The sequence below is a fragment of the Accipiter gentilis genome, chromosome 33, assembly GCF_929443795.1.
Source record: "Accipiter gentilis chromosome 33, bAccGen1.1, whole genome shotgun sequence".
In the NCBI taxonomy this organism is placed as follows: domain Eukaryota; kingdom Metazoa; phylum Chordata; class Aves; order Accipitriformes; family Accipitridae; genus Astur; species Astur gentilis.
Window position 1 is genome coordinate 11,248,368 of NC_064912.1, and position 285,714 is coordinate 11,534,081.

General features: G+C 41.0%; 10 protein-coding genes across 29 annotated transcripts; 4 read left to right on the forward strand and 6 right to left on the reverse strand.

Moving 5' to 3' along the window:
* Positions 1-12,482: 12,482 nt before the first annotated feature.
* Positions 12,483-16,984, reverse strand: ITPRIPL2 (ITPRIP like 2; the record flags this gene model as incomplete). Its single annotated transcript, XM_049791675.1, has 1 exon — positions 12,483-16,984. A coding segment is annotated over one exon (1,560 nt), but the record flags the coding sequence as incomplete, so codon positions are not given.
* Positions 16,985-37,131: 20,147 nt separating this feature from the next.
* Positions 37,132-41,214, reverse strand: COQ7 (coenzyme Q7, hydroxylase). Of its 2 annotated transcripts, XM_049791727.1 has the most exons (6): positions 41,121-41,214; positions 40,701-40,900; positions 40,180-40,294; positions 39,929-40,068; positions 38,432-38,500; positions 37,132-37,730 (listed from the first exon to the last, which is right to left on the reverse strand). In XM_049791727.1, the coding sequence occupies exons 1-6, from the start codon at positions 41,194-41,196 to the stop codon at positions 37,653-37,655; spliced, it is 678 nt and encodes a 225-aa protein (XP_049647684.1). In that variant the 5' UTR covers positions 41,197-41,214; the 3' UTR covers positions 37,132-37,652. The 2 variants fall into 2 exon arrangements, with proteins under 2 accessions (XP_049647684.1, XP_049647686.1); XM_049791729.1 differs by lacking the exons at positions 37,132-37,730; positions 38,432-38,500 and adding an exon at positions 38,507-38,646.
* Positions 41,215-41,564: 350 nt separating this feature from the next.
* Positions 41,565-58,556, reverse strand: TMC7 (transmembrane channel like 7). Of its 4 annotated transcripts, none has more exons than XM_049791723.1 (16): positions 58,385-58,556; positions 57,885-58,131; positions 55,046-55,194; positions 54,535-54,702; positions 54,267-54,352; positions 53,620-53,765; positions 52,845-52,992; positions 51,110-51,280; positions 49,510-49,667; positions 48,467-48,584; positions 47,818-47,915; positions 47,313-47,496; positions 45,771-45,901; positions 45,343-45,498; positions 43,819-43,897; positions 41,565-42,140 (listed from the first exon to the last, which is right to left on the reverse strand). In XM_049791723.1, the coding sequence occupies exons 1-16, from the start codon at positions 58,443-58,445 to the stop codon at positions 42,117-42,119; spliced, it is 2,124 nt and encodes a 707-aa protein (XP_049647680.1). In that variant the 5' UTR covers positions 58,446-58,556; the 3' UTR covers positions 41,565-42,116. The 4 variants fall into 4 exon arrangements, 3 of the variants coding, with proteins under 3 accessions (XP_049647680.1, XP_049647679.1, XP_049647678.1); XM_049791722.1 differs by having other exon boundaries at positions 41,565-42,746; positions 58,385-58,551; XM_049791721.1 differs by having other exon boundaries at positions 41,565-43,897.
* A 158-nt stretch (positions 58,557-58,714) lies between these two features.
* On the forward strand, positions 58,715-92,646 carry TMC5 (transmembrane channel like 5). Of its 2 annotated transcripts, XM_049791718.1 has the most exons (24): positions 58,715-59,220; positions 63,036-63,265; positions 72,615-72,771; positions 73,340-73,539; positions 73,944-74,048; positions 75,644-75,736; positions 76,533-76,632; positions 77,223-77,313; positions 77,628-77,876; positions 79,142-79,293; positions 79,852-79,996; positions 80,574-80,729; positions 81,338-81,504; positions 82,163-82,241; positions 82,608-82,705; positions 84,437-84,532; positions 85,122-85,197; positions 86,062-86,195; positions 87,391-87,564; positions 88,891-88,969; positions 89,304-89,396; positions 90,472-90,573; positions 90,873-90,918; positions 91,510-92,646. In XM_049791718.1, exons 3-24 carry the CDS (start codon positions 72,701-72,703, stop codon positions 91,629-91,631), a joined length of 2,628 nt encoding a protein of 875 aa, XP_049647675.1. In that variant the 5' UTR covers positions 58,715-59,220; positions 63,036-63,265; positions 72,615-72,700; the 3' UTR covers positions 91,632-92,646. The 2 variants fall into 2 exon arrangements, with proteins under 2 accessions (XP_049647675.1, XP_049647676.1); XM_049791719.1 differs by lacking the exon at positions 75,644-75,736.
* A 1,273-nt stretch (positions 92,647-93,919) lies between these two features.
* GDE1 (glycerophosphodiester phosphodiesterase 1) lies at positions 93,920-100,726 on the reverse strand. 3 transcript variants are annotated; one of them, XR_007504563.1, is made up of 7 exons: positions 100,394-100,726; positions 98,499-98,674; positions 97,099-97,204; positions 96,231-96,323; positions 95,381-95,592; positions 95,069-95,187; positions 94,867-94,977 (listed from the first exon to the last, which is right to left on the reverse strand). XR_007504563.1 is itself a non-coding variant. In XM_049791725.1 (6 exons), the coding sequence occupies exons 1-6, from the start codon at positions 100,646-100,648 to the stop codon at positions 94,830-94,832; spliced, it is 990 nt and encodes a 329-aa protein (XP_049647682.1). In that variant the 5' UTR covers positions 100,649-100,726; the 3' UTR covers positions 93,920-94,829. The 3 variants fall into 3 exon arrangements, 2 of the variants coding, with proteins under 2 accessions (XP_049647682.1, XP_049647683.1); XM_049791725.1 differs by lacking the exon at positions 95,069-95,187 and having other exon boundaries at positions 93,920-94,977; XM_049791726.1 differs by lacking the exon at positions 95,069-95,187 and having other exon boundaries at positions 93,920-94,977; positions 98,499-98,670; positions 100,394-100,455.
* A 229-nt stretch (positions 100,727-100,955) lies between these two features.
* On the forward strand, positions 100,956-121,723 carry CCP110 (centriolar coiled-coil protein 110). 8 transcript variants are annotated; one of them, XM_049791709.1, is made up of 16 exons: positions 100,956-101,536; positions 102,255-102,573; positions 103,804-103,960; positions 105,332-105,460; positions 106,886-108,530; positions 109,471-109,595; positions 109,740-109,923; positions 110,609-110,739; positions 111,117-111,233; positions 111,500-111,601; positions 111,877-111,993; positions 112,494-112,573; positions 113,175-113,237; positions 114,186-114,245; positions 114,815-114,897; positions 119,380-121,723. In XM_049791709.1, exons 3-16 carry the CDS (start codon positions 103,814-103,816, stop codon positions 119,430-119,432), a joined length of 3,036 nt encoding a protein of 1,011 aa, XP_049647666.1. In that variant the 5' UTR covers positions 100,956-101,536; positions 102,255-102,573; positions 103,804-103,813; the 3' UTR covers positions 119,433-121,723. The 8 variants fall into 8 exon arrangements, with proteins under 8 accessions (XP_049647666.1, XP_049647668.1, XP_049647665.1 ...); XM_049791711.1 differs by lacking the exon at positions 100,956-101,536 and adding an exon at positions 102,061-102,110; XM_049791708.1 differs by lacking the exon at positions 100,956-101,536 and having other exon boundaries at positions 102,238-102,573.
* Positions 121,724-122,059: 336 nt separating this feature from the next.
* On the forward strand, positions 122,060-181,276 carry VPS35L (VPS35 endosomal protein sorting factor like). Of its 6 annotated transcripts, XM_049791233.1 has the most exons (32): positions 122,928-123,211; positions 123,423-123,592; positions 127,400-127,499; positions 128,453-128,620; positions 128,947-129,069; positions 129,418-129,442; positions 130,466-130,542; positions 132,011-132,139; positions 135,351-135,435; positions 136,439-136,498; positions 138,680-138,776; positions 139,185-139,232; positions 140,281-140,374; positions 142,638-142,715; positions 143,094-143,216; positions 143,929-143,975; positions 146,147-146,258; positions 146,465-146,581; positions 146,948-147,001; positions 147,430-147,510; positions 148,361-148,423; positions 149,492-149,577; positions 150,630-150,710; positions 153,156-153,219; positions 155,288-155,386; positions 156,201-156,278; positions 157,468-157,582; positions 168,340-168,479; positions 170,469-170,634; positions 172,399-172,517; positions 179,793-179,939; positions 180,508-181,276. In XM_049791233.1, the coding sequence occupies exons 4-32, from the start codon at positions 128,477-128,479 to the stop codon at positions 180,604-180,606; spliced, it is 2,751 nt and encodes a 916-aa protein (XP_049647190.1). In that variant the 5' UTR covers positions 122,928-123,211; positions 123,423-123,592; positions 127,400-127,499; positions 128,453-128,476; the 3' UTR covers positions 180,607-181,276. The 6 variants fall into 6 exon arrangements, with proteins under 6 accessions (XP_049647187.1, XP_049647190.1, XP_049647188.1 ...); XM_049791230.1 differs by lacking the exons at positions 122,928-123,211; positions 123,423-123,592 and adding an exon at positions 122,060-122,138; XM_049791231.1 differs by having other exon boundaries at positions 122,928-123,592.
* Positions 181,277-181,858: 582 nt separating this feature from the next.
* Positions 181,859-194,240, reverse strand: KNOP1 (lysine rich nucleolar protein 1). The gene is made up of 5 exons (XM_049791244.1): positions 194,008-194,240; positions 191,468-192,878; positions 187,726-187,794; positions 187,128-187,205; positions 181,859-184,803 (listed from the first exon to the last, which is right to left on the reverse strand). The coding sequence occupies exons 2-5, from the start codon at positions 192,875-192,877 to the stop codon at positions 184,492-184,494; spliced, it is 1,869 nt and encodes a 622-aa protein (XP_049647201.1). The 5' UTR covers position 192,878; positions 194,008-194,240; the 3' UTR covers positions 181,859-184,491.
* Positions 194,129-202,133, forward strand: IQCK (IQ motif containing K). Its single transcript, XM_049791676.1, has 5 exons — positions 194,129-194,177; positions 195,646-195,701; positions 197,454-197,592; positions 200,042-200,139; positions 202,018-202,133. Exons 1-5 carry the CDS (start codon positions 194,129-194,131, stop codon positions 202,048-202,050), a joined length of 375 nt encoding a protein of 124 aa, XP_049647633.1. The 3' UTR covers positions 202,051-202,133.
* Positions 202,134-239,789: 37,656 nt separating this feature from the next.
* GPRC5B (G protein-coupled receptor class C group 5 member B) lies at positions 239,790-250,854 on the reverse strand. The gene is made up of 3 exons (XM_049791247.1): positions 249,588-250,854; positions 244,806-244,918; positions 239,790-243,389 (listed from the first exon to the last, which is right to left on the reverse strand). Exons 1-3 carry the CDS (start codon positions 250,591-250,593, stop codon positions 243,345-243,347), a joined length of 1,164 nt encoding a protein of 387 aa, XP_049647204.1. The 5' UTR covers positions 250,594-250,854; the 3' UTR covers positions 239,790-243,344.
* Positions 250,855-285,714: the final 34,860 nt, after the last annotated feature.

Here is a 285,714-nt window from a genome sequence, read left to right on the forward strand (position 1 = left end):
AGGAGCAAAAGCAGTTTCATAGGGGGGTTCGCTAATACTACTGATTTTTACATGGAAAAATGCCTTCCCCCCACCCCCCCCACCCCCTACATGCTTTAGGAGCAGACTGTAGCACAAAGCTGTAAGATGGATGTGCTTCCCTTGCACACTCGTACATATACATACATTTAAGTACCTTTTACACTGTTGCATGAAGGCTTTTAGATTACATTCTCCCAGCACGTATAGTCGCTGAGCAAACACAGCTCTAACCCGAAGAATATGATGGATTCAAAACAGCAGACAGGTGGTTATTGTAAAATCTAATTTAAAATCTGCATATGGCTGATGCTCTGATTAAGCTCTGCTTCTACAGCACTCAGAATAAACAGACCCATTTGACATGATGACAACATAACCTTTGGATGTCCTCTGCTGTGCACGCTCTGTGTCTGATAAGACACATTCCATACTTCCCACATGGAATGGCTACAACGGAGATGGCGAGGCTAGCAAATGCAAAATTTCTGCACAGAAAAAAAGGAAATTAACACTGCTTTTGCAGAATACGATTTTATGATAGATTTCTATTCTTACTGATATTAATACACATTGGGAATAACATCAGCTGCATCCAGAGCATGCGCTTGAATATTTCAACCAGCCCAGCAGGTAGCAAAATCTACCTCCATCACAGCAAATCAGTTCAGTAGCTTCTCAGACAAACCAGAACCAGGGCTGCCGGTATTCAAAATGCCATGCCCATATCTGTCTTCCAAACCCTAGTCAAAGACTTTCAGCTGCTTCATGCCGTAAAGTTAAGAGAGAAGAGCATCACTCTGAAAAAGCGGAGAAAGGAAAGGAAAAGGAAAGAAGTCTGATGGCTATTTCAAAGGATTTTCATTTGAATCCTCCTAAAGCAATTGGCAGTGCTTTCTGCTACAAGGGGGAAAGTGAGGTGGTGCAAGATTAGATGAGATGTCTTACTCTGCTGTTCGCATGCCAAATCCTTATCATCATCACTTGAGCCTGCTGGAATAGCCGGCTACCACTCTGCCTAAAAATAAGCTTCTTATCTCCAGATGTTTTTATAGATGGCAAGCCATTGTAGCTGGTGCTTCCCCACTGCTCTTGGCAACCCATAAAGGTCCAGCTTCTCTCGTCATTACAGGATTAGCTTCGTTCCCCCACAGCATCATCCCTCCAACAAAGGCATCTTCGATTCACTCTTCCAGAGCCATCTCTAGCAACATGTTTGTCTCCTTGTGGGTTGCATAGAAATGCAGTTTCCCTCTGTGGTTTTTCAGGCCTTTTTCTGCCTTGGGTTTGTACCCTGAAAAGGCAAGTCCGTGAGGTGTTATTCAAGAAGTTCTGGGCGACCGGGGCAGGACTGTCCCCTACACCTGCAGCTGGGAGAGACGAAGGGCTGGTAGGCACTGACGCAGAGACTCCAAGAAGCGGAGTAGCACAAGGGTTGGGGTGGGGGGATGTGGGTAAATACCCCTGTTCGGGAGTGCAAGCCAGGCTCTGAGAAGCAGATCTACCCCAGCTGTCGAAGTAGAAAGCAGCAAACTCCACTCACCCGCCTTTACCCCCAGCTGCATCCCAGCAGAGACCTGACACGCAGTGTGGGCGAGAGGGACGGTTTGTTCTGGGGCAGGACAGCTCTGCCTTGCTGGCCCCACGCCTCAGCCTTTCGGCAGCAAGGATTAGTTTTGACTTTGCCGTAACAACCTGTATTTATTCTAGCTCTAGGACTGACTCGGTGTCAGGTCTGTGTCATGCTTTGTTACAAGTGCAGAAAATGGCTGAAGTGACCTGAGCTGAGTTCTGCTTCCTGCTGATGGCAAGAGTGCAAGCTAAATGCTGCCGCCGGCTGCCGCCCAGGCTCACGTGCTGATCCCTTCAATTCCTTCTCCCAAATTCCCACGTAGCAGTGTGCCCAGACAGCTTTGTTTGGAGTAGGGAAAGGTTATCCCCTTCTCCCACATCATTCCTGGTGTGCTCCAGGGGTCAGCAAGAAGCCTCGTCCCGAGTGCCTCTGTCCCAAGCTCTGGCCCCGTGAGGCATGCAAGGGTCATAGCAGTGGGTCTTGTGCCAGCAATGATGCAGTTTCCAGCAGGAACTGGGCTGACATCAGTGTGATAGACACAGATTCCAGCTAGTGACAGAAGGGGAAGGTGCTACAACCCATTTCCATGACTCACCCAGCCTTTGGTCTCAACTGCCTCTAAATTAGCCCACCAACTCCACGGACATCTGTGAATCTGCCCGATTTGAAGCCAAGATACCATTTCCCAGGCTTCTGCATTTTCAGTAGCCTACTGTCCTTTAGAATGCATTGCATTCCCCTCCTCCTTCTCTGCAATTTTCCTAAGCTGTTATCCCTTTCTGGTTTGGCATTACCTACCCCAGGATCTCCCTCTTGTCACATCTCCCGTACCCGACTCACGCCTGTAGCCAGGAGGAAACCACCGGCGCTCCCCCGGCTTGTCACTGTGCCCTGGAAAGCACTCCTCTGCTTCACTTCAGAAACAGCCTCTGCTGATGCTGCGTCTTCTGCAGCGCATCTGGGTTATTAACTGGCCACCTGGCCATTCCCTAATTGGCAATATCAGTAAAAGCACATTTTTCTCTTTTCTTAAGTCTCCAGATGAAGTGGCTAAATTTGATCTAAAATCCTCAGACCTCATTGCCTCATATAATTTATAATGGCCTTGCTTATGCCTTAAAAATTACAGCTACTCTCTTGCACTCACACGCTTTCTATTTTGTCTTTAACATACGTTTCTGGCAGGGAACTGAATGACGCAGCATAATCTACTAAAGCTATTTCTATAGTAAACAGAGATAAAAACCACAGCCAAAGGGCACGCGGCCTCCGAGGAAGCAGGCACCACATATTATTGTATCAGGCACTTGAATCCAAGATCCTGCTCAAAGGAAACCTGTCCCTGGCGGGAGCCGTCACCACCCGGTGAAGTCATGCTCCATTCTAACACACTGACCATGTCTCAGCACTGGTCCCATCGGAGCAGAGCCCTCGGTGGCTTCATGCCGTGTCACTACGTGCGAGCCAAGTGTCATCAGCTGACAGTGTTGAAGGCAAATGGTGACTGCTAGGTCGCATGTGTAAATATGAATTTGAGGTCACGTTCTTTTGACAACCTAATTTTGCAACAAAGACAGGACCTCTGTGACCTGCGACTTGCTTGCTCGCAGGGTCCCCCTGACTCGGTGTGATTTCAGCAGCAGGAGAGTCCCCCGGAGAAGGCACCGCGCTGCCAGGACTCTTCTGCTTTGGAGCTCACTCTTTGCATTGAGGCCAAAAAAGCTTGGACACGGTACGCTTTGGGTCATGCTAAAAAGCCCAGAGCGTTTTCAGAGTTCTGAGGAGAGAACATTGTATTTATAGGGAAATTCAGTTTTTCAGTTGCTTTTGTAATTCATTTCATTTACGACTGGTTTATTCAAGCTGTAGGGCTGAGGAGTTAGCTGCTAGATTTCTTTTCCAGGCTCACATTTCTAACTGTTTGCAGACATAGGACAGAGCTATTTTTGTACTATAAATCATTACAGAGAGAATATCTCACAGTCCCCACTGAAACAAATTCCTAAGGAAGTGAGCTCTATTTTTAAAGAAAAGTTCTACTTAGTATTTGTTTTAATCTAATGACTGAGAAATGAGCAACATCAGCCTTTCTGAAGCCGAGAAGTAGTATCCCCATTTCTCAGGAAGACAAATTCAGCAGAACAAGTCATTCCTACCAAGAGGAGCTGGATAGGAGCTGCAGACACGGCTTCCCAAGCCCCAGAGGATGCAGTGGGACCTCAGCGAGGGGCTGAGCAAAGAGGAAACAGAGCCCAGGTCTCCAAAGTGACACAACTTGAGAGGTAAAGATACTCAAGATACTTCCAGTGCTCACCTTAAAAAGTAAGAGAGTATCTTCTAAAAAGGTCAGACTGTGGGATTTTATACAATAAGGCAAACTCAGTCTCACACTCACTCAAGGTCATCTCTCTGAGACTCAAGGATAAAATTGTAAGATAAATGCTGAGAGCTTTGGTTGCATTACAAACTCAGGGATGACTTATTTTAGAAAAACAGCCTCATCCCCTGGAACTTGTTTGAATAACTGTGCTACAACTCTTCCCATTTGATTCACACTAATATAATAGGTCACAATTTAAAATATTCCTTTTCTATGAATAACTGTGCTACAACTCTTCCCATTTGATTCACACTCATATAACAGGTCACAATTTAAAATACTCCTTTTCTATGAACATTAAAAACTGTATCAAACTTAGAAAGAGAACGGGGAGGAAAGGGCATTTACAGTTTTCTCCTTTCCAGCAGTGGCCTAAAGACATAAGTTAACACAGAAACAGATGTGGTCAAGCACACTTTCTTCAGCTAAATCAGCAGGGCTTTACAGCTGAGCCCCGGGGCTGTGCAGCTGTAAAATGTAGCGAAAGTTAACTAAAACATTTAAATATGGCTGGTAAGAGAAAAGCTTTTAAATTATGAAACAAATGACCAAAACAGAAAAATGGAGATTCCTTAAAGCTTTTGGAAAAAAAAACGGTATCAACAGCAGTAAAACCCACTTTTGAGCTGCAAAGGAACAGCTACAGGAAAGAGTTTAGGATCATTCAGCTGCAAATACCAAACCATCATTTGGAAAAACATGCCCACGTCGACTTCAGAATTCAACAGGTTCAAAAGGGCAGGACTATTTTTATTACAAAAGGCTCCATTTCCAATCATCCCCTCACAGCAGCAGAGACCGTTACATCTGGTTTTCCCATCTCATTAAGCAGATGTGCAAAATACTGTATCACGCAGTAGAGCTAAACTTGGTGGGTTAAAGGGGTAATTTGCATTCTAAAGAACTGCAATGCTGTAGCTGAGAAATAAATGGAATTACAGAATATTTCTTCCCTGTAGGGACCTCGGTTTCACCCGTCTGTTGCTGTTGTTCGATTCTTTTTCCCTCCTCCCCATTCCTATGCATTTACCCTGCGGTGTTTTCACTAGGATGCAGCTCTGCTGAAGAGGGAGGCTGCAAATCCAGCTAAGTGCAACCAATATAAATGAACTGTGTCCTTTCCGAATTAAAATTTCCTTCTCACGAGGAATCTCTTCTCTGGATATTAATGGAAAACAAAATCACTACACACAGCAACACACACTGTGCTCTCTGCCGTTCAGATTCAAAGCAGTACTTGGAAGGCAAACCTATCCTCATCACAGACCGAACCAGCCTCATACGCAAAAGTCTGCTGAAATCCAGGTGATAAAATTCCTCATTGCTGCTGGGCGTTCCCCTGGGCGTCTGCCTGAAGAAACCTGGTCTTACAGATTAGATGGTAACATGTTTGATCTCGGGTTTGCTCCCTGGGTTACATGGGTAGCAGCACGTTATGTTCCTCCCGCCATACTGTGCCCAGTAACTTGCAGTTGATCAAGCACACAGCAGTGTGCCCAGGTGGCCAAGGTGGCCAACGGCATCCTGGCCTGTATCAGAAATAGTGTGGTTGGCAGGAGCAGGGAGGCGATTGTTCCGCTGTACTGGGCACTGGTGAGGCCGCACCTCGAGTCCTGTGTTCAGTTTTGGGCCCCTCACTGCAGGAAAGACATTGAGGTGCTGGAGTGTGTCCAGAGAAGGGCAACCGAGTTGGTGAAGGGTCTGGAGCACAAGTCTTGTGAGGAGCGGCTGAGGGAACTGGGGTTGTCTAGTCTGGAGACGAGGAGGCTGAGGGGAGACCTGATCGCTCTCTACAGCTACCTGAAAGGAGGTTGTAGTGAGGTGGGTGCTGGTCTCTTCTGTCTGGTGGCTGGAGATAGGACGAGAGGAAATGGCCTCAAGTTGCGGCAGGGGAGATTTAGGTTAGATATTAGGAAAAATTTTTTTACTGAGAGGGTTGTCAGACATTGGAACAGGCTGCCCAGGGAAGTGGTTGAGTCACCATCCCTGGAGGTATTCAAAAAGCGCATAGACGAGGCATTTCGGGACATGGTTTAGTGGGCATGGATGATGGTTGGACTTAATGATCTTGAAGGTCTTTTCCAACCTAAATGATTCTATGATTCTAAGCGATGCCATCAGGGAAGACATCTCTGTTCCTCAGCAGTGTCCTGATGTGCGTCCAGCCCTACCTGCCACCTCATCCCACTCTGCCGGTTGCTCAACCTGTTATCACCTGCCATCACGGGTGACAAACTGCATGCCCACTGACCTCAGAAAAGCAGTTTAAATGAGTAAAGGACTGCATTAGCCCCTTCCCAAGGGAGGAAGCTTACTTGTCCTCCTCCCTGCAGCATCCCTTTTACAGTGTTGAACCTGGGACCTCATTAGCAACACAAATAAGTTTCCAAGCAGAAAAGGGGAAAAAGTAAATCTGATCTCATCCTGGTTTCCTCTGCCACTGGAAGAAACGGAGCAGCTGTGGCCAGCATGTGATCGCCATCTTGTCCCCATTCTGCCGGATGCCATTAAAAGGTTATGAAAATACCATGCGGGAGGGAGAAGGGAGTTATCTGTCTGCTTCCTTCACTGCAAGGGCCTGCCGCCTCTGCAAGCCCAGACCCATCACAGAGGGGGAAAATCTGCTGAAAACAAACCCTAGCTGCTCTTGAGGGGCAAAGGTGTGCCAGAGCAGCCAGGACAGTGTACCTGGTATGTGCAGGCTCCTGTGTTCAATCAGAGCAGCACATTATCCACACAAAATTAACCTTCTGCTCTGCAACTCACAAGTTTCTGGGGCAGCTGTGTTTGCTAACCAGTGAGAGCAAGAACTTTTATTCAGATAAAATACCTATGCACTTCACATGCAGCTACTCCAGTGGCAGTCAGGCAAATAGTTACTCAAACTCTTGTGCTGCCAGAGCCCTTGATATGAAAGTCTCATTGTAAAGGTCTTTATCAACCGAAAAGATGAATTTCACCACCAAAACAGCCCTTTTTCAGGTAGCAGACATTGTACCCCTGCAGCTGCCAGAGATGGGTGTACAGTGCTTTCACCAGCTGACACTTCAGAAAGCACAAAGCAGTGCTCAAACCACATCTTCTTCCACAAAATCTACAAGCCCTGAAAGCTTTGCCTGAAGAAGGTCACGCAAATCCCAGAGTTAGCCCTCAGAAAAGCTGTCATGTTTTCCATTGAGGGCTGACTCTTCTCATGACCATCCAGTTAGTTGCCATCTTCTCCAAGGTGATGCACCTGCCCCTCCTTGAAGCGTAGCTGCTGTGTTCCCTACTTTCCCCTTTCTCCCACCATCTCCCCTCCAGCTTATTGATGTGGAAGTTTCTTTTGTCACTCTAAGTTGGATACTAATTTCATACCACAGCATCTCATTATAATTAGCTCTTAATTGCCACTTAACACAGGAATCGTTTTGGAAGACCATAACGATTCTTCCTTGAGGAATTATTGGAGAGTTGAAAGCTCGTTATGTGCCCCTATAAACGTTTTGGGTAATGAGAACGATTTCAAGAGGCAAATTTAAAACACCGCTACTCACACAAGCTCTGCACACAAGATTTGTATGGTTTCTTGGAGCACTAGTAGCATTTCCAAGGAGCAAACCACAGAAGTCAGTGTGTTTTGCTACCAGCCTCCCTCCCTCTGGTGCCCACCACGTCTTTATACTAAAAGTGGGAACATTTCAAGGAGCACCTGTAAAACGTGAGGGGTAAATGTCATGGTAAAGTTGCATTACCACTGCTCTGCTGGAATTGGTGCACTCAGCCAGGTGCAGGACATCACGAAGACTCTGCACTTCAAGCTAGACGGCCACTCAAGGAGCCAAGAGATAAGCAGACTGTTAGAAGAAACTCATCCTTAGGCACATACAAAGCTTCAGCCAAGACTTGCTTTGCTCCTGAACAAGTTAGACTCCTGCGAGATTTGAAAATGGACAATTTGCTGAATTCTTACCAAGTTCTCCTGTGTTCTCGCAGCAGAAGTTACAACAGGTGCCAATCCACTTTATTTAGTCATCTACCTGCCAGGGCAGCACTGAGAAGATACGGAGAGAGGACTGATGCTCTCTTACCAGGTAATGCCTCATACACACCGTGCCTCTTAAACCAGCCATCCTGCCAACAAGCGGTTTAACATCTGTCTGCAGCGCTCTGGAAAGCGACACACTGAAATAAAAGGGGCGAGATAGGTTTATTGGTTTGTCAGAGCCTACTGCTGCTGTTCTTCTCCCCAAACCTCCCTTTTTTTTTTTTTTTTTTTTTTTTTTAATATTCAGGAGATGTCATTAGTTTTGGTAGGGTCTGAATGGCCGCTGAGCTCAAGTAGCTTCTGGGAAAACAATTACAGGCGCTGTACAGAAATACTTTTTTGGAGAAGTGCCCATGATTCACAATCCTTATGACTAGCAAGTTTCTCCTTTTTGAAACACACTTAAACAAGCTGCCAAGGGTGTATGACAAAATGAGATGCTCAGAAGACACACCGATACCCTCATACAAGCGCCTCTTTGGCAGCAGCTCCTCCACCGGTGGACAGGCTCGGAGCTGAGAACTGCATGAAACACCAGCTCAAGGAAGACCCTGAACAACACCTCCCCACAGAAGACAAGCCTGCACAACTTATTTAAAATGAAGTAAAACTCTGTAACATGCCTGTTGATTCACTGATGTTTGTATGCCTGAACGTGGTCCTAGGAGAACTTCCAAGAAGCAGTAAGAATATATTCCTAAATGCATCGCACAGCACAGAGAAGTCTTTTGCAACAGAAATAGAGGAATGACTCATTTCCTCTGTAGCTGCTGCTCCAGCGCTTCACTTGCACAGGCAGTGGAGCAGCTCCCTGTGCCATGCCAGCAGGAATTAGGAAACTCAAAAGCAGTTTCCAGCATGCGTAAACCTAGCTGAATTTCAACCAGGACTTGTCTTTAAAACCAGTGATCCCAGATTGTCATCTGGGACAGCATCTGGGATAGGGGACAGATTGGCAAACTGCTCCCGAACACTCCCTCCCTTGATGGGAGTATTTTATTTCAGCGTTTTAATTTTGCACAGAATAAAACACTGGAAGAGTGGGTGAAGAGTTGCCCTCTCCCTTGCCCTGCCCTGAAGCATGGCTAGTAAGCACACTGATTTGCCAGTGAATTCAGCTCTTAAGTTCCTCTTTTCCCCTACTTGAAACTGGAAAGAGCAGACTGAAATAGCAGTGGAGAAGTGGGCTATCTTGTTGGATTCTGCTACTGTCCTTCCTCTGTTTCTACAGCTAGTGGGTTTCTATCAGTACAGCAAGACTCTTCAAAGCAACTCTTCCATTTTCTCCGCTAGGAGTCCATCGTAAGGGCAATTTTTCTTCTTTGATTTGATAGCTACTAACCTTCACAGCATAATCCCTGTGAGTCCGGTCTTCTTGATTCCTTAGCTCCCCTTCCCCCCCCCTTCCCCCCCCCCCGATTATTGTATGGACTCTGTGGTAAGGATAGAAGCCCATAGAGGATCACGAGTATCATGAAAACACTAGCAAACCCCTATTACATCCAGTGCAGCCCAGAGAACTGAGTGTTCTCTATGCAGCTTTGGTACTGGTTTTGGGGGGGCGGGGGAAATTCCCAGGGGTCTCAAGAAATGCAGCCTGTAACTTGAGCACACAGACATTTTCTGACTCTCTGAATCAGCATTGCTATCCTTTAAGAAGAAAAAAATAAGGCTTCCTTAACACAGAACACTGGTACGCGATGATATTTCATGCATACGTGTTTGTAACAACCTTTAAGAGTTTTGTATGTAAATCGTTATTTGAAACCTAACAGACTGTCGCACAGATAGAGAACATATGTTATCTGTAACTCTGTTGCTGATAGAGTATTACAGTGCTTTGAATCTCTTATAAAGCAGTTGCCAATATGCCAATTCTTGGTTACATATTTAAAACAGGACACTGCAGGCACACACAGGAGAGCACAGGTAGTCTCTTAATTAGGCATACCATACGTTTGAGAAACTCACGACAGTAATATAACATACAGGCAGATCAACCTACGGTCAGCCCTCCATATCCTGCTTATTTCAGAGTTGTGAGCTACTCGGACACCTCGAGTAAGCAGAGCGCTATGCTCTGAAGCATCAGCAAGCACTGAAGGCGAATCCACATGCTTAAAGGTGTGCAGGTCCTTGCCCCTCTTTCGACTGCCAGCTTCTCAGCGCTATCGGCCCAACGAGAGTGGGGCTGGCTGCTTTTCTGCCAGCTACTCAAACTGATTATCATCAGTCAGAATGTCACTTACCTCAGGGAAGACTCATCAGGCAGACATTTAAAGAGGTGACACAGGAAATAAACCAGCCTAGAAAAGCAAATTTCTTGTGTCTGAACTCTTTTGGAGCCTTATAAAAATGGGATGCACAAATAAGAGTCCCTTCCCCTCCAGGCAGCTTTAACTTGCATTAGCAGTACTTAATCAGCAATTCACTACTGACCTTGGCTGCATTACAAGGAAGGTATCTGCACAGGGATGGAAAGGTTTTAAACAATTATCCAATGAGTTGGATGCAAACAGGATTTTCTTTAAACACAAAGCGTGCAAGTCCTTAGGACAGTTAATTTTTTGTTAACAGATTTATCGCAAAAGGAAACTCCTATGTCTCTTTAATGATTTTCTGCTGAATAAAAACTCAGGCTTCAAACAGAGAAATATTTCAGAGCAAGGAACGAACAGAGACCAGAGGATGGTTATCGCTTTTAAAGGAAGCCATTAATAAAAGACAATGTTATTAAAGAGGTAAAGATCTAAATACATTTCCTCTGCATTGACTTGTGTGACTGGGTGTCAACACTAAAGGAATGACATGCTTCCAGTCTTTGCCAGCAAGAAGTCTGTTAGCCAGCTGGGCTGCCTCAGCACTGTACCAATGACTGCTGCTCCTCTTACAGAAGCTACTCCCTGCAAGGTAAGAGGCAGGCACAAAAAGACCTGGAGACAGTTATTTTCAGCCTAGCTGTGATTTAATGATTAAAAAGCTAGGGGTCTTGCTGTTATTTCATTCTTTAATAGGGAACATCAGCACAAGCCACGAGTGTATAGTTCTGGCATCTTACCAAAGACTAATAAAGGACAGGTAACTTGCTGGCCCATCCACAAAACTCCTGCTGGCTTCAGCAGAACTTTTTCCATATTTAATAAAGTGCGACCTACACAGTTTGGAACAGAGGCGTGTCTGTACATGCCATGCTGAAAAGCTCACAACAGATACTGTGAAATGAAGATGAAGTCCTAGCTCTTCATTAAGCACCAGAAAAAGCAGATTTTATGCAGTGACCTGAAACTGGAGCCAGGAAAACAAGAACTGAATCCTTCTTAACCTCTGAGCAAGACGGCCACAAACCCCAACGTGCTCCATTTCAAAAGTCAGCAACTCCACAGATGGTGCCAGCCGTGCTCTCATTTCTCTCCTGGCTCTCCTCCCGTATCCCTCTGCACAACTCCCAAGGCGTGGACTTCCTGCTTTCCCATGGCTTTGCCACTTTAGTAGTCTCCTCCTAAAGAGCACATAAACCTGCTGATCACAGTTTTGTGGCTGCAGGTAGCTTTTACTGAAAAAAGATAATAAGGAATTTGAATCTTGAGGCATAGATGCTTTAAAACAGCTGTTTATTACTACAGTGAAACATTAAAACAAAACCACCAACTTTTTATGGAAACAATAAAAGTGCAAATGTATTTTGATATTAAATAGGAAATGAATTTATAAACGTCTCATTAAAATGGGCTGACACTTTGAGCCTATAAACATTTTTTTTTTTTTTCAAACAATAGCAGCTGAACACCTTAGTTTCATCTTTGGTCTGATTATTAACCAGCAAAAAATAGTTGTACCAAGAATGTCCATTGCAAACAGACACTTAAAATTTACATTACTCTGCAGAAATTCAAAATTAAAAGAGGAATGTTTTTGAGCTATTTAGTCAGATACGAAATAATGATGTCTTTGAGAAATACACAGCATTTTTCAATACAAAATGAAGCCATATATATGCATTTTGGTACTGTAAATAAACTTATTCTCTTGCAGGTGTGAGTCTTCTTCCCAATCAACTTTCAATAAAAACAACTTCATTTGCAGAGAGTCTTTGCAAAATTAGGTTGCAGATAACGAGAACCAAGAACCCACATTAGTACTAAATAACATGCCCTTTCTTCAGTGTTTGTGTTTCAGCTTACCACACAGAGGCAACCATGCTGAATCTATGATACATTATAACAGTTATGACCTTAACAAATACGTATTCATAACCTTGTTCTGTGTACAGTATCGATGGGTTGGGAGCAGAGGGAGAAGGCAAAAGGCCCACAGGATTACTCATGTAGGTCGAGTTCTCTGTACACCTCCTTGCAGATAAGGCCCTACAATAGCTCCAGCACGCTGCAGGTACTAGTGCTGTCATGTTTGTTGTGGAGTAAGATGAATACCGTAACAGAACCCAACTTTTATCAGCTGCTTTTTTCTCAGTCATATTCATGAATTGCATGCTTTATAGCAGGTAAAGAAAATACACTTGATATCTCAGTTGTACAACAGAACCACAAGTTAGTCTAAGAGATTTTCTCAGACCTCCCACCAACTGCACGCACATTGCCTTACTGGCAGGAAGCCCGCTCTCCTCAAGAAAGCTTGCCCAAGCCTAAGGTTAAAGCAAATGCATACATTTTCTCCCATGAACAGCCATCACAAACTCATAAATGCCTTGCTGAGCAAAAACTCGCACTGAAGGTCTGCCTACACGGCTAGTAAACTGAAGGTTTGCCTCACTGTTCAGCCCTGATGGATTCAGCCACTTTGGAAATACTGTCAAAGCAAAACCCACTTAAACCTTTTCCCTACACTGCAAATCCGCCTTGCTTTCAATAGCTCTCCTCCAATTTTACCCCCGTGTTCTTTGGCTTGTTTTCAAGTGTGTCTTCACTGAGAGCTTACTATCATTCTCACTCACCCCTCAGCTCAACTTTCATTTTCTAAACTATTTGTATTCTCCACCATCACTCCTTGTCACACATTTCCTGATACAACTGTCTTTTCCCAGCATTACTATGTTTTAGTGAGAAAGTCCTTACCAAGTCTATTACAGATTTGCACGTATTGCAGCAATACTAAACACACACCAAATGCACATCCCTTTTTCAGAAAAAAGATCACTTTTCAGAGACAGAGATGCAGTGATGTAAACAAACCAACAGCTGACTGAAGTGGTTATGATGCTAGAATTAACAGCTAAAGGGTTTTTATGTCACGAGTTCAGGCAGCCACAATACCCTGGGCCAGTCATCTAGTTCTTCTTTGGGCAAAAGATTCAATGGCAATGGCGTCGACTGCAGAACCGCATCTTATTTCAAATACCAAGTAGCACAAGTGTGCAAAAATAGTATGTATCATGGTCTACTAACAAAAAAAAATAAAATAAAATCAAAACACCAAGGTAGCTCACTTAGCCTTAAATACCATGTGCAAAGAACATTTGATCAATACTACCTATAAATACACTACTTGTATTTGTAGGAAGAAGCACAGTGCTTCATATATAAAAATAACCCAACTTGCGGGTGTGACCTAGGCTATAATTACCTGAAAATAAGACTGCAAGAGCAGTTAAAAAAATAGACAGAAGTAGGCAAACATCTGCCTAGGGAGTGTTTCCGTTTAGAAAAATAGATTTTTATAAAGCTTCATAGATTTTGAAAATGTTTGGTTTGTGCTCTGATGCGTAGAACTGTGAATAAAGCACACCGGTATCTCTGTGTACATCAGGGAGAGAAGGACTATATTAGTAACTTCAAGTTATCCTAAAGCTTCTGCGAAGTTACACTTGGTCATTTATAATTCATTTCAGACTGCTCACCTAGGACACAGTACAGTGAATAACAAGGCACATGCTCAGCTTCCAGAGCACCAGCAATTTGGCAACACATTCTGGGTCTTAATACATCAAATACTTGAGCAGGTGACCAATAAAGCAAGGATTTGAAATTCTGAATTTGCTGACACCCTGGGATACATCAGGTTCCCGTACACCAGGTCCCTGCACCAAGAGCTACGGACACTTGCAGAGCTGGCTGCATTACAACTCACCGGGTTAGTCCAGCGACTGGGACGTAACCAGGCAAGAAATGGGAATTATCTGGCTAATGTTTCTGTTTAGAGTACACCAGAATCCATAGCCTAAGACTGCCATTGTACCATGAATCAGTGCTAAATAATTTTGAAGTACCTTGAAATATTTCACTTCCTCCTCCCCGCAATAAGATAACGATTTGCTATAGCACAGTACTAGAAATTCCCATCAGGTTATTTGGTCAAAACACTGCCAATGATCAGACAACTGGTCAGGCAGTCATCCAAAAATCCCACCAAACTCCTACCGGAGAGCAGGAGGGCACAGCAGTCTGCTTACAGCACTGAGATTTGGACTTGTTCAAGGTTTGTTCCAAAAACCATTACAGAATTTCTTTGTTTCGTTGTTGGCCCTTGAGGTAAAGCAAATTCTAAGAAAAGAATACTTGAAGATGGAAAAAAATAAAACAACTCAACAAGAACCCACAAACAAACGACCCTCAGAGTATTTCCTTAAAAAAAGGTTTTCCTTGGGATGATCCAAACATCATTCCTTTAACAAAATATTAATGCCTTCTCTGTAGCAATATTTAGTGCAGCCAATTATCCTAAAAAAAGGCCTTTGTGAAAATAAAGTGCTATTTGTTTCCTTTTATATGTCAATCCTTCAACATAACCTTCACTTGAACACAGAAACACGTAACTAGATTCTTCATATTGTTATCGGAGGGGTTTCACTTCATCCCTCAATTTTACATTAGCATACGCATTATATTTCTATCCAGCACAACGTATTCGATTACACAGGAAATTTAAAGCATGTCATTGAGCATTTCAAACTGTGATCCAACACCCACACTCTAGCGCTCATCACGTTTTAAGAGCATCTTGGTGCATTGTGGGGGAGAGTCGGGGGGGGGGGCAGAGTGTTGTTTGCACTTACAGGATTTTTAAATCCCAAATGGATTTTGCATCATAAAAAGCAAATCTCAGAAAAAGGTCAATTTTGCCACTAAGACAACAAGTTAACGTGGATTTCCAGAAATGTCATTTTGAGGCTGTTAAAGTCAGGTTTGCAAACAGTCGACTGAACGTAACGCTTCTCGACTAAGGCGTTTCCCCAGCAATTTCACAATTTTCCCACGAGTAACCAATGAGATTAAAAAAACCCCAAGAATCACAATTTCATTAAATCTTGGCCTCTGGTTTCCTAGTTTTCGTCAGGGACAAAGCCACAGAACCACGTTTAAATGGGTCCCACCTTCCTCAGCAGACGCGGGCTCTTGACAGACCAGCAGGCTGGGAGCGCGCGCTGCCCTGGAGGGGTCCGCGGGCGACGCCGACTCCCCCGGCCACTGGCTCACTCTCCCGGTGGCTCCTGCCTGTCCTCGGCGACGTGCCGGCACGGGGCGGGCACCGGTCGCAAGTACCGGGGGCTGCTGTACATCCTGATGAGGTGCGGGGCCTGGATCCAGGTGTTGATCAGCTGGAAGGCGGCCAGGTCCAGCGTGGGCCCGTCAAAGGCGGCCAGCAAGTTCACGGGGGCAGCTTCCTTGAGGAAGCGGGGCAGCGCCACGGCCTCCGGCAAGCTGGCGTTGCCCAGGAAGAAATGCATCAGCACCTGCTTGCGCAGGCAGTCCCTGAGGTACAGCACCAGGTCCTCCAGCCGCTCCACCAGGAACCGCTCGTCCCAGGCCTCCAAGGGCCCCCGCAGCAGCAGGGAGAAGAGGGCCGTCTTGAGCACGTAGGAGGAGAGCACCCGGCCCCACTGGGAGCAGAAGGGCTCCTCCAGGCCCTGCCCGCGGAGGTCCCGCAGGCCCTTGAGGATCTGCAGGCACTTGAGGTGGCAGGAGGAGGCCGGGGCCTGCTCCTTCAGCCAGCTCAGCAGCCGCTGCTCCTGCCGCGAGGCGTTGAGGCCCCAGAGGGCCTCGGGGGCCGGGGGGCCCTGCGGGCCCTCGGGCGGCAGGGCCGTGAGGTAGAGCGCGTCGCCGAGGGGGATGGCGGGGATGAGGCGCACGGCCATGGAGATGTGGCAGCAGACGTAGTCGGAGCAGGGCACGATGTGCAGCGTGGGCGGGCGCCCGGGGCAGGCCGAGAGGCTGACGCGGCAGCGCTCCTGCAGCCGGTACCGCACGGCGCCCAGGCAGCGCTGCAGGTGGCCCTGGAACCAGCGCAGCACCAGCCCCGAGGAGAGGTGGCTGCGGCCCCGCAGCTCCACGCAGAAGCCCTCGGCGAAGGGCCGGCAGCGGCGCGGCCGGCCGGCCCTCGCCCGCAGGCCGCAGAGGAAGGCGCCGCGCGGCCCCAGCCCGTCGGCGGAGCGCGGCCGGGGCTCCAGGTGGGCCGGCAGCCGCAGGGGCACCAGGATGTCGAAGCAGTCGGGGCTGCGCACCTTGTGCTGCTCGTAGGCGCTGCCGACGCGCACGAAGTCCCCGCGCAGGCTGAGGGCCAGCGGGCCGGGCTGCAGCCCCTGCGCCTTGGCGGCGCGCACCAGCTCGGCCACGACGCGCCCGACGTGCGCCTTGCTGTGGCCCAGCACGTGGGGCGAGAGCCGCAGCTGCCGCGCGTAGAAGCTCTCCAGGGCTCCGCGCCGCGACCCCGCCGCCGCCGCCGCCGCCGCCGCCGCCCCCGCCCGGACCCCGCCGGGCCTGGGGCCGCCGCCGCCCGCCGCGCCGCAGCAGCGGGCCAGCAGGCAGCCCAGCAGCAGCAGCGCCGTGCCCTTCAGGAGCGGGACGGAGCCCGCCTCCGCCGCGCCCTCGCCGGCCGCGCCGGCCCGCAGGGCCTGGTACAGGCAGAGGAGCGCGGTGCAGACGGCGGTGGCCAGCGGCCACAAGACCCGCAAGTTGAGGGCGTAGACGGGCACGGCGCGGCGGGGGCTCGGGCCGCGGGGGCGGACGCCGACCGGCCCCGCCGGCGGGGAGCGCCCGCCGCCCCCCCCCGCCGCCGCCGCCTCCTCCGCCCCGGCCGCCCCCAGCGCGGGCCGCGCCGCTGCCCCCCGCCCCGCCGCCGCCGCCGCCGCTGCCGGCACGGCGCCCGCCGCGCGTCCCCCCTGCCTGCCGCCGCCGCTCCGCTGCGAGGCTTCCTCTTCCGAGGGAAGCGGCGCCGCGTCAGCCGCCGAGTGAGCTCAGAGGAAATGCCACGGGCGGCGGGCCCGGCCGCGGCGTGAGGGCCGGGGGCGTCGTCCGCCCGGGGGCCGGCCGGGCCGGGCCGGGGCCGCCCGCGGGGCGGGGAGCGGCGCCGCCCGCTCCTTCCCTCCTTCTTGCCTTCCTGAGGGAGCGCGGCCGAGCCTCGGCGCGCCTCAGGGCTGGGCGCCGCCACGGGGGAGGCCGGGCCCTCTCCTTCCCCTCGGGCAGAGCGCCGGCGGGCCGGGTACTCCTGCCTGTACCGGCCCCGAGAGCGGGGCGGGAGCCGCTCTGCGGGCACCGAAGACGCGTTTCCTTGTCCGTCCCCCCCCCGCAACAGGACGCTGCACGGGGGTTTTTTGGTGTAAAACTGGGTGTTTCTGTATCCCCGCATCAGGGGGACGGCAAGTTCGGGAGCGCTGCTTTCCCGGGCGGCCGTGCCGTGGCGCAAGCTCCACGGTGCGCGTTTTTTTCTCGGATAAAAATGTTACAGGTCCGTCCCGCCGCAGGGGAGTCCCTCCCGTTCACAGCTCTGCCTGAGGGTCTCGGGGCCAAAGGGACAACAACGTCTTCACCGTCAGTTCACCAGGGTGGGGAGGGTCTGCTGCCGTACTAACAGCTGCTTGCAGTCGAATCGTTGAAAAGCCCGGTTTTTTCCCCCTTGTGCCCAAATTATTTAGATGCTGACAACCTAAAAGCGAAGAAAGAACCCTGGGGGAAGTTACTCATTTGTTGCACAGGGACTTTTGGCCTCATCTGTTGTAGGACAGCCAGGATGATATCGGGCCTGAGGTTGTTCACTGTGACTGTCACGACATTTCTGCCCACAGCATCATCCTCGGCACGAACCACATGGACAAATCGAGGGTCCATCGGAAATACGCACACGGGGCGACCTCGGGCGTCATCCCAAGCCCACGAATTGCAGAGTCGAACATTCAGGCCAGAAGACAGGCACAAAAACATCACTGCACACGCAAAGCCTCCAGGCACTCACTGCTGGAGAGTTGAGCAGTCGCATTAAACCCGATAGAAATCGCTGGGACTTGTCTGTCACTAAGACTTCTTCACCCAAACTTCTTATTCAGGGCGCTGCAGGTCTGAAGAGATCTCTTCAACCTGCATCTCCTCATACCTCGTATGATGTCTCCCTCATGGGTCGTACCATCCTCACTGTAACCGAGCTGGATTTCTGGATGTGTCTTTGTGTCCCAGCTAGCTTTAGTTTGAAGAGTCCTCTATGAAGGTGATGACGATTAAACCTAAAAAAACAAGCATATTGCACTCCTGCTACTCCAAGTCTTTGGAGATTCCAATTACCTGAAGATGCGAAGGCAGCATTTCAAGTTTAGAGAAAAGGAAAATTGTGCCACATGGTACCACATAGATCCAGTCATCAAGGTGCTCTGACATTTTTCCTGTTTGGGACAAGACTTCCTTATACAGCATTTGTCCGTCACGGTATTTGTTGACCATAGGGCTGGATTGTGTATTGCTCTTGTTTTCTTTCTAGAATTCATTCCCCCTGCTTTCTGCGCAGATACTCGAGATCTAGCTAAAAATGCTGTAACAAGGAATGAACGGGTCAGGGAACCAATTGCAAGAGAAAGGCTGTACAAATGTTTGGTTATGTAATTCATCTTTCTATGAAACAAAGCATGACTTCAAGTGCATAAAGATCATACTTCACAGAAAGAAGCTTATGTTTTATAGCCAAGATGTTGCACTCAAAGTCAAACTAGGTAACCAAGGTCGAGCAGCCTGAATTAAATCACAGGCAACCAAACCAGGGTGAGAGTCAAGAGTACTCATGAGAGCTACAGAGATATTTCCTAACCACTCCAATGCTGACCCTTGGAGTTACAATCAGGAGTTTGGGGGGGGGGGGGGGGGGGCGTTAATTAAAAATAAAGCCGATGTAAAGGTAAGAAACTAGGCAATTTTATAATATCTCAACCAGCACAATATTCCATGCCCCATGACCAAGAGCAAGTTTCCTGACAGTTGTGGCACAGCTGAAGCCACAACTGTGCTACTCAGAAGTGTCATTCCAAAACAGCCATATCTTTGAAAACAACCAGGAAGCGAAAATGTCTTTCTTCCCCACTCCTTGTTTCATGTTTTCCTGTATTTCTTCACAAAGCGGGATAAGAAGACAAAAACATTCATCATGCTGCTTATTGTCTGTGAGCCATCACTTCAAACACTTTGTTCTGCACCCCCAAAACCCAAAAATGTGTAAAAAAGCACAACTGTGGTAGTATGAAACCCATCCTTCGAGATGTTTTATTGAAAAATACCATTGAACTCTATGAACCGATTGGCCCATACATTCAATTTTTACTAGCTTGTGCTTTTTTACATCCTCAAGCCCACCACATTTCACATGCCTTCAGGTCTTGCTACAGGCATACCAATTTTTCTAGACAACCTGCACTCTCTTTTCACGCAAGGTTGATTTGATTAGCTGCATGACCATGCTCAGGAGACAGACACCTACATCTGCAAGAGCTGGCATGACCCTTTGTGCTTGTCAGGCAGCTGCTGCCCACGGAGTGACCTAGAGCTTAGCAGCACAGCACTTATTACTGTGGGACCTGCGTACAGGGGAACGGCTGCAGCCTCCCAGCCAGCTGCGGGCCCCATAGGCTGGAGAAAATGCAGGTTTCACCCCGGCCGGTGGGACAAGCCCAGGGGCCAGCTGGCAGAGAGCGTGCAACCAGCCACACCAGACCCGCCAGTGCAAACACCGGCTCAGCACGTGCTTCTACACGCACCAGATGGTGCTGGTGCAGGCTCACTCAAGCTGCAGAATAAAAGGTTCTATGCTAATAACCGTGACCTCAAAATCAGGACCGGAGTGAATCCACAACATTGGTTTTTACTACCACTGTTCAAATTACCAGCTAGTCCTTTCTTACCTCCTCAGCAAGACGAGAGCTGTAGAGCCTGGGGCTGATAAAAGATGGCCAATGGCCTGTGTACCGGGACCGTGGCTGCTTCATGACTCCCTGAGCACAGGCTGGATCTCTGGGCAAAACGCTGAATATGTCAGAGGTGGGAGACTTCACACGGGTGCTCGGCTTTACTATCTGGACCTTACTTGGAAAGAGCCAATTTAAGAGGCACTCCATCTATCAGCTCACACAAGCTAAAGGCATTTGGTGGCTGCTGTACCAGAATTGAAGTGGTCATAAACACAAAACTGCTTTCAGTTACCAAATAGCGACAAGCATCATTCCTCATTACCCATCATGCCAGTCCTACTGAAATTATGCCTCGGGGGCTGTATTTACTTTGCAACGGATACCGTTCATCCACATTATCACAGCTTATCTGTAGTTTGCATTTTACAACCCATCACAGAGGAAAAGAAACAAACCATTTTGTCTTGTCTGGAGTATTTTGCTCCTCTTGTCACTTCTAGTAACAAGAATATGTTGCATTTGAGAACAAGTTGCAGTGATGTGACTCACCTCTCCTGTATGGTCTTCCACCACTTCCCAAGAGCTGGACCACATGCAGTACATTTACTTCTGTGGTGGCTATCAGATTCGTTTTCCTCTTTCTGTGTCTCCCAAAGAAGTAGCAGCTCATTTGTTTGGATTAAAATATCTATAAACTCCACTGCTGGCAACTTATAATGCTGATGCTCCTCATTTTTCACTTTAGTAGTAGTCTTCCTTGTTCCTGTATAAAACTGGGGAGACAAAAAAAAAAAGTTTATGAGGTTTTCAATAGCGATTGCATCCTCCAGAAAAATAATAGATGGTACACTAATAACCATGACCTCAAAATCAGGACCAGAGAGAATTCACAACATCAATTTTTACTACCGTTGTTTAAATCACCCATTGTTTAAATAGATGTTATCTAAACACTTGCTTCAGAACGTCCCATATCCAGGATATCCTGTTCACTAAATAAGGATTAATGTTAGACTTATTCACATACAACTCTGAGCTAAAAATATGTATCCCAGTATATATGTTCTGCATATCTCTGGAGGAGATTTTCAGAGGCAAAAGGAAGTGTTGGGTATATAGCATCCATTAAAGTTTATCCACAATTAGTAGTATTTCATACATCTGTGTAACTGATCTGTTAATGCTACAGTATGCCAGACACTGCCTGAGACGTAGGAAGAGCTATCTGCACCAGCAAGCTCAGCATCTGAGTAGGTAGGAGAAACTGGCAGAAAGACAGAAGGCACAGACAGGTGACATTTGTCTGGTGCTTTCATGATGTATCTGAGACACAAGCCTTAGACCTCCTACCAGCTGTCTAAGGTCGGTATCTGCCCTGGTGAACCAAAGCTGAACGTAGTCTATTGCAGGTGCAGGAGGAACTATATGGGGATCCCTTCCTGCACCAGTGACAAACAGCTGCTCTTCTAGAGTGAGTGGATTATACTTCCAACTTATTATAATGCACTATTAAACAGCCTGTAGCAGAAAAGTACAATAACTTTTGCAAAACCAAATACAACTCCGAAAGATCGGTCACTTAATTTCATGCCCCAATCATTACTCTTCCAAGTATTTCCTCTGAAACAAAGCTGCTAGCACATCTCCCCCAGCTCACTGGATGGTCCTGCGAGGAACATGCCATGATCAAAATAAACACCCTTCACCTGCCATTCCTCTGACTCTCAGGTTTTACAGGATACTATTCATTACAACACAAACCAACACGATCAGGCAGATATGAATCCATTTTGTATTGTGGACTAATGAATCTCTGCCAGTCACAGCAACAGGGTGACCACGTCCCCATTTAGGGATGGGAAAACTGGAGAGGGTGTCTTGCTACCACAGACAGCTGAGGAGACTCAGCAGCCCAGGACCAAGGAGAGCCAGACATCCAGAGCACATGCATGGACATGGACGAGTTTGGGGGTAGGGGTGTTACTGCACATTCTCTCTTAAAATATTTTCTATTTAATAAGTGGGATGTTCTTGCCAGCTCTGCCAGTCCGTTTGCTCACTAGCTATCGGCAGAATGTAGCATTTCTGAATCAGAAAGCCTGCAAGCAGACCTGGCTGCTATAAACCATGTATAGCCCAATACAGGCTTTCCTTGCCACAGAAAGATGGCTTCCTGAGTAAATCATACAACAACCTCTTGCCCAAGCCTGTCCTTACCACAGACAGAAATACCCTGGCTCTACGCCGGTGAACAGTACCAGCATCGGCTAGCTCATCTCCAGCTTGTCCCATATTGTTTGAAAACCCTCAAGAACTTTTTTTGCATAGAAACTTGTGTGAGCAGGGCGTTTATACTTACCCATTACACTGGCATTTAGGAAGCCATGCCTATATGTTTCCAGCTAAGCAACAAAAGAGGAACAAAAAACCCCAGCCTATCTACATTAGTGTCAGTCGGCATGCTGAGTTCTGTCTGACAAGCTGTGAGCATGGGAGACTGCCGTCACCTGTCCTCCAGAGAGCTGGAGTTGCTGGTATTGTGAAGAAAGCCAACTACAGCATCACGGAAAGGAAACATTTTTCAGCAAGGGGAGTGCAAGCATACAACCATCATATGGAAAGGGAGTCCAGCAAAGGGAGTGCAAGTATACAACCATCATACAGAAGGGTAATTGACAGTAATTGTGAATGGAAAAACCCTTAGGTATTTTCCATCAGAGATGTTTCTTACATTGAAAATGGAAACATGAAAACTCTACGGGTCAAAATCATAAGTCTTGCACTTGCTCTTTAAGTTCAGTATTTGATGTGATCCACATATGAATGACAACAGTCATGCTGATATATGGCTTCCAGGGCTGTATCTAAAGGCTCCAGCCAACAAGCCCTGCTAACTCTCCTAGGGCAGCTGATCCTCCCAGCACCCTGGTGGAGTGTGCTGCCAAAAACCAACCCTGTGGCCGTGGCCTTACCTACTGCAGTTCAGGCTCTTATCTAAGAACACAGGTGGCAGGATGAGGCCCTGACGTGCAGGAGCCTGCTCAGCCTTTCCCTTTCCCCACCACCCCCAGGGCTCAGCAGAGTTTGTCGGTCTGAGGACCCCCAGAAGGAGCCAGGTAACCCCCAGGTTTAAAAGGCATCAGGTAGAGCCAAACCTTGCACGTGCTTGTGTTAAACTAGTTTAAAAAAAAGTTTAATACCAATCTAATTAAACATGTTCACGTGTGTGTTCAAATGTAAATTTCATCACTGACTGAAATGGCTTAGCTTAATTAATGGTAAAGCACTTAAACATGTGTTTGTTTGCACCATAACTTGCTAAACTGATAAAAACTAATCACATAGCTGAGCCCTAACTTGCTGATTAAAGCAGAGTAATTTAAATGAGGATTGTAACAGTTTCGTTATACCAGTTTGGGGTTATTGTGCCATTTGATTGATTTTAAAATCGGTTTAGCAAGACTGGACCATTTTAAATAGGTCTGGATCTTTAATGCCTGTTTGCTACCAAAGAGAGGGCTGAGGAAAGAGAATTTAACATAGGTTTCAACTTGCTATTTATTGCTTACATTATTGGAACACACTTTTCCCTTTGCTTTCCAAGGAAACTATGCTGTTTGTCCAGCACTCCCCCTCCAAACAACTTTGCAATCAATTTGGTTGGAACTGGCCTTTGGGAAGGAGAGCAGAGGTCCAAAGCATTAACGTATGCAATTTCGTACAAGAAAGGTCCTGTTAAGGTCCTCAGGCTGCAGCAGGACGTCGGCGCTGCCAGGCCATCTCATTCCACTTGAGAGCAATAAAGACAAAACCGCATCAGCTGCTCACAGAATCACCTGGGGTTTTGTAACTTTAAAAATATAAGTTTTTATAAAGCAGGTTAAAACTTCCCTCACCTTCACCACTACACATATAAATCCTGTCTACCAGTATTTGTGAATTTATCCTGGCAGAGTCTTGAGTCACACAGTGAAAACCGCTGCTCAGTGATACATATCACCTTAACCACAACAACAAAAATAAAAAAGCCTCTGTTTTTCATAAACCAGTGCAAGGGAGTTAGAGAAGAGACCTTGGGCTCATCCCACAGCTTTCCGCTGGTTTCAGCAGCACTGTGTCTGTGTCACTGATGGCTTTTAAAGAGCAGCAAAGCAGCAGCAGCTGCCTCCCCTCCAGTGACTCTTGTTACCGGGTCCCCGCCGTGAGCCTGCCTGGCCTCCGCGTCTTTCAGCTTTGGGCTTGTCTACCCCTAAGCTTGCCATGAAATTAGAGAAGGGGCTTTGTGCCTGACAAATAACCTGCAGCAGCGAGCTGCAAAGACGAAGCTTCGGCACAAAGCAATAGGATAGAGCACGCAGAGTCAAAGACGAGCACACAACAGGGAACGAGCTCTGTTACCGGCTTACAGCTTCCAATAATGAGATGATCCTGGCTCAGATGACACTCCTCCTGATCAGCCTGGGCTGGACCACCCACCCACGGAAAAGGAGGGAAAAACCAGCATGGCAGGAAACCTGAGGGAGGGAAGATCAAGCCAGGGAAACCGGCTTATCGGCACTCAGCAATTAGGGTGGGAAAAGCTGATGCTCTGGCTCACAGCACCCATTCTGCGGGGCTGGAGGGCACTGGTAGCTGTAGGAAGCCTTGTCCTAGACCTGTACCTCATCCCATCAAGCATAGAGAGGGGAAAAGCTCATAGCTTAAAAGGGAAGTGGCCTGTGGAGAAGGAAAAGCAACCCAAAACTGATAAAAAGGCCTGAGACAGCATTGCTTCTCACCCCTGTGTTCCCCGAGGGACTGTAACAGAGGTCCTTGGCCTCAGGGAAGTTTCACTCAACACCTATGCAGGGAGCCTGGCAGCAAGACCCAGCTGGCAGCATCTCCATTGAGAAGTGCCACCCCATCGACACCATCCCACACAGGGCAGTGTCCTCTGCACTGCTGTGGCCCACCCCATTTGGGTGGAAAGATGCTGGGGGGATGCTGCGGGCACTGCTCATCATCGGTTGAAATGAAAACCTTGCAGCACAGTGCCTGGTATAGGAGATGTCTGCACACGCAGTTGTTTAAATCATGCCTAAAAATCAGCCTCACTCATATAATCTTCCTCCTTCAAGGGAAATTACCTGCTTGGCTGCCCTGCGAGGGGACCAGCATTACAGCACTGGAGTCTGAAATCCCACCAGGAAGGCTAAACCTGATCTCTTCCCAGCATCCCTCCACACTGATTCCTCGGGCTGCGCCCCTTTAACTAAGATTAAACATTCCACAGATTGATGCAAAGCAACACAATTACTTCATTAGCAAGACAGCAAGTGCAACATATATCTCTTTTTGTTTAAGGCCAGTCAGACAAGCTCATTAAATGACAGCTATTTTTACATCTGGTGTCAAAGAGTGCCAACCCCTTGAACAGAGGTGGGATCGTCTTTTGCGTCCTACCTAATTCAATTTAAATCTATTTTTTTTAATTTATGATACAGAAGGCATCATACTTGCTCCCTGGAATTGTAAAATACGAGTCGTCCTTCCCATCTCACATAGATATAAATGCAAAGCAAGCTCACCAAAACAACAGGAACCACACAGGCTCCCCTAAAGGAGTCTGAGGTCAAGCCCAAATTGCCTTTACAACAAGCTGGTTCATGGCTGCATTTTATTTCTTACTTTACCTCCAGGAATATGTTCTGTCTCCTGTTCCCTTTGCCATCTCTGAAGTGGTACCTGCCAACAGGGGAGGAGAACGGTGAATGCAAAAGGTTGTTTTTCTCCTGTCTTGGCAGTGGGAAGGGACAGGTCCATGACCTGGCTGAGGTCCCACTATTGCAAGTGCGTGGATGCCTCACTTGGGGGCTTTTACAACGCTTGGAGAAACTAGCAGGAGGTTTTGCAGGTGGGACACAAGAGCACCTTCCAGAGGAGCAAGGAAGATGCTGAGACATCCTCCTCAGCAGCTGTCGGCACCTGATCTCCACTGACACGAGGCCCCTTTGGCGCCCTGCAGATGGCTTCTCATCGGCATCGGGCTCACATGGCAGTGCCCAACACCACCACCTTCCCTAGCAGCAGGGTCACTGGTGTCTCTGGGAACTTTATGGCCAGGCCATCTCTGAACGGAAAAGACCATGCTCATAATCAGAGGAGGACATAAATGTGGAGAAAGCATGTAGCAGTAAAAGACCACATAAAAAGTGTCAAACAGACTCGGACACCTTTGCAGCATCACACGTTAGGGACTGTGGATGCGGCACTGCAGAGCAGAGACGTCACCAGTCACCCTCGTGATAATTTGCTGATCCTTAGGGCAGCAGAAAAAAGGGGTACCCATGGTGGCCAAAGAATGAAAAGCTTGAATTGAAAAGTAAAGAGGAACGGTTACCAACCTGAAAACAAGACCGCTGCTCAGACTGCAGCTCCTTAAATGACATGACATTGTCCACGTATGAATGTGTTATTCCCCTCCCATCTCTCTGCTCTGTCTGCTGCCATGGCATGACAGATGACAGAGGCTCGCGGAGAGATGCCTCAGGCTGAACAAATTTGAAGCTCTCTCTGAGAGCACTTTGATATTGAAAGTTACACACTTGAAATTTCCATACGTTTTGCTCCACTGTGGTTACAGCTTTTCTGGGATCTGATCTGATGGGAGCTTTAACAACTCATCTCTGCGGGAAGATTTTTAGTCATTTAAGAAGCATGAAATACCGAGGGTTGCCTCTGAACTCACTCAGAGATTTCAGTTCACACAGTTTCAGCACCAGCCTTTGGGTCTGGAATAACTAATATACTCTCTTTCTAGATCAGGGTTTTTTGTCAGGTTTACGAATTACAAGCCTAGGAAATATATTTTAAATACCCCTCCTAAACATATTAGAGTACAATGAATTATTCATGATGATTGAATGCTTCATTAGATTTATTTCCCTTGTTTTAATGAATCATTCATGGACTTTTGGACATTTATCTTACTTGAAGCTGTTCACTAAATACTTTGAATGAGCAATATTGAACCAGCAGACTTCTTGGATACCTTTTGCCTCCAGTATCCTCTGTCATTTGTAGTTTGTGCTGCACATATAGCTGCACATGTGCTACAGCACTGATTTAACTTCTTGAGTAGATGACTAAATAAATCATAAGATCAACTGAAGGCAGGTATTTGTACAAATAATAGTTATCTCCCAAGCAGCCAGCCAACAGGTCCATTTACACCCTGTCCATTGATCAAAGAAGCGGCAGGGGGGAAGGGTAGAAACAAACATAACTTAGTTTTAGTGCCCATCTTCATCCTTCAGCAAATGGCAAGCCATCCAGGTCAAAAGGCACCTGAATGGGGCATGGTGGCCCAGTATGTGGAAGCTTAATGGCAGCTAGGTCTTCTCCTGGCCTCCAGCCACATTGCAAAGTCATCATAACAGCACGAAACCACCTCTTCTCCGCTTCAGGGAAACCCAGCTCCTGCTCGCTCAGCGATGTGAACGCACTGTTTGTCACCAGCTCACCAAGAAGGGCTGGAGGCTTCGAGTCCAGGAAAGGCATAAATACGCCTGTGCGCTCTCTCCGTCCCCGGAGAGCACCCAGCGGACTTGAAGACGTGGCTAGTAAAATGGTCTTGCCAGCCGTCCTAAATGTAAATGGCTCCAGCTACAGCCACGTTCCAGCCACCACCTGTCCACGTGTCACCTACCAGGCGCAGTCGACTCCACACCTGAACGTGGCTCATTGCTGGTGATCACAAGCGCGCCATAGCAGCTCTTATCTCTGTGAACACTCCTTCTCTGAATAAAAGGCACATTGCCCATTCCTCGGCTCAACAGAGATATATAGTATTAATAAGAGGCACACGCTGATGTGCATTTGCATAGCTACTTTCACCCACCCATTGATAATCAAAATCAATTGTCATGATAATACTTGCACTTGTAATTTGTTACTTTCAGCCCAAGAGTTTGATCCTTTCTGTAACCCCCACAGGCAGAGCACTGCTGGATAAGGGGCACGGCTGGACTCGCCCAATGACCTAATGATTCAAATCAGCAACACCTTATAAAATTATTTTAGAAGCCAAGGAAAGCAAAGCTCACAGAAAAATCAGACCCAACTTATGCCCAGCAAAGCAAAGAAAAATGAAACACCTAAAATCCATTTAAGAAGTTGCTTGATTTAAGGCAAATACAGATGGGTGGTGGCTATGACTTCTGAAAATTCATAGCATGCAAGTCTAAACAAAGGGGCAAGAAATGGGGGCATGGGTCCAGCTCGAGAGACTGAATGGACTTTGATCCACTTTGGATTCTTTATCCTTAAAAACAAACAAAAGAAAGCAAACAAAAACAGCTACTGAATCAAGTCCATGATGGTGTGTTGTAGCAATTTCAGACTGTTGACTGTTTGCATGAGAAGCAGATTAATATCTTGGTATGTGGGAGAACGCCGGAATGAGTAAGTGTTGCCTAAAATGAACAGGGTGAACACTGAGTAAGAGCAGAGTGTGGTATAATAATTGCCAGATGCAGCAAAATTTATCATTGGTTTTACAATGTGGACGAATATTCTCTAGGAAATCTCCTCTGTAAACTTCTCCTCTTGGCTTTATGCTATGTTTTCATACCTAACACATGCAACTCAGGTACGTAATTTTTCTATTTATTTCTCTTGGCTGCAAAATTAAGACTTCATAACTGTTCGGGGTTTTGGTTTTTTGTTGGTTGTTGGTTTTTTGGTGTTTTTTTTTTGTTTGGGGTTTTTTTTTCAGTAAATCAGAAAGACAAGTGTATTACAGTTCTGCTGATTATTTTTAACTCCCTACAGCTCAGCCTGGAATAAGTATTCAGTATGAGATGACACACAGAGGGTATATAATAACACATCTTCTAAAAGCAAAGGCTCTATCAGCATCACATGTATTTTGGTAAGTGCAGGGAAGATAAAAAGAGGGAAAAATATAACCATGGATTTTCTTGTTAATAGGAAAGTCTCTGAAAACAAGACACAGGGCTTTCACCACTGTGAGTGGGGAGTTATTTCTGTTTGAAAGCAAATCCACGGAGAATAATGAGTCAATTGGAAAGAAATATTGAACTATCAGGTCACTCTACAGGTCACTTCAAAGCAACAGCTTCAAGTAAGCATTTTTATCCCAACACTTTTGCAACATCATATCCAAGCAACGTATCAGGCAGGTCCAGATGATGGCTGCTTCAGCAGTTACGAATTGCCAGTGATGCAAGCTGAAAACCAGGCTATATTTTGTCTGCTCCATTTGAGTTTTTTCAATGGATTAGGCAACAATCCATGGGAGGGCTCAAGGTTGGTCATACTAGTTTACCAGGATAAATCCTCTTGCTGGTCACCAACCTGAAACATCCAGTGAGCATTAGGATTCATGCTACATCTGTTGGAGAGGAGCATATGTTCCAGCTTATGCCGTACCAGTACTTTGTGCTGCAAGTCTCTGCATTTATGACAAATGATAAGCAAATACAGCCAGCTCTAGAGTCTGTCCATAAACACATGTATCTGTCATCTTCCTTCGCAAGGCTTAGCTCCCTGAGAAGAAAGAACTGATTTCTCATGCATTATCCCTCTAAACATATGCCTGATGTCTTACTAGATTCTCACATTTTGTGTAAACAATAGCACTTGTGTCACTTAAAATTGAGATATAATTATTTCTCATTAGGAAGTATTGCTGCGATAGTTGGCTTGGAGGAATTGAAAAGTGGACAGTTGTTGTATTTTTTAACAAAATCACAACATTTCAGCCACCTTCAAAGTCCTCAAGTAAACTGCAATTTCCTGCCAAAGTCAGAACAATGTGGGCTGACGCGATGTGGAAGACAGCTCCTCATCTGTCACTAGCAGTTAGCTTTCCAGGTCAGGGCTGGAATTGAGCCCCATCAAGCTATACTTGCAGAACAATCTCACCAGTGATTTTAAGTCCTGCTGCTGTTCTTTTGCTGGATAAAAACACTTAAAAGCAGCAAAGTCTGCATGTTTTCACCAGATACCAGGAGTGCTCTACACTTAGTACAGACACCCGGGAGGTTCAACTCCTCTCAAAGTGTATTTCTAGTGTATTTCTGCCACAGACTTGCTAGGTGGCCACAGGAAAGTCACTAAAGCCTCAGAACACGTTTAGCCTGGAGCATCCAATTATCCCCGTTGCTCTTGGGTTTAGAGCCAAGTATAAACTTACATCTCTAGAAGACTTGCACCCGGTAGCTTTCTCCTAATCCAGCCCTAAAGCAAAGCCCTTTTCTCATGGGAATGCTGCAGGCTACTGGAGGAGAGATGTTTGTTAAACATGATAGCATCACTCCCGAGAGGAGAGTGGGAGTCTGCTGTGCCTGCCTAAGGATCCACAGCCGTTGGCGTGGGTGGACTTTGGACAACACATCCGGAGAGCAGAGCCTCTACTGTGTTTCAGCATCCAGACACTAGTCCTGCGAAAGCAAGTTGTGTGTGTTCTCCTTCCTCAGGAGCCGGGTGCCATCTCTGGAGCATGTCTCTGCCCCCACAGGAGGGAGGAAACTCTATCAGCAAGATGAGAGACAGCTTGAAATTAGACACAGGCTACTGTTTAAAGAGGAAATTTACTTTAATCCAGAGACAGCAACAAAGATCAACAGGACCAAGTCATCTGCCTTGGCACTGCACGTCTGTCTGCTCCTACAAGCAAATGCTTTTCACTCCACTAAATGTTTTATCCATTTGCATACTCAGTTAGCAGTCTCTGACTATACAGCTGCCCTCAAACCACAGACTTGGGAGAAATTCATGACAGCTTGCTAAAATGCAGCTGGCAGAGCTTGACTTCAAAATGCATTACAAAAAAATTAAAATCCCCCTCACTCACTGCTGCCTCTGCTCTGACCCAAGCAGTCCCTGGCAGGTGGCTGGCCAGTGGCCACAGAAATGCACTTCTAGTGCCAGAAATAATTTAGTGCCAGAAAATATATTTTAAATAGCAAAAACACCCCCTGTGTGTGTGTGACTTGCTTTCGTTAATACCTTGGTCTGCACATGTCTATCTGTACCATCAAATCAATAAATCCATCTGTCCTAGGCACAGGTAACATTAAAAAAACAAATCACTGACATGCAAACAGTTGGGTAGAAAATACCTGCAGGGAAAGAAGACAGCTTCAGGCATTCCTATGAAGCCTGCAGTCTAAAATAAATAGTGAGACTGTCAAGGTGGTCACTAGATGCATCTCTTACTTTCCTCTGTGCCAGATCAGGAACCAGGGGTTGCAAGAAGAGCTACAGTTCTGCACCCTCCTTCCTGGGGACACAGTCCTGCCAGGAGGTACCCTTTGCTGTGAAAGCCATGACTGCAGCAGAAACGCAGCAGGAACGATGCCACCGTAAGAGGAGGAGAGATACGCACCCCAATCCATGCCCTGTTTCCCACCACCTTGCTCACCGCCTCTGAGGATGCTCCTTAGCACAGGGCTTGGTGGAAGAAACATACCCTGGGAAGGTAAGAGCTGAGTGATCCAATAGTCACCTAAAACCACTCAAAGACTATTTACCAAGGTAGCGGAGCCAAAACCTTCTCCATGGTGCCACATGACATAACAAGCAGCAGCAGCCCATCTTGGAAGGTCAATGGGGGAAAGCATCACTGGTAGGGTAATACAGCACCGAACGGGCTGCTCATAGAAGCTGTGGAATTTCTGTCCGTGGACGTTTTCATCACCTGGCTAGACAAAAATCACAGCTGACCTGCTTTAATGCTGGCTGCAGTCCTGCCTCCAGCAGGAGGCTGGACGAGGTGACCTCCGGAGCTCCCTTCCAAGCAACACGGCGTGATTCCTGGGCTTCCATCAGAACATCATTTACTTCCAGTTAAGAACAAGCACAAGTAAAGGCAGTGCCATAGTCTTAGTTTGTGAAACAAAGATATTTAGCACAAAAAAAAAAATTAAATCTTTTTTAATATCAGCATAGGTGTATTCATCTGCATCTTAACATGATGAAATAATGATGCTGCCGTAAGCCGTATTACTGGACACAGAGGTGCCATCCCCTGGTCTGCTTAGGTTTGGGTTCTGCTCTGTAAAACTGTAGTATAAGGTGGTACTTCTCAAAAACACCTGAAGTGAACTGGAGGCTGCATTTATTGAAAGCACCTAATGACAACAAATAGAATTTTCTAACACAGTCATTTTAGAGAGCTGTTACCCACTGAACCTGTTCCAATTAACTGTTAATTCACTTACTCAACATCAGATCAGCCCCCCAACTCTAAACAGGAGTGTCAGCAAGTTTTCTTCAATTCAAGTTAAGTTCTGTCACTCTGGGAGTACAACTGCAAAGCTGCTGTCATTCTCCTAAACCTATTCAGATTTTTCATCTCAGCTACGCTGGGGAAACTGAATTATCAAATAGAAAAATGGTATCTTTACACAATCTCATCCCTTATCACACACCTTCCTCCTTTAAACTGGCCAATATTTCTGACTTAACCCTTTAAGCTCCCCGAGCTGAAAATATGTGCAAAATTCAATGCAAGTGTCATGCCACAACTTTGAAGCTAGTGACAAAAAACAACTGGCACACAATTTGAAATTATATCTTTCCTGAAGTCAAGAACCAAGGCAGACACAAGGGACTGTATAGATTAAATAACCCCTAAAATGCCAAGAAAAAATAGAGACATACAATCCACATCATCCCCAGCATAGGAATTGTATGGCATATCCTCAGTCTGTATCAAGCCTAACTCTATTATGCTCAAGTGAGCCACACAGATTTATTCCAGACAACAATCAAGCCCATTGGATCTGATATTTCTTCTATCTGTAATATTTATCATCTCAGACAAAGATATAGCTCTCTGCCAAACAATCTTATGAGTCACATTTTACATTCCTCATGGCATAAGTCCATTCAGCTTATGTCAGCATCACCACATTAATCACAGCCGTGGGGGATTTGATTTTTGCCTAGCCTAGCTGCGGCAGCAAGAGGCTGAAACACGTAGTGGCACAGCCAGACCTACACCGCTGTGGCATCATGCGCACCTTGCCACCCTGGTAGCTTTCCAGAGCTGTTACTAATGGGTGACAGATCTTCAGAGCTGCTTTGAATTTTCATAACCATCCTTCTTACTTTGTGCTGCCGTTGCCTGTTTGCTTTCCTTTGCTGGGTTCTCTTCCTCCCAAGCCAGGGCAGTGCCTACAGACAGTGCAGAGATCCTGCTTAAGAGCTGTCAGAGCATCAGAAAAAGCCCCAATGCTCAGCACAAGGACCGCACCATCTGGCTGTGTCACTCGCCTCCAAGCACCTTCATTACCTTAATCTCTGACTCAGAGCAGCTTTGGAGAATAGGGGCCAGATCATCCCCAGCACTGATTGCAGGAGAAAACAGCAAGAGGCGAGATGCTGATCAAGGAGCAGATAACAGCCCTATAGCGCTATGCACACACAGATGGATACTCTCTGCTCCTCACTGAAAAATAAAACTCTCTCCTTCTGGAGGAGAAAATGAGGATCAAGCCCTTGGTTATCACAGGAGCGAGAAGAAGCCCTCATTACTTTGAAGGGAAGGATTTAATCCCACTGCATATTACAAGACCCAAATGATATGCTTATTTTATGGCTCAGGAGGGAGCCCCAAAACCCAAAGGCACAGTGAAGACCTTGTCATCTTCCCCACTCCCTGTTTTGAAAATGCAGCCTTCCACAGCCTCCCTGTCTGATCCAAGTTCCTTTTCCTCTGTCAACATGACCAGAGTTCATCGAGAATGACTATGACAACAGACTTGTATAAGCTATATACTTTGGCCTCTGCCTGCCGTTAACCCCTGCCGGGATGGCTGACATCAGTCAGCTTTAGTTCTGCCTCAAAATAACATAAAAAAGAAACTACACCCTTGTAGCAGCTGTACAGTAGAAGTTCTGTACAGCACTTGAGCATCTCTAGTCCTTTTGTGACCTCTACCACCTTTTGTAGTCTTTCAAAAGCTGAAACAGGTTTTTAAACAAAACAAAACAAAAAACCACCCCTTTTGCATGAGGAAAATGAAAAGCAACTCCATTTTCTATGTTAAACAACAAAAAAAAAAAGAGTAACTGCCAATGAGCAGGGAAATGCACAGCCAATGGAAGTGGCAGAACAGCTCACCCATGCTTTAATGGATGGGCACAAATATGCCGCTCCAGTAAAAAGAAGGAACAAATCCTGCTTGGGAGCATAAAGCAGAGTTGTTCTCCTGATTCATATTTTATGCTCACAGCTAGAGACAGTATTACTGTCTGACAGCCTACTCAAATGTGCAGGATGTTTTCAGCTGCTGAGGACAAAGAACTTGCTGTGAGCACTTTCACAGTTACTGCAGATACAGCCAAACACACTGACCTCACATGGCGATTTCCTGGTATTTGATGTTCCCAGCCTTTGGCCAAACTAAACGCATTAAAAATGAGATTTCTCTTAAATGTTGTTGCCCCAAGTGAGCAGTATGCGATGGTCTCGGAGGCCACCTGTATCTTGGACAACGGATCACATGAACGCTTCTCTATGTCAGCAGCAAATCCCACAACTGTTGGACACCACCATCTTCAGAGGATGTCTGTAACCACTTTCTTGGAGAATATCAGGCTTCAGCTGAGTATCATCTATCTAGGAAAGCCCCACAGATGCCTTGTCCAGTATTCAATCCTGATGTAACGTCTAAGAGACCAGGAAACTGTCTGGCTTGGTTTCCAGTTTGTATCACAAGACCATTGTATGCATGGGTGTGCAACTTCCAGCTTTGAGTCAAAACATACTGTTGCCCTCCCTCCCCAGCTCTAACAATGGGCTTATAAAAGATGCTGTCCCATGCTGCCTCTGTTATTAAAGACTTTAAAATGGATTATTTATCAAGCAATCTTTTTTCCCTCTTTTTACTCAATTATTAAAGTCCATGACTTACATGACTGCACTGCATATTCTTTCAACACCACTTGTTATCCCTTTAGCCACTTTAATTAACCACTCTTTTGTGCTGATTCCTCTTCTCCAAATTACCTAGGAATTTTCTGCATGCCAGCATATTGAATGCTTTAGAGAAATTAAGGCAAGAAATCTACTGGATGTAACTTTCGTTCAGAGAATCAGTCAAGTTAGGGAAGATACTGTGTTAGTCTAATACGACATACCTTTAGTAAACTCAAGTTTACAGGCAAGCTGCTCGGAACTGTCTGTGGCTGAGGCAAGTAAAAGGAGAATCCCTTAGAGCCATCTTCTTATTAGGCAGTCCCTGAGAAATCTAGGATTTAGCTTTGAGTTCCTCAAGTCAAGTTATTCCAGTAGGTGTGCAAACCAGTCACAGATAGGAGAACCAACCACTACTTTGTTTGGACAATGTAAATAACATCAGTAGTTTGAGTGTAACCAGGCCATACTTGCAATGGTGTGATAGAAATTATTTTTAACGAATGTATAAAGTGTCAGTCATAATAAATCATACAGGAGTTTCTATATTAAGATTTAACCTTCAGTCTAAGCTTCTTCACAAAAAAGAAAAAAAAGGTAAATAATCCTCTTTAAGTCTTTCATGTCATATTACACACCAATCAGTACAAACACAGAGCTACTCAAAAAGGTAGACTCAGATGTTCCTGGATTAAAGGCTGTCAGAACCCTCAGCAAGCTCCCAGGTGCTTGGATTTGAGACACTCCGAGATGCTCCCACAGGTCTTGGATTCCTGGCAGCAACTCCGTACTTCTTATCCTCCTCTGGTCTCAAAGCAGCAACAAAGTCAGTTCATAGCATCTGGCCAGCACAACAGAACTGGAACCAGCTCACAGCAAAGCTTCATCAAATTACTTAACTGGCCTCAATATAACTGTGGAGCTTTGCCATATAAGGTAGAAGTCAAGATTGGCAACGGTGGCCCCATTCCTTACGACAGTAATGGGCAACACTTGCTACTGTTTCATTTCTTGATTTCCAATTCTTTCCTTTTCAACTAGGTTTATACCCATTACATCCTGCATCCATAGCTGACCTGTTCAATTAGTTATACCCCACTGCCTGGGCTAAGAAATACTGACTTCTAATACATCATAGCTTTTAACCAGAAAATAAGATGCAAGAAATTCTGCTCCCTGATCTGTCAAGCTTAACTATTCTTACTAAGAAAAAAAGCCAAACAAACAAAACAAAACCCACAAACCTGTAGAAAGTGGAAAACCTGTAAAATTGGGAAAAAAAGTTAGCTTATGGCACATAAGCAAGCTGCATCTCCCCAAAGTTTTAGAAGTGTGGATATAAGGGGAAAAGCATGGATACGTGCTTTCTATGTGACCCACAATTTTATTCATAGGGCTTCCCTCCCTTACCATATATAGTCAACAGATGATACTTCTCAGCTATAAAAATGGAAGTCTCTCACAGGGACTTTAAATGTTTGTCTCAAAATATCAGCATCTTCTATATTATCCATATGTATTTGGAAAGTTATCGTATTTCCATAATGTTACAAGAGGAAAAGAATGGTCAGGATGTTCTTAAGACATAAAGAACAAGAGACACAATCTTGCACGAAGTCCCTTTCATCCCTACAAGTCTAAGACATTCTAATTCCTTTGCTGTACTTTTACCATCTTCAATTAACATTTAACAGAACAGACATGCACAACTTTGTCTTTTTTATTTCTATTGCTCCAGGCCAGGATGCCAGCAGAAAGCATGGAGAAATTGTTCTAACATGGAAAAAGCAAGAGTAGTCTCTATTCAAGAGTCAATGAAGACTAGAAGCAAAGTAAGATAAACTTGAAAGCTCTAACAGAATATTAAGTGCAATTCCACAGGTGCTCCAAGTTGCTCTCTCCACCAGCTTTGTATCAGGGATCAATTCCTTACACACTCACAACAACCCCCCCCCTCCAAAAAAACCCCCCAAACCCACAAAGACAAAAAACCAAACCACACAACAAAAAAAAAGAAAGAAAAATTCTACTTAAATAAAGAATTCAGAATTGAGCCTGAAAAAAACCAAAAAACCACAAACAAGTCTTCAAATAAAAGTCTTATAATACCAATCTTTATTCAAGATGGACTGAAAAGAAATACTTACTAGTACTTCATTTACTTACCCTGAAAATAGAACTCAAAAATATCTTACTTAGTATCAACTACTTTAAAATGAGCTGATGAGCTCCAGCTTATTTCAAGTACATATAAATTTGAAGGCAACAGAAAATGTATTTATCGTTTTTATGTGTGTGTATCTATACACAGACATATATTATATATATAAATCATGTATATACATACATATTTTGCTGCCACCTTGTGAACAGTCTCTGAATAAGGAGGTTTAGTTCATACAGACCCAATTCTGCCATCTTCATTCACATTTACCTCAAGTGACTTTAATATAGACACTTTTTGAACAGGTACTCAATGTGACAAAGAATGGCTGAATCAGATGCTTAGTGAAGAAAACTTTAAAAGGCTGAATAAAATAACTATTAGTCTTGTGCAATTTCCGTACACTTTTGTGTCACAGCTTATTGCCACAAACATTATGGAAAATATCACTAAATTCTTTCTGATAAAAATATTGCAGCTTTGCATCCAAGTTGTATAGCTGTCTTCAAAACTGAATAAGCTGGTGCCTGTAAAACAAAGAATAAAAGATTAAATGCATCTAATGAAGTGTTTTGTTGGAACCAGATTGTGGTAAGGAGTAGTAAGCATTATCTAATAAAATAAAAAACAAAAAAAAACCAAAACAAAGCGAACCACAGAAACAAGAAAACCCAAACCACCAAAACACTCCTGCATTCATAGTCTAATCTACCTTAGAGAAAACTAAATTAAAAATTATCAACCCTGTGGAACATTCCCACAAATGTAAGACAAGTGAAAAAAGAGGAGAGAAGTCACACTTTCCTCATATGGTATTCAAGGGAGCACAGAATTTAGTTCAGTATTTCACACTTCCTAACATGGTTGTGTTTGCCTACCAAGATGATGCCTCAAGTTCTCAGCTGTATGGATAGCACTTATTAGCCTTATCTTCAAAAATGTTTAATCTAAACTTAAAATAAAATTAAAAACTGCTCAGAGGACACCTCTCAGGAAGACACAATCACTTTAACACTTGAAATGAGCTCCAACAGATTCAATTCTGTTCTAGAAAAATGAGAGCTATAATATGCAGTGTTTTCTTATATTTATCTTTGGGAAAGAATATCAAGCACCTCATTTTCTATTTCTCAAATAAGGAACTACATCACAGTCACTGGATAAGGAAAATAAGAATATCACATCTACATCCTCGCTAATGGTGCCAACTAGTTAACATTGTACTTACTGCTTCTGCATCATGCTCAAGCCCAATGTCATGGTGCTCCCGTTCATCATCTCGAAATTGCTTTATTATCTTTAAAAACAGCAGTTAATTAGCAAGTCTACTTGGCAAAGAAGTCAAGGCAGCTAGTATACAAAACTATATGCTGTTGACCATTGCATGCACCAGGACAGGCATCTGAGGCCCAGGTCTCTCAAAACCTTCTCAAGGACCTGAATCTGCAATTCAGCAAGAAGGGAATTATTTACAGCATTCCCCAAACATAAAGTTCTTCTAATATTCTCAAAAAAAAAAAGTCTTTAAAAACTAAGCTGCTGTTTAACATATCACTGTGTTTTTCACTGTTTCAAGAAAATCTATAGTCATAGTAACTCGTAGCACTAATTAGTTTCACACATACAAATTATTCTGACAATTTAAATAATGAGATTAAGGTCCCTGCCTTGCCAGATAATCAGTAAGGGTGTTTCCCTGTAAGCCAACAGGGCTTTTGTCCATTCTAGCATACTCTAAAGAACACTATTTTTCTCTTCTAATTTTTCGACTGGGACAAAAAGGTTTAAAGATTTTTCTCTTGAGATATTTGCAGATAACTAGGATTGCTTAATAGAGTGCTCAGAGTTTACACACAGCCAAGCATTGTCCCTATGCAACAGGTTCACATTGCTTTTGGTTTCATTGCTAGTCCTCCTCATATTGACACTGTAAATAACTTTGCTGCTTAGCTTTTTCTCTTCATTTTGTGCCCTCTCAGTTTATAGTCTTTATTTGTGGGCATAGCATTTCCCTTGTGCACGTCAGCACAACCTGGGTTACTTCAGATACAATCTCTGCAACAAGAAGACACATTTGGAGTAACCAGACTTGGCTACATGTTAAACTAAGCACAACTGAACATAGTCAGCAAAGATAGAAACGAACATGGGGACCCTAAAGCAAGCTCCCACCAAACAGAGCACAAATGAGCTCAATGTGCTGCATGCGGAAACAGGTCAGTCTACGACAAGCACCCTACAGAAATGTGTCCCAGTTTGATGCCTAAAATACCTGGGAAATAATTTTCTTGCAGAGCTAACAAACATTAGCTCCTTACACGCTCTGAACAGTATTCAAGACTAGAACTAATATAATCATATCCGTATAAGCAAAATGTTACTACACATATTTTCTCCTTTTGTTTCCCCTCTAAAGCCTTCCTTTCAATTAAAAGTAATCAAAATTAAAGTGTAGTTCTCTCAATCAAAAGGGAAATGCTGAATTACTGAAAGCATGCTGAATTTAATCCAACATACATTTTAAATTTTGGTGCTTGATCAATTCAGTGCTGCTGAAGGAAAAAACATCCTTTTAACTTAAAGTTTCTGTTGACTTCAACATTCTAAGTGATAGAACAAAAAAGAACTACTGTAAGTTCTAAGAGCATATTCTTTTAAAAGACTAAAGTCACATTAGATAATTCAATGAATTGGTTAAACTACTTTTAAAGTCAAACTTAAATACCTGCAGTAGTTCTTTGTACTTTTCTGGATCTTCTTCCATAAGAGTTCGGATCTGGCTATTGTAGTGATCCGATATACTCTCTTCCACTGCCACTGTGCAAGCCATTGCACCTTTCTTTCCAAGTAAAGCACTTCCAGCCCCTGTGATTGTGGTACCAAGCATATGCAAACAATGAAATCTGAAGCAATACAAGTAATTTACACATTTGAAGGCTTCATAAAACAACAATAACAGTAATAACACACACTCACCTAAAACAAAACCTGCTACGTTCCAAAAAGGCAGTAAAACAGTAGGACGAACTCTGTATGCAACCATTAGTTCGTTGAACTTTTTCAGGTGGTCTTTTTCTTGATTCCACATTTGCTGCAAAAGAGCCAGATCACAGTAAAGTACAAAACCAGAAAAATTAAAGATTTCCAGTAAAACTAATAAACCAAAAAAACCCAAAACAGCTTAGGCCCCTCACACTTTAACCGCAGAGGTAACGCTATTCACATCTCAAAAAGGAAAAGGTGACGAAGGGCAGATGAGGATAGTTATAAACAGGCAACATAAAAACATTTGCAAGACAGGAGTCTCTGTGACAATACCGCAGCAGCTGTAGTATCGGTAACTCCCTTATCAAGTAATCCCGCCACTCTTTATAAACCCGCGTGTTTAGGCGTGTTTAGAAAAAGATGTACAGCTGTCATCTTACAAATTCATGCGACCATTGTTAATCAAACGCCTGTTAACCAGAAACACAGCCATGGCTTTTACGTCCACTAACCTGGATAATCGGTCCCACACTCGATCTACCCAGGACGGCCATCTGCCCCGCATAAATGCGGTTTGCCCCGTACTCCCCGGCATGGTCCACCCGGATGATGCGGTCTATGACGGGCTTGTTGATGCCCTCCAGACTCACCCGCGTGCTGCAGAGCCTGAGGGAAACCCCTCCGGCGGGCAAAGGCCATCTCCCCCGGAGACCTGCCGGAGAGACAAAGGTGACGCGAGCTCTGCCGCCTCCCAGCCCCCGGCCGAGGCGGGCGGCTGCCCCTCGCGGGGCCGGGAGGCCTGAGGCGGCCCCGCGGCGGCACCGGGGCGGCGGTGCGAGGCCCGCGGCGGTGCGAGGCCCGCGGCCGTCGTTCAGGGCGGCGCCCCGACAGGCTGGGGGTGGGCCGGCGCGGGAGCCGCCCCGAGCCCCTACCCGCCCCGCAGCGGAGGGACCGGCACGACCCCAGCGAGCGCCGCACGGCCGGAGCCACGGCGGCGGCCGCCTCCATCCCGCCGAGCCCGTCGCGTCGCGCCGCCCCGACGTCATCGCCGCGGGCGGCCTCCCGCCGCCATCCCTCGCCGTCACGGTTCCGATTGGCTCCCCCGCGCCGCCGCACTGGAGAGCGGAGCTGTCAGTCAGGGCCGGCGTCCCCCGGCTGCCGCGGGAACGGGGGCGGGGCGACCTCCGCAGCTTGGGAGGGGGCGCTGCGGGGGAAGGCGCGGCCCCGGCGGGCGCTCCCCCGCGCGGCGGCGCCAAGCGCCCCCTGGCGGCGCGGAGGTGCTAGCGGCCGGCGGCGCCAGCGGAGGGCGCCGAGGGCCCTGAGGGCCCGGAAGGGCCGGTCAGAGGAAACCCGCTCAAAAAACATCAGGCGTCATATCTAAGAAAAGAGTAGTATCATTTATTGAATGTTAATTTCTTTAAAATTAAGGCAGAAAACATTCCGAGTCACGATATAAAAAGAATAGCCTCGCATGCTAGCTAGCAGCGTGCTACTGGCGCAGTTCAAGTAATACACGCAGTTCTGCACAGAAAATCCCTAGGAACCATCTTTAACTAAAGGAAACAGCAGTCTACTGAGAAATACTGTTCCCTCCAAGTCACACAGCTCCATCATTTAATTTAAGCAAGAATAAACGTGAATTTAAATGGTAGACACATACGTTTCTGAATGCTGCATCTCCAAACTATAACTAAACTCTCAAACGTTCACATTTTAGAACAGTAGTCAAGACGTTTGTACAAGAATAAAACACAAGTAATAATGCCTTAACACATTTAAATTTAAAAAATGAAATTAAAAAAAAAAAAAGCTCCTCCACAGCAGTGAGGCTGGTACCCCAGCAATGGCTTTCCCTGTGACAGACGTGCACCGCCCGGTTTATTCACAGCTCTTTTATCAGCTTGTTTTCTCTGAACCATGTTGCAAAGTTATCCAGTGTTCAACTGCACCTGCTATTTCAGAGCAAAGTAAGTATCAAAATCTCTTCTCTAAAAATATTTAGAAAACTGATTTCAAACCCATGCCATATTTTCTTCTCCTGTGCACTATTTCAAAATACTGACATACAACTCTCTTTGGTTTTGAGAGAGAAGTGAGTTGGAAACATGTAAAACCACACTTCCCCTCCCCCCCCCCCCCCCCCGATTTTTAAAGCATAATTTGTAAAAACAGTACAAAGTTACTAAACAGAATTTCAGTTCTGACCACATTTTACCAAAACCCCTGAAAAAATAGGGACTTAAACCCCAACAACCCTGAAATTGTAGCAGCAACAAAGTGTCCTACTATACAATTTTTTTGACAGGTCTAACACAATATAAATTAACTAAATTTCCAGTCTTGGAAACTTCCAAGGCCCACTAGCATAATCAAGACTAAGACTGCAGTGCCAGGGTGCCAGTCAGCTGCTCATTTTTTAAGTGCTGCAGATGCTTCTACTCTTATCTAGTGGTTCTGGGAATTTCAGGAAGTCAAGTTCTTCTGGCTTTTAGTGTTTTTCAAGGACGCCTCTGAGCTTCTGCTATCTTTCTGATTAAGAACTGTTTGTCACGACTCTCCTGGAAAGACGGGATAAAAAGTAAGCTCTAGATGAACAGAAGTAGTACAAGTTATCTATGAAAAGCTCATTTCTTTATTAGAAATAAATAGGTGCACTCACCACACTGTACTCTAATTAGTAGCTCCCAGCATACCCTCAACTGCCTGAATAATTTTAAATTCACAATAGTCTTGAATTCATATATCTCATGTTAGGTCACATATTGACAGTTCTGCATTGAGCCTAGTAAAAACATCTCATACGCCTAAAAATTTAAAACCATACTTCCAAAGAAGCCTAAAAACGGTGAACAAACAAAAGTAAAAAGCATGCAAGGATTTTCAGAATTCCTAACTGATTTGGGAACCCTTGAAAAAGCAGTAAGGCTTTTGCTCTTAAATCCCTTACTCGTCAAAAATCTTTCCCTAGCACAGTGTTTTTCTAAGGACAAGTTGTTAAATGCCATATCTAAAAGAAGCACATACCAAGAAATGGGCTACTTCCTAAGAAAGTGAGAAGTCTTACTATTGAGGCTAGGTTCTGCCTAGAGCAGAGTTTGACAGACCACAGCTTGTGAAGGCTGTCAAACATGGCAGCAGCTTTTGATGACCACAAAGACCTGTGCTCAGGAATAAGACCAGACATGATGCAGCACAAACATAGGCCTGGAGGGAAGAGTAGGGAGTTGGCTTCCTGTTTGTGAGTGGAGAAGGAAATAGAGGTGGGGGTTCTGTAAGATGGTTGGAGGGGACAGAAAGCACAAGATTCAGGTTCTTGTTTGGCAGAAAAAGACCCATGCAGATGGGTGGAGTTAAGCAAGACAACAGATGACCAGTGACACTGCTTCTCAGAGGCCTATCTCTATAACCAGACTTTGCTGCAGTTGCAGCTGATACCCTGGAAAACCAACCAGACTGAGAAATACTATAGTGCTTCAGTAATTTTTCCTGTGTAAATTCTAAAACATTCTTCACTGCCTGTGTAAACACCAAGTATCCGGAAGACTACAAAAACTGTTGCTCCTCTGCATGCCTGATTACTGACACAACAATGAAAACTTTAGGGGTACAGACAAGTGGGTCAAATCTTACCATAACCAGTTGTTCCCTCAGCTGCTCAACCACTCGTTTGTGTGCTCCAGCCAAGGCAATAAAATAGAACATAATGAGGCTGCAAACGACAACCCAACATTATATGTTAACAGCATGTAAAACAAAATTAGTCAGAAAAAGGCTGTTATAGGCTAGAGGAATTGCTGGTTTGTGCATTTGCTTCAGATAAGAAGCTGCTGGAGGAAAAAAAAAAAAATCAATATACAGCTGGGGTAGATTGGGCATAGCTCTGCTCAAAAGCACGTGCTGAGATATTTGTGCTGTCAGCAGGCAGGGACAGAGTGCTAGGGGATGTAGAGGCATGGCCACTTTCAGATGTTACAGGTTGTGTTCTGACAGCTCTCTCTAGACTGTCAGTTCCGGCCCTGCTCTAAGCATATGTATGGGGGCGTTGCTCCTCAGAAATTAAGTTTAATGAGGTTTCACTGGAGTAACTCTTTGCTCCCATTGGGGTTTCTAACTATGGTAAGCAGCCACAGATCAGTATTGCAGCCATTCCTTATAGCACATATTCCAGCTGTAATCTGTAACCCAGATTATCCACAGTGCATTAAATGATTATGAGCAGCACCAAGAACTAGAATGGCAAAAAATGCCTATATAAATCATGTATTTTCTTTTCCAAATAATAAGTAGGAGGGTAGCAGTGCAAGTCATCCTCCACCTCTTACACAGGCTTTATGATAAAGTAAAAAAAGAAAAAAAAATCCCAAACCAAAAAAGAGGACTTGATATTTCCTGTGTATGCAGTAACAGGTTCCGTTCAGGAGAACGGATAAACGTGTTATGGAACAAAAGGCTGGGTGGAGTCTGAAATAAACTGCATGGTTTCTCAAGTGTAGACCTTGTAGAAAGTATCAGGTAACAAGGCTGCAAGATCTGAAAACAGTTGGGTTAAACTGAAATGCAAAAAAATTCCATTTTAACCTAAGAAAAAAAGATTTTTACTGCAAGAGTGACCAAACCCTGTAACAGGTTGTCCAGAGAGGTTGGGGAGTCTCCACCTTTGGAGATACTCAAAACCTAACTGGACACGGTTCCCACACACCTGCCCTACTTCACTCTGTTTTGAATAGGGTGGTTGGATTATATGACCTCTGCAGCCGACTTCCAACCTTAAAAGTTCTATGATCCTATACCGAATTTTATTTTACAGTATGACTGTTTTAGGGGGGTTTTGTTGTTGGGATTTTTTTTTTTTAAACCAAGGTTTGCGGATACAATTTGTGATCACAGGGCTGACAATACTAATTTGCAGAATGATTCACAGTTAACACTTTAGAAAAAGACAAATGTGGGATATGGGACATGCAAGAGGAGCTGGAATAAAGCTAATGAGTGTGAACACATGGGCAAAGACATAAGAGCTGAGGATTCGTACGGGCTTTGATGCTTTTGACTGCAGATGGAAAATCTGGTCTAATAGTTGTTTGGTATCAGTTCAGTAAGGAAGGAAATGAACCATGCAGTTGCATGACTGAATCACATCTCCACAGTACTCACCAAGTGACCATAAAAAAAGGCACTGCAAAGGCTTCTGATGCTATGCCATGAAGGACCTGCTGCAGACCTGTTGGAAATCCAAGTATTGTATCTGGAACAACTGCCCATGAAGTGTTAAAACTCCTGAATGGACCACATGCCTTGGAGGAGGGGATACTGTCAAAGAAGCAGAACAGAAAGGAGATGCTACCCCAAAAATGTAACGATTAAATAATCCAACACGAGCCCAGCACCATTTTGCCAGTGGGGTAAAAGTGCCCTTTGTCTTTAAAACTGTAATTTTTGTTTATATGAACTAGGTTACAATTTGATTTATTATACACTATATATTTTATTCCAATTTATCATTCCAAACTTGTGTGCCTTTTTTAGGGAACTGACAACCTTAGAACAAATGTGAACTTCACAGAAGTTAAATTGTCACTTACTGTGCTATGCTGATTCCCAAAGGAATAAAAGCCAAGAAGAGCCCAATCAACAGCACCACCAAGAAGAAAAAATTGGAACTTGATGCTCTGACAGGCCTAGCTGCAGGTTTACACGTGTGTATCAAACTGATCTGAAGAGGGAAAGCGAGCAAAACTGTTACCAGTACAACTACATACATACATCCAAGTATACTTTCCCCACCAACTGAATTTTCAGCTGAACATTCTCAAATATGCTACTAGCTATCACGTAACCATCCTTCCTTTGAAAATGGCCAAGAACACTTTACATTCTGGTGTAAGTCAATGTCTCCTAGTTTGAGCAAGAATTTGATCCAGAGGGCCTGTCATGGTTTAACCCCAGCCAGCAACTAAGCACCACGTAGCCGTTCACTCACTTTCCCTCCACCCAGTGGGATGGGGGAAGACAAGTAGAAGGAAAGAGGTGAAACTCATAGGTTGAGACAAGAAGAGTTTAATAGGACAGAATGGAAGAAACTAATAATGATAATAGTAACAATAATATAATAAAAAAATAACAGTAATAATAAAAGGATTGAAATATACAAAACAAGTGATGCACAATGCAATTGCTCACCACTCCACTGATCAATGCCCAGTTAGTTCCTGAGCAGCAATCCCTGCCCAGGCCAACTCCCCTGTTTATATAGTGGGTATGACATCACATGGTATGGAATACCACTCTGGCCACTTTGGCTCGGCTGTCCTGGCTGTGTCCTCTCCCAACTTCTTGTGCCCCTCCAGCCTTCTTGCTGGCGGGGCATGAGAAGCTGAAAAATCCTTGACTTAGTCTAAACACTACTTAGCAACAACTGAAAACATCAGTGTGTTACCAACATTCTTCTCATACTAAATCCAAAACATAACACTATGCCAGCTACTAGAAAGAAAATTAACTCTATCCCAGCCAAAACCAGGACAGGGCCTCATACACTTGCACAGAGTCAACCGACATAGTCATTTGGTGTATGATCTGTGGCACAGCCTTTAGCTTTGTTCTGCCACATCTTCACTGGATACATCCCCTCTTCTAAGAGCTACAGTTCCAGTAAGAATTTGACGCACCAAAGGAGCTGTGTGGTCACAGAGCAAAGCTTCCAGTATGCAGAAATCACACCTTGAACATCCAACCCAGGTTGGATTTTCCATTCTGCTTCCAAATTTTTAGCAGCTTGGCAGAATTTTGTCCAAGTTCTAAGCTGTGTTGTTAGTAAATAGATTATTGCAGAAAAGTGTTCTAAACTATTTTTATTACATAAAAAGATTTTATTTAAAAAACCCCAGACAAATAATTGAACAGGTAGTTATTAAAATTTTGGTTTGCTTGATTTCAATGCAAAATTCTACCTTCTCTTAAAAGCAAAAACCTGCAGAAAATGGAATACCATTACCTCATTTCCAGTACACTTCAACCTTGGGTGTTTTTAGGGGTTTTTTGTTTGTTTTAAATCAACTGCATACCTGTATCACAAAAAACAGAGATGTGCTCAATTTTGTTTGTTTACCACATGCCTTTGTTACCTTTTTAATGTAAAAGATGATGAAATATTTTATAGTTGCTATTGCAGGGAGAAGTGGTGAAAAGAAGGTTCCGATCCAGCAGATAGTCTGCCCATAAACAATTTCCAGGACATTGTCAGGAATTCCAAATTCCTGCAATCCACACCACTGAACTGGCTTGCAAGAGCAATGAGTAACTAAGAACCTAAAACCAAAGAATAGCATTAGTTCTAAATTGAAGTTATAGAGCTTAGCTTACTTCTAACACATTTGAAACACACAGATATTTAGCATTTAGGCATTAGACAACATAACAGAAAAATGTCGGAAGAAAAAAAAGACTCAGATATCAAAAACTATACAGCCATCTGAATAGCAAACAAGTGCTCAAACCACCAGAAATATGTTTATGTTTTATTTTAAAACTGGTAATCTGGTTAGAAATAGGGGGAATTAATAACAGAAAAAAGAAAACGTGTTTCATATGTCATTTGCAAAAGTATGCTCAAAAGGCAGAGATACTTACTTTCTAGGAAAGTCCACAAACACAGTCACAGCAAGAATTATAATAAAATCAAATATCATCAGTTTATACATTTCTTGGCCAACTGCAGATTCCCAGCACTATAAAAACAAGTCAGGAAAAATAAAATTAGGAGTCTAAATAACAAGTGAAAAATCAATCTGTCAGTCACTAAAGCAACAAATGTCTCAGTTAACACCATAAAGTTCAAACTGGATTAACTCCCATTTCTAAAATATTTATGTGTTTCAGAGCTTCCATGCCAAGCTTTTTGTTTGTTTTGTTGGGTTTTGTTTGGGTAGGTTTGTTGGTGGGGTTTTTTTGAGGAAAGACCACTTGTCTTATTGGAGCAAGAGGCAGTAACACAACTGTCTCCAAAACAGAGCCATCTCAAACAATCCTCGTGGTAGTGAGAAAGTCTATGCTAAACAATAATCTGCTACTGGACTAATTCTAATCAGAGTTTTAGACAAACAAAAGATATACGTAAGAACTGTACTGGTTTGCACTGAGCAGTAAGAATCAGCACCAGGTATAACATGAATGGCAACCCCAGGTCTGATTCTGAATACCTCTAGACAAGCAAATCTCATGGAAAACAAATCTCTGTTCACAAGTTCAGATGATTAAAGACCAAGATATATCTGCTTACAGGATAGAGTTCGTAATTGTATCCACAGGCCTTACACTCATCAGTGGCACAGTAGGAGATCTGACTCCACAGTGAGAACAAGAGAACACCGATATTAGCCAACCGCACAAAGACACACCTGGAAGAGAGGCAAAACCCAATCCCAAACTTGCCAAAAAAAGAGCCATTCTAACACCTGGCTCAACTTGTACAGGAGTCCAAGGAAGGCTTGAAATGCCAAAGGGTTGCACACCTTTAATGGAATGGCCAGCTAGATAATAAACACATTTCTTTCCTTAGTAGCAAGTTAAATTGCTTTTCACCTTCCCTGTTTTAGGCTACAGTCCCTTATTCCTTTTCTTGGTATTGTTCCAAGATCAGTCATTTCAGTTGCAGATCTTGATGCTGCAATGGGCTGCGATTCTCTCAAGTACAATTTGAGAGGCCAGGTGAGAACTCTGTGTGCAGCATTTCCCTCTCACGTGGCTTCAGACCTTCAGAGGCACTTGGCCAAATTGGAAATACAAAGCACAGGGGCTTGACAAAGTTCAGATGCTTCAGCCCAGATCTTACTGCCTTAAGCTGCCAAATGTTAGTTCTTCATGCTCTCACACTGAAGTATCTTTTATCCCAAAACTTTTAACTTCGGCCTTGAGCAAAGCCATGCTTCAGTCACTGCTGTACACACACATTTACTCATTCAAGGAACTGCTGCACACAAAGCAGTTTGAATCCACAGCTCTGCAGCCACAGTCCTCTGCCAACTATTTATTCAGGTTGTTGAAGATGTCCAGATCACACAGCTAAATGGAACTGAGAGAAAAACCTGGACACTGAAACAACTGCACTGTACTGTCATCAAAACAGCAGACTGTTTCCAGATTTAAAATTAAAGTTTCCAACTAAAATGTAAGTTAAACAATGCCTGCTTGGTTTCCAGTGCCCAGGCCCTCCAGTGCAGAGTCCAACCTCTCTGCTTCTTGATATTTCAATGTTTACAATACTTATAACTTACCCAGAACATGTTGTTGAAGTATCCAAGGCCACAATAAAAATGTCTTTACCTCATGAGTGTCAGCCTGATTTCAAAGGCTGGTGAATAATCTTCAAATCTGATCAGAAATGAGAAGATCTGAGGAGCAATGAAGTTGGCCAATGTGATCACCATGGAAGGCAAATACTGCAGTAAGAGATTAACCTGAAAGTTGGTATTGCTGATGTCCTGTACGAGAAGAGATGAGAGAAAGATAATACTCAGAGAAACACACCTTCCTGACATCGTGCTCTCTCCAGCTACCCACCAGCTTCTTTATCCAGGATTCAGGTAGCATCTTTTACTCTGTCTTCATCCTCCATCTATATTTGGAACTACAAGCCAGACCACTGCTATCTATCTCTGCAGTTTGCTGCTACACACTCTTGCTTTCTCCTACTTCCTTCACCAGTAACTCCCTCCACCTCCAGGTATGAGTATTTTTGCGCTTTCCCAAAGCTTCTGTTTGAAAAGGCTCATCTCACCAAGGCTTGCATGTGACTATGTTGTCTATCCCAGGACTAAGGCTACCAGATTTTACACTTATGTCAAAGTTCATACACTTTTCAGGTTATTTGCACTGGCACCAAACAGCCCCCCTGACTTTCCTACCATCTTAACAAGCTCCTCTACCTACTAATTTAGGCAAGTTCAAGATATCAACCCTTGTAAATAAAGCCCACAGTAAATGAAGCTGGTTTTTGAGTTGTTCAGTGTTGTGCTATCCTTTCTCTGCCCTCAAACAATACCTCTGACACAAACACTTCTTTAGTCCCCATTTCTTGCTTCTGTCTCTGCAATCCTGGCAGTTTACAGAAGTTAAGAGTTAGGTCCACCACGAGCACAACTTTTCCCATACACAGCCAGTGCCCATCACATCACGAATGAACAGAGGGGAGAGAAAAAATGCTGTCCCCATTCATGTCAGGCTAATTCAACCCTGTGGTCCTACAGAGAAGTCAATTACTGTTGCAAAACTGTTGAAACTATTGTCTGCTCTTGTTGTTCTGCTTCTGAACTGCTCTTCCCATCTGCTTGTCCCGCCAGGGGTGAAGAACCCCACCTAACCTGATTCTTTCCACTACTGATGCAAGAACCTTTTCTTCTGCAAAGCGCTCTGTGTTCGAAGCCTTCCTGTTTCCCCACACAGCTGTAACTCAAGCCACAATATAGATCATAATCTTTACTCTCCCCTTCCCTTGCTGTTCATTTTTGCAGTTGAGCAGTGAACCAGATCAAGAAACTGATCACGATAAAGCTTGTTTTAACCAGATCAGTTCTCTCAGCCAGTTCACTGCCCAGACACACACTAGCAGATCACAGTGAGGTGAGAACAGTTACATAGGAAGGAAAGTGAAGGCTGCTTTTCTTGTGCCTTGGAGCTAATGCAGCTGACAAGACATAGAAGCCTCAGCATCAAAGGAAGACATCACTGGGGTTTTTTTGCACATGGTTCTCAATCTTTCTCACTCTCTCCTACCAAAAAAAATAATCTAAGTCTGTAGAAAGCGTTTTCAGATCCCTTACATGAAAGGTGCTATATTAGGATACTGGACTCTTTCACAATAGTTCCTCTTGCTGTAATCACCAGCCCCGACTGAATCTGTCCTATTGTCATGCCTGATACTTACATTGGAGTTTTCTTGAGAGAAGGCAGTTGCTTTATAAATAGAGTAAAAACATCCTGATAAAACTGCAAAGACGATTATATTTATAAGTATTCTCAGAGAGTAGATGCGTAGCTTTTCTTTCATTGTCCTGTCAGCTATTTTTTGCTTCAGTCTTTCTTCCTCCAAGTCTGTCTACAAACAATAGAAAAAGGATGTGTAGTTTTCTGGTGCAGCATACAGCACTTGACACCATGTCTTCTAACTCTGGGACATGCAAATCCATTGCCTCTTCTAGGAAGGTCACCCCACCGCCTGCCCAAGCACACCGAACTGAGAGTGCCTTTTCATTGACACAAACAGGTCCATGCAGGAGTGGAAGCCCCAGTGTGCTCAGTCTCCTCAGGCCGAGGGCCCTGCAGCCAAAGACAAGTGTCTCGTAATCCTCTTATCTCTACTATATCAGTAACATATCTCCTTGAGGACAGAAAGACAACTTGCTTATTTATCGTGAGTGACTGATCTCAGCTTGGTACTAAACTCTGAAACCAGGTAAATCAGCCTACTCATCTCTTTACTTCTGCAGGTAAGTAACCAGTCCTCACCACTATGGCTCGAACCTCCTTCTCCTACTCTTTGTGAAGGAAAATTGGGGGATGGCACAGAGAAAGAAACACAGTCTTGAGCACCCTGTCATGTAAACTTGATATATTTCACCTTAGCTGATGTGAAAATACAGTATCACCTGTGAAGGCAATTTAACCTGGGCAAACCCACAGATTACCCAGGTATTTTCTGAGGACTTATTTCCTGATAAAACTGCAATGACAATTATATTTATAAATATTCTTAGAGAGTAGATGTGTAGCTTTTCTTTCATTGTCCTGTCAGCTGTTTTTCACTTCAGTCTTTCTTTCAAACAGTAATATTAAGGAGCAAGTTCTTCTAAGGTGTGAGTTCTAAAGGCAAAAGTGTGGTAAGTGAAGGAGGCTCTGGTTATATGATGAAAAGATGACTGCGAACTTTACTACAGCAGAAAGCAACTCACTGTAATTTATGAAATCCATAATTACTGCTTTGTGGTTTGAAGTGGAAGTATCTTTTCAAAGGTAGTTGTTTCACTACATAAATCTCTGCTTCCAGTGTACGGAGAGCAAAAGAAAGTACTGGTTTCACCAGAAAAGCCTTTCAGACCCTCTTTTCAAAGAGCTTTATGATTTGGGAAATCTATTAGCTGCATCAGCATTTTGTATGTGCATGTGTGTCAAAGACACCTAGTGAAAAACTTTCAGTATCTTCTTACTGCAACAGTGCTCTCAACTTGTATGAAGCATACCAGCTGAATTTTATTCACATTGCAGACTTATATCCCAGTACACCCAAACTGATTCCTGACAGTACAAGAGTCTTTCTTGCCCAAAGCTAGGATAGCTTTTCCTGTTGGATTATGTAGAAACTAACACAGGAAGCAGGACCCGAGTGTGAGGAAGAGGCACATAAGATAAGCAGCTAACAGGCTGGCTTCAGTCCCCAGTGGACGGGGGAAGGGCTGTCATCCTCACTGCCAATACTTCTCACGTTGCGCCACAAGTCTAGCTACCTAAAAAGTACGCAAGAGGATGTGGGTAGCCCTGCCCCCAATATAAACTACTTCAATCCTTCTTATCCTTATTCCATTATCTGCAAAATTATACACCTCTCCTCCTTAGCCATCTAAGTTATATGAAACCATAATCATAGAAAAACAAAAGTTACTGACTTGGAGCTCATATTGCAAGCTGCGATGTTTTAGCCGAGCTGCATTTGGATCTGTGATGCCGAAGTCCCAGCCTGCAAAGACTTTGTTACAATAACTCTGAAATTGGTCTTCATCACGCACCAAGTTCTGCTTAAATCCTTCCACAGACCTAGAGAAAAATGCAACTTTACTTCATTCATGAAAAGACATATTTTATCCACAGGAAAAGAAAGAAAAAGCACACCTGGTTCATCAAAGACTAAATGACACCCTCTCCCCACCCCCATCCCTCCCAAGCAAACAGCCACATTTGCTTTATATCAGCAAGTCTCTGGGAAGCTTTCAGTGTCAGGTTCTGCAGTGACCAAAGTCATCTGAAGCCGTGATTGACACAGGTTACTTCCCTCCACGCTTAGCCACAGTCATACCTTCTCACCTCATCCAGCGCTTCTCTGACACTGCCAAGAGCTAGCTCAGGAAATTGAGATGGCAGAAGAAAAAAACAACAGAAAACCAAAAGAAAACCCTCCAACAACTACCATACAGTTGAGGGTCTTCTATTTATATGTATGCATACATATGAAAAACTAACACTTCAAATTTATTTATTTTTATTTATTTTGCTGGCTCAGTTTCCCAAAGACGGACAAAGGCTACTGTGGCACTGCATCCTCAAGCAAAAGCTTCTCCATTTCCATCTAAACCAGTTCTAGAATGCAGCATGTTCCCTACAAGCAAGAATACAATGTAAACTATGCAATAGGTAGCAGTAAATAAAGCATATCAACATGTTTACCTTTTTATTATCCAGAGGAGACTTAATCCAAGGTAGGCAAATGTAGCTAGCAGATATGCTAGTGGCAGGTTGTACCTCCAGATACTGAGCCATGCAGTATCTATTGTGTAATAGCCATAAAACAAACTTGTCTCTTTAAGGAACCCCTGTGAAAACATTAAATTTAAATGGAATTTGTAACAGTAGCAGCAAGTGCCCAGGTAAATCCAACCTGGTATTAAGCAACCATTTTGTAAATTTAGAATTACTGTTGGGGCCCCCAGCAAGCTACAACAGTACATAGCTTCTAAATACTGACATTGCCTCTACCAAACTGTAATGCAGACACTACATGCTTAAAATCCCTCTACCAATCAAAGAGCTCTAGGACACTGAGACCCTACACAGAGAGCACAATAGGCAGCGTGCTCCAGAATATGTAATGTTTAGCAGCTGGGGAGGGGAGGTGCAGGCTGCAGCACATGGCCAACCAGGCCCTGTGGACACTCACTGCAAGTCAGTTTGAAAACTCCCCTTCCCGCAGATAAAGGATAAAGGCTAATTTTACTCCAGTGATGCATATGTCTTATCATTTTTCAAAATTCTCAAAGCTTCATTCATGTTAAGTGAGACACAGAAACTTAGTAAAAAAAATTCTAATTACTTACAGTGCCACTGAACAAATCTTGGAGGTAAGTATAGAAGTAAACAAGTCCCTTATTACCACTAGGTTTATAAACTGTGCAGTGAGGGTCTGTCAAAAGAAAAGCAGGAAAAGTCACTCAAATGGTAATGCCCATTAAACAGCAAGATCAAGTTAATTCAAACATGGCAAGTTCTTACAAAAAAGCATCTCTTTGTCCTGGGAGGTGGGGGAGAAGCTGACGGAAGGGGGGAATCTTATAAACAGCAGCAGTACATACAGAAGTTGTTTACCTATGTTCTTTGGAGGAATTTTAGCAAAGCTACTGTTGAATATTCCATATTTAGAAATGATGCTGGGAAGGGTAACAACACTGAACATCAGGATAAAAATTATAAAATTCAGCAGGACCAGAAAACGCAGGAAGGAGAAGTAGGACTGGATTCCAGTGCCAAATTTCCCTGGGAATGAAAGAAACACATGCCAATAATTAAGACGACAAAATCACTGAAAATACAGAATGAGCAGATTATCATTTCAGTTACATTAACTGATGAAACATTACTAAAGCTAGTTTTAAGTACTGCAGGCTTTTAGCAATATAACAGAAATGGAAATGTGACTTTTTAATAATTTTCTCTAATATATTTCCTTCTACCCCATCATGGATTTTACATCAGCAATAAGGGAAACACGTAACTTCTTAAACACATACAGTTATATCTGAAACTACGCTCACACATGTAAAACTACATGTGTAGAAGCAATTTTAAAGAGGAGAAATTGACATCAGACAATAAATACCTTCTATGCTGTGAATATCATGTCGCCAAAGCTCCAGATAAGACAACAACTCCTTGACTTCATTGAGAACTTTTTTCAATGATTTACTGCTAGTTCTTTTCCACTGCTTCCACTCCGATAAATATTTTATATCAGCCTGCTGACAGTCCCTAAGAATCAAGAAATACAGTTACTGAGCACAAGAAATACTTTCTCACTACATGTAACAGGGCCTAACACAACGGAGCCTGCTTGCAGCCTTTGGAGGCATAGTACAGTGCTAAAAGTTGGAGTAACGCACACTAGCTTTCCCTATCTGTTCCTCCTGTAACTGTGACATCAAGTTAATTCAAATATACTAAGTCCTCTCACAGAAAACACTTGCCTCTCTTGGAGGAAAAAAAATAATCCAATTGACAATAGCACAACACAGGAGAAAATATGTAGCTGAACCTCCCAGTAGGATCTCGGGGAAGTTGCCATTAATTATTTTGTATTTACAAATGGCTGGAAAAGGAAGAGAAGATTCTTTCCTCCAAACTTCTTACCAGAGCGTATTCACTAAGAGGCTCTTAAAAAATTTCTTTAAAATGCTTAGCTTTCTTCTTTTAATGTTATAAATGCATCTGTTCAAAATAGAATACTCTCTTTTTTTGTAGAAAACTCACAGATCTCAAAATCAGAATGAAATGTCAAAATAAGTTGGGGAAAAAAGTAAAAAAAAAAATAGAGAGCTATAAAGAGGCTTAAATATTTCATTTCGATTTTATAATTCTAACTTTTATATCACTTTCCAGTACATAACAGAAAACAAATGTTATTAAAATTATTCATTTTTAATTATTCAGTTTTTATAGCATTTTGAAAAAGTTGCTGGAAAGTGCCAACTCAATGTATTTGAAAAAGTATTTCTTTGCCAACATATGTGGGGGTGCAAGCTGCAGACAAACACTGAGGATGTGCCACAAACTGTCTATAATTTTTTATCACTTCTCACAGATTTTCATGCTATATGCATATATTTGCATTTTAAAAATTGCTGCACGGTCAGCAACAGCATCAAGGAGAATTCTGAGTGGCTCAGAGTTTGCATTTTATTTTTTCATTTAAGAAACTTTAAAAACAGAAAAACATCCCAGAAACATAGCTTGAAGATTGACTTGTATGCAGCAAATGCTGTTCCAGCCTCTGATGCCACTGAAGAAGGGCAGCAGTTAAGCACCCACTGTGCTAGAGTAGAAGACAAAAGGTTTCAATTCTAAAAGACTTTGTACGCAACCCTAAGTCAGCACGTGACTCACTGCCACACTATGCCACTGAAATGTGTGCTGTATGTTGACAAAGTCTCCATATTCTTCTGATCTGAAAATAAAATTAGTGCTTTGGCAAGAAACCAAATTAAACCCTATATGCAACAATCAAACAGGCAGCAGATGACCTCATCTTTATGTGCAAATACAGCTACTCTCAAAAGATTTCATTTCATGGAAACTACAGGCTACAGCATGTAGTGTTTTAAACAGACAGTTTGGAGAACTATCTGGCCCATGTTTGGTTTGCATTTTAAATAGAGGCGTGGGCTGCCTATTCATCTGTGTTACAGCAGTTGAGTGTTCAGCTTTCAGGACATTTATATCAAGCATTTTGTGTTGGCAGCTGCTGCACAATGTGCACAGCTTACTGATCCATAGAAGTGCCAAGAAGCCCCACCAGAATCTCTCAGCGCCAAAACGTGTAAACAAGCGTGGGACATCCCAACTCCATTCCTAACACACACCACTGCCACAGGACTGCAGTTCCTTTTTCTTGAAGAACTGAGCTTTAGATATCCAATTTCAAATAAAAATTCGATGTATTGAGCACTTTCCTTTACCATGACCTAGATCTTCTGCTATTCTTTGTGTAAAGGCTGTAAGGTTATACTTAACTCCAGGGTCAGGCTGCAACCCATTTCCTGCTACTCTTGCAAGCAAGTAACTCTTATTCCCTGTGGAGCACCAGACGTTAATTGTACTTTCACCTCTCTCCTGGTTCATAACCACAAGTACAAAGCTGCACTTTAAATCAGGTACTGTTTCCTGACAACATAAAAACACATACTGTATCTTCTCTCCTCCAAGGAACTTTCTGCCTAGCAGTAAGACACGAGACAACAAGCAGAGAAATACAGGCAGGACAAAGCATGCTCTTTGCAATCCCCTCCCTCCCTGCTGGGGGTTACCACCAGAGGGGCAGGAACTGCCTACAGCTCACAGCAAAGACCAATTTAAAAAGGGATACAGGAAAAAAAAGGAAGAAATGGTCCCGGAAAGCTTCTTTCCACCTGTATTAAGACACACCAGAGAGAGCACCAATGTATTTTGCACGAAACGCTGAGAACAGCAGCAAGAACAGCAGCACTCGCATAGCAGAAGGGGGTTGCTGATGACAGATAACTCACAGTGACACTCAAAAGCACAAAACCCCGAGGTGGGGGGGAAAAAAAAAAAAAAAAAAAAAAAAAAAAAGGAAGCCAGCGAGAAACGCGTTTGGCTGCTGCAGGTAGTCCTCAATTCTGACTCATTTCTTCCAGTTCAACCGATTCCTCCATTCCTCCCCCAGTCCCCAGTCAGCTACTCCCTCGAGGCCAGCCAAGAGCACCGGGTCGCGCTCCCGCAGCTGGAGGTGCCACAGGGAGCCTGGTGTGCTTTGGCCCCAGTACCCGGGCAGCTTCTTGTCAAAACCGCGTGCCACTGGGTGAAACAGATGCAATTCTGCTTCAGCCTTCCATCACACCTACGTTGTGTTTACGACGAGTTCGGGGTTTTGTTGCTTTTTTGTTTTTTGAAACAAAGGGAAAAAACAGCGTGTAAATATTAACCTCAGTCTCCTCTTCTCCGCCATACTCAAGGGCCATTCTCTCGCAGGGCGATCAGCCAGCTCGCCTCCCTCCTGCTCCGGCCCCCGGGCCTCCGCAGCGCGGAGCCCCGCGGAGCCCCGCGGGACCGCCCGCCGCTCCTGGGTGCCCCCGGCTGCGGCCCGCCGCCTCAGCGCCGACTGGTAGCTGGGCAGCTCCTGCAGGAAATCCACAGGTGCGGCGGAGCGCGTCTCCTCGAGAAGAAAGACCTCTGCGAGAGGGAAGAGGCACAGGGGCTGCGGAGCGGGGGTCGCCACAACAGGGCGCCCCGCCGGCAGCAACGCGGTCGCCCCCCGGGACCCCGCCGCGCTGAGGCGAGGCGCGGCGCAGCCGCCGCCCTCTCCCCCCCCCGACACCTGCCGGAGCGGCGGGCGGCCACCCGCCCGCCGGTGGGGGCTCACTCGCTCCCTCCCTCCCCGCCTGCGCCCCGCGGCGCTCGGTACCTGCCTCCCCCGCCCCCTTACCGCTGCCGCCGCTGCCCAGCCGCCATCCCGGCGGCTCCGCGGCGGCCCCCAGCCCGTTCATGTCCGCGCTGGGGAAGCTGCAGTCCCGCGCCGGCTGCTGCCGTTTCCGGGCGTTACGGAGCCGGCGGAGCTGTGGGGCGGCGGCCGCCGGAGAGCTGCGGCCGCCGGCGGGGCGGGGGCGAGGCTCCCCGCTGGGGCCGCCCTCCCCGCGGCGCCCGGCCCGCAGGAGGCGCCCGCCGCCGGGCCGCGCTCGCCCCTCAGGGGCGCCCTGGCGGGGCGTGCGGCGTGTGCCGCCCCGCGGGAGCCCGTGTGAGGGGAGGGGAGGGGCTGGGGCTGGGGCTGAGGCCCTGTCTTCGGTCCTGGCCCCCCTCCCTCAGGTAGCATCGCTTTGTACCCTCAAACTTGTGGGCCTAAAATAAGAGGTTCACGTTCTGGGACATTGGAGCCTTCTTATTCCTCTCAGGGCCAGCTTTAAAAATACCGTGAAGAAGCACAGCGGGATGTGGATGCTGCTGGCGGACCACCGTCTCCGTTAGCGTGAGGCAGGGCCCAAGCACCCCGCGTGCAGGGCTGTGGGGTGTTCTGACTGCGGGGCGTCTCCCACCGACCTTTGGCTTAGAAACAGGTTTTGTTTCGACGTCTTCTGTGAATCTTAAATGTCCATGCTGGTGTTGGGTGCTGTAAAAGCTTCTTGCAAACTCTGATGGTTGGTCAACTCCCGTTAGGCCGCGGGCCCAAACTCCATAGCTTGTTCTGAGTGACCAGATCCAGTGACACGGGCTGCAGTGGAAACAACACGTGTGAAAACTGAGTGTGAACTGGAGCAAACAAAGTCAGTAGATGCTTGGATCTCTTTTTCCATCTGAGTGTGAGGGTGGGTTTTGTGTTAAGTTGTAGTAAGCATCCCTGACAGACTTATTTTTGGAATAATTCTTGCCTTTAGTGTGACAATAACAGCATGTATGATGAAAAAGAAAATGAAACCTCCGGTAGGTTCCACAGTGTTACATGGGGGCAGGGGGGGAAGGCATTTCTAGCATTTCTTACTGTCTTACAGATTTTTCTGAATGTTCCTCATCTGCTTTCTGCAGTACCTTTAAAAATAAGTCATCATTAGGTTTCAGGGTGGTGAATCAGACATAAATGAGCATGTTTATTCTCTCACCTGTGTGTCACCAGCTCAGGTATATGATTTTCAAATTGCTTTATTACCAATAAGAATCTATGTGGATAATCAGTTTTCATAATAAAACCATAAAATGTTATTGATAAAAATGTAAGTTCTCAAAGTAATTTGTACATGTTTATGATCAGTAAGTTGATGTATTACTGGCAGAGGAGAGAGATATATCTTAAGCGGAATTGTGAAATACAGACACATGGAATTAAAGCACAGGAACTTCCTTATTGCGCTGAACTACTTAAAAAAACCACACAAAACCAACCAAACAAAAAAGCCCCAAACTGCTTCATAGGTGTTCTTGCCTTCATGCTAGTAGATTGGTCTAGAATATAATATATTTTTTAGCTATTTGTCCATGAGAATAAGCTATAACTTGCCCTCAACCTTCAATACGTCATTCTGGAGGCTAGTACAAGAGGGCAGGGATTCAAGCCTATTGCTTTTTTCCTTTGTCCTTTTCACAGATCTCCAGGATTATTTTTCCCACGTGGGATTTTTTGTATAGCAAAGGCTGACACTGCGTGACTGACTGCTGTGCTTCAGCTTGAGAGCATGCAGGTTCAACTTGTTTGTAACAGAGCTGGACACCTCAGTGAAGCCTGTTTACACGGGTGATTTTGGTTCCTTGGTCAAGTGTCACATTTCATGGGCTTTGTGTGAACAACTTCCAGTTGATCATTCCTGAAAATTCAGGAGATGGAAATTGAAAGCCCTTGGTAGCATTCCTGAAAAATCTTTCGCTATTGTTTAGCAGTCATGCTGAGTGTGCGATTCATATGCCAGATATGAATGTTTATTGCACCACCAGAGCCACTTTTATTAGTCCCTTGAAGCCAACCAAGCATGGGCTGTCTTTGTGTTTGGCTGATTAATTAGACTCTTTCCGAAACTCCATGTGCTAGAAAAGTATTGGGTTAATGACTCCGTGTGCTAGAAAAGTATTGGGTTCATGACCCTGTGAGAACAAATTTAAATAGAGACTGGAGGAATTGAAACAAGATTGACTTCCCCAGGAATTTTGTGAGAACATTTTTTATTCTCTCTTTTTTTTTTAGTTGAGAAAGCTTTTTAGACACTTGGAAATGTTTCAGTGAATTTTGTGGATTGCAGCAATCCCAGGTGGGAAAACAGGAAGACAGGCATGCTGAGGAGGAGAGAACGGATGATTCTGCCATAGCCCAACAGTCACATGCAGGAAGTGCAGTAGGTCCCCCTCGTGCATTATTTGTCTAATATACCTTATTCACAAAAGCAGCAGTTTCCAGTCTGTGCTGAGCATGGATGCCACTGCCGTATACTGTTTCCCTTGATGCTGGAGATCTGTCTGTCACACTTGGCAACACCATGTGTTTCCAGGACACTTTTTCTTTTATTATTGTTTCTCTTCATAATGCCCCAGCCCCAAAATGCTTCTAAACATTATGGGAAGTTCTGAGTGTTTTAATTTGGGGGAGAGGGGAGGGGAGGGAGATCTTGTGTTCGACTACCCCTGTGCTTGCCCTGTGGCCTGTGCAGCATGCAGGCAGCTCCTGGATCAGTACAAGAGATCTGCAGACAAGTCCTCTGCAGTCATGCCAGGAATGTTGCTTTGGGCAAAACGTAACCTTAAAGTAGTATTAGAATACTTCACTTAAGTCCATGTTGAATGTGTCTAGTACAGGGTAGATGTGTTTTACCCAATTTAGGAACTGGAAAAGCACTAACCATTTGGTAAAAGTGATCCTTGGCCATTACAACAGCTCAGCTTCTGAACACGGAGCAAATTGATTTGTTACCAATTCCCCACTGGCTAGTGAGGGTCCATTTAATCCAGAGGTTAACAGGTATTTTTTGTTTGTTTGGGTTTTTTTAATCTTGCTGACCAGAGAAGTTACTTAGGAATAGTTGCTGGAAGTTTTAAGATGAGTGTTTTTCTGGGGACATAAAAATATGCCCAGATAGAAGTTACAAGCTGTATTAACACAAAAGTGGCTGGGGTTCTATAATTCTGCACAGTATTAGCAAAAAGGAAAAAAATGTAATGGGCAGAGCACAGGTCTGGGACAGCAGAACCAGCGTTGTTGTCCTTACCCTGTTTCTCTTTTCACCTGTGCCTGTCCCGGTGGTGGCAGTTGAGCCCCACATTCAGTCTGAGGATGCTCCTCTGTTCACAGGACAGCATTAGCCTTTGGGAAGGGCACTGGGCACCAGCCAGGCAGTGACTATTGTGTGGTGGGTGTGCTGGGGTAACACTGTGTCCAGCTGGCAAGATCCAGCTGCTACAGAGTAGTTGAAGTAATGGAGGCATCCCTGCTGAGCTGCTTTGGGACCGAAATTCCTGCAAGAGGCACCACCCCAGCACTTCACTGGCTTTTTCGTATCACACCCCGCCTGGTGCTCAGCTGTAGCTTTATCCAGTCCATAGTTTTGCCCATGTCTTCTTGAGAGGAAGACAAGAAAAATCACTCTCTCTGTGTCCACTGAAGAGGTTCCTTCTGGTCCCTACAAGTACAGGAAGACAGACCTGGTATTAAATTCCCCATCCAGGACCTGCTAATTATTGCCTGTGTTAACATGAACTATTTTCTTCACCTCTAGATAAACCTTCCTGTAATACAAATAGAAATATGTGAGGTCAAGATTGTTCTTTATCTCTGCTCTACGAATGATTAATCCAGGTGTTGTGGTTTAACCCCAGCCAGCAACTAAGCACCACGCAGCTGCTTACTTACTTCCCCCTCCACCCAGTGGGATGGGGGAAGAACTGGGGGGGGGGGGGGGGGGGGGGGGGGGGGGGGGGGAAGTAAAACTTGTGGGTTGACATAAGAACAGTTTAATAGAACAGAAAAGAAGAAAATAATAACAATAAAAAAGACAATAATGATAATAATAAAAGAATTGGAATATACAAAACAAGTGATGCACAATGCAATTGCTCACCACTTGCTGACCGATGCCCAGTTAGTTCCTGAGGAGCAATTTGTCCACCAGCCAAATCCCCCTGGTTTATATACTGGGCATGACATCACATGGTATGGAATGCCACTTTGGCTCGGCTGTCCTGGCTGTGTCCTCTCCCAACTTCCTGTGCCCCTCCAGCCTTCTTGCTGGCTGGGCATGAGAAGCTGAAAAATCCTTGACTTAGTCTAAACACTACTTAGCAACAACTGAAAACATCAGTGTGTTACCAACATTCTTCTCATACTAAATCCAAAACATAACACTATGCCAGCTACTAGAAAGAAAATTAACTCTATCCCAGCCAAACCCAGGTCAACGGGGATAAAGGTAACACATCCTGTGTCTGAAAAGTATTTCTCTTTGTCCTTTTATTGTGGTGCTATTGCGATTCAGGCCAAAAGCAAAGCATGTTTAAATTCATGGAAGGCAACTGAGTATCCTGGAGATGAAATAGAAATAAAGCAACGTGTTCTCTAGCAGGTACCACGAAATGGACTTCTCCTTGTTGTTTTCCTTTCTCCTTCTGAGCCTTTCCAAGGGGAATGCAGTTCCTCGCACAGCCCGTTCGGGGGAAGGGGAACCGAAGCGGGCGGCCGCGGCGGCACCCCGCGGCTATCAGGGCCGGAGGCGGGATCGGGACACCGGGAGGAGCCGCCCCCGGGGCACGGGTGCCGGTTCCCGGGCCGCCCACCGCGGACGCCGAGGCAGCTGGCGCGGGCAAGCCGGAGGCAGGCAGCCCTCTCCCTGCAGGTGGGCAGGTAAGGGGCCGGGGCCGGGGCCGGGCGTCTCCGGGGCTTAGGGCCCTTCGCCGCTGCGGCTCTGCGGTCGCGGCAGCGGTTGGTAGGGCCGGGGTCGCCGGGGGCCGGAGTTTGCGGGGGTCCGAGCAGGGTCTGCTCCAGCTCTCCGCCGGCGGGGCTGGAAGGTGGAGGAGTCACCCGAACTGCCTGACGGGCGACTGCAGTTTGCTAATGCTGGCTGTTAATTTAGCGTGATAGAATTGTTGCGGCTGGACTGCGTGCGTGCTCAGGCATCTACGCGGCTTCTGCTGAGAGGTAGATAGCCACACGGACCACCGCCCTGACCTTGGTATCAGCCCTGCTGCAGGGCACCTCACAGCTTTATCGCCCCGTTAGTCACATAGGGGCTTCCGCTGCCTTCAGCTGGAAGGGTTGGTCCCGTGGGGGATTAACAGCCGCGTTCTTCCCTGATGTATTTAGCCGGTGTGCCACACTTCAGCCTGTGAGAAGTTGCACCAGCCTTGCTGGGATCGCTAGCTTGCAGCGTGACATTTGCTTTTGCTTTGGTGCAGCTTGCGTGTTGAGTCTGCTAGCTAGTGAGTGAACGTGGCACTGCATTTTCCAAGTAGGAGGCTGTGAGTTTTGTATGTTACAATAGGTGATGGGAAGCCAGAAGTCCTTTTGTATTAAATAGGTGGGAAAAATCCCAGGTTTAAGTATTCATGCTCTTTGTGGTCAATCATTTTTGTCATTCCCTCAAAACAAGCAGGCTTACTATTTAAATACTACTCTCTTTTTCTCCATTCACAGTATTGCTTTTTTTTCCTTTATGCCCTAACCTACAAAGGTTGAAACGTTTCTATGCAAAGATTAAATATACATCCAAAAGCCAAATCTTTACATCCAAGATTTGATTGCTAAGTCTCTGTCCCTTAGTAGTGCTCCATTAGTTAAGCAAACCTGCAAGCAGTCCGTGGTGCTGTGTGGGAACTGTGCTAACTTCTGCTTCCACTGACCTAGCATCACTACAGTCATCTCTGCCAGTCCTAGGACTGACAGCAGCCTGATGCTGCTCTGTGTAGCAGAAGCAGCCAGTCAGTAGCTGTAGAGCCATGTTCAAGGTGTGATAGTGTGATGTGTCAGTCCCTGCCCATGCAACACAGCCCTGGCACAGGATAAGGATACCAGCAGGCTGCCTGTGCTAAGCAATGTAGTTGAAATGGCACCTGTTCTGGGCTGGTATGTCCATACTCCACCCAAAGCAATTTATTTCAGTTTCTCCCCCCCCCCCGAGTAAGCTTGTCGGGAGGACTTTTATTCTTGCCATGAAAGCAGTAGAGTGGTGAGGTGGTGTGCTTATGGCTGTAGGAGCTGACATAACAGGAGCTAGCACTCTACAGCAGTGTCCCCATTCACATTTTTGTGAAATAGCCTCTAATTGTGACTTGTATAGTCTATAGCTTCTTTATGTTCATTGTAGAATAGAACCCTAATGTACTAACATGTTTAACTGCATTTTAATGTAGGTGCATTTTGTCTGGAAAAAAGGTATTTAGTTTATGTGAAATTATTTGTCCAACAATTTGAAAACTGCATATAAGGATTTTGAAGAGTTAGGAGAAACCTGTGATGAAACTGGTTCTCTTTTCTTCTGACTGGTTCTTCCCAGCCATTTTCTAGCTTCTTGGATGATTTGCCAGAATATTGTGAATAGCTTTTGTTTTCCCTCAGGGTCATCTTAAATGCTGCTTGTGCAAATAGTGATGAGATGACAATAACCTAACAGGAAGTTAAGCTAGAAATTGCAAATAGAACAATGCCCTTTTTTTAGTTCAACAACATCATGTTTCTTTAAAATCTTTTTTATTATCTAAATGACTATATGTGTAGTTTTCATAAGCTTTTCCAACTGAACTTGTGAATGAGACTCCTGTAACTGATACTACTCATTAAAGTATAATTTGAAGGTTGCATTTAAACTGGATAGGTATCCATTGCAAGTACAGAATAAACAAAGCTTTCCTTTAAGGCAAAACGTTAGAACTGTTCTAGTAAACAGTATCTCATGCCTCTAATAGATTTGGTGTGGTAGGCTGCCTTTCCACTGAAAGCAGAAAACTAATTCCAAACAGGTACTCAAAAACTGCTTCCTTTTTTTCTGTAACCAGTCATTTCCTTCAAATACAAGCAGCTGGTAATGTTGGTTAATAGACAGACTTAAAAAACTTGTTTTGCAAAGCAAGATTTAGTCCTGCTACATGCAAAGAATGTGATAGTCTGCAGTTTGGAAATTTAGTCACAAGACTGACTTGCACTGGTATGATTTTTTTTCCCCATAATGGTCAGACTATGAGCTAGGTAATGACTTTCAAGTGTTAAAGAAATACTGCAGAGTTTTGTTCACAGTTTCTTATTCTTGTTAATCTTTCCTCTCTCTGCCAGGTGTACTGTTCTTACTCTTCAGTTCCCTATTTTTAATTTTAGTAGTTATATACCCCTGATTGTTCCTCTTTACCAGTGCTCGTAATTTTCCCAGTGGATTAAGTTTTCAACTTGTGGTCAGAGTTAAGAAAATAAAAGCAACAAAGCAGCAAACAAAAAGACTTGCTCTCAAAGGGGTCTCTGGGGAAAGGATTAGATAATGCAAAATCACTGTGATATGTACTTCAGTCCATAAGAATTGTGGTCCTTTGGGGCCTTTTGGGTGGAGAAGCAGGGGTTTGTGTGGTAGATTAGGGAGGATACTATGAATTTCATAGAATTAATGAAGTATCTGAACTTTCATCCACTGCCATTAAGCAAAAACTCTGAAGTGTGCACCACATCTTTATGACACTTTACTGGACACTAAAATTTAACTATATGTTGTAATGATTTTTTTAATGTTTTGGGAGTGTGTTTATAATAAAGGTATCTAAACTCAGGTGAAGAAGTAGAATCCTGCTTGAGACACTGCAAACACAAAGTGGTTGGCAGTCCTTCTCCAAAAGCTGTATTTAAGCAGCCACAGGTGATAGAAGGGATTTAACTTTCAAACAAAGTGAACAGGATGAAAATATTGTAGTCTAACGGGGGGGGGGGGGGCAGGGGGGCATATTACAAGAGGAATGTTAAATGGAAAGGACAAGGCAAACAAATGAGTAGATGCAAAAAATGGATAAAGAGCAGGTAAGGAGCAGAGTTTGTGATGCTGAAGCAGTAGCTGCAGGCAATGGGAGCAGCCAGCTGAGGGCAGAGATAGTCTGACAGTAGGATGTTCCCCCATGTCAGACAGACACTATTCTGCCTGCTGCTGCCAGCCTGCCTGCCTGCAGCTCTGCACCCCACTATCACCAAGAAGGGCTGGGGGGACAGGGAAGATGGGATCTGAATTCTGGTAGTGCATAGGTAGGACATTCTAGGTGGATTAACCTCAGGTCAATACACAACTGTGACCATTCAGAATGAATAGCATTTCAGATCCACAGTAAAGTGGCAGGACAAATGGCTTTGGAGTTTTGTGATTGTATTTGTGCAATTCCCATTGCACTATGGGACTAGGAAGTACCTTCCTTTGTGAGCTCGAGATCCAAGAAGCTATTGGGAGAGAGACCGTAATGGGGATGCTGTCGCTCTCTCCTTTCCCTTCCCAATTTGGTTGTCTGTCCTTTGCCTATGCCGTAGTAAGCAGATGAGTCTTTAGTACTAGCACATGTCATCTTTCACTGGGAAGATCTTTTGTAGCAGAGGGACAATTTACGTTGCTGAAATTGATTGAAGGTCTAAAATAACAAAGTTGACGTTGGCTCCTGTAATTGACTCTGCTGACATCAGTAAAAACACAGTGGAAGGCCGGTAAGAGGTGGCATTTGTCAGTGCAGACTGAGTACTTTGGCAATATGCATAAAAGGTAAGTGCCTTTCACTTCCGTGTATGATTCACGCTTATTTGATTGCTAATATGTCAATTAAAGATCAAGTTTTCTTGAGTGTAGTGTTTGATTAGCATCAGTTCACAGGCTCTTTAGATTTTCTGAGAGAATTTCCTGGTTTGTTGCAGCAGTGTTGAAACTGTTGGAATTGAGACAGCAGAAGAGTAGTGGTCAGTACTGGAACCTGGTTGCTGATGCAACATGTTATCTAGTTTTAACTCTGGTCTGTCTGTCTGTCAAAGCCATTTTTGGCTTCCAGAAATCAATCTGATTTTTTCAGTATCAAGATGTGTGGAACACATTAAACAGGACAGGGATTCATGAATAAAAATAACTTAGGTAACAGTGAAACCCTGTCTGGTCGTACCCTACAAAACTAAAAGATTTTTATGGAAATAGAGCACATTCAACCTTCTGAATCAGTTCTTCCATGAGTTCTGTTCCCTTCATTCAACACTAATAAGTCAACTAGGATGTAATGGAACTTACTGTTTCCATTGCTCTTCAAGATTTGTGTAAGTAGAATTTACTTTATGTAATCCTTTTTACTGAGGGATTACGGTAAAGGACTTGAAGGTCTCAGTGGCTTTCCTGAAACTTGATACAGGACAAAGTGCTATTTTAGCAAGACATTCATGTTTGTTTGATTTATATTCTAAATGAGGATTAGTGGCTATAGCAGAGAATTACCTGTACAGGAATGGATGAAACTAACCTGGAATATTTTGTCAAGGCTGTTGGTCTGTTACGTGAAGGCAGTTATTTTTCTGGGAAATGATCCAGAAGCTTGAGTCTACACTGTTTGGAGTTTCCTGTTCTATATATCGCTACAGTGCATGTTGAATGATTTAAGCGGAAAGCACCCACTCTCCACCTATCCTGTAACTTACTCACATATCAATGATTTTTAAACCTGCTGATCTTAAGGCCTTCTGTCCTCCAGAGGAGGAACACAAGATGTGTCTAGTTGCTTGCCAAAATCCAAAATGTCAGCCAACAAATGGACACCACTCTGCAAAGGGAAGATTTGTCAAGCTCCTGCTTTCTATCTTTCTTTCACAAATGACCACTGTTCTCCAGCTATATTTTTTTTTCTTCTGGAAAATAACTTTTTAAAGGGAAAGCTAAGTCTGAATGTCATAGCTTTTCTTGGAGCTATTGTTTACTGCATCCCATCATAGGTCAAAAAGAAGAAGGAGATGGTTTAGCTTGAGCATTACCTGCTTCGGGTTCTTTCCAATGAACTATGACTGGTCAGAAATTTACAAACTGCCAGTCCATCAAACCCCAAACCAAACCTATAATGTAGGCATCTGATTTGATAATAAGAGTTTCTCATGATCTTTGGGCTTGGGATGGAGCAAGTGGATGGATTGGCGTGCCACCGGTACACCTGAGCATGTATGGTCATAGACACCTCCATCCCACCCTACAGCATTTAGGTACCAGGTAGCATAGTAATCTTTGAGTGACTACAGCCTCAGTCAAGAAACATATGGGTTATCCATGTTAATGTTCTTGCTCACTCCAAATGCCTCAATGTTTGGGATCTCATGTTTTCAGGCTGCAGAGGAAAATCTCTAGTTTTTTCAGGAATGAAATGCAAAGATTTGAATTTGCCTCAGTGTACATGGGGAATTTATTTAAAATCGTTAAAACTTTGGGAGTGGAGAAGAAACAGTGGCTTCAGATCCTAGGTTCATTGTTAGACTGTAAATGTCCCTGTGGATTTTCATGGAAATCCTGGCATAAAGCACATCTTAAAGGAAATAAAGTGAATAATGATGCAACCAGTAGACAGTCTGTCCTGGGCATATTTGAGTGTCTTAGCAAGCATTTATGGATATGCCTAGAGGTCTTTAAAATGAGTAAGAGAAAGAAGTGATGGACATATTTTTTTAGCCAGGCTGATCTGTTTCTTTTGGCTTGGTTGTACTTCAGCAAGTTGGTTGATAGAGCTGGTTGATGCTTCCTACTAGCTTTTTTCTGAGTAATGCTGGTTCTACACAACCCATACATTGCCATTCAAAATAGCCATTCTCTCTACAGTTTGAATGAAGACCAGGCAAGTTGACGAGCTCTTTAGATCAGTGCTCAGCTTTCCAGCTGCCTTGCTGGCAGGCTTCCCAGCTTTCTGGATGGCTGAGTCCAAGTGAGATGTGTTCCTGGGAAACCAGTTAAAAAATAGAAAAATGTAATTTTGCACACTCTTCAAAGGGAATCGTCTAAGAATTTTCTTCCCCTGAGAAAGTAATCTTTTCCTTTTTAGCTTTTCATTACAGTTTGAAATGTAAAACACTTTGATAGGGGGAAATTTAGTTTTCCAAACAACTCTGCAGAAGACCATGATTATCTTTTTCAAGAATTGTTTCCATGCTTTTTAATGGAGTATAAGGGCAGAATGTACTAATTACTGAAGAGTTTGTATAAAACTTCATATATATTCTAAGCTAGTTCCCAAAAGATCATCAAGAGCTAAGTGGATCCTGTCAAAGAAAGCATACCTCTCAGGAGGTTTAAACTTCCCATGACTTTTATGTAAGAGCCTTTGATTCCTGGGGTGTTTATTGGTTTTCTTTGGAGATAAGGAGAGGAGGCTCTGCTGATTACTTTTCTGAATACATGAGAATTTCACTTTGTCTCTGTAGGTGTGAAATTGTTGCCTGAAAAAAACCACAAGCTTCACCTAGGGGAGACTATGTTTATAGTTTCTTGTGGCAATAATCACATTCCACTATTTACAGAAGGGATGGGTGATGCACCATATATTCAAATTGCCTGGTATGCTTTTTTATGGTATGGTTGCTGAAGATGTGGGCCTCGTAAGCTTAACCTCAGTACCGGGGAAGATTATGGAACGGTTCATCTTGAGTGCGGTTACATGGCATGTGCAGGACAAACAGGGGATGAGGCCCAGCCAGCATGGGTTCATGAAAGGCAGGTCCTGCTTGACCAACCTGATCTCCTTCTATGACCAGGTGACCTGCCTAGTGAATGGGGGAAAGGCTGTGGATGTTGTCTACTTGGACTTCAGTAAGGCCTTTGACCCTGTCTCTCATGGCATACTCCTTGAGAAGCGGGCGGCTCACGGCTTAGACAAGTGTACTTTTCGCTGGGTGAAAAACTGGCTGGATGGACGAGCCCAGAGGGTTGTGGTGAATGGAGTTAAATTCAGTTGGCGGCAGGTCACAAGTGGTGTTCCCCAGAGCTTAGTATTGGGGACAGTTCTCTTTAATATCTTTATCTCTGATTTGGACGAGGGGATTGAGTGCACCCGCAGCAAGTTTGCAGACAACACCAAGTTGGGAGGGAGGGTTGATCTGCTCGAGGGTAGGAAGGCTTTACAGAGGGATCTGGACAGGCTGGATAAATGGGCTGAGGCCAATTGTATGAGGTTCAACAAGGCCAAGTGCTGGGTCCTGCGCTTGGGTCACAACAACCCCATGCAATGTTACAGGCTTGGGGAAGAGTGGTGGAAGGCTGCCTGGCAGAAAAACACCTGGGGGAGCTGGTCGACAGCCGGCTGGATATGAGCCAGCAGTGTGCCCAGGTGGCCAAGAAGGCCAACGGCATCCTGGCCTGTATCAGAAATAGTGTGGTTGGCAAGGAGCAGGGAGGCGATTGTTCCGCTGTACTGGGCACTGGTGAGGCCGCACCTCGAGTCCTGTGTTCAGTTTTGGGCCCCTCACTACAGGAAAGACATTGAGGTGCTGGAGCGTGTCCAGAGAAGGGCAACCGAGTTGGTGAAGGGTCTGGAGCACAAGTCTTGTGAGGAGCGGCTGAGGGAACTGGGGTTGTCTAGTCTGGAGACGAGGAGGCTGAGGGGAGACCTGATCGCTCTCTACAGCTACCTGAAGGGGGGTTGTAGTGAGGTGGGTGCTGGTCTCTTCTGTCAGGTGGCTGGAGATAGGACGAGAGGAAATGGCCTCAAGTTGCAGCAGGGGAGATTTAGGTTGGATATTAGGAAAAATTTCTTCACTGAAAGGGTTGTCAGACATTGGAACAGGCTGCCCAGGGAAGTGGTTGAGTTGTCATCCCTGGAGGTATTCAAAAAGTGCATAGATGAGGCATTTCAGGACATGGTTTAGTGGGCATGGATGATGGTTGGACTTGATGATCTTGAAGGTCTTTTCCAACCTAAATGATTCTATGATTCTATAACATGCTTCATCATGCTGTAATGAAAGCGTAGGCAATGTTCTGATTAAAATGTAGGACTTTGAATTCAGTCAACCACCTGTGTTTATATGCAAATCTCTTTGCAGGCCAATGTGCAAAACCTGGGCAGTGTTTTACAACTGTATGTCATACTGCAAGATTTTAGACTGTCTTCCAAGGTCTTTAGGTGTATACATGACACAATAGTAATTTAAGACCTTCTTTTGGTAAAACGAGAAGATTTTGACAAGCCTTCAGAAACTAGACACTGTACAATTATCTATTTTGAAGATGCTTTTCTTCATGTGATACTACCTTTACTGCAGTAGAAATTGCAAAGAAAAACCACTGCAGACAAAAAAGTTGGTTGAGACTGTACCGTTAAATGAGATTCAGCTCTGCTTTTCTGGGAGTGGAGCTGAGGTGAAAGCAGGGTCTGATGGCTTTTGCCAGATGTGTCCTTTATTGTTTATTTTTTTCCTTCCCTGTTGTTGAATAGCTTGGCAGCAGATCAAATTTGGCATGGTGACTTTAAGAACAAATGCTAAAAATTGCTTCCTTTTTTAATTTTGAGTTTGACTTTTGATTAATTACAAGAACTACCTGTTTAATTTTGATTCTGTTTTTCTAATATAAGGTTCTCTTTTCACTGACTTACCTGGACTTCAGTTCATTAAACTCTGACCACGTTTGGTTTGCTTAAGACTAAAATGGAGTACTCTGTGAAAAATACTAAACGCAAACCTATTTACAGGATTGAGACATTATATCATTAGAAGAGCCCTCATTAAGAGGGGGTCTCTAAATAATGTCAGCTCTGTACATAGCAGCGGTCCAGTGGGTGCCTTGTTCAGAACTAAGGCTTAGAGATGCCACAGCTAGTAAGGAAGTAGGTAGACCTCACCTCCTCTTTGGTTTTGGAAACGTAGTACTTGGAGAAAATTTGTGTATTTGTTTTTTCTGTATGAGGAGGAAAGACAGAACTTATCTTCTTCTTCTTAATGTTTTGACATGCTTCTAAAACCTCGCTTCATTGTCAGTGTTGGGGAAGACTTCATGTGGCACTCCAGTTCCTTAGTTTTGTAGAGAACTTACTATACAGAAATATTAGTTCCTGTTTTACCTGTAACTTCTGGTGGACCCTGATTTCCCAATGGTAAATAGCACAAAGTTAGAACCATTTCCAATTTATATAGTTGCATGTTATTTGTTAGCAGGGTGGCAAAATCTTGTAACTAAGATGTTAAAGTGACATTCCATTCTTTTCTTTTTGTATGTACCTGCATCTGTTTTGTAATTAAGTCTGTATTCAGTCTTCCATGAACATATTAATGAAGCAGTAGAGACAAATATAAGGACGATTTCATCCCTCAGACCAAGGACTTGTCATGTCTTATTACAATGAAGCCTTTGAAAATCCAGACTACCACTTCTCAGAGACACTGGAAATTGATAGAAGGTGAGTTTATTTAATTTTGCTGTTGTGACTGTGCCATAAGAAAATAAATTCTCTAATTATATGCAGGAGAAAGTTTTTCTCCAGAGTTTTGATTTGTGGAATTATTTTAATCCCTCCTTTACGCTTGCATTCTCAGACACAAATTTTGAAAGCTGTTAACAGGAAGGTGGCATTCAAGAGAAATGGCATGTTTACTTTTTACATGTTAGATGAATTTATCAGTTAAATGTATTTTAGGATTTATGGCATAATGTTATAGATAGTTTTTTAGTTCCAGTAATTTTCACAGTGTGCTATAAACAATGGATATCCTCGTTTTCCAAGCAGTTATTCCTCTTTGGGTAGAGTCCAACCTAAGTTCAGGTGAGAGAAAAGTTATAGTCTTTCTAATTCAGTTGATGATCAAATCAGAATTATGATCTTGGAGTTCTAAATACAAAATACCTCACAGTATCAAAGTTTGTTTTATAATGTACTCAAATTTGATGATAATAGGTAGCCATTTATTAAGGATATCTATGGAGAGTTTTTGTGGCACTCAGGGTTTTCCTTTTTGTTGCTCACACAGGAGGAGTCCTCAGAAGAATTTGTTCTCTCGCCAAACCCCTTATGATGCTTCGCTGCATGGTTTCCGTGGAGAACATGGTGGAAGAGGACAGAACTACCCTCTGGCCATACCAATGGCCTCCATGAGACATAGCTCTGAATACAGTGAAGGTTTACCAGGGGTTAATGTCCTAAGCAGAAGTCTGTATGGAAATTCCATGGGTATGTAATTTCTCATATGAACAGCTTATAGAAACGCTGGAACAAATAATGGCTTACTCTGTCCTGAGGGAGTCCTGCAGCTCTGGAAAGCTCAACTCTGTATATATTTGTATGTGGTGGCAGTGGGGTTTTTTTGCTTTTTTTTCTAGTAGTTCAGATGTTATATTAACAGATCCATGGACTGTCTGTTGCATTAACAGATCAGTAAATACTGACTTGTATGGACTGCCTAAGTCAGTGACTACTAGGATGTATGTTGAAGTGAGATAAAGGAGTTTTGTTAATGGGAAATATTGCTGTGTTTGCAGTAGAGCTGTATTTGGTCAACAGGGCTTATATTCTGTGTTAGTAAATAATCCATAACAGTATACAATTTTCTGTATAATTCTGATTCCCTTCAACAGATACTCTTTTCTTTGAGCCTGAGGCAGAACCGGCATATAGCCCACCTTCTACCTTCCATCTGCTGGATCGCCCCTATACCTGCAGAATTTCCAATGTATCAGGAGGTAAGACATAAGGATTGTGGTACATCAGAATATTGCATGGCCCCCATAAAATAATAAATATTTAAAAGCCTTCTGGTTCAGGTATGAAGATCTTACCATAATAAAAGAATCATAAAGCATAAACTCTCTTTTACTATCCTACATTGTTGTAGCTGAATTTTTCAATATCTTTCTGAAGGTGACGATCTTTGTTTCTTGAGCAATGAAAGATATAATGCCTACCCATTTTAATCCAAACTCCCTATAAGTGGGTCAACATAAAACAAACTTACAAAGTTATCTGAAGAGGTTCATTGTAGCAGGAAATAAGGGGAGGATAGGATGCATTTTTGAGACTGTCTTTATTGAATTTTTCACTCTCTTGGCTCCATGTAAATTCTAGACTATAATAGAAATTAGAGATTTATATTCATTAAAATACAGGGGGTCTGGAATAGTATAATCTGGGTTCTGTTTTAGACTAGCATAGTAGTTTATTGTTCATGTTCTGGGTCAGAACTGTTCTTCCTGTATAATGTAATTTTTCTGTTACAATCAGTTCAGTTCTTCTCTGCTGCTTCTGGAATGTAATTAAGAGTTCTTTTCTGGAATTGTAACCTAGATGCATTGAAAGAACCATCTCTCTGTGCCCCCCAAAGTGAGCGATTCTTGTTTTTTTTTCTCTTTTTCATCTTTAAGAACATGGTCTTTATGTTAAGATCTGATTTGGCAAAATCCTGTATTCGTATCCAAAAGCAATGGTTTTATTGGTACCTGGAAAAGCTTCACTCCATGAGTGACCATAGAAATAGGACATTTCCAAACGTTAACTATCATGCATGGCTTTTAATACCTGATGGGAAGTTATTAAAGTTTCCAACACAGTCAACTACAGGATAAATGTCTGGGTGCTGAAAGTTCAAGAAGTACCTCCACAAGACATTTTTCTGATTATTTTTAATTGCTACAAAGGAAGTTGGCTCAAAGTAGAAATGACATTAACATCAGGGAATCATTAGATCTAAACAGTAAATATGGTGAAGGAGCCTGCATCATGTACATTAATTAACAGGCACATCAGTCAGTTGGGGCCTTCCACACCAGAGGGTCAAGCTCAAAAGGGGGATGTAACATTGCACAGACTGGCCATTAGCTTACTGGGAAGGTGGGGCAAGGAAAGCTGTGGCTAAACTCATCTGCTTCATAGCTGGAAGGTGGGTGCATTTAAGGAATATAGTCACTGGTGTTTGAATAATTGGAAGAAAGAAGGTTGAGAGAACAGTTGCATTTTGGCCCCAGGGAAATGGGAATCTGGTACATATAACTTATTCAGTGTGATTAAGTGTGATTCTAAAACAATCCCTCTGAAGTCAGTGGAAGGATTTTTAAACAAAGGACCTGTCTTCTAGGAAGAAGGTCTTGAATAATCAATGCACGCATTTATGAGTGGGTTACATGACACAGTTTTCCACGATGGCTGAGGGCTGGGCGCAGTACCTCTTTTCCAGCATGTATCTGAAAAAGCGTATACAGTCGTCAAGCATGACCAGGAACAAAGTGAGTGGGGGAGTATATGTTTGCATGTAGGTACTTACTAAACAGTGCATGTAATTTAGATAGCTTTATTCAGAGACGCAACAGAAGACCACCTGATGACATCTTCATGACGTCTTCCAGCCTGTTTGAAACAGATCCAGTGTGCAAAGAAGGTAGGAGTTTAGATAAGTGGTTCAATATTAAATAGCATCCTGCACAAGGATGGTGTGGTTGATACGGTTCTTGGTTTATCACCAGAATTGCATGTACAGTCTTTCTGTGGTTATGGCAACAGCTTGGTTTTGTGTTAACACTAGTGATTAATCTTTTATACTCTACTAGCACACTAAAATCCCATGATAAATGAAGCACAGTGGAGTGTGAATATGTGTTAAATTGTAGAAAGAAAAGCTAAACTCTATTAGAATTTGTTTGACCAGCTAATGGATTGTTTTCAGCCACTGCGTCTGGAATGAGCATCAAATTCTAGCCACGCGAAAACAGCCTGATTGTCAAGTAATACCATTCTGTGTATTTCATAGATAGTGCTAAGTTTGGGCATTAGCATCAACTAAAATTATAGAATAAATAAAACAAAAGTTTAGCTTTCAATTCAATATGTAGCATCATAGAAATGTAACTATCAAACAGTGATCAAGCAATAGACCAGAATCTTGGAGTTTGTCGGTATTTTGTTTTCCTGTATATTGCAGCTCTTTGTATTAACATTAAACAAGCATCAGACAAGTGATATTTAATTTTTAACATTCAGCATTGTGCTACTTACTTACATCTGTATTAGAGTACTGATGGAGCTGATGATATTCTGAGGAGTATTATTAAGTCTCAGAACTTGCCACACCTTGGTAGCAGTGAAAATGGGGAACGTTGTTATATGCATTTTAGATTTTGTGTAAGAATTACTGTATCATTATCCCAAAATTTGGATTTTTCATGGGTTTTATGCAGAGGAAGAGTTAGTTGGAAATCTTGCAAGTATGTCTGCCAGTGAAAGGATTAAAGCAATCCAGAAGATGCCAGAGACCATGAAAAAAAAGAGAGAGATCAGGTAAAAATAAAAGTTTATCTGTTTAGTCTTACAAACACTATACTTTCAACATCTAGCTATCAAATATGGATGTTTGCCATCTGCTCAGCTTTAGTTTGTCACTTTGAAAATACATTTTAGTGCACTTTTAAAAAGTTAACGTCTTGCAAGGGAAAATAATTTAAAGATGGTTCATTGTCCTTTCTCTGGGTGAGAAGAATCTCTCATGGTAATATGAAACAGAATATCAAGGCCTTGAGATTTGATTATGAATGATGACTTGTGATTTCTTTTCAAAGGAAACTTGGATGTTGGCCATTGAAAATGGAGAAGAGACCACATGGTCTCAACCATTCTTTTGTCTCCTCACAGAATATATTTAAATTTTGTTCCCAGAGTGAGTTAGTGGAGGGGTTAGAACATGCTGTCATAGCACGGACAGGAGCCATGGTATCAGCTAATAGAAAAAACCCCAGCAGAACATCTCCATGTTTTATTAACTCTGTTCATGTGCACATGTGTGAAACAGTTTGTAGCAGCTTCTTCAGCTTCTTGTTTTAGTTACAACCCATACTATAATGCTTATCACCCCCTGCCCTGTTTTTCCACAGGAATAAAGTTCTTAACCAAATAACAAAAAAATCAAAGCACCACAGTACTCCACTTTCCTGCTGTACAGAGTGTCTGCAGGGAACAGTAGTGGTAAGTGTCAGAAACTTCTGTCAGTCACAATACAGTAAAGCACTTTAGCTGCAATGTTATCACTGTCTCCAGAGGTATCTGGTATCTTGCTTTGTTACCAAAGAGCCAATTAATTGCTGCAGTGTTCATTAATAATGACTTGCATTATGGTAGCACTTAGGAACACCAGTTAAACATCTTCTGGTGCATGTAGCGGGGGAAATCTGTTCTTATCATCAAAATGGAACTGTAAAAAATGTGAGGCTTTATTACGTGAATTTGAGTCCTGTTTAAGACTGCTTGCTGAGATTCTTCCCTCCTCTTTTGTACTTCAGTCATTTCGGCGATTTGGAAATAGCTTGTCAGAATATTTTCACCTGCTGCAGTTATGGCACAAGACTCTGAAGACCATTGGTGCCAAGTTTGGAACAAGTGTTCTTTCTTATTTTCTTTTCTTGAAGTGGCTGCTAATTTTCAACATCTTCTCATTCTTCATGAACTTCAGTTTCATCATAATCCCTCAGTTTGTTGCTGCAGAACCAAATAACCTTTCATTCATGGGTCTGGAGCTGTTGACTGGAGCTGTAAGTATGTAATAACAGATTTGTATTAGTACTGTGTGCAACAGATCTACTTTAAAAACTCATGATGTGAAAAAGTTAGTATTACTTATTAAGAGGTGGAGTTAGAATTTTACGTGACTAGAAACAATATTTAGTAGATAGTTGAAGAAACAGCTACAACAAACATTGACTCAGGGTGAGATGAATGGAACTCATTCTGATGCATTTATCTCACTGCAAATGATTGCTGTGTTTGGCACTATTTCAAGACTTTCATCACTGTTTCAGAAAACAATGGAAGAGACACAAAGGAAGCCAGGCCTTCCAGAGGTAGCTACAATAGTCTTCAGCAGAACATTTTCCTCATGCTAATTTTCCTCTGAAAATACAGTGCAGATTTCCATATGTGATCCTGTGAATTTTGCTTATTTCCAAAGCTTTATTCTTCCAAGGAACATGCAGATCCTCTGTGGCAACCTGCTGAACTCAGTGGGATCTGGAAACAGGAAGATCTTTTCATTGTGTGGAGATCTTTACATTCAGGGAATAAAGTCCCAGGCTGTTTTTAAAGGAAGATTTTGCGCTGCTTTAGCTCTACTAGTATTCATCAACTAAGTAATCTGAGAAGATGACTTGCTCTTTTTTTTCCTTCTTTACTGTAAAAAATCTGCTAATTTTATTGTTGTTAAAGGATTTCTCTACTTAATAAACAAGACTCTGCTCTTACTAATGCTTAGTTGAGATGAGATCTTTTTAAAGAGGAAGAGTCTCAGCCTTTTCCTTCTAAAATTGCTTGTAAAGTGCTGCGTTTTGTAGTAATGCTGTTTAACTTTGCAAAGTACAGTCAGTATTGCAGGAGTTCAGCTATAGTGTAGTAACTCTAGTGTTGAATGTCATGTGCTTCCTTCCTGCTTCCTTCATAGTTGGTACAATTTGTCAGTACAGAATTTTGCTCCTAAGGAAGAAGCAATTAAGCTTTTCCCTCTTTAGGAATTTTCAGGAAAGACCAAATCCTGCAAAGGTGTTGAATGCTCATGACGATCCCACATGAACCTTAAGAAAGATACAAGTCATTTATATATCTCTAGAAGCTCTCAAAACTATGGAAGATTTTAGCTGATAGAAGGAAAACGAAAGGCCTGATATTTAGAAATTTAATCACACCTGTGATTTCACAGTAGGGGATTGGACAGCTCCCACTTCCACTAATTGGGTTGCAGATGTTGATACTTCCCACCATATGCAGGTGATAGCAAACATTCTGAAGGATGTCCATATCTTTTCAGGGTTATTTTCAACAAACAGTACTCTACTACGGCTATTACACCAATGCTACAATCAGTAAAATAGAGAATGGTTCATCTTACAACATGCAGCTGGCCTATCTTTTAAGTGTTGGAATATATTTTGTCACCTGTTTTTTCACCTTGTTGTTCAGGTAAACTAACTATATATTCTTATTTCACTTATATTAAGTAAAAAAAACACCCCAAAGCAAACAACCAAAACAACAACAAAAAACCCCACCCTGTCAATGGTTGGCAGTAGTAATTACCCAAGTAAGTTTCTTTAAGTCCTTATTTCCAGGTCTAGAGTTTAAGTAGAAGTTTCTGCTCCAAAGACAGTCTCCAGAAATCAAACCTTTATTAAACAAATGAAGAATAGCTGCAAAATAGTAAAGGACATGCAGAGAATCCCAGTTCAAACCCATGAATATCATGATTTGCCTTTTGTAAGCTGTTGCTCCTAATATCTTCTGGTATTGATGTGGCCTTCCAGAGGTAAAGATTGTCAGCAACAACTAGGAGAAGGAAATGTGAGAGTTGTTTCTTACACTAAAGTTTATTTTCATGTTGTCTTATGTGACATGCTCTGACATAGGTCCAGTAGCCTTGGGTTGGGATAGAAAAATTTGACAAAACTCCCTTCTTGCCCTGCTGTACAGACTTGATGTATTTCCCCATTACACATCTCACAAATTTAATTTTCACTGCAGCATGGCAAAATCCTTCTCCAGGAACTTCACTAACCCTCATACACACTCTGGAAATACTAGTAAACTTCTCTGCACTTGGGACTTCAATATAACCAATGAAAAATCTGTGAAGCTGACACAAAAGAATCTCAGCACACAAATAAAGGTACAAAACACAAGAAGTACAAAAAGGTAGAAAGGTACAAAACCGACTTGTATGAGTCACTCTGCCAGAGACTTATGCATACAAATTTGTGTATGCACATACAAGTCTCTGGCAGAGTGACTCTAGCATGCTAGTCCTGTTCCTAATAGACTTAAGTCTTCCTGACTGTTAAGTTTCATTTGGTTTGAACTCTTGGAGTTGGCTTAGCTACTTGTTTTTCTTTTCTCTTTAAGCTACATATAAATACTTGTATGCTTCTGTTCTACTGAATGAATCTCTGTGACTATTAAATATTTGCCAAACAGAATATTTCTGCTGTTTTTCCTTCCTGCGATTTAACCATTTTGTAAACAAAAGGCAGGCTTGTAATATTATCTGTGAAATACAGTGTGACCATCAATAGAAAAGACTTTTAGGATAGCGACACAAAGTTGTCCAGTAAATGTTCCCAGGATATTACTCTGCCCATCTTCTAGAGAAATAGTAGTTCATTCAGTCTCTCAACTAGTTACTTGAAAGAAGTGTTGCTTTATGCTGTTCACTAAGGAATTCTTCATTAGGAATTGTTTCCTTGCAGGAGGACTTAGCTGACGTAAACCAAGAAGTTCTAAATTTTTCTCTAACAGAGAGAGTTGTTCGTATTGTTATTCATCTTGTTTCTTGGGTTGCTTCCCTGGGAACAGCAGTAGCTGCTTGTGCTGGTGTTTACTTTCTCTCCATTAATAACCTCAAGGTAAGGACAGATTTTGCAGTCTGGTTTTGGAGATGCTTTTTTCCACATGGGTATCTTACACTGAGTGCAAGCAGTGGTCTGTTCACTACTAGAACTGTAGGGAAGCACAGCTGTTGTTTCTGCCAGTGCAAACACAAATTCTGCTGTACCTAAAAAGCTGATTTGCAAAGGTTTGCACCACTGGGGACTATGGAAAGAGCGTAGGACCTGAGGTGTCTGAGCAAATCTCCACCCTCACCCCAGCAGCTGCTTGCCTGGACTTATGGCTAGCTTAGGTGCAGTGCAGCTGGTGACCTTGAAAGAAACAAGAAGAAGCCTCAGCAAGGCCTGCCTCTCCTTTGCCTAGGAGCTGCTAAACTTAAGTTGGGGCTCCCACCCTTGTCCCATGTAATGTGGGGGAAGGGGAGAGGGTTGCTGTGCTGCTGGGCATGGGCCTATAAAACATGATAGTCTCTAACCTGAGAACATACGGGGAGGTGGGCCAGGTGTCTTCCCTGTTGACACACCTTGAGGCAGCATTTTGGTTAAGGCTCTAAGTTGGGGTGTGGGGTGGTTTGGTTGGGGTTTTGTTTTTGGGGGGTTTTGTTTGTTTATTTTTTCTCTCTAAGCTGTTTGTGAAAGAGCATAAAAATGACCTAGAGAGCCAAGCTGCCATGTTGGTGCTACCTCTTGCCACATCTCTCCTCAATGCATTCATCCCGTTCTTCTACTCGTGGCTTGGACACCTGGAGAGATTTCAGACTCTCGGGCACCAGATATATGTCACTATTACCAGGTATTTGTTGCTATCACCTCTTAGTGCTTTTTGCCTGAAGTCGTCTGACTCTTTTTGACAGCAAGCTGTGTCTAGGTGGTGCGGTGGGCAGTAGGGAGCTATGGAGGAGAGTTCATCTGCTCCAAAGGCTTCTGTACACTTTTCCCTCCATGTTTTGTTTGTCTACTGTGAGCCCTCTGGAGTGTTACATTTCTGCCTGAAGGCATATGGTTTCCCTCTCAATTAGGCAGACTGTAACACTGGGCTTGGTTTTGTTAGTAGCTTCACTAGGTAGCCCCTGGGCTGTTGGCCCCCCAGGGAAAGGAAGGGAAGTTGAGAGAGGAGTGAGGAGGTCTTACTTAAATACAGATGCCTGGAATTAACACCATGTAACCCCTGGTGCCCCTCAGACCTTCCTCCCCTGTGGTGCCCACACATCCAACCATCAGCTTGTTGAGCAGAGGCTTGTGCCAAGGTTGTCATGCCCCTTCTGCCAGGACAATAGAATAATGCTGCACCTAAGCTCCAGGGAGAGCTCCTGTTAGTCCTGGCACTCTGCAATGCTATTGTTGTAAGAGGAGGTAATAAAGTATAACCAACGGTCATCCCACTGACATTCCCTCCAGTAAGCTTATGGACCAGCTGTCAATGCAGTTACTGTTAAATTTTTTTTTTTTAGAAATATCATCCTGAAAATATCAATTGTTGGAATACTGTGCTACTACTGGCTTAACATTGTGGCTGCATCAGAGTCACAGGTAAAGTTTCAAAAATACAAATCTTTGACTTACAATGCCAGCTTAGGAACCACTTTGATAAGAGGCTTGCTCCAGCAAAGAGAAGTACATGAAGTGTCTTGGAAAGCTGAATTTGCAACCCTAACATTTTTTTATTAGCATCTCTAGAGAAATGAACTGTAGGAAAAAATGAATCACCCAACTCAGGTCTCAGCTGGTTTGCAGCATTGCTCAATGAGAGGTCAACTATGATTAGTCAGGCTGTTAGCAAATCTTTCATCCGTAGCCCAAGTTTCAGATGCCCAGGCATTTGGGAACAATGTTAGAATCGCATGATTTTTTACTTTTAGATGTGCTTTTTTTTTTTTTTTTTCCTTCTACTTAAAGTGCTGGGAAACTCTGGTTGGCCAAGATATCTATCGCCTTGTTGTAGTTGACTTCATGTTTTGTTTGCTTGGCTCTTTCTTTGGAGAGTTTTTACGAAGGTGAGTACTACTTTTCTAATTCTGTTTTTATTAATTAACCAAAGACATAGTCCTTTATTCCAATGTGAGAAAAGAAGTCCAACAGAAGCATGGCTGTGGCACCACTGAAGCTTCCTTGGTTGTCTCTACCAGGCATAGTTTCTGGGTACATGCCTCGTGTATATTGCAGCTCCTTCTTAGGAGGAGGTCAGAGGGTGTACCGTTCTACTCTCCCAATGTGTCCTTTTTTCCTTTGGAGATGGAAATACAGGCAGGGAGGAAGCTGCATTGTACTCCCATGGATCTCCTGAATAGGATGGCAAAGGACCAGGTGTCTCAAGCAGAAAACCTTGCTTTTCTGCATATGCACAGGAACACTGCTGGCTTTCCTTGGTATGTCCCCCTGTAATTTTTTTCCTCTTAGTTTCATCACTTTACAGAATGGACACAAGTTTAAAATCTTACTTTAATCAGTCTTATTAAGGATGTAATATGATTCTCAAGTGTAGAGGTCTGCAGCATGGTAAGGAGAAAGTATTTTCAACTGAATGTGAATACAGCTAAGTGTGTAAGCAAAAAGTCAGTTACTTCTGACATCTGCTGTGTGTACCTTCGTATTGCCAAACACTATTTATGACTTAAGGTCATATTTAAGTATTTAAGTGCTTGCCAGCTCTACAGAACATTTAGGGTTCCTGGCCATACTTGTGTAGGAGATCCATTGTTTGCCCTTTGCACATGATGTGAGCAAGACTGGTTTACAAGGTAGGACTTTGTTAACTTTATGTTAAATCAACACAAAAAAAAACATTGAGAAGCTCTTGAAGACTTTTTCTCCACAGCTTTTGCCAGTGTACTTTAATCCTCCTTCTGTTCTCATTCTGTTCAGGTAGGAAACCACCTCCCAGCAAAAGGTCACAGTATCAAAACTGCAGTGTCAGCTCTGATGAATGTCCTCCACTAAGCTGTGCAAAAGCACCAGACTTAGAGCTGTGAAAGATTAAAAGTACAATTGCTCCTATTTATTTGTATGTATTCAGAGTAACCCCCTGAAAGCCCAGCCCTGAAACACTGTTGATGATGCAGCTGATAAGGTGGTACCAAGACCTGTATTGAAGGCAAAATTGGATAGTTACCAAAATCTTTAAAGTTCTTGCTACAACAAGCAGAAACTGAATCTCCCCAGCTCAGGAAAAAAGAGGTGATAAAAAGGGATTGTTGGTCCTCACTAGGAATCCTCTGAGTACTTGCTTACCTGTCTATGTCTCAGCTACCTGCAACCTCAGTTAGTTTGAAGTAGGATATACTTTAGGATATATTAAGAGTATCAGTCTACAAGATTCAGTTTTTTGATTAAGGCTGAAAATTCTCAGGACTCAGGAACTGAAAAGCTGTTACAGTTTTGTACTGAGGCAACTTGCCTTTTCAACTGTTTTAAGCATAAGCATACTTTTCTGATATAGTTACAAATCTTTTTTTTTTCTTTTTTTGGGGGGGGCAGTTGCATCAAAAATATCCTAGGTCTTATTTCAACCCTGCTATGTGTTATGGGAATGTGCTTTTGCCAAATTCTGTTTTATTTTTGATGTGCTCTCTAATCAACAAGCTGTGGCTGTTTTGCATGACGTGGTTAATGCAGCCCCACATCATTGATGAGTGTATTCAGGAGGTCATTTGTAGAGATTTCTACAAAGGGTTTTATCGTTTAGCAGATGCTATTGTGCTGTGGGTTTGTTGGGTTTTTTTCCTCAGAATTATTGGAACTACAGTCTGTGTGAGCCTGGGGCTGCCAGAATTTGATATCGGACGAAATGTTTTAGATTTGATCTATGCACAGACTTTGACCTGGTAAGTGTTACATTTATGGCCAAAACTTCATTTGCACTTAGAAATACCATGGAACATTCTTATTGTGACATTTCTGGGTGCTTCCCATCATGGGGAAAAGAACAGTATAAATGCCTGAGATGACATATTAAGTACCTTTGTAAGGATTGTGACTTGCCAGTTCTCTGTGTAATTACGCAGGTAATAACAATAACTTTAGTCAGTAGTTTACCCTGTGGCCACCTGGTCTGGGAGAAACCTGTAAAAGGAACATCCTAGAGTTTTGTTTTCTTCCCCACTGGGATGGTGTTCCTGTTGAGGTAGTCTCAGTATTAAACCCTGGAAAAGATGCCTTATTTCTAAGAATGAGTATGTTACTCCAATTACAACAGAGTTTTGCAGGCATGTATATAGGTATGTATGTTTGAAGTTGCATATTTTTAAAAGTTGACTTACTGTTACAGGATGATTGTTAATATAATTACATTTCCAAATAAACAAACACTAACTGTGTATGAATTTGGTGTGATATTTTCTGTTTTCAGTGCATTGAGAGCTGTGTGGTGAATAGTGAAGATTTAACTTTTCTCTTATAAATTCTTTCTTGTAGGATTGGTATCCTCTTCTCACCTCTGCTGCCTGGTATCCAGATGATATCATTTTCTATAGTATTTTATGTGAAAAAGGTAACAAGCTTTACATGTAGTCATCATAAACTTACACTGTTTAAAATTTGGGCAGAATTCATTGTGTTAAAGTGCTGATTTTGTCTGGAGGCTGTGGGGGTTTGCAATTAGGGGAGCAGGGGTTTTTTTTTATTGGGTTTGGGGTGTGTGTTGCTTTGAAGGAACACAATTTAGATGCACGCCCTTGAATTACACACCTGTGAAATTTGAGAGGGGCAAAAAGTGTGGAAGGGTTATAGGAGGGGTTAAGAGCACAGTTAGAAAGGGGAGAGAATAAAGTCATAAAAATAAAGGCTGGGCAATTAACGGTGTACAAGTGCAAATGTCAATATAGACATTCAGCCTGTGGCTGTGACTTTAGCTTCCCACTTACTCCTCAGCACACCCTCTCCATCCCCCCCAAGTTATCTAAGTGCAAGTGGGGTGATTCAGCTAAAGATCATGGTGGAAGTTTCTTCTTTTCAGAATTCCTTGTCTCAGTAGTATGACTAGATTGTTGGGTCATTGAACAGTTTGTAGTGTTGAATGTAGAACAACAAAGCTATAGTTAGAAAGATTGATTCAAACTTCCCTGAACAGTAGGCTTGCGTATGCTACAAGAGCAAACTCTACTCAACAGAGTCCTGAAAAACCCATCAGAACCTTGTTTTGCTTCTTACTATTTAAAGACTATATTCTTGAAGTTTTCTCAAACTACAGTATATCTATCAAATTCATATAAAAATAGTTCTTGGAAACTTTTGATAGATGCTATTCTAGCAATTGTGACCAGCAATTTCAGTGGCATTGACTTAAACATCAATTTAAAGTTGAAGTGGCAGGTAACACCATTCTAAGAGTCAGTGTACCTTAATCTCTTTAAAGGTCAGTCTGTTGATGAATTGCCAACCCCCTCGCAAAGTCTGGAGAACTGCTCAAATGACAACATCCTTCATGTTCCTGCTGTTTTTCCCTTCCTTTCTTGGAGTTCTGTCTGTCATTGGAGTCACTGTCTGGAGGTATGGAAGGTCACTGGCATTCAAGCCTACTATGTTACGCTGTGTGACCTGATACCAGCCAGAAGAATCTGCATTTTTCTATAGAGAAAGCTATATTAATTGCTAATGGAAGGTTTCAGATGTTCATGAGATGTTCTGTATTCTGAAAACAAGACATGCTCAGTGAGTTTGCAAGGATGTGTTTAATGCAGTAACTTGTCCCCTAAGAAAGTGGGAGGAGACACAAAGTTACCTTGAAGTTTTGGGTTCCTATTTAAATATCATGGCAAATTTGTCTTTTCCTTCTCCTTAAAAGCATCTGCAACCTAGTCCTGTTTCCTGGACTTATTTATGTTATAGGCCATATTGGCTCTGCAGTGGAGAAACACCTGGAAAAACTTAATTGAGGTCAACTTCTGGATTATTTACAAACTTCAGAGGCTCTTTTTGCAGGCAGTACTGACCTCTGCAATAATGCATCTTGGTTGTTACCAGAATTTTTAAGCTGCTTCATATATGTACATGTTACTCCGGCCAGAGTAATTGAGGGCAGCATGGATAGCCCTTTTCTTTTTCTTGGCAATTCTCAGCCATGTGATTTCAAGATTTAGAAAGACAGGTGGCTACACATGAAACTGGGTGGGATGAAATATTTCAGAGCAAACACTTCCAGATGGCAAGTGGGAATTTCAGACTGTCTGGAGTGGTTCAATTTCAAAGCAAACAACGTTTTCCTATTTCAGCCTACCTGAAAATGTTAATTCTTGCTATGGGCTGCCTTAGTTCACCACATCCTGTTGTTAGTGAAATCTGTAGTGAAATCTTCTGACTCATGTCCTCGAAGGCAGGGTGAAATGATGGTTCCTTTAAACACCTGTGGTGAAACTTTGAAAATCCAGATTTTCAATTTGCTGTAGTTTGCGTTACAGTGATTGACTTGTTATGTTTAGGTCAAGATTGTATTTACAGGGCTTGATCCCAATCCATTGCAGCAAGGTCTTTTCTCTCTCACTGTGTAGTCTGGGGTGGGCATTTTAATGGCTGGAGAGTGACCCAAGTTAAAAATCAAACATAGATCATGGAAGTTCCCTGAGGGTCCAAAGAGAGCAGAGGGCTATAGCAAACTAACGAGCATATTGCTGTACAAAATCACAATATTAGCTAAATCACTGTTTAATATATGAAGCCTGAAGTAGCTGTTTTCTCACACTTTCAGGATAAAACCTTCAGAAGAATGTGGTCCTTTCAGAGGTTTGTCTTCTATGTACGCTGCAGTCTCTGAGTGGGTAGAAATACTGGAAAATTACACTGCCTCAAAATGGGTAGTGTGGATCTACCGTAACTTAATTAGCAGTGAACTTTTCTTCTTCGGCCTCTCTGTTGTTGTCTTGTAAGTACCTGCTAATGAAAAGCACTGGAAAAGGACCTGAAGTGGAAAAAACTGGCTATGCCATAGCCATTCTTCATTAAAAAAAATTTACAAAGTTCATTTTAAAGCATCAGAAATGGTTAATATATTAGAAATGCACGTATTTGAAGTATCCTTTTATGTTAGGATGCCAAAGCTCTTTACAAACCAGCTTCATGCTAACCGTAGGATACACTGTTTTTAATTTAATATTTCTAGTCTAGTACTGCCTAGGCTCCAGATCTTATTACCACTGGGACACTTAGCTTTAGGAACATCAGCAAAAGGGAACATACTGCATACAGTTGGCAGGATAAATTGCACATCACGCCCCATCCCCACCCCCACCCCCCCACCCCCCACCCCCGCTCCCCAAGGTGAATAAATCAGTAGGGAAAGAGCAAGCTTTCACAAGCACAGGCAATACAGGCCAGATCTATACTAGGACCTTGAGTGACATAAAAACTAGAAGTTTGGGAGATGGTTGCTTTGTCTTTTCTGACCATTTCTCATCAGTGGAGTCGTTAGAGGAGATGATACCATGTAAAGAATAACTGAACTACCCTAGGTACGCTGCAGTGGAAGGGCAAGGTGGTGCACAGGCAGCATGTCAAAGTGAGCACACCATATGGGGGAATGCTAGTAAGTAGGTTGCAGTCTGCTTCCAGCTAATCTCAGGTAAATTCACATACTGTCCCCTTGGCTGAAATAAATTATTTTGGCAAAACTATGCATATTAAGCTATGTGCTCACTGGTAGGGTTTGATGTTTTAGCTGTACTGCTTGATATTCCTAGCATGGGCTATGCACTCACTTAAGAGTCCAAACCTGTTTTCATAAAACAAGTTCCCACTCATTCTAGTGGGACCAGGAATGGCCTGGAAGCAATAAGTATTCACTATCGTGATTTAAGGTCCAGGCATGTGTCTAAGCAAATGACACAAAGTTGGGTAAGAGCATTAGGTTCGTATTTATTATCTGAAATGCACCTTGTATTGCTGACTTACTTTAATTGTACCTCTCATCTTGAATACAAGTCTGTCAATCTTTGGGTCTTTTCCAAGACAATGTCTTAAGTTGTTTCATGTGTTTGCCATTCCTTGTGAAATTGTATACATACTTTTTTTAATATATCTCTGTGTGTATATATATGTATATGCATATATATGCATGTATAGATATATGTATATATATCTTCTAATGGATAAAATAAACAAGATAACATTTTTTAGGCAATGACTAGGAGGAAATTCTCATGGGTATGAGTGCTCATATGTTGGACTTTTGTTTTGTTTTGGTTTGGTTTAGAATTATTACTTATCTTCAGTGGCAAATGATAGAAGCAAGAAAGACCATGACCAAACTCTTTAAAAAGCAAATTGCTAATGTAAGTTTGACTTTCAGCTTTTCTTTTTTTTTTTTTAATTTGGCTTTCTTGTTGATTGTCTCATCCTGCTATTGTGGAGCTGTAATCTGCTTTTCCTATGATGGTTCAAGGGAGGGTGGGAGCCCTCCCCCGTGTGAATTGCAGGGAAACTTAACTCACAAATAGAGTTGTTGCAAAATAATTTTACCTTCAAGCTGTGTTGCTGCAGCTCCCTCTGTAGACAGAATAAAAGGAATTTTAATGACTATTCTGGTCAATGGTTACTTATAGGCCTTGAGCCTCTCAAGGATGATTAGTCCATTCCAGCTAATGATCAAATGTGTCTTAACTATAGGAAGGAAAAGATAAAAAATTTTTACTTGACAACCTATGGGCACTGCAAAGAGTAGACCAAAACCCATCTGCGCCAAGAGGACAAGACCAGCAGGTCAGTTTGATAGTTCAGATACTGCTCTTTCAATTACATGCTTGGTACGATTTCACGGGGTTCCTCTAGCCTTGCAAATAGGCTGCCATTTTGGGATATGTCTGTATTTAAAACTTCACCTAAGTTGATTGATTACTAGTTAACTCCAGACAGCTAAAGGATACCATGGAAATTTCCTAACTATTTGTTCCAGACTGGAATTTAGCCTAGGAAGGATATAGAAAAGTCATTGTCCTCACTAGGCATTATTTATGATTATGAAACTACAAGAAAATGTTCCTAATCTAGGAGTGCAGTGATGGTCAGTAAAGGGTTCGGCCACACTTGAACCTTGCCTAGACTAAGGAGGAGGCTGCCTTCTTCCCCTGACCCTGGATTTCCTCAGGGGTTTATAGTCTGTGCACCCCTCCAGTCTTTTCAGCTGAGATAAACCCAAGTGCTTTGACCTCACCCCATTTTAAATCCCATACAACATCAAGGTAGACATCTAACATCTTAAACTTGAATTTATTTTTCAAGTCAATCCTGCCTGCTGAGCCATCAAATTAGTGTTAAAATGTGCATGTATTTTGCTGTGCAGTCTTTATTTGGGTTGAGTGAAAACTCTTTGACCTACATGCTGGTGAAGAAAAAGGGTTTGTTAGGCTCCCCTCCCTCCCTCAGCCTCCCCCCCCCCCCCCCCCCCCCAAATTCCCCTGTATGACTGGCCATCATTAATGTGATAATATAAATAAATACAAATAAATATTGACTTCAGAGAGGGGAGCTTAAAGTCAATGGGCATTTTCTGTGTGCTGGTCATTTTCAAACACTAGACAACCCTGTGGCCATGTCCAGGGTCATGAGTGGGACTCCTGATGGGGGGGTTGGATAGCCTACAAAATGTAGATATTCTTGTAGTTGTTAAAAGTGAGATTTCAAAAGAAGATGGCAGAATAATCTCATTGTGGGTCTAGTAGAAGAGCCATCTCCTTAAAACAAGGGCAATAGCCTTGGGTGTGAGTAGTGCTGACCATAAAGTCATGGTTGGAGGCCAGAATATAGTACTGCTAATGCCAAGTATTCTGTCTTTTAGAGAAGCTCCTCTTCGTACTACCCATCCGGGCGACCTGCCGAGCAAGCGTCAGGCTACCCAGGAAGGGCGTTTGATAGAAATCAAAATGCATCCTACAATGAGGTGAGATGGTCGAAGTTTCCACTAGATTTCCCTACACAGAACCTGGGGGCATGCTATTGACAATGGGTGTATGTTGAACAAAGAGGACATGGTATATGTATAGAAATAATTTTAAAGATTGATTTGAACAGGTACAAAAATGCAGTCAGAATAGCTGTTGGAATACTCATACTCACAGACCTGCTTAAGATCTGGAGAGTATGGTTTTGTTACAGGTAACTGGTATCTTTTTAAATACAAGGTAACAGGCACATGAGGGAAACACTGACCTAAATCTACTTGCGAATGTTTTTTTTCAGTATCCCTCTTCTGCTGGGATCTTGAGGGGGACTGGCTTCCCACCAGGTGAGCAACCAATGTTAAACACAGAAAGCAGTTCTTAGAAGCTCAGCTCAGTAAAAACGTTTGATACATTATAGACACAGCATATAACAGCTTGATGCAAGAGACACAGAATTTTAGCATCTTGTGTAAAGAGAAAACAAAAAGACTGGCTTTCTGGGGTAAACGTTTTCTGTAGGATGTGCTTATTGGTAGCTTGTTGCGGTGTTGGTGGTGACTGCTGAAGACTGATCACAAGCTTCTGTATACCAGAGCTGAATTTCTGTGGATAAATGAGCCATTTTGTCTTATGCAAGCAGCCACAGGCAAGTGTTACATCACATTAGATATATACTTCCCATCTTGGTGTGAAGCTTAGAAGAGGTTATTAATGATGTAGAGTCCCTAGGACATTGTATGTCTGGAATAAAAAAAGCTATGGAAACTTGCGTGGTAGCCCAAACTATTCCTGGTTTACACAAATAAGTAACTTCATTCCAAATACTTGACAGATGAGATACTTAAATAGCATGGGGCTTTTTAATGGGGGGGAGGGGCTGGTGATGGTTATACTGACACCAGCCCAGTTAACGTTACTTCCTTTGTGAAAAACAGATTCAGAGAAATCCGAGTCCAGCAGCAGGCCCGGCATGTCTGAGGCCATGGCACTCGCTCTGCGTGCTAGAGAAGCAGCTCAGTGGGAAGATGAAGGTGACGATGAAGATTTTCAACCGTGAGCAGGCACAATCAATAATAAATGCTAAGTCATTGACTGAGGTTCCACAGAAAGCAATACTCCATTGCACTAAGGACTGAAAGAACCATTCAAACGTTTTTTAACCCTTAAATGGAAGAAAAAAATAGAAGCAGAGATTGCAAAATGCACCCTGACTGCAGTTTGCAATGGCAGGGAATATCCTGTGTGTTTGGTTTGTTTTTGAAGCAGTGATACTCTGGGGACAGCCAGCCTTCCCCCAGGACTGGTCCTTACCTCGGGTACAGTAAGGGTCCCCCCACAGCTGGTCACTTGGTGACTAAATAGAAGGAAACTTGTGCCTAATTGTAAATAAAAGCTTTGGCCTAAAATATTTTTATATCAGTTATATTGTACAAACTGCTTTCATCTGATCTAAACCAAAAGTGAAGTATTAGTTAAAAGTAGATGGAAATTAAAGTGCAGTTGTTTTTAATGACTGAGACATCGTAATGGCTGCAAAATAACTTGTGTGAACCAGGTTAAGCTTCTATTCCATTTTCACTTTTCTGAGCCATTTTTACAGTTTATTAGTCACTCAAAAGCAGCTTTGGTATTAAAAGTTATCAGAACTCTTTTTTAAGAGTAACTACTACCAAAATTCTCATCTGTGTAAAACCACTGCTTGTAACCAAGAAGTTTACACATCTCTCTTCCAGTAAAGGATAGATTGGAAGTAACACAATTGAGGTTTTTTTTACTTATTTATTGTATATGCCTTTGAGACACTTCATGCAGCTTCTTTTTGTCCAGAGCCAGAACTTTGCCATGATGATAATTTTTTTTAGCCTATTTTCCACTACTGCCTGGTTTATCCCTCCCTCATTCCTTTGGACATAAAAATCCCTTAGGAAAGAGGCACATCTTTTCCTCATGCTCATAATTTAGGTTAAAAGGACAACCCCAAAACAGCCACCAAAGGTACAGAAAAAAGGACAAACTTTACACACAGTGCAAGACCAGAGATTCAATTTTACTATGTTTTCTGCACATATAGCTGTGGAGTCTGGCCATGAACAGTGAAAATGGGCCTAGCATTTGCACTGGGGACAGTGACTCCACAGTGCCAACAACTCAAGCAGCAACAAAAAATGGACCGTTGGAGCAAGGGCCACTTGCCATGAAGGGGCACTTGCTGTTCCGATGGTCCGATGGCCGCTCGGGAGCGCCTGTAGAGCACAGCAGGAAAGGTAGAGGCTACGGCACTCATGAAGTGGCTGGACAGAAACTGGTTGAGGGCGTAACGTACACATGCTATAGGATGTGCACAAGACTGAGATTGTTGGTTCTGCAGTGCCAGGTGGATGAGTGACATGAACTGAAGGGGCTCTCATCATCCTGACAGGAAAAACCACCTCTTTACTCCTGTGTTTCTTTGTGCTTACATATAGCTCAAGATACATCACCCTGTGCAGAAGGTAGCGTTAATCTGCTGCTAATTCAGAAGTTTGGACTTCCCTTAATTGGGACAGTTGTGTAGTTCTTTCCACCAATGACTGATTTTGATTTTTGTTATTACCTTTTGCCTCTTTTATGGAAGGGTTTTTTTAAAAATTTCAGTTGGCTCTGTGCATGAGCACTAACTGGCTGTCAGGCACACTATCAAGAACATTTATATCCAAAGCAATGTACCGCACTGCACCACCAATCCATGCAATGCGCTCTTCTGTTTCTGGTGAGCACAGCCTTCCCCTAGCACATCCTAAAGCAATCACCCAGGGTACAGTGCTGCACAAAACACAAAACACAGTCAGCCAAAACACAGCAACCTGGAAACAAGGAGTTCAACAGCACTGAAGTAGCACAAGGAACTACCTTACTGAAACATGGTTACGCTTTCTAGTCAAACATACAAATCGCTACACATGCAGTCCAAGGTATCTTCTGAGATTAGGTCTGAATGACCTGCAGCAGGTAACCAGTCAGTTAAAAGTTCAAATTCCTCATTTCTGTTGAAATTAGTATCACATTCTTCTGAAATTAAATTATTAAACTTAGTAATTCCATGTATTGGCCATTAAGAAAAGGTGGTCTAATTTATGTTCGGGCAGGCTCCACAGGAGTTTTCTGCTCTTGCTAATCATTGACCATCGTCTCTAACTACCAGCTCCTTCCAAAGCAGAGCCAAAATTGTTCACGGCACGTTGATGGTAGCTGTGATGAGAACAGCTGGGGGTCTTACTTGTTAGAAAAAATAGCAAGGAACCTGCACTAATTTTGACATTTGACATCAGTCTACTGGTGCACAGCTGATAAAGAATACCATACCTGTCAGCTATCAGATACTTGTTTATTGTAACCACAGACGCTTTTGATTTCAAGTTAGATCTGGATTAGTTTCCCACATATCCTTGTGAGTACCCTTCAATCACGCAAACAATAAGCAAAATAAAAAGACATTTCAGCTCTACTTGTTCTACTACTACCAGCGCTTAATATATAGCTTTCTTATAAAAATACATTCATGTGCCGTATCATTAGAATATGCAATCTTCTATCTTCCCTTTGTCCTTTTAAAAAGTCTGGAAGATAGGAAGATGCTCAAGTTTTATTCATTAATTCTCATAGTCTTCACATTGAACATGGAAAGCTGGCTTTCTTTTCCTTGTCAAGATGCAGCACAGCCATCTTTCCTTGCAGTAGGAGGGAAATATACTCACCCTCTATTTTGGCACCATTATTTTCAGGTTCTTTTTTGAGAACAGCAACGTAGACATTTTTAAGATGCCATAAATGAACCTCAAATTATTATACAGTTGTGGAGCAGACTCTTTAAATTACTAAAATCAAGGTATGAATTTAAATTTTGCCACCAAAAATTGCTGATATGACTTTATAACCAAGATTTAAACAAAACAAAGCAATAGTCTGAGAATTATAAAGCAACCTGCACACACAGTGTACTGCCCAGTTCGCTTGTCAAATCTGATCTTTCTACATTACGGTGCCGTGTCCTCAGACTGCAAAGGTGGTTGCACCTCAGCTTTGTCTGGTGTTGCAACAGAAGGGTTTTCTGCATTCCAAATCTGACCATACAGCAGAAGTAAACTACTGCTCCTCCTTTTCCCAAACTATCATCAGTGGTCCCGTCTGCATTAGCAGATACCCCCTCGATGGTGAATTCAGACCTGTCCGAGTAAGATAGCTTATTCAGGGTGGTGAGTGTCTACAAAGCACAGGTCTAGTAATGAGGATCACAGTCTTCCACCAAGCTGTCAGTGATGTAGCTGGATTCAAGGACACTTTCGTAGTAGCTTTTTTCTGCAAATGTGTTCACTGTCCAGGCAACCACTTGAATTCCTTTTGAAGACCACTGCCTCACATACTCTCTGCAATGAACAAAGACACCGTAAGAGGAAGGCTGATGCTACCATATTTAAGGCAGACAGTGCTGAGGCTACAACTGAGTTTTAGTCTTACATCAGTATCACATCAAGAACGATAGTGTGTCATCTTTTCCAACATCATCTTTTTGCATTTTATTATTGTAAACAGGCAAAAGCAACAGTTTTCTTCCTCTTTGAGATTAAACTTAGGATCTAACATAAGATAAAAACACAGATTGAGAAGATAGAGACTTGAAATAATAAAACAGCATGCAGTAAAGAAACTAAACAACCTTAAACAACACTAAATGGAACATATTGATTAACATATACTATGTTAACTCCACCCTTATATACTAATAGAATGCTACTGCCTCCTGCTGTATCAGCTAGCTTTAACACTTACTGAGAAACAAAATTTTTCTGTATGAGGAAAGCTGAAACCCCACATAATCGCCACAAGAAACTGTGTAGGCTCCAATCTAGAATGACATCCATCATCATATACAAATAATGTTTCCAGGAGGAACTGAAACGGGGTGTCCCATCTCCAAAATGACTCAGATGCCAAGGCCTGTGTGTTAGTGCTGTTACAACATTTCTGTCAGCTTGTCTCATCTGGAAGATCAAGGACGAAAGACTGTAATTCATACAAAAGCCAAGCTGCGTTAAATATAAATTGGGAGAGGTTAGATACAAAGTGCTAGCTTGCATTTGCAGCTCTACTGGAAGCCTTCACCCCTTTCCCCCCAGATTCTTTTGTAACTCTTTTAGAAAGCTGTTCATGAAATTTTACTGATTCTTCTTTCAAACATACTGAATAAACAACTGCTCCTATGTGAAAAAAAATTGCGTAACAGTCAGACAATAGAATAAAATACATAGTAAATGGATTTGGCAATGAGAATTAGGAAACAGTTTTAAGAATAGTCTACATTCACATAAAAATATGAGGTTTATTTAACAGGTACCTTGCGCACAGATGCCTGGCCATATGCCAACTGTAGGAGTGATGCACTTTTTTCTACATAGCTTTCAGAATGGAGGGAATTGCTGTAGATTCATATGTGCATCTAATAAGCACAGAGTGATCTGATGAGATTATGCAGGAGACTTACAATTTATGCTTCACTTGTTTTTAAAAGTCTTGGCAATTTTAACAACCCAAAAGTCATCTGGAACTGGGACTTGTAAATCTTACTGAAATTCCCAGACAGAACTAAAAAAATCCAAAATAAACTTTTAGGAAACATCACCTTATAAACAACGTCTGGCATGAAAGAACAGACTACGCTGTTGTTATACAAACGTGGAAATTCCAGGTAGAGTTGTTTTAGGGCGTCAACTGCCTGCCAATTAGAGATACACACAGATGTTATATAAGTATATACACTCATATTTACTTTACACTACAAAGTCATTTTAGAATAATCCCCTTTAAAAATACTTTCCTGTTTTGCGTAACAAGACTGAAATGAAAGGAGGGAGAAGAAAAACAGCATTGTGTTTATACCATTAACACAGAAATGACATTTTGGGTTTTGCCACAAAAGTCCTTTTCATGATTCTGTTTACAGCAATGAGTAGCATTCTCAGTGTTTGAAATACCCTTAAACATATTGTGGATATAATTCTGAAGTACTACCTAGGGTTTAGTTCAAGGGGAAAAATGAATTAATTTCCATATTTTGCTATGCTAAAGAAAAAAAACATTCTAATTTGCATAAAATGTTAATGATTGATCACCTGTCTCTCCCTTCATAATGCAAATTATAGACAAGCAGGATCCTTAGTTGGAGGCTGAAGATGAGATACTAGGTCCCCTCAGCACAGGCAGGGAATTCACTTTGCTTTGTTTCATGATGGTGCCGTGAGCTGAACTCAACACACACACAAGACTCATGCTAATTTTAAGTTGCAGCTTCCCAGGACAACAGAATGGGACGAGGGAAGATGTTGTCTTTGCTTTGACACCCCAGCTTTGGATGACACAAATAGCAGACCCAGTCTCACTCATGTTAGAGAAGGAACTGTACCACATGTGTCAGTTTGAGACCAACAAAAAACCAGGTTAGAAACCCAAAGAAAGGGTGAAGGAAGGTGTCTTAATACAGTAAGTGGTACCTGATTTGCATGGCCTTTGACATCGAAGTAGATTATAAGATTGCGATGCATAGACTCCACAACAGCTTCTCTCAGTGTTGGTACCTTTTCACCTTGGAATTTGTTCCTGTAGAAATGGAGAACTCCTCACTGGAATGCAGTCAAGATAAACATATGCACACACGGGCACACACATCCCCAACTACAAAAAGCTGTTTCCTAGGGATTCCTAAACATAATTTGCTGATACACTAGTATTAGGGGTGGGATCCGGCACCAGTAGCAATGGCAGTGGTAGCTCTCCCGCCCAGTAAAAGGCTGCACATGTAGAGGGATATGTGCACATCTCCTCTTCCCCCAGAATCCCACTAGACAATTATATCCTTCCCAATTCACGGTCTAATCTGATGCTCACTGACCCCGTGTCCCACACCGAAACACTAACCTCAGTTCTTCACCTCTTTCCTCAACTACCACAAATAAGCCTTCAGTCCCTACTGCTGACCACCAATCCACCCACTTCACCCTGCTTTGACTGCACTCCCTAGCCCTGAGCCAGAAATGCATATCCTGGCAGAACAAGAAAGACAAGCTGAGGATGTAGGAGAAGCAGCTTCACACACCAGTAAATTACTGCTGATGAGGTGCGAGTGAACAACAGTTCATCAGTGGTAACTGCCTATGTGGAAGTTCTCACTGTGTGGTTCAGGTGATCACCTTTCCAGTAATAGACAGGGAAGATGCTACTTGTACCACAGACTCACATTTATAAGAGTCTGGAGATCCCTAATGCAGTGTCTCAGGAGCTCACACAAAAAGTTCTTCCTCTAAAACGGATTCACTTACAATACTCTAAAAGTTGCATTGTCATCAAAATTTTAGTAATGTATAAAAATATCTTCCCCTGCATACCACTGGAAAGGACCTAATCAGCCACTGGGGTCACAGCTCCTACCTCAGACTACCCAGGAAATCTGTCTAGCTCCTTTTCAACAGTATAATCCTGATGTTTAGAATCCCCAAGACACAATCAGTCAAGAATTGTATGTGAATAAAATTAGTTTTAGAAGTAATTACTCAAGCCAATTTTGACATATAGGGAAACGCCCAGTATCTTCAGGGTCCTGCAGTCAATATAGGGGAGGCTTATGTAGAGATTAACCTGTTTCACATTAGGTGCCCGTGGATTTTGTCCCTGAAAGCCAGTTATCTTGACTCTGCTTCACAGTTCCTATTGCAAAGATGGGTAAGGAGATATAGTCTCATACACTTCTAAAATCAAATGAGGATGAACATATGGGACTAAGTCTTAAATTTACAAAAGTTTTCATCAGTAATAGATCAAATAAATAATTCTGTTTATCAAGAATGTTTTTTTCACTGTTGAAACAGTAGTTTCAGAATAGCAATAGTTCATTTACCACAGCCTATGTTTTGCAGATGGATTAAGCCTCCTAATTTCATCAAAAGTCAAGTCACACAATCTTCCAGACCCATCAGTTGTTCTTTCTACTGTTTCATCGTGCATTAGAATGGGAACACCATCTGCAGTAAATTCAAGATCCAGCTCAACACCTGTTGCTCCATTCTCAGCTGCCTTAAAAAAAAAAAAAAAAAAAAAAAATAAATCACATACACAACAGAAGAGAGAGCTTTATATATTTAATATAGGTACAGCTATAATTAGTTTGTATTCTGGTAAAAAATCATAAACTATTAATGTTCCTTTCAGTAAGCTTGATCTGCAGAACAAAGCAGGTTTTATCCAAGTTATTGTGAGAAGCATTCATAGCCAACTGAAAGCATATAATCTATTTTACAGAAAAAAACATAGAGTTAATGTCTCAGTCTTGGGATTGGGGCTGTTTCAGGATAAAAATGCAGAAAAGAATCTTGCTATATCCTTCTGGCCTAATAACTCCCAAGTTGTTAAGTTATGTTACTTTCTAAAAGAGAAGGGAAGCAAATGCCTACAGTTTAGATAATTTATAGATTAACACTTACAAGCCAGAATCAGAGCAAGCAGACCATCAGAGCACAAAGTCTTTGCTTGCACATGGAAAAGCTATCATCCCTTTTTTTTATGGCACACAGGTGCAGTATTTCCTTTAAGAGTCAGATTTACCATTCACGTGCAGTACGGTTGATCCACCATATGCAGCAGATACAAAACTTCCCAGAAGCACCACTTACCACGCTTGTACTACATAGTAGATGTATGTAGGCAAATCCCTGCTCCTATCTGAGGAATACCCATATCAGAGAGCAATAAGCAGCTGGGCTGCCTTAGAACATTTCATACATCCTGCTCCTGCCCTGGCTCTTTCCCAGGAACTCCTCAGAAAAGCACCTGAGTGAACTGCAAGCAAGATGAATTGTTCTGAAGGCCAAATGCCCTTCTGGGAAAAGGGCCAATGCACCAGAAAGACAAATGTCAGGTATGCACTAGAGGTTACTCTGCCAAGTAACGAACTCTATTGTGCAGCTTCAGAATTTATCAGAACAAAGAGCCCTGCCTCACCCAAAGGTAAGAAACCACCAGAGCAGCAACATCTCATCATCACAGATACCCTACACTTGAGAGAGTGCCAATCACGATTTCAAACGATTCTCAGCTTTTGAACCCTGACTGCACCATGATGCCTCGCAGATGAGGCAGCAGTAAGTTTCATGGCAGGACTGTACACAGTGAAGCTCTCGCAATACCAGATTTTCCCATAACTGTGGATTCTCATTACAGATCTTCAAGGCTTAAAAAGCAAACAACCTGTTACTAGGTTGCTGTCCACTCTATAATATTCCATTACAACATCAGCAAAATACAGTCTTTCATTATTGCTGCACTGCTAAAATATACAGCAGCACCAAGGATGTAACACAGTTCCCACAAGACCCAGATCTGATCAAACTGTTCTGAATCCGCTTGTGGGTGAAGGACTGACAAGCCACACAGCTTCGTGCAGCAAGTCGGAAGAAGCTGGAGCTATTCAGGGTGACGAGGGCTTGGTGCCTGCCGAAAAGGCAGATTATCGCACGTAACCCGCAGGCTCGTATCACCGCCCACCGATTTCCGTCTCTCGCACACCAGACCTACGGGGAGACAGGCTCCCCGAGGCGCCCTCTGTCTCTGCAGAGCGCTTGGCAGCTCTGCCTCGCACTCCTAACCTCGTCCCAGGCCCCGTACGTCGCTTGGCGGCCGGGCACGTTAAACGCGCTCCCAGCGCCCGCCGCGGCGCGGTCGGCTCGCCGGGCCGGGGCCGGAGGGGCTCGGGGAGGGGCGGCGGGCACGGCCACCGTGGGGCCCCGCCGTGCTGACCTGTCGGATGGCCGCCAGCGTGTTCTCGGGCGCGTCGTGGGCGCCGCCGCGGTGGGCGATGCGGGCGGCGGCGCCGCGGGGCCGCAGGACGCGCTGAGCGCTCTGGGGCGCGGCGGGCTCCAGGCTGAAGAGGTGCAGCACCAGGTAGAGGCCGGCCGTCAGCAGGCAGGCCAGCGCCGGGCTGCGGCTCAGCGCCAGCACCACCCCCAGCAGCGCCGTGAGGGAGGTCAGCAGGCCCTCCCCGTGGCACAACATGGCGGCAGCGGCGCCCGCCGGGCTGGGCCGGGCCGCAGCGGACGGGACGGGACCGGACCGGACCGGAGCGGAGCCGCGGGCGCCGCCGCCTCTCCTCAGGGCGAGGGCGAGGGCGACGGCAACACCTCCGCGCCCAGCGCCGGCCAGCCCTCAGCCGCCAGCAACCAATCGGCGCCCGCCGCTCGCCCGCCCTCAACTAACCAGCGCGCCGCGGCTGTTACCGCCAGCCAATCCCCGCCTGGCACCGCCCACCGGCAGGCGCCGAGGGGCGGGGTGGAGGCGGCGCGAGGCCGAGGCCGAGGCCGGCAGGTCCTGGGGCTGAGGAAGCCCTTCGGGTAAAGGTCGGAGGAGCCCTGCGAGAAATATACGGATTATTCCGGATAAAAACCGGCGCGGATAAAAATAAATGGTGTTAATTGAAGGGGAGGTACCGCTGCCCAGACTGTCGCGTGTGTCTGGAGAGCGTCGGGGGTTCTATCCAGCTATGCCACCTAACTAGTTCGAAATATAATATGAGTAATTTTCCAGTTAATGATCGTGTTTCTCTGTACAGCGTTGCCTGCTGTGTACGTTGTGTAGCTAACGCTCTGTGTGAGGTGGGTAGCTATCGGCTCGTGCCTCCTCACAAACCCAGCCCCGGACTAGGCGGCCCCGGTGCTGTGAGGGCAGCGGAGGTGCCGGGACTCACCCAGGGACCGCGGCTCCCGCCCGCGTCAAGAGAGGCTGCTGCTGGAGCGGGAAGTTCGCGTTTACCGCTGGGCGTGACGAGAGTGTGAACAACGGGAGAGCATCCAGAGGAAAGAGCAACGAGACGGGGAAATGGGAGAAGGCTGAAGAAACTGGGCTTGTTTAGTCTGGAGATAGAACAGCAAAGCAGAGGAAATAGCGGTTTGTATTAACAAAAATGAGGATTTTTAGTGTGTGTGTGTGTGTTTTCTCTAGTGGGAAGGATGGGAAGAAACTGACTTTGCAGGGAGGCTCTCTTGCCAACCGGAGGTGGAACAGGCTGCAGGCAATCTTCTAAACCCAGTTTAATTTTTTTTCTTTTAACAGCTGAGGTAAATATTTGTCACATATTGTCCTAGCTGATTCTGAGCATCTCAGATATTCTTTTCTGTCTATGGTTTTGTGCATCTGCCAGATGTACCTAAAGAAGAATCAGATATATGTACGCAGACACAAATACGGAATGGCTAATTAAACGTCTTGCATATTTAAAAATCTTTTGATAAACAACAGCATTTGTTAAGATTAAAGGTGTAGATTTAAAAAAAAAACTCAATAATGTTTAACGTATCGAAGAGGTTTAACAGGTGAAGGAGTCGTTTTTTGAAACAAGAACGACAGCTTTAACATCTCTAAATACTCACCAGGAACTAGATGTTTCCATAAATTTAAATTAATTTGCCTGGGCCGAGTGCTGGCAAACAAGCATGTGTTTTCCGCCTGACCTGCCTCGTGGGTGAGTATTACCTGCTCCTTCGGCCGGCTGGACCAGCAGCTGCCTGCCGCCCCAGCAGGAGGGATAGGATGTCTGCGGTGACACCGTGATGCTGTGTCCAGAGAGCGTATTAACAAGTTCTCATGTTTATCTTTCTCATCACAGCGCATTCAATGAAACCGATACCTGCTGGCGGCACATCTGTGGTCCTGACTATACAAGGACTGCACAGCCATATGATATTTAACGTGACAGAGCAGAACAGGCTTCACTCGTGCTAAGAGGGGAACTTGTCTTGGAGGGAGACCTGCGTGTGGAAGTCGCTGGAAATCAAGAGGACCAGGGCGGTCCTCAGTCCCACCTCGTACCTCTGAAAATTGGAGCCACCTTTGCCTGGGAGCCCGCCCCAAACCGACAGATTTGTCCCGCGGGACTCGGCTGCGTGAAGGGGAGCTCACGACCTTTCCCAGACCAAATCAAGAGGGTTTGTTTTCCCTAAATTTTCGGCCCAAGAGAAGCCAGCGCCCCGCCCGTGTCCCCCGCGTCCCGCCCCGAGGCGGGAGGAGCGGGAGCGGGGCCGCAGTGCGCGCTGGGGCTTGTAGTGCCGCGGCGGGGAAGCGGGGCCGGGGCGGGCCGGTTGCCGGGAGGCGGTTGCCGGGAGGCGGCCGGGGCAGCGCCGCGCAGGCCGCCCGCCCGCCCAGCCCGGGCTGCGCGGGTGAGGGGAGCGAGCGGGCCGCGCCGCGCCGCGGCTCCGAGCCCCGCGCAGGTACCGAGTGGTTCGCCGAGCGCCTCGGGGCGGGCCGTGCGCCGGGCCGTGCCCCGCGGTGGCGGGGGGCGACGACACGGCGGCCGCGCTGCCGCCGGGCGGGCAGGGCCGCGGGGCCCCGGCCAGGCCCCGCCGGTGCCACCTGCCTCCCGGAGGCGGGCGTGAGGCGAGGCGAGGCTGCCGCCCGGGCCGGGGAGCGGGGGTCCTCCCGGGCGGCCCGGGGAGGGCTCGGTGCGGGCGGGAGGAAGGCGGAGACGGGCCGAAGGGGTGTGCGAGGGGAACAAAAGCGTTGGCGGGCCTCGGCCGGTGTGCTTGGCTCTGCTCTCGCTCCGGTGGGGATGGGCGGTGAGAGACGCGTAGGCTCTTTTAAGGAAACGAGGCTGTAACGTCTTTTTCGGGTGGAAGCATTGGCGGCTGTCGGATCCAGGGATGTGTCGAGGAGGAGGCTCAGGGGAGGGAGACGGCTTCCTCTCAGGCCCGTGAATGTAAAGGCTGGTCTTGCTTTAATATCAGCTTAATTATTTTTGCAATATTTACGATTGGCTGCAATTTTGGGGTTTTTTGGTTTGGTTTTTTTTTTTTTTTTTACAGTTGATAGCATCTGTCTGATAGTCGTGGGAGACCTTAAAGCTTTAATCTATGACGGAAATTGTTCAGGTTATCTGTAGTGTGTATAGTTTTGTAAATCCTGATTATCTCAATGTTTGCTTGCTTCTCAGTGTACCTGTCATCATCTTTTTTCGCTCATTTATGCGGATTCTATTTTTATATGGGAAAAAAAGAAAAGCTTTGCAGCATTTGTTAATGGGAGGAAGACGAGAAACATAACTGAGTTTTCTAATGTTTAACTTGTTTCCTGGAATATAGTGATACAGAATTAGTTGTGATGTTGTTTTCCCTTCATGGTCTCAGAAGTACATGGAACGATAATGTTATTACTCTTTGCAGCTTAGTTAACATGAAGATGGAGGACTATGAAATATTCTGCAAGAAGCATCTTTCCAGAATCCAAGAAGAGGCAATAAAAAGAGAAACCTCTGTCACTGTTCAGCACAGAAATATCTCCCTCATTCAATTCCATGGCGTTCCTGTGCTTTCCCCTCTGGTAAGGCCTTCTTTCTTTTTTTTTTTTTCTTTTTCTTTTCTTCCCTGGTGTGCTAACTGTGCTATTGGCACTAGCTTTGATGTCCACATGTAATGATTCTGCTGAAGGTACAGCTCTGTGTCAGGTATCATCTGGCCTGCTGCTTAGTGTATTCTAAGCATTCTTAACCTTAATTTTACAAAGTGAAGGGGTAAAATGTATTTTTTTTTTCACACCGACTACATTGGTTTTAATTTCGTGAACTTCTTGTCTTCACAAGGGGAGTAAAAATGCTTGTGGTATTAAAAAGATGAATGTTATTGCTGGGTTTAACTTAATGTAAAATCGTGTTGACATTCCAAATATTGAACGTGTGAGTTCATTTAAAAGTGTCAAAAAAAAAAAAAGTGCACATAGGAAATACTGAGATAGTTAAGCTTTTAAGTAAATTTTTTTTGCATGTGTTTGCAGCTTCCTCTAATGTGTTTCACAGGCTCATCAATTATGTTAAGTCATTCTGTGCTTAATGCAAACAGAGCCAAGCAGAAGACTGTTGGTAGTTTGTGCAATAATGCAGCTGACTTCCTTGTTTCAGCGAGGGGAAGTATGAACGGAGACGCTTTCTAACAACAATGGCCAAAAATCATGATACAGATATACATTGGAGACTAAACGATATATTGTAATATTTTTCATTTACAAATGGGTGGATATTTTAAGGTTTCGTAGAAGAAATGCATAATTTGACGTGAGACTATCTAATTTTGTAGAACTTTGTGAAACCAATTTTTGTAGATGTAGCTTTGTAGATCTAGTTTTGACTTTTATCCAAACTACATATTCTAAAGTAGTAACTCGGAAGATTTTCAGTTTCTGATTGTCAAAAGTATCCAGAAGACTGCTTGCATACATTTCTGCCTTGTTGTGAAATTCACCTATGGTTCAAGAGGGCAAGTGCAAGCTAGTTCTTCATAGAGCTTAATAGTTTGAGTATGGGTAGGAAGATTGGTCACAGAGGGCTCTACAGGATGCCCAAACCTCCCATCTCCATAGGGGACTGAGGAAGACTTGCCCTGCAGTCTGAGTCCTGTGTCATTTGAAGTTGGTACTGTAGCATGTAATGTTCATGCAGTTTTTTTCTAAATGACCTTTTACATTCATGTTTATTTGCATGTGTGCCTAGAAGGCATTTTGTGCACCTTCCATTAAAAGAAAAGTATAATTGGTTAAAAAGAAGCTGGCATTTAAAATGTGTGGAAAGTCTCAACTTAGGTGATTGTTGTTCTTCTATTGTTTTGTTCTGTTGTTTTTCTTTCTAATTTACTTCTGTAATTCTGTACTGAAATCTGCATTTAGCGATATAAACCATGTTTCTTACACTCTTTTTTGCAGCTTAACCTTGAAAAGAAAAAGGAAATACAGCAATATAAACAGAAAGCACTGGACCTAGAGACCTGGAGACAGAACTCGCGGAAAAGAGCTTTATTGAATCGTGTTCAGGAGATTCTAGAAAATGTTCAGGTAGTGTTAGTCCAAAGCCTTCTTATAGCTTTACAGAAAACATCTGCTTATGTTTAAAGTGCTGGGGTTTAAGTATTCACTGATATAAACATGAAATTAATAGTGGGTAACTCTCTAGAACCAGCACTTGCTAGTGTTTCATGCTATGTGACCTGATAATTGATTATTTGTAATGCACGGCACTTGCTTTTCACTGCTTGTTTTTGGTATATGCGAAAGACAGACCTCACCAGGTGGGTGACTGTTGCTTTTGTAACAGCGTTTGAAACAACTAGATTGTAAAAACAAATGAACAATACCCCCAGTGGTAGAGCAACTGGTTTGCTTTATTTGCAAGCTTATAGTTTAGTCAGAAAATTATCTATATTCAACCTTATGCTTACAGAATTAAAATTACCTTTGCAACAACTTGTGTTCTGTTGTGAGCTTTATAATTTTACTGCAAATATTTTGTTTTCTTTGCTGCTTCAATGGTGAATTTAGTAGAGGTTTAAATGGAAAAGAGTATTAAATACATCTAATCAAGCAGTATTATTTGTCTTTGAAACAGTTGTAATACAGTCTTTAAATTAACCTGTTGCTTCAACAAGTACAGTTAACACTGAATTTGTTGAGTTACTAAGGTGGCAAACAAAACTTACTAGTTTGCACTGTTTGCTGGAGTGTACGTGGCAACAGTCATCTGGCTTGGGATTTGAAGAGCAGACCAGGAACGTAGGTTCAGTACAAAAATAAGTTAGCTTTTTTATTTTTTCAAAGGTGTCCCCTTGATAATTGAGTTGCAACACACAGGATAACCTATAGGATAATTGTAATGTGAAAATCCTTTTAAACAAATGCTCACTAGAAGTAGCATGTAATTCTTGCTTAAATGAAGTTGGTTTTCCAAGTACTTGACAAATGAAAACTCATATCTAATTGTCTCCAGATTAACAAAAAAATGAACAAATTATTTTATAGTTCCACTATTTTTATTAGGAATTATGTTCATTGTTCTTAGTTGTCTATAGATTAGTCTATTTTTCATGCTGAAATTTTGCAATTACATTTCTTATTTAATGTCGACATTTTTTAATATTTTAAGAGAAGAGGAATCTTGCAAGATAATTTGAAGCCATAAAATTATTTGAATTTATCCAAATTACCTTATGAAGAAAAGAGCATCTTTGCATTCAGATACTTGGTATGAGTAAAATTCTGAGTGGACCATTATTTAAATTTATATTTTAATTCCAATAATCTCCTTCCCCTTGCAAAGAGCTCTGTATTGTAGGAAATTGTTAACAGTCAAACTGGAAATTTTTATTGGTTTTAAGGTGGTAGCATTCTTTTTTTTTAAAGTCAGGTGAAGCTTGCAGAAACCTGAGAATCTGAGATTTCATTGAAAATACATGATTGGGGTTTTTTTTCAATTTTTATTTGCAGATCAGGAGAGGGCCTAGTGTGAGTGATGTGAATGCACAGGAGGCTGAGAATAATTGCCCTGATTCAGATTCAAAAGCTTCAACTGACTTCACAGCTCTATCGGATGTCAATGTGGCGTGTTCTCCTGAAAGGCATGGTTCCACAGAGCTTGAAAAGACACCAGAACTTAAGCCATCAGATACTACTCGGCAGATGACATCCACTGTGACAGAAGTAGTTAAAGCAGCAGAAGAAAATGTTTTTTCAAAGCAAAGCGAGAATTGCATCTCAAAAGACGTACCTTGTCCAAGGGCTGCGTCTCCTGACAACATGCATAGTAAGCTTGCGTCACATGCTTTGCAAAAGAAAGAGGGACTAGGAGGGTTGCCATCAGATGAGGAAGTCCAAGATCCATACGTAATGAGTCTTCAGAACCTGATGAAGAGATCTAGGGAGTACATAGAGAAAGAGCAAACCAAACGTAGCTCAAAAAGTAATTCAAAGAGGAGTATGAGTGAAAGTCATTCAGATAAAGAAAATGATGGTGTTAAAACAACTGACCCTGTGAAAGAAAGAGGAAAGCTTACCGGCAGAAGTTGCACCACTTCGACACTTGATAAACCCAGTCTTAATAAATCAAATACCCTTCTCCAAGGTGCCTCTACTCATACAAATAACACAAGTATGTCTGCTTTATCCAGTTTTTCTAAAGTGGACATACCTATGAGAGTTGGAACACCCCCATTGGTGGATTCGGATTCAGATGAAGAATTTAAAAAGACTTCTATGTTTGATCGTGACAGTAGCATTGTCAGGAGCCTCACGGGCTCTTACGCCAAATTGCCAAGCCCAGAGCCAAGCATGAGCCCTAAAATGCACCGAAGGCGCCCAAGACCTTTATCAATGGGTCACATTGTTATAAATAACCCTGTGAATGCTTACGAGTTAAGTCCTAAAGGCAAAGGTAGAGCGATGGATTTAATCATGCAAGATATTGCAGATAAAAATAATGTGTCTGAATCAGTGCCAAAGTTCATGGTGGACTTCACTATGGTTTGCCCTGCCAGAGTTCCCAGTGTCAACAGGAATTCTTCAGGCCCTTGTGATGGGTTGGGGGTGGGCAAACCGAATCGCCATTCCTTTGGGCACTTGGAAAGCAAAGGAACGTTGTTGGCTGCGGTGGAAGGACACGTAGTGATGGACAGCAGAGGGCCATTTAAGGCAGAGACTAGTACTAATACTGTAGCTCCAAAATTGAATGACCCATTTGCCATCAGTCAGTCTACAGTAGCACAGAAGCTCCTACCTGTGAATGAAACCAAACCGTCTAGTTTGCTAGAAAATACTAAGTGTAATTCTCCAGTAGAACTCAATAAATCTTACGATGTAGAAAACCCGTCCCCGCTACTAATGCAGAGCAAGAATGTGCGACAGCAGATGGACACTCCAAGTGTTTCCCCAGCAAGCGAGCAGTTTCTAGAAAATGGTTTTGAAAAGGTAAAACGTAGACTTGATTTGGACACCGACAACTGCCAAAAAGAAAATGGTCCCTGTGTTCTAACAATTGGAATGGAAGAACAAGAGAAGCAGTGGTTGCAAGAACAGAAATACCCTGTGGCATCAGTTTACATTACCAAGAATGCAGCCCCTGCTAGTATGGCAAAAGGTAAAAGATTTCCTCTAGTTGAGGGTTTTTCTTAAACTTACTTCTCAGTTTATAAATCTCGTAGAAAAAACCACAATGATCGTTAGTCACTGGTGTTTCTAAGTATGTATATATGTCAAAAGGCTAAAGTTTTATTGAGTGTAAATGATCTTTTTTTCAGTAACCTCATTATTTAATTTTTAATTAATGACAAATTCTGAAATTTGACTTGCTACTTGAGCCATTTTTAACAGCTACAGAAGGGAGTAATTGCTGTCTTAGAAGTCACTTGGAGTCAGAAGTCTTATAACAGTTATTTGTAACAAATACGCGATTAAACAATTTATGAGGAAACATCAGCTAAAACATTGTGTATCAGTTCTGTGAATTCCGTATTTATTTTCAAGGGTATCATTTGACAGCACAAATATTAATTTCCCATTTGAATGTAGAAACTGGAATTTAGTTTTACTAAGAAAATTATGTTTTATTCCATGAGGTCTAAATAAGACTACTGAAAGAAAAGATAGCCTATATAAATTAAAAGAAAATACCTTTTAATGGGTTGCAAATTACTATGTTGGTATTGTCTTCGAATTCAAGACTGTGTTACATCTATATGTGTCTACCAAGTCAAGCTGAAGTGGCATAAATTCAAGCAAGTGTAGGTATACTATTCTTAGAGCTAGATTTTTTGTGTTCTTATTTTAATACTGGCTCAGTTGATGTTACTGCTGTTGTATTCACATGCTTATCCCACAAATATGAACATGCATATATTTTGAAGGACTGTAGCAACTGATGAGGTTCTTAGCAATAACATGATGGAAACCTGATGTCAAAGATATGTTGTACTTTTTTACTGATGATGCAAATTACTCCTGTTAAATGCATGTATGTCTGTGGCAAAGATCATATAGAAATTATTTAATACTTGATTCTTTGTAATGTATCTTCTCAGAAGATATTTTAAAAACTAAAATGTTGGCCTTTGAAGAAATGAGGAAGAGACTTGAAGAACAGCATGCACAACAGCTGTCGATTCTGATAGCTGAACAAGAGAGAGAACAGGAGAAATTGCAGAAGGTAAGGTAAAAAGAGGAAAAATTCTAAGCAAAGGGCATGTGTGTTGTATTGCAGTTTGTCAGGAAGCAGTTGGTTTTAAAATGTGTATCCTATTGTTTTGCAGAGTTAGAAAAGTAGTCTTATAGTTGATTCTTTCTTTTGTAGGAACTGGAAGAGCAGGAGAGAAAGTTGAAAGGAAAGAAGGTTGCTACAACGGAAATAGAAATTTCTAAAGTGAATATTAACAGTAGAATGGAGTTGGAGTGGAGGAAAAAAAGCGAAAGTGGCTTGCTGGAAAGTGTGCAGTCTCAGCTGGAGACAGTCCATAATGCAAACTCCACCAGCATTGGTAAAACTGAGAGGGTAGAATATAGATTAAATGTGATACATTTTGCTTTACAGTACTTGACTGGACCAGCTGCCCCATTGTATTGATAAATGCAGTGTTCCTGTCCTTGGGCACGTGTTGGTCAGGATATGCAGACAGCTGTTGCCTTCAGCTGTTGACAGCATATATAAAACAAATTCTGTGTTGCATCTTTGTCTAGCTGGCATTTAGCACAGTTTCAGCTATCCTTGTACTATTCCATGTATTGCATTTGTTATAGAATTGTTGTAGGGCATATTTGAGGAAAACAAGCTAAGAGTAAACTCATTTGATCAAAGATGAGGATGTGGATTTGCATCATGTCACAGAAGGTTCATCCTCATATGTAGCTGCACAGCAGCGAGCCAGGTGTTCTTGTTTGTGCGGGAGGATTAGAGGGGCTACGCCAAGGAGTCTCAACTGCAAGGAAGTACAGCTATAGCTGATGGAACACCTCTCACCTGTTCCAGAACATTATGAAATGTTTTGGTTTGTTTTCTGTTTGGCAAATTTTGCTAGGAAGTGAATTGGAAATATTCAGATTGCTTTTTGGCTCTAATCGACCTTGTAAACAAAGCTGCTGTCTCTGAGCTGAGTGTATGCACACACATGGTCATTACTTTATGGAAAAGTGTGTGTTGAACTGTACATTCTGCTTTGCACACAGGTTTTACTACACCTAACACCTTTGCTTCAACAAGTGAAACTTCATTCTTTCTCTGGGGACCATCAGGTAGTGGAGTTATAAAAACCTCAGTATCTAGGCCAAGTAACAGGATCAAAACTAGGTGGACTCAGGTAAGGAAAAAAAAAAGATTTATTTATAGCTTAAAAAGCCCTCTAGTTTTTGTAAGACACTGTTAACTTGATAATAGCTGTGCAGTAATAAATCTCACAGAAAAGTTTATTATCCCTTCCTATATTGACTTCAATTACACGAGAGAACTGTATAGGATATTTTTCTAGTTGTTCATATATGCAAAATAATTCTATAACAATATATTGCTTCTGCTAAGTTAGTATTATGGTGGATACTTCTGACCTAGCCAAAACCTTTATCAACAGCTTGTTTCTTACCTGAAAACTTATGTCACATGATTGATGTTATTTGAGCAATAATTCGTAAGTCTTGCTTTTTTTATCCAATGCTTAGAAAACGCTTCTTTTCTTTTAAGGTTTTCAGTCCAGAGATACAGATGAAGTTCGATAAGATCACTGCTGTGGCAAAGGGTTTTCTCACTCGTAGACTCCTGCAGACAGAAAAACTGAAACATCTTAAGCAAACTGTAAAAGTAAGATTAGCATTTTTATATTATGCAGCTTGTCCTCCTGTTTGTTTTTGTTCCTATCTTCAATTGACAGGTGAAATCATGCATTTTCTGCTTTCAGAAGAATTTGGGAATGTCTGTCACGTGAACATGTTTGAGTGTTGCATTGCTTAGAGTCATAAGGTCCAAGTCAAACAAAGAATATATGTCCTGTGTGTACAGTTCATAATGATTGCTTTCTTGTGAAGGATTATGCTTGGTGCTTAATCTTATTTTTCTGCCTTACCCAGGATACTATGGAGTTCATAAAAAATTTTCAGTCTGAAGCCCCGTTAAAAAGAGGAAGTGTTTCAGCACAAGATGCATCTCTTCATGAAAGAGTAATGGCTCAGGTGACACAATTTAAACCTTTTTTTTTTTTTTTCCCCTAGCTATTCTGCTTTTGTGGTATAAATACCTAAAATCCTCACAGTCACTTTGTTTAAAGTACAAATTCTAAATTATGGCTGTGAAGAGAAGACTCTATTTTTGTGCTGACACATTAAGAGAGATTTCAAAATTATCTTTTCAAGTGCTTTGTTTAGATTGAAAGTGAGAAGAGCTTGATGATCAAAAGCATGGGAATGTTGAGTGAATATTTTATTAAAATTTTAATTATTCTTTGCAGCTGCGAGCTGCTCTGTATGACATCCATGACATCTTTTTTGCAATGGAGGCATCGGAAAGAATGAATATTCTGCGTCATGATCGTGAAGTTCGGAAAGAGAAAATGCTCAGGCAAATGGTGTGTTATATTCAAGATAATGTAAACTGTTTTAAGACTTTAAGTACTGAATCATTTTGCTTTTAAGAGATTATTCCTCACCCAGTAAAAAGTTTTTTAAATCTGAATTTTTGTTTAATTATGCTTCTGTAGGTAACTTCAAATAAAAAAAAAAGGGGTCAGTGCAGTAGCAGATTATTATGTTGAAACTTTTAATGTGTAGATGTATAAAAATTACAATGAAGAACACGGTGAAAGTAATAACAAAAAGTCCATAGCAAGAATTTGTTATGGCACACAAACTTTTTGAATTTGGTCATATAAGGAAGATCCATTAATTTTAAAAAAGAAAAAAAACCCTTTAATTTAGCCTGAATGTGAACTTAGTACTGAAAACACTGTTGGTTTTGTTGTTTGGGTTTTTTTTTAAATTTTATTTCTTTGAATACAGGCAGGTCAGATCAGGTTAAGCTCAAAGAGAGCAGTAACTAGAGTTATTGTCAGTTCTTTTGCTTTTTTAGGATAAAGTAAAGAGCCCAAGAGAGAGAGCAACACTTTCAACAGCTACGCAGAAATCTCTGGACAGGAAAAAGTACATGAAGTACGTGCAGTTCTCTGTTTGTGGTGGTGGGGTGTGGGGTGCAAGAGGATGAGTAGGAGGCTTTGGAAATAGTGAAAAACAAGTTTTTGGAGTAAGAGGTTCTTTGCAAACTAATGTTTCTCCTAGCAAGAATGAATAAAAAACAGCCTTTGGGTGTGTGGTGTCTTAGTAATAGTAGTTCGCTTTTACTTTTAAGGGACTTCTTGTTTGAATGGGAGCAGAATGTTTGTTCTAAGTTGTGCATTTATGCTATATTCCGGTGGTGAGCACTTAGTTTATGGTTGATTGTGTAAATTGTAAAAAGTGCTCTAAGTTATTTTATCAGTCTTTCTAAGGTTCCTAGCAATAGAGATACTTGATAGAGTATCTCTGGCAAAGTTGGGGTGGGGGGGGGATTGTAGCAGGCATTATCCTGCAACACAGTGGACTGAACAGTTGTGTTACACTTGCTCATGAGTAAAAAGTGATAATCTGTAGTACTGCTCTGGCAGTATTACATGTAGATGAAGATCTTGTTGTAGGTATTCTCTTACTGTTTCTGCTTAAGACCTAGATGATGGTTTTATAATTAAAATATGTTTCAATACTTCTATTTCTCTAGGGCTTCAGAAATGGGAATGCCAAGTAAAAAAATAATCATAAAACAAAAAACTCCTGAAAGCCGGTGAGTGAAGATTACTTGTATTAGGATGCTTTTAAAGAACTGTCTTATAATGACAGATTCTTTGATCTGTGTTGCTGGTTTTGCATCAGTCAGCTCAATTCCTGTCACTATTATGATGGACAGTAATGAAATCTGATTTAGCATGGTCTGAGAAAGGGGTTTACTAGCTCATTAGAAGTTAGAAAAGATTTATTTTCTTAAGAGTCAGTTCTGAAACGTTATCTTCAGAAATTTTTTATTTATGGCTTTAAATCTCTGTGCTCAAGCTCAAGGTTTTTCACTGAGATACGCTATTAGTATCTCTTAAGCTTCAGTTTAACACTACTACTTTTCTTAATACCATTTACTTTGTAATGTGATCATTGATATGTTTATCGTTAGGAAGCTGTCAGGAGTGGCTTTCTGTTGTGAGGAAAAGTTCTTTCTTCTAGATTGTGTGATTGTTTGCTTAGATCACAGAATTACAGTGTTCAATACTTGCTGTTCAGGAAGACAACAGCCCCTCTCTTATGAGGCCTAGCTGCACTTTTTTCTAGTATAAAAAAGTCAGATACGTGGCATCCTTTAAAGACAATTTTTATGCCGTTCTTAGCCAAAAGCTCTGAAGACATGCTGTCTACTAATACAGTTTGGTCTTCAATAACAAGTTGAAGTGATTCAGTCCTTTTTTCCTGCATGTTCTTATCAATGACTAGGAACCCAAGGCACTGCTGAGGGAGTTTTACCTGTGTGCTTTTTTGTTTCTTTGTTTTAGATAGTGGAAGTAGTAATCCTATTCTGGAATTTTAATTCCTGCCACTTTTGCCTACATGTCATCTGCATTACAGAACCTGTTAGCATTTATGAAATTTGTTATGTGAAACATGATGCATAATTCAGTATTCCTTTTGAGTTGTTTTTTTTCTAAAACAAGGGAAAAATTACTAATAAAAGTTTGTGTTTTAACAGCGTACTTCAGCCAAATCAAGGACAGAATGCTCCAGTTCATAGACTGCTTTGCAGACAAGGGTAAGGACACAACATGTTTAAAGCCTAAAGATGAAAGTAAATGCAAAATGCAAGAGCACAGTGATTTCTGAATAATATTTACACATACTGCTGCAACTGTTTTTCAAAGTAAAAATAATTACTTTTCACAGTATTTTGAGAGAGTGATAAAGCTTTGTTTTACCTTATACTGCAAGAAAATATTTAGTGTTCTCATCCTCTTGTGTATTGTCTCCATTTACACTGTTCCAACATTTGTATTTGTAACATTCATTCCATGAAGCTTTGCTTCCACTTAATGAAATATATAATTTTTATATGTAGACTATAATGCCAAAGTATCTGAACTCAATCAGTTTCTTGAATAGAGTTTTAAAAATCTGTTCATGGGGAGATGTTGTCCTATTTAATGTGTCTACATAAGCCATAATAATGTCAATAGGAATTGTACACATACTTAGGCGGCGGCTCTGTGGGACACTGTAAAAATGTTTCTGTGCCAAACACAGTTTGATAGTGTCTTTATATTTTTGGATACAGCCTTTCAACTTTGTTGCAAGTGACTTATTAACTCTTTTATATTTAATTAGAACCCCTAAGACCTCAATGAAGGGGGTTGAGCAAAATAGAAAGAAGGCCTCAGAGAGCAGAGTGTCTAACAAGGCTGTTTCAGGTGTGTAGAAAATTGGTGCTTGGATCTTATAGTAAATAAGTTACTAGTATCTAGAAAAAGTAAATGGGCGATATGTTGTTTTCCTTTTCTTGTGCGCCTGCTTTGCTATGTGTTAAAGCTAACCTATCTTCAAACATGTGCTGGTAACTTAACCATCCACTTTCAAGTTCTATAAACATAGTATATAGAATATACTGCACAGCTCATTTGCTTTCGCTCACGAGATGCCCAGTCATAAAAAAAATTGCCAGATATATTCACTGTAACTGTTTGAGAAGCTAATAGTAGTCAAAATAGACTTGGATTAGAATCTTAATGTCATTTGATTCTTAGTTCTGTACGCATGTGTAACTTGTCTTCAACATGAAGCCTATTGAAAGGACAGGAAGGACAGTTTCAGACTTATCAGTGGGTGTTCAGTCATCATACGGTCCTAAAATACTGTATATTTAGCATCCTACAGAATGTTTGAGTCTTAATGACTCAATTTTAAAAGTGGGGTATTCCTGTACTTACTTACAGGGATTACTGATCGGTTAGCTTTTATTAAAAAGGTTTGATAACAGTGCCAAACCTCTCAGTTTTCAGCCTGTTCAGGCATGAAGGGAATAAAACACTATGAAACATCTTACACAATCTCCATTTTTTTAAATCGGATTTTAAATTTCTTAAGTGACAAGCCTTAATTTATCAAAAGGTAAAGTGATTTATAGATTTTAAAACTGTTTAAGATCTCAATTACACTTTGTTCTTAAAGGAGAGTTCCACGAGTCAAGTATAAAAATTGGACATTTTTGGGCTTAATAAGGCAAATTTGTAATGTAATAGGATTTCAACTGTTTTCCACAGTGATCTGAATTACCTTTATGTATTAAGTATCAAACCTTTCCTATAAGGGAAAATCTTACTTATGACAGCCCTGGAGCAATGCTGGCAGAGAGTATCTGTGAGTTTTAGTGTAGTGTGTACACTGTTTAAATGTGATATTTTCCCAGAGTATTTGGTCTTTTCATAGTACTTTGTGAAGCCAAGAGAAGTGACCATAGGAGGACGCATAGTAAGAAATTATGCATACACTTCTGTAGCATTTCAGTTTGAAGAAGGAAATAAAAAAAAGGAGAAAATAAAAAAAAGCAAATGATGAGATTACAACCAAGGTTTGTTCATTTATTTTTCTGTTGCAAATGCTCCTGACAGTGCTGTCACCACTGAAGTAGAGCAAGGCAGTTCTGTTGCACACAGTGACAGTACAGAAAAATTAGCAAAGGTAGTAAATAATCTCTCTGAAATATGAAGGAAGAAAATAAAGTAAGCAATATAATTTTAGCAACCAGAGGTAGGCATTAAGGCAAGTTTTCATCTGCAAGTTTGCAAAAATGTGTCTGGTAGTAACTAAGTAAATGAGAGTGCTGAAGAACAGGGACAACAAAACAATCAAGACCTCTGCGAGTTACAGTATGACAGAGGTTGTAAAAGAGTAGTAGTGTAAGGGTGGTATCAGTGTCAAGTTTAGTAGCGATTTGAGATTTGGATGCCATCCCCAATCTCGTATAATTCATTCTCAGCTCATAATGAGCTACAGTGTTTTTTTACATTTGCGTCTGGCATCAGACATCCAATTAAAGCATTCTTTCTTACTCTTCTGTGTTGGTAGCATGGGCTGCTCTGCTAAGTAAGTCCCTGAGTTTATCTTAGTCATAATCATTTAAGTCGTGACAGTTGATACTTGGCAATGAAAAGAATCCTTTGGGATATATCTCTACATTTCTCTTTGCCTTTCCTTACTGCTATTTGTTGAATATCTGGAAAGCCATTTAATGCCTTCTATAGTGGCCTTCTTGGAACTTAAAGCAGATATGGCTAATCAGTTGTATGCTCCCTAGTTCTTGTTACACAACATAAACTCATTTAGTGTTTGGACGTGTCATGTTCCCATGGTGTAATAGCAATATTTCCATGTGCTCCTTTACATATGAATAAAATGTGAATAGGGAAAGGCTTGGCAGTATGTTGAATGGTTTTCTTTTGTTAATAATTTTTTTAAAATATGGGGTTTTTTTGAAGTACTAAAAGTGTCTTTTTCAAGAGAGATCCATGAAAGTCATCTGTAGTGAGGCAATAAGTTCTGTCTGGGAAGAACCATAGACAGAGAAACTATAATCTCAAGTCAATTTGAAAAGAAAGTGTAAAAAGCCAAACAAATGCATATATTTCTCTTGTTTTAGTAGAAGTTGTGCATGTCGGAAAAGACAGACTGGTAGCAGTGACTTGTTCTAGGCAATACAGAGATTTATTTATATCTGCAACTGTACCAGTCTGCTGTACTCCTAACCTGTAATATTTTGATTTAATTTCTTGTCTTCATTCATCCCTGACTCCCAGTTAAATTGTGCTTATTAGAGGGGCGAAAGGGAAGGCGGGTTAGTAGAATACAGCTATTATAAATACATTCAAATTAGACATGAGACAAACCCTCTGAAGAAAACAATAGTGTACTCATCCAACTTTCCTTTTACTTTCTTTCTTTTCTTTTTCCATTCTTCTAATTATTGTTTTAAATTCTGTCTGCAAAGTGCTTCATAGCTTTAATACCTCTCTGATTGATTATTGTCATTTTCTGGCAAGAAGTCATTTTGTTTAGGAATCAACTGGTGATCGTAAATTTAGTTTTTGTTTTGTACTCCTTCAATCCAAAGTTCTGTGCTAAAGAGAAAAGTACAAACTGATAAATCCATAAAGAGTCTTATCTGATGTTTGTTTGTTTGTTTGTTTTTAAATAGGACCAAGGTAGTAAGACAATAGCCTACAAGCTGTGCCAGGCAAGGCATTTAACGTGGTCCGATTGTATTAGAAAAAAGGTGCTTGAGATCAGGCTGCTGCTACAAGTAGGCATATTCATCTCCTTTGTTTCTGGCCAGTCTGAGTAAGTGTTGAGGAAAAGAAATGTGGGGCGTGAGGCACATCGAGTATTTGGGTGGCAGCAGCACTTGGCCAAGCGTGGTCTTTCCCACATGCCTGTCCAGCCTGAGCAGGGCGCAGCTGGCCCGTGTGACACGGTGTGTGCTGTGAAGTGTGCCAGCATTCAAGCCAGCACTTCAGGAAGGTGTCAGACTTGCTATGTGTGAGTAGCAGGTCAATTGTGTGACACAGGAGAGAGGCCTCGTGTAATTGCTCCCCCTGGCACTGAGAAAGGTTGGGTGATAATTGTGTTCAGAAGGACTGTAACTCTTTTTAATAAAATTTGGCTTCTTCAAACCTAGTGCTGGGTTTTTTACACTTCCCTATACTGTCCTATTCCGTATGTGAGATTTTTTTATAACTTGTGCACTTGAGGAGAATTAAGAGGTTGTGTTAAATCACTAATAAAGCATCATGCCTGTCAGCCTGGTTGTTTGTCCTACAAGATCACAGGTGAGCTGAAGAGTACAGCACTGGAGAGTGCTGGGCCAGCGAGAATGCCTTTTTGTATAGTGGGAAACAGTGTTCAGATGTGAGGGATCCTGCTGTGGTAAGGTCTCTGTGGGCATTTCCAAAGCTGCTTTGCACTGTGCTGAACGTAGCCCTTGGACACCTGTAAGTAACTGCTGCAACTCTGACAAAGAGTAACTGAAGAGCTTAAAAAGGACTGGCACTTTATCTGTCACATTCATTTAATTGCTTGCCGATTATTTCTCTTCCATGGCTGTCTTCCATTTCCACTGCTCTGCACCATGTGGTAAACGTTTGCTCACATTGCTGGACACTCTTGGTAACTGCCTGAACATAACGAATGCTGAGTTGTGCTACTTTTAGCAGCCTGCAGTGCTAAATCCTTATTACTGGAAGATACATGTACTATGCATAGTATACTATGGTTTTCTAAATATACATGGAGATTTTTTTTATTTGTTATTATTTTTATACTTGAGCAGCTTTCCTTTTACAAGGGCTCTGCCTGATGACCTTAATCATACTGCACTTTTAATTCTGCTTGTGTATATTGACATATGGAAACCTGCAGCTGTCTCTTCGTTTATTAATGTGGCAGCTGGGGAAAAGGAAAGAGTTATCTTAAATACTTGACATGTATTATATTTTTTAAATTATTAAATTCTTGTAATTGATAGTTTGTTTGAAAGTAGTACATGGCAGAGTTCCACTTATCAGTCATTTAATCTCTGTCTTGGTGATGCAACAGACTTATCTTTTAAAAATCTGGGAATTGTAGTTGTGGATGTTTTAGAGAAGCAGAAAAGAAGGTGGAATAGTTACTGAGGAGGGTAATACTATAAAATGTCATTACTTTCCAAACCTATAGGTACTTTTTGTAAGGCATTTTGGGTGTAACATGAAAACTGTCATTTTAAAAGTAGCCAGTGAATATATAATATTGCTTAAAAAAAAAATTGTCCTAAACTTTTTCAGCTATTTTTGTTGGATAATCCTGTTACAAAAACCAGTACTAATAATTGTAAAATGGTAATGTTTTTACTTCATTTTTAGGAGCATATGCAGGAAGAACCCAAAGAAAGAAGCCAAATGTTGTGACAATTTAAGAAGACAACACTCACTGGGATAAAATGGCTGGTTTTTAATTATGGCATTCTCAGCACTGATTCAAATATTGCGTCTTCTATATGTATATGTATATTTAGAAATGATAAACATACTTCACCATTTCCAGACAATGACACATTAATACAGTCATACTGAAGTAATAAAGGGCTGTGAAGCTCTAATACTTGTGGAAAAATTGCATGTTAAAATTTATTATATATTCATACTACTGTGTACACGTAAGATTCATAATCTTATTTATTTAAAGACCACCACAGGGCAACATTAAGTTAATTTGTGACTTTTTCACACTCTAATTCTTGTGTCTGACATACGCTTTTTGCATTACTTAAAATTGCAATTTCTGTGTATGCTTGCCACCATAAGTCGTGTGTATATATTTTTAGTTTTGTACCATAAAGTTAAAGCAGTTAAGTAAGAAAAAAAAAATCAAACAAAACTGAGCTCTTACATCAGTGAATTTGTCGGCAGCCTTTTTGAATGTACTTTCTGTATGAATGAGATTACCTCAATTTAAATATTAATGGCCTAGAAGTTTTACATATCTGCTGAGTTGGACAGACATGGATCCACATTAACTTCTGGGCAGACAGACTATACCAAAATTGCGCATTTATATATGTGGTGGATCAAACACTGTGCTGAAAGAGTTCTTTATTTTTTCTTTGCTGCCTCCTGCATTTTTTATGGGAAAAACTTTTGGCCAAGATGAAGAGAAGTGTATGTTCTACAAAAATTTCAGAAGGCAAGATTTTAATTGTTTTACCATTTCAGACTTGCAAGTGATTGTCCATAATAATAATTCAGATATCTTATGTTTTGTTGATGACAGTTGCAGTTTTTCTAAGCAGTTTCTCTTCTACCAGGATCTAAGAGGCCCTTGTACCAAAATCATGATTTCAGGGGAGGAAAGGGTAAATCCCTACCACATCCCAGCACACACACTCTTACATTTATGAAAATCTAACATTAAAAGATCATGCTCATATTTTGTCTTGGTCTTCATATTGGTGGATGTTATGCGTCAACTTGAAGGGAGCAGAAGTCTGTAACTTCTGTCTTTTAATTATCTTGAGACATGATGTTAACATTCAAAGTCCAACAGAGAAAAGCTTGGCTCTGTTTAAGTCTTTGCGGCTCTTACTGTTCTGCTCTGTAACAGTAGTAGTAGAGAACTGACTACCAGAATGAAAAGAGTAATATTTTGTTGCTTTCCCAGTATCGATACAATGCAACACCCTGATTTTGGAGGCTTTGTAACATGGTGACAGGGATGGAAGAGGAAAAAGACTGAGCAGAAATTTCATTGTGTTAAATAGTCAGCATGAAAGAGGAACGTTAATGGTGGGATGAGGAGAGTATCTTCATGGGCAGTGATGAGGGAATTGGCTTGCTTGCAGCACTAGTTTTGGCTTTTATCTATCACCAAGTCTGTCCTCTTCAGCTAGTGACATCTCTCAAATGTTTTATACCATGCAGTAAATGTTTTATACCATGCAGTAAGTTACCCAAATTACCTACTTAGAAAATGGCAAAAATGCTGCCTGAACACCTTGAGGAATGATACTGCTCGGTGGCTCTTTACAGCAGTGTTTATTTGAAAGCTTGGGGGAGGGCTCCCCTAATGGTGTAAATTTAAGTGTTTACACCAGTGGAGGACCTGCCTCCTCCATCCAAATGCTGTGGATCTTTACAATTGCAGACAGAATATTGAAAATGCCTGAGGCAAGCTTCCTGCTCACCCAGTAGGCATCAAAGCTCTGTTTTGGTTCCCAACTTTCCTTAGGAGTGGAAAACATCCCAAGAGGGGAAAAATTTACAATGGCAAGAGTAACCTGTGTCACTGGTGACAAGATGTGCTGTTGATAATGCTAAAGGTCGATGTTTTTAAAGGAAGTTTTATGTGCTGTATTTATTCTTAGCATAGGCAATATGTTGATGTAAAAATAGGTTTAGTTTAAGTGTTAGTAAAACTGCTTACCTCCTGTTCAGGTTTCACATCTAAACCTCTTTTACTTTAAGCATGCCTCCAGTATGTGTGATAAAACATTGTAGCACATGGTTTTTTTAACTTTCATGAGGCCTTTCTCTTGACAAGTGCCAGAATTTGGTTTTGTACTTGATGTTTTGTATTTATACATATTTATCTTTTTATTTTGTGTGGAATTGTATTACCATTATAAAAGTGTATTTATTTTTGTACTTTATTTCATGTTCACCGGTCTTGCTTTTTATTTAAAACATGCTGCACAATAAACTTGAAAAAGAACTGCACTTCTTTTCTTTTTTTGGGTTGAAAATCACTCGATGCAAAACTAGGAAAAGGCAAATCCTGTGGTGCAAGGGCTTTCCACCTCACAACTCGCCGCAGTTCGTACCGCTCACTAAGGGTCTTCCGACCCGTTCGTAAAAAGCTCCGGCTGTGGCGTTACCCCCGTGTAATATTTTACACGAGGCTTCAAAAAAAAAAAAAAAAAAGGCCTGGAGAGGAGCTTCCGCGGCCGTCCCGCTGCAGCGGGAGCCAGCCCCTCACCGACCGCCCCAAGGCCGCCGCTAACCGCCGGCTCTGAGGCGAGCCGCTTCCCGCCGCGGGGCGGGGCGGGGCGGGGCGGGAAATGGCGGCAGAAGGCGCTGCCCGGCCGCGGCGTCATGTGACGGGGCGGCAAGATGGCTGCCTTCCCCTGGTGAGGCTGTGGGAGGCGCGGGCGGGGGCGCCGGGCGCTGCCTGCCCCCCTCCCGAAGAGGGGGTTGCGCTCCTCCCGGCCCCGAGAGGGCGGTGGGGGGGCCCGGCGGGGTCGGGTAGCGGGCTCCGAGGGGGCGGCGGGTTCCCGCGGCTGTGTGAGGGCAGCCGTCGTCCTCGGCGCCCCTCGCAGCCGGGGGGGGGGGGCGCGGTGCTGAGGCGGGGGCGGCTCGGAGAGCGCCCGGGCGTGCCGGCGGGGGAAGCCGCCCCGCCGGGCGAGGCTGCGGCGCTGGGGAGGCCTCGCCCTCGGGAAGCGAAAGCGCTCGCCGCCGCTGGGGGGGGGACGGGGGACTCGGGGCCGCTCGGCCCGAGGGGACTGGGACCTCGGCGAGTGGCGGGAGGGAGCCGGGGCCGCGGTGGCGTGGGCCGGCAGTCCGGCGGTTCTCTTGGCGGCCGTCGGGAGTAAACGTGGAGACGCAGGTCGGACATGCGAGACGCTGGTTTTACGTTAAGCCACCTGGCGTGCCGGGGCGGCGGTACAGCCCTGCACCGTGCTGCGTGGGGGCTCCCCCGCCGGAGCGCCCCCGGGGGGCCGGCCCCGCCGCCGGGCCGTGCGGGAGGGCGGCGAGGGGGCCGCCGCGACAGCCCGGGCGGGAGAGGGCGGCCGCTCCGCACACCGGCGGCGTTCGCTGTGCCCTCACGAGGCAGGAGCGCTGCTGTCGGGCGGCTGGCCTTCGGCTTGGCTCGATCCCGCTGCTGGGCTTTGGGCGGTGCGCGTCCTCCTCCGTCCGGGGGGAGGCGGCGGCGGGAGGGGGGCGGCGTGTCCGCCGCGGCCGGGCGGTGTCGCTGCGCGATCGCCCGAGCGGCCGCTGGCGCCTTCCTCGGAGCTCGCCGGGGAAGACGAAGACTTCGCGCGGTGAAGTGAGGTTTGCCGGCACCCCTCAGCTTCTGTGAGCTGTCCTCCACGGGCTCCCTAGGAGCAGGCGGGCGTTCGCGGGCGGCGGACTGAAGAGGCAGAGCCGGCTTCGAGCGGCGTGCGGTGTTTGTGCGGGAGAGCCGGGTGTACGGCTGAGGAAGGTGCGCTGCCCGGGGCGTGGGGCAACCACAGTCTGGTGTTCGTTGTGGAAGGAGAAGGGTAAAATAGCCACCCTTTCTCTGACAGAGTAAAGGAAGATATGTTCCTAGTTAATTTTTCTTCAAACTTGTTCACAAATGAGCTGATTTTGTGGAAGACTTGCTCTCCTGAGGCGGCTGTTCTTTTAACGCATCGAATATACCTAACTTCCAGGTTTTGATGTGGCCGACGGCTTATAGTCCTGAGCAAACGAGAGATCAAACCTACTGTGGAATCAAGAAAAGTGATATGCAGCAATTAGAGCATTAGGATGCCAAAAAGCTTTCCCCGTATACACCGTGATGCTGAAAATCATGTCTCGCTCTTTCATGCCATTTTAATGTGTGAGCCAACTTTCATATTTAATAAAAAGTGGAAATAATTGGTGGATTTGAAAGCCGTTGTTAATGAAACCAGTTGAGGTTTTATAAAAACACCAGAGCTATGCTTTTTGAAATAAATTCAAGTTTTAAAATATTTCACACCCCAGTGAATTTATGTAGCTAAGAAAATTTGAGGGTGTAAGACAGCTCTGACGCATTAGTAGGCTGTTGGAACTGTTGGTACTTATTTTGAGTGCAGTAAGTTTAGTGGAATACCTGTGTGTGGTCAGTGACCTTGCAGAAACAGGAGTACACGTGGCTGCAACTTGAATTTCTAGCAGTACCAAAACCTAATGAAAAACTAAGGACTGCAGCCACAAAGCAGAGCAGTAGAGATACTGATAAATTGATTTTTTAGATAATACAGCAGTGAAGTAGCAGGCTGATAAGTAGGTCTGGTACTACTGATGGAGAAGTGCCCATGGAGAAATAATGAACAAGAGGAAAATGTTTCAATGCATGTTTTTCTGTAATATGGAAGATACTGTCATGCTACAGGGTTCAGTAGAATGCTAGCTATTTTTAAGTATTGTTGGATGCTAATTTTAAAAAGATGTTTTGCAGATTAATTGTCTGCATACTGATTAGTCTTCATATGAGGAAAAAAGTAGCACCCGTTGCCGCTGAATAAAAGGATCTTGCAATAACATAGTGTTCAAATTAAGAAAATTACTGGTTTAAAAATCTGTTGGAGTAGTAAAAAAAATTGGCAAATCTATGAAGTAAAACAAAACTTAGGGCTAGAATTCATCTTTGTAATAGCTATGTGTAAATGTCTAGAGATATTTATAGAATCATAGAATCATTTAGGTTGGAAAAGACCTTTAAGATCATCGAGTCCAACTGTCACTACAACACCACCATGCCCACTAAACCATGTCCTGAAGTGCCACGTTTATTTGGGGCGTTTTGTGTTCAATATTCAAGTAATGATAGGTACATTCACTTGTGAGATGCACGTCATTGTATTATCAATACCAATATATGTCTAGTGTTGTAAAGAGATTCTTTTCCATTTTACATGCCTTGTTTGTGCTCCCTGTAAGCTTTTTGAAGCCTTTGCTTTCGGGGGAGCGCTGGCTCTGGATGGGTGCTGTGTGCCTGGAAGGTGTCACGTCCCAAGAAGGGAAGGTGTTGAGTCCAGGCTGGTGGTTCTGCTGTTTAGGGGCTGGCTGTGTGCTGAACCTGGAGTGCGAGGGAGGCACCTGGGTATGTAGGGCGGGCTGGGTGCTGGAAGAGCTTCAGTAACTTAGGGGTAAGGAAGAAGAACGGTGGTCCCAGGAAAAAAGGTGGTTTACCAGGAGGAGAGAAAAAGGTTGGCAGTTTGGCAAGTGTTGAAGGCACAGAGTGGTCGCAATTGCAGGGATGCTTGTGTGTGTAAAAAGATTGAAACCCGCTGTTAAAACAGCACCTGCAAGCAGGGCTGTATCTTGCAGTAAGCACTGGGGATGAAACCCCGGCTTGGCCTGAGTCTTATTTTTATTTACTCTCAGAAGTTGGCTGCACTGCTGTGGCCGAGAAAGGAATGCTTAATCTCCTTTCCCTGGAGAGTAAATGGAACATAATGTCAGAGCAATCTTGAACTTGTCCCCCGTATTAGCTGTGTTACAAGCTGTCTTATCACTCGAATAGCCACATAGTAAATGTTCTTTTTAAAGACTTATTTGCAGGGTGAATAGCTCTTCTTCATTCCCACGTGTGTATTAGACGTGTATACTTACCCAGTGATGCCTTACATTATAATTAGAGTACGATTGATTTTGACCTGGGAGTGGTATGCCAAGTGTGAGCTGTCAGTGACATCTCCACTGCTGTTTTGGAAATACCTGTAAAGGAGAGGTATGGAAATACTGGCAGAACTGTAACAGAGTAATAGAAATGTTATAATTAGGCAGCCAGAAAGAGTTTGAAAGATTTTTCACCCTAATGCTAATTAACCCATGAAGAAAGTGAGCAAGGAGAATCATTGAATCATGGGACAACAGCAAATTAAAGAGACCGTTAATGTATAAAGAAAAGGAGCTGCAGATCAAGAAAACAAAAGGAATAAGCACCCGGATTTCACTGGACTCTTTCTTTTGCTCTGCTGTATCTCATTAGATGTCAAAGCTTCTCCTTGGAGTAGCACAACCGTAAATTAAACTCATTCTTAATATTATTTTTTTAAATGAATCTGGGTTTTTGGGGTGTACATAATGTCTATAGAAGAGCTGGCTGCTTGGCACTGCTGGAATTCTTCCTAATGAGTTAGTTCTCCGAGTAGAAATGGAATTCTTTGAAAGTTTGGATTAGTTTTTGTGGGAAGGATGCATATTGTGTGTGGGGGGGTGCTGTTTGTTTTCGTTAGGAGTCTGATTAAAGAAACCTTTGTGTGTCCACTGGTTTTACTCATTCAGCTAAGGCCTTGCTGTGTGCTATAAACATTCTCAGGGTCCTGGATGAAACCGGAAACAACAATTAGTGCTCTGCATGTTTCAAACACTAAAAAATAAAATAATCAAGAAATCATGGAGAGCAGAATGCAGAGAAAACATTTGCAAATATATTTTTCTAGATTTTACTTGGATATCTTTCTGCCTTAGTACTTGACTATTGCTACTACTAAAGGAAGGTACCATGTGGTAGCTATGATGGCAGTTGTTTTAGGAAGCAGCTGTCCTATGTATTTTTCTGACTTCATATTTTCATTTCCCTGTTTAACCATTACTACTACTCCATACAATTAAAAGGAAGTGATTTCATATGTTGATGTGTCGTCAGAGATATTAGAAAGCATTTGTAACTGTTAAGTCACTTTTGAAACTGTCATCCGGTGCTGGTCAGGGAACTTTTAATCCCCGTTTTTTTGCCTCCTACATTGTCAAACATGCTTTAAAAGCCTTTTAAAATATAAATTTATATTTATATTTAAGCAATTAAACCCAGAATGAATGATCTATTATATAAAAGAGCAGCATCCTTAAACTGTGATTGATAAATAATGTACGTTACTGTTAGTTCCTAGTGGCAATGTTGTTTTACTCAAATACTTGTATTTATGTTCTTTTCTGGAATCAAGTCTTTTTTCAATTAGAGATGGAGGCCATAGTTCTCACAGCTCTCTCTTAATATCAGATTCAAAATAAAACCTGAAATATGTATATTTTTGTGATTTATTTCACTTAATGGCATGCTTAATTTTCATAGGAGATGCAAAGCTTTTATACAAGGACTTATACGCAAATGCAAGCATATGAGTACTGAGAGTTTTTTTTCTTATAATTTGACTCTTGCAACTTTTGTTATGAGTACAGTGAACAGATATAAATAGATTTCTCAGTAAAGAGCTTTGTAGCTACACAAGTGAATCTGTGTAGTCCCTCATTATATCTGTGCACAATCACTTTGATTTCTTCCCTTGTGTTTTCACACTTACCTTTTTCTTTCACTCATACTATTCAGTTTAAAAGATGTGTTTAGTAATCTCCATCAGCCTGTCACACATACAAATGCTTGGTTATATTGCCCTTTTGGTGTCCAGTGGAGTGGAATAGAATCCAGGTGTAGAGGCAGAATACATTTGAATGGTTAAAAGTAAAATTTCTTCAGTTTTAGTTGATGTATCTCAATAGAGAGAGAAATTTTGGTCTTTACAGCGACTTATTTTTCAACATGCATTTCTTTTTGTAACTATGCCTGCATCTATGTAGATGTTGGATATGTTTCTCTGTTCCCAAGTATGTGTTATTTATATGCATGTATACTTTCCCTTTACTCTTTCTTTTTAAGGCATGCGAGATCAAGAAACTATGTTTCAGAATCGGAAGTGTGCAAACTGGAATCTGTACCCTTGGATTTTGGTGACTATCATCCGCTAAAGCCCATTACAGTGAGTTTCTTTTTGTGCTTTTGGAAAATAAATGTGAATTAAAACCTATTGTGTTCCTCTTCTTACTTCCACTCCTTTAAAATTAAAAAACTTTGAAGTTGTTGGTGGTACTAGTGAATTTGCTTTCTGTGTTAGTGGCCTGTTATTTTAGAGGCATCAAGGTGTATTCTGTTGCTTGTCCTTTACAGAAATTTGCTGGTGCTGTTATGTGTCGAAAACAGTCTCCTTCTGACTAATATAGCATTTCAACTTGTGGTTTTTCTTTGTTGCATTAAATGCTGAATAATGGATAAGTTTAAAATCAAATTGTTGCATTACAAATAACCTGCATAATTGCTTGATGTAAGATTTGGTTTTGGGTTAACTTCCAGTCAGCTGTATGCTTTAAAACATTTATAATTTCTTTAATGCTCGAGAGGCTTTTAAAAATGTGGATGTACAAAAAAAAACGGCTTCAAAGAGATGATAGTCATAGCTAATTAATGATAAATGGACAGCAGCTTCTACTGGGGAAGATGGGGAGATAAGATGGAGGCCTTAGGAATGGATTTGACGTTTCAGGCTTGAGTATTGTACAAGAAAAGTAAAGATGAGGCTGGCAGAGGAAATCAAATAGCAAGAAAGAGGTTGGAGGAGAGGGAGAAAAACAATAAAACAGAGCAGAGGTACTAGAAAGAAATTTAGAATGGCTGTTCTTATAGTTTTTTAGACCCAGAATTGGAAGGAAGAAGAAAAAAAGTAATGGAAATGCTAGGGCAGAGTGCCTCCAGATTCGGGGGAAAAGAGGTCCTTCAATTTAAATGCTAATGCTGGTTCTAAAGAGTTTCTTTTAGGTGGGTCTTTGCTTTCATTGCAACAGCATAATTTATGTAGTGCATATTTTGATGATTTATTAAAGAAAACAGGGGGAAGAGAAAGTCTTTTTGTTTAATAGTTTTGAATTTTTCTTTCAGGTTACTGAATCCAAGACCAAGAAAATGAACCGGAAAGGAAGTACTTCTTCTACCTCCTCCTCTTCTTCTAGTTCTGTGATGGATCCATTGAGCAGTGTATTGGATGGGACCGATCCATTGTCATTATTTGCAGCAGCTGCAGATCCTGTGACGACTACTGCTACCATGGTAACACTGGAGGGCAGTTAACTAAATAAAATAAAAACAAAAACAAAACCACAAAGCCAATCCTGGATAAAATGTATTTGTCTTGCCAATTTGGAGGTTAATGCAAATAGAAAATATACTGTATTAGTAGATTAAAGTATTTTTTATTTACCTGCTTTATGTTGACATTTATTTAAATATGGGATTTTTTTTTAGTATTGTTACTTTTTGGATCAGTAACCACTTCAAACATTAAGCTGACTTTTATCAGCCTTCTCTTTTTTTTTTTTTCTTTTTTTTTTTTCCCAGATTTGTATTTAACATTTGCACTCGTACTCCTCTCGTAGGATAGTACACGAAAGAAACGGGATAAAGATGACAGCTCAGCAGTAGGAAGTGACTTTGAACCATGGTCAAGCAAACGCGGTGAAATCCTTTCTAGATACACAACAACAGAGAAGCTCTCTATTGTAAGTGGCAGCTTCTCCAGTTTTATTTATTTGTACTAGACCTTTGATGGATTTTGGATGTTGCTGTTTTGTAATTATTTCGTGAGTAAATACTGGTCCTCTAAATTTCAGTTTTAATATTGTAGAAAGCTGTACCACAAGCTCTCATTTATAATGATTGTTTTGGAGTCCAGAAGTCTGTTGATACTTAGAAGCCATCACTTTGTCTTTTTGTAACAATACAATAACTGCTGGTCTTATGTCTACTTCTAAATGATTAGAGGTTTAATTAGCAGTGTAATTATCCTGTGCATTCTTGGAATGCTAATGAGTGTGTTTTCTAAAAGTCTGCTGCTTGTTTTCTCACAGAATCTGTACATGGGATCTGAAAAAGGTAAGCAGTTCCTTTATATGTAACATTAACAGATTTTGCTTGAGGTAGGTTGCAGTGACAGGTTTGTGGCAAAGAATGGTTGAAAGGTGATTTCCTCTCCTTCCCCCATTCTGACATATGGATGGATCTATGGGTTTTTTTGTGAATAAGACCTCTGCTGGACTTTTACTTAAAATAATTATTGAAAATCACCCAACCATCTTGTCTTGTATGCCTTGTAGGCTAATGAATTCGTGATTATGTGTTATGGAAGAAAATGGAATTTGCTGCCTTCCACTGTAGTTTAAAACTTTCTTACATTTAAAGTAAGCAATGATATTTTGAGAATCATGTTTATCAACTCTTGTGCTTGCTGGAAGGGAAGGCAAACAAGTCCCTTGGGAACTTGTTCAGTTATTCTCTTTATATGAAAGTGAAGTGATTTCAACTATATGCTGAGTGTTCAAAAAAACTCCAAATGTTAAATATTTTATCATGTTTTCTAGCAAAGCAAATCCAGGCTTAAGTAGTCATAGCTGATTGCATAGTAAATCAGAATTTTTATGTATAAGTAAACATGCAGCATTTCAGCTTCTGCAAAAAAAAAAAGATACTTTTTTGGAATGAGGTTGGTCAAACACTGGAACGGGATGTCCAGAGAGAGTGTGAAAAATCTATCTTTAGGTATTGTTAGATTGACTGGGTATAACCCTGTGCAACCTGTTAAACTTCAAAATTGGACCTGCTTTGAGGAGGGGAGTTGTACACAGACCTCCGTAGGGCTTTTCTAACCTAAATTATCCTATGGTTCTATCCAGTGATTCTTTCCTTACCAGCAAAACTTGCAAGAAAATCCATTTATATTCAGTTTTGCTTACTTGTCATTCCCTGTTCAAAGTGAATGAACTGTAGGTATGTTTAAATGTGTCTCTTCAGGAACAGCCACCAAATGGATCACACCACTTGTTTTCTGTCAGGTTTGTTTCCCTTTAGAAGTCCAAGTGTTTAAATGTTAAAGAAACTCAAACATGTAATTCTTTACAGGAAAAGCTACAACTACTGGCTCAGCAGTTTCTGAAAAAGTGAGGACAAGGTTAGAAGAACTGGATGATCTGGAAGAGGTGAGACAGTTCTCTGATCCAAATACATCACCATTTTAAAAGTGAAATAAATTTGTGAAATAAAAATCTTTTATGAAACCTTTTAAGAAGGTCGTGATTCTGCGTGTGCTTATGCAGTATTTAGACAAATATATACTTTCCATGGGACTTATCTAGTAATTTGAATCCTTATTGTTATAGGATGCAGGCAGAATCATATTTTTGTATCACTAGAAACTGCGATTGAAAAATTCACCTGATCTACCAACATTGATTTACGTTGGTACTGTGTATGGTCTGCAGCTGCTGTAAAAGTTCATGAAGCCTAATAGCCTTAACATCTGATAATTTTGTTTGCCCCTGTTGCAGAAGCTGCATACTGTCTACCTGAGCTTAAAGTTACATTTATGTGTGTGATAGAAATACTGAGTACTCAAGTTATTTCTCAAACTGCAGTATTTTACTGTGCAAAGATGAGGTGTTCATAACTTACTTTCTTAGAACCTGAATCTGTGGGGTACTTCCAGAATTGTTTTAGGTAATGTTGTTTTGAAACCTCTGTGTCTTAACTAACTTCAGATTGCCTGTTGCCTGAGCCAGCACAGTTCTAATAGTTGCATATCATAAATAAATGATTGGACTCTTTTAGCAGAAGAATAAAGTACCCTTTACCATAAGGAAATATGTAACCTTGTGTGAAACTAATTGTGTTTGCGTTTTATCTCTTCACCTGTGATTGTTTTTACTGATGATTGTTTCTAGACTCTTATATTATGAAATCTGTTCTGTAATGCAGCTTAATAAACTCCTCAAAACTAGTCCTGAAGGTAGTTTTTAATGTCACTCATACTTCTACTGAAGGCTGTTCCAGAACCACCCTTTGATTTTTCTAACTGCATTTATAGTCACATTGTTCCTGTGTCAGTTTGGTTCTAAAGCTTAAACAATTATTTCTGCTTCCAGTGTTTCACAAGTTTATTTTTGCTATGTAATGCTTTTATAAGGTAAGGTCTTCTGGAAAAAAAAGATAGCAAGAATGCTCCAGTACTGAGCATGAAATGAAGAAAGTTTTATTTTCTTACTGAGAGTGAAGCCAGATTTTTCTTGCTGTCAACAAATTTCTTAGGACCTTGCTGGCAGAACGTTTCATTTCACTCTGATACTACTTCTACATAGGTGCTAATATGCTTATGTATAGTGTTAGTGTCTTAATTATACCACAAGTACAATACCACTGAAATAGTCCAGCATTTCTGATCTCACGGACAACTTTGGGTACCAGCTTGTATGTCTCTTGAAAACCAAAGCAGTTGTGATGCACTCCTGTGCCAAACACCTGCAGTATTGGTGCTGCAAAGGTAAGTGAAAGTTAGGTAATTCTTTAATAAATCTTGTGGGTTCCTCCTCCGTGATGATTTGACTCTATAATAACGGCACTCTCCTTCCTTCCCTCCCTCTCTTACTGAGTAGACTTGTGTTTTCTTGCCAGGGGTCACAGAAAGAGCTGTTGAATTTGACTCAGCAGGATTACATGAACAGAATTGAAGAACTAAACCAGTCTTTGAAGGATGCTTGGTCATCTGATCAGAAAGTAAAAGCTTTGAAAATAGTCATCCAGGTCAGTTTTACATTTTTGCTTGTACAGAACTGGTGAATTTGGTGGTGTGGCTTGTCTGATTTCTTTCTTGGGGAAAGAAGGGTTTCTGTTATTTTTCTACTATTTGCTTCTGTTCTTCACTGAAACTCATTTCTTTCAGAGTTTTATGACATCTGAGAACAGTTGGATTTTCAACTTTGTTGTTTATGTTGATTTTGACTAGGGTATGTGGGGTGGAGTTCTCATTAAAGAGAGTGGCCAAATGACAGATGTGGAAATTTTACCTGGTTAGAGATAATTAGAAAGAATAGCATGTAGTGGTATCAGCTCTTTCTAGGACATATAATTTCCTGTCTGCTCCTCTTCCCCATCTACCCTCTTGCACCCCATCCCAAATAATACCAGAATGGCTTTTTGAACATCCATGTATTTCCCCATCCAGACTTAAAAAGGCAACTGAATAATCTGATTTAGCACTCTAGCAAAGTATAGAAAACAACTCCAGATTTTTTAAGTGTTTAGGGGTTTTTGTTTTGGTTTTGGGGTTGGTTTTTTTTTTGGTTTGTTTTGTTTTTAAACTTCTCCACAGTCTTTCTCTGGCTCATTTGGGGTGACGGGCTGTGAGAGGGGCAGGGGGGAATAGGACAATTAAATGCTCTTTTGTTTGGCTTGGCCTTTAAAAAAAGGCCAGAGGCAGAGTGCATCAGAGGACAGAGGAGATAATGACATGGTTAAAAGCTGTAAAACTGATGTAATGCTAATAGTCATCAAGCAGGGTTATATAAAGTCAGGATTTTTTTTTCTCATGCTGGATATGCTTGTGAAAACTGTTTGCAGTAATTTGAGCTTAAATTGTGGTAAAGACAATAAAGGAAATAAAACATAAACGAAGTGAGATCAGAAAACTGTGTGACCTAGGGTGACTAATGCTCTATTGTAATACCATGAAATCAGCACTATTATTCTTTAAAAAAAATAAATCCCTATATAGCTTTGTGAAGTGTGAATATCTTAGTGAAAAAGAATACAATATTAGAAGTCTGGAGGAGGAGAAATGGGATATGGACATACTGTATTTACAGTGCATTAATATGTATATATACGGTGTCTGACATGCAGTGATAATCTACATGTTAAGACTTTCATATATTCTTTTACAAGTGGTTTCACAAACAATTTTGAAATACTGTAGTTTTTAAGATGGGATTTGGTGCTTGCTTTTAGAAAAGTAGGATGAAAATTGCATATGTTTTTCTCTCTTAAAGTGTTGTCTGGGTATTGTTCACTTTGCACTTGAACTTTGTGCTGCAGGTGGTCATCATTAATTGAAAGACTGGTTAAGAATGAAATAGGTGCTTGGGTATTTAACATGAATACAAAACTCTTTCATAAAGGAGACTAGAAGTAACTAATAATAATTCTATACTTACAAAGCAGGATAGGGTAGAAACCTAACTGAACTTTCCTTGCTGTGGTTCTTCCTAGTAAATAACGTAATTTTAAGAATGTTCTCTTAAAGAACTAAGCAGTTTTCTTGACATCGAGCTGTGGTTATATATATAGTCTATCATTATTAGTATCACATACTGATTAGTCTGCAATAGGAGAAGTAAGTTTGGCCTTTTTTTGGTTGTTATTTTCAGAAATGTATACTGGGCTGGAAAAAGCAATTTTAATTTGAATGCCAGAATTACCTTTCATTTGGACACAAGATCTTTCATTTGGACATTGGGGATGGAGCCTTCATTCTCTGTATGAGAGTTTTACAGAGCCTGAAGTGCAGGAAGAATTCTGGTTATTAAGACAGGGTCTGAATTTTAATGTGAATTCCTCAAGTGCCTTTTTATAAGATACTTTATTTGTCAAGATGGAATAAGCTAAGCTACTTAGAGTAAGCTGAAGTAAGTTGATTATGTATGTGAGCTCTAAGAAAAGTGGTAAGTAAGTGTTTATGGTGTGTGTAGGTCCTAAACAGCTACTGAATTACCTTTCTTTGAAGGTGACTTACTTACCACACAGTAGGGAAGATTCTACTTTGGTTTTAAGATGTGAGTGCTCTCACCTGTCTTTTTGTTGCACTCTTCCTCCCCGAAGAAAAAAGCAAAACCACTAAGAGTGCCCCTTGTTTAGGCATGTTCAAATGTTACGATTTTCTTGTTTAAACAAAGCAGTTGTGTGGGATATTGGATTGCTTCCTGGATTTTTTGAATGTAAAGAAAACTTGAACTTTATTTATTCCATTGAGATTGAAGATCTGTGTCTTGATGAAGGAGAGACAAGGGACAGAGATCACAGAGAATACTGTACTTCTCAGTTTTAGGGACCTGAGAAGACTCATGGTCAAAGGCTGTGTTTGGCTCACATAGGGAGGAGGTGGCTTTCTCTCCCCTCTCACTCATTTGCCTGTTTTCTTCAGGTGGAAGTTGATTCTTTGTGCCGAAGTTTTTGACTGCAGTTTAGTCTGCAGTCTTTGCACCATCTTGGAAAACTAAGTATAGCTTAATTAAATATCATTAAAATATCTTTATTCCTCACTGTGTATTTTGAATTAATATCATAAATGGCTCCTCCTGGACCTGTATTTGATGATACTAGAACGATGTTGGCTAATATGTTTTCAAATGTGACTTTGCACCAGCCATCATTATAGTCCAACTGCCATGATCATGTTGGGTGCCTGTGGGTGGTGATTGACTACAGATTCCTTCCTGGAGCTGACTGTGGACCAGCTGGCCTGTTTCCAAAATGTTTGAACTGGTTATGTGAGCCGCCAAGATGTGTTGAAAGGCTCGTTAGCCTAACTTTTTAAATTGTTTCTTAACAGTTCTTAAAATGTTGTGTTTTATCTGGATGTTTGGAGAGATAGTGAGAAACTGAAAAATGCCCTGAAAAAAAAGTTGTTTTAGAAAGTAATGCCTTTTTATGCTTCTGGGGGTGAATTTGTCTGAACAAATGCACAGATCTGCACGGCCAGCTGAAATTCTGCATTGTAGATGAACTTGTATAAAGGAAAAACAGATCTGTGAATAGCTCTGCTGGAAATGAAGAATAACCTGAAAAATACAAAGAGTACCATGACGTGTTATGTTAGATGTTCTTGTGCTTTTTGCTGCATAGTTGTTTGTGTTGGTTCTTTCCATCTGTAGATACTCATCTGTTCCAGCCTGTCTGAAGTAAAAACACTAACTTGCATTGTCCTCTAAAAATGTTTCTTTGTTTTTTTTCCTTCTAGTGTTCTAAGCTTCTTTCAGACACAACAGTAATCCAGTTTTATCCAAGTAAATTTGTTTTAATTACAGATATCCTTGATACTTTTGGTAAGTATCTAATGTGCCAGACTTACTACATGATTGTTAATAAGCTGAAAATAATTTTTTGTAATGTTAGAAAACATCAAAGTTATCTGAAAAGTGCTGAAATGACTCTTAGTTTTAACACCAAACTTTTCCAGCATAAACGTTTGGACACCAGTGATGTAAACACGGTATATAATTGTTCAAAAACTCATATGAGTGAAGTATTTAAAATAAAAATAATTAATTTTGTAGTTCTGTGCTTTATGTATGAGTGAATATCTAGAACAAAACCTTGGGAAAAATCACGATCTCTGCAGTTTGAAATTTGAAACACACTGTCATGATTATGAAAATATTTTGGTTTTGGCAGCCTCTTGACTCAAAATTTCATTCTATTTATATTTCAAGTATAGAAGTCAAAGTTTTCTTTAGCTGAATAGGGACTATGAAGTGATCAAAATGTAGTTACTGAATTTTTTAATCTATTTTTATCATTTTTAAATGATCCTTTAAGTAAAAATGTCTTCTGCTTCATACAATTCTCTTAATTCTCTTCTTTTTCTGCCATGTTATGGAAAAGATTTATGACAGCTTTCAAATTTGAAGGGTATTTTGATGTTTAGCAGGATATGCTATGACACATCCAATTGTTTTTTCAGCTCTTGCTTCCTCTTTGTGCTCTTTCCTACTTACTGAAAGTTGCTGAAGATAACATAATATCCAAACTCAGCAAAGGCAGGACACCAGCTGTCCTTTCCTGGCCTGGGAGAAATCTGACCTTCGTGCTACCTCTGCACTTCAGGGAGCCAGATAAATTTTTTTTGTAGTGTGTGAGGTGCGAAATTCAGACTTAACATTTCAGCCTCACTAGAGGGCAGCAGAATGTTAGTGTTCTAGGAAGTTTTTTCCAGCTAACTTCAATGTATGTTGGAGAGGGAACCTTTTGTATTAACATTTTGTGTTTTACAGTTTGTTAGTTTGTTATGAGTGATTTTTTTATTTTATTTTATTTTTTTAAAAACAGGGAAGCTAGTGTATGAAAGAATTCTGTCAATGTGCGTGGACAGTCGTGTCTCTTTGCCAGGTAACTTTGCATTTGTTCCTACTGTTCTTCTGGAAAAAATCATGTCTGAACTAACTTGAGAAAAGTTAAACAGGACCCATGCTATTGTATCTCCTATGCAAAAAGTTCTAATTTGAATCTAATAATTTTTAGTTTTTAACAGAGTAAAATCCATTGCTTACAGCTTCCACCATTCACAGTGTTTATGCTAATTTACATTTTAACTGTGAAGAATATACCTAAGATATAATAAAATATGCTTGTGGCTTTGATGTTGCTAAACATAAACCGGGTCTTCCTGACACTTGAAATCACAAAGAATGATACATAAGTAGGGGGAGAATTAAAGATGAATGTCCAAATTAGGTGAAGGAAGACTTTTTTTCCTTTTTTTTTCTTAGCATATGCTATTTTCTGAAAGTACTGCATTTTAATAGCTTAAAGCCAATGGTACAAACTTAACAAAGCAGAGAGTCTCAATTTTTGGTAAGTAGATGTCTTTGTTGCTATATTGGAAACTTGATAGTTTTGCTTTAATTAGGGAAGAATTTTTGAAGAAGCAGCAGGCTGTCATTGAGTTTACTACGATACCATAATCTTCCTAACTTGGGCCCCTCCCCTTTTTTTTATTTTTTTATTTGAAGTTCCAACACAATGTAAAAGTCTAATTTGACATTTACAGTACAAATGGGTATGGAAGAACCTCTTTAGGAAGGCACTGAAACGTTCCACAGAAATACAGACATTTCCTTGCAATTTGGAGTGCATTAACTGCATGTCCTTGAAATACAAACATTCTTACTCTGTAGTTGGCAGCCCAACAGTACCACTAGGTTGCAGTTAAATCCGCAGAATTTGAGCCAGAAGCTTGAAACCAACAAATACTTAAATATGAAATAAACTTACAGAAAATACTTAAGATCAATTTGGTTGTTGCAGACCTGACAAACTGTTCTTACAAACAGTAACGAAGGCAGGCAGTTCCCGTAGGATGTCACGATTACTGGGCACAGTTACCTCCGTTTGAAGAGCTGAGCTCACGCTTCAGCTCTACAGCTGCCGGGAGCGTTGCTGGTGGGAACTTCCCGAGCAGCTATAAAAGTGGGAGGGAGAAGGGAAATCTGTGCTGTGCTTGCTGTGCACGGCGATGTGAACCCCCAGGGATTTCAGGCCCAACGTCCATGCTCATCCCGTGGGAACCAAGCAAAAAAAAGTTGGACGAGAGCTCCTGTGTTCCTAGATGAGAAGGAACATCTTCCTGTACACAGGCAGCATCTAGTGCGTGGCTTCTCTTGTCTTGGAAGTTGGAAAGTTTCCTGTGGAGCAGAAAGGGAGCTTCTCACCTTCTGGGGCAGGGCTGGGAGAGCACTGGTATTTTAAAGCTGTTTCGCAAGGAGTTTATAAGCAGATGCTCACAGCAGAAGCTGCTTTTGTTGCTTTTATCACTGAGAGAAGAGGGACCTATCCTTCCCAACCATCTTGCTTCAGACCTGAGTTGATCCCAAGAAGCCTATTTTTGCCTTCTGTTCCAGGCAATCCAGAGGAAGAGGCGGCAGTTAGCCATGCAACTGTGTGCCCACCTGGCCAGAGCACTGTCCCCATAACCCATCTGTTCCACCCTGGGGTGGCAGCTTTTTCCTGCTGGCAGCTGACACAAATAGTCCCAAAGCTCATGAGGAGAGAACTGCACTGCAGTGTTAGATGTTTAGCGTATAAAAACAAGTGTTCTGTCAGTGTTTAATACTTCTGACTTCTTGCAGGATAGCTTTAAATAATAAAATTATATTAGCCTTTTAAAGTAAAGAATTCAAGGGCTTAAATCTCTTTTATATGTATGCATTTGTTACAGATTTATATACATCTATTTGTTACACATTCCCTATATTTTTTTTTTTTCCACTATTTCTGCTTTTGGTGGGAGGCAGAGGTTAGATTTCAAAGTAGCAGATCTGAGATTAGCTTTGAGTGCTTGACTTCAGCTTCTGCAATGTTACTTAATGCAAGATGGAAGGTGTAGTTACCCCTTGCTGTGTACTCTGCTCTTACAGCTGCACAAGAGAGCTGAAAAGCAAACATATTGCCTGGTTTATTAATTTCTTGTTGAATGGAAAGAGAATACAATTTTAAACCTGGAATGAAAAGTAACTTGTTTCCAGAAAGAATGTAACTATTTCTGGGTTGTTGGTTTTTTTTTTTTCCCAGATAACTTTTCTCCAGAGAGTGTTAATGATACGGCTAAAGAAACTTGCTTAAACTGGTTTTTCAAGATTGCTTCAATCAGAGAACTCATTCCCAGATTGTATCCTTGTCAAATGAGACTCTTGGAGTGTCTGCAGGTTTTTCATAGACTTTTCCAAAAATGAACATGTTTGTTTCAGTAAAACCCACAGCCATCTGATGTTTATACTGACTGTTTTGTTTGTTTCAGGCTGTATGTTTTGAATTTAATTTTGAGTCATGTTTCATAGTAAACTGAATGCTGAATTATTGGCTGTGAGCAGGGTGTCAGTGATAGAGTTGATGTGTGAAAACTTTTGAAACAATAGAAATCCTGTAGATAAATCATAAAGATCAACCAAGTGTACTGAGATTAATTACAGAAGGCCTTGAAATAATTCCTTTAATGTGTATTCGGTATACAAATTTGGTTTTGTGTTTTTAAATTGCATGCATCTTGGTTTTGTTCCTTAACTTCACTTCATTTTAGTTACGTGGAAGCAGCAATACTGAAGTGCAATAGGTTCCTATCCAAAACGTAAGAGTAAATGTTAAGCGTGGGAAGGAAGTGTATGGGCAGGCTTATAAACTAATTTAAGGAGTTACGCATGCAAGTTCTGTGATTAATGGTAGATAGGGTCTCGGTAGATCTGAGAAGAAGCAGTACTGAGAGGTTTTGGAGTTTTTAGTGAGAATGCCATAGAAAAATTAAAGGTGAACTGTGATACAATTTGAAATGCAATGGTGCTCGCAGTTTTGGAATATAGGTATAATTCTGACATCAGGAGTTTGCAAATTAAAAAACAGTGGCTTCAGATGGCAGAGGGGGAAGCAAGATTGTTGAGAGATGTGGAATGTGGCAAAAAGTCGGGATAGAAAACTGAAAGGAAAATATTGATGTGTCACATTGCTAGAGACAGTGTTGGAGAAACAATTTAGGAGCAATGAACCATTATCTATTTAAAATCTTGGTATAAGCTTCATATGTTGCCAAACAGTGTCAGTTGCTGAGCTGAAAATGTTCCTTCACATGTAATCGTCCTTTTTCAGTTATATTTTGAAATGAGTGTTGTAAGCCAAATCGCTACTATAGTGACAACTTCATTATCCCTAAAAAGCAGTTCTTTTACTAAAATTGATGGGCCTCATCTCCAGGCACTAGTACAGCTTTGTTAAAAAGAACCTGTGGGAAAATGAGACATAAAAGGAGTTCTGCCAGTTCTGCCTGAAGCGGCTGCTTTCTTCACATTGAATTACAGCCCTTCTGTAGCTCTGCTGTTCCTCCAAACTAGTGGAGGAGTTTTTTAGAAGTGCTTGTCTTTTAAAAGCCAAGCATCCAGCCTGGCTATCTGCACTACTCTTAATAGCAAACACTGCAGTCTGAATATAGGGTATGTGTTACTATACACATAAAATTTTACTTCTGAAATAAATTTTTGTGCTAATAGGCTGCTGCTTTGGTAGGTGTTTCCGTAACTCATGCTCAAATCGTCAATCTACAAGGCAGCTACTGAAGTTATCTGTAGGTGATATAATTCTGTTATTGATTGTTAAATCTCATTTTTGTTTCTGAAAAATCTTAACAGAGGGATTTCAGAATGTCTCCCACGGTTGACGTCTATGATTAGAGGAATTGGAGATCCACTGGTTGCAGTCTATGCAAGAGCGTATCTTTGCAGGGTAGGCTGTCATTTAACACTTCAGACCTGTATCAAAGGTTTACTGCAGCTAGCTCTGCCACTAAAGGAAAATTTCTTTTAACTACTCTTTTTATCTGAAGTAGTCAGCAGCCTGTCTCTTCCTTCTAACAAGCCAAAAAATAAAATTTCTCTTTTGTTTTAATAATGGGGAATCTTTATTTAAGTGTTTATAGTAAGTAAAAATAGTTTTATTTGCTGCCTATGCCAGTTTTTCATCTTCAGGTAGGGCAAAATGTTAGGGACCTAAGTGGAAGGAGAGTTTGGACTTTGAGACTGCATGCTGTTGTCTGATTGCTAGGTGCTGCTTTTCATAGTTAATATGTGTACTTCCCTATATTTATCTTCCTTCTCCTACTGCTACAGCGTATTTGGCAGGCGGAGGGCTGGCAAGCTCCTTGGCAGAGGAACCACTTGGTAAAGTGTTCAGACAGTGGGTTTTTGTCTGACTCCGCAGTGTGGCTATGTTCTTATCCTCAACTACTCCTGCTGTTACCTTAACAGCTCAGCTAAGATAAACTTACCCAAGAAGAGACCCTAAATAGATTCAAAAAGTCATCACTAGTGGAAAAACATTTGTGAAATACATTTCTGAAGTAGTGACAAAGATCTCAACTATAATTGGAAAGTGGTAGGGCTGCTAATTAGCAATACTTGCATGAAATCAGCTGCCATCATGAAATGCAAGGAGTTTGCTCAGTGTTGATCTATCTGTTATGTTTGAATAAACTGTCCAGTATACTTCTGGTATACTATTCAGGGGTGTCCATCTGAATTCCTGTATCTACAAGAAATCGCTAACCTCTGGTCTACTCTGATACATGAGCTGCTTAGTTTATTTGAATCTTGAAATACAGTAATGCCTGCATTTTTTTCATAGCCTAATCATTCCTGCTACATAGTGCAAGGTTTCTGAAGGCTATTTAGGAAACGCTTTGTATGCACAGTCCACTTTTTACTGCTCCTGATACAGCTAAAAGAGATGCATAATGATAGAGCAGTTAGGACTAATAATCTAGTAATAGTAATTGCAATTATGTAGTAAGGAAGAGCTTAGAATGCTCCTTTTTGTCCACAGAGATGATCATATGAAATAAATAGTGAAAATTTTCTTGGAGTAAAAAATAACTGTTAAAATACTGACCTGTTTAAAATAAGAAAACTTATTGGAATGGAAGGCATCTAATCTTCTGTATTCCACCTACTGACACTATATTAATACTTTCACAATTAGGATAATGAAAACAGATTTTTAAAAAATATAAATTGTGGAATAGGAAACCTGTAGTATTGATATGAGTGATGTCTGAAGCCACAGCATAGTAAAATGTGGGAATAAACACTTGCATGAAACCAAAGAACCAGATCTTTACACAGCAAGGTGATGCATGTCTCTTTAGCTCCATGGTTTGAAATAAAATTATATGCAAAGAAAAGTGATAGATGAGTGGCTTGGGTCTGTGCATGGTATCTCTGTTTTGTGATGAAGTCAGCTAGAACTGCAGATGCTCAGGGATCCCAAAAAGTGAGACCCCTGGGTTTGTTTGAAGAGGGGAACCTTAAGCTGTTGAGATTGATTTGTTTGTGTGTGTGTTATTAAGCTTGATCTGTTACTAACTTCTTACTCGCTTCTGCATCTTTCTCTTTAGTAATATGCCATGGTTTTTTTTTTTGGTATTTTTATCTGTGTTATTGAAAACAGTCCTGTATGGGTTAGTTTCCTTTGCAGTTCCAGCTTAACTACATAGGCCTTATGTTTGTGCATCACCTTGTATTATTTATCAATATTTTATCTATATCTATCTAGATATTCACATTTTCCTTTGGGGTCCTTGCTTTATTCTGTCCACAGAATAGATACACATGATTTTAAGCAGTTTCTGAACTTTGACCGACTTTGTAAATGTACTTCGCTGGAGGCTCTCTGAATACAATGAATATAGGCTGTTGCAGTGCAGGCACTGGGGTAGACATTGATTTCCTCACTGCTTACAGATACTTGGAGCTGATGTTAGGAGAACCATGTTTAAACACAGCTGTAACTACCTCAGGGTAGTAGTTGGTGGATGTGACTGTAAGAGTAAGCAAGGAAATAATCAGTCAGAAGCATGTGATTCAGTACTGTATGTTGACTTGCTGTGTGTGACTAGGTGTACTCCTTCAGACAACGCATTTTTGTCTTACAGTTGAAGGAGAATCATAGGTGATTAGATGCGGATAAGATCTTTCTCTTTCTGTTAATACAGGTTGGGATGGAAGTGGCACCACAACTCAAAGAAAGCCTTAACAAAAATTTCTTTGACTTTCTTCTAACATTTAAACAAGTAAGCAAATAGAGGTTTTATTCGCAAAATCGCATAAATACACTGCTTAACCAACTACTGCATACTTTTAAAAAAATCTTTGAAGTTCTTAAATCTAGATTTAGGGATGTTCCTGTACCTAGGTACAGTATGGGAAATTTTACATACATTCTGATAAGTTGAAACCACTCAATGCAGCGTGTTTCCATACTTTAATAATATATGTTACGAGCTTGATATTTTTTTTCCCCAGCATGCAAGGAATGCTTCAAAATATCTGTGTGTTGTTGTGATCTTATCTGTTGTTGTTTCTATTCATACAGAAACTTTGTCCAGTTTATTATAGCTCCTATTAAACACCTTTTCACAGCAACATGTTTTTGTCTTTTATTTCAACAGATTCATGGGGATACAGTTCAGAATCAGCTGGTAGTACAATGTGTGGAAATTCCTTTGTATTTGACTCTATATTCTCCTGCTATAGACTGGATTTTACAGTGTATTGCATACCGTGCTCCTGAAGTAAGTAAGCATGGTAATGCTTGATACTAAAGGAAGTGTTGGGGTAAAGAGTTGATTTTGCCTATTAAAAAAACCCCCTCAATCAGCACTTACATGAGTGTGAAAGCGAGTACAAAGAGCCTAGATACAACTGTCTGTTTCTCTCTTCTATACAAAGAGAATGTTCATTTTCACAAAGCTTGAGTTAGACCACTTTAAATTCATAGGCAGTATTCCTATTTGTTTCTTGCTGTCCTTTAGCTAGTTTAATCTATTTCTTGACTTCATTAGTTTCTTTTGTCATACAGATATAAAAATGATTTGAGTAAACTGCAGCTTTGTAATTGCTTAACATAGTCAACAGGCTATTTTAATCTCAGTCTGTTTTGCATGCTGTGGCAGAGTTGGTAATCTTCACCTCTCCTGCCAGAGATAATTGACCTGGCTGGCAAATAGTAATTACTTTGAGAAATGGCATGGCTGAAGGATTGCAAATTTGACTTCCATAAAACGGTGGTTTTGATTAAAATGCCACTGTACCTATTCCAGTAGGTGGTTTTTATGTTGTACTACACCATTGTTTTCTTGTGTTGTCAATAGAGGATAAGACAGGATTATTGGAATGTATTGGGTAGGTAATTAAAACAGCTTTTAGTAGACTTCACTACAGTAATTAAAGCTGAATTTATTTGCAGAGTCTCTACTTGCTAATTTGAATAAGTAATTCTTCCAGGTTCTGCTCACCGAGATGATGGAGAGGTGCAGAAAATTGGGGAACAAGTAAGTATGGCATGATGTAGAAGACACGAATCTGTAATGAGTACCTGTGAGTCCCTGTAATAAAATTCTCTCTCCCTTTTGAAAACACTTTTTGGATGCATAGTATAGCTTTTGTTCTCCCAGTAGCTTACTAAATCATGATTATGAACATCTATTTTCCAGAGATTAATTCTAAAATATGGTAAATTACTTGTAGAGCAAAAGTTAATTAATTAACTTGGTTGCTGCATTTTGGCTCCTAAGCCAATGTTAAGGACATGTAATGGGTTCTCCATCAGCCATGTCTCCGATTCCTGGTTGTGTTTCATTTTTCTCTGTTTTCCTCCCCTTCCTTCCCTCTAGCCTCCACTGGCTACAGTCAGCCCATACGCACATTTTGCAAGGGAAGTTGTAAAGCAACTGACACCTTTGGAAGATGGTAATATTTAGGCGACTGCTTTTTTCACCATCAGAATTAGTATCCCAAATGTCTCCTAGAAGTCTGTGCGCAGACTAATCACCCTCAGTGAGTAGTTCAGGAAGATGGTCTGAAAGTTTTGGATGTACTTTGAGCTGCGTGAATGCAATTTGGCTTGCTGATGAGCTAATCTCAGTTCATTTTATTGGGTAGGTAGGCTGAGTTCTGTGAAAGTTTTCAGCTACCTATTTTTTTTCTGATGTGCTTTGCACAGTCCATTCTGCAGTGGCTGAGGAGCTAAAATATGTTAATCACTTAAATGAGGAATGCCAGCATTAGCATTCTGCGACTGAGCTAAGGAGTACGGGGAAAGTGTGATTTTAAAAATGTGATGTGAAGATGCTATTGTATAAGAGTGTATAATATGGGTAAAAACAATCCATGTAATCTGCTGTATTGCTTATTTTGTATAGTGTTGATTTGTTTTGTGGAACTTATTTTTAAATCACCTTTTAGCATTTCTCATTGTAAAAATGGGCTAGGTGCCTCCTCTTTGTGCCTGTCTATTCTTTGAAGGAAGGACAAGATGTTGAGTATAACGAGGGGTTTTTTTTAAAGAAATATTTCTGGGACACGTCCTTTTTATTGGGAAGTTGAATAATCCAGTTTAAATGATCTATGAAGCATGGATGTTTTCTTTTACAGTGGAGTTCTGTGTTTTTATGTCTTCTCATGACTGTCAAAATATTACAAAGCAAGAGGCATCAGTATATAAATCTTTAAATAATCTCAGTATGTTCCATGAACTATGTTGCAACCATCTAAGTGAAAAGTGGCAGCCTGCTTCTCTGTATTGCAAGTGAACTGGAAGTACTTGTCTAATGATAAAATGCAAATTCCAGTCAAACTGCAATGGGACCACTAATGCTCAGTCAGAAACACAGAGGACGCTGGGCTATTTTAAGCGCTCCATAGAATTTCCCTCAAGGTAAACTGCCCTGTATTCAAACTGTCTGTTTCAGACTAGTGAAGGACACAGTGTTTTATGAGGCAGTGTCTGTGCTAACTCACGGCTGAGTTTGCCCAAAGGAATTGCCTTTTGAATGATACTAGATTTTGCTGCTTAGGTTTGCCTAATAGGATCAGTAAACTGAGTTTTACAGTAACGCAGTGAGTTCACTCTTCCATTGGTAACTTTGACTTGATAGTAATACACTTATGGGTCTGAGTGATTAATCGTAATGTCTAAATATGTCAATGCCAGTTATCATATGATAATGACTGTTTGGATTTATTTTAATCCTGACAATGCAGCTGCTAGGAATCTGAGTTTTATAATGCATATATATTTTAATTCAGTGAGAAAAACTTCAATAGAGATTTGTCCTGCCAAAGTATACTTCTGAACTGTAGTTAAAAAGAGAGAGTAAGTTTCTAAACATGCCAGCTACTCCTGGTTTACTTTGTCTTTCTAGTAAACTTACGGTAAAATGATGGCTTCAGAAAAACCTGTGTGGAACAAGTATTGTAGAGGCTGTGTTACCTTTTACTTATATGATGGCTTCATGTTTTCTTGTTTTGCTTATGCACTATTAATCCTCATCAATTCAAGGTCGATTTGTGAGGGTTTTTTCTTCCTTATCCCCTTGTTTTTAAAATTTAGAATAGATGCTGGACAATTCTTGGTCTAAGAAGTTCAGATTAATGTAAATGAAAGGACAACAGAATTCTAGTCGATGTTGAGCTGTATTGATATATGTTATGTTCATTGTAGTGCTTTGCTGTTGAATTCAGTAATGTCAGCATTCAGAGCGGAGTTTATTGCTGCCAGATCTATGGACTTCATTGGGATGATTAAAGAGTGTGATGAATCTGGATTCCCAAAGGTAACTTTTTGAATGTAATTTGTAACAATTCCTGTTCCCTGTCTGACAGAGTTCTTCATATTCTTCGTTGCCTACGTAACTTGCACATCGCTTAAATAAAGGGTGCTATGATCCAAAAAATATTTCTGCACAGTGTACTTGCTAGAGCAGTGTTGGATGGACATGCCCCTTCTGCTTTTAATTTAAAATTTCTCATTAACTTTCAGCATCTCCTCTTTCGCTCCTTGGGCTTAAACTTGGCATTGGCTGATCCTCCTGAAAATGACCGCCTTCAAATATTAAACGAAGCCTGGAAGGTTATAACAAAGCTGAAGAACCCACAGGTGAGTTATTGTGCATTCTGTTTCAACTACTGATCTGTCTTTAGGGCAAAATTGTAGCCAGTTGTTCAGTAAGCACATGCTTAGCGTGACACGGTTTACCTTTTCTAGACACACACAGTTGCCAAAAAATATGATGCCTGGCATTATCTTTATATAATCCCTCTTTTCTGAGCTCTACTTAAGCATAACTTAATTCTGTATAACGTAATTCTACATAAGCAACTTTTGAGGTTTGTCATTAGTGCTAGATCTTTAGGTCTGCATGAATCATACCTCTGGGATTTAATTCTTTTAAGTGTATTATTTGCAAGTGTATTTCTCATAACCTTCTGTAAATATTGGTAATCATAAGACATGTGTTTCTAGGATTATATCAACTGTGCTGAAGTGTGGGTGGAGTATACATGCAGACATTTTACGGTATGTGAAAATTACTTTGTTTCCTTTGAAGGTTTTCTGATACTGACTAAGTGGCTATATTAGCAGTTTGGTATTAAAAATGGAAAAGCTATGACTATTCAATAGAAGTGTGTAGGACTTCAGTAGTGAATTAAAAAAAATATGTATTTCCCTTCATGAGAGATGAATAGGGACAAAAGATGCAGCTTTGAAGGAGTCTTCACCATTCCCCAGCACTGCATATTTCTTACCCTTTTATTTTAATCGCAGATGGACCAGTTTAAGTAAGGATTTACTGGAACTGTGGCTAAAGTTCCTGGCTTAACTAGAGCTCTGTAGAAAGCTGATGCGTTGGCAAATGGAAATAAATTATCCAACTGGTTTTCAGTGACTTGATTTATGTGCTGATTTCATTATTGTATTTTGTAACCTCATTTTTCGCTACACAGAATCGAGAGATCAATACGGTTTTGGCTGATGTTATCAAACACATGACTCCTGATCGAGCATTTGAAGATGCTTACCCACAGGTAAATAATTTATTTTGCCAAATCTGTAAAAATCTGATGTGCATTTTCTTAGATGAAGTTAATTCTTAAACATTACTGATGTCTCTTACCGCAAAATAATTATTTTTAAACACTGGCTATAATTTGGGAAGCCTTCTGGAACAGTGTAATGCTGTGATTTGTTCCTCCTTTTTTTCCTGCACATCAATGTTTCAGTTCAGAGAAATGCTAAACCAGAATGATTTATGTATTTAGAAGTACTACATCAACGCTGGTGTTCTGCTGCAGAAAATTAGCAATCATGGCAGGCTGTTTAAACAGAAGTAAACTATAAAATAATCCATCTCTCTACTTGGCATTGTTAAGGCTTCAGTGAATTACTGTGTCCAGTTCTTGAGACTGCATGCCAGGTGAGATATGGATTAGTTGAAAAGGTTCTAAAAGAAGGTTTTTGTGGTTACCTGGAGGGTAGATAAAGTGCCTGCAAAAGAAAAGATTTAACGAACGGATGTGGGTTTTTTTGTTTGTTTATTTGTTTTTTCATAGAAATAGAGAGCTGGAGGATATGCAGACTATAAATCAGAAAAATCTGCCTAGCTGTAAATGTAAAGAACGAATAAAGCCTGGGCAGGCTGGTCAGCCTCTATTCATGTGAGTTCTGAAGAGCATGTTGGAAAAACATCTGTTAGGAACAGCATAGCTGTAGTTGATCCTGCTTTAGGGAAAGAAATTACACTGATGAATGCTTGAAGTGTCTTCCAACCCAGTTTTCTATGAATAACTAGAGAAGAATAATCTCTGGTGTGGATAGTCGTAATTTAACTTGTATTACAATAATTTTCCTCTTTTTTTTCTTTTCTTTTCCCTGTAGCTGCAGTCAATTATTCAAAAAGTTATTACCTATATCTATGACTTCTCTCTTCTTTTTTCAGTGGTAAGTGATACTTTTGTTTAATAAATTTTTAAGAAGAACTATTTTGCACTGTTTCTGCAAGAGAATTTACCTGACTTAGACATTTAGATTGTTTGCAAGCTCACATAGTGAGAGGACATTTGATCAAGTAGATAGTAAGTGCAGAAACGTTTTGGAAGCTCTGCTGCTTACTACTTAAATATTCATTATTCTAATTCCCATTTTCTGTACTTTTTTTCCTTAGGCTGTTGCATTCTCTAAGTTTGTTTGTTTCTATGGCATAAGTGACAATCAATGGAAGATAAAATACCACTTATTTGTGTGTGCATTCATGTAGTTGCTGATATCTGTTTCTATGTTATTACATATACTTAACATGCTCTATCATAGGGCTTAAGTTTGGCATTGAAACAAAGTGAAACTTAGAGAGGTCAGAGACTATATGAGGTAGAGAATGAGGAACAAAGACAGCAGGTATCAAAGTACTGAAACCAGTTGAAGAGTAAAATTCAAGACTGACCCTGTGGATTTGTAGTCAAGTCTTGTTCGCAAATTGCTCAGATAATTCTGAAAAACTTACCCGTGCTATATTCTTGAGATGATACTGAAACTAAGTATTTCAGTATCTTAACAACCTTAAACCCTTATCTTTGAAGAAAATTTTAATGTCTTGGACCTTCATAAGTTGCCCTGGATAACTGTAAAATGGTTGCTGGTGTGTGGCCTGTTTTAATTATTTTTAATATCCTACCTTTTGTTCCCATAGATGTCTGAATTTGTCATGATTTTAAGCTATTTCAAGTGTATGACAGTTTTTAAAAAAATTGCAACATTTCATTCAAACAGTTCTGTGTTTTGTGTTTTATTCTGGATCTGTTCAATCAATAAACTGATACGCCTTTCAGCCATCTGTGCTTTTCCATTTGTTCCACTCCTTCATCCTTCAAGATGAATTACAGTCTTCAAAAAAGATTGAAATAATTTTAACTAAAACTGTTATGATTATAAAACTTATCAAAAATTTTTATTAGTTTAGTGTGTTGTTTGTAAAACACCTAATTTTACTTGTTTATGTATTTGTACTTTCAGGAGAAATTCTTGCCATTTCTGGATATGTTCCAGAAGGAAAGTGTGAGAGTGGAGGTTTGCAAGTGCATTATGGAATCTTTTATTAAGTAAGTGGAGAATATTGAGATTAAATGCACTCTGGAGGGTCTGGGGAATGTACTGAAACATTGCTAGAGAAGATGAGTCTGTATATAGGCCACTTAGCTTGTGAAGGTGTTCCAGGCTAGGCTATGGGAAGAAAAATGAAAATGTGTAAATTTTGTCAAAGAAAGCTGAAATTGAAGTAATCACATTGATGCTGACTTGTTGTGGATTAACAGAATAGTTCTTCTCTGAGCTTTTTTTTAAACTGTTGCCTTAGTTGGTTGATGAAATTTATTTCATATTCCAGCTGATGTGACAGCACAGAACTGTGACCTTGGTATAATGGAGGAAGAGAGACAGTCTCTTGTTACAAGCTCCGTTATGTAGAAAAATTGGTTATTTCCACAGTTGAAAATGAACTTAGGAGATGAGGCTTCATCTTCAAATATTGTAAAAGTCAAACAATCCTTTTCTTTTCAAATAATTAACAGGTTCCTTGAAACTTCTTTTTTTTTCTTCTCCTTTTTCACTTTCCCTTCAGGTATTTATATACACTGCTTAGCCCCCCCAAGCCTTCTCTTCTCTAGGCTAAACAGTCCCAGCTCTCTTGGCCTTTGCTCATATGAGAGATGCTGCAGTCCCTTAATCATCCTAGTGATGTTCCACTGCATGTGTACCTAAATGTGACATTTATCTTTCTTGTCTGTCCATCAGTAACTGAAAAAACGATATTACTTTTTGGTAGATCTAGGATTGCTTTGTTTTGGTGTTCTTAGATTGCCTCAATGTATCACGTGTCTAGCTGCTTGTGTCTCTTAAGGAGTCAGATTCTGTGGTTTGGCAGCAAAGATCCCTCTAGTAAGATAATATTTCTTGACTGGCATTTGTTGGAACTGTATGTCTATTAACCATGTGATTTTTGGAGTTCTGTTGGTTAAAAAATTAATATAAAACTTCTGTAGTGTCATACAATGCTGATGATTGGAATTATGCATTAAATTGGTGGTGTTCTATTCACTGTTTTTCATTTTGACAGAGCAGGATTTTTCATCACTTTTTCTAAAACATTTTATAGGCATCAGCAGGAATCTACAAAGGATCCTGTTATACTTAATGCTCTTCTGCATATCTGCAAGACAATGCATGATTCTGTGAAGTAAGATTTACTTTACTCATTCTAATAACTATCGTTTATGCAAAGTTTGGCTGCTTGGTATACAGTTTTACATTTCTGAAGCTGTTTGTTTCATGGTGGATTAAGACATGAATCCAATTAGTGGTGAGGGAAGAGCTGTGCAGTGAAGTGGCAGCACGTACCATTTGCTCTTTAATTACTGCTTTATTTTGAATACTGAAGCAGAATTTTAAAAGGAAACTAGCAATGGTTTTGTAGAGTTTTCTAGTGAAGCAAAGACACTAAACAATCCAATCTTTTAAGAATATTTTTGAGAGTGAGACCAATGTAATCTTTGAGTTATAGTGAATCATAAACTATTTTTGAGATTTAAGTAAATATGTAGCTATTAAAGCACAGATTGCTGTACTCAATTATACCTTTTTTTGGGCCACTTTTTTCAGCCATTGCAAAGGGATGTGAAATCTCTAAAAGGGCACCTGGAAGATCTCTAGGAACTTGAGTAGGGGAAGCTAGAGCAGAGGACAAGCTCTTGAACCATCTGTGTCTTTCCCCTAAATCATCCTCTTCTTTTGTCCCCTTGACTTTCTGAGGTTGTTCTGTATGCCCTGTTGCACCCTCACTGTTTGAGTAGCAGTTGTGCAATGTGGAAAATAATTGTGGTTTTAGGTAACTAGCGAAAAATCACACAGAAATCTGTGTCAGATTGCAAATAGAGCCAGAATTGTATTGGTGCAAATTTTAGATATTAAGAGCAAAAATTTTTTTTTTCCTTCTGTTTTGGGTTGAGTAGAATTGTAAGGGCACCATTTCTTTTGGCACTCTGAGCCCAGAGCCTTTTAGTATGGTAGACACTGTGAAGGAACTTGAAACTTTCTCAGCCTTGATATGCCATGAATGCAAGATTCACTGCCAATAAAGAAGTCAGATTTGGCATGTAATTCCAATTTATACCAGCTAGAGTGCTTTATTTTGGGTTAGAGCACCTTATTTGGCTGTATGTTGCACTAAAAGCCGCTTCAACCTTTAAATAGAACAATATATTGAAGCTAAACCAGCTTATTTTAAAAAATTAAGCATTTTATGGCAATCCATATTTGGTGCTTCCTCTGACGTTTTGCCAAAACAATTCGATAGTTTACTGGGTTCCTTAAAATCCCTTAACCCGTTCTTAGCTTGGTTCTGTTGTGTCATCTCTTATCGGCCAGTCATCATAAATTCTAACTGCCTTAAAGTAACTTCTGTATCTGTTTTTACATCCTGGTTCAGGAAAGTCCCAACCCATTGTGTAGAGCTCGCTGACCCACCGTAACAGCTGTTGGAGGGTAACAGACTTCAGACTGGTAGGGGTCTGGTTCAGAATTGAACTGGAAACCTATAACTGACCCAGAGATCTCATTACAAGTCTTCTGAGCCTTTCAGAGCCCATCAGTTGCCTCTTTTGATTGGCAATGCACTAATGAGCTAATCATGCTGAGATTTTCTTTCCTCCTTTACTGAATTTGTATAATAAAACTATTGTTCTCTTCCCATCTGGTGTCTGAGCTAGGAAATTGGTAACTGATATACTAAAGGTCAAAGCTGCAGCCAAGTACATAATAGTAAAAAGATTAAATTGTATTAGTTAATTGTAATTTAACTTTTTGTTTATCTATTTTCACTGAAACAGGTTTGACTTATTGGATTTTCATATGATGTAAATTTGTTTCAAATCAGATTTGGACTCTTGCTATAGAACATGTATCTGTGATAATCTTGAAAAGAAACTCTTTTTACATAACAGTTTAGGTCGGTTCTTACTAAAACATCAAAAAGGCAGCACTGTAACAGTGATGTTAATTACTTTTTCAATTATGTGGCAGGGTTAGTTAAAAAAAAAACCCCAAACTCCAAAACCCCCCAAAACCACCAAAACAACAAAAACGAACCCCCCCCCCCAACAAACCAAAAAAACAAACAAAACAATAAACTAATGCTGTTTCTAAAATAAATACATGAACTATTACATATAATATTTTAAATGTATTTTAAAAGCTTTTCCCCTTAAATAGGATAACTTTCTTTTAAGAATAGATTTACTAATTTCTTTAGATTTTTATAATCGGTTCCTACTCAACTTCTCATGTTGTAACGTAAAACTGAAGCCGTTTGCTTGCTGCAGTAAAGACCATAAAAATGTTCTGATGCCAAAATCCGAGTTTCTGTAAAATCTAAAGACACTTAGCAATTTTTACCTTTTTTTTTTAAAATTGGAATATAGTTTGGTGCATGGTTGACTTGGTGATGTTCATATTAAAATTTGTGTTATTGCTTTATAACTGAAATTATGAGCTTTAGTGGTCTTAGTATGCAATAAATACTTTATACGGACATAACTTTATGTATTTAGTATGTATCATTTGAACCTTTACAGATAAATAAGATAACCAATATTCTAAAATTTACCACGTAAATTTTCTCTTACAGTGCACTAACACTTGAGGATGAGAAACGAATGTTAGCAGCTTTGATAAATGGATTTATAAAAATGGTGAGTGACAATTGCGTGCAACTGTTGGGGTGTACCTTATAGCCTGGTTTTTCATGACATCCCCATGAGAAACAGGTGTCTATGTAGCTGAATCAGAGACTCTGTCTGACTAGCTTAAGTCTGTTGAGAACCCCAACTGGTGTATTTTAGTGAAATAAGTATGCATGGGTTGAAGGCAATATCATACATTGTTGAAGCTGACATGGTGCAGTCTTGAGAGTTTAAAGTGCACATGTTGTTTATTTAATCATATTTTCTGCTAGTTTTTTAAATCTCATGTAAAACATGGTAAGTATTTAAAAGTTAAACAGCAATTAAAGTCTTGCCTATTATAGCATCAGAGAGATCACTGATTTATGTGAATGAAGTTCCATTACCCAGCTCTAAATGAAATCAATACCAGCTTTAAAAAACACAAAATAAATATAACTTGTATGTTATTCTTATCTCTGTTTATTTTAATTTACAAATAAGATAATTTGTATCATCAAAATAGTAGTCCCACAAAAACTCCAGTTGTTTTGCCTTGAAGTTAATTTTTAACCCTTCCCTCCCTCTTATCCCAATGAAATCTTTTGTTCTTGTCTGTTGTGTTAGAGATGTCAGGTTGTTTCAGGAAGATGTTATCAAGCCTTTTTTTATTCTCTAACCAGGTACTCTTAATGCTTGGCTTTTCTTTCACGTGGTCAGAGCTGACAGGCTTTGTCTCTACTTGTCCTCTTTGTCCTTTGTTACAATTCTATGAATTTCTTTCTAGATGGTTGCTTTCTCATCCACTATAATAATTTGTGATTTAATATGTTTTTAATATAATTTTGCTTTATTAAGCTTTGTATGCAACATAATATTGTATAATTTCCTTTAGGAGGACTTCCCACATTTAATAATATTTGATGTGGCTTTATGGTCTTAGTTTAGGGGGGAAAAAAATCCCATAGCAGCAAAATGACTGGTTATAAATTTTAAACTAGCTGCATTAAGATGTTTAGGGAAAACCAGTTGTAACACTCATCTTTACAGTCAGGCTTTTTTGTGGAAAATTTTATATTTTTAGAGAAGTTTTCTTGAGACTAGGACTCAAGAATCAGCAATTGCAAAAATAGAGGAAAGGTGAAGACAGTTGTCTCTAATGTAAGAAGCAATCCTTTGTTTTCTGGTGCAGTTCCTTTGATCTTTCACTGTATGGATTAAATATAATTTTTATTTTAATTCTGTAAAAACTTCTTTTGCGTGTGGCTTGAGAAATAATAAATAATGCAGCCTTTACTTCTATTAGAAAAAAATTCCATTTGAATACATAAATGTAGACTGCCTGGAGACTGTTTTCTCTTGCTAGGCTTTTAATTGACAGCTGAGACACTCCAGCTGACAGCACTTGTTTTTTTTAAATCTGGAGGATTGAAGTAGGGTGTTCTCACACAAGGGCTGGTTTTTGACTTCTCTTCTTTCCTGCCAGCAAGCAAGGTTGCAGGCTTTTGCCATACTGTATAAGCATATATTTATTAACCAGTCTCAAGGGAAACCTGCTTTTCTTGCTGGTATATCTAGTTAGGAAAATGCTAATTTCTCTTGGAGGCCCTATATAAACTAGAAATTACAGGAATCTGAATACAGATTCACTGATCTGTTTCTATTTTTCTGCTTTTTTTTGTTTTGCCTTTTAAGTATGAACTATACCAAGCCTTTGTCCCTGTTCCATAAAGAATCAAGAGTTCTGCTAGTTTTGAAAACACTTCACAAATCTAGCATTTAAATTTTGTTTTCTTGATAAATACTTGATCTGTAAAGTAGAAGATCATGTGGAGGATGGACAAAAAGCCCCCAGCAAAACTTTCAAGTTTCGCTGAAGGTTAAGTATTGGCAAGCAGGCAGTTAAAAGGACAGAGATTCTCCAGGTGCTATTTTGTTGTTAATGGTGGGGTTTTTTCTTACCAATATATGGGGATTTTGACTTTTGAATATCTGTGGTTTATCTGCATGCAGTTTTATATTTCTTAAAGTTAATGGCCTACAATGTCAAAATCTAGGGTGTTTTTTTGTTGTTTTTTGGTTTTTTTATCTTTTATAGGTTTCATTTGGCCGTGACTTTGAACAACAGCTGAGTTTCTATGTTGAAGCCAGGTCAATGTTTTGCAACCTGGAGCCCGTTCTAGTCCAGTTGATTCACGTGAGCTACAGTTTATCTACATTATCTTAATAAGTGGGGATGTATTTGCTGTTCTTGCATTCATTGCCCAGATTATTGGTCTATGTCAAAATAAGTCTGAAGTCTTTTTATCAGGTGTTTTTAAAGTAGACTTTGATCTCATCTCTCAGTTTATCACCCTAAACTCTCTGAAGTTCTTGCTTGACAGGCATGGATGGTATCATTGCCACAAAGAAAACTGGCTATCTTGCAAGAGATTTCATGTCTAATAAAATAAATGGCACTTTGTGCATTCAGAATTTGGATTCTCACTGCTATAATCCTCCATCTAGGAGAGATTAGACTGTGTCTGGCTGCAGATATAGGCAGAGTCCTGCTGTGATTGGGAGGGTTAATCTCTTTTCTGTATTGAGTCACATGTCAGGTGAGCATTAGCTGCATCTGATTCCTTTACAGCATTGTATCTTCTCTTAAATCCTTTTATTATTTTGGTTTTGTTTTTTTAATAAGTGTGTTAGCTGGAAATCATGATTTTTACGCCAGGGAGGAGGTGATGACAGCACTATAGCTGGGAAGCAAGGGATGATCTAAAGCCTTGAATAAATCAACAAGTCTACTTTCACAAACCTTCAGAATAATATTTGCTTTAAGGGCCAGTCACTAAAATTCTCCAAGTAAAAACTAAATAGTACAGTGATGGCACACCATATCAGGGTCCCTTTTGACAGTTTCTGTTCTCTAAATGCATGCAGTAAAGCATGCAGTTTGTTATTTGCCACTGACCTATTAAATCTGTGCATTTTTCTTAATGATTTCTTTTGGGGTTTATGTGTAGTCTGTGAACCAGCTAGCAATGGAAACAAGAAAGGTGATGAAAGGAAATCACTCCAGAAAGACTGCTGCGTTTGTCAGGGTAGGTCTGACCCTAATAGACTTTGAGCCTGCCTTCTTAGTAGATAATACTATCTGCTGCCACCTAAGTTTATAATTTTTGCGAAAACAATATGTTAGTATTTTTTGACACTGTAGTCTCATCTTCTCTTGTTACCATTGATCTTTACTCTCTAAAGCCAAATGTTGCCGTTTAAGAAAAAAGACACACAGCATCTAACAGCAGCCTTGTGTTAAAAAAAAGCAGTAACGTTGTCTCCCTCTCCAAAGGAAGGTTGATTGGAGATGTGTTTGTGTGAATCCTAGAAACCTCAGCTTTTCAAATTATATTTAAAAGAAAATTCTTAATTTCTATATAACTCCATCACAGAGAGAATGGGAAATGGGAGGAAAAGAATATATTTAAATATCTCTCTCGTAATATCAGTGTTGATATGCTGAAATCAGTATTCGAATTTCAAACAAAGTACTTCTTTTGGCTTTAGTGCCTCTGAGTCTATATATATGGTCAAATGAGCTTTGAACTATGCACAGGCTGTGCAAGTTGCTTGTGTTCCCCTCCTCTCACCTGAAATGTAGCAACTAAGATGTTTTCATCTTCATGTTTTGGGAAGGTGTTTGCATATGCTGCCATTAATGAATGGATTTTTGATCATGGCAACTGTGCGTGATGTCCTGGACAAAGGATAGCTAGGGTGACACTGGCCAACTCCTGTATGCCTGGGAGTTACTCACTTCATCGAGGTGTTCGGGCTGTTCCAGTAGGTCTAAAGCTGCAGCATGCGGCACTAGATCTGCTTCCTCCCAAATACAAGCAATGCCCCTGCTTTGACCAGTATGACAAAAGGATGGTCCCTGAGAGCAGGTAGTCTGCTTTTCTGGTGAGATTTTGGTCTTGAGCTGCAAGCTGGTTACCTGAAGAGAGAGGAACTCTTTGAGCTAGAGTCATAGAGTAAGTTTTGATCTAATCTACTCATAATAACAATAATTATTAATAATAAATATTGTTATAATTATTGACATAATAATGAGAAATCTGAAGTTGCTGATTTTGGACTTCACATAATATTTGCTTTTTATTGAAAGTCTTTCCCAAAACTGATTTACAGATTCTGATTCTTAATTGTATATAAAATAAGTAATGATTGCTATAACACTGAGTTAGGAATTTTCTTCAGTTTCTTTTTTTTTCTTCTTTTTTTTTCTTTTAGGCTTGTGTTGCCTTCTGCTTCATTACAATTCCATCTCTGAGCAGTATCTTCACACGTCTTAATCTGTATCTACACTCCGGACAGGTTGCTCTGGCAAATCAGTGCCTTTCACAAGGTAAGGCACAAATTTGTCTACTTAAAGGTGCTCTTACTTCAGAAATATTTCTAGCTGTGAATAATAACTTGGTTGAAATCATAAGTCATATAAGTATATTTATGATGTAATTAAAATACAGCCCTGTTTCAAACACTGTTACGGTGAAAACTTGTCATACTAAAGCAGCTCTTCAATTCTAACACTAATCCTGTGATCTGAATAACCAAGACAGCTGACTGTAATTGACAGAGTCATGGCTATGAGGTAGGTTGTCCTAAATTACTTAGAAACTATGGAAAGCATGGAATATTTTTCTCTTGCATAATTATGCAAGTACTCTAGTCACAAATGATGTGCTTTATTATAACTGTGGAAAAAGAAACAAAGAAACTAGTTCATCTATGTAGTATTTCACAGGCTGACAAAATCCTGCAATGAGCTGGAAAAGAATTAAAACTTAGGTCAATGACCTAAGTCAGAAACTTGCTGTCAAAGCACATGCATGATAAACACTTAGCTAAGAAAATATGTCACTATAGCAGAGTGAAACAATAGAGAAATACCAGATAATATGAAGAATGAAAAATGTATTTTCTTTTTTCATGTGAATTATTGATTGAACCAGGACCTGAGTACAGTTTTTTATCCGTCCTTTTAGCTCAGTCTTAAGTAATTGGAAATTCTGACAAAAAGTGATTTGGGAAAAAAATTGGAGCTACTCTGACACCAGAATGAGCATTAAGTCTGTATCACCATTTAATATGATCTTGTTCCTGTTCATATCACAAATGGAAGACAGTTACCTATTCTGAAAGTCTTCTCATGCTTTTAACTGTTTGTAGTGTCTTTCTTTTCCTTTTTAAAGTGATGTCATTCTATTTTGTTTTGTAATTTTAATACTGACTTTAGATGTCTGCTTTCCAATGGTAAATGCTTTTCCTTTACATGTTTTCAGTTGAGCGGTGAGAGTAATAAATTGGATTACTTTGCAACATCTTTTGTTGTGGCTATTAATTCTTTGTTTTAGCTCTGTGCTTCTTCACGAGAGCTTGTTTTCCAAGCTCTGCATTTACCAGTAAGTTCCAACTGCACAAACAAGCTGATTTAGGATGCTGATTAAGACTTTTTAGTACAGGGTGACTGTTGTATTTCTTTGTTTTCAATCTGATGCGGCCCATATAGCAAAGCAGAGGGATTTAGAGTAAAGCTGGCTGTTGTGTCCAAGTATGTTGTGCAAATAAAAGATCTGCAAAGTCTGTTGTTGTGCAATTAGTATTGTGCAGTTTCTTTGTAGATAACAGAGTTTACCAAAAATGGACTTGCTTTTTCTTCCTATGGTGTTTTGTTTAATTGACCAGCTTACCTTATCCTTTGTATCAATTTTTGTTATCGTTGCTGTGTTGTAGTGCTTCTCTTGTTGGAAGCAAATCCAAAGCAGTTTTTCTGTAATATTCAGTCTTTGAGGACTATGTCCTGCCCATGTTGGGACCAACGCTGTGATTTAATAATCTTTCAATTTATAAACAGTTTTTCCACTATTTTTGTGATCCAAGTCTTCTCTGAGTGAGACTCCTGGGCCCCAACAATTGTCCAGATTTTTTAGTGCAAGAGTTTATAAATGTGCACACCTGTTGTTTGACATGTGAACACAGTGCACTCACTAAACAAAGAATAGGATCACTATTCTGAAATCTTTTAAGGTACCAGGTATATGCGAAGTATTATGAACTCAGTCACTAAAATGCATATTTATTAACCACTCCCTCCTGAAGTTTAGACCCACAAGCTAGAGAGAGGAGCATTTGGTCCATCTCAGCTTTTGGTGAAATGAAGCATGCGCAAAACCCTGGTGTTCGGTAACTCACTTTGTTTACCAAGGTTTTCTTGTTATACGCTTTTTTTGCTTTCTTAGAAGAACTATTTTGGGCATAATTTGTATCCAGAGATATGTCACTTGTGTGAATAATTTAGCATGTGTTAACCAGTTAGGCAACAGTGACACCAGTTTTGGGACATTTTTTGTGAACTGTCTTTGCATATTCTGATATATTGTAGTTAGACAACATGTCCTTGAAAGTTACTTTTAACACAGTTTAATCTGTATCTCAACTGGATGCATTTCATGTGTATAAGAGGTACTGATTAATTCATAATAGTAAATTTAAATCCAGTCAGTTAACTGATGCCAATTAGACACTGATCTGCTAAAACCAATGCAGCGCGAAGTGAAGTTGTAAGAGTGTGCAATTAATGACAGCATTAGGCTAGGAAGTGAAATTGTGCCTTGTGTGTAACCTTTATTTCATGCTGATTGGAATTAGTTTAATCAGTTTAAAATTGGGAAGAGAAATAAAACTGAAAGGTAATGTACCTGATCTAATAGCTCAGTCAGTAGTGAGTCAGTCATGCATGTGTGCACGTGCACGCAGTTTCTCTCTAAAGATTCCAGATGTTATTTTTAGTGAGTTAAGTTCTTGGATTATTTTTTTTTTTTTTTAAACTTTAAGTTCCTACAGGGACTCTAGCTATTTCAGTGAGTTGAGTTTTCACTTTAACACGTAACAAAATTGAATTTCACAGGATAGACTTCTGTTGGCAATAGGAAGATTTCTCTGAATTGCCAATGTACCTAACTTGAAAAAGGAGTAAAATTACCTATTGGGGTAGATAAGGGGAATTTACAAGATTGCTTTTTTATGAAGAGGATGTGTGGATCATAACAGTAAATAAAGTTTGCTGATCTGAGGATTGCACTGATAAACTACCATCAACTGGAGAGCCACAGCTATTCTGCTTGTAACTGGAGGAGACTGGTTTTTGCCACATTGCCATTCTCAAGGGGCAGCAACAGTAGTAGACCATCAGTCCTGGTGTGTCGCTGTTCCAATTTCCTCTATCAAATCAGAGCCTTGCTTGCTGGGATTCGCCACACTGTTAATCAAAGCAACTGTGTGGTGCTTGTAATTGTAATTTTTCTGGAATAGATTTTCTTTAATACAATTAAATTGGGTCAGAAACGTGAATGTATAGGCTCATGAGAAGTCCAATATTAATACACTGATGGATGTCTGTCCAGGTATGCTGTTTGACATGTATTAAACATTGTCTCTTTAGTCTCCAGCTCCCAAGAGGTGCTTTAAATAAAATGAATTTGTAATTAAGTTCAGAACGTTTTAGGTGACTTTGTCCTGGGTGCATATAGTGTGTACCTCTGGAGAGCCTGTCAAGAGCCCACCCTTGTGTCGTGGTTTAACCCCAGCCAGCAACTAAGCACCACGCAGCCGCTCGCTCATTCCCCCCCCACCCAGTGGGATGGGGGAGAAAATCGGGAAAAGAAGTAAAACTCATGGATTGAGATAAGAACAGTTTAATAGAACAGAAAAGAAGAAACTAATAATGATAACTATAACACTAATAAAATGACAACAGTAATAATAAAAGGATTGGAATGTACAAATGATGTGCAGGGCAATAGCTCACCACCCACCAGTTGATGCCCAGTTAGTCCCTGAGCGGTGATCCCCTGCTCCCACTCTCCCCAGTTCCTATACTGGATGTGACATCACACGGTATGGAATACACCGTTGGCCACTTTGGGTCAGCTGCCCTGGGTGCCTATCCCAGCTTCTTGTGCCCCTCCAGCTTTCTCACTGGCTGGGCATGAGAAGCTGAAAAATCCTTGACTATAGTCTAAACGTTGCTTAGCAACAACTGAAAACATCAGTGTGTTACCAGCATTCTCCTCATACTGAACTCAAAACATAGCACTGTACCAGCTACTAGGAAAACAGTTAACTCTATCCCAGCTGAAACCAGGACACCTAGAAAGGAGGATACTAAATTTTACAGAAGTGTGCTTTTCATTTTTTTTTAACTGAGCCACAGAACGCTGCATGCTGCCAACATAGAATAATAAATTCTAATTGGTCATGCTTTCTGTCATAGGGAGTTCTTGGACTAAATTGAGATTAAATGCATGCTCCATTGTGTCACTCTTCTGGATTTTTGAGATATAGGTATTATTTTAATTTCACATATTTTCTTCCCCTGGAAATGCTGCTTTTGCCCATCAAAGAACAGACAATATGACTTTTTAATTTTTGGTCACAGCATTCAGCAGGTGGGTAGAGGTAATGCAACTTTCTGGTAATACATATTGAGCGGCATTTTTATTTTAAAGGCTGTGAAATCCTTGCCTCACTTCAGAAGTAACATGCTGAGTGAATAAAGTAATTCAGCTGATTCTGTGTGACTAATTTCACTGGGATACTATCAAACGTAAAACTATAAAAATGGAGGGTCTTTGTCCCCCAAATAACTGACACAGATCTTTATTTTGTTAGCGAATGCTGAAGCATACAGTGCTTAATGTTTTTCTAGATATTTGTTTTGTTCTTCAAATGTAGTTAGAACGCAGTTTCATTAGTAGATTGTGAAAGGAATTTCTTTTTGTACTTCAGAAAATGTTACTTTTCTATGAACGTTCTCTAAACGTGACAGGCTTCAGCCACACTTCGGAGAAAGTGTGGTATGCAACATCTAATAATTAATTTTTGATTGTAGTCTAATAATGTTTTAGTGTGTTTTCTCAGTAGCATTAGATAACAATTTTTAGTATTCTTTCCTAATCTCCTAAAATCTTGATAGATCTGAAGAATATAAATAGAGAGAGTTTGAGGTAAAGAACTTAGAGAAATAAGAACCTGAAGAGGTTTTCTCAGTTACAGATTTTGAGACTTCCTGGCTCACACTTCTCTGGTGAGATCAGTATATGCTGTCTCCGTTATCTTTTTAAATACTGTTTTCCTTGAAGGCAGCAAATTTGGGAGAAACTGATGAGATATTATTTTCCTTACTAGTAATACTAAATGTTGCTTTATTTGAACAAAATTATGACTTGTACTGTTACCTGGGATTTCCGCAGCTGGAAACATCTCCCATTCACTGACGTTTTTCTTGTTCCTCTACCCCAGTCAATAGCTTTTTCCATATGATTTGAGAGAGATGACATCTCTATCTCTGTAAGCTTTTCAGACTAGCATTTCATATCAGTTTGTCAGTTCTTCAAGTCTGTCTAGCCCATGACCTGGTTTTGAAAGTGTCTAGTAACATCTACTAATGGAAGATACAGGAAACAATAATGCAGAATGATGCTTCCTAGCTTTCAGCTGCAGGTGGTCTAAATACATCCTTCAACAAAGGTTGCATATGGACCACGGTATTTAATAAAATAGATGGACCAATCCTTAGGATTTAATTTTTTTTAATCAATTTTTACTTTTTGGCCTTTGTAACTTCATGTGACAGTGAGGTCTGGTTACATGCTACCTAGAAATCTACTACTTAGGGATTTATTTCTGTAAGGTTTTCAAATGTTAGGTGAGTGTTTCAGTGCATGCAGCTGATCTACTAGTGATACTGTGAAAAATTCAGTCATTTTTGGTTCATTTTCTTCATGCTACCTGTGAGATGATGGAGTTGATAAGTTCCTGAAGAATTTGTCAGTATAGTCTCTTCTAATAAGGAAGCAGTTCTATGCCTTAGCACCTTCTTAATCTTTTTATTCTTTTGGAAATGGGAAGATCAGGACCGTCTGTATTCCAGGTACAAATGCACAACAGTGATATAAATGATACGACGACACCTTAGTTTTCCATTACTGTCCTAATGATTCTTATAATTGCCTTGCCTTTTCAACAGCTGTTTAGGATGTTGTTTTCAGGAAACCATCTATAATGTCTCCAAAATATTTCATGAGTGTAAATAGCCTATTTAGAGCTTATCTTTCTATAGTTATAGCAAGGGCTGTTTCTTTCCTTACATGCCTTACTAATATTAGATTTAGTCTGCTGCTTTATTGCTCAGAATCATGACATCCATTTGCAATGCTCTGCAGTCACGTTCCAGACTAGTCTGTAAACATTGTCATCTCCCAGCTCATCGTAAGGACATGTGTCTCTGCAAAACCTTAAGGAATGCAGTAGTCATTTCACTCCACTGTGAAAACTTTTTCTTCCTGCTCCTTTCCCCCTTCACCGCATCGTTTATTAAGTTATGAATTCTCAGGAGGACTTTTCTCCTTATCTTTTCTCACTTTAGTTGTTTTAAGAACCTTTTGTATGAGGGACATTATTAAATGTTTTTTAACAATCAAAGTAGTTGCATTGGCTGTGTCACTTTTAAACACAAACTTGCTGGTTCTTTGGAAAACTTGAGAGACTTCTGAGGAATGATTTCTTTCTGCAAAAACCATATTGACTCTTCAGTGTTGTATCGTGGTTTTCCATGTGTCTGGTCATTTGATTTTTATCTTTTTTTCCCCACCTCATAATGATCAGGAGAAAGTACAGTATTTAACTATATTATTTCAAAGTTTCCAGTATTACTAATGGAGCTCTCTTTAAAGACTGCTGATGATACTTTACCTCACAGTCTTTAGGGATTATGTGGAATGTAGAGAGGCAGGCTGAAATTTGCCATTGTTTTTTTAGTTTATTGCCGGGGGGGGGGGGGGGGGGGGAAGTGTGTAGTGTGTGTTGCATTTACTTATTACTTATTATAAGAATAAAACAGCTTGTATCCAGTGTTCTTGCTCATACTGTATGATCTCCCTGTACAAATCTTCCCTTCCACTTACGCCTCTGTATGCCTTTGAAAGTACTAAGGCCTTGCTAATCTATAATCAAGCTATTCCTAAAACTAGCACTAGCAAGCTTCATCCACGCAACTACCTTTTCATCTGCAGCTAATTCATAGTATGAATTAGTATGAAATAGTATGCATTTAACATACTACATTCCAGTTCACCAAGCAGCAGCACATTGATTTTCTTATTTCATCTTTGTTACTTGAAATAATTCTTTGTAGTTTCTGGCCTGGAAATGATGTGTAGAGGATTTTAAGATGGAGAATGTTCAATAGCTCAAGGGAAAAAACACATTTTAACAGTGTGGCAAAACTCTAACAGTGACCCCGCCAATGTGAGGAGAAGGAGTTCCAAATGTTTGTGATGGTTGGTTGTCAAAACAGTAAGGTGTTAATTTATTTAACAGGAAAAAAAAGAAGGCAACAAAAAACCCCGTGCTTGCTTCCCATTAATTTTTTTGCACTGGAGTACAAGGCTTCATTAAATTTCCAACATCTGTCGGATGTGGAAGCAAAATCTTTGGAGTATTAAAATATGCTTGACAGTGTTGTAGGACATGAAGGTGATGTGGAATGCAGAAGGCTGCATATGTATGGTCCCTGGTTTTGTCCTTTGGGTGGACTTAGCTTGTGTAATAGTATCTGTGACTAAAAATAGTTTGTGTAGGTATGTCAAACTTACTCCCTTTTGCTCTTTGAAGGTGGACCTAAGGAGCCCATCTCTAATGGCTTTGTTCCTCCTTGGTTTTTTGTCTGCCTGAAATCTTAAATTAGTACAGTCTAATTGACTATCATAGATGGAGCAAATGTGATGCAAGTTAAGTTTTTATATATAGAGAGATTGATATATAGAAATATATGGAGGTGCATACATTTGTGTGTATGTACCATCATAAATATTGACAATAGCAAAATATTCAACACCAATTTTACTTGCTTTTTCTGTAGGAGAGTATTACTAGAAGTGCTGACTTGGATACACAAGACTGTTTGTTTTTGTTTTGTTAGTTTTTGTAGCCGGAAGGTCAGCCTGTATGCTTGGGGGAAAGATTTATAGGATTACGGTCAACTAAAATGAAGGAGCTGCTGTGAAAGGATAAATTTAGTGAAGCATGAAGTATGTCATGTTCGGAGCACTGCACAAGATATTAACGGCAGTCTGGGAAGACTTTATCATGATGATTTGTTTTAATGCGCAGGCTGCTCTCCCCTTATCCAACTTAACAGTGGCTCACTTTAGAAGCAGTATCATACTTTAGGCGGATAAGAAAACAGCATTCTTCACCGGAGTCTTTTTTATCCTCTCCCCTCCTCACCCCTTTTTTTTTTTTTTTTTTTTTTTTATCAAGGACTTTTTTTTTTAATCCTTTTTGGTTTTTTGTGGTTGTTTTTTTTTAAATCAAGTACATAACATTGTTTTTGATGCTTTTTAAGTGGTTCCTTACACCTTTTGGAAGCCAGGAAAAGCAGGTGTATGGTTTTCTCTTGAAACATCTCTACAGTAATAGCTTTATAAATTGACTTTTAAAACATATAGAGAAAGCACCATTGCATAACCTCTTAATTAGTGTAGTTCAGAATTAAATACTGATGCTTATTTCATACTTATTAAGAAAATAGCACGTCTGTGACAACCTGTTTAGTGAACTTTTTCTCCAAAGTCAGAGCACGTGATGATGCATACTTTGACATCTCTCTACAAGTGAATAGGGTGGTAGTGTTTGGAGGACAGTTAGTTTTCTGCAAAGTCTCTGATAAAACCTTTGCATTAATGTGAATTTATTTTTGCTTCTTACAAAGCACGTATACCTTGGATGAATGTGCTTTTAGCGTTCCAGCGTAAGAACGATTTTGTGTTTAGCACAGATTGGCTGAACTCGTAGCAAAATGATCACGTTCTCCTTCGCCAGTACTTCTGGACTGCAGAAGCAAAGCATCCATCTCTTTTACAGAAAATGTAACTAACCGCTTTTATGCTCTCTTGCTTTTTTGTCTTGCCTTGCAGTGTTGTATGGGCGGCAGGGGGGACGAGGTAAGGAAGAAGAGTTAAAAGTGTGGGCAGGAGCCCCGCGGTCTCCCCGTTGTGCTGAGACGAGGGACAGTGCGCGGGGGGAGTCGCAGGGTGACCAGCAGCGGGGTGGCTGCCCTGGTTCGGGAAGAAAAAGGTGGAAGGACAGAGGAGCCTGTCGCAGCAAGGGCAGGGTGGTGTGGACGGGTCTCTCCTCATTCCCAGCAGCAGTCACCTACGGAGGAGCTGGGCATGCTGGTCTTACTGGTAGGTCTGATGAGGGAGCTCAGGTCTCTGAAGGTGCTCAGCCAGATGAGGAGGCAGGTCTCGTCCACAGCAACGGCAGGAGGTCAAGAAGAGGAAATCGAATCAAACTGCAGTTATTTGTAGTGAAGATAAGAGGTTTTGGGTTTGCGCTATGGCAAAAGTTTAGAGGAGAATGTCTGGGATGGTGATTGTTGGGAAAGCAGGCAGTAAATTAAGGTGAGGTACTTTGCAGCTCTTCTCTTTCATTGCGGAGAATGATTGCTGCACAGCTCATTCCTGTGCTGTTATGAAATAATTTCAGAAGGCAGGAGTATTCTCTGCACAGACATGGGTACTTTGGTATGCAGACTATTTTCTGAGACACATTTTTTCATTTGTCTGGTCACATGTCTTCATTATATGGTGATGTGGGGCATGCATTTTTTATTTTTTTTCTGCTGGGACAACTGTGGAAGTGACAGCGATTCATTTACTTGTGCTAGAATGAACATCTGCTGCTGCTTTCCTTCCTCTAATAAAGCTTGGAGAAAGATTGCTTACCTTCCTTTGGGTTGGCTGTTGTTTGAAATAAAGAAAAAACATTCTTTCACCTCAAGATATATGTGCAGAGTGGAAGGAGGATGTTTGACTGAAGGGGTCTGCCTTCTAAGCACTGAAAAGTTCAGAAGGGCTTGAGCATTCATGTGCTGAAAAGAAATAAGAGTCAGAAGAATTACAGTTTTTCCAAAGCACGTGTTTCCCTGGTATTCCTCATAAGCTTAAATTAGATATCAGTTGGTACTATATTTAGCAAATTTGCTTGGAGTCTCATGTGCTCAAATGAATTTTTCCAGAGCAAGCTGCACTCCTGGAAATGCCCATGCCTGCCTGTCAGCAGTATCTCCATCCCAGCCATGTAACACCTCTTGGCTTTCACCAAGAATTCTTTCTTTCTCTGCTAAAATTTGATTTCATGGCCTCAGTCTCTGTTCCTGTAAAATAAAGATACAGTATTAATCCTGAAGGATGCTTTGAAGTATATGGCTAAACAACTTGAATGGGATTTGGATACTTGGATATTTTGAAATGTAGCCAGGAAAGTGCAAAAGAATGTTGCTGTCAAATTTTTTTGTCAACTCTTGGCAAATATAGGAGGTCTTCTAGGGTAAGAGAGTAAATATTGTTGGTTTTAATTTTTGAATATTAACAATAAACTGAGGAATAGATGTTCTAGTGTGTTTTTTGTTTTGTTTGTTTGGGTTTTTTTGTAGGATTAGAGACAATAGTTATGAAAAACCTTTTAATAGCTATTTTGCCAAGGCCATAATGGTGGATGGTTTCTGTAATTCTTGTATTGTGATTCGTGGAAGGAATAATTTTACCTAGGTAACCAGGAATACCTCGGGTTCTGGTACTATATTAGTATTTTACTTTTAATGACTGTAAATACTTAGAGAAATGAAGTTGTCCATACTTCCTTGTAACCTTAACAGCCTTTTGTGAATGAATTCGTGAACAAGATAGCATGATCCTGGCACAAGCGTTTCTTTAGATATCTAAAGTCAATTTTGAATCATGTGCTGATTATTTTTTTTAATTATGTATGCAATGTATTTGAAACAATGGTGTCCTCTTGTTAAGCAAAGGAGAATGATAATTTCAGAAGTCTCAAGTGATGTGGGAAGTTCTTTTGAAAAAACAGCATCACTTGAATTACCACATATTTTGACTGCTGAGTCTTGAGTTTCTTTGCAGTTAAGCATACGTTCATTTTCTGTAGTCTATTTGAAACAAACTTGAAGCGGTCATTGGATCACAGGCATGACTGCCATCGCAGTTGGAGTGATAATACAGCAACTATATTTTTATTTTGTAGCTGATGCTTTTTTCAAAGCTGCAGTGAGCCTTGTTCCTGAAGTGCCAAAAATGATCAGTGTAGATGGAAAGATGCGACCTTCTGATGCCTTCCTCCTGGAATTCCTTTGTAATTTTTTTTCCACATTATTAGTTGTTCCGGTAAGTTTTGTGGGTATGAATAGCATATAGGCTAGTAGACTATTTTGACTTTCCTGTTTAAAAATTGAGAGTAGACTGGGCTTTTGGGAGTGGTAGATGCAGTAGTTAGTTTTCCACGAGCAAGCTGAACCGATTTGTTCATTGGCTGCAAAATCACCCACCCCAGTGCAAAATAGGGAGGCAGAACCATTGTTTGGAGGTGGAGGTACATCATTGCATCTCTCAGTAGCACCTTGCACTTAACTGGATTTGGGTAGAGTGAAATCTTGCCATCATTTAATTGTGTAAACATAATTTACTGTTTTAATAGATCTGTGGAGAGAAGTGGTATTTTAGCTGAGCGCTCTTAAAATCTAATACCTGAGGATGGGAGGAATATAGAGCTCTAGTTTCTATTAGTTTCAGTTACTTTGTTATAGGTTGCCTAATCTTTTGAGTGAAAACAATAATTAGAAGATGTGTTTTGGCATAACCTTCCTCTTCTGATGAAGATTTCACAAAGTAGTACCATTCTACATCCTTCCAATTTTTAACCAATTGTCCAGTTTAGAGATCTATATGTAATTTTCCTTCTTACATTTTCAGCTATAACTAAAAGATGAGGAAAAATTGTAAATTAATCTGGAAGACCTGAGATAAAACTGACATAGCCAACATATTTTGTTGACCTTAGAGAAGAAAGACAGGCCACTGACTCTCAAGATTTCACCGCAGTGGAAACCTAATGCATGAAGACTTTTACCTCCCTCTGTTAACAGCTCTGGCCCTCTCTGAGAAGATTCTTCTTTCCCAGGAAGGGTTGGCTTAGTAGGCATGTTTAAAAAAAAAAAAAAAAAAAGAAAAGAAAAGAAAAAAGAAAGAAAAAAGGAAAAATTTTGAGGCTTATTCATTTGTTCTTGGAGAAAGTAGGTTGTTACTCCTCACTGAAACATTTCTCACGGTTTCCTCCTTCCTTTTTTCTTTGACTACATGTTTGGTGAAGCAGTGCATGGTATAGTGCTGTCCACATCCTCATAATCGGAGCAGTGGATTCCCCTTTTTCCAATGCCACGCATGTTCATGTCTCCCAAGCCACGCATGTTCAGCAACGTAGAGGTGCTCTCTTGTTAGAAGGGAAAAGTTAATTGCCACTGTGATGTGTCTTTGCTGTCCACTGACTGCAGAAGACTTTGAAGGAAGGCTATGTCAGAACTGGATGCTGCTCAGAGAAATGACTTGGATCATTAACAGATGATTGAAGGAGGGAGATTCAACCTCTCAGATTCAGTAATGAAGAATAACTTGCAATGAGATACCAAGATTCAGAAATTAGCTTCCATAATTTTTTCTCCTATTTTCTTTACAGGATAGATGATCAGAAAAAAAAGCCCCCAGTGGACTGTGATTTGTCTTACATATGTTGGTATCATTGCACCAACTGCCAGCTTGAAATAAGCTGGGTGCAGTATTAAAACTGCTTGCAAAAACTCATAGCTTATGTAAAGCAGATGTCTTTATATTCTTTTCATATTAAAAGATTGTTGATTGTCTGTAACTTTGACTTCCCAGTGTAGGTGTTCTTCTGAAACTCATAATTATATGAGTAATATACTTGTTTCTATAGCTTACTGACATTATTTTAATAAAAAAACTACCCAGTGTGTTTAATTTTAGGCACTTAGCTGTTAAGAAGCTGACAATTTTTTATTACTCCACCGTGACTACAAAACAAAGCATTTGAAAGTTTGTCTGTGCAGGATGGCTAGATCAAGTTTATGAGTACGGGTCAAATGGGCATTTTAGAAGGAAACCGGAACAAATTTTTAAAAAGGATTTGCGGGAAACACACTTAAGAAAAGTAGTTGTCAGCTTTAATTATATTGTAGTTTTTGCTTTTTATAGAGCTAAGAGTGTAACTCTAAACCTCTGAATGACCGCAAGTAATCCCATTTGTGTTTTGGGGTTGTTGCATTGTTGTTTTTAACTTCTCTTTTTTTCTTTTTTTTGTAGGACCATCCAGAACAAGGAGTGTTGTTTCTTGTGCGAGGATTACTAAACGTGATCCAGGATTATACTTGGGAGGATAACAGCGATGACAAAGTCAGGATTTATACTAATGTTTTGCATCTGCTGTCTGCAATGACTCAAGAAGCATACATCTACCATGTAGATAAAGGTAATAAATAAGGGTGGCTCTGGATCCATGTGTTCCACCATGCAATTTGTAGTATTGTGTTATCACCGTACCTAGTTAATGAGGATCAATGGTAGTCAATCTTACAGAATGGATTATTTTCCTGTGTAGGTCCAGATTTTGTAACTTAAAATAATCACGGGAGGTGAATGTACAGAGTGAACAGATGTACAGTCTGTTCTTTAAAGTGAATCTGTGCAGAGTGCTTTACTTAGTTTGTTCTGGTGGTGTTGATGCAAATACGTAGAACTGTGAACTTTTCAAGTAAATATTAGAACTTTGTACATATGGAGGGTTTTCTTCTAGTTTAAAGTATCACCTTGATTTATACTTGTCGTTGATGTTTCATTCACATTTATTAACAACTCCAGTTTTCAGAATGCATAGTCTTCGTTATTTAAATGCATGTACTTGCTGCTTTGAAGGCAGGCTTTCAGTTTTGGAAATTGTGGTGGTAACTTACAAAAATCTTCAGAATAGCTAGGAAAAAAAATTTAAAAGATTTTGCATTTTATAAAATGGCTGTAGAGTTTTTGTAATAATATTTTGATATGTTCTAAAATTTGAGTGCTTTCTGATCACAGAGAGGTTACTAAATTAAGGTAGAGTATTAACTGAGTCTTTTAAAGCATACTGGCAAGAGCATAAGGCCAAGCTAGTTTGGCTTTTTCTTTTAGTTGCACAGGGCTTTCACAAAGAGGCAGGTTGGAATATATTCTGCAGTTCTTCTGGTGAATAGTCTGTCAGTTACCAACCATGACAAAATGTCCCTTGCAGTTAGCAGCACAGAAAATAGTTGTAAGTTGAACAACTACTCTATAGTAAATCTGCTGTTCAAATTCTGTAAGGAAACATGGTTTAGCTGCTTTTTCCTTTCCCTTCATTTTTTATATGACCAAAATAGATGCATAATCCCAAAATAAGAAATCTAAATGAATTAAATTTCAGTGGAGAGAAGCATTGAAATATAAATTAGTAAATTTTCCCCTGTAGTTGGATGATGGTTTTTTTTTCTGGGTGGACTGTGTACCTTAGCTTCTTAAAATGAACAGGGCATCACCTTTTATCTTACGTGCTCTCTGATTTATTCAGAATACACTTAAACTTACAAATTTCTTGTACGTAACTTCTTGGTAAGACATTATAAATAAATGAGGCCAAAACACATGTTTAAAATCACAATTATATAAGCTCTAAAAACTTCAAGAGTTCTCTCACTCCAAAATTGAAAATATATTTTCTGAATTTCTCTCCATGACATTGAAGGTAATCAAGGTTTTATTTTAGGGAAAAAAAAGTAATTAAAATGCAGCTTACTTTGAAAGTCTTGTTTTCATTAAGTAAAACATAAACAGTTTGGCCCAGCCCTGCTGCCATTGAAGATGATGGCCATACTCTCATAAACTAATGGGAGCAGGGAATCTGTCTCTGTGGAAAAAGTGAAAATTGACGCTGTGTGTTGCTTTGCACTTAAGTCTAGCAGATATTTTTGAACCTGGCTGCATCCAGGAATACAGGACTGGCTTTAAGCTAGAAGATTCTTTTCAGTCTTTTATTCCTAAAATCAAGAGGATGTAGTAGGCAACCAAGTGGTAGGCACTTAAACAAGATTGTTCTGTTTGTGTTTCATGGAGGAAGGTTGTTTTATAACTTCCAAATCCGGTCTTCTATAAGTAGCTGGTGTTTTCAGTAGCAGAAAAATGTATAGCTTTTTAGCCAGACCTAAGCTTGAATTCATCTCTGCAGTTGATTCCAATGATACCCTGTATGGTGGAGACTCCAAGTTCCTGACTGAAATTAACAAACTGTGTGAAACAGTGATAGCACAGATCCTGGATCATCTGAAAACCCTTGGAAAAGAAGAGGTATGTTCTTACTCAGCTTGATTCAATACAAAACAAAAATTACTTTGGAGTTGAATAAACGGACCACCTTCTTGACCATGCATTGGTCTTTTAAAAAGCTCCAGGAGCCTTACAACAAGAGGAAATTAGGTAATTTTACTTGTTTAAAAAGTGAGTCAGTCACATAGGCAGGCTTGTGGCGGAGAGACCTAATGATGTGAAAGAGATTATGTAGCGATTATAATACGCTTTTAAGATGCATGCTAAAGTTACCTACTTAGCTGTATGCTGTACATGGATAGTCTGACAGAACCAACAAGCGGTAGAAGCTACTCTGGTATACTCTGTGGTATTAATTGTGGCACTGCACCAAAGGATGTGATTCTGCTGCAGTACCAAGTGATGATTGCAGAGCAGCATAGTGAGGTTAGAGTTAGCTTTAAATTAACTGGCTTGAGTCCTGGTATAGTTTGGTTATGGAAATATGACGCTCAGTGTGGGATAACTTTTTTTTGTATGAGAGTCTTTCTGACTATAATGAGCTCCACGATGCTGGTATTGCAATTATTGGCCTAAGAGAGAGAATTGGAGACAGTGCCGCAGTCACTCCTATGATTGCAGTATAGTTAAGCCTAAAATCTGCTCCATGTCTGTCCCTCCTGTTGTGTCCTCCTGGCTGTCAACTTTCTCTCTCTGTAAATAAACCGTATTTTCTTGATGGCTAAGTTAACAGTAACCTGCAATGTCCAATTCTGTAATGGGCAAAGTGAGAATTCACAGTTAGTCTGTTATTGGGTGAAATACAATGGAAACCACCTTTAAGTGGTAAAAGTTTCAGATCCCAGACACTAGGATGAAGTCAGAGAGGTGCAGAGGGAGGGAAAAGGTGTTTTGGCTTTATCCTGTTTTTAGTACGGGGTTATATTTGTTCAATATAAAATAAAGAAAACTGTAGATAGCTAATTGGATTTCTTGATTGGAGTTCAGAGGCTCCTAGGGATCAAATATAGCTTAATGGATTGTATGTGAAAGGCAGGTGACTAATGTTTTCAGTATTACTGAAATAATGAGAACTTACTGTTCTGCTCATGTACCTGTTTCTGAGATTGAACCCCTCCACAACTTCCTCATCACCCCTTACTAAACCACTGTATATTGATAGAAATCTTGTGGCTTGTAGACTGAAATGGGAGGGCAGGGGATGATTAATTTGATGGAATTTTTTAGATAGCATGTTTGCACAGTAGCCTGTAGTGTTAGCCAGTATAGAATGTGTTAAGTGATGCATATTTGGAGGACGCTATGCTAAGTTTAGCCTTTTCTCTGCTTTTGCTATCCTGTTTATCCTTCCTTGAGCAATTCTAGAGATGCAAGATTAATAAATCCTTTTGCTCAAATGCCTCTACATCATTGTACACATTGCCGCAGTGAATAGGAGTTCTTTTTCAGAACAGTAGCAGCAGAAAACAACCATTCTTGCACAGCTAAGAATGTCCAACCAGGTATTGGAAAGAGATTTTTAACAGAGTTTTCAGGACTGTAGGTTGTGTATTAAGGATTTTTTGTATCTGACTCCTGTATGGAGTATGTGGGTGGGAATGCTTGTAGGGCTTGAAATCTGTGGTTTCTGAAAGCCTTCCTCCCCCCCCTGCTTTCAAGCGTAATACTATGAGTAAAGAGATCCTGTGTTACTTCACTGAAGCAGTTGTTGCATAGAAAACTGGATTTAGAGCTAAGCAGCACGGATATAGGTCCTTGCCCTGCATTTGCCTTTGTGGTCTTGGATTTACTGCTCTGCCCGTCCTTATTTACAAAGGGGGAGCATTTATTTTGCTGCTTTGAGTAAAAGTCCTTGAGAGATTTAGATAAAAATTGTTTTTTAAGAATGAATAGTTTTTTGAGGAAGCTGTTGTTGCTGAGGAAATAGAGGCGACAAGAATATTGTCAGAGACCTCTATTTGTGCTAAAGTAGAACCAATTATGAAATCACTGTGGTATTTGGATTGCTTCAGTGTTGGTGACCTTTTATTATTCATCTTCTTGGCTGCTCATTTAAGTGAACAAGCCTCTGATGATTCTGTGTTTTTATTGGTTCATTTCCTTTAAAAGCAATAAAGGAAAATAAATTTTTCTCACAATAAAATGCTTTCACCAAAGTGGCAATTTGGAAGAGAACAATGCATCTTATGTTAACACAGTGTGGTCTTTTTGCAATATTAGAGAATGCTTCATTTAAGTGATAGTGTTGGAATGGAAATTTTCAGTTCTGGACAGATCTTTAAAGTTCAAGCTGTTTCTGGTCATGAGAGCATGTACCAGTGGATCCTCTCTGCCTCTGTGTGGGTGGAAGACTAATCTTATGCTCCAGGTTTCTTAAAATGTAAATACCTTGCCTCTTGCTACTCAGTGATAGATGTCCAGATGGAGTATGTTTTACTCAAACGTGACTTTCAGAGCCAAATGTTAGGAGCATGTTGTTGTCTCCTTGGCAGTGCCATGTTAGGATGGCAATCTTCCCATGTACCATATGATAGATACTGGACTTTTAATGATAAGTATCAAAAATGGAGCAGTAGAAAGCAATTCCTGGGTATGCTCTTGAAGCTTGTCCTTTCAACACATCTGATTTTTAATTTTATATAAATTTATAAAAACTTCAGTTGACTTCACATGTGTTTGATTACTGAACTAGAAGCAGAGTTGGACATAGTTCTCTGTGTGTGGGTATGTTTTAAATTGAGAAGAGGTTGCTCATCCTGAAGAATTTTGTGTCCTTCGCCAAGATCTTCTAAAGGTGGTTAAACACTATGTTCCTCTGTGGGAGGAGGGAGGCAAGAGAATTTACCTGCTGCAGTTTCCAAACGACATTGCAGGCGGTGGAGGTGCCTGTTTCGGCACGCTTGCAGCTCGCCTCCTGATGGCTCAGCAAGAGGGTGGGTGCACGGCAGTGAGGAGCTGTGGCTGGTGATTGCACATCAGCTCCACTTCTTTGTCACGGAGTTGGAGAGTCCTAACTCCCAGATTAATCCTTTTATTACACCATTGTTGCTGGCATGGTGGTGGAGGTTAAAGACTAGAAATAGTTTCATTAGGAACATTGTTTCTGCATATTTGTAAGATACTTCCTTGTGGTGGGTTGACCCTGGCTGGATGCCAGATGCCCACCAAAGCTGCTCTGTCACTTTCCCCTCAGCTGGACAGGGGAGAGAAAATATAACAAAGGGCTCATGGGTCAAGATAAGGTCAGGGAGAGATCACTTGCCAATTACTGTCATGGGCAAAACAGACTCGACTTGGGGAAAATTAATTTCATTTATTACCGATCAAATCAGAGCAGGGTAATGAGGAATAAAACCAAACCTTTAAACACCTTCCCCCGACCCGTCCTTCCTTCCTGGGCTTAACTTCACTCCAGATTTTCTCTACCTCCTCCCCCCGCAGTGTCACAGGGGGATGGGGAATGGGGATTGGGGTCAATTCATCACATTGTCTCTGCTGCTTCTTCCTCTTCAGGGGGAGGACTCCTCACTCTTCCCCTGTTCGAGCCTGGGGTCCTTTCCACAGGCTGCAGTCCTTCAGGCACAGACTGCTCCAGCGTGGGCTCCTCTCTCCAGGGGTCCGCAGGTCCTGCCAGGAGCCTGCTCCGGCGCGGGGTTCCCACGGGGTCACAGCCTCCTTCGGGAACCCACCTGCTCCGGTGTGGGGTCCTCCACGGGCTGCAGGTGGAGATCTGCTCCACCATGGACCTCCCTGGGCTGCAGGGGGACAGCCTGCCTCACCAGGGTCTTCACCACGGGCTGCAGGGGAATCTCCGCTCCGGCGCCTGGAGCATCTCCTCCCCCTCCTTCTGCACTGACTGGGGGTCTGCAGGGCTGGTTCTCTTACATGTTCTCACTTCTCTCTCTGGCTGCAGTTTCTGCGCGGCAACAACTTTTTTTCCCTTCTGAAATCTGTTATCCCAGAGGTGCTACCACGATCACTGATGGCTCAGCCTTGGCCATTTATCCCATGTGAGGACAGTTGTATAATGAAAGAGTTGAGCACCTGGCCTGCCCCGTGCTGCTCATGATCTTTTCCAGTGAACTAACAGATGTTAAAAGGTTCCCAAAGAGCTTCATGTGAGAGCTTTTAAGGAAAGGCAAGGCTGCCCGTCATGGCTTTCTTAAGGAATATTTAGATCTGGATCACAAGGATGTAACCACCAGCATCACAGTAGTGCTGGAATTAATTTCAGGCTAGGTAGTTCAGGTAATACTAGTAAACAGATGCTGTATCAGCATGGAGACTCGGCCTAGACTGATATATTTAGTACCTTGAAGGAGCCTTACAGGCCATGCTGAGCTCTGTGCTGCCACAGATGGACTGTTAACAGGTATTGGAGCCAGGTATTTTAAAGCTGTACATGGGAGGCAGCAGCAGGCTAGACACACCTTCAGAGGAGCAACGTATCTAAATGCACAAATGCTTTTCTAACAGAATGCTGAGGGTATCCTTACGACACAGATGTCTGGCAAAAGTCACTGAAAGGTAGGAATGAATATTTGAATTGCTAGCCAGAATTTTGTGAAATACAATATTACATGGTCCACTGTATGAAAGATCCTAATGTTTTCTGTTATGCTGTATGAAATTTGGACATTGTTCTGCACTTTGCTGGAGGGGCTAGGACACAAGGGGTCACATTCTGGGATGATGTAGTTTGTTCTTTGTTCCATTGTCATCAGCATTATTCCAAAAATTATGGAAAATGCACTGCCTAGAAGGCTGGCAATTCTTTTTGGTGTGGGAATTGCTAGCCCTGTGATGTATGTGGTTGCCAAATAGCTGAGCTGTTGCTTTCTCCTTGCTGCCTGTGCATACATCCCGTGAGCTGGAGTGCCACCCGCGATTCAGTCTCGGTTACGTCAGCAGGCTTGGCAGCATGCTGGCATAGATATCTCCCTTGGGTTGGAGGTCAGTGCCATGTTACACAAATATTCCTGTTCATCATCATGTGAAGCCTCGTCCGACTCTTGTTCATTTTCAGATGCGGTGGGATTTACTGTATACCTGAGCCTGCCTCTCTCTTCACTTTGCATTGTGTAACTGATGACTAGATGCCAAAATCTTGTCTGTTATACCAGCCCCAATACAATGAGTTAGCGTGCAGCTCATTTTCCCAGCTTTTTTATGTGATTCTAGATCCTTTTTGAAGTATGATGCTTTTTAAAGTACGTATGTTTCAAATTAGTCAAAATGTCATCCTTATTTTAAAGCATGGGTTTTGTATTTGCATTGTTACTGCTTGGAAAACCTCGCTAGTTGATAATCAAACTGGAGTACTGCTGCTTTTGCTTTCTGCCCAATAATTTAACTGTCCCACTTCTTGTGAGGAAACCTCCAAGCAATTTCCAGAAACCTCTTTGAAGTCTGTATTCAGCAGAAAACACACAAGCATTAGATGGTCAACGGGAAAAAAATTATAGGTAATATAGGTTATTTTGTTGATTCAGGGTACATGGTGATGTGGCAGGATGCCTTGTGAATAATGCAGCAAAGCATGGACTAGCTGGCTGTACCCTGTTTCTGTTTCTCCGTGAAGGATGTTAGTCCTACAAGAGAAATACTACAGTAATATTCAAGCATTTAAGCATAACTACTTTCCCTTTTATTGTCTTTTTGAGTTGCATTTCTGCTCTTTGTGTTACTGCTACTGGAGTAGACTGATCAATTATATTTCTCTTCCTGATAGGGAGTACAGTTCAACGCTCCCAAATGATGGTCGTAGTTTTAGCCTATAAACAGGTTTTGGAGCTATTGAGATGGAAATTGCTAATGTAGATAACTGTTACAGGAAAAGCTGTCTTCCTGGTAGTTTCATTCAATTTAGTGCTTAGGGAACTTCTCCTGGGGCCTTGAGCAGCTCTGGGCATTGCATATGCATGTGTGTGTGGGCGCATGGTTTCTGATGTGTCAGATTTTTTCCTGTGTGTACAAATCTACTGTGTGTGTCACGTACATAAAGTAGCAATCTGATGCTTCTAGTTTGGGGCATGAGCCAATTCTTCAATGGCACGGCTTTCTCCTTTTCCATATTTATCTGAAGGACTGATAGCTCAGTGTGTGCCATTTCTTTGATTAACAGCATCTGACCTCTCTTCTGCTGGCAGTGAGAAGGGAAATCCATTTACTTTCAGTCCCTTAGGGAAAGGGCAGAGGCTGCATGGCTGCACTGGTCTCATGTCAAGAGTGCACAAGTCAGAGACCACTGCACTCCTCTTTCCCCAATCTCTGCCTCATTCTTCCTGTAACTTCCTATCTGAATACTGTGTATTAGCTACCCTAGCATATATGGAACTGAGAGGGCTGAAGTGAAGTACTACGTTCATTAATCGAGGTGCTCAGCTGACAGTTTCAACTGCTCTGCTGGCTTCGTTTCTGTGTAAGATGGAGCTATGCCTTTATCAGTGTTCTTTCTTGAGCAAAAAACAAAGGACAGCTGCAGCAAAGCAGTATAAACAAATACTATGACTCAGATGCATCCAATAATAATTCATCCTTTTAGCCTTTTAAAACTTATTCTGTAGGAATAGGTAGAATCTGCAATAGCATTTTAATTACTTCCGTTTCCCAGTCACCCCAAATCAGGGTGATAGCACCCTGTAAGCTTAGTGCAGGACTGTCTGTGCCCCAGAACCCCTCCACAGAGGCTGAAGGGCATGGTGCTCCTCCATGGTAATTACCATGAAGCAGGGGTCCTCCTGAAGGTCCCCCCCTCAGCAATTTTAGGGAAAGTAGCTGCAAATATGGTGCAAATATGTTGGTATCACTGGAGTTTCAGTGAAAGAACAGCGGGGAAAAACCATCTTTGGATAAATAAATAAAAGTAGAATAGACTGCTGGAGAAAGCCTGAAGTTGCATTAATCTAGATTGATGATAGTGGTCTCTAAAAAATATACAGCTGTGGTGAAGGAAGTGCAAGGTTGGTTAGTGGGAGGGTGATTTCTATGCAATTGTAGGGAGTCTTGAGTTAAAAGTGTCACAGCTACATGCTGTGCTGTGCCAAAGTGGTAGGAGATGTAGGAGTTCTGTGTAATTATTTTATTTACAGCAACTTAGGTTGATTCATGACTATCACTACTTGTTGCATTTTGAATGGAATATGAAAACTATGCCTGTATTCTTGTGTCTGTAATCATTGCTGTGTTATTACAAAATGAGTGTCTGCCCCTTGCACTTCTAAGAGTTCAGAGAACCTGGCAACGTTATGCTGGATATTTTGGGATGACTGTATGGTATTTTTTTTTTCATTATAGACCCTAAAGCGACAAAGCCAGTTGGCACTCTATTTCTTTAACACTATTCTAGCTCATGGGGATCTACGAAACAACAAACTAAACCAGCTATCAGTCAATCTCTGGAATCTTGCTCAGAAACATGGCTTTGCTGACACCAAGACTATGGTAAGGAAAACAGATAATGCACAGAAATTTTAGTTCTTAAGATCTTTTTCAACTCCTCATTTGGGAAAAGGTAACATTTTCTTGATCTGAATAAACCTAACCTCTTTACAGGTTGCTCTCTTAAAAAAAAACCAAAACAACAAACTAAATGAGCTTAAAAACACCTTATTTTTTAAATGCTGCTTAGTGAATAAGCAGCTTCTCTTATTTCAAGTGATCTCTACCTTTCTAGCACTTTTAAATGTATTTCACACATTAAGGAGCCTGGAAATGTCAGGTGCTATAACTTTTTTTTTCCAGTACAGAAAACTATCTAAGAGAAGTACAGCATTTTTATTTAGTGGAGGAACTGTATGGTGTAAGTGGGCATTCTAGAGCCTTTAAGAAAGATACACATGATAATGACCTCTGGAGTAAGAACTGCAAGTGTTCATGTAGCCAGTGAAATTTAGGGAAAAATCATGAGAGTGTCTGTTAAAACACCTGCATGTAGATTAAATGATGGCCTATGAAAAGAGGAAAGAGAAAGACACTAAAAATCTCAAAATATCTTTCTTTTCATACCCAGGTGAAAACGCTCGAATACATCAAGAGGCGAAGCAAACAACCTGAAATGAGTCACTTCACAGACTTGGCCCTTCGGCTTCCTCTGCAGTCCAGGACCTGATTAATGCCTCATTCCCAAGGAGTCATCTGTACAAGAGAGCACGTAGCCAAGGCCAAAAATCACTGATCTAGATTTTGACTGGAGGAGTTAAGCATATTTTTATTTTACTTAGTGTGACAGATTTACTTGGACACAGGTAAAGGTAAAACTGTTCTGAGTGCAATAATTTAACCTGAATTTCTGTTTCCAGTTTTACCACTATACTCTGATTTTAAATGCTGATTTAGATTCAGTAAATGGTATTTTGAACCTTTATGGTTGCAAAAGCCTTTTGAAATCTGATCTGTTGTCATTTTAGCAACAAAGGAGGAAGATAATGTGCACGGATCAATTCACAGCCTCCAAACTTCATCCCACTTGCAGAATAGTCTTTCTCCTGTGTAGAAATCAGCATTTCAATATAATAATACTGCTGTTGTCTTTCTGCTTTGGGGTGCTGCCAACATTTATTTGGTCAGTTCCAGTAGAAGAAAATAATGGTCAAGGTGTTACTGTTCTAATTTCTACAATACATTTTCACAGGCCTGTTTATGCTTTCATTTTAGTTCAGTGGTGTTTTGTAAAATGGAAGGAATATTTAAGTGCTGTCTGCAAAGGAAAATGGAAATGTATGCAAAGTACTCTATGTTCGCAAAGTACACTGTCACTGAATAAAACAATTTGCAGTTCATTTGTTTGTTCTGGGGGAGTTTCTTTGAGTATACAAATTTATCACCTTACCCTTGTGGAATTTAGTAACATGTACTGCTATTACACTTAATAAAATTTCACTCTCGCCACTTCTGTCGCACGGTAAGGAACTATGTTGAGACCTTGCATCTATTGCTGCTTTTGCTTAGTGGTAAGTATTTTAATGAGCTAAATCCTTATATAGATATTAAGATACATTTTTGCACAAAAATGTTTTGTTTTGTTAAGGCTAAACCAGTAATCAGTTTTGCTAGAACCATATATTTAAGGATTAGAACACTGATAATACCACCCAAATCATTAAACCATTCTTGTTGCATGTTTTTCATCTCCTCAGTGGTTATTGAAGCAGGGTACATCTAAAATATGTATTTTGTGTTAAGGTTGTAAAGAACCGAACTAGGACCCTTTGGTATGTAAGCTGAGTAAAACTGCAGGAATACAAGCTAATTTATGAAGCTAATTATCAACTTGATATATAACCTTTCCAACCTTTAGTACATAGGTATTTTAATTATACTGTTTCCTTAATTAGCTAATTATCAACTTGATACATAACCTTTCCAACCTTTAGTACATAGGTATTTTAATTATACTGTTTCCTTAAACCATTCTGTATAAAGCGCACATAGATAATGAAATGATAGTACTGCATATGTTATCATGTCCTGCTTCAATTTAGCTTTCCTTCTTACTGCAGCTGCACAAAACAACTCTCAACAGCACACAGATGATTCTTCCTGTTGGGCTTGGAAACATAAACCACAAACTGGGTAAGTGGGATTAAACGATGAGCTTTCTAAACCGCCAAGTGGGGCACGCTAAGCAGCTGTGGTATGGAAGAAATCGCCCTCTGGGGCCAAATGTACTGCTTTAAACCCGGTGTGGAGTTGTTCCAGATTCTGTAAAATGGAGACTCTTACAGTAGGCTTACAAATGTCCCAACCATTCCTCTTCCCCATGCAGGCACCAATTTTTGCCTGTTCTCTTTTGAGCACAGTACAACTTTGGTTTCTTATTGATGCAAGGCCGCCATAAGAAATGTTTTCAGATGTTTTACTACTGTTTTTATTAGTGCAAAAATAGCTCAATGACAGGCAGAAACCTCTGATTAGTTATCAGGAGCAAACTCTAAACACCTAGCTTAGAAGCTAACACAACCACTCTAATAAACTGCTTTTGGCTTAATTCCATGTTAGAGCAAAATTAATTTTATTTAAAGCACTCCACTTATTATAGACCTCCTCTTTCTTCTGTATATAGCAAATATACAATAGGCCAGACAAAGTTTGTCTGCTTGAAAAAAGCTGAGTTTTTTCCCCAGGTATGTGTCTTATTTTCCAAACTACGACATTTTCATGTGCACAGTATTACCAAGACCAAGGTGCCAGGTCACCCACAACGCTATAGTTGAGCAACACACTGGTATACGTTATGCAATTCTAGATGGGAAGGTCCTTATCCAAAGGCAAGGCTAGGACTAATGCCACCTTCACCATCTTCTCAGTGGCAGTGCAAGACCAGTCACTACCCATCCAAGACTGGCTCTGCAGCAGAAAGCTGTACATGCTGTCCCTCTCTGCCTAAATGAAGTCACTAGTTGACATGTTCCTTTTTTTTTTTTTTTTTTTTGCCAGGCAAGTAGCTGAGGGCCTGAATTCAGCAGTTGTTTTAAATCAGAAGAGAAAACAGAACCTCCACTACCTGAATTTAAGTAAAGCAACAGCTGAAGCCTAGAAGGGCTGGCTGAAGCCAGCCACTGAGCTTTGAGAGCACTGGTGCAAAACAGACTCACCCTGAGGTAGTGGTGGTTTTAAAAGACACTTTAAAGGACATGGTTTCCTCAAAGACAAGTTCAGACCCTGCAGGAAGTGGTTCAGCATCTCTCTCTTCCCAAGTATGGGAATGGATTCACGGCAACCCCTTAAGCTGGAGCCCCTGCATAATCTTCACTTCCACTCAGGAGCTGCCCAAAATGCACTGGAACCAACTGCTGGTTTAAGTGCATTTTCTGCTGGAGGCAGCTGCTTTCAGGTAGTGCGGTCCACTGGAGAAGGCTATTGTGGAAAGTGAGTTTGCCATAAAAGAACAAGAATTTGGTAGTTCAACTGGCACGATCTTATCAAAAAGGACAGGTAATTTGGCAGAACAACAATGAGCCAGGTAAGTAGAGGTAGTAACCTAATTCTGGGAGGCTGGCGTTCCCCTGCAAGTTGTCCACTATTGCACTACAGCAGGCATGGACATAAGAGATGGTCACCTTGTTCTGCTTAAAAAACAGAGCTACACTAAAACTTAATACTGTCTTGCATTACAAATGGCACAGCCAGGAATAAAATAAATGACGGTTTTTCCACTATCTTTTTGTAACTTCAAGCAAGACACTGAGAGACTGCTTTGGACCCCTAAATTCTGAACACGATGTAAACAAATGTCTCCTATTTTGTACTCTTATTAAAAAGCCAGTGAAAGTGCAGGTTGTCTGAAAAGCCAAAGGTTAGAAATTTCATTCAGACTGATGTATCATGAACCCAATAAGCACATTATTAAAATCACCTTGCTCCCTATAATTTAGGAAGTCTAGATCCATATATTTGATGCAGCTATCCAGAAAGCGTTTATCTTCATTTACAGGTAACAGCTGCTGCTTGAAAATCCAACTGCCAGAGCATAGTTAAAATATAGAGGATGTTCAATGCTACTCATTATTATAATGAAGATGCTGACATTTAAGAAACTACTTTGAGTTAAAAAAGTCTCCCCTCATCAAATCTGTAGGTGTAGCAGTAGTGTTTCTTCAAAGTAAAACGTTGTCACTTTGTACCACTCACTGAGTGTAAAAACGTGAAGATTTTACAGAATACTAAAATCCTTTAGGATCACTAAGATGTAGCTAAAAATAAGTTTATGAAATTAGCATTTTAAAAAAATTTACTACGTTTCAACTTGTTGCAGGCATTGCCTACCTATCTTCAATCTCTGAAAGAGGCTATGTCTTGTAGAGAACATTGTAAAGGTTTCAAAAACTTACTGTTCAGCTCAAGTGAGGACCCAGCTTCACATATCTGGCATATGCAGCTGAAAACTTGTACTAAAAGTGTCTCATAAATCGCATTCCTTAAACATTTTGTATTTTATTTCAAGTAAAAAGAAATTTGCCTGTTGAATTTTCATTCCTTTTATTACTTCAGGGTTTTAATCTTCAAATTTTATAGATCTAGATGTGTATTTGTCTATATATACTTTTTTGTTGGCAGCAGGTTGAAATCCAAGACCAATTCCTCTATGTTGCTTCAAGTCCATTGCTTTATCAAATTCCATCTTCAGAGCCTGCTGTAATTTCTCCTCCCCTTCCCTGTTCAGAGCCATGTTCGGTTTGTTTGTAGTTGCTGAGAGGTTTTGGATAGGTGCAGAGCCCTTTTTAAAGCCACCCATCAGTCTAAAAAACTTCATTTCTTCCTCAGAACTTTGAAAAGCAGCTGTACTCCACTGGCCAAACTTGGTACCCTGTGAAGCAAAACAAGGTTAACACTAAAATTAAATAATACCAAGACCAAAGAAGACAATTTCTGGCTGTGTGCCATGAGAACAGAACCAGCTACAAAAACCTGACAGAGTTGACAAAGCTGGGAAGCAGTCATTCCAAGGGTAATACCTCTCGAAGGACATGAGGAAAGAATGACATAACCCTGCATGAGTGCATCTTCATTAGAATTTCAGTTCATTTAACGTGGAGACAGGGTTTAATGCACTTCAGAATCTCCTCTGCCTCTGTCTTTAGGAATCTTGGCTCTTCTTCTTTCTCAAAGAGACAGACATTGCCCAATCATTTCTCTTATTCCAAGACAAGTGTCAGACTCAATCCTCTTTCACTCTGTCACTTCGTATGGCTATCTTTTCATTTTCCTATTGCCTAGTTAGATAGCTGTTGTTTTCAGTAGTGTTTTATTATATCGGTTTTGGAGACAGTATTCAATCTGGCTCATATGCTTTAAGTAATATTTGCATTCTCATCCCACTAATTACCACTAATATTGCAGGGGTGCAAAAACGGAGGGCATACCCTTATCCAACAGGACTAAATGTAATACTCTTCAAGCCTCCCCTCCCTTGCAGTTTGCTGTATTCGCCATTCACTGCGTTCTTTGAACTGGTTCACTCCTAAGAATATAGGCAATGTCCAAGTAAAATCAGAATTCAGCTGTTCGTGGATAACCCAAGATAAATCATATGGTTTACAAAGTTTATGAACTTTTGCCTTACCTGAGAACAGGCTTCATTATCCAAGGGTCTTACTTGACTCCTGAGCTATGGCTGGGAGCTGTGCAGTCATTTATAACTATTTTTGGCAGGACTGCTACTCCCAATTTTTTTGTTAAAATTGGGAGTGCTATTAAATGGAAGAATGTCTGATCATTAATTAAATAGACTGAGCTGGCTACATCAAAGGAAAAAATGTGAATTTAGTGATATGTTTATGTAAGCCTGAAATCCTTCCAACTGAACAGCTGTAGCTTGCATGAAACAGTCATTTTCCACTAGACAGCCAACATGACACACAGCATGCTACACAGTATTGCAGGCAAGCTCTAGCAGGTTTAAGTTAAAAAAATGCAAGGCTGGAGTATCATTCACTACCACAGGCCAGAATACCTGCTATTAAAAGAAAGCTATCCATAATACTTTAGTATTTTTACCTTGCTCAAAGACAAGTTGCTGTGTAAGCCCAGGTCGATGACACAGACACATGCACAGAAATATATGTCCTCCCTTTGGAATGGGAGACATCTGCACAGGTGCAAAAATAATTATGGCTTGTCAAACCCTGTAATTTTTTTTAAGTGAACTGCTGGCAGGCACTACACATAGCTTTTGCTGCAGCATTTCCAGCTCACTCTTTGTGAAGCTGATGAATTAGTTTTCATAGCTTCTATTCTTCTGCATACTACTAAGGAGAGACAGATCAGTACCAAAGAACTGAGATCCCCTGCCAAGGATGTCGTTTTTCTCAGTGATTTCAGAGACTATTAGGTAGTTGCAGTTCAAGAGCTATTGTGGTCTGCCTCCCACTATGTAAAAAAACTACAGGAGTTGTTTCTGGCATTTGTTTGAGGTATATTCCAACCTTCTAGGCATACTGGCAGTCTTGTGAAAAAAATAAGCATCCTGAATTACTTGAAAAAAGCTTGCTCTCCTCCTGAATCTTATTACCCCTGCTAAACACTACTGCAGAAGTTTCCTCTACCTTACTGTAAACCTGTCAGGAGGCAGGCTGAGTAGGATGCAGAAGCAAAGAACAAAGAATCATCTTTCAAAGAGGTGGAGGAAAGATGTAGAAGTTAGGAGAGGACCGACTGTAAATATCACAGATATGTGTTATCAGTTGTCATCCCTTTTACCTTTCCATGTGCACCCGTTTCTGAATGTCTGCAAAGTCTTCTAGATAACAACTCAGATACAATTCAGTGACTGCTATATCCATAGCGTAGAATTATTTACATTTCACAGTAAGCAGGAAATGCTTCTGGAGCAATTTGTTGTGGCTCATTCTCCAGAGGAACCAGAGAAAATGTTGCTTTTGAGGACTGATGATAGGAATTATAGCACTGTACAATGCCAACTGCTATTGGAGTTCACTGGTCAGCTCCCAGACTCTCTTGGGATTGTACTAACTTGTTCTATAGCATGACCTTAAATTTACAGTCAGAAGGCAGACTGTTGTGCCAAGCCATGTACCTGAGCCACATACAAAAAAGAGTGCAGTGCTTTTTTCAGGAACTTTCTCTGGAGCACAGTATTTCCATCAGACCAAGGTCTAAGTTTTTACATACCCGTTCCACTTTGGGACTGAAAACCTTAGTTTTGCCAGATTCTCTATCGATTTCTTCTTGCAGAGCCTGCCGCCTCACCTAGCATGCAGAAAAAACAGCACAAGACACTATCTTCTGTGTGTTAAATGACAATTTAACTCACAAAGGGAAGAATAAAATAATTGGTTACCTTCAGAATTTTCAGGATAATTAAAAAGTCGCATCTGATCCTTTTACACACTCGACATGAGAACTGTGATTTTTCTAATGGTAGTTTAAATGAACATTTTGCTGTATCAGATATGTTTAATCTTCTAACTGCAGGTAACAGCTACACTGAAACTGCCAACATTGATGAGAGGCAAAGAAACCTGTATTTAACCTAATAAGCTACTTAGAAGCTTCTGATATTGACTGGAGCTGTACATTTTGGACTTAACCCATGGAAGGTAAAGCACATTTTAAGCAGAGCTCTATTTAGGGAAATCTTGGCACAGACAAGCAACAAAGCAGGTTTTCTGTTACAACTTCTATGCTTACATTAAATATTGACTTGCTTTAAACCTTACACAATTAAACCTTACACAATTTAAACCTTACACAATTACACAAAGCATACCTTGTCTATGTTAACTTCATCACAGTTTCCTTTTTTTTCCTGAACAATAGTTACATCATCCATATGTTTCTGTAAAACACGAGAAAGCTTGTATGAATATTTTTATCCATTCTGTAATTAGAATTTACACAGCTCTGACCATGTAAGTAGTAAAAAACACTAAGCAATACAACAGCACTGTTCTGGGGCAAGAAGAAATAGGCAGATCTAAGCGGAAAATGCCATTTGAAACCTGTTTTTTTCTGTGGAGAGACTTTCTCCCCAAGGAAGAGATCCTTTTTTTAACAAAGAGGGTAAGGGATTTTTTTTAATTCACACATTAAAGTGGACCTGCCAACATCACTGGCACATATAGTAACATTTGCAGACAGGGTTGTTCCAATTAAACTGTTATACAAGTTTAAATTTCTACTTGAAATAAAGGACAGAGAAAGTTTAAAATAAAAATAATTGTAAAAATGGTGGTAAGATAACGGCCCCTATGAAGGCACAGGACAAGCCTGAGGCACACTGATCCCACTAGCCACTTAAACAAAAAAAAGCCAAACAGAAAGTTGCATTGTGGTCTGTCTTGTACAAATGCAGAGTAGATGAGTAAATGATGGTCCTCAAGGAGCTTCTGGTCTGGAAAGAACACAGGGAGAGGCACGATGCATACATGAAGTGTCTCCTACAATGGCAGCAAACAGCACATTAGTTCCACATTTGAGAGGGAGGAACGGGAAGCTGATGTGAAGAGACAGAGCAGCTAGGGCAGGAATGGACAGGCAGAATGGCAGGAGGTAAATCAGTGGTAGAGTCCACAAGCAGCCAGATACTGATAACTCTTCCACAAAACATAGCCCTTCAGCAGCTTTTGCTCCCACTGACTGGCGTTTCTAGATCACTGCCCTCAGCCTTTCTTTTCCAAAGTTGTAATAAGATTTTTGGGCATCCAGTGTAACAGGACAAGTAATAAGTCCAGGATAGTGGTAAATTAGAGCCATAAGCTTTTGACCAGCCTGGTAAAGGTGGCCAAAGGGAAGATCTATGGATACAGCTAACATAATAATCCAAGCATGAAATAGCCAGGGAACAGCAAGACAAGGAAAAGATTTGTAATACACTTCTGTCAGCAGAAGCTGCTGTTACTTTTTTGAAGGTTTACAGTTTTATTTAAAGCCATGAATGATTTACCTAGTTTTCCAAAGATACCTTTTATACATTGATTTCACACACACACACAAGTACATGCACCACTAAAAATGCGAGAACACTGTCTGCAATAAGGAGAGCTCATTCTCTTGGATGAAAAGAAAAAAAAACAACAAAAAAAAAACCCCAATTTACTTATAGATGGCCTGGTACTGTCTTTTCAGATTTATTAAGCAGGAAAACTGTTGTGACAGGATTCCGCAAACAGCTGCAACATATTGGTTTTTTAGCTGGAAGGTTAAGTGGCAGACAGGGAAGGAGGATGCGTGCACCCCCATCCCTGCTAATTCACAGCATGTCGCTGACCTGCTGAAGGCTATTGCATGGCAAAAATTACTCCCTGTGGAGGTGTGCCAATCTTCCTTCAACTTCATGGAAGGGGTGCACATTCACACGTGGTAGGATTATGCCGTCTACAGGCAAACAACTTCAAAGAAGTAAACCGAGTACTTGCTTCTCCTCACTCTGCCCAAGTTGACTGCAATGGCATCCAATGGGAAAAATATCAGTCATTGATATTAAGTGGGTATCACTCCATATTGTCTTTAAAAACTTACTCTTCTGCTTGCTGCACAAGCCGAACAGAGGATTTTTCAAGGCATGCAGCAGTGTGGGTGACACACTGTAGACTAGAAAATGTTTCAGGACTATGACACAGTTAAATGCAAGACCAACGTTATCAGCCATTTATTACAGCAGTGTCTTTTGGCCTGGCAGGAACTAGATTTCTCTCGAACTGATATACCCAGACTCCTCAATCTTCAGGAGAATTTCTCTAAAGTACTTTTTATTATTAAAGGACAAAGCTGAATATGGGAAAGCGAAACAAAACACGCATCACCCTACACCCTTCTCAACTGTTTGTAAGGTATTTGCTGTGTCTTCCATTGTAATTGGTCATGCAAGTTTACTTGTCATTGTTAGGCTTATCTTGCCTCCACAGAATGTGAGCAGCTGCAAAAATCCAAATAATGTCTAACAGTCTCAAAAAGGCAATGTCAATTTAATTAGAAAATATATCCCAGCAATAAAACCACCTTGTCCTTTGAAAGGTCAAAAGGAGGAATCCAAGTAAAAAGCCCCAAACATCTGCTCACCTCATGACTGATAAGCATACACACTCCCAACACAAACCTTTGTGGAAAAAGCCTGTATCTGGGTCTCCATGAAGGCTGAAGAACCTGCTTATATAAATCTATATTTAATTATTAGCACTAGACACTAGAAAGCTGCCATGTTTCCACAGAACACGGAGAAACTGCATATATGAGTGCATAACAAAACAAAGCACACCATGAAGTGTGGTTGAGAGGCAGCTAGCACTGTGGTTTGCTCTGTCCCTAGTTTACAAAAATCTTCAATGATGCTTTATTAACTAGTGCCTGACTTTTAAACAAGACAAGCATTCAAAGTTCTTGATAAAAAACAACTGGAGTGCAGTTTCCCATTACCTATGAAAATAAAAACAAGCTCCTAATAACTTGCAATGAGCCATTTTCAAAGTTGTTTAAGCAGCTAAAAATATAGATACCTACTGAATTTCTGAGCATCTCATTGCTTAATTCCCAATGATAATAAGAGAGGTTAGGCATGTAGAAACTAACGTTAGGCACTTAAATAGCTTTAAAATATGACCCTACTCAAATTAAAAAAAAAAAAAAAGTTAAAGCAATAAACCCATATCTTAATAGTCTAATTTTTGAAAAAAAAAATCAAAGAAGAAACCCCCGTATTTCAAATCTTTCATCAGTTCCTCTCCATGTTTGTTTCACCTCAGAAATGGCAGTACTGCAAGACTTTGGGATGGGCTTTCCATTAGCAGTCAGTCTGGATACAATTCCAGTTACCTTCAGTTATAATTTACACAGCTCTTATAGCTATTTATTTTCTTGCATAGATTTATTTTTTTAATTAAGAATTTGTGTTTAGGTTGCTCTCTGGTATTTTTTCTATCAGAATTTATATATCAATGCTCTAGGCCTACTCTACGCTTAGGATTCTTAGGATTTTCTCTAAAGTTTTGTCCAAGTTAGACAACAGGTTTTGGCTAAATTTCCCCCTTGTTTCTAACACTACGTAATTCCAGCATTAACAGCAGTAAAAGCTTGAGGAAAAGTCTAACACACACAGTTAGATGCATTCATGCTGCCAGTGTTACCAACCTGCTCAGGTTAAATGACATGGTGAGTGTTGCCACTCTGCTAAGAGCAACTGAAGGAGGGATAGAAGAACATTTATGACTGTACATACTAGTTTTCTTTTTGTGCCAATACTTGCTGTTAGTTGTAATATTTACATTTTCACAATTGAAACACTGGATGACTACAGCAGTAGGCATTAAAAAATACTTTCCCATGTTTCACAACTATTATGTGCTGAAATCAATAGATCAGCTGATCCTGCTTCTCCAAACCCAGAGGAGGCCCCTGTTGACCTAAATGTAACCTAAGGGTCTGAACAGGCAGAACAGCCTGCAAAATAGGAAACCTAAAAAGCTTTCAATTCCTTAGCAGGAGGGTGCAAAGATACCCTCTTCTTTACAACTTACCAGTGCCTCATTTCCCATGTCTTCTGTTTTGATCTTTTTCTTTTTTGTATTTGCTTTTGAACCTGGTTCTTCAGCGAAGTCCTGTGGTGGTACTTTTTGTCTTTTTTTGCTTTTTCTGTCACACAGCATATGATTACTATTGCATAACACCCCATCTACAGTGTCCCCTCTGACACATTCAGCTTGCTTCATTTCGCTCTCTTTGTTCTTTTTATTGCTTTCTAGTAGTGTCATTTTTTGGCTTTTAGATGCACTGTCACTGTTTAAAGAAACTTTTGAGTATGTTGTTTCTTCCTCCTCTTTCTGAATCTTCTTTTTCTTTTTCTTCTTGGTAACTTCATTATTATCCTTGATATTCTTCCTGCTTTTTTTTCCAGAAAGCGCTTCTTCCTCAGACTCAACATTTTGCTGTGCTGAGAGATGCTTATCAGGAACTCTGTGACTGTAGTCTTGATTATCTTCACGCATTAAGGAAGAAATATCTTTGCTTCTCTTCTTCTTTCTCTTGGTCTCTCTGATACTTCTGGAGTTCTCAGTACTGTCCTCTTCCTCTCTATCTGTCAATGTCATTTCCTGGGAATTCTTTCTTTGCCTTTTTCTTAAGACACTTAATGCAATGGGGCTATCAGGAACTCCATAGATGTCCTGATTATCTGCCAGTGGGAAAAAGGAGTTGGACTTCTCTTTCTTTTTCTTCCTCTTCTTTCTTCTCACATAACTCTCCCCATCATTCTGGGTAATATCTGTTCCACAGTTTTCGCCCTTAAAAGCTTTTTCTTGTGAAATGTATTTGTGCGGTTTTTTATGAACTTTTTCAGACTGTTTATGTTCACTGTCCTGGATGTCCTCTAATGAAAAAGAAAAAATACCTTTCTTCTTTTTTTTCTTAGTTGCTTCACCATCCAATTCTGAATTCAAAGTGGTAATCTTTCGGCTTTTCTTAAAAGCAAATTCATTTTCCTCAGTACCATCTGTATGATGATTTGAAAGCTCCACATCACTACTCTGATTATTCTCCAATGATAAGAAGGAATGACATTGGACTTTTTTCTTCTTCTTTTTGGGAATTTTAATTTGTTTCTCTGATTCTTCTTGAGGTTCTGAATCCAGATAGCCTTCTACACTCACAAAGCCTTCTGAATGTGCTTCTTTGAGTAATTCAGAGCCAACTTTCTTTTTCTTGTTTTTCTTCTTCTTCAGTTCTAATTGGTCTAAACATTCATTATCTTTTAAATTTTCCTTTTTCCTTACCTTTGTTTTTGTCTCAAGCTGGTCATCATCCTCAGTTTTAATGACGGTTTGAACACCTTTCTCAGTTTTAATGATAGTCTGGCTCCAACTACTTTTCACCTTTTTCTTTTTCTGTACAGGTTCCTCATGAACTTCTTTTCTCTTTTTCTTTATTATCATTCTAAAAAAATGAAATTAAGAAGTTAGTGCACAGCTTCAACAATACGATGCAAGTCCTAGTCTATTTGGTTTTCCTTTATTCTGGAACCGTTCTGTATCTCTCATTGTCCCCAGCAGTCTTTTTCCGATTTCACAATCTGCTTTCTGTGACGGAGGGGACCAGAACTGCACGCAACACTGAAAATAGTGTACCGGAGTGGTCAAGGGGTGACTTTTTTGTCTCGTTCTTTAGTGCTATCCTAATTAGTTTGTAGCTTTCCACTGTCTTTTTGACAGCTGCCGGTCGGGATGTTTACACAGAAAAATCCACCCTCCAAAAATCTTTCGTAAATGACAAGACATATATATATAAATGGGTAAGTATAGTTAAGGTGATTTTCCGCATATGTATGACTTTTCACTTATTTAACACGGAACTTCACGTTACTGCCCACGTAGCATGACAAGATCCTTTCAAGACACCTTAGTTATTCCCTCGAATTTGCTTCTGTCTGCAGTCTCTCGTCCTTGCCGTCTCCTTCCTTTCTCGGGACGTTCAGGCCCGTGAGCAGGGCCGCACCAGAGCAGCCTTTGGGGCCCCCCTGGTGACACTCCCTCCCCTTGCTGAGAAACCCCTTTCTTCTTGCTTGGTTTCCTGCCTTTTCATCAACAGCTCACCTACAGGATCTCTTTAAGCGCCTCTCGCCCCGTCAAACCGCTTCCCACGACAACGCTCGGCCCACGGCAGCACACCCACACCCGTGCCCTCTCGCAGGAGCCCGCAGAGGCGCTGACCGCCCCCTCCTCCCGCCGCTCCGTGCTCCGCGGCTGACGGGCCGGGGCCCGGGCCCGGGCCCCCCCGCCGGCCGAACCCCACCTCAGGGGGCCCTCCCAGCCCCCCGCGGCGAGGAGGCGAGGCGGAGGGGGGGGGGGGGGGGTCGCCCCGCGTCCCGCTCCGCTTCAGCCCCCGTTAGAGCGGGGGAAGGCGCGGCGGCAACGCCTCGTTCCCGCCCCGCACGGACGCCGCCTCGGCCTCGCCGCCGCCTGCCTGCCTGCCTGCCTGCCCCTCCCGGGCGCCCCGGGAGCCCCTCCGGCGGGCAGGCCGCGGCCTGGGGCCGCCCCTCTCCTCAGGCCGCCCCGGCGGCGCCTACCTGCCGCGGCACACGTGCAGCGCCCGCCGCGCCACTCCGCGCCGACCCGGAAGGGGAACGCGGCCGCGCCCGCCCCGCCGCGGGGGCTGGCGGAGGGGTTGCCGCGGCAACGCGGAGCGGCATGGCGGCGGGCGGGCGGCCGCCGGGCCTCCGGGAGCGGGTGGGCGCAGGTGGGAGCGCCTCCCCCGCCGCTGCCCGGGGGAAGGGGGAGGCCCCGGCCCTGACCCTGACCCTGACCCTGACCCTGGCCCTAGCCCTGGCCCTGGCCCTGACCCGGCTCTGCACCCCCGCGGGGAGAGGCCCCCGGGGAGGGCCGCCGCCGGCGTCGTCGTCCTTCGCCTCGGTCGCTCGGGGCTCCTCAGGGCCGCTCCTCGCTGCTGCCTGGGCCGAGGCCGGCCGCCTCCTGCCCCGCCGCCGTTGGCGCGCCCGTGGCCGTGTCAGCGCTGTGGAGCCGGGAAGCTGAGGCGGCCCTGCCTCCAGAAGGGCGCTGAAAAACCGCCCTGAGCACCGCTGAGAGCAAGTTCGAAAGCGGTTCCGCTCGTGAGCGTTGCCTCACTTCTTGTTGTCATCGTCTCCTGACAGAAACATACCTTTGTGTGTGTTCCTGGTGGCGGTAGGGCTGGAAGTAGCCGGCTTGTTGCAGTAGTGTCACGGCCTCTGGTTTACCACCCGGTCCTGAGCGCCCTGCGTGGGTGCAGCTTTGGGGATCATCCCGGTAATGGGGTTGGATTATTGCCTTGGGAAAGCAGAGAGGTCACAATGTTACTGCTATTCTGCAAGTTCAATGAATACAGAACTTCTGCTATCAGAGTCCAATTTTAATAGCAAAAGTCTTGGTGTTTTCCTAAAATCTGAGAGCACCGAGATTTGATCGAGAAGCTGAAAGACCAGCACTGTAGATTTGCAGTGCCCAAATGGGGGTTTCCTCACTTAGTGCTTTATAATGCCTTAAAGTAGGTATTTTGTGTTTAAATGGCCATTATTAATGTAGGAATAAAGTCACTTATTCTAATGTGATTCAGCTGAGGCATCTGTACTATGCGTGGAAGTAGCAATGCCAGTAAATCTCCTGATTATAGTGGTAGAATGGTAAACCTGCTGTGTTTGCCTGTAAGAATTTTCTGTATTGTGTAATCTGTAAGGTTGTTTTCATATCACATCCATTGTCCTCCTCCTTTATTTTTCTTAGCGAGCGTGATTCACTCAGTAACCTATGTGGATCATGTACTGCTTTTTTTTTTTTTTTTTTGAAAGTGGAGACAGTAATACTTAGCAATGTTCTGGGGATTTAATTGCTTATAGAGGTATTCAGGTTGAAAAGCACTATTACATACTACTAAACCCAATGGTTAATTCTGTGCAAGCATCTGCATTTTGATTACATTAAAGTATTTTACATTATTATTTTGGTTAAAAATTTATCAGAGAACCTTGAACTTGACTTAAAGCCAAGACAAGAGGCACTAAGGTTCTCATTCTTTTTGAAACATTAGATTTCATGTTAAACAAATATTACATACTAATTTTTGTTGTTTGAAACCAGAATAAGTACCTTTAGAAAGTAACGTTTGTTTATAAGATAAAGAAATAAGTTTTTAAAGTCTTCTGGATAAATGTTGTATTTCTTTTTAAATTTAGAGTATGAAGCAGAACAGCCTCAATTTCCAGATGTTCCTGAATCAAAACATGGATCTGTGAGTATAGTTGAAGTAAAAACTCTGCATAGGGCTGGTTTTAAAAGATTTTAAATAGTTAAATGGGAAAATTAGGTACCCGCAGAGTAGCCTCATTCATAAAACGAAAACAAAACTACATTTTGCAAACAACTTTTGTGAATTAACAAATGTAATATTCTAAATCACTGCTTTTATTTAAAGCAACTTGGGTAGCACTGTCCTAAAATTAGATTACCAGCTGTGTTTGGTTTGTACATCTCGCTGTCTTTTTTCTGTGACTGCTTCGTAGGCAGGACTCTGAAGTGTGCAAGGATCTCCTTTGGGTGGTGTTGCAAGCAGACTGAGCGCTGAAATACGCAGGAGAGGGGAGCAAGCGCAGCAAAGGAGTTATGCCCCAATTTCACATATGTGATAGGTCACTTCGATGTGGCCATTGAAATTAGTGGAATTAAACCTGATCAAAATTGTTTGAAATCTAATTTTGACCCAATAAATTCAGTCTGCAAAGACTTGTTTGGCAGACATAAAAACTTAAGAAAGACAAACCACTTTAAATCTCTGTCCCCAGCAGTTCTAGGAGCAGCAAAATTAATTCTTTTGGGCATCACATAGAGCTAACTTTCATCCAAATTAGGCATTTTTGTAGACATTTTCTCTTATTGTTCTGTTTTAGGTTACTTTGTTATTTTAAAGCTAGTTCAAGACGTTATAGTTTTAAATTGTTTGACAGTTGGTCTGTTTAGACCTGTCCTGTTTCCCCAAATGAAACTGGCTTCATTACAGGCTGTTATTAAATTCGAGTAGTAAACTCTGCTTGGGGCATTAGTCTGGGCATAATATACTGATATATTTGAGCATCAAAATAAAATAATATACCTTTTTATGTTGTAGCACTTTTTTTTTTAATTTCCAAAAGGATAATTTTTTGAATCTTGCGTACGTTAAAAAGGAGTCTATCTGTGGTCATTGACAGGCAGTGTATTATAAGTATAGTGCCCTGATCCCACCACTTGCTTTTCAGTAGCTCATAAATCCAACTGAATTTTAAAGTGAAACTGTTTAGATGACATAGTTTTCATAACATGTTTTCATAGCAAACTGTAATGGTGGTGCATTCTTGGGGATAAAAGGATGTTATCTGCCTTTCTATAACAGGTGTTGCTCAGTGTCTGTTAGGAGTATTCTTCTGGCTCATTGTAATGGTTTCTACACTCCTAAAAACCATACATAAAATTGTGGACTATCTTTTTTCATGGTATCCATAATTGTTTCTGTATGGGGAAACTTAAGATTTGGATTTACATCTGCTCTGAATTTCTGTTTCTGCTTTCTTTAGAAGGAAAGTTTCTTTTCTTTAAAAGGGGAGTGTCAGGACTTCTGAACAATACAGAAACAAATATATAAGCTTCTGAGGGGAAAAACACTTATTCAGAAAATGTTGCCAATTTTAATTTTCAAAGAATTACTGTTTCTTAACAATGGCTAAAATATTTTTTAAATTGTGATATCTCACCATATTCTCTTAAAAGCAGTCATATACTTTCTGTTAGGTTTGGACGTTTTTATTGTGCTGGAAACTGCAGAATTTTTTTAAATGTAATTCTTTATTTTAAAGTACTCAGAAAATACTGAAATAATTTCATATTTGAATTAGAAATTATAATTCCATATTTTTTTAACTGACCTTATAATTTTTCCTGTTGAATTGGCTTCTATATTTTTTTACAGTCTGATTGGGGTATTTATATAGGTTACATTTCTCTTGAACAGGTGTCTTTAGAAGCAGGAATATTGCAGCCATTACATATGCAACAATTTTATTCAGACCCTGCAGCTGATACTGTTACCCAACAGTCACTTCCCATACCTGAGGCAGCCCCCATTTCAGAACCACCTGATCCAAAAACATGTAAGTAAGAGTATATTATCTTGAACCTGCTGTGATTATTTTTCTTGGATTTGTCAAGGGTTGTCATTTGTCAATGTCATTTGTTGAATTTAAAGTGTAAAGAGCTACAACACCTTTTCTTAAGTGAAATTTGCATGATTAGTCCCCTGGTCTGTAAACAGGGAGCCAGCTTGGCCACTTGGTCAGTGGAAGAAAGCTCAAATGGTGCATTACGAATCAGTAGCATTGTCTAGCTGTTAAGGTAGTTCTGTTCTCTTCTGAATAAGTGACTTAAATCAGAGAAAGACAACCATTTCTTCCTCTAATTTAATAATGCAAAACTAGGATCAATAGACTAAATAGACGATTGAGTTTGAAAACTGCTTTTGAAATACTGTCTTTGCCCAGCTGATTACAAACTAGAATGGAAACAGTGCTAAAGTTTTGCCCTTCCATTTTTATCAATTTCTATACTTTATAAAATTTACCAAGTAGCAATGTGTTTTTATTATGCATTTTAGCCCTTCTTTTTGTCTTTTCTTCCCTTTCATTCATTCTTGCTCATTAGGAATTCCTGTTGCTAGTCAGAAGTAGTATTACCCTTGGCTTTTTATATATATATATATATATATATGTCGTGGTTTAACCCCAGCCAGCAACTAAGCACCACACAGCAGCTCACTCACTCCTCCCCCACCCAGTGGGATGGGGGGAAAAATTGGAAAAGAAGTAAAACTCGTGGGTTGACATAAGAACGGTTTAATAGAACAGAAAAGAAGAATCTAATAATGATAATGATAACACTAATAAAATTACAAGAGTAATGATAAAAGGATTGGAATGTACAAATTGATGCACAGTGCAATTGCTCACCACACACCGATTGACACCCAGTTAGTCCCTGAGCGGTGATTCCCCACCCCCACTCCCCCCAGTTTATATACTACATGTGACGTTACATGGTATGGAATACACCGTTGGCCAGTTTGGGTCAGGTGCCCTGGCTGTGTCCTGTGCCAACTTCTTGTGCCCCTCCAGCTTTCTCGCTGGCTGGGCTTGAGAAGCTGAAAAATCCTTGACTTGAGACTAAACACTACTGAGCAACAACTGAAAACATCAGTGTTATCAACATTCTTCACATACTGAACTCAAAACATAGCACTGTACCAGCTACTAGGAAGACAATTAACTCTATCCCAGCTGAAACCAGGACTATATATAAATTGTGTCCTTCCAATTATGAACATTTTCGGGCAGTATGTGAACCAATTAAAGGTATAAAGCAGAGAATAAATTCAGTGTTTCAGCTGTGTTGCCAAAAGAGAACACTTCTATAACTTAACCTTTACTGACCACACCAAAACTGGAATACTTACTGAATGGCAGGCAGTCTGGCTTTAACTCAAGGACAGCACTTCAGCCAATAAGACACCCCTGCTTGTCTAGGATCCTAAGAGGTTTGGTTTTGTTCACCTTTCTGAGGGAAGTTCTCTTATGGCTTCATACAGGGTCATCCTTCCTCTTCCCTCTGGCCCAGTGAACTTGAGTTCCTCCATATGCAGTGTCTTCATCAGAAGGGGTAGAAGGCTCCTCCACTTCACCCAGTTTATAAGCTGATGGTGAAAGGTCCCATTAGGGAAGATGGAGATGTGGGGAAAAGCTGAGAAGGAAACAGAGCTTGAGTCTGTCAGTTGAGCAAGCATGTAGCCATTGGGCTACATGTAGAGCATGAGCAATAGGACTGCTGGTTTTTGGTGATGCTGACTGCAGCTGCTTTCTTCTGCATTGAACTCAATTATGCCAATGCGTGTGAGCACATGAGAAGTATGGTAAGTAGACTTCATGTAAGGGCCGTGCAGTCAAACACAAGAGAGAGATGCCAACCCAGACCGCCCTCCCAAGGTGGAAAAAATTGCGTATATGGAGTCATGTTCAAATTTTGAAGGATCTGGCAAGTAGGAAGTAATTATGAGAAAGAAATCACAGCACCACTGAAATATAACCTTTGTTTTTTCCTCTGTCTAGAAATTCAGTTTTACGACTAACTCTGTTACTGCAGCTTGTACAGGGCATGAGTGTAGGTACCAAAAGTGGTCTAACTGTAACAGCACTGAGTTCAGCAGAGGCTAATTTACTTTTCTTTCTGTCAGTGTAAGTTAGTCCACATAGCTTTTCATTTCCGTGACTAAAATGCTTTTGGTGTCTGAGTTTACTCATTTAAAACTAAGTCTGACATCTCTGAGGCAGTGTTGATGCACCTTTAGTTTGAAATTCACTCAACTTTATGTTGTCTTGGCTGAAGAGAAGTGAAGACAGATCTGTGGCTGTATCTGAACTGAATTAATCTGTTTAGTTCAAGCTGTGCTGGTATTGATAAAATGACTGATACTTAGTTTATGATATCTAATGTTCATCTTTTTGTGAAATCTAAGTGCTTACCTGTAAGTGAAGGCTGTACTGTTTTGCTCAGGTTCTCCTCGAGAATACTTAGAGTATTACATATTTCCAGTACTCTTACCTGGAATGGCTGAACTTCTGCATCAAGCAAAGAAGGAGAAGTGTTTCGAGGTTAGTTTTTACTTTTAAGTTCAAATCATTGGCAGGAAGTTACAGCCTTTTATTTCACAGGCTGTATTTCTTTATTTGATCTTTTGCAGGAAAACCAACCACAATAATATGAAATAACATATCATGAGTTGTTTTGGATCTGGTCTTGAATGTTGTTTTCTCCTGTAATTCAGAACTGATTGCACACTACACAGACTTAATCATTATGACAATCTCTAACTCACAACAAATCCACCTTAAATATCCAGTTGTATCTAGCCTAAATAGTGTTGTATTTTAGAGAAACAGGCTTTCTTTCAGATTAATACGTATCACTCATTTGAGGGTGATGTAAAGAATTTGAATTTTACTTCATTACTCAATTATTTTTGGTGGGCTGGCATCCTAATAGGGGTACATTTTGTATTTTAGCTTTTTAACATTCTGTGTAAATTTCATTTAATTGGAAAGCAGGGTATTCAGCATTAATGAGCGTATAAAAATTGCACATTTTAGAAATCATTGTTTGCTACATATATTTTTATAAATTTGATTTCAGTGTATGTGTGCGTAAACATATCTAGGGAGACATTCCTCACTGTATACGGGGAATGCTTAAAAAAGCACTAGAACTGGTGCAAAATAAAGCTCAATGTATCATCATAGCCTAACTCACAGACCCCCAGCGATAGATTAGGTACTGGGAGTTGTGGGGTTTTCCATCATTTCTGCTATTTTCTCCAACCATGGAAGTAATTTTTTTTTTTCTATTTCTTTCCTACTTTCTGCCTGTCATCCACGCTTTCCAATGTAAAACTTCTCTGTATTCTTACGCCTGCAGCAGAGCCTCCTCTTACTTGCAGCTTCATAATATAAAGAGCAATTAATGTAAGTTACAATGAAAATATCTCCCTTTTTGTACATGATGCACATCTGAGGAATACAGTTTTTGCTCTTGGGGTTATAGATTAAAATGTTATAAATTAAAATGATGGTGAAGGGAGGAGGACTTTGTGTTACTAGTGGGCTATTAATTATCTGAGGTCTTGATCTATCTCCTCTCCAACCACTGACATTGAGTTCCTGTTATAGGCATGTGTATGTACGATAACAGTCACTGTGGAACAATTTGTAAAAATTACATGTGTGCTATTTGCCACTGACCTACACATGCCTGGCACAGCCAAAAAGACACAAAGGTTACCACGCTTGAATGGACACCCCAAACTTGCATTTCAAATTCAAATCTGTACATTTAATAACAGTAAGTTATTTCAGTTTTTGCTCAGTCTTCATAAGATTTGTGTGTGTCTATAAATTGATTGATTTATAGATGCATGTATATGTATTTATAATCTGTGAGTAATACAGGTGGAATAGGAAAATGGTTCATTTACGTGCTGTTTCGGCATGACATCCCATTTACATTACATAGGCAAGAACAGATTGAACCTATATATTATTCATCACACTTTTAATGAAATTTATATTGATTTGGTTTTGGTTTTGTTTTTTTTTTAAAAGGAAGCACATATCCTTTAACAGGAAAAAGTCATGCCTTACAGCTGGCTTAACATCCAGTCCTTGCTAGATATTACATGCTTCTGAAGGCAATAAACCAGCACTTAATACAAAAATATGAGAATTCTTAGAAATATTTCCAGTTCAAACTCAGGACAAATCTAAGGTTACTTCAGCTATTTTTAATCTGAGAAATTTTGCAGAGCTTCAGTGGTATATAGATTAGAAAGTATCTGTTCTGAAAATGGATTTTGTATGGGTCTGTGTGTTGCTTTATAATAAACTAATAAAACCAATTCTTTTCTAATGCATAGAAACTTCATAAAAATGAGCACATCTGAAAAAAAAAGACACTAAGTGATTTTTGTTGTTTTCTAGAGAGATGTCCTGCTATTGTGGAAGGAAGTTTAGGAAAGCAAGCTTATGTCGGATGATAATTTTCCACTGTGACATCATTTCTTCCTCCTTTTGAACAATAATTAGTAAAACAATGGCTCTTTATGCTTGCCATATAACTGAATATTTGTGTTCTTTTCCATTACTGTCCAGGTGCTTGTACTTTGACACTCTGTTTCCTTATCTGACTTAAACATGTAATTTCTAATTATACTTCTGTTTCATAAGAAATGTGTTGTTCCGTATGGATTTTGAGAAAAATAAAAGATACTATAATTTACATTAAAATGGTTAGTACAATAACTGATTTTTAGGATCAAAACCAGAGCCTTTAGAAACCCAGATAAAGTTAGGGACAGGAAGAAAGGATCCTGTGATAAACACACCAGAAGATAGCTTCAAAAATAGGAGGAGAACAAAAAGTAGAAAGATTCATGGAATTCTTGAGAGAACAGGAGAGGAACGTGATTAATTGTGATTAAGCTAACTGAAATCATGAAGGATGAGTACAGAATACTGGTTTTGAATTTTGGCTAGACGTGAGTCATTAAAGCCTGTAAAGGGCAGCTCCAACAGAAGAAACCAGTGGAAGATAAATGGAAGAATCACTGGAAGAAAGGAACAATCGAACTGACTGCAGTCAACGTTGAATAAACCTGGGAGAGGAGAGAGGGAATTGCAAGGGAGAATGAAGAGTGGGGTTTTGATGAGAGGGACAAAAGGTTTTCATGTTTGAAGGGGAATGAAGATGAATGAGAAAAGAATGAAAAATTGAGTAGGAGAGTTGTTTAGCGATTGAAATGGGCGTAAGGGAGATCAGATCATGGGACCGGCAGAGGAATTCAAGGAAGAGATCAAAAAAGACACATCCATGTCTGGAAAGGAAGAATTGTAGAATCAGATGGGAAAGTCAGGAAAGGGAGACGGTTATACTGAAAGTAGTAATTTGTGTAGGAAAAAAATCCACAAGATCTTATTTGGAAGGTGATACAGAAGCATAACAACTTAAGCATTTCATTTAAAATAGGCTCTCTTGCATTATGTAGTGCGGATGAAAAATCTGCAAAGCAAAAACCTAGAAAAACCACCACCTGCTAGATATATTTGCAGACTTCAAACTGGCATAAATATGAGAACAGTCTGCAGAAGCTTCGTTTTTAAATTAGAGATGAAAGAAACCTATTAGGTTGCCCAGTGTATTCCCTTGCTGATTAGGTTTTTTTCCCTGCTGTAAGTTCTCCAGTGCTTTATCCTATCTGCTGTCAAATGTCTCCAGGGGAAAGACTATTTTCTTAAATCTTTTCTCTCATGAGAACTGACTAATGCATTCATTTTTCAGCATTAAAACTGAACAGTGTTTAAATGTTTTTATTAGCATAACTGATTTTTCTTTCTGGTTCATGGTCACAGAAAGAAGATGCTGTATCAGACTCTGTAATGGAATATATTATATTTAAAAGTATGATAGATCAGGGAAAGTGAATGGAAGAAGGTTTCCTACTGACTTTGCCATCCCCGATCACCAGTATTTTTGCATGATTATTACCAAGCCCATCATATTTAAACTGAAAAATGGAAAATTAATTCTGAGTATAAACAGTTTATAAACACATCTGCAGGTTAACAATGCACATTGTGCAGATATTTCCTGTGTTTATCCTGATTTGTGTAGCATAGGGATGTGTCAAAGGCAGGTCAATTTATGTCATTTTTTCCCTTCTATCAACGTTGTCTGCTGGGCAACTAAAGATTTATTTAATTCATTAGTAAAGTGAACTGTTTCCTGGCAAAAAAATAACAAAATAAAAAAATATTCAGCTTGACCAAATTCCTCCCTGATAAGTTCACTGGATCTAACAGGGATAAAGCAAGATGAATTTAATTCCTTTGTTGATGACTGTTTTGACAACAACACTGTTCTCATCGTTTTTTCCTGTTGCAAAGAAAAAGCAATTTACTTAAAACATATTAAATGACAACTGCTAGTTTAAATTGAATTTTGTTGTCAAAGTATAGAATTTATTCTCTGAAACAGTTTGCTAAGTAATGGGATACAGTTTCTTACTCTGATTGAGAATAGCTGTCCAAAGATGATCAGACTCTGCTATTTGTTTTCAGAGTCTGTTCAGGTCAGAATTTGCCCATTTAACATCTAAAATGACCTGTAGAAAGTTCTCCAGTGAAGGCATTCATGTCTTAAAGCTTAGGCGTTTGGCTTCTGGGAACAGTATCTGGCATTAGCGTAAGTGTGGAAATTCCTTAAGGAGATGCATTTCTTCACAGCCAAGTACTCTAATGGAGCGCTACATGAACCCCAAAGCTTTTGTGGTCATGAAACAGACCATAAAGGCATATGGGGTTCAGGACTGATAACTGTTGTGCAATGTTTTCTTTTTTCGTTCCTTGGCTTTCTTTTTTTTAAAGAAGTTCTCTCTTTTCTGTGGGAGTCAGACTGTATGTCTGCCAGGGATAAGATTCATTTAGAAAAGTAAAAGCTTTCCTGGGTATCATCTAGGAATGCCATGCAGTCTAGCTCTAAACTTCACATTTGTCATCCCCTGGCTACATGACTACCCTGTATTCTTCACTGTGCAGTCAACATCTCACATAATGTTCCGCTTCCGCTTCACCTGTGGCTGTAAGTAATACACTTACCCCCAAATTATGCCATGTGCTAATACCCCAAACTTTGAAAGAATTATGCTATGTAGAGCACTTTTTTTCTGCCTCTGTTCACATCCCTCAGTCCTTTTTGCATTGTATTCTTGTAGCACAGGGGGAAACATGGGTGGTGAGGATAATACATGGAATAAAGTCATCCGTCATGCATTAAATTTCCAATTACATGTCTATTGTATTTTTCTTAGCAAGTGGTAATAGTACTTTCATTTCTTACGTTTTAATCAAGATTCCAACCTCTTTCATGACATTTGGCAATTTCACAAATGTGTTTGACCGGTGTGAATTGTTTTCCTAAAAAGTAATAATTGCAGTTGAATCTCCCATTTGACAGGGTAAGTATTACCTTTTGAATAGGAGGTAGGCTTTCTCCTAGCTAAATGGCTGCTATTTTGATAAAGCACTCAGTGTCTCTGTTCTGCAGGGGCTTAAATGTCTTTTAGTGTTCACTCTCTGGCCATGTACAGCCATAACACATCTTGTGTAAGAGGGGTTCAGAAAATACTAGTCAAGCTCTTCTGTTACTCTGACCAGAAGTCTACATTATATTCTCCACATCATGGTTGCTCTGGTTTGTGATAAGCAGAGTAAGCACCCATACTCATTTGTACATTCAGTCTGTAGAGATGGAATGTGGAGAGGAAATCTCTAAGAAAAGGAAGGCCCTAATCAATTCTTAATTGATCAAAATTCATCCTTTGAATTTTGAACTCAAAACATTTTTACAGCATGCAATGCTGTCCAGCTAAACAGGTACTGGCTGCATGAGTCACTACAGATAAACCGCTGCAAAGCATTTTGCAAAATTCTCGTTGCTGGTGATGAAGTCTTAGAACTGGGAGCAAAGGGCACAACTGTTTTGTTCTGAAGCTCCAGGTTTTGAACTTTTTACCTGATTCTCTGTAATGTCCATGGTATCTGTGGTTGTGGATATACATATGCCTTGTTTCTGTCTTTCTTTCTGGACTACCCAACAATTTTGTCTGAGCAGCCATATACAATACTCTGCTCTGTGTGTGTTTCTAAGTACGCACAATGCCTTCAAGCTGGTTCCATGCAGGAGGAAACAATATTCCATCAATGTTCCTTCTCTGCCTTGGAAGTAATGAAGTATTTTAGGTATGATAATAAAAATTTGAACAAAATGGAAAGTAATTTACAATGTATTTTCATACATGAATTCTGTTAATTTCTTTGCAATGAGATTGCCACTTAGAAAGAATGCCATTCAGAGATATTTGTTATAGCTATACTACAGCAAATATCAAGATAGTATATGTAAAATTTTCTCACTCATTTTTTGATTTGACTCGAAAGCATTCCACAAAATTTCGAAAATTTTGGCTGAGCCACTGACTGTTGGCAGTAGCAATATTAAAGTAGACAGAGTAATGTACTGCATATTTTATTTAGTAAAAGCAGTCAATTTAGTTTCTGTTCCTCTCCAGTAGTAAAAACATATGACCAGTCCAAAGATAATAAATAATTTGAAACTATCTTCTGTCTTTAGAGAAAAAGGACCAAATTTATTGCCTGTGATTTCCTAACTGAGTGGTTATACAAGTAAGTTAATCGTGGCTTTTACTATTAATTATGCTCAATGATTCAAAGACATTAATTTGCAAATACAATAGCTGAAATTTAAATTAATATGAGTTGTTTTCTTTTTTTTTTTTGTTATCAGCAAGAACCCAAAGAGGAAAGATGAGTCATTCACAGAATTCTTTTCCATTCCTTTTGTTACCAACTGGCTAAAGGACCAGTAAGTTACAGCAATACTCAGAGTAACCTTTTCTCCTTTTATTCTTTTTCCCCTGCTATTCCAAAAAAGTAATAGAGCTTTGATGAGTTACAATTGTGCCCTCTAAATGCCCTTTACTGCATGCAACAAAGAACTATGTGGTGCTTTCTAACCTGGTAGTCTATTACTTACAAGGTATTCTGTACCAGAATTGTTCACAGAGAAATTAGTTTAAAATTCTTAAACATTTTAATTGTAGAATGCAGGGCATTCAAATAACCTGGTAGTATTCTGAATGTCTCTGTACTAAGGAGCAAAGCAGTGTTTTCAATGTTGTTTGCTACTATGGATATCTTTGACGATATATAGTCTAGAAATTCTTCCTCTAACTGTAAGCAGCTGTTTTAAAAATACGTGTAATAATCCTTGGCATCAGGATGCATTTTGGCATTTCTGTAGACATTTATGACTTCGCATCTGAGAAATGAACACTTGTTTTGGCAGCCTTAATCATATATTCCTTGTTATTCCTGTAGATCCAAGCTACACAGTAGTTTTGAAGGCAGTGTTACTGTCCTTGAGACTGCAGTTTGTTTTACAGTGTAGCTGTTGTATGAGAAAAGAAGAAAAGTAAAGTGATAGTCCACAGTGAGAGAACAATAAAATTACAGAGGTCAGATTTTAAAGAAAATTTTCAATTTGAAAACTTAATTGGAGGCTAGGTTGGTGGTTAGTGAAAACTTAGAGATTAATATCTTTGTAGGTATGTTTACTTCATTACACTATGTAAGTAGAAATTGAACTTTCTTGAACTCTTGTCATGTGAAACTTAGAACTCTTGAGTCACGGATCCAGCAAGAGAAAAGCTCCTTGACATTCACAGGACTTTGGAGACAAGCTGGTGATTGTGGCATGAACAGTTAACTTTGACTGTCTTAGAGGTAGTCATGTGGTCAAAATTGTGTAGGAATTTTCTGCAGTAAGAAATGAACTTCTTTGTAGTGACCCATTTCATCTCAACTCCAATACCTCCAGGTACCTGCTAGTGCATCATACTGCCCAGCTGCTGTTGTTCAATCCTACCACTGGTGGGACACTTCTAACAGTTTCCTTCTGTAGATCGCTAGGTCTTGCCAACAAGATTCCTGTTTAAGACAGTGAATTTTGTAGTTTGGAAACTTTATGAACTGCAGTGAGGTTGTCATTCTCATTCTTAAGCATACCAACGAGCCATTGGTTAGTAAGGCAGTTTTGATACCACTGAATTGTTAGGATGGGTATTTGTGCCTAAGATAAATATCCAAGATCACAGTTTTACAAATGTTTATCTTGGAAGTAAAGCTGACCTAAATGGTTCCCTGCTCTCTCCTGTTCTTCACCCCAGCCTGCTTGTAGGCAACCTAATCACCCCTGTCTGTTTGGTAGTATTCTTGGTTATTCTGATCAGGGACCTCCTCTGAGTTAGAAATGTCTGCCAAAATGTAAGAGTAGGGCTTGTATAGCTATTTAAAATATAGATAATTTCTCCAATCTGGTTCACCTGGGAGCCTGACAAACCTTTGTATTGGCACAAATGAAGGATTAAAATGAAGGGCTCAGGGCAAGGTGAAGAGAACAAATGAGTTGCTAAGATATAGAGGTGGTGGCAGGAACTGCTTAAGTCAGCTTTGCCAACAAGAGAAATACACTGTGGAATCACAGCCTGAATGACTCATAGCTTCTGTTAGTAATTGTGCTCCTAAATAACATAGTGACAGCTCCACAAGGACACTCAAGTGCCAAAGTCCTACTTAAATTGATATACACTTGATCTTAAATCCTCTAAACAAGTAGGCCTTTAAAAATTATTATTATTCAAATTATTATTAAAAACCAACTTTGTGTGCACTTATCTTAAAATCAGATTTCTTAACAAATATTGCTTATGAAGTAAGCATTATTAGAGCAAAGTGAAAGATTGCAATATTAAATAAGAATAAAAATGAGAGAATTTATTATTATGTCCTTCTGGATATGTCAAAAATATGCTTCCAGATATCACATTTAAAAGGTAATTGATTCTATGCTTTTTATTGTCATTTCCATTTTTATTTGTAAAGGAGTTTTGTTTTTTTTAACAGGATTTAGGAATATGTAAGAGACAATATACTAGAAAGTGCTGGTCAAATTTTGATGGGAAACATCGTTATCCCAACTGTTTAGATGGTATAATAAAGAAAAAGAAGTAAAAAGTGTTGCTGCAAATTTAAAGGGTAAACTCTTGTGTTGCTTTTTCAGTTAGCGGTCTAAATTTGGAAGGCATTCTGAAAGGTCTGTTAAATAAGAATACATTTCTATACTGTACAAAGCAGTCTTTGTGCTTAAAAAAAACCCCCAAAAATCCAAAAGCAAAAAAAAAACCTAGAGGGATAATTTTTTGTTCTATCAGAGATCCAGCTTTTTTTAATATATTCCATACTTGAGTATGACTTTCTTGGCTCTCCTCCAGTGCCTCCAGTGTTTTCTTTGAAGCTCTTTTTTTTTTTTTTTTTAAGAATAGTCAAAGCCACAGTTTTATGAGTCTCACTCTCTGTATGATGTGTTTCTAAATGAGATCTTACAGCCTACTTTTCCTTTATAAGGAGATCCAAATGCTGCATTGGTTTCCAGAACTTTAAATGCAAACATCATACCTTCAAAAGCTGGTTACTGTAGGTGAGGGAGCCTGTAAAATTTGAATTTGTTTCCAGCTTTAATATTTATAGTAAATGCTGTGACATCAGTAAATAAAAGCCTCAGTGTCGTTACCTTGTCTTCCACTGGGTTCTGTATATTACCAGTAGCACTGACACAGTGTTATATTACTTGGGAATCCTTGATTCCTGAAGCAGATTTCAAAAGCGATAGAAGGAGCAGCCTCAACACTGACTGGTAATCTACATTTCGTATCCAGGAGAACACAAACCATTTCTGTTGTCTTAAAGGACAGCTGTACATTTCAGAGGACAGGAAACTGGAATTTTAGCAAGAAACTGACAAAATTTTTTGGAAACTTGCTGAGATACTTATGTCGCTATTCCTACATTCAAGACTGCTGATATAGCCAAGTAAAGTAAACAGAATTAGAGCCTTGAATGTTTTGTACTCCTATAAATATGCTAACGAGCAACACAGTTGCCTTTTGTCAGCATTTTCCAGTGGTGTTTCTGGTTGAATAGCAGTGAAGCTTATACCAAGCTGTATGTACTGAATCAGGGACAGGGAAAGAGAGTGATCTGTGTTTATGCCCTCATCCTCCTTAAATTTTACTTTTCTGGCATAGACAGGCTCAGTCTTTATTTTGAGTATCATTGGAGTATCATTACCCAACCTTCTTTAACATATTAATGAAAGAAATAGGAAGAAAACAATAAAAAAACCTCCACTGCTCTGAAAAATACTGATATCATAATAGTTTACTGTCACATGAATTTAATAATATGACAGTATTGTTAAAGTTCACCTTTAACCCTTACGTTCAATGAAAGAGAATGGTATATGGGTCTAGGTTAAGAATAAACATAAGTATTAAAGATCAGTCTTTGCATGCATATTTTACATGGGTTACAGGAACTGAAGGTGTCTTTTCTAAATAAACATTAATTCACAACAATTTATTTATCTGCATTTTTCTCATTTTCTGTATAGAGGCATTTACTTGATGCTCAGTTCAGAGCAACATATTTCCTGGTTTAATCTACGTGTCTGTACCAAAACAAATGTGGAGATACAGAGAAAATAAATTTATCATGGCTTTAACAAAGTGGACAGCTAAGATATATATAGATATATATATATGTATGTCTATAAATGATTAGTAAATCTGAAGTAGTGGCTTTTTGCCAAATATCTGTATATGCATATATGTACATTGATTATTTTTTTCTCCCTCCCCCCCAATATTCTAATTAGGTGAAGTCTGCTGGTCTCAGCTGCCTTTACAGTTGACTTCATTGTCAGTTCTCAGATGGCCAATAGGGGTAATTTTGCATGGGTGACTGATTTCTTTCTTTCCATAATGTGCCCAGTTTGTACAGGCTTTGCTTTCTGCACACTGCTATATTTCACTGGTTTGTCTCTAAACCAGCCATGTTTAGCGTATATTTGATTTGCATTATGTTTTTTCTTTGATTTTCTTCAATAATTTGAGCTTGAATTTTTTTATTTTTTGGGAGAGGGGGTGGGTATGATGAGCAACACATTTAATTGTAATAACAGAAAAGTCCAACAAATATATCTGTATGGATGTTATTCTATGTGGATGCAAGTAAAGAATTGCTATTCCAGTAATGTGGCAGAATTCAAGTTAATGAAGGAGAAATTGTTTACTTAAAAAACTACAACTGTGTGTTGGAAAATTGCACAAAGTTTATGTATGAAATATTTACATTGTATAATTGTGTTTTATGAGGTTAAGGTTTTATGGCTACAAATCCTGATGCAGTGTTGAAACTTGCCTTAGTTTATGTAAAAATTGTCAAAATGGCAATGACAAAATTGAAAATGTAGTAGTGGTTTGTGACGTCTTCCTAATGCTGCTGTTAGAGCACTATTTGGAGACATTTTGCTGCTGTTAGTGTTTCATGTTTACAGGATACAAAGTCTGATCTAAAGGACACAAACATCCATGGAAATTTCCCTGTTGACATGAGCAGACTTTGGAATAAGTCTGTGTTTGGTTTCCTTCAGTCCAGGACCACAAACACTTACAGAATACATAAATATTGGTCCTACAAAAGAGAAAACTGAAGCAACACATGGTGACTTGCAAAATATGTAGGAAGTATGCAAGCACAGAAGGAGGACTGAGTTTTATCCTTAAAATGGATAGGTTCTCCACAAGTAGAGAGCATCTCAAGGGGGAAGAAAGCCACTATAGTTTTCAGACAGAACTTAAGACAAAACATAACTGGTCTTTTATTGTTTCGGCATGTTCTTGCTATTAAGACTTCTGGCTGTGCTTCCTCTAATTCCTCTCGCATTCTTGTTGCCATTCACCTGTTCTGCCTCATTCTCCGGTCTGTTACATGGCTGTGCCTCCCCACTTACCAACTTGCTCATGTTAGTTCCACGCTATCTTTTGTTTTTACCATGTCTTTTCTTCATTATAAATAGATGAATAAGTATATAAATAGTTTGTATCTGTTAACAGTTGTATGCATGTTATCACTCTGACCGCTTTGATAATACTTCTGAGTGTATTTTTATAGTTTTATTATACTGTAATATTTTGCATCTTTTTTGGGGGGGGAGAGGGGGTCGTTAAAATTGTGGCTGAGACAAAAATGAAACAAGAAATTTGAAAGTGAAATGTTTTGTTTGTTCACAACCTATAACCTTTATATTTGAGGATATTCAAAATACAAAAGTGTGTTCAAAAGACCAGCAAAGCAGCGGAAGATGCAGAGAATGGAGGGGGGAAAAAGGTGTCAAGATAGATATATTTTTTATTATTATTCATTAAGCTATTGACAGTATCAAGGAGCTTTTACTTGGAGAATGTGGTAGAGAAGAAGAGTTCAGACAGTTGCAGGAGTCACACTTCAAAATGTCTGCTTGTTTGCACTTTCTTTCTTCAGAAGGTTATATTTGGTTATTCCCACATTCACAGTCTTTCAAAAATGTACCCTCCATATAATGCACAAAAATGTTTTCTTATCTATTGTAAGGATTTTTTTTCTCCAAATACCTTTCTCTTATTCTAGTGCATTTAGATTACTGCGAAAGAAAAACAGTAGTTAGTAATTTCTTTCTGACTGTTGTATAGTTGTATTAATACTAAGAGTGTTATGAAGAAAGGTCTCAGTGCACACTCAGTTTGGCCTGTGAAAATATTCCAGGGTATTTTTGTCAAGTGTCTGTGGGAGTATTTCCCTGTAAACCTGTGAGACTCATACAGTGATAGTGTAATATGTGATTAATATATCTAATTGGTTTTAAATACCAGGTCCGATAAATCAGTACTTCAGTGTCTGATTGTTTATGAACAGTCTTTTTCCTGCTTTTTGGGTAAATGATCTTAATAGTATCTATAAGCAGATATTTTTGAGACATTTATTTTGAATCAAAACAATACTTTTTCATTGTTGCACACTTTTACAACTCTGGATAGGCATGTAAGAAGAAGGACTTAATGAAGACAGATGCTGCTGTAATATTTCTAGATTCTCTGAGCAGGAATAAGAAATACTGAAAATATAAAAGAAAACTACTTTGAAAAATTTCCAGAACAATTTTTTTGGTTGTTCAGAGCAGCATCTGAATTCCAAACCAGACTTTCTCAGAATCCCTTTTTTAAGAGTTACGTACATCACCATGGTCATTTACTTGCATGTCTTATATTTATCCCTATTCTTTAGTCTGTTCTTTTGTCTTTTAGATTATGAATTTTGCAGTGACTCTGTTGTTGCCTGTGTTCATACATGATATAATATTCAAGAATAATAACCATCACAGTCAATTAAAGGTGAAGTGGTTGTGGCTGTTTAACTTGGCAGTGGCTGTCGTATTGAAACTTAAGGTCTCCAGAAGGCCTGATTCTTGTTATTAGGGTTGCTTCAGTATTTCTAGAGATGAGCTTTCTAAAACCAGAGAGAAACCCTGATCATTCATTGACTGCACCTGGATATTCCACTGTCACCTGCACACCATCCGCCCCAGGCACTGATGCTCTCTGTAGCCAGCACAGTGCAGGCAGCTGGCAGTAAGCCTGGTGGTTAAATTTGGTGGTTGTCTGTTACTCTTAGGGAAGAGATTTGGATAAAAAGAGCAATTACAAAATCCTGAATTATGCATAGTGAAAATTTTGCTTGATTAAATTTTTTCTTAATATTTCCTTTTCAAGGAAGGAGTAAGACCTTCTATTTCTGGGACAGGTTGGGAACTTAATGGCAATTGGGGTTTCTGGACATTACTGTGTAAAAATACTAACTGTATACAGTGTCCGTCAGTGTGACTACGAACCCCCAAAGGTTAGGTTGTTTATTTTGGTGACAAGATAATGGAGGGCCTTTTTTCCCCCCTTCTTGAGAGTTCATTGAGAAACCCAGCTTCTGTCCATGAGGAAATCAGATACACACCTTCAGTAAGAACCTTTTTCAATACCTCGTACATTTATTGAATGCAAGTCTGTATATCTTCTGGGTGCCAAATTCTACCTGCATAATGTAATATAATTAGTATCTCACATAATCAGGATCTGTACGAGTTTGCTCAGAAAGGAAGAAACATGCTTTTGGAATTTAACTTTCCTCTGGTCAGTGTCTGCTTTATTCAGATTTGGTAAAATACAGTACTTAAGAAAAATTATTTTACTGATGGTCTTCTACAAGTGCAACTTATGTTAAACAATGTATCTATATATTAAAATAGATATCAATATGTTTAATGTGTGGGCTTTTAAGATTGTGCATAATCAAAGACTAAATAAGCAGAATATAGTTAGTGTACATTTTACTGTCGGTTTTAATCTTCTTGGAGGCATACAGCTGTCTTCTGCCACATATGACATATTCCCTCTTTTCCTAGTTCACTGCTGAGGGGTGATTGCCTCTGCTCAGATGCTATTTTTATTTGACCTGAAGCCAATTGCGTATATTCTCTCAGACAAGACTGGACCTGGCATGACTTCTCTTCTTTAAAGCTGCCCCACTGAAATGATTGATGTTTGCCAATGACTGTCATACTGAAAATTAAGTCCTGTTCTTGCTTGATTTTTATATTGGTTTCTCAAATTTACTGTTTGATTATGAAGTAGACATTTTTATAATTTGGAAATGAAAACTTATGAATGCTAAAGTTGCCCTTGCAGGCTGGAAGAAATCTCAGTTTGTTCTTTGGAGATGTACTCATTCTCAGAGAAAGTTCTATGTCTTTGATAGAACTGCTGTAAAATATGTAGGTCTTTCTGTGATTTTCCCACTCCAAGTTTTGGGTTTCAAAAAGATCAAAAATAGAACAGAGGATGAAAGCCTATCAGCCAAACCAGCACAGTCTAACTTTGTATTTTTAAGTGTGATTATAAGAAGCTGGTAGCTCAGGAAGTCTTGCTTGTCCAGCACTTATGATGTCCCTTGAGCAGTAGAAATGCTAATTAACGTTCACAGAGCTAAACTGTTTAGCTTAATGGAGAGACTTATTTTTATTTTTGTCTTATTTCTGCTCTTCCAAACAGACCAAGGTTTTAATTCACATTGAAATAAATGTAGGCCAAAACCCAGCTGACATGATGATGAGACCAATTTAGCTGAGCACACAGACTAAAATGGTGTAGTCAGTGTAGCATTAGATAATAGTTAAGATTGTGCTCTAAGTTGAAATGATCCTTCAGTGAAGACAAGCCCTAAGAGAAAGACGTCAGAGAGCACAGGAAGCTTACTAGAGCAGAGACTAATATGAATGAAATTAAGTGAAAGGAAAATGTAACTGTCAAGCCTCCTAGCTTGAGCTGTAATATACTGTAAAATAAATTTCCAAAAGAAATGGCAGAAGTAATGTTTTAGCCAGAAAATGTAAGACTGCATAAATAGCCTATTAATTGATGGTCTTTGCAGTATATGTGTCTTTATAGTATAAATACTATAATGTTCCTGCATGGGTTGCATGTATCTGTAGATGATTGCTGCATCCAAATTCATAATGTTGTGGTCTTCCAAGTCAAAGCTATGTTCAGTCTGTTTCCCATGCAGGGAGAGAGGCTCTTAGCGCCATTCTAACACTGCCAAGTCTGCTGTTTATAACTGGTATTTTCATGACTTGCAACATTATTGCCCTATAGCTCATTAACTTTAAATTACATGTATTATGAAAGAAACTATATAAATGAATTTTGTCTTGTCCTTTCCAATGGATGCTTTCTGATCATTGTGTGAGAGAAATAGATCAACATCCATAGAAAATGGCTTTTGAGAAGCAAGATTTGGTACAGTGATTTGAGTTTTTATTAGTGATGGCTGAATTGTAATTATAGTTGAGAGTATTTCCCATTAAAATTGGTAGCAACTGAATCACCAAACATGCTTTCAAATTACTGTATATTTTGGCTGAAAATTGTTGACTTCACATATGTATTACTTTCCTTTATCACCAAACAATGTGTATATGCTATCAAAACTAAAATTTCAGCATTTTAAGAACTTGTTTAGACATTACTAAACATGGATCCATGCTTATGCAGATATAATAATCATTACTTTTTTCAGTACATTTTAAGTGAAATCATAATGTAAATTAATGTACTAAAATATATTTATATTCTGTGTATTTAATAATTGTTATAATCATTAACATCATAAGTCTGTTCATTGTTGCATGCACACTAAAACCTCCTCTGCTTTACAAATGGCACACCTACTTCTCTCGCCCCCCTTCAACCACCACCCTAAACCTTACCATAATAGTATGAATTTGAAATCCATGTAGAAGAATAAGAAAGATTACTGGGCTGGATATGCCCTTTGTATATAATTGTTTTAAAGAAGAAATGAGTGTAATGTACATAACAGAATATATTTTTAAAGGAGATATTCTTTGCACCTTTTATCTTTGGACCAGTAAGAAATTGTATCTTTCAAGCTCCTGAACAACCTTTCTCTTTTTTATAAAATATACGGTTAGGGAAGAAAGTATTTTACATTTATAGGCTATTTGTTTACGAAACATTTTTATTTTTTTTTAAGTCCTAGGCCACCAATTCCTCTATCTCTCCTTCTATCAGAAGAAGAAGCAAGCATAGTAATTCAGTCCTTCTGGAGAGGTTATCGGGTAAGAGTAATCTATAATTATTTTGCTTGATGTTGAAAACTGTAGGACTGTGAAGGCCCCAGGGAAAATCCTTACATAAATTTTAAGTAGGGGATACTATAAATAGCTGCTGAGACCCCCATGGTTCATTGGCTTTGGATGTTGCTCTGCCTTATGCCTAGTGACTGCAATTTTTTCACAGGCATTTACACTGATGTAATCTCACTGTTTTCCTCAACAACAGAAAATCTGCAGAAATTCAATTTTCAAAAGTACAGTTAACACTGAAGATTTTTTTTTTCTTAGCTGATCTTTGGCTAGTTGCTAAAGGATGAAGTGTTATTTTGCTTCATGCAGGGATATGTGAGTGACTGTGGAGATGCACAAGGAGAATTGGTGAGGTCTGTTAAGGAATAAAAGCATACAGAAACAAAGGACAAAAAATTGAGACCTAGAATGAGACAGGAGATGTAGGAGAGGCATGAAGACTGTTATTCAAGGAAAGGTAAAACAAAATGGCAAGCAGATGTTGCAAGCTGTACTAGTAATACAACACTAATGCAATCCCCAATTTAAGGGGGAAAAGCAAGGCGCATAAAATAAATACAAAGAAAAATTGGCTAATACTATTATTTTGGAGGGTAACAGCCATGCTAACCCTAGGGTATGAAATAAATTATTTTGAAAATCCTGAACAGATTCTGTCAAATATTTCTTTGAAAGGCTCTAACACCTTCACGCCTTGGAAAGAAATGGACTTGAAATTCAGGTGACTTTGGTGACGAAGAAACACCTTTGACTGCCTTTATCAAAATTTAAGCTTGTAAATAGCCTCCAGATACAGCAGTAGTTTTGTTGTGATGGACACTGAGACATCTTTGTACATCAAGTGTTCTTTAAATAACAATCAGTATATAACATTCTCTGTTAAGTTCTTCTTTACTACTTTTAACAAGCATGAATATATGAGTGGCTACTATAATGTGCCATGCAGCCAAAGATAATGAAATACCTTGAAATTATCTTCTTGACTGATAGATTTTTGTGATGCTTTCTAGTTGTTCATTTTCCTTTATTTTTCTTTATTTAAACAGAGTTGGCATTGACACTAACATTAATCAGCACTGACAATATCACTGCAGGCACCCTTACAGTGGAGTATCGCAAAGGCAACCATTATCCAGTAACAGTTATGTTTGCTGGACAGTGCAAGGTTGCTCAAATACCTTTTGCTTCTACCAAAGCTTCTGCAGGGCACTGTCCTTCCTTGCTATATGTATTAACTTAAAAATTTTCACAGTAGTATTTATCATTCTAAACCAGTTCCCAGAAGTGAGAGAGAAACTGTACCTATAAAAAGTAGGAGACATCAAAAATAATTCAGACTATAAAATTAGCTGTTACATGTTTTAGCTTATTAAAGCTGAAAGAACTTGGGTTTTTAAAAATTAAAATTTAAATTAAAATCAGAATATAAAATAAAAAATCATTAGTAACAAGTTACTACATAGGGCAATGTGTTATCCTTGGGCTTGTAAATTAAGAGAACTCTAAGCTTAAATGGGTTTTCATTGCATTAATGTTAAGGTATATTATGAAAATTTACTAAACAATTCAGTTTATTTGCTTTTAAAATAAATATGCCTGTCAGCTAACATTGATTTATTTTGGTAATAACAACACTTACAAATAATTTCCTTTTGCATTCTAAGGATATTAGTGTGTCACTGCTTTAAACTCTTTTTGATGTTTTTCATTAACCCTTGTTTTATAATTCACAGAACTTGGAACTTTTAAACACTATTATTGAAACAAAAATTTACACATGGTGATAACATTGAATAATTAAACACAAGCACACATATATATTTTGCATGGCACTGTGATAAAGGAACAGTGTACTTCATCGTTGGTCTTCTCAAGATACACTGTAAAGGACATATAATCACATGCCATAGGTACTTCTTTGAAAGGTGGATGGAGAAGGATTCTGGACACACTGTTGGATTTCAAAAAAAGTAAAAGGCTCAGAAATCTAGGCAGGATAGTTTTGTCTTTAACAATGCTATCCCAAATGTGAACCTTGTAAGTTTTTTGTTCTTAAAAAATGTCATATGAAGTATGAGAAACCACAGCAGGTTATTTTTCTCAGAGCTGTCTTCTATGGACTCAGCCCATTTTTGAGATATTTCATTAACCATATTGATCTAGGCAGCAGAGTTTATCTACTTACATAACTGACTGAGCATCATGTCTTCTCATGATACCTTGCTTCTGCCACATCTAGCTATCTGAGTGTGCCAGTATCAAAAACACATGGCAATCAGCAAAATGGATCAGGCAGTAAAGATGTTTCTATGTAAAGGCAAAAAAAAGCTATAGGCACAGAATATTGAGAACTTTTGATAATAAAGCATGATCAAAGCAGTACATTCATCCTTATCTTAAGCAAATTTCAGAAAAATACTTGTTTTGGTCGTAATAATTAATGGCTGCCATCAACAAAGTCCTTGCTACAATCTTTCATACAAAGACATTGATGAGTACTCTGAAAATCATGTCAAGTTTAGTCAAGAATTAAATTCCAGAAGAAGCAGCAGTGGAAGCTGCAACTGCTGAGTACTCTAAGGAAATCAGAAAGGAAGGTGTCATTCTGAGGGGTCTCTTTGAGGGCAAGGAGAAGCACCCAAATAAGACTTGAGACAGCTCTGTCATCAGAAGTCTTTCTCTTCACTTCTTATCATCCTCTTTTATTGGGGTTCCATTCATCTGTGTTGGGCCAAGGCAGTTTTCAGTATCTGACCAAAACCCTTGATTGGCAGGTATCAATTTTCCAGGCACTTTCCCAGTAAAAGATTATATATTCCTTCACCCCTCTACTGCAGAATCTGTGCTTAGTGTCATTTGTTTTATGGGGTCTTTTCGATCTTTACAATTTGCATAACTGTTCTAGACTGAAGGGATTTTTCATTAATACAATTTCCTCTAGTATTAAAGTGTTATCTTTCCGCTGTTGTGCAACATGTTCTCACCTAGCATTGAAAGAAGTTTATTTTGGCTAAATCATGTAATATCATGGAGTTTAAATGGGACAGTATTATGTAAATATTATCACGGAGTTTAAATTGGACAGGATTATGTAAATATTGAGTGCTATTTTATACATAAATATTGCTTGATCAAAAGTTAAATCAGAATCAAAGCAGGTTTATCTTTATATCTTACAAAATATTATTGTGCTTTTGCTATCACAATTTATATTCCTTTCCAGCAAGTTGTGGCTACTAGCAAGGGCTCAAACCCAGAAAGTCACACGAATATTCGCTGTTACTTACAGCAAGTGTAGGTTCAGTCCAAGTGACTTGGGTAAGAGTGAACTCTCACTTCAAAGTTAAGACCCCTTCAGCGTTTCATGCATTGCTGGTCTGCAGGAGAGACACATCAGTTGTTGGGACAAGGCTCTTGACTCTCTGATTATTGGCTTGGAGATTTTTGCTGCTGAGTTGTGGCTTTTTAATCGTGGTAGAATTACAGTCTGATTCGAGAAAGACTACTTTCTGAGAAATTATTACAACTGTGCTAAATTATAATCCATTAAGCATATTTGGAACATGTTGATAGTATTTTGTTAAGTTCCTGTTACCTGTTTTACTGCAGGTGGCGTATCTGTGCTCCTTTCTCTTTTCTTTCACTTTTCTAAAAAATCACTTTGTTCTCGAAGCTCATGTCCACTGCTTGGATTTAATGTTGGACTTTGGAGTATTTGAGTCTATTTGACTATGCCTTTATCCCAGAACCCTGTATTTTGCTATGTATTTCACTATACTGTCACTGTTCTATTTATCTAGGGAGAGTATACAGAATCTACCATACTTGCCTTTTATGTTTTAACTGTTAAGAGTTATTGTCTTCATTTTCAGTATATTTGGCCCTGTCACGGGCCAAAATACAGGTCCAGCATAGCTGCAGTTGTAAATGGACACCTCATTTTTTCAAGAACTTTATATTTAGACATAGAGGTAGTAATTTGTCTATCTTCCTGCTTCTTTTCTGTTACTGTCATTTATATGTCCCATAAGCATTCCCTTAACCCTTTCCTGTGCAGATAAACTGACTCCATGTAATAGGGAATTATGGGTTTTATAAAAGTATACATGACAATATAAAAGAAAAATATGTCTCTTGCAAGCTTAAAGAAACTATCCCATGTTTGGGATTATATTTTATTTTTGCAAATAGTATTTGATGGATTTAATAGAAAATGGTTTTGATTTTTTTTGTGTAGCTGAAAAGAAGTTCACTAGTAACAGTAATATTTTTTTTTTATTTTTAAAATTGCATATCAACCTTGTAAGAACTTCTTACAGCTTTTATAGAAGATAATACAGAATTATATTAGTATAATGGGATATTATTAGAGGCCTAAGAGGTATCTGATGTCAAGTCACTGAGTAAAAGTCTTGCCTGTCTTTATTGATCACATAACCTTGTATTGTATTTCTGCTCTGCCAGTGCACTATCTGAAATATAGCAAGTTATCTGCTCCTAAGTGGATTGAAAAGCGCTGTGGGAGTTCAGCTACTGTCTACTGCATTCTTAGCTGCACCACAAAGGAGAAATTCTGGGTGGAAAGAATACTTTTGATAAATAATTTATATTGGTTTAAGGTTTTGTTTGTTTGTTTGTTTTAAACTAGTGGAAAACTAAGTCCTGCTCTTTTGCTCTGTAAGTATCTCAGGAAAGTGGGACAAAACCAGAGTGTAATGGAGTAGAATGACTGAGTTCAAATCACAGAGCAAACTCATTACCATATCATTTATAAGAATAAAATAAATATAAGAAATTTTCTAGAAAACTAAGTAGTCTGCTTTCTAAAAGCAAAAATGTGTCCAGGAGAAACTAAGCTTATTGCTGCTTGTTTCTACCATGTAATTCATCTTCAGCCTGAATTACTAGGACATTAAGTCCTAAAACATAATGACATTTTATATATATAACATTTAGGAAAAACAGAAACTGCATTTTTAATAGTTCTATTATAATTTGAATATGACTCTAAGAGAATAATCACTTACCAATGTCTAAGCTAACACTAGCATGTCCCTGTCCCACTATTGTCAGAAGGATGGTATCTATTCTGGATTTTTGCCTTAGCACTGAAGGTAGTAATTGTGTGAATGCCAAGGTAGACAACTGGCAACACACTGCTAATTAATCAAATCCTGCTCAGAACAAGTTTAAGTAGCAGAGTGGTAGAAGCTGTTGACGCAAAGCTAGCTCTTTCTTATATTAGTATGATCTACACCAGTACAAAAGCAATAATAGAAGAATTCAACTTAAATTTTAAATGGTGTCGAGGCCTGTGACTCCTGTCATTTTACATGGAAGCAGAATTACGCCCTTCATTGGGGTGAATGACTGACAAAGAATAGATATCATGTAATTCATTCCAATTACTTTAAATAACAGATTAATGGCTCTTCTGTTTGTGAAAATTGCATGGCTGGGATTGTCAGTAAGCCTATTTGCAGCTGATAGCAGGTGTGAATCAGTTTGCTGGAATAAATTTCCTGCTGTACAACCCTTCATGCTCCTCTTCTACTCTATTATATTGGTCAGTGGGTTGATTTTATAGTGTTGTGGTTTTCTAAAGGTACTAATACCCTTCAGCATAATGCTTTAAATTTTAATTAACTCAAAGAATAAGCATCTCACTGCAGTCACATTCTCAGGAGTCCTTGGTAATCAAAATGATCCCCTAATTGGCATATTTATGTTTTCAATGGGGTCTGTCAATTATGTGGGTTATATTTCTTTATAAGTTGAAAACTGTAAACCTCTGGGATTGTGCTTTTATATCAGGCCCAGCAAAAAGGATGGATGTCACGTATTTGCCCAGCCACAGCCCATGAAAAAAATTGTATTGTCATCTTGGGTAACATGAACATATATAATTTTAGTTACATTTTCTGTTTTCCCTTTCCCAGGTCCGCTGTGATAGTGAAGTACAAGAGCTACGTCAGTGGCAAAAGCAGTTGAGAGAGGACAAAAACATTTTTAAGAGAGTGAAAGAATTCTGGACTAAGCAGGAAGCCAAAGGTAAGTGAATTAAATTGTGTATTTTAATTTTTTTTTACATTGTGTTGAATTTTTATACTTCGAGTTTCATTAAAAAATAGGACATGCAGTAGGACACTAATCCCAAGCGAGAAGATAATGTCAGGTGGAAATGCCTGGCTGTTTCTTTGCAGTCACTACTTAGAGTAAGTTAGTTGCCTGTATAGCTGAAAGCGGCAATGGAGAATACAGTACAGGGCCAAAACTCAATAATTTCAGAGGACTACGACAATGTGCTGGGACAGTATTTCCTAGGGCAGGATCAGACCTCTACCAGCCACACTACATGTAAATACTGATTTTTACCAGATGGGTTGTAGTACGGTTTTTCTGAACTGTGGGATTTCTATCTGGTAAATGTTCTACTGGCATTTTCCTGTAGTTATTTAGAGCAGAAGTTGACCTGTACAGTTCTAAAAAAAGAAAACAAACCCAAACAACCCAATATAATTGCCAAGGGAAGTGAGGCCAGATTAAGAACCGACACTGTAATTTGTTTCCTTTTTGCCCTGATTGTAGACAAAGCTTTACTGACAGGGCCAAAGTTATCATTCAGTTACTCAGGCACAGTGGTGTAATTATGATTATTTGCCCAGCCTCTTTGTCTGCTAATGCAGGAGGATTCACTAGCTCCTACATGTTATCAGCCTCTGTGGGCTGGACTCAAGCGTGATACATGTAGGGATGTGAACTACACACCAATAGATGGAGGTGAAAAGAGGTCATTCAGCTGTGTTGTTCATGTGTTGAAGAGAGGGAAACTTAGGTTGTACCAGTCACCGTTGTGTGGTCCTTCAGTCTGATGGCACTGTTGCAGATGTGTTGTCAGATGGCTGATCTTTGCCCTGAACTACGTAAGAGCATTCAGGGTGCAGTTTCACACACTCAGTTGGATCAAACTGGGAGCTACCAAAAGGGTTGATCCCACTCTCTAGTTCTTGCATCGGTTTTAGTGATTGTGTAACTGCACCATGGGTTTGGATCAGTGACAGATTTTGGTATGGGGCAGGTTAGTTTTCCACAACATTGTTGCCAGATGATTGCTGTATCTAACACAAAGGAGAAAGTGAACTGGGGGGAGAGAGGGATAATGACTTTCAGCAGCCCACAGCTTGGTTAAATTGAGCAGAATATGAGATGGTATTCTCATACCTGGTTACTGTTCATGGCTGAGGAAGTGCCAATCTCCAGGTGATTGGCAGGAGTTAAAAGCCAGGGGCAAGTCATGGCTTACACCTCTTATGCTCAGTACACTAAGGCACATCTGTCAGTGCCTTCCTTTTGAGCCTGGTTTTCATGGGACTTCACTGGGAAAGAAAAGATGTATATTTGAATCCCTGCAGGGTGAAAGAATTTAGAATCGGGTTTCTGTGAAAGGTTTTGAAATGCTAAGTCCTGGTCAGTTAGATACCTACTATCCAGAAAAATCTACAACTCTGGATTCCAAGTGACAGAAAATTGTCAATATGCAATCTGGAATTAGGCAGCTTAATGGGACGCCTCTATCCTATGTTGCCTAATGACCTAGGCAGCTTTTCATTCAGCATTGAATATTTGTAGGTCACCATTTGGAGCTCTTTCTCTTTGGTGCCTCTATAGACCATACTATTGTTTCACTGGTTCACCTTCAGGTGTCCAACTTCTACACATTTTAAGTCTAAGCTGAGACATTGAATATGTCCTGCTGGGTATTCACTCAAATGTTTTTTTTCTTTCCTTATTCTCTATGCAACTTAACTGTCCTTTTTAATTAAATTGAGTTATTGTACTCATGCACAGATACAAAATAGGGGATTCTGGAATTGTTTGACATCCTCACAGTATCCTTTATTTTAGAAACTACAGTAAGAATGTCCATACATAAAGAGTACTTATTAACATCACTGCTGTAGCATTCGGAGCTCATTGTAAGTGACTAGAGCCTTGCAATTCTTCAGTAACTCTAGTCATCAAATGTTTTGTGGATATTGTTAATTTCAAAACTGTCCTGCTTCTTAATAGATGATACAACTAAAACTTCCCTATGAAGCATTTTAATTATAAAATAGTCCATGCTCTGTAAATGTCAAAGGAATTAACAGAAGTCAGGTCATTAACCTGATGCACTGCAATTATTCTTTCACTTTTTATTGTGCATCCATTCTATCTATCATTAGTTACAAGTAGATCAGGCTAAAAGGATGGCATGAAAGTCCCACACATTTCCCTTTCTGCTTGCAATCTTCTTTTGAAATTTATGTGAAAAGAGATATCTGTTACTAGTAACAATCATTGTAACAACTGGGATTAAAAAATAGCCCCTTGTTTTCAGTTTTCCTTATTTTTATGTTTTTTCCTTCACACAAAATAAATGTAATAGGCACTTGGGGATAATAATAACATTTTAAACAAATGCTAGACTCTTTCTTGTGTGAAATTCCCACACTTCCAGATGGGCTACTTTTTATAATACCAGCAAACACAAAGTTGTAAATTGATAAGTCCTCCATGTTTTCAAGCTCCCCCACTGGCAAATCTTTGATTGCCTAAACTTCTTTTCTATTATTTCCTATTTGTACTTGCATATCTGTTGGATAGCATTGGGTTTTGGGACATCTAGTCAGGGTAATGTTGCAATTATACTGTGTTAAGTTTGCTGTCAAGCCTTCTGAAGTGTATGCAGAACACCAACTAATTCTGCAATCAGAATTGGATAAGTAGGTATTTCCACTGGGTATTCTCTAATGAACACAGGATTCAGTAGTTACAGTATAAATCTTTCCAATAAGTATCTTAATACATGGTGCTATTGTAGCACAGTTTCTCCTCTACTGTGTAAAGTATTTAAACCCACTCTTGCACAACACCTGTGCAGCAAACTCCAGGCAGTACTGGGAGCAAACATTTTAAATTGTTGCTCTGGTTTTCTGAAGTAATCCACATTTTGTCACATAACATGAAGTGAATCAGTGGCAACTCTTATCCTCTAGGACAGTGTTCACTGTTAAAAAGCTGCCTCTCTGTGCCTCCGCCTTTAATCCTCTGCAGTCACATGCACAAGCTGGTACGACATGGTGATTTAATGTTTGCAACCAAGAGAATCATGTTGAAGTACTGCATCCACCATGTTCCCCAGGACCTGGACAACCTCAGCAACAGCTCCTTGCTTACCTTGTCCTTTACCTTACCTTTGGCCTTGCTAGACAAAGCTCTTGCACAGAGGGAGGGGTCTCTCCAGATCTGCTGCTTTCCCTGTGATGAGAGAGACAGCAGCAGCTACTGAGTGGTTTTGTGGTTCACATGTTTGCAAGTGCAAGGAAAAGCATTTTCCTGTTGGAGGTACTTTTCCTGCCCAAACAGCCATTCTTCATGATCTCCAGGGAAATTGTGTGAGCTGGATTGAAGCTCCTGCTGGCTAGCTTCAGCTGCATCATGCTATTTTATAGAATATGTCCAGTAAAATCTGCTTCTATTGCGGTATTGCAAGATTTATACTATATGTGTTACACCCCAAGTTCATTAGAAAATATCCAGTGGAGAAATCTACTTTTCCAATTCCAATTGCAGAACTAGTTGGTGTTCTGGGTACACTTCAAAATGCTTTACATTCTTCCAACGTTCCTTCCCAGTGTTAGGAGTTCTTGTCATAAGAAGGAATCCGTACTGATACTGATACCAATACAAACAGCAATAGATTTCTTTGAGTAGGTATTTAGATCCATTGAGAGGCAGGCTTATAATTAACAAAGACAGTAAGGAATGACAACCTCAAAAGCGGTTCTGCATGTCTACACCAACAGCAGGACCACAATGAAAGCTGTTCCTGCAGGTTGTATTTCAGCTGTGAAGGCCCAAGCGTGAATTCAGTCTGCAGAATTCTCAGGGTAGAGTTTTTTAAATCATAAAGACAGTTAAGAGTCAGCTGATATCAAAGCTGTCCTAAAAGAGTAATTTTTCAAGAGACATTGTTTTCAAAACCTTCCTGTATGTGTCATACATGGCCTCCTCAATTGCCTTGCTATTACAGTATTATATATTGCAAGCTGTTATGATCTGACACGCTTTTCTGTCTCTGCACTGTGCTATGTGCAGGACCTTTTGATCACTGCTTCACTTAATTATGAAATGTTCAGAACAAGAAGAATTTTCTTCAGGGCAATATACATTATAGTACAAATACCAAAACTGGAAGACTGTCAAATTTTTCTTTTTTTTGCGACAGCAGTTTGTTATAAGGGCTGCATAGATTTTTCCAAACATTTATTCATATTTATATTGCAGTTTTAATCCACAAAAGATCAGGCTTTATTTACCAACCCATGGAATTGCCTATGAGATATTTTATAGCTGAAAGAATTCATTCTGAGGAGCAAAATCATACATCACACCAGGGAAAAACTGCATTTGTGTGTGTGTGTGTGTATATATATATATATATGGGGTGTTTGTATGCAGTAAGTGAAGTAGAATTCTTGGCTTTAGTAGCTTAGAGTTAGAAGATTAAACAAATTCATAACTAGTAACAGTGTACAAAAATGATGAAAAATAAAATCTATGAGACATAAGTTGTCTTCCAGCAGACTTGACTGATATGTAAAGAAAACTTTGGCAGAGCAACCAAGGCTTTCTTCAAGTCTTTGTGGGATTTCATACCCTATTTACTATGGTTTATTAAGAATTTACTTTGGAAAAAAAAAGTAGGCTTTTTTTTTTAGAAAGAAGACATAAATAGATCTGGTTTTGAAGATCTGAAAACAGTGGATTCAAATTTACTATGATAAAATTAATCTCACTATAAATTTAAAAAATAACAGCCAAATTCTTCTTTTTGTAATACATATTTAATTCGTCAGTGTTAATTTTTGAAAAACTGCATTCCTGAAGGTGATGATTGAAGTTGACCTAGCAGGCTTGCTAATTAATTTTAAATGATTGAAGTTTCATGTTTGTGTTTTGAACTCTCTGTTTTCAATTTGTTAGTATTTACATCATCTCATTGAGGCATGTTTTTTCACATGTTCCATTGTCCACGATACTAGTAAGAGTTACAAATGTATACTTTTGCAACTTATTTCTAAGAAATAAACCTATATATTTACCACTGTGAAAAAGGACATATATGATAGTAGATTATTATATAATCATAGTTTACAGTCTTCCATGCATGTAAAATCTTAAAAGTCAAAATTACAAGTGTATTTTCAGAGGACAAGATGAAACCATTTTCAAAATGCTGCAACTAAGAAAAGTCGGGACTAAGGGTGGACTGTGTCATTTGGTAGTTGAATTGTTCCAAAAAACTCCTGTGTCTGAAGAAATTTAATCTTTCCATAAACTATATTTATGTTATTTTTCATAGTAATGTAGTGATAAGATTTCCTTTGCCTTCTTTGCCAATTGTTTCAAAAGGAAAAACAAATTTCCTTTTAATCACTCTCATGGAGCTTTCCTGTCATCAAATCAATTATTTTAGGACTCTAGGACACAGAGCTGTTTCACCACTTCAAAGAAAGCTGTAAAATTGCCCCTTTTCAATTTTTTTCTTACACCAGTGCAAGTTCATATTGCTATATGACATTAGCTTTCAATATTATGACATTGTTTCTGTAATTCCTTAACTGAGCTCTGCTAAGTTAATTTAAGAGTATCCATACATAAACCAGCCTTGGGGCCCAGACAGATGGCTATTTGGAAACAGCTGTACTAGTTTGAGAAGTTACTGTCCAGGGGTTTTCATTATCGATCTCAGCTGTGATGCTATAATTAATTTTGTTAGTGCTCCAGCTGCTCTTATTTCTGCTATTATTATTCTGCTGTTTATTAATGTCATTAAACCCTAATTCATTGTAAAGTTAGCAAGGTTAGTTTAAACTGCTTTTTACCAGTGATTTGATCTAACCCAGCTGACTTTTGGCTGAAGTGGATAGTGAGCACTCATACAATAATGAATAGCATAATGCAACTACTTCTTAACCTTGTCTTTCTGCACACTTGGTTTAACTGAATTACTTAATTCAGTTAATTCAATTAATCCCCTTTAATTAAACCACAGAGCTCTTCACTTCAAGCAGGACAAAGGATTTATTGTTACTAGAAACTCAGATGTCGCAAATAAAGCATTAAGCTTCATGATCAAAAGAAAAAGAAGAAAAACATTTTTTAAGAGATAAAGAAATTTATTACAAAGTGAACTACATTAAGAATAACAATGAAGTATCTCTTAAATTTGTATATGACTCTAACCCTGTTTATTAGATGCTGTAAACAGTGTTGAATCTAACTGTAGGGGATGAATGGTGAGCTGCCAAATAGCTTTTAGAAAATGCTGACTCGAGCAGTAATGCGATTCTATTGACACTACTAGAAAGATCAGCATACCTTCCATGAAAATATCAGCCAAAGACTCGGTTAATGTGAGCTAACAGTCAGATTCTGTTTTGTTGTGTCTTTCAGGACAATGCTACGTATACCTTATTTCATGGGTATGTTTTAGGCAAAGATTATAATTTATGAAGTATGTTTGTATAATCTTGACCAATGTGATATTTAAAAAGGATATGAAAAGGAAGTTAGAAATATAAACTGATTGTAATTAAAAAATCCAAAGGTATGCCTAATTTATTTTTCTGTTTTCAGAAGGTGTGTTAAAACATTATTGAAACAAATAGTGAAGTTTTAGTTTTCGTTAGAACACAACAAGAACAAAACACTTTGGGCGTGTTTGGGTGGGGGATTGTTCAAGTAGGGACCAAGAGTATGATTTTATGGGGCAGCTACGGTGATCCAACAACTTCCCCATTAAAAAGGCAGTCCTGTCCTTCCTGGACCAAGGTTTCTGCCATCCTTTCCTTTTCTCAGCTCTAGCAATCATAGCTTCACGGTGAGTTGGTTCAGCTGGCAGATCTGACAAAGAACTGCTCTTCAGTTCTGTTCTGCTGCCCCTCGGGTTAGTTTTCTGCTGGATCAGCCTGATAAACTGACTTGCCTGGTAATGACCCAGTCCTTACAACCAATATAAGGGAAATGGTGCGACAGTAACAGAGGGAAGGAAAACTGCCAATTTGTGATGGCCGCTCACTTTTAGATCAGCTAATCTGTCCTCTGCCTGCTGTGTCATGTGAAACCATACCCTACATGGTATGTCTGCTTGGTTTGGTAGGCCAGGGTATAATGTAGCCTCATATAAACCACTGATTCTCCCCCCACTTTACAGCATGTTTAAAGTGTCTCTTCTTTTAATTTGTTTGCAATTCTTCATTCTTCTTTCACTGTCTTTTATACTGTTTATTACCAGTCTTGAAAAGTGTTCTGGGATAGAAAATGTGAAAACATTGCATGAAAATTACTTTATAAATTAATAGCATCTTACAGGACTGTTGACCTCTTTAATGCATATGCCTGGTAAATTTATTTTTGAGTGCAAAGAAAAAGGTGTGTTTCTTTCAGCCTTTGTCTAAGATCATAAAGCTACAGTAGTCTTAGTTGACATTTTGTTTGCTGTACTGCTTCACTGCTGTAACATTACATTCCACAAAATGATCTATATTTCAGGTGTGATAGTCCTTACTCTTAACAGATTCTACTTTCAGACTGAAAATGTAGAGAGAAGCATAGCATTCAAGACTCAGTTTAGTGGCTCACAGCTTTAGACTTGTAGAGAGAAAGAGAATTGTCCCCAATATAGCACAGCTGATGGAATAAATTTGTTCCAGAATATTTTACACAATTTTTTAAAAATACTACCTCCTACAGAAGAACCAACCTCCAGAGGATGTAAGTGAATGGCAGATGAGCTGGGGCTTTTTTTTTTTTTTTTTTTTTTTTGAAGATGATGTCCTTTCTGATTTTATTATTCCAATTTGCTGAAATTACATTAATGTAAATGTATTTAAATAGGTAGCTTAATAACCTGCATGTTATTTGGGATCATGTTCAGCAGGATGTGACACTGTGGTGCACACATAGCAAGACCTGCTTTTGATTTCATGAGGCTGATGATCTACCATGAGATTGTCTGTTTAGGAGAACTTCTTTTCCTAGCGTGCATTTATCTAGGGCTGTCCATATCAATTTTGTCAACATCTGCAGCCTAAAACATCCATTTGAAACTGGACATAATTTGCTTCATTTTCTTGTTTTCTAGCTGGTTTCCCACATAGCTCCAGTCATATTTTTGTTTTAATGTTTCCAAGAAGAAATTGGCCTTCGCTTTTTGGTTAACGACCTGGTTAATTTGATTTGTGCCTCCATGCAGCGGACAAACCTTATCTAGTTGTGATTCTGAGCTGTGCATTGCTGTGCAGATGCAGTATTGATGAGACATCACTGGAAATGAAAAAGTACCTGTCCTACAATGAAAGGAATTTGAAAATATTTAAACTTTTTAATGAAAATACCTAAATCTTCATTCATCACTTACAAAACACGTTACTGACAGTGTCTGTTACAATGGTTATTTTTCTGCTGCTGTGCTGTCGGAAAGATAATTGGTTCTGTACACACTCTAGTACTTTCAGCTATTTTATTTCCTAAGGGCTTTCTTTTCTTCTTCTTACCTGTGTAAAATTTGTAAAATTTTATTTTTAAAAAGCATTGTTCTTAGGGAAAATAGTAAAAGAAATAGATATTCCTGGGTTTATGGCAAAAACAAAAGTGACCCTGTTAGCTAGCAGTTCTTACAGATCAACCATAGCCTTGGCTTTGCAAGGTACTTCTGTAACAGTGAATGTACACAGTTTGTGGAAAATCTAGTTAAACCAAACTGAGACAGAAATTAATCTTCACAGCAGGTGGGGGGTGATTTCCAGATACAGGAGGGAATATTCCTTTACATTCCAGTCGATTTTCAAGCTTTATTTATCCTTCGGCAGTAGGTTATTACTTGCCTATACTGAGAAATTTTAAAAATACTTCTTCCATAGAAAGAATCTTTTCCCTTGGGAAGATGCAACCAGCAACATGCTGAAGAACTCATAATGTAGGTGTTCTGTCACTGAAGAATCCTTGAAATTATGAATGAGATTGCAGATAAAGGGGAGAACAGGCTGCATATTTTAGTAGCGCTAGAGCAGGAACAGATGCATACTGCCAAGAAGCAAGGAAATGCAGTCAGTTGCTCTTTATACAGCTGTGATATGTCTCCACCTGAATTATGAGGAAGGATTCGAAAACTAAATATGCTTACCAAGTTAAGTTGAACAGGGGAAGTCTAGTCTGCATACTTTTGAAGGATGGCTGAATGTAGTAGTATCAAAGTAAATAATCATATCACATCAAAGCAGAATGAATTGAGGAAGGGGAAAATGTTAAATTCAGTACCAAAAAAAAACCCCAACCCAGCTACACTGTGAAACTTCTTGGAATTCAGTCCATAAACACATAAACATATGAGTATAGTCATGTGCTCTAATGGATCCTTATTAATGGGGCCACAAATGAAGTTACAATCGCATGCATGTTTGCAGGACTGAGTAGTTTCCCAAGGAAAATATTGAAAAGGGGATATATATATATATATATAAATGGGACATCTTACACAAGGCTTAAAAAAAAATAATTAAAATGTACTGTAGGTAATAATGCTGGATTAGGAGAAGACATAGTGCGAATAGCTAATGGATTTCTTAAGAGACTGCACCTCTGGTTTATTTAGGAAAATTCAGCTCAGTAAACTGTAAGGAATTAATCAGTTTTATGTGAGAGTTTCTTTCTTTTTTTTTTTTTTCTCCCCAGTTTCACCAAAGGTGGTTGAAATGTAGTCATGTTTTAGGAAGATTTTAAACAAAAAATAATTTGTTTCTAGTTTCATCTGCCCTCCTTTTACTGTAGCTGTAATTCTTTAATTAATCTCATTATGGAGCTCTTGTAAGTGGTGACCTTTCCATATTCCATGGTTTTACACTTTTAATATATCTGTTTATTATATATATATACACACACACACACACACAAATATATGTTATCTGAAATGTTGCAGGTATTTCCTCAAATTATTTCATTTCAAACTGAGCCATATAAACAGGTTTAAAGTGGAAGGCTACTTGCTGTCAGTAGGATGCTGCAATTAAAAGAATTTAACTCTGCTTTTTTAAAAACGTTACTGTATTTACAGGTATTTGGTTGTTTCTTTCAGAAAACAAGAATGCTGCAGTCAAAATAGTTTAAAATAGGTTCATATATGTGATTGCTTTTGATTTAAAAGCACATGTATAAGGTTTCAGTTACACAAAAGACTTTGAAATTTCTTTTTTGAAAAAACAAGAACAAAGCAGTGCCGATAGCTGAGTATGTGGTGGTTTTCATCAAGCCTCATTCAAGATGCTTGAGATGTTTCTGAAAGTTTAATCTTGGCACTAACAGCTGAGAATGTAGTGATAAAAGTCATAAGACTCATGATGCAGATTCCGCTTTATTGGTCCACACCCCAGACTCAGACGTCTTTGAAAAGTTATAAAGATTACAGTAACATTTAATTTCTGAAACTATGTTGGGAATGTTTGGGGAAAAAAAAAAAAAAGGAAAGATGATCATACAGATAAGCTACAAAATATGTGATCTTCTGAACTGTGCTTACACAGGCACAGCAGTGTATCTGCTAGCACAAGTCTGAACTAATCTTCCAGTACCAAAGCTGTATTTTTACCCATCACTCTGCAGTTGTTAATAATGATTTGTAATGGAAAAAAGGACAATTGCAATTTGGTGATTTTTGTGTGATTATATTATTTTTGTTTGTTTTTCTGTTTTAAAGAAGAGGACAAATTCTTCATGGGTTTTGCAATCTTTTTTTTCTTCTTTTTCTTCTCTTAACCTTTTTCAAGATAATAGTGAAAAAATGAGAGCATTTTTATTGAAAATACTGTTGGTGTTTTTTGTTAGTCATTTAGATATACAAAACCAAAATTTCTATGTATAACTATGAGATGCGTTAATAGCCTGGAGAAAAGGCTGTCACCAGTTAAAAAGTAAAACCTCCAAACTGTCCTGCAGCAAAACTAGACTTGGACTCTTTTGGTTAAAAAAAAAGGGCAGGGGGAAGGCGGGGAAGGAAAGACCACGAACTGTTAGTGGAGTCTTAAAATATGATTCAGAGATTAGCAAAGAAGTGGGTGACAGATTGCAGAACATACAAGCTACTTGCCCCCAACTTCCCTTTAAGCCCAGACTGTAGTGTTAGTCACTTGGGTGTCTTTTTCGATGTAACAACTAACTTGTCTTTTTTTTTTTTTACCTCATCATTTGTTTTAGTCTGTGTAAGAGTTTAAATTTGGTGACTTCACAGAACCTATCATATTTTGCAAGGATGAAACATTTCAGAAATAAGAGGGGCTAATGGGTGTAAATGTGGTTTTCATGAAGCTGCCCAGCACATCTGGCATTCCGGTTTTCTGCCCATATCGGCTTCTGCCTGTAAATCCCCAAATGCTTTTTTGCTGGGGACCTGCTACTGCAGAATTATTTCTCTCCCTTTCTGGTCATTTCTTTCTATTTTCACAATTCTGTTTTTCTATCTTGACTATTTACATGGAAAAAACCCTGCATTAATCAGATGCACTGAAGATGCGCTGATTGCCTTCATTCTGGATTTTTCTCTCAGTCCAGTCATCTTCTCTAAACTGTTGTGTTTCTGTGGCTGTCTCTTCATGAAGCTCAGGTCACTGAATGATTTAGAGGACACTTGGATAATCAGTAGCAGTACAGTCTCCAGTATATCTAATTCTGTGTAGTTTGTTCTCTCCTAAACTCAGGTGTTCATGTCAGTTGTTCATCTAGTCTAATGCTTGAATCTTCCAGTATTTCTTTTCTCTTTGTACACCTTGAATTATTAAAATGCCATCCAGTTATATCCAAATGAATTCTAAATCTTTCTGTCAAAATACTAGGAAAGCATGGTGCATTGCACAAACAAATTCTGGTAGAGATCTTTAAGCCCTTTTTTCCCATCTCCATTACTGGGTGTTGGTGTTTGGGAGCCTCCTGTATGTAAGCTCTTGCTTCCCTAATCTGATCCTAAGTGAATAAAAAAATGCCCTGAAATTGTTTATTGTCTAACGTCTTGGAGGCAAGACTAAGCATTTTACAAACTGTTGCTGCTTTGGAGAATTACGTTCGTCCTGTCACTTTTATATATCCATTTTGCAGAAGTCTCTTCTGATGAGTGATCCTCTGACAGTTCCATTTTAGATTCATGAGTAGCAGGAATGTCTATGGGCATAATTTCTGGTTTCTTATTTGTTTGTTTAATAGATCTTTTTTAATGCATCATTTTCCTATCACTAGTGACTGAAGATTTCCTGAAGTGAAAGGTTTCACTAACAATTGCATACATGCTGACTTCCAATAGTAATAGGCTAAAATTATACACACTTTATAAAGAACTGTCTCTTTAAAAGTCAGGTCTTATTTCAGAAAGATTGCTGGTGGCTCCAATTTCATGTTCAGGCTTTTTTGGCATTTCATTGGGAGGCTAGGGTGAAACTCCTTTCTATATATATATTTTACTCTAAGCCCCTGCTAATAAGTTATTCCAATAGATTTTCTTTAATGGATTTTCATCTTCTTATAGTCTGAGTCTGTGGTATTTTTCATTACTGTTTTCAACTGTTTAAATTACTAAATGTAATTCTCATAGTTCTTATGATTTAAACAGAATAAAGAGTATGGGTGTATAAACCTTTCATAAGCTACTGTCGCAAACCAGTTGTATTATACAGTAGTGTATAAAGTAGGTCATAGTTTGTTCGCTGTTATGCTGAAACCACCAAGTCTCAAACCAGAATGTCAGACCTGTGCATTAAGATGAGGGAAAATTGTGTCTATTATCCAAAATAGATGGTAAAGATGTTTGAACTTAATGCATATATAAATAGGACAAAGGCCAATCCTCAGACGTCTAATAGGAGTTTTGCAGATTTTTGAGTATTCCACTCCCAGGAGCTAACTGAAACAGTAAATCCAAGTACATTCAAAGCCAGCGCTTCCTTTAGCCATCATCTGTGCCTAAACACTGCAACACATACATGATAAACTATGTCAAATGAGCTGCATTTCCAAGACACGTGGCAGACAAACTAACAGATAACTTTACTATAGTAGGAGTAGCAAGTCAAAAGGTTAACAGTTGTTCTAACCTCTTCAGAGCAACCCCCACCTCATTTTCAAGGAAATGAACGAGTCTCCACTAGTGCTTATTATTGTAGTGATGGTTATAGTGTCCTATGATTTAGAACACGCATGTGACTAAAGCATAGTTTATTCAGGTTCACTCTGTATTAAAAAATAAGAGTAATGAGACTGAAACATAGTGCTGACAAATTCAACTGTCCTAACAGTAGAAACTATATAACCTATATAGATAGAAACCGTAATGTTGGAAGTAAGATGTGAGTTGTTTGGGTTTTTTTAACTTAACACTGTCATAGCACTTAAGGGCCTCAGTTGCTCTCTGTCTCAGGGCTTAAAACAGGAGTTGGTTTTAAAACTGTATGAAACACTGTGATCATGCTGCCAATGATCATGATTGTGTTACTTTTATTTAGATCTTATGTTGCACCTCCTTAAATTGGTGATTATGCATTCTCTGTAGGTAATTTTCACACATTCTGTTACATAAACATCTTGGGAGTTAAGGTGTTTGTCATTTTTATGGGAGCTGAATCCAGCCTCCTGTGAGAATGGTTTTCTTGGCACTGCCCTGAGACTGGCAGCAGGGCACAGTTGCAATTGCCACTGCGTAACTGGCATCCTCGGGCAGTTTGTTCTGCCCAGTTATGTCCATACGCCTTTCCCCAGCATGCAGGAAATCTCTGTAAAGAAAAAGAGATGGTCTCCATTGCAGTAGATTCACAGTTCTGCAACGGTAGGAATCTGCCAGCGTAACTCCACACAGTGACTTGGGACGCAGAGGGATAAAATGGGAACTGTGCTGTTAAAGTTCAACTTTTTTTTTTTTTTTTTTTTTTTTTTTTTTTTTAAATGAAACTGAAAATAGAAATGGGTCTTTCTCTTGCTCTCTTGAATGAATGGTAGGGCTCCTAAGACTGAAGTGGTTAAAATTCAGCATGCCATGAATGGCATGGTTGTAAGCTAGTTGCTCATATTGACATTTACACTATTCATTGCTTTTAGATACGTGTTGTTGTCTGAAAGAAATGGGCTGATTATCAGCTAGTATAAGTTGTTCTAGACTTCATAGGAGCTATGCTAATATACAAACTAAACATCTTCCTTAGGCATTTCAAAGTATTTTAAGCAAGTTAGTTCAGTTTGAGGTGTCACAGCCTGAAAAACACATTTTTCCAATGGAAATTTCTAGTGAAAAGACTTAGCCAGGCAGCTTCTTTCCCTATCTTTCCAGCTTATCTGAATCCTGAGGACATGTTACTTTTCTATCTGCATAGGAAGCAAGTATATGTCAAAAACTATTTAAATAACTGCCTGAAATCCAGATTCATGCTGACAACCTGTGCTTCCTGGTTAGTGTGATGTGATTTGAAATTGTTATGCTTAAGTAACACAGGTTATGATGAGACATGGACGTTCCTGACTAAAAGCACTGCTAGCAGCTACCTAGAACACCTGCTCATTTTAATGTGAAACAATGCGTGTGAGCCCTGGTGGTTTTGAACTTGTTGCAATTTTTATGAAATATTTGCAAAGGCCAGCCTCATCACATCAAGGAATATTAGACAGAATTCAACACAATAGTTAGTATTTTGTATATGGGGCATTCATAGTTACATGGGATATTTAATCCACTGATTTTTCTCCTTACCAGCTGTACAAACAAAAGCCCTAAAATCCATGAGTCTTGTGCCAGCAAGACACTGAGCACATATTGCCTTGACCATTGTAGAACATAGGGCGTATCCTGCCACTGCAGTCATATTTTGGGTTTCTAAGGTATTGTCTATGTTCCTCATCATCATATATCACTTTTTCTGTATGTTTTCTATGAGCTGATGTCTTGCAGGTTGGTAGCACATTGAGCACCTTAAATTAGCACATGGGCCTGTTGCAGCCTAGTATTCTGGGTATGTACAAAGAGGATTTTGTTTGCTGGTTTTCAGTTGCATGCCTTGAAAGGGTAACTAAGCACTCCTGAAACTATATGTACAAAAAGGGACTTTGGGGGCATATTTGGCCTTCTTTGCCTCTAGCTAACTTTTATATAGAAATCTCCCAACAAACTTAATTGATGTGAAAGGTGTACAGTACAGATGCATCTTCTGAAGTGTAGGGAGTACAAACCAGATTTTTATCTTTGTAACTGAAAAGGCAGTTTGCAAAATATTAAAATATTAACAGAGTATGACAGCTAAAATCACAGAAGTAGACTGAGGAACCAGACTGTTGTATCAGCAGAAGAAAAACATTAGGTTAATCTGTATTACAGCACTCTGAAAGAATACAGAGCTTTGAAAACAGCTTTCACTAGGGGGTGGGACATTGTACTTTTATGTAGAGCTTTTGTTCATTTAGAATTGTTTACTCCAGCAAGCAACCCTGTGCTCTTTGTCTGACTGATTTTTCCCATTTGGCAGACCCTTTGCAATCACATGGATAACATTCTTCTTTCCACTGAGACACAGAAAAACTATTCTTTATTGACCTTGCTTGTTGTCCTAAATGACAAAAATATATTTATATACTAGGTGAACTGTATGACTTCATCACTGACTTTTAACTGAAAATTCTTCAAAGCAAAAAGCTCAAAGAGCTGCTTTCATTTTTTTTTTTAACAATCCAATAACTTCTTACTAGCAAACAACTCTGCCCTCAGCTACACATGCACAACTCCCACAGATGGCACTGAGAACTGTGTACAAGTATCTGAGTGCTGAAGCTGTGTCAAAAAAAAAAAATAAAAATGCCATGCATAGAAGAAATAGGTCTTTTGGGTTGGGTGGGGATTTTTATTTTTTACTTATTGAACAACAGAGGATTTGCTGTGGAAGTATGGATGTTTACTTTTTTGTTTCTGTGGATGTTTTGGAAAGTTAAGTATTTAATGTTTTATTTTACATGGTTGCAGTGGGAAGCAAATCAGAAGACTCGGAAAAACATACACAAAAGCATTCAACATCTCGATTTTAGTTTTCTCACCAGTATCACAAAACACAGAGCTCATGCACTAAACTTTGTGGTACTGATTTAGAAACACTCTTAGCATTACAGTTTTCCATGTGAGGTGGTGTAAATCAAAGGGAGATTATGTAAGGACCCAGCATGCCAAGACGAAATTCAGTCCTAGTGTAAGTGAGCACAATTCTGTTAAAACAGATGGAATTGTGCACATTTAGCCAAAAATTTTGAGTCTGTGTTTATCTTGTGTTCCTGAATGCTCACTTTCAAGCTTTTCTGATAGGGAAAAAACTCTTGATGAAATAAATGGGGTTACACTCACATGTAGGCAAGTGGTAAAACTAAGGGAAAAATCTTCATTTACTATAAACTGCAGTAGCTTCACTGACTTCTGCAGAGCTGTGACAATTTACGCGAATCCAGGCTCTGTTCATAATGGTCTAATTTTCAGAAACACTCTGCCTCTGCAATTCCAACTGAAGGCAACGAGAGCTAGGGTTGCTCTGCATTTCTGTAGCAGAAAAATTCAAAGGCCCTTTTGTTATCATTAGCACATGTGCTTAGAAAGTGTAAAAAAATTAAGATCACAGTGATAGCATTTTCAGCAATCTGGTGTATGTGTACTTACTTACATAAGGTGCAAGCAGAATAAAAATCAGATTGGGGCCCCCTGCTAAGGAGCCCTTGTTATTTTTTTAACTCAGTCTTGTCAAGCAGAGTCTTATTTAAGGCCTTTATGATTTCACAATTAGAGAAGATACTTGCAGTTCTACTACTAACTCTGTACAAGTCAAACAAAGGTCTATTTGTATTGAATGAAAGCATGATAAAACACAGATACCCTCTAACTCTTGCTGTGGTTCAACGTAGATTTCTTCCATCACTTACACAGATTTTGTCTTCACTGTTACACCAGTATCCACCCTGTGTTTTTTTCCTGGTTGGTGATGCTGGCTGTTGCATCAGATCAGGAAAATCAAACCATTTGAAGAAAAAATTATCAACCTGCATTCTTCAACCACAGCTGTATGATCCTATTCCCTCCTTTTCACAAGCACTAGCAATTGAGCCAGTACAGGAAACTGCTGAGCCAACTGGAAAAAAAGATACCACTTGTACTGTTAAGAGTTTGCCTGCTCAGCTCCTTGACTGGCTCACTGTGGATTTGATAGGTGCCAGAGCTAAGGGTAAATGTGGGAATGTGGCCAAAGGTGAAAGAATGTAGCCCTAGCTTCTAGGAGCTGGTTTCCTTTAGTTTAACTTATATTGCAAAATTGCACCCACGGTATCACCACAGGACAATGCTGGCTGTAGCACCATTAGTTTACTGTAATGGAAAAATTTTAGGTGGATTTTAACACCAAGTTAACACAAACATTGTAAGTAAATAGTAAAGCCTTTATTCTCGTTAAGAACAGCATTTTGAAAATAAAACATTTGCCCATGCTTTACAACCTCTGTAGTTTTGTATACTTATGTACAGTCATCGTGGTACACATTGATTGTCTTGAAAATCCTTTAAAGATGTACTTAATAAGATACCAGTATGCAACAATCAGCGGAAAAAAGGGTACGTTATAAAACACACATTAATACATTTAATAAATATATATTATCTATCAAAAATGAGCTTTAGCTCTCATCAATTAATAAAAAGCACCTGCTTTGTAATCCTGTAAGTTGGTAGAATAGTCCAATTGTTTTATTATAAAAGCTACAATGCTCCCTTTTGCATGCCCTTTGGTTTGACCTAAAGCATCAAGCTCAAACAAAGCCAACCAAGATGCCTGTGTTTAGACTAAAAACAGAAACACCTAGTTCTATAGTATTTCACATACCTTGTTTATAGAAACAACTGTATGTATTGAGAGTGTTCTTCTGAAGATGCTACATATTTTCTGGCAAGTGTCAAACACCCTCAACTCATCTGAAAGCAGGATCTGTAAAGTATGGCTTTGAACTTTTTTCCAGCCATTGATCAAAAGCCAGTTATTATAAATCTTGTTTCGGTAATAGTTTTTTCAGATGCTTTACAATTTCATTTTTCTGTATGGAAACACCATGAGCACATAACCGTCAAGGGACAACATAGTAGCTTTTATAGTGTAAAAGCTAATTATAATTAACTGAACTGTGAAAGGCTTGTGCTTACTTACTTATTATGTTGTTCACAGATGCTCTACATTCTAGATAACTTTCATAAAAGGCAAAAGTAAACAATTTGTTTACTGTAACAAAAATATAAGTTAACATAAAGGTGCCTTTCTTCAATTACAGTTTTATTTAGGGCATTTTACATCACAGACTACTAACTTAAAAAAAAAAAAAGTTGCTTATTACTAATTGTATAAAGTTGGAAAATAAAGACCCTCCTAATCTATTACCACACCTTCACCACCACAAATTAAACCCAATCCTGCTAATTTTTAATTTTGTCAATAGTCCACATGACTAACCCAATGAGACTAGTCACGTGAGTAGCAGTTTGTAGGATCTGGCCATATCTTTGCAAAAGGCCTCAAATTCCAAACAACTTCGTCAGGAGCAGGATTGGGAACTCTATTTATCAATTCAGTCACATCTAGAAAAAGAAAAAACGTTTCTTAAGATAACTATATCTTGTACAGATTTTGTCCAAGGTCTGTAAAATGTGTATTATAATTCATAAATCTTGGTTGTAGCATGATAAACTTTTAAAAAGAAAGCTGTCCTACCATTTATGCCATGGTCATCTTATATGTTTTTAAAATAGAGTTTTATGAGTTTTTTTTTAATTGGTTTTTAAAAGCAAAATTCTGCAGGTAAATGATGGTAATAGTTTTTTTACTGTTCCAAATGATGCATCTTCTGGGTAACTATCACTATCTTAAATACTTATTTGATCAAAGCTTTGCTTAAAACAAGCAAAATGTATTTCTAAGTTACTGAATAGCATGCAATATCCACCCCTACCCTACTTGGTTACTAAGGCCATCTAGTTACTTACAAAATAAAATAAGCAATCCCTAAAACAAGCACATGCTTCCTTTGCCTCAAGGAGGGAAGGGCAGGGGGGAGCTAACATACTCCTTTACTCATGCATGACAGAAAAACATTGCTTCTGGAAGAGAAGGGCTTTGAAATAAAACCCCATAAGATGATCATGGCAAGAATGGCAATATATATTTTTTCCATATATATATACATATATATCTGTGTGCAACACTTAGGGACTGGTCTTGCAGCCTCTGTACCTGTATGTAGACCTACTGGTGTCGAAGGGACTACTCGTGGGAGTACAAGTCTGCAGGACTAGGTTCCTAATTCAGTAGAAATGGAGGTACATGAAGAATCAGGAAGACTCTTGAAAAATAAAAAGCTTGTCTTTCTTTTGCAGTATACAGCAAGTAACTTCTCTCTGTGAAGCTACTAAGCTATTCAGTTATTTGTACATTATATTTTTTTTAGTTTGAAAATATATATTTTTATTACAGCATATGCAAAGTTAAATTGTTATACGTTTCCTATGCCCTCAAGTAAAAACAATTAGCTTTTAGTATCAAGGAAAGCTAAGATTAACATTGGCCAAACAGTGAGGATCCAATGATGTTTTCAATGTCCGATATGTGTTAAATGTTAAATAAAGGAATGATTACTTAAACGTAATGAAAAACCATGGCACAAACAATGGGCAATGGGAACCTTTTAAATAACTTGGAGAAAACAAAGATAAGAAGCTTTGAGAACGTCTGCCTTGTATCAACTCAAAAAAGTGGAGGGGAGAGGGAAGACTAGGGAAGAAACTGCCTTAAAAAAAAACAAAAACAACAACAAACCACCTCCAGCACGGAGATTCTACTAGCTAGGCACTAAAATGCACAACCACATTTAAATGCACAAACAACTGCAGTCAAGGGGACTACTCATATGAACAGGGATTAGAAAGGGAGGTCTTGACCCTAACCGCTGCTGAGTTTCTCCTGAAAGGTGGTCAGTACTTCTCAGCTGCCACCGCTTTCCTGCTTGACAAATCGGCCCCACAGAACAGGCTGGCTCTGGCATTACAGTGGGTTGCCTTTAATCCACCATCACAACGAACTCCTCCTGGCAAACTCAAGTCACGTTCTCTCCCCAGCTAAGTCTTTGCAAAAGTACATCCCTCCAAAGTTTCACGCTTTGTCTGTAGTAGACGTGAGAGCGCGCGGCTCTTTGCTTGCACCTGGGGTTGAGGCTGGAACAATGGGGAATCGATCCCACACGGCCGAGGAGAGCTGCCTGTGCTGGACCTGCGCTTGTTCTCTCTGCCTCAAGAAGCTCTAGAACTCGCATGAAACATGCGTAGACCTTTCATCCCTCCAGAACTGCATCTCCTACACCAGCTTTTTAAAGAGAAGAGTATCAGCCTACAGTGTAATGGTAATTTAGTTGCCACAGAGTGACAATGCTTGACTACACATGATGCTATGTGACTGTACAGTACAGCTAGATAATGAAGCAAACAAGGTACTTCTCATGACATTTGAAATGAAGGGAAAAGGAGCAAAATGGAAAGAAATCCTGCATGTTTTCACACTGTAGTGGCAATCTCTTGTGGCAACATTGATTAAGTTTAGGTGAGAGGAGGGTATTTTGCAAGCAACTGACAACCAACAAAAACAGGCTTGCCTCACACACTAGTTACAGACAAGAGAGTATCTTACATTTCAGAATACAATATCCCCCTCTTCCAATTTAAGGTGTGCCTACTTCTATTTTAAATTAGGTTCAGTTTCAATTTTACAATTTTGCTTTTGCAGTTATCTTATCAGTTCAGTGGTGTTCACATTTAGACAAAATCCTCTGTAGGATTTCAAAAGCTCCTAGATGTTTTGTTGCTTTGTTCTGGTACTGTTATGGATTCCTCCCTCAAAGACACACTGCCAGGGAACAACATCTGCAACAAGGGTTCTTATTCTCTACAGCCTACAGCCTTTCACCAGAGGTGTCGTCCAGTGTAACTTGGCGGAGCAGTTGGTATCTGGAAATAAGGATAATAAACCCATAACTGAGAGATCTAGTCTGTTCAAAAATCAGTGTTATCATGCTACACGTACACGACAGCTTTCCAGACAGTAGTTCCAGAGAAGAGTGATACAAAGAAACTCATCTTCCACCCACACAGTACATTTACCTCTCTGTAAAAACCATGACGACATATACACATTAACCTCTCATTTTACTACCTGATGTTCTCCATTAAGCTTTGTATCCACCTCAAAACAAACACCACCACCACCCCCACCCCCCCCCCAACAAATTCTCCAGCTTCTAATCCTTGAACTGCCTTTTCCCTAAACTGCATATTCTGGTATCAGAAAACATAGGTGTAGATGAATCCAAGCATCAGAAGGATGCTATTCATTACTGACTGCAAAGGACAGGCCTTTTCATTTTATTCAAGTTGGTATGTTTTCCCCTGTCTTACCCACACAGGTCCCTCTTGTTCACTAAAATCAACCAAAACTTTACTTATTTAAAAACAAAGAGACACCTGCAATCAGCTCACATTACTTGGTTTTAAATGTAGAGGTTGAGTTATGGAATCAGCTCATGATTCAAAATAAAGAAAACCCAACTCACATGAGGATAAACTGGCTCATGGGTAGATTTTTAAGAAGCATGTAGGTATGCATGAAAAATATGGGGATGAAAATTCTTCTTTTTCAACAGTATGCCTGCTATATGATATGTCTTCAAGTACAAATTACACATCAAGAGAAAAACATTTAGAAAGTCTGTTTGGCATCAGATCACTAAGCCATTCTTACAACAACCAGGCTGCAGAAAAACAGGTCTATCAAAGAATGGCATGCCAAACTATTGTCTAAGAAAGAAAAAAATCAATGCTATTAACATTAAAATATTCTATATTCCTCTTTTGTGAATCCCTTTCCCAGAGACGTACGCATCTGTAACTTACTTACAAAGAATTACATACATTTTACAAGAAAATGGAAAATATGTGAGAGACCACCACTATCTGCAACAATGATTCTTACTTAAAGTAATGTACTGGCCCATAAACATTTGTGTAACTCACAGCATCTTGAAAAAAAATCAAGTCAGAAATTGTGTCACTTAATAGTTATGTTAAATACCTTAACACAAATTTAATTTGAAAGGGCCATTGAATATGTAGTCTCACTAAAGAACTCTGTTCACTCAAGCTACACCGCAAAATGTGAACGGCCAAGTAAAGAAATGCAAAATACTTTGTAATTACATCTTTTCTAGAGGGAAGGGAAGCATTACATGCATACTTTGCTGCCTGAATTTTCATTTATAGCTTTCCCCCCTGCAGTGAATAAGCTAAAAGCAGGTTTTTCAATTAGTAGTGGTTGTATATATCAGTGCATATCAAAGATTTCTTAAATCATCACATTTTGATACTTACAGTCCCACCATTTAGCACAACTGCCATCTCAGTTGGCTGATAAACATTGCTTCTAAAAGGAGCACTAGGTCGGCTTCCCAAACTGCCGTTTCGAAATCCTGCCGTTCTTAGCGCTGTGTTTAGAAAAGAGAGATCGTTCTTAGGAACACCATTAATGTGCATCTCCTTTGAAATCATAAAAGTATCTTGCTTCCAGTTAGTTATTGGGAACTTTGCCATTGATTTTAACTTTCATGCTGCCATACCAGTTTTCACATTGCTTTTGAACAGCAGTTTTTCTTATATTGTTGGGGATGGATCTCAGAAGAATTAGTTTTACATAAAATTAACTGTTTGCTGTGGAATGGGAAAAAAAATTATTGCAACCAAATTTTTGAAGTTTGCTTAGTCTCATTTCAATAGGAGCTAAATGTCTTCAATCACCAAACCTTTCATGTATCTTGCCCAATATATTTTGCAAAGTGCTTAATGTATTGGTCTGGATACTGTGGGGTTAAGTAAAATGATATCACATTTTGCTTTCTATCAAATTCAGATGACAGGGATCCAAAACATTGCTCGAGCCAGTAAGCATGCTCACAACCCCCCTGAGCATTACTTCAGCATGACTAGCATATAAGGATTTTCCAGATGTTTCAGATTATATTTACTCTGAGAAACTAGAAATATGAAGTAAATACTGCTTTCAAATAGCTTAAACATGGCAAATGACTGAAGCAAAAGAGAAGATACTGATTATCCGTCTGAATGTTTATACCAGAAATACATCAGTCTCTCCATTAATTTTAGCACAAGTTTGGATTCAGGATGCATATTCTGAATGAGAGAGGTGCATAGTTAGGGATATGCTTCTTTCTCTCTAAACCAGTTCAGGGACTGGCACATACAAACTCTCTTTTTACTTTGGGGGTAAATAACAGCTTCACTGAATTCAGATGTGGCCAGGGAACAGAGCTTATTTATCCATGCGACTTCTGTGGTTACAATGGGCAATACTCATCTGTGAGCTGGTAAATAGAAACATGCCTAATTCAGGCACCTGGGGCAAGAATTTCCTTTAGATTTAATTCAAATTACAATTCTATACTCTGTCTGAAATCGTGAATGAGATGAAGTTTACAAGAATTTCAGCATAGACTTTAATGAAGCCAGGATTTAATATAGTTGCGCTGTGTGGAAAAAGATTTAAATGGATCCTACTGCCATATGCTGTCCTCTATCCACTGCTACTCCTCTTTTCGGGAGTTGTGCTCAGAAATGAAGAACAGTATTGATTTAACACAGAAATTTAGAAATCCAGCCCTGCAAATGCTCAATTGTTGACTTGAGATACACACAGACTCTCACTTGCTCTATATTTTAAAATTAGGTATTTTTGTAGAACACTGGGAGAACAAAAGATTAAAATGCCTAAACCAGAATTATGTATTTTTTATTTTGTATTTAACCATCTTAGAAGTTTGGCTTCTTACTGTGTTAAACACAAATGATTGCACTGGTATTTGCTGGTACACATAAAGAAAAAACCTCTTTATAATGCATACTATCATTAAAATATTTACACATTTACACAAAATATTTACACAAAATTTCCATGGTCATTTCAAAGTTATCTTAAAGAGCTAGTAAATTCGGTATCATATTGCTAAATTTTCATTCCCTACTATTGCAGTAAGTCTAAAATTCTTTCAATGTGAGAATCAGAGATGAAGCTTGTGGACAAAATACTCTTTTTGGAACTTTTTTCTCATAGCATTTTTACCCTTTTTCCTTGTATTTTTTCCATTACTATTAAATACTTGCGTAGAGTATGTACAGGTGAAAAACAAATAGTGCCAAGAAGATTTGAGCAAATGTAGTGTCAGTCTCCTTTAACACATATTTTAAATTTTCCTAACTTTTTTTTTTAGGCATTGGCTCTGAGGTCAACTTGTAGTACTAAAAGTTATTAAATGAAACTCAGTGAGTACCAGAGCTGCTTAGGCTTGCGTTTCTTGACAGCTGTAGCATTCTACATTTCACATCCAGATTTTTCATGTATAAGGCAAATTCTCTGCCTTACAGAAGTTGCCCTACTAGTGTACGCTGCACTTCCAGAAAGTGCTGAGAACTCATTAAAGTTGCCTTTTTCCAGGGTTTCTAAATACTTTAGTAACATTTTTACAAGACAAAGATATGAAAATAACTCTTTTAAGTAGATATTTCAACTTATCATATGAATATTAAAATCCCAGATTAGTATGTTGCTTAAATGACGTTTAAATAACTGACTTTAAGCTAGTTTTGCTTTATTAATGCTGAATGATATTTCTGGAATAGAACAGCTCTTCTTGTTATGTGTAACTTAGAGGTACATTTTGCTAAGAAAGAGATAAACCAGGAGAATGTACGCTTATTTGAACCTATAGTTTAAAGATTGTTCAGATTCTTAAAATGCTGCTTAAAATCTTGAAGAAAAAAAAAGAAAGAAAAAAGAGCAAAATTACTTAATTACTTTATACAAGTATTAATGGAAATAACAAGAATTAATGGAAAATGTGTTTATCCAAGCATGTTTTCTATTTAAAGCTAACTACTTACTAAAAAAAATATTACAGTCAGTGAACTGAGAGGTGTTTTCTGGTTATCATGTCTTCCAAAATTTTACAACTAGTAGATCTTATATTCTTGAACATCATTCTTCAGTATAATTGAAGAAAGTACCCCTCCTTTAATATCTAAACTCTTAATGAAGAATTCTTTAATTGAGGTTAATTCAATGAATAAAAGAAGAGACCATTCTCTACATACCTGCAGAGAGCCAATTGCTAATAGATTCCAGGTGCTTAGCCACTGACAACCATCAGTACAGTGATCTGACTTAAATTAAAACTTCAGCAGCCATAATATGTGAGTTGAATATTATTACCTGTATTTACTTTAAGTTTCTACCATACCAGTAAGTTTTGTCTCCAAATCCTGTTGTCATAAGTCTGTACTTAAAGAACCGCTGCAAAGGAATAATGAATCTGTTTTGATGTATTAAAAATGTATGTATCCTTCTCCTGCATGCCATAGGAACAGGAGTGACGTGCATTTTTTACGGTAAATATTAATAAGGGCATCAGATAAGGAAATCCATTTTGTATTGTACTGTGTAAGACTCAGATTAAAACAGAACATAAATTGCACTACAATAGATACTATAATGATTTTATAGCTATCATACGTCTATCCATTTCAGTAAAAAACTTAAGCACTGAATGATTAGATCAAAAAGGAGCTTCCAGTTCTTTTTTAAAATGCATGCATGAATGGGAATAATACAGAGTGAAAGATCCAATTTTGTTCTTAGATCTGCCTTAGTCAGAAATAGCTCCACTGAAGCCACTGCAGTTACCTTACTATAAAGTTAATTTAATGGGGGATGGAGGACAGAAAAAAAAAAAAAAAAAAAAGAAAAAAAAAAAGAGCCTTTACTGTCCATGGTGAAGCTGCCTCTGCTGATCTGGAGCATTAGTAATAAACAAACTTCTTGTATCCATGCAATTGTTTGTTTTGCCACTGCCTTTGGTATATACTCATAGAACTTAACTCCTTTCTGTTCAAAGCTTCCATACTAGAAGGAGACCTTTAAAGTTCCTGCTAAAACACTTAGAGGAAAAATGCCTTCCTGACCTGACGTTGTGCCAAACGAGAGTGCTGTTTTCCTCCATGTCTGGTCTGTATCCAGAGGAAACATCAAACCCAGAGGAAATCAAAGATACATAAAGATGAATAGGAACATGAAGTGCCTGGACAACGTGACCCAAGCCTTCTTTTGGGGGCTGCCAAAGCGACGTGGCAACTATTGGCTGGGATTCCAAAGTCCTCTTCTCAATTAGAGAGAATAAAAAGCAGTGTGACTAGTAACGAAATCCTTTATCCAACTGTGGGACAGCACCAGACCGCAACCTGCACTACAGAACACCATCAGGCTTGTGCTTCCCAGCGCTGGTCGCATAAGCATCCCTGTGTATTTTCTCATATGTGTTAAATGCTCAGCAATGGTTTGGATCCCTTAAGCAACCAGCTGTTTGCTGGCCCCTTCAGTAATCACTCAAAAACATTTCACTGCAAATTTTAATGATGTGTCATCACACATTGTTCTATGTCACCAAACAGCTATGACAGGGAACACAACCATTACCTTGAAACCTCTATGTATGCATACTCTGTTCAGATGTTCAAGCCTTCAGAACAAAGACTGTCTTTGAACTTGTTTATGTGCCACTTTGCTTTTTTTTCCCTCACAGTGTCACAAAGTGGCACTAAAACCCATTTTAATGGAAATATAATTAATAGTAATAATTTTGTTGCACAAGAAGCTGAGCTGTTTGTAACATAGAGCACTTCATTTTTTCTTGGATTTTTTGAAAATATTTCATATTAAATGTTGTTAACTGATCGCGACAAAAAATGTCATTTAAACTATTTTAAAACAGAGGGTATTTTTTCCACAGTGAATTTTTTTGGCTTTCAGTGTTGGCTTTGCATTTGAAATTGTTCAATTTTTCAGTGAAAAAGCCCCATGCAGAAGAATCATTTTAACGAAACACATGTATATTCTGTATTGCATTTTTTTCCACACCCCCCCCCCCCCACTAGGTGATGGCTTAATGAAAATTGTAAAAGGGAACAATATGTAGTGTGCAAAATATGGCATTTGTAATAACCCTTGTGTTGAACACCTGAAAAATGTCTCACACAGATGATTTTCTTGGCTACTACAGGAAAATATAGTCCTCTATAGTAAATTCTTACCTGCATTATGTTCATCCATTGAAAAGGCTTTGTTTTCCATGTAGCTCCGAGGAAGCTGTATATCTTCCTCAAAAGCAGTTTCACGCATCCTTGGCTGTGAAGTATCAAAATAATTGGGAGTGTTATCCTGCTGTGATGGAAGGATGGTACAGTGGACCTCTGGGATGGCATGAAAAATAACAAACACCCAACCACTGGACACCAGTGCAATAGCAAGAGTGGGATCACTCCATTTGTCTCTTCTCTTTAGCTCAGCATTACCAAAGAGGTACATAGTCATCCAGGCTACCCAAATCAGAATGGAAAAAAAAAGTGTTATAATGAGGCATACTCCATTTTTCTTCCATTTCTTAAACTTTCCACAGAGAGTGAAAAGAGAAAATCCCATGGTAACTACCATCAGGAACATAACATAAATCAAAGCCATAGCAAAATCCATTGGTTCATAGCTGCAGGCCAACTTGTTATCCCTGACAATTGTCAGTATTAACCACTCGGTTGCAATAATGACCTGAACGAGCATCAGGCAGATTGCCACACCAGCTAGATGCCAGCCAGATGGACTCTTCCCATGTCGAACTAGTCTACGAAGTCTCCAGGCTTGAGCTAGCAAGCACGAGAAGCACAAAGCAAAGATAACTCCCCACAGAAATCTTCGGGTAGAGCACACCGTTTCATCTTCTTGTATGATGAAAGCAAACGTCAGCCCAAACAGTCCGAGAGTCCCAAAAAGGAAGAGGAAGTGCATTCCCAGGGGGCTCTTCTTCTCTTTGTCCTTGATGAAGGGCAGCCTCACCAGCAGAATCAGCATCAGCAGTAACGTGGTCAGCACACCTGCCCCCGCAACTGCCTCCACAACTATTCCCCAAATGGCATCCAGGTCGCACAGGTAAACGTACTGAGGGAGGAGATCCAGTCCGCACCCTCTAGACGTACTTGAGTTTTCAGAAGACCCATAGCTGATCACGAAGAGGAGGAAGAAACCAATGGCTGGGTAGGTTTTCATTTTTCTGTCTGAGACAACAAAATATTTGTTTGTTTAGCTATAGTTCACTTTGGAGGATTTCATAGCAATTGGAAGCACAGCTTTTTTCAATAGCCCATTTTTACTGGTTTTTTGCACGGGATTTGGAGCTGGCATAGCCTCCCCCTAGTCCCCTTTGCCGCCCTCCCAGAAAGCTGCTTTTGCCTGTTGTACTCAGAATGCAAACTGACTCATTTCTGTGTTTGCACAGATTGAAAACAACATTGCCAAACACTGCCCTTGCAAATATCCTAAAACGCAACCAGAAGAAATTATGCATCCTGTTGCGAAATAATACACTATCTACAGTACTTTTTTGTTCAAATTGAGGTGCTTAAAGTATGTGTAAATTGCACTGGGCCTGATGCAAGTGTAAATTGTATCAGAATTAGACTGTTTCACAGCCTTGCTCCTTTTACTGGAATAAAGGCAAAGTCAAAACCATTTTATTTTTTTTTTTGAAGGGTAAAGCAGTCCCAGGAAAATAAACATTGTGCTTTTTTTTTTTAAAAAATGAAAATCTCATTTTTATGGTCGGTCAATAGGCAGTTATAATATTCACTCCTTTCATCCAGTTCCAAAGCCCAGGTATTAGATTACATTTGCAAATGGGAATGATTGGCTAGAGAAATCCCATATTCTGTGACAATGGTGCACACATGCAATGTCATCAATCAACTAATCAAAAATGAATGACTCATTGTGCTTCTTAGCAAGTCTAAAGCCATTCAAAGGAAACAAACAACAAAAAACAGAGCATCACTTTCCCTGATCCAGAGAGCAAACAATGGTCAACTCTCTAGGAACACACAACACGGCCCACTTGACTATCGGGACCAAAAGCCTGGACGAATCCCAGTTTAGTTTTAGGAGGAAACACAGGTTAGGTGTTTTAAAAAGAGATACGTTTATGGCATTTGCTTTTATTAAGCAAAGCAGGGCAAAGGAGATAGTAAAAAATGTAACCTTTAAATGAACAATCTACCCCAGCGATAGCTGCCCTGTAAGAGCAGTCTGAAGAAAACATTACATGTACCAGATATGAAACCTGATGCTGTTAACCTTCACTTGCACAGTTAGTGCTGCAGGTTCCAGCAGGATTATGTTCATTGATGTGAGCAACACGCCTAGGTGAAAATGTTCAGAGTAAGAATTCCATTTGTACGGTAGGGCCATACAGAAGAAAAGCACCATATAAACAGGCAATAATGTTAGTCATACAGCTCACGTGACATGTTTAAGATAGAAAGCAAGAAGCAGAGGAACTATTGGTAGCTCTTTTGTAAGTTAGACAAACAGCCCTAAAGGATTACCCATCTAAAGATATTTCATAAATCAGAAATGCCTTTAATGCAAACATTGAACACTTCAATGAGAGTTGAAAATGGTTTAAAGTAACGGTGCAATGTTTTTGTGTTGACCACAATCAGTCATAACCAACACAAAAACTATTGATATAGTCTGTCTGAAACTGTACAGAGCCTCTTACAGGTGAGAACTACGGGTTTTCTTCCTGTGCATTACAGTCCTGTAATCACCAAAGCTAAATCTTGAGGATCTCAGTCTTCAACCTAATGTTCATTCCCCTTTCACTGCATAAGGACCAATCCCATTTTCGGCCTCTGCCAGGAGACGGATGATGGAAATTGTGCTGCTTCCTATTAGGGGCACCAAGACAGCAAATGTGCTAATATAAATGCGTAATGACTTTATAGTCTTTATTCATACAACAGACAAAAAAGCTTATTACAAAACTTCATCTTACAAGTGGAAACTGTGATAAATAATGTGATCTGGAATTGGACAAACAGGAAAAGGGTGATTGATGATCTTTGCCTGCCCGTAGAAATTACAGTATCCTTGCACTGTTGAAAAGGCTACAATGTTCTAATGATGCAATGACCTGCAGCTAATGACTAATGATTTTTTTTTCCCTACCTGGCTGTAATTTAATTTATGTTGAATTAGTAGAATATTTACTTGTTTATATCTGATTTGTACAACAGGTTTCTCAACAACTGTCACAACACTCATTAAAAACACTGGCTTTACAGACAGAAAACTAATCATCAGTGAAATATATTCATTTTTGTATTGAATACAGTTACACTCAATAAATCTCCTTGCCCTATGAGTACATAATTAACTAGAAGGAAACATTGTGAAGGTAGTTTTGCAATTACTTCTATGCACAGGCAGTTCCTACTTCAACTAGTGCATTTCCTCTTTAGAATATCCAAAATGTCCCAAGAAGCGTTAAATGATCAGTGCCTGCTGACACAAAGGGAGGAAATCCACTAGGATCTACTAAGGCAATGCTGCAAACTACTGGTACCAGTTTCAAGAAGCAGGAGGTCATGTGGAAAATGATTCAAAATTCATTCTAATGCCACCCAAACTGGCAACAATAAACAGCCCTTAAGTGAGGATCATGTTAATTTTCCACTATCCTATCACTTACAAATTATGATATGCATGTACTAAATTGTTTTCAATACTAGCTTTGTTTATTAGCTACTCTCCAAAGACCTGGGGGGTAATGAATTCAGTGCAAGTATCTCCAGTTCTAAGATATTTTCCACTTTTCTGGTTACTTTATTCATGTCATGTAACCCTCATGTGATTGAGCTATTCTAGGACAGTCTGTTTCCATGGAGATTGTGCTGCATGGGTAAGCAGTCATATTGTCAGCCCATCATTTGTTTCCTCTTCCTATTTGGAAGTGTTTGGGAAGGGGGAAGGGAGGGTTAATGAATTTTGGGTATTTCCCCCTCCACGAAGAAGTAGTTCCTTCTGGGAAGGGGGAATTAAGCTGTGACAAAATACATTGAGAATTCAGACAAAACATATATTCAGAAATGCAGAGATGTTCAACTCAAGAGGAGTTTTCCCAAGTTACTTCCATTTGTGAAATTACCTTTGTGAGAGCTGATGGAGATAAACAGTGGTTCTCTTAGAAAGCTCCTAGACAGCTATAGTATTGATCAAGAAATCTCTAGGACTGCCGAGAGGTATTCTTGGTGTGAATCATATTCCTACCAAATGTCAGTAGGTCTCGCTAAACACTAGATCCTGTCCACACCAAAGCCTGCAAGCAGGGCTCAGAATCTCCAAAGGAGGAATCTTTTCCCTGCCACTGCTATCAATATAGCCATGTTTGCAACCTGTTTACTCTGTATTTCTGCCTGACTAGGTGAAAACTGGCAACGTTAATAATCACGTCCCTGTGACGATACCAGCCAAAATCCTCTTTCTAGCACCGGTACTCAGCACTGAACTCAGACAGCTGTATGTATAGCCAAGGGAAAACATTACATTACAACATACAAGTTTGGCAAGGGAATATCACAACTTTAGCTGAAACCACAGATTCAATAAATTTAAGGGAAAACTAGAAAGTCTTTTTGCCAGAAAAGTTGTTTTGGAAAAGAGAACTATGGGTTTTTTATTAAAATAGCGTCTTCCTCAAGCCTGTGCTGTGGGTAGAATGGCAGTCCTGTGTCTCTTGAAATTTTGTAGTAAAATCTGCTGTCTGCATGTTATCGCCAGTAGTTATCTAAATAAGTAACTGTAAAGGAACAGTATTTTTACCTCTTTATGTCTAGATTAGCTCTTAGCAAAGTTATGCAACCTCATGGTAGTAGCGACAGCGCTCTTACTTGACTGGCATTTCACTTCTATTACCAGAGAGTTACAGCAATAGTAATACAGAAATGTCACAGAAACTTTCCAGCACAGATATAGTAAGTGGCACCGATATAGACCCCACATAGTTGAATGGAACTGTTCATACAGAGGGAAATAAACTTAAGAATTTCCCCCCCCCCCCCCCAGATCCTCCACCAAAATTGTATTTCATTAAAACTATTAAGCCAACATACCTGAACCCAGAGCAATCACGAGCACTTGAAATGAATCAATAAGCCTTACACATTTCAGGCAAAAGCAGCATACAACTAGCAGGACAGCTTCCAAATCCAGTCCTCGGTTTTTGCTCCAAAATCTGCTCTCGATGACAACAGTAATAACTCCACTGTTTTCAACAGAGTGAAGTCGCCTACATTAACTGGTGTAGAATGACTACAGAAATTGCAGACACAAAGCTGCCCCAGCGGGTACGAAGTACAATTACAAGCAACTAAGCAGAAACAGAAAATCTCACAGTTGTCATCAAAAAGTTGTTACGGTTAAAAATCAATGAGGCTCTCAATAGCTAAAGTCTTCTGGCCAAAGATTGCAAATATCTCTTATCTGCTCAAAAAGATACTGTCATATGCTGCTAGAAAATATATATAAAGAATAATAAATCTGTAACCATGCAAAGATTTAAGGTTAGGCTATTCATGGTTAGATGTATTATCTGTTCCCCTTTTTAGAGTCCTAAAGTTAATCAATGGATACATCCAGTCACAAAGAAGAAAAACAATCTAGTAGATGAAAGCAATAGTAGCAGAAATAGTAACCTGCTCTGCCACACATAGGCAGAAGACTGGTTCACCGTACAATTTCCGGAAGAAAACCACCCCCACCACGAAGTGTTGTGGAGAGATGCTAGTGAGTGAGGAATTAATCACGGCACGGGATCTCTGCCAGCTCCTTTTGATCACATCTGAAGAATGAGCTTCAGGACTGATAACAGAGCAGCAACGGCCCAGCCGAGATCAGACTACCGAAGCGATGTATTTCCAGAATAATAATTAATAGTGCAATTGTGCTTTGTATGCAAAAATACAGCAGTGATTTAGACATCCCCTGCATTAGAATTATACACATCATGCTTATATACAGCCGCACGGTTACAGAAAGCAAGACCCCACTCCAAAAAGGACACGTAGAAAAAGTACTGCTTTCATTTAGAAATACTTTGCAATGCTGAATATGATAAGAAACTATCTTTCTAATGTTCTAGGTGCTCACAATTCCCTTCGGTCAGATTCTGTATATCGCCCGTGCCTAGATATTTCCGACTCTTAACGCCTGATGTTCGTGATACGGCTGATAGCAATCGGTGTTTTTCTTTTCTTTGCTAATTCTCAGAGTGTTTCTATGCATGTCACAGCCTCATGACAGATGGGTTTCCTTCACCTGATTTCTGATGCAGCGAGAGAACACCTCAACACCGATACTCACTGGTGGCAAGTAGCAAGCGTATCACTGACAAAGAGATACTCAGTGCTATAGCGATGATAACCAACCTAGGTGTTTAGGTTCAGCACGCAGGAAATCCTGTTAGCCCTGGGATAAACATTAGGTCAAGTGTAAACAAAGGGTTCACCTAAGTGCTAAATCCCACCTCTGTCTGGCTTCGGGGAGAGGCAATACGGAGACAGGGCTTTTTATTAACTGCGGGGAAAACTGCTGCTGCTGCGCAGCCCGTCTGCCGTCTGCACCGCGCCCTCAGCCCGGCTGGGGCTCCCACCTCCCACCGGCCCCGGGACCAGCGACCAGCGGCGGGGGGCAACGACGGGCTCTTCCCCCTCGGCCCGGATCCCATGACCGCCGCCCTTGAGCTCCGGCCCAGGAGCGAGCCGGGGAGCAGCGCAGCGGCGCCCGGCTTTGCTGCAGCTACCGCGCGTACGAGTGCGAAGCCGAGCGGCCCCCTCCTTGCGGCCGGTGCGCAGCTGCCTGCGCTCCGGTCTCCCCTTAATCCGCCTGCAGCCTCCTCCTCCTCCTCCTCCTCCTCCCGTAGGGTGTCCATCCCGCGCCGGCCGCCGCTCTTTTGTCCCTTCGCTCGCGTCTCCCTCCGGTTTCTTTTCCCAGTCGCTCCCTCCCCCGCCTGTCCCCGCTCTCCCGCCCCATCCCGCCACCCAACTCCTCTCCCCTCCTCGCCAGGCTCCTTCCCCGCTCCCCGCCGCCGTCCGCAGCCCCCCGCTCCAGCCCGTCCTGCCCTACATCCCGTCTAATCCCCCCCCCTCCCCCGCACTCCTATACGCAGCCTGTTGTCTGCTGCCGGCCACCGGGCTAATTCTGCGGGCAGCGCACGGAGCGGAGCCGGGCGAGCGGCTCCATTGTGCCGCCCCCCCACCTCCCCGCCGCCCGCAGCGATGCCCCGGGGCCGGTGTCGTCGTCGCGTCCCCGTCCCCGTCCCCCCCCCCCCCCCCGCTCCCTCACTCACCCGCTGGCTGCTGCGGCCGAGGGCGGCGGGGCAGCTCTGTCCGCCAGCCCGCCGCAAGTCACATCCCGGCACCGGCGGCGCGGCGGCTCCGCGGCGGGGAGCGAGCGCAGCGCCGAGCCCCCCCGCGGCCCCGGCGGCTCATGGAGCGCCCGAGCCTCGGAGCGCGCCGTGCGGAGCGGTGCGGAGCGCTACCCTGCTCTGCCCTGCCCGCCGCGCTCTGCGCCCGCCGCCCCGCCGCGCCGCGGCCCCGCCGCCAGCCCCCTCCCACCGCCCCGCCCCGGCACGGCTCGGCACGGCACGGCACGGCACGGCTCGGCACGGCACCGGGCCGTCCTGGCGGCGCGGGGCTGCCCCGCACCCCCGGGGGAAGGAGCGGCGGGCAGCAAGGGTGTGCGCACACGCACACACACGTATAGAGAGCTGCATGTGCGGCGTGGCACGTATACGCCTCTATAAGCGTAGACTTGCACAGTCGGACACGCGTGCGGTCGCAGCAATACGTGCTCCTACAAGGCGACGGGAAGGCAGGACACACAGAAAGCCAGAGCAGGCACGCATGCATCCAGGCGTTCCTGCGTGCTCCTGTGCTGCGCGGATGAGTGCGAGGGAAACGTGGGCGCCGTGGATTCGGAAAACACCTCCCAGGCACGTTCGCCGCGTATGCACACCTATCGCCAGCTTGGGCATTTCAGAGGTGAGAGGGTTTGCAGCCCTGCGATAGTTGGAAATGTGGCGATGCGCTGGGTACGTTCACCAAATCTGCTCCGAGTGCACGCTTCCAACCTGCTGCTACCTTAGCAGCTAAACGTTTGGAAGAGAAAAACGTCGAGTGCCTCTTTATTGTACAAGTGACATTTTACAGCCTGCTTATGCAGCAAAATTCAGGAGCAGGCCCCGTGAGCGCATTAGTCCCTGCAAAGGCGATGCCGAGAACCGTTTGGTATCTGCTTCCCACCTCCCAAGGTGCAGCTGGTCTCCTGCTTTCCAGCTTCTCCGCAGTTCGACTCTGAGGCGGTCGCGACCCTTATGCACAGGACAGGGCTTCCTGCAAACCCCAGGAGGAGTTTTGTGTAGCTGGGAGAGACAGTCAGCTTCAGCGCGTGATGTTCACGAGCAGCAGAAACTTGTTTGCCTTTTCAACCGGTTAGAGTACATTTATGTGACGCAGCCGTGACTGGCAGCCACGCCGTATCGTGCATCCGTGGTTTCATGCTTTCGCCTAAACTGCTAACGAGAAACTGGGCAGCTACGGCTGACATGGCGTGATCGGCGGGGCAGCGACCGGTGCCCGTCCTTCCTGACCGCGGGCAGCACGCTGCCCTTCGTGCCAGGTTTCCGTATCCAGAGCCTTCCAAAGGGAAACGTCTGCCCTGAAACGTGCATTCGTCAGCACAGAAGAACTGTAACCTTCAAACAGACTCATCCTAACGTGCGTGGGCTTGTTTAGATGTCACTTATTATGCCTTGGGGGGTTACCTGAACTTCTCGGCGTGGCTGACATGGAGTAAATCGGATGGTGCGGTTGGGCTGTAATTGCCTGTGTTTGGGCGGGACAGCGGGGGGACAACAGCTGAAGCAGAGGAACAGTTTCACGTTTCTGCTCTTTTCTCTCTCAATTTCTCTGCCTTGCTGATTCTGGATTTTAGGCATTGGCTTTATTTGAGTCACACGTAAGCAATAATACCCTGCCCTTGTATCAGTCAATATCTACGTGCTATTCAAAGTAAACCAGGATAATTTTACAGAAACTGAGGTGGCGAGAGGTGAAGCAGCTGTAAACTGCCCAAGGTCACTCAGCAGTCTGGCAGGAGAGTAAAAAATACAGATTCACCAGACCAGTCTGTGCCCCCCCCCTCTGGCCTGGGAGCCTGGGCCAAGCACCCAAATACTACAGTAGCAAGCAAAGACCTTTTTGTGTATAAATAAACACATAGAGTTCTCTGTACCATGCTGGATACAGAGAGGTAGACTAGAGGGAAGGATGAATCACAAGAATTCATGTGCTGAAGGTCTTGGCCCGCTCACAACGGAGCAATGTACTGAGCCCTTCAGCAAATGCAAATCTTGGTCATTGTTCTCTTCTTTCTGTGTGTCTCGAACATAACCCCTGGTACGAGTAAAGGAAATGGCCTCCCCCATTTGCCTTTTAGTGATAGAACAGGGAAGATAATGCCCCTCTCAACCATTACTAGGGGATGGTTACTGAATGAGGCTGATTTCTGTCCTGCTGAAGCAGTTTTTACTGTTAGCTTCCATGAAAATGTGTAGGACAGAACACAGAATCATCACGGACATTATAGGAGGACTTCGTAGAGTAGCTGGACTAAATTACAGCTCCCATTGCATTACTTTTCTTAGTAGTTAACTTTGAAAATATGCTCTGAAAATATGCTTTTTTTTAAGGGGAAAAGTATTTCTATCAGTCAACCACTAACTCACCAGCAACTTCAGCATTTCCTTGCCTTGGGAGAGCTGGTAGAAGGATGGAGTAGGTGCTATGACACAGGTGGACTGTGAATTCCCTGATTTTGTGTGGTGCCCCCAGCTCCTACAACACTTCCCGGGACCCTGCGGCAGCTGGAGCCGGCAACTGCCTGCACACGAGCAGTGCTCGGAGGAGGCTGGCGAAGGGGCGAGGTGTGTAAGGCCAAAGTAAAGGTGAAATTTAGAGAACTCTGCTTATGTCATGCAATACTTCCCAGAGCTGATGACTTACAAAGGTGTAAGCTCAATGCTTTCGTTCATCTCTGAAATAGTGAAAAATACATGTTACCTATTTGTCTTTATTTTAGACTGGGCATATAGCATCTTCAACTTTTAAACCCCACCACTTTTCAGTAATTTTACTCTTCCTATTTCCTACAATACACACGGTCATTGAACAGGTTTTTAGCTTTTTTTTTTCCCAATATTTGGTTTCCTGCTTATGACAATAGGTAAACAAAGCGTCTGTGTGATGCTGCAAGCAATTTTTTCTCTTCTGCAGCAGTGCTCCTAGCAGGATTTGACAGCAGAGAGCAAGCGTGTTACAGCAGCACTGAGTGGATAGCACTCACCCATCAGCGAATGCCAAATCCATATTGCCACAGACCGTCATCCTCATTTCAGAATTTTTTCTGTGTCCCAACCTGAGATAAAGGCAATTTTCATCCTCTGTTCTCTTCTTTCCCTTCAGAACGCCAGGAAGGTGTCATGCTTACTGCAGGAGCAGGCAGAAAAACCGTCAAACAATATTTCACCAAGAGCTTCCTATTGTACGCCAGGTCCCGCAAAACCTTTTCACTTGGGAGACTGCTTTTGCGGCTCCTGCCAGCATGGAACTGTGCTCGTGCCAGTGCAATTTGAATAGAATATTTCATTAAGAGATCAGCGGTAGGCACATGGAAATGACAGCGATCATTAAGTCTGCATTACTATTGTTTGCATTAGGGAGCGCGTAGAGGCCCCGGGCAGAGACAGGACTGCACGGTGCGAGATGCAGCCAGCCCTCCTGCGTGCAGTGCACTCTGTAAACCCGCTTGCTTTCCAGCGGTCTCTGAAAGAATACCCTGAGACAAAGCAGGCCGTGGTATCGCTTCCTAGATGTTCAGATGCCCCAATAATGAACATGACGGAAGAGAATAAGGAGATACCGGATGAATTTGCCCTACCCGATGGTGTGTGGTCGATTTACACCATTTCTGACCCCCAAGCAAGGTACTTTTCATTACACAAATCCCTGCAGCGTGATTAGTTTGCCTAATACTTGCCCTGCTTTTTCTCAGGGCAGAATACAAATCCTGGTGCTCCCATTGGTTGGCAGCATCAAGGAGATGGCGAGATTTGTGTGGCCACTGCAAGATGATTTCTCTGTAACTGCAGACGGTTTCACACGTTGCTCACAGTACTCTGTTAAATGGGTCTGAGCGGCCAAATGTGGTTAGTGAGGAGAAGGGGAGAAGGGGAAATGAAAGAAGGAAAGAGTCTTGAAATCAATATGAAGCAAAAGATGGATGGCAGGAAGGAGATGGATTCATGGAGGAGAGAGAAAGAAAGAATTATTGAAACACTAAGGAGAAATGTAATCGAGAAGAGCTTCTCTCCATGGCACAAAAGAAAGGTGCTCTCAGGATGGATAGTGTGGGTAAACAGCTATAGTGTTGGATGTCACATCCATGTTCAGATCCAAATTGTGCCTGTTTTTCAACTTGGGTTAGACAAACCAAGGTAAGAACACACCTTTTATAGCATTGCACCTACTAATAACTCTTTGTCTGTTTGGTAATAAATACAATCTGTCCTGCGGTTCACCCCATCACTTGTCTTGACATACGCTGCGTGGAAAGGCAGTGAGTCTTCTCCACTTACCAGTCACAGCTCTCAACACCAGGACAAGAGAGTAGCAATGCAGGTGAGATTTACAATGCAATTTTAATGTGATATTTGTTTGTTTTCTCAACACTTATCTTTAGCACGCTAGTAATGCATAAATGCTTGCTTTAAACAGCAGAGAAACATGGGCAAGTTTTAAGATCTAATGCAGCTGATAGAATTCAATTAAAACACAATTTGGATCAAGATGGTCTGTGATACCAGGCACATGTGATTAAAATTCTTATGACTGGGAATTTGCACACCCTCAAATCCTTATTTGACAAGGAAAACCACCAGAAATAGATATTTAAATCAGCATATCTCTGGTTTATTGAGTTGGTTTTATACACTCTCTGAGGCTTTAGCTAGCTGGATACCTCTCAGACTGATGTTAAAAGTTTATTCTTTCGCTCAGGCAAAGTCCCCATTGGGTTAAAATAAATCTGATCAGGCAAATGATTTCTGGCTTTCTGTTCCTGGCATGAGCACATTTCATCAAAACTGCATGTGTTGGGGAGCTGGTGACCCTGGCCAAGACTGGCAACTTCTGCTTGAGAACCTAGACCTACTTTCTAGCAGCTGTGGGTGCAGTGAGGCTTCTTAGAGTGACAGCTCCAGTAGGGGATAACGTGAAATGGTTGTGGATTAGAAAACCTCCCTCTACCCACTATGGGTTGCCATTTTTCCCTTAAGTCACACCTCCTGGTTCTGACTGATGCACTCAGCAGTTCTTGCATTCCTTTAGATTTTAAACGAGATGCAGCCATTTCAATAAGTGACATGCATGTGTCTAAATGAACGAAGGAAATGTTTTCTTAGCTTTTGCTGCAAAGGTTGTCTTGGTCATGACCGGCAGTCGCGCTGTAACGCACGCCTGCGTTCACAGGCAGCGACTGTGCTCCAGGCTGTGCCCACAGCCCTGTCTAGGGCTGCTGCAAGGAAAATGTTGCAGTCACCTAAAACGCACACAGAGATTTTCTACGTCCCGTTCCCTCTTCAAAATGCTAAAGGTATCAGCCGGTGTAACTGTGCCGTGCTTGAATGTGCTTATGTTTCAACTGGGCTTGATTTATAAGTGCTTTTATTTATATCTGCTAGTTTCACACCTACCCTGAGATGTGAAGTTTTTTTTCTGAATGCTGCTAAGAATTGCGCTGGTACCTCTTGAGCGCGGTATGGTTAATGCCCTCATCTGTAGTATCTGCTTGGGGAGGTAGGAAACCACACTCAGGAGCTTTGCTGGCCTTCCTTGTTATTGGCATGTTTGGTGAAAAATACTGCCCGCTGTTGTGGACTGTCTGTGCGTCTAAAAACAAGTAACATTTACATCCTGGCAGAATACTGAACAACCCCCCTCTTTGTGAGCTGCCCAGGTTTTTCTGTTGCTGAGACTGTCACCTACCGGCCATGGAGCAGCTCACCAGGATCTCGGGAACAAAATCAGTCTGATGAATTAAAGACTCAGCTTTGCCTTTAGAAATTACACCACTGAGATGTTCCTGTTTTATCTAACGGTAAACAGGGTAGTAATTTTATAAATGGAGATAGATCAGGAATCCAGAAAGCTTCTTCATTTATAAAATGTCCAGATTTCATGGAGTTTTTATGCAAAGGAAACCAGGATCTCATCACAGTGGAGATGTGGGGTAAAATGCTAGTTCCAATAAACTTAATGAAAGCAAAAGAAGCCATAACCAGTACTCAAGGGGGGGACGGGAGCGGGAACGGGGGGACACGGATGGACGGGACGACCAGCTATTCTGTCTCTGTTGGATTTTTGTCATGTTAGACCATGGATACAAGACGACCTTAAGAAAGGGCCACACCTTAGTATTGACCAGCAGAGCTCAACAGGAATCAAAGGATCTTTACTGAAGATCTATGCTACAGCTTTTACAGGAAAGGAGAATTGCTCTAAAAAGCTCTTTTAGCCCTGTCCTTGTCCTGCCCTCCCATCTGTTGTCACTGGTAGCTCATTTTCTGCTAGTCTCTGGGCCAGAACTTCAACCAGCTTAAACTAGAGTAAGTTTGAATTCATAGCTAGAATATGGGACTGTGGGGTGGTTTATTTACCCATTTTGAGGAGTGCCCCCCCCACCCCGTTCCTCCCCAGACCTGAGAGCAGGTTAATGTACTGCCTGAAATGCACTGTTCAGCTGGGATTTCTTCTGTTTAAGACACAGAAATAAGTTGTGGTACTGGACAACAGGTGCCAAACTGCAATACTGCATCTCTACTGCTTATTCTAATGGACCATCACTCTCTATAGCTCTTCCTAAAATCTGTGGGTTTTTTTCTTACATGTAATTGAGCTGTATTACTGGCATTCCGCAGGATTGCTCATAGCAAAGGAAAGCTAGTGCCATAGAGGCTGTTTCATGACAAGTATCCTCAGCTCACTTGGTGTTACACAAGGGTATTGCTGCCTGAAAGCACGTCTAAAGTAATCCTCAAGCTCACTGCTGTATGTTGTACTGAAACTTTAAAGAGGAGATTTTTTTTTTTATGGATGTTTTTCATACGCCTCTTAGTTCACATCTGTAAAAAATAATTTCATGTACTTTAGAAAGACTTTTTGACTGTGTAGTCACTCCACATCCTAGCACTGAATTTACACAAAGTGCCCATATTTTTATTACTTGTTAGATTTTTTTTTTGTGTGAAATGGATACATTATTTCCCTTTATTTCCCTTCACTTCAATCTTGTACTTGGATACTTACAAGCTTTAATTGTTGTTGGAGAACACTGGGTGCCTGGATGTCTCTCTTATGAAAGCAAGTGGCTGGTTAAAAAGAAAACCAGAGAGATTAGAGTCTGCGTGAAATTCCACTAAAGTCAGTGAAAAGGGCCATTTCAAAAAATTTAGGATCAGATTTCAAATGCATTTCATGAATGGCTTTGGACTGGTGGATTAATATAGGATGCTGAGTCTCAGTCCCCCCACTGTACAGGAAGGATAATGCTGTTTACCTCCCCTGTAGGTTACCTCGCTACTCACTTCTTGTGCACTGTTGTAAAAGAGCAAAACACTTCAAGGCCTTGGACTTGGAAACCTCTGGCTCGCAGCCAGGTAGACCCTGAGGTCAGCTCTCGCAAACATCAAGGGGGAAAAACCTCAGCCTTTCCAACTTCATTGAGAATATGAGTCTTTGCCTGAAATGCTCTCTTTTCCAATTTGTGAATGCAAAACTAAAAAAAAAAAAACCCCTGGCTTCCTTCTCTGCTATCCACCCACACTTCGCAGTAAGTCATTTCCTTGGAGCTGGTGGGATCTTTTTTTCAGGCAGAAGATGGTTGGGGAGCGTTGTCTCTCTAAGTACTGTGGTGGCTTGGGAGCGCAGGCTCTCCAGGGCCATCCTGCAGCCTCTTCAGTCCCGTCTGTCACTTTATTTATGACATGGAAATATTCTCTCACCACTGGAGAAAGATTCCGTTTAAAACTGCTCTTTTACTGGTAGATTTACTTTGCACCGAGCCATAACGTGACTTAATATTGTTTCTGAGGGTAAATAAAGGGCAATGAAGATTCTAGCCTAAAAAAATGTAGCCTGTGAATTTTATCCCTGCACTGCGCATTCATTTTAATGGTCCTTGCTGTGTGTTTTATTGAAGGCTGAGTCATAAGCAGATCTTACTGCTTTGGAAGGAAGGAAATGGAGTTTAGGCAAAAACATTGTGTCTCAAATGGATCCAGCAAAGAGAGACTGCTCAAGCTGTGAAAATGCAATGATGTATCTCAGCAAAAGGGAGAATTGAAGGTCAAAAAGAAATTCCTTGTGCTGTGTTAGAGTTTTCATCACCTGAAGCATGTCTGGACACAGTGATATTTCTAGTGACAGTGACATCGCAGTGAGAAGAGCAGGTCCTGCTCTTGTCCCTCCCCTCAAAAAACAGTCCTGGAGTTAACAGGACTCCCTCCTGGGTCTCATATTTCGATGTTAACGATGATGAACATTTGCTCACCACTTGGGGCTGACACAGTTGTTGTTGGGACTTGGTCGAGGCAAAGCATTTTTGACTGAGGTTGTTGAGGAAGGAGATTGAAGCTCTTGTGTTATGCCAGCACCTCTGCAGGATGTAGGATGGTTCCTTTGCAGATGCCCTTAGGAGTATCGCCTTTGGTTGGGGAGGAGAGGGGTGAACCACGCAAGCTGAGCTGTGCAGCTTGGAAGAAGGTGCTGCCTGCTGGGCAAAATCAGCCATGCCTAGGAATGTGCAGCAGAGCATCCACCCTGTCGTTAGAAGTCACCTCTGTCTCACATCATGAGTGGGACTCATGGACCGCAGTGTAGTGCAGGAGAAGTCATGAGATTCAAAGGGGGATCTTTCATGCCCTTTGTCACAAACAGTATCTTTTTTCGTGTTTTTTTACCCCAGTTATGCTTGTGTTTTTAAGGCAGGGACTGGATCAGGTGTTACCTCCAGAAGGAGAGGCAGGCTGCCCTTTCTCTGCTACTGAGCACGTTCAGAGGGAAGATCTGAGACCTGGGCAGAGGATGAAGACAGGGAGCAGAGCCCAGGAGCTGGAACAGCTTGGGCACAGAGATCAAGAAACTGCAGAGGAGTGGGCAGAAGGCAGCCAGGCTCGGGTCTCCCCAGGGATCCACTTGGACAGGCACAGCTGGCTGCAGCTCAAAAAGTCACTGACTTGCAGCCAAGCCTTGAAATAGGGTAGGCAGAGAGCTGCATGTTCAGTCTTTGATAGTTTGACTTTGAATTTGTTTAGAAAGTTAAGTTTCTTTTTTTTTTTTTTTTTTTTTTCCAGGTAAAGCCTGGCTGTTCGAGGTCAGAAGCTTTTTGATCTTCTTCAGGGAGCGCACCATGTGGGAGAGGTTTAGGCGTACCTTAATTCAAAGCTCTGGACCTTCCACCCCCTTTTCTTTGGTGTACAATGTCACTGCTGTCACACTCTCAGAGGCGGTGAAAGACCAGAGCATTCATTTGGCAGGGTGCCTTTATAGGAACCACGGCCCTGCTGACAAGAGGTGGCCCAAGAGTGCTCCCTCCTGCCTTCTGGGCAGGACATGGTGGTCCTTCTTCTGCCTCCCCTGGAGTTACGGTAGGGCAGGTTGTCCTCTGCTGCAGCCAGTCAGTGAAGTGAAGGGTCTGAGGCCTGCAAGGAGACAGCAGCTTCCAAAGGGTCACTCAGTACCACCAGACACGGCCAGACTGGTGAGGCTATTTATGAAATTGTTATTAGCAAAGCTGCCTATCAAATACAGCTGTGAAAATGTGGCCTCTTTGTTTTCCTCCCCGTCCCTTTGGCCAGCTGGTGTTCCTCCTACATGGTACAGAGGGATTTTATTTTGTTAAGGTTCAGGCTCAGGCTGCAAATCTGGCTGATATTCAAAGGGGCTTTGGAGAACGTCTGAAGTTTCTGAGCGTCCTGGCCATTGAGGGCCACATTTCTCCAGTCTTTTTCTGGTTTCTAGTCTCCCTTGGGTTTTATATTGCAGTAGGGAGGAATAAAAGGCCCTTTCCATTTTTAGGATCTAAAATGAAGGAACTGAACAGGAAGAAAACTATAAACTTAGTTTTAGAAATATTAGTGGTTGAGTTTCATGAACTTCTTGGCCTTAAGGAATGATACCCAAATAGGTGTTACACATGCAGAAAGCCTCTGTTTTAAATCAGATGGGTGCACACCGACTGTCTCTGTAGCATCCCTGGGAGGGAGGCATTCTGTCGTGGTTTAACCCCAGCCAGCAACTAAGTACCACGCAGCCGCTCACTCACTTCCCCCATCCAGTGGGATGGGGGAGGAACTCAGGAAAAAAAAAGGTAAAACTTCTGGGTTGAGATAAGAACGATTTAATAGAGCAGAAAAGAAGAAATTATAATGATAATGATAACACTAATAAAATGACAACAGTAGTAATAAAAGGATTGGAATGTACAAATGATGCGCAGGGCAATAGCGCACCACCCGCCGACCGACACCCCGCCAGTCCCCGAGCGGCGATTCCTTGCCCCCCCCCACTTCCCAGTTCCTAAACTAGATGGGACGTCCCATGGTATGGAATACACCGTTGGCCAGTTTGGGTCAGGTGCCTTGGTTGTGTCCTGTGCCAACTTCTTGTGCCCTGGCTGGCCATGAGAAGCTGAAAAATCCTTGACTATAGTCTAAACAATACTGAGCAACAACTGAAAACATCAGTGTTATTAACATTCTTCGCATGCTGAACTCAAAACCTAGCACTGTACCAGCTACTAGGAAGACAGTTAGCTCTATCCCAGCTGAAACCAGGACACATTCGTTGGCCCATGTACCCCCAATTCAGACTGCTTTCAGCTGGCAGGCAGGACCGGGAGCTCTGCAGCAGGGCAGGAGTTGGGCTGCCACAATCCAGTAGATCAGAATCTTTAAGTGCGTTTAAGATAATCTTGATTTTGCAAATATTTGTACAAGTAGCATTGTGTTTAGTTAGCAAGCCCCTTAGGTGTCATGGTACTTCAAGTATTTTCAAACTCTGACTTTACATCCTGGTAAACTGAAGACTCCCACTCCTGATTTTGAGTGTGAGGCGTCCAGCTGAACCTGCACTACAAATACAGCTCCAGGTGTTGCATGCAGTTATGTGCAGGCATAATATTTATACTTTTCTAATAGATTTGTATACCCATATGGAAAAACCCCAACATCTGTGTTTAACCATTATTTTGTTTAGGTTTGGGGGAGTATTTTCATTTGCCTGTTGTTTGTCATTGTAACCACAGAAGATAAAGGTCTTTAGCCAGCAGGATGAAGCGTTGCTTTGTTTTACTATTTACAGTGTTACATTTGGCTGGAGAGCATGATGCTGTAAGAGTGAAAAAGAATGCAAATAACTTGTTTATCCTCAGAGATGGATGCTTTGTGCTGTAACAAGCTGTGCAGTTGCCTTGACCCAGCTTTACTTTCCCAGAACTGGGGAAGCTGACAAAGCTTGCTGAGGAAGACTTCTAAACCGGCTGCTTTTGATTTCACAACACCTCCACAAAGCAATCGCAATGCTTTGATCTTATGGTATTGATTACACGAAAAAGGAAAGGAAGGTGGGAAATAAAGATGTTAAAATAAAGTGCCCAAGTGCAGATTTAAAGATCCTACAGCAAAATTTAAGAGCAGGATTCAGTAAGCAGGTGGGATGTGTGGGATAAAAGGGGGGGCTGGTGACTGACTACAAAAGGTGGTTTATTTGTTAAAATGTTATTTTTTGTTCAACCTGAAGAGACTTTTTCATACTGAAACACACACACAAATTGGTGTGAATTAAACATTTTGACCTAAACCAAAAGCTCAGATCCTTTTTAGACTTTTTAAATGCCTAAGAAATTAAATTTTCCTCAATTCAAAAGCGGGACACTACAATTTGAGGGAGAAATTTTCTTTCTAGACCCATGAAAGCAAAATCTTAAAATAATTTTTTTCATGGTTACAATTTCTTAAATTTTGGCCCAGTTTGATACTTGGGGCCTTCCCCAAACCGTGCAGTTTGCTTACTAAGTTATTTGTTTAGAGATTACCTGGTAATACTGCCGTGAACATGAAGAGCACATGGTACGTGTATACTGAAGAGCTACGCACCTGTACCGAAATCAGCAGGCTGTCTTCCACCCAGACCATCTTTCAGCGCTGTTCCCTGCTTCTGAGGAGTTACACCTCCTGTCTGTAACTGACAACCCAGTGTCATCCCGGCATTAGGAGCATATTTATATTAACATCTCATGTACTTCCCTTGCTGCATGTTTGCACAGACAGATACTGCAGAGCATAACAGACACTGTATCAGACCACAACTGCCCGATCCTGATTCCTGACTTTGCCATCTGGGAATTTGGATGGGTGGCTCAGAGGTAAGCTTGTGCGTGGTAGGCAAGGCCGTTGTGCCTCAGGAAGAAGTGGGAGATCAAGTCACTTATATGCTATTTGAAACTAAATGAGCCTACTTTTCTCTTATATGAGCAATTCTATGCATTTTTTTCCTGTAAATATGGCAAGGCATTTGCCATGCTTGTATGGTCCTACCTACCACCGCATTTCAGCACGTGCAGTCTTCGTCCATTTATTCCTGTGGCAGTCCCGCGCGTTTGGGAGCAGAGATGTAGAGGACCTGTGGGAAGTCAGGAGACTTTCTGAGAGAAGCAGGATTTAGTTTGTGTTGAATTTTGCTTTGTGCGCACTGTGTTGCACTTCCTAAGCCCTGCCCAACCTTTGCTTTGCTTTAACTGAGACCTAGTGTGAGCAAATTACGTCTTTGGCAAAATGTAAAAGAAAATTATATGCAGTATCTTCTGTCAGTGTCAACAGTAGAAGAAAACGCTTCAGAATGAGGAACTCTGGAGAGAGTTTAACTTTTTAAGGAAAATAGCTTTGTCAGAATTATACTATCAGACAAACTTACTGCTGGGCCTGAGCAATGAGCTTCTACAGCTTCCAGCAAATGTCTCATCTCAGACCACCGGCATATTGCAGAGATGTCCGGATGAAATACATGCTGGGAATCTCAGCTAGTTTAGAAAAAGCCTGTCCACTTTTCTCACCAGGAGGAAGGTACCGGCCTTATGCAAACTCTAGTGGCTGCATCACCTGTCTCCAAATTGCCCAGCACATATAGTTGGGTGCAGACCCACATTTTCCCATCATTCCTGCTGGTGTGACTGCTGTGGCTTCAGCGAGGTGTTTTGGGTTGCTGCAGCAGGAGCAGACGGTACCCGATGGCCACCTCCTGCCAGGAGCAGTTCTGCAGCTGGTGTGTGGCCATCGCGCTCCTCTCCGGACGGCTGACTGCGCTTCAGCCGTGAGTGTAGTGATCCAGAAATCTCTTACTTACCTCACAGCAAGCATTTGAAATGTGCGAGAAGCTTAATTAATTTATGCTTGTAAGACAGTGAGCTCTCCTGAGAAAAAAAGCCATGAGGGGGTGGGGAGATGACAGCCAAGTGCGGCTCATGGGGATTTCTGATTTTTCTTTAGAGCTGGCTGAAAACTTTCTGTCAAAATACTGACTGGTGTGGTTTCTGTCAGAGCCAGGGCTGGAGTTAGGTATTCCTCCTCTTGGCCATTTATTACCCCAAACAAGTGGATTAGTGTCGTGTCTGCTCAGTCAGGAGCCAGGGATCAGCCACAGGCGTCAACCCAGGTATCCATGTGTCTGAGGTAGGGTGTTGAACACATGGTTGGCTGAATTTTTCCACCAGGAACACAACAGTTTTGCACAAATGTGGTGACTTTTCTGGCGTGGACAATCTAAATCAAATGTTTTGACTTAGTTCTACTCAAATCACATCCTTTTAGTTTCAAAAGTAAAATTAGCAAAACAAAACATCTCTGCACAGAGCAGTGTATCTCCCGCCTCCAAATTCCACACTCTCCTGGCATTTCTGCTGGTGTAAGTGCCGGGTATCTCCACTGGCCTGGACGGTGTAACCTGCTGGGCACTGCAGTCTCACTGCTGGCTGAGCAGGAGTCATGCCTCAGAGGCTGACACTGAGCTGAGGTCCAAGCCTGGCCAAAGCCCAGCTCTACCCAAATCCAGGCAGGAGAAAGGCACTGTCATTTCTGTGCCAGCTGGGTTGCTGGGCTGGTAATGTCATTCCTTTAAGTAGATTATTAGTAAATGACTGGCGTCTATCTGGTGACTCTGTGGTCACCATCAATAACCCTAACACAGTCTGTGATCATAGCCCAAGAGAAAAGTAAAACAACGTCCTTCCAAAAAGACCATCGTTAGCTGGACTGATGTCAGAACAGCCTCACAGCTCCAAGGCTTTGACATCATCTCATAAATTAGGAAGATTTTCAGGCCAGACAACACTTTAGTAGTCTACGTGGGCATTGAAGGACTGCCGTAATAAGCCTTGTGAAATAAAACATTGACTATAAAAAGGAGGAAACAACTGGTTACCTTCAGCATTCAGGAACATGTATGAGGCCAAAATCAGCTTGACAGATGTGATCAGATCCCGGCTCCTTTTAGCATGTACCTGGAGTTAGTAGCTTTTCAGTTACCAGTGGTAGGGGTGAGAAGAGACACCTGCCTAGGACGCACGGGAAGTGGTAGCAGAGGAAGGAGGTGGAGAGAAAAAGAAACAACAAAGTCTTGCTGTCAGAGTGAAGTAAGGTTGCAGTGACTAATCAGGTGGAATAAGTGTCTCTCTGCTTTACAAACAAATCATGACCTTAGTTATCTAGGCCCTGATCTTGCTTTCCCTGAAGTCAGTGCCAAAGTGCTCCTTGACTTCACCATTGCACAACAGGCCCCAGCCTGGTTTGTCTGTGAGTGATACTCTGGCCCTTGCAAATGATCCGTGGGAGCAGAGAGGTGAGCAAGTCGATACTGTTCCCTGTGCCAGTGATAAAGCTGATCTCACGGGAAGTTATTGTGCCAATGCTTTTAGCCAGTAAACTTTTGGGCAGCGGTCATGCAAATGTTCAGATTCATTTAGATATGCAAGTAGCTCAGGAAAATCAATGAAATCACTTAGATGATTAAAATTACTTTGTTCAAAGTGTTTCTAGCCTCTGTACAAGTCCTTGGTCTGTATGGATGGTTTGTACACAGATCTGTGCACTTGCAAAGATTAAAAAAAAATATTTTTAATTAAAAGAACTTGCTCTGCTTGAACGCAGAGAAGGTGACTATGAGTAAAGCAAGTTATTATTTTCCCACTGGCATCTGTTGTTTCCAGGTCTCTCTATGTTGTAGTGTACAGATGTTGTCTGTGAGAGACATGAAAAGCTGTTATGCCAAGCTCAGTGAGTCCCTGATGCTTGCAAGTGTGTTTTCTTTATTTTTAATATTTCCTGGAGAAGGGTTGAATCCATCCATGTGCAAAAGATTGCAATTGACAGAGAGCGGAGGCATGCATGTGTTTCAAGACATGTGCCTGGGGTGGCTGTGGTTATATAAGGGCTCTTTTGACATGGCCAATTACATAAAATGATAATACTGAAAAGGAAGGCAGTAAATGAATGCAGAGAAGGAATCTGCAGCAACGGAGCCTGTGTCACCGCAGGTGACGGGAATGAAGCGGAAGAATGGTCACCAGGTTCATCCTGGTTAGGCCTGTCCAGTAATCCCCAGGTGCTGCTGACTTTGAGCAAGCGAAGCAGGGCTCCTCCTGCTGCAGCCCCTGCGTTGGATGGCCATCAGCAACCATATGGTAATGCCTCAGCAAGCACTGGGGAGGAATGAGGCCACGAAGCATCCCAGTTAATAAGATGCAATCTTTGCAAAGCTGTTTCTTTTGTTACATTTTTAATAGAAATGTCTTCACTGGCCTGCAGGACACATGGTATGTCCAGTTCTGCCACTGCAGTGGTAGAAGCGGGGAGAAGTACTAGTGCTTGTTTAATGATGCAGCCTGTGCACAGCCCAGAGAGGACATACGCAGGAATGCTCAGCGAAGCATATGCTCTGGCTGCGGGAGCTCAGTCCCCAGGGCAGGATCCACAGCTCTGAAATCCCTGAAGCTGGCACATGGGATTGAGAAGGATTCTTCTCAGTGAAAATGAAGTTCAGAATTGGCTGGGCAGGCAGTAGGTGATCAGCCCAAATCCAAATGTGGACTCTTCTCAGCATGCAAGGAGGGCTTCACCGCTAGAGCATGCTCACTTTTCTCTATAGGTGACACTCTTGCTCTGGCATCACCGCTGCCTCCCTGGCGTAATGGCACCGTGCCTGCTGGCGGGAAGGGAGAGAGGATGGGGGTTTGTGCCATTTGGCCTGTCCTACCGTATTGCAGGCAAGAAATCAGAGATCTCCCATGAGAAAGCCATAATGCATATATACTTCATGTGTTTTAACCCATGTCAACCTTTCCAGGTGTAAAGTCTAGCACTGTGACCAACCAAAGGGCCACAAAGGGCTAAAATTTATCCCTAGAGCAAATGTATCATCTGCTGTGCAGTTTCCAACGAGCCATGCTGTCTATGCAGCTTGCAGCACGGGCTCGGGGCGTAGTGACCTCTCCGTGACACAGCTCTTCTTCGTGAGACTCCTTAGTTTCACAGTTCACTGCTGAGGACCATGTTTATGTCTCCATATTGATGCAGTCACAAGGTTCAACAGCAAGAAGGAGCGCCCAGGTGTGGGGTAGATGTCAGATTCGGTGGGGCTTCAGGAGGTTGCCTTCCTCTGGTAAACACACATTTACCAGCTTTTGGTTGGTAAACACCTGGGTGACCTGGGGCATCGGGGCTTCTATCCCCAAATTGCCTGCTTGTGCAAGCAAGCATGACACGGTCTGTGTCTGTCTCAACATCAGCTGAGAAGGTGAAGTGCAAGCTGGCCACTTTTACTGCATTTCCAACAGATGGTGCTGTGATGCCAACAAAAGCTAAATGCATGCATGGAGGAGAGGTTTTAGAGACAATTCCCTGCTCCCCATGCTTTCTCCCACAGTTTCCCCGTTGAATTGCAGTGGGGTATTTTTCCCCCATAACAATCTGCACAGACTTTCCCTGGCTTCAGTGTTTATTCCTAACAGCCCAACAGGCCTAGCAGGAGCCAGCCTGCAGAACCTCCACCTTTCTGGTCGCTCCATTTAATACACCTGCTTTTGCACGTGAGCTGTGACCCACAGACTTATGGTGAGCTCAGTGTGGACGTTGCTGCTGCAGTCTGCATCCAGTGATGCGGGAGGAGCTATGGCACACGCCATCAGCGTGGGGGCTTCGGCCAGCCCCTTGCCACGCTGCATGGCTGTGTTTTGGTATTGCCACCCCTCCTTCTGTTTAAATGTTATTTATGTTGCTGAGCCTTTTCTTTCTTGAGATAGTGGCAAGGCTTTTGATGTCCTGGGGCTTTGAAGACTCATGGGCTTTAGGGTTGGCAGCAGCGGGGTCTTCGTGTCTAGCTGTGATAGCAGTTTTGTTGGCAGCGGAGCCATCCTCACCTGGATGGTTTGGCTCATGGAGCAACGTTTCTCCTGTCCTAGCTTTTCTTTCCTGACTCCTTTAAATCTTCTACCTACCTGCTCATACTGGAGGGGTGGTAAGATCCTGTTGCATGCACCTTCCCCAGGAGACATTTCTCTAGCTCTGCAGCATCATGTACCACCTGCAGCCTCCGAGGGAAGGCTGCTTCTCCTGCCAGCTGCTTGTTAGGGCCTGAGCACACAAATAGGTCTTAGTTGGCCCTGACCAGCTTCACCTGGAGCCTCCCCTTCCCTCAGCTGTTGGTCGGGACCTCTATTTAAGCTCAACCCAGGGGGTTTAGCCTTTTCCTGAGTTATGCTGCAAGGGTGGTAGTCTCTGGCTCAGCCACAGCCACGCCCTGCCCCACCTGGCCAGGGAGCTGCTTTGTCATTGTAAACTTGCCTGGTCATCTTGAGTCTTGTTGGAACCTGGCCATGCTCTCCATGCCTGCTCTTCTCACGGTGCTCAGGTGCTGTGGAGTGGTCCCCCTGCCCTGCCAGCTCTTATCATGCTTTGTCCTGAGGGTGCAGCTGCCCCTCGCTGTGCCCTGCCACCGCTTGTGCTCTATTTCTGAACCCAAGAGATGCTGTAAGTGCTTCAGGCAAGGGAAGAAGCTATTTATGTGGGGAGGAGGTGGTTTGATTTCATCAGTGGTTGGGGAAGGGGAGAAAAGTGTGTGCTGTTAGTACTTACCTGCCTGCCCCCTGCTGTCATTACTCGTGGGAGCTGTGCTTGAGTGGCTTAGGGTCTCCTCCCTGTTGGCCTTGTCAGAGGTACAGGATGTTTATCTGCTGCCCCTCTCTGACCCTGCCTCTGTTTCTGCATGACTTTAGAAACTCAGTTTCCCTCTGATGTGATCTGACAAATCTGCACCAAGGAGCAAGCCTTACAAAGAATCTGTGAGTGGTGGAGAGCTTCCCCCTTGACAGTGGGGGAATTGCTCTGGGGATGTGCTCTGGGCTGAGCACCCAGCATTGCACCAGGCAGTTGCTGGGGCCCCATGTGGAAGCTTTGGTGCGACATCAGCTGTTCATGATTTTGAAAGACTGTTGGGGTCAACGCCTGTAAGTTTGCTTCTTATCTTCTTCATTTAAAACTGATATCCTTCTTCTATTCTCCTTCCCCTGAAAGACTTGATACTCTCAAAGCACTTCACAAACAAATCAAGTAATCATTAGGGGCTGTCAAAGAACAATCCTGGGAAATGGAACTGAAAGTGAGCATTTTTGATAAGGGCTGGAGACTCTGCTTCTTGCCTCAGTCTCAGCAAGCACGCAGGTAAAGCCAGCAGTTCTTTTAACACTGCTGTGTAATGTTTCTACAGCCTCGGCTAGCAGGAATTTTGTGGCTGCACTGAGAGTTGCAGCTGGCTTTACCGTAACCAAGCAGGTACCTGTCAATCCCCACAGCCTTGCACAGGGTCTGTGCTCTCACGCTTGAGAGACAGAGACGCGCAGTCATGTGGAAGGTTATAAGTGCTCCATACCTCACCAGCCCCGACGTCATGGCTTGGGCGCAGAAGGGTCTGGGGAAGGCGATCCTGCGCGGCAGCGGGCAGAGGCGTTAGCAACGCGCAGTTCAGAGAGCTTGCTCTCTAAAGAGGAATTTAAATAAGAGAAGTCGGTAAACTTTAAGCCACAAGGGTGGTTTTGCTGTGAAGTCTGCAGCAAGGGGTTGCTGCGGGTGAGGGCCTGCAGGCTGGAGCAGCCCCCGGGGGCCGCAGGGCGGGCGGTGAGTGGCACCCCATGAGGGGCACCTCGTGTCACAGGGCCTCGGTCAGTGGCAGAGGGGATGACGTGTCTTCAAGAATGCAGTCAAACTGGGAATGTACAGTCCCACTGCGGTCAACACTTAAGCACTGGGACTGCGGCATGGCCAGGTAAAGCTGGCTCTGGTCTAGGAAGGGCGGCGTTGACTTTCCTGTCCTTCCTCCCTTCAGCCTGCCCCGGCAGCGGGGTCCTCCCTTGCCTCAGCTTGGAGACAAGGGGACACCTTTCTCCCCACACGCTGAAATCACCCCTGGTTTCGGTACAGCCTTGCTCCGGAGTATCTGCAGCCTACCGATGCTGCGGGGAGGCAGGTGTCTGTCCAGGGAGCATGCTGGAGACACGCTGTGTCTGATTTGGGCAAAGCCTGTGTCTAGCAGGATGAGGAGCTGCTGGCCAGGGGTGTGCTGTGGCATCCACTTGTCCCTAGAAGTATTCCTGGCCCTTCCGTGGGTGGGATTGACAGGTCAGTTCCCCCACTCTCTAGCCCCAAACACGTCGGGAGCATCCTGGTGTCTAGTCCTGCTGTGGTGTGATGCTGAGTTATGGTGACATTAATCCTGGAAGGGCGGTAATGCAGAGACAGCAGATGTGGTGGGGGTGGTGCTGGGAGCAGGAGCAGAGGGATGTTTTCTGCCTTGCTCAGGTTAGAGTGTTTGCCTGAGCGCAGACCTGCACAAACACTCTAACCTGCTCACATGGCTTCCTCGTGCTCCCTGTGTGCCATTTCATCTGGGTGCTGCATCCTTGCGGTCTGCCTGCACTGCACAATGAATTTGCTGTTGTGGAATAGTAATAGTGCTTAAAGTAGACCACAGGAAAAATATGAAAATGCCTCCAAATAAAGAATTGAACATTCAAATTCACTTCACAGTAGTTGATTATGTTGCTAGCCAGCCCCTTGCAAAGCCTGCGTGGCTCCCATCACCAGGAAACACTGCTGAGATGAGGTGTGCTGGAGCCATGAACAGCCTCTCAAAGCATTGATCAAATCCAATTATTAAGAGGTCCAAAAAGCAGCTTGGGCATTGATCTGTGAGCTGACAACACTGTGCTGGTTGGGCAGGACTTTGATCTAAACGAGCACCTCATCTTTCAGATCCAACTTCATTCTCTTGCCAAAAATTGAAATTGGCCTTTTGTATCTCAAGGCTATGAAATTAAGTGATTCCTTTTCAGGTCATGTGCACCCCTGAAAAGCAGAGACTGGGTTGATTTTCCAGAAACCCAGGGGAACCCTTGAATAAATGCACAATCAAGTGACCGGTTCCCCTAATTAATGCTGACAGTAAAATTTGTTCCCTACCTCCATGTAGAGGAAATGATGCTGAGATCAATTAACCCTAATTTAGTTGAAATTACCTGGATATACGCATGGTCACACTTTGGAATAGTAAGACCATTTTGGCTGTATTCTCACATGAATATTTTCCCAGTGGATGCAGTCTCATTGCATTCAGGGGGGGGGAAAAAAAAAAAAAAAAGACTTTTGAATACTGGGTACCTTCAAACAAATGTCTGTTAAAATTATCCTTAATTTCTTGGGCTGAAGTACCATCCTGGAGGGAGAGCCCTGGTAGTGGTGATGATTTTATTGTACTTTTGTGTGGCGGGTGAAAAGCTCAGCAAGGCAGCCAGTCTCCTTTCTTCTGTTCTTCTGCCCTTGGCCTTTGAGCTCCAGCTCATAGCACAATGAGACCAGAGGAAAATATCTGCTCAGCGGGGTATAGAGCAGTAACTTATGCCTAAGCCAGCCTTTGTCACATACCACAGCTTTCAGGAGAAGCAGGCTGCCTCATCTTAACTTGTTTTTTGCATCCTGCCCTTACAGCAGCATCGGTGGGGCTGAGGTTTCACTCTGCCTTCTGGTTTTCAGGATTTGGCCCATCCCTTCACAGGGAAACACTGAAACCTGGTGGGTCTCTGCACAAGGTCTTACTCATGCAAAGCACCAAAGCTTTGGGGCTTGCTCGCACACCTGGTGGTTGGGATCTTGGCGAACGCATCCAGGATTGATGATGTTTCCAATCCCGGAGCAGCTGTGTCATTATTCATGTGGCTTTGCTGCTGCAGTTGTCTGAGCGGGTGACCCGATTTGTCACACATGGACCTCCCACAGATGGGCCCCTTGGACATTCTTATCTCTGCTGGTGTCACCATGAACTCGTCTCCTTTTGGCTCGGCAGGTCTGTGCTGGCCCTGAAATTCCAGCCCTGCAGCCCCTGTTAGAGTTGTTAAACCTCTGATTGAGGGAGGTCTGATGGCTGAACTGCATTCTGCGGGTTTTCAGGCCTCTAAGGTAGGATTTTAGCCTGTTGCTTGTCTCTCATCTGTTTTCTGTCCACTCCTGAGCTGCGATCCTCCCGGAGGGCTGCGAGTGGTGGCCGGCCCTCCTGGGAGCGCGGGGGTCCGCAAGGAGGAAGCTTGGCTGAGTTGTAGTGACGGGACACCATCCCTTTGTTGTCCGCTGGGAAAAGCACGGGGAAGGCAGGCGATGGGAAGGCAGGTTCCAGTCCGCCCTCGCGGTGAGCGGGAGCACCTCCGCAGCTGCCCGCTCCAGAGCGTGTCTCCGAGCCCCGGGCCCCCAAAGCTGAGGAGGAGTTTTGCTCCTGATGGCTCCCCGCTCAAGCACCACCTTCACCGGCGGGACGGCGGGTGATAAGCCCGGTCCCGCTGCAGGCTGCCCGCAGAAGAACCACCGGCCTGGGCCGCGGCCCGGGGAGAAGCCGGGTTGCCCAAAAGGCCGCAAGCGAAGCATCGCCTTGAGGCGAGAGCCGGGCTGCCCTGGGGCTGCGCCGGTGGCACTAGGTGGCACCATTGAATTGGGAGCGAGGAGATGGGACACGCGGGACTCGGGACACGCGGGACTCACTCGGGCCCCAGCAGCCGTCTCCCCAGGGAGAGCTGCTCGGGGCTATAGCTTCTGCTGGGGTATTTTCTGCCACAGCTTTAGTCCGTGTGCCTTTTCCTAGCACGGAGCGTCCGTGCACCCCTCGTGCTCGGAATAAGCGACCACCGGAGCTGCCTTTCCCCCGGCCTCCCCGTGCCGTCGGCCCTTGGAGCTTCTCCCCTCTTCCCTGCTGAGCAAGGAGGGGACAGGTCCCGGCGTGGCCGGAGGAGCCGTGGGTTCGTCTGAGCAGGAGTAAAGCACAGCTGCTGAATGTCGCTGCTGCCTCTCCATCCCTCACCGGCACCCCGACAGTCTTGCTGGGTAATTAGCTCTTCTGTCAGCGAGAAGGAGAGGTTTTTCCTTTTACCTGTTTTACTTTGTCGTCTTTCCATTTCTGGCCTTTTATCTTGATCTCGCCCAGCATTGCAGGGTCTTTGCTATAAACTAGTGCTTTGCTCAAAGCCGACCTGTACCGAGAGAACTTGCTGTGGCGATACGGACAGTGATATGAGCAATAACTGCAGGAAGAGCTACTCCAAAAAGATTTTTTCCTACAAGATTTTTATTAAAATATAATTTTAATCAAAGCATTCGCTGGAACATCTAGTTTAAATTGGAAACCAATACTTTCTGGGGGTATTTTGATTGTAAATATTTAATGTCACACTTCTGCTGTAGAACCTGAGTGTAAAGTAATGGAAAAATAGTGCTGGGAGTAGGAAGAAATAATAGACTATGTGCAGAAAATTTGAGACTATCAAAACTAATTAAAACAAGTTGCTGTAACTGAGTAATGATTGATTAAAATTTGCCATTATGAGAACAAACATTCTTTTATTGCAGGAAAAAATGATTGTTGCCTACTTGTTCCCTCTCACTAACACTGTGATGATCAGGAGCAAACCCAGTGGAGCGGGGCTGAGCTAGCCTGCTGCTGGAGGGGAACGGGGCTTGTGATTCGGGAAGGTGCTAGTGCAGGGGGTAGGATTAGTCTGAGCTCCTTCGGGAAGTGCACACAACCTGCAGCGAGTCCTGGGGCTGGTGGCAGCAGCAGCACGTGGGGCAGTGTGGCCTTGCAGCTCTGCACATTGATGAGCACCCTTATTTCTGAGTCAGCTGAAGCTTTTTTTGCTGTACACATCTTAAAAATGTTGCTCTTCAGTGCTGACTCATCAAAGATTGTGCTGATGAGGGTCCTGTCAGGTGGTGGGGCTCAGTGTCCCCTGATTTGTACTGGTGGAAACCAAGAACAACTTTCTAGGCCTGAATATAATCCCACCGTAAGACGGGTGGGAGAGCAGGCAGCTTGTGTGGGGGCTAACAGCCAGCAAGTCTGTCCTGCTCTTGTGCAGTTCGCACTCAAGCTTGGCAGTGCTCGTGGGCTGACTCGAAGATAAGTGGTGCCCTCTAAGCTAGTGAGTACATAAGTGCCCCTGGAGAGCAGAGGAGCTCTACGTTGACAACCCAGGTGGAAATGAGCTGCAAAGTTCAGGGCTGAGCTTTTCCCAGTGTCTGGGTTTGTCCTAGTTGATGTTCTGGTTTGGATGAGAACGAAATATTCACGCATGCAGCTGCGTTTCAACAAGTATTGCTGTTGATCTGCACGGTGTGCTCCACCTAGCAGAGCATGGTGTCTAATATGAAGTGCTAGTGTCCAGTGTCACAGGACCTGCTAGACCGTCTCAGCTGGGAATAGTTTTCTCATGGTGGACATTCAGGGTTTCTAAACCCTGGGGAGTCTGCCAGCTGCTCCCACCATCCTGGTGGCAGGAGGGGCTCCAGCAAAGGGGACCTGCTGCGGCCACGTGGCAGACAGGAGTGTGATGCTGGCAGGATTAGGTATTTCCCCAATGGATCTAGAAATCTGTGTTTGTGCCTAGCTGCCCCCATAGATGGCCTCTGCAGCAGTGCTGAGCAATCATCAAGCTGGGAAACCCAAGGTGACCTGAAGGGAGAGATTATACATCTTCCCCTTCTATGCTGCTGGCTGCAGCCTGAGCTGGACCGGCCCCAGAGCTTCCCAGGCAGGACCTTGGGCTGACTCAGAAAATGCAGTGCGAAACCCCTATAGTTACTCCTAATGGATTACTCAAAGCTTAGGTGGTGGTTATATTTATTATATAAATACATTAGTCTATTACCCATTATAATATTGTAAGTATATATTAATAATATGTCATTATATGCTTAATGTAAGTTTTTCTACCTCTGATTCAAGCTTGTCCCTCTATGAAAAATCACTCTGAGCTCTTCCCTCCTGGTCTGCTGCCTGCCCAGCACCCTTGCCTGACTCCCATCACGGTTTCTCTCCCTGGGAAGGGCACCAGCTGAAGTACAGTGCAAAAAAACTCATTTCCCCCTAAAATATAAAACATGTCAGTGATTTAGAACAGTTGCTGCTGATGATGTCGGTGCATGATTATTTAGGTTAAAATGTGTTCAGCTTTTTGACTTCCCATTCAGAAAGCGTGTGACAGGGAATAACAATGGATGAGTAAGCACAAGTTTTGGCAGGTGGAGTTAAAGACGTTGCCTGAGATTTGGCACGAGGAGCTTTTTAAAAAACTTGTATTATCTCTTTAATGCCATAAAGTATCAGTTAATGCATTGAATAGACTGTCATATAGGGTATCAGGACCATGATTAGGCAGTTTCTCAGACTTCGCCTGTCAGCAGAAAGATATGCTCTTTGGCACCTTTTCCGAAATAGTTCACTGAGACTTTGTTTCGGGGAAAGACAGATAAAGTTTTTACTAATTAGACAAGGAGGACTTGAGAAACCAAATGGCAGGAGCGATAAAAAGTGATGCATGATGGTGGGGAAAAATGCTAGAAGCTGCAAGGGATAGAGCTATAGACGTGGGTGGGGATGGAAAGAATCTGAAACGAGCTGAAAAAAATAATTGGCACTGTTTGTTCATCTTTTCTTTCCATTTTGCTCTTTGCCTAACCCCTAATTGATTAGACAGACTGACCCATCCTTATACCAAAAGGTTATTTCATCTAAAAAGTGCAGAAGAGACTCTGAAATCGGAACTTTGTTAATTTGTGTGTGCTGGTGGCAGTATTTAGTGCTGCCTGGTGTCAGTGACACTGACTGGTGAGTCTGTAGGTGCTATTTTCCAAGGGAATTTCAGCTTGCTGGGTGTTGCTTCCTTGTCCAAGCTCACCTGAGCTCTCCGGTCTGCTGTGCAGTGCCTCTCTTTACAAACCCATTGCTGGGTGTGAACCTTAGCTCTGGGGAAACAAGTGTTAAAATGAGACCCCAGGGGAAAAACTTGGGAATGCTTCCTTGTTGCTGTGTTTTCTGAGAAGCAGGGTGAGCTTCCCAGAGGATGGTCCTGTAACCTGTCTTCCTCCATGCAGGTACCTGTGCTGTGTGCACGCGTATCTTTAGTTTCTGAGCCTTCCAGGCATTAACATGGCAAACATCTGTCATGGGCCAGTTTCCCTTCAGCTGGTCCTCAGGACAAGCATGGGCAGTGAGTATCTTGCAAGGGTAAGTTGCTGTTGGTTCTTAATGTATAATCCTTTATTACCAGAGGCAGAGCCCAGGTAATCCAGCCCTGACTTCTTGGATCTTCTTGAATGAAAAGCTTTCTGCTAGTTACATAGAAGGAAATGTATCTCCCCATCTCAGCCTTCATCAAGGGGTGGAAGGCGATCTTCTAGCATGGTGAGGCATGGAGCATGTGAAAGATACTGTTCTTGACCATCACTCTTGCGAAGCCAGCATACGGTGGTGGACACTGTGGCTTGTGTTGCTGGAGAGCTGCACTGCAGTGGTCTGTACAAAAGAGGCTTGAGTTAAACGAGCTGATCCTGAGGTCCCTGGGGCCTTGCTTGAGGGTGGCAGGTTTGACAGCAGGGGGTACTTTACCTAAACCACGCAAAGCACCAGGTGCTTGTCCCAGTGTGGCAATGGAGGGTCCAAGGAGAGCACAAATGGCTCAGCTTCCCCATGGAGTGCTGGTGGTGGTGTCTGGCAGCTGCATTAGCCTCAGCAGGTTGTTGCACAGCACACATGTCCTGGTGTTTCAGGGTAAAGGGAAAAGAAATAATGGTCTTGTCAAGGCCACTGTCTCAAAAATATCCAGTCTTGTTCCACTTAGGCTCTGATGCACTGAAATCAATAGTTCAGCAGCCATCCTGGTCTACCCAGAAACAACCTGTGCTGCTGAAAGCCTCTGCAATCTCATTTTATGCAGATGTTCCCAATTCTCCGCATTAAGATGCTGTCCCATTTTTACCTCTTGTCCTTTTGAATTGTGCCTCTTTTCAGATGAAAAAGATGGGAAATGGGTGAAAAGACCTTGAGAAGTGTAAATGCTGCCCATCAGTCTGGTCTGAACTAGTATGAATGCTCCGTGCTTGACATATGAGATGGACTGCCTGTTTTTGGGAGGATGGTACCTCATTGAGAAGCTGCACCTAATTCTGTTGTTGTCTAATGATTGGCACACCCCCCCACCCCAATCTAACTTGGTTAGACTTTCCATTGTTACAGTGTGTACCAATTTGCTAAGTATTGTTCTATGTTGTACAGTCCATCATTAGATTAGTATTAACTTCAGTATTGCCTTCTGATTTTTTTTTTATTTTTTTTTTTATCCACTGAGATATTCTTTATAGGATGCTACAGTGCAAGTGATTTGATTGTGCTATTTAAAATTCAGCCCTGACCCTCTATTCAGAAGTCAGTGGAAGCTTTGTTGCCACAAGCCGATGTATATATGCAGGAAATATTCTGAATGAGAGCGGTTTTTGATACTGCTGGGTTTGGTCCCAGTACAGAGAGTGCCAGCCTCAGGTGTCTGTACTCTTTTCCTGCTGTGATGGTGGGTCAATAACTAGCAAGCGCAGATGGGCTTCCCAGCTCAGCCTTCCCTGTAGCTGTGTTAACCTGCCCCGTTCCTACAAACCTGGGGTTGTGCGGTGCTTCAAGGGTTACCCTGTGCTGCCACGAAATGCTTCCAGAGAATGGATGGTGGCTGTGGCAGCCTGATGGGCCTTCCCTTACAGTACCTAGCAAGGGTGTTTTCTTCAAGCTTCATTCAGGTGGGTATTTTATTCAGGGCTAGTAACAAACTATAAACTTACCTAAAGATGGCAATGACTAGAAGAGTGGTGAGGAAATGTCTAGAGGGAGGATGGCAAAGGATCCTCTTGAAGAGATTGTGTGCTGGAGGGCAGTTGCTGGCAGAAATCATTAAAGGCTGATTTTGACGGCATTGAATCATACATTAATGAAGTGGCACCATGTTATGCTGATGAAGTCTCTTGATAGAACAAGAAACTGCTGCCTTCTGGAAAGTGGCGGGGGGACTACCCCTGCCTGCACTGCCCTGAACTGACCTCCTGCAGACAGACATGTCAAAGGCAGTGGGTGACTTAGCTCTAGGAATGGAGTCCAAGTCCCTCACTTTGAGGTCTCCAGGCCAGGTCTAGTAGCCATGCAGCCATGTAACCCTGCTGAGGTTTGCTTCTCTGCTTGGTCATAAATGGAAGAGCCAAATGGGGAGCTGGCTTTGAGTGGGCGGACAGACCTGTGGCAATGCAACGGCCGGTCCTGAGGCAAATCGCTCTCCCTCGGTCTGTGTACGGTGCACCACGGAGCTGGAGGACTGAGCGGGATGTGGGAGCTGGGCTTGGTCTGCCCAGGAGGAAGGCAGAGGGAAGGTGCCCTGTAGGAGCTGATTTCCACTCTGCGGGAGGTGCATGGAGGTGTTCAGCAGCTCTTGGTATTGCGTGCAGGTCACCTCCCTCATGTCTCCCCCTCCCTCTGCAGCCTGGAAGCTGCCCTTTAGTGGGGCTGCCCCAGTAGCTCTGCCTCTTTCTTTATTCACTTTGTGCCATCAAATCACAAAGGGATGAGGGAAGCTGAGTCCTTTGTGCAAGTGGCCCACAAAGCCTGGCCACCTGAAGTGTTTAAGTGTGGTTTAGAAGGGGACTAACCTTTAGACAGCAGGTTTGAGCTTTATTAAAACGGCTGGAGCTATTCTGACAGTCGGCTCCCCTGGGAGCTGGAGACGGATGAAGCCGGTATGTGCTGCTAATTGCAGATGCTCATCTTGCACTGAGAGACAGTATCTTTTAAAGGATCAAGCCACCCCACTGCCTTCAACGTGGGCAGGGTATGGCAGGTCACTGCAGCATGGAGATGCAATTAAGCAGAAGATTTCTGCATCCCTATTCTCCTTTCTCTTAGTAAAAAGTGCTGGAGGAGCTTTGGCTGTTGCTAGTTGTAATGTGGCTTTATATAGAAAGAGTTCAGTGCAAATGTAGAGAGGGCTTGGATGCTTCTGGCACTGCGATTGGGAATTAGGCCGCTCACAGAATCACCAGGCAGAAGTTCAGCTCCATGTCCTGATGGTCCTTCTGAAACCCTGTCGAGGTGTAGAGCTTAGGGCTGATGGTGCCACATCAGAGAGGTCGGCGTTGCCTTGCAGCGGAATAGGAGAAAATGGGGAGTGCAAAAACTGGTGGAGCATTAATGAGCTCTTGTGTTCCCTTTGTATTTTCTGGGTGTGCTTTGCTATGCTGAGCCCAAGTGTAAATACAAATAAAATATAAACACTTATTTACTACTAATACAATGTTTTCCCTACCCAAAGTCACCCTGCTATAGTGTGAATCCCATCATGTTGTTAATTAGGAATGGACTAGTGCACCTCTGTTATTAAAATTCTTCCTACTTCTTGTCTTTTAACTAACTACAGTGTCTTTGGGCTTGTGCCAGCTTTGGTTTTAAACCTTTGAAAAATCTCTAATCTGCACAGTGCAGACCAGCTAATTATTTTTTCTTTATAAGCAGTAAATATCCATTGAACATAGATCTTTTTGTTGCTGATGAGGATGCCTCTTAAAATGAGATCCATTTTTTCCTCCATATCTTGCGAGGGTGAAAAATACTTAGGAGATGCATTTCTACCAGCCTTGTACTGAGTGGGAGAAAAGGTGGTAAAAGTGCAGCTCCTCAAGACAGCCCTTTAGGCTGACTGCATCCAAGCTGGAGATTTATAGTGCATTTAAATTAGAATAATTTATCTGGAGAGGTCAGATACTGTGAATTGTTT

Excerpts from the sequence above, each read along its gene's own strand:
- COQ7 (XM_049791727.1), bottom strand. The coding sequence starts at position 41,196 with ATGGAGGCGGCCGCCGCCGTGGCTCCGGCCGTGCGGCGCTCGCTGGGG. Across the intron at positions 38,501-39,928 it reads AGTACAAAGAACTACTGCAG|ATAATAAAGCAATTTCGAGA; the intron begins GTATTTAAGTTT and ends CTGTTTTTAAAG. Across the intron at positions 37,731-38,431 it reads TTGAGCATGATGCAGAAGCA|GCACCAGCTTATTCAGTTTT; the intron begins GTAAGTACAATG and ends TTTGTTTTACAG.
- TMC7 (XM_049791721.1), bottom strand. The coding sequence starts at position 58,445 with ATGAACGGGCTGGGGGCCGCCGCGGAGCCGCCGGGATGGCGGCTGGGC. Across the intron at positions 58,132-58,384 it reads GCTGGGCAGCGGCGGCAGCG|AGGTCTTTCTTCTCGAGGAG; the intron begins GTAAGGGGGCGG and ends TCCCTCTCGCAG. Across the intron at positions 51,281-52,844 it reads GCTTGCAATATGAGCTCCAA|ACAGACTTGGAGGAAGAAAG; the intron begins GTCAGTAACTTT and ends TATTGTTTGTAG.
- TMC5 (XM_049791718.1), top strand. The coding sequence starts at position 72,701 with ATGTCTTATTACAATGAAGCCTTTGAAAATCCAGACTACCACTTCTCA. Across the intron at positions 76,633-77,222 it reads AAAAAAAAGAGAGAGATCAG|GAATAAAGTTCTTAACCAAA; the intron begins GTAAAAATAAAA and ends GTTTTTCCACAG. Across the intron at positions 90,919-91,509 it reads GGGGACTGGCTTCCCACCAG|ATTCAGAGAAATCCGAGTCC; the intron begins GTGAGCAACCAA and ends TGTGAAAAACAG.
- GDE1 (XM_049791725.1), bottom strand. The coding sequence starts at position 100,648 with ATGTTGTGCCACGGGGAGGGCCTGCTGACCTCCCTCACGGCGCTGCTG. Across the intron at positions 96,324-97,098 it reads TCAAAGGCCATGCAAATCAG|GCAGTTGACGCCCTAAAACA; the intron begins GTACCACTTACT and ends TCTAATTGGCAG. Across the intron at positions 95,593-96,230 it reads TGCCAGACGTTGTTTATAAG|ATGAGACAAGCTGACAGAAA; the intron begins GTGATGTTTCCT and ends TTGATCTTCCAG.
- CCP110 (XM_049791714.1), top strand. The coding sequence starts at position 103,742 with ATGTTGTTTTCCCTTCATGGTCTCAGAAGTACATGGAACGATAATGTT. Across the intron at positions 111,994-112,493 it reads AGAAAATGCTCAGGCAAATG|GATAAAGTAAAGAGCCCAAG; the intron begins GTGTGTTATATT and ends TTGCTTTTTTAG. Across the intron at positions 114,898-115,912 it reads GTCTAACAAGGCTGTTTCAG|TACTTTGTGAAGCCAAGAGA; the intron begins GTGTGTAGAAAA and ends GTCTTTTCATAG.
- VPS35L (XM_049791229.1), top strand. The coding sequence starts at position 125,732 with ATGTCAAAGCTTCTCCTTGGAGTAGCACAACC. Across the intron at positions 142,716-143,093 it reads TTCTTCTAACATTTAAACAA|ATTCATGGGGATACAGTTCA; the intron begins GTAAGCAAATAG and ends TTATTTCAACAG. Across the intron at positions 179,940-180,507 it reads TTGCTGACACCAAGACTATG|GTGAAAACGCTCGAATACAT; the intron begins GTAAGGAAAACA and ends TTTCATACCCAG.
- KNOP1 (XM_049791244.1), bottom strand. The coding sequence starts at position 192,877 with ATGATAATAAAGAAAAAGAGAAAAGAAGTTCATGAGGAACCTGTACAG. Across the intron at positions 187,206-187,725 it reads ATGAAGTTAACATAGACAAG|GTGAGGCGGCAGGCTCTGCA; the intron begins GTATGCTTTGTG and ends TCTGCATGCTAG. Across the intron at positions 184,804-187,127 it reads TCAGTCCCAAAGTGGAACGG|GGTACCAAGTTTGGCCAGTG; the intron begins GTATGTAAAAAC and ends TTTGCTTCACAG.
- IQCK (XM_049791676.1), top strand. The coding sequence starts at position 194,129 with ATGGCGGCGGGCGGGCGGCCGCCGGGCCTCCGGGAGCGGGTGGGCGCA. Across the intron at positions 197,593-200,041 it reads ACCACCTGATCCAAAAACAT|GTTCTCCTCGAGAATACTTA; the intron begins GTAAGTAAGAGT and ends TGTTTTGCTCAG. Across the intron at positions 200,140-202,017 it reads AGAAGGAGAAGTGTTTCGAG|AGAGATGTCCTGCTATTGTG; the intron begins GTTAGTTTTTAC and ends GTTGTTTTCTAG.
- GPRC5B (XM_049791247.1), bottom strand. The coding sequence starts at position 250,593 with ATGAAAACCTACCCAGCCATTGGTTTCTTCCTCCTCTTCGTGATCAGC. Across the intron at positions 244,919-249,587 it reads AATGGATGAACATAATGCAG|CGCTAAGAACGGCAGGATTT; the intron begins GTAAGAATTTAC and ends TTCTAAACACAG. Across the intron at positions 243,390-244,805 it reads TTGTGCTAAATGGTGGGACT|ATACCAACTGCTCCGCCAAG; the intron begins GTAAGTATCAAA and ends CCTTATTTCCAG.